This window comes from Hyperolius riggenbachi, chromosome 9 (genome assembly GCF_040937935.1).
Source record: "Hyperolius riggenbachi isolate aHypRig1 chromosome 9, aHypRig1.pri, whole genome shotgun sequence".
NCBI classification, from domain to species: domain Eukaryota; kingdom Metazoa; phylum Chordata; class Amphibia; order Anura; family Hyperoliidae; genus Hyperolius; species Hyperolius riggenbachi.
Window position 1 is genome coordinate 283,520,484 of NC_090654.1, and position 288,358 is coordinate 283,808,841.

A 288,358-nucleotide genomic window follows, 5' to 3' on the forward strand; every position below is an offset into this window, starting at 1 on the left:
TTCACAGGAGTTATTTGATGGTGGTGGTGAAATCACTGATTAACACCCACTACTCCAACAAGAAGAAGAAGGCACAGGTACACCACCTCATACGTCTGAGTTAGGTGGCGATAGTATGGACGTAATGTGTGAGGAGGGGGATGATGAACTACCTGAAGTTGGTGCAGTTGAGGAGGTGTCTGAGGAAAGCGAAGCTGGCCAGAAGGATTATGATGACGATTATACGGATACCACATATGTTCCCGGTAGAGGAGATGACCATGGGGACAGTTCAGAGGAGTAGTAGGACGAGACGACTGCATGATAGAAGCAGAGGGAGCTCATCCTCAGAAACAGCTGGGGGCAGTGTCCGGCGCCATGTATCGCCAACTATGGCCAGTCAGCCAACATGCCCTTCAACGTCAGCTGCTGATGCCACCGTAGCGCCATCACCCCAGGGGGGCTCAGCGGTTTGGAATTTTTTTCACGTGTGTGTCTCAGATCGGAGCAAAGCCATCTGTTGTCTCTGCCAGCAAAAACTGAGCCGTGGAAAGGTCAACTCTCACGTAGGGACAAGTGCCTTACGAAGGCACCTGGAGAGAAGGCACAAACAGCTATGGCAAGAACACCTGAGGAAAAGCAGCACCCCTCAAAAGACAAGCCACCCTCCTTCTCCTCTTCCTCCTTCAGGTGCATTGTCTTCATCCACTTTCTCCCTTGCACCTTCACAGCCACCCTCCTCCACACCACCTCTTCCCTTCAGTGGTTTCTTCTCCTCTGCCCACAGCAGTACCCAGCCGTCCGTGAAGGAAGTATTTGAGCGTAAGAAGCAAATGTCTGCCAGTCACCCTCTTGCCCGGCGTCTGACAGCTGGCGTGGCGGAACTATTCGCTCGCCAGCTATTACCATACAAGCTGGTGGAGTCTGAGGCTTTCCGTAAGTTTGTGGCCATTGGTACACCGCAGTGGAAGATACCAGGCCGCAATTATTTTTCACAAAAGGCCATACCCAAACTGTACCATGCAGTTGAGAGGCAAGTGGTGTCATCTCTGGCACACAGCGTTGGGTCAAGGGTCCACCTGACCACGGATGCCTGGTCTGCCAAGCACGGGCAGGGCCACTACATTACATACACAGCCCATTGGGTCAACCTGGTGACCGATGGCAGCAAGCAGGGAGTACGTGGCTGCACAGCGGACCGACTTGTCACACCTCCACGGCTTGCAGGCAGGCCTCCAGCCACCTTCTCTCCACCTGCTACCACCGCTTCGCTGTCGTCATCCTCCTCCTCCTCCTTGGCTGGTGCCGTGATCTCCTCTCCAGCTACACAGCCCCAGCACCCCAGGGCCTATGCTGCATGCCAGGTACGACGGTGTCACGCAGTGTTAGACATGTCTTGCCTGAAAGCGGAGAGTCACACTGGAGCAGCTCTCCTGGCTGCTCTTAACAAACAGGTGGAGCAATGGCTGACCCCACACAAGCTTGAGATCGGCAACGTGGTGTGTGACAACGGCAGCAATCTCATTGCTGCGTTGAATTTGGGAAAGCTGACACACATACCCTGCATGGCACATGTGCTGAATCTGGTCGTGTAAAGATTTGTGTCCAAGTACCCAGGCTTAGAGAACGTCCTGAAGCAGGCCAGGAAGTTGTGTGGGCATTTCAGGTGCTCTTACAAGGCCATGGCACGCTTTGCGGACATTCAGCGTAGAAACAACTTGCCGGTGAGACGCCTGATTTGCAATAGCCCGACTCGCTGGAATTCCACCCTGCTGATGTTCTCTCACCTGCTAGACCAGGAGAAAGCCGTCACCCAGTACCTGTATCATTACAGTACAAGGACACAATCTGGGAGGATGGGGATGTTGTGGCCCAACAACTGGACACTGATGCGAAATGCATGCAGGGTCATGGAGCCCTTTGAGGAGGTGACCAAACTGGTGAGTCGCGATGAGGGCACCATCAGCGACTTGATCCCCTATGCCTACTTCCTGGAGCGTGCCGTAGAGTGGTGGATACAGCTGTGGAGGAGCGTGAACGAGAACAGTTACGGCAGCAGGAGTTGTGGGAGCCATTTACACCCGAACCCGATGTTCCCACAACACCTGCGGCAGCACAGAGGGGGGAGGAGGAGGAGGAGGAAGAAGAGGAGTCGTGTGGGGAAGGAGAGGAGTCAGACTCAGATGATGGTGATGATGAGGAAGGTGTTTCTGTGGAGGAGGAAGAGGCGTGGAAGAAGAACAACCGCGGCAGCCGTCACAGGGGGCTTCTGCTGCTCCACATTCCCGTGGTATTGTTCGTGGCTGGGGGGAGGAAGAGGAGTTGCATTCCGTCACTGAGGAAAAGCAAGAGGAGATGGAGAGTACATCTGCATCCAGCTTTGCGCAGATGTCCTCTTTCATGTTGTCCAGCCTGTTGAGGGACCCCCGTATCAAAAAACTCAAGGCGAATGACCTGTACTGGGTGGCCACGCTACTAGACCCTCGGTACAGGCACAAAGTGGCGGACCTGTTACCAACTCAACACAAGGCGGAAAGGATGCAGCACTTGCAGAACAAGCTGTCGATGATGCTTTACAATGGTGATGTGGCTGCACAACGCAATCAAGGTACCACTGGCAGTAACCCTCCTCCTCCCAAGTCCACGCAGGCAAGGACAGGACGCTCCAGCGATCTCAGGGTGATGTCGGACATGCGGACGTTCTTTAGTCCAACTCCTCGCCATAGTCCTTCCGGATCCACCCTCCACCAACGCCTGGACTGGCAGGTAGCCGACTACCTGGCCTTGAGTGTGGATGTAGACACTGCGAAAAGCGACGATGAACCCTTGGACTACTGGTTGCGCAGGCTTGACCTGTGGCCAAAGCTGTCCCAATTTTCCATACAACTTCTCTCTTGCCCTGCTGCAAGTGTCCTTTCAGAAAGGACCTTCAGTGCAACTGGAGTCATAGTTACTGAGAAGAGAAGTCGCCTAAGTCACGACAGTGTTCAGTACCTGACTTTTATCAAAATGAATGAGGAATGGATCACGGAGGGCTACTGCACGACCGAAGACTAAGTCAGTTCCCACACACAGCATCTCTGCCTGCAGGCCGCTTGCCTTCTCCGCCACCACCAACAGGGTCCAGGACTCTAGGCGGATTCCTGAATTTTAAGGCCGCTGCTAGCAGCGCCGCTACACTAATTTTTCTGGTGCGTGTACATGCCTGGCTAATTTTTCTGGCTGCACTGCGGGCGGCTGCAACAAAAAAACAAAAGAATCAGAATCAGAATTTATTTCGCCAAGTACAACGGTGGATTGTACCCGGAATTGGTTTTGGCGCATACAGGGTCGTTGGTGAAAAACAAGAAAATAGCACGGTTAAGCATGGTACATACGTAGACGTGGGACAAGCATACATAGGACAACATTACAGTTTGTGCGTACATTTAGGCAGAGCGTCGTATACAATTAAGCATGGTACATACGTATAAACAAAAGCAAAAACAAAGCAAGAACAGAGCATTACAGCATACACATACAGTTAACATAATACAAACAGAGCATTACAGCATACCTGTACAATTAACGTAATACACACATAGCATAGCAAGACATACACTGATAGCGGGAACAGAAAAGAGTGGGACTGGAGGAGCAGCCTGAGAGCTGATATGAGTGCTGCCATTTTCGGCACTGGACGCTACACAGCGACGCGCTCCCAACTAGACAGGTGCTACCGATTGTCCGCGAAAAGTAGAGAGGATGCTGGAGAGGATGCTGGGGGGGGGAAGGCATGTACATGTGCCCATCCCACTTCGTGATCATTACCTTGCCGCGGTGAAGGGGCTTGCGTATCACAATGAAGCAATGACCGCCGGCTATTTGAGTGTCTCGGGTGGGGGTGGCACACAAAAGATAATAAGGTCATTGCTTCATTGTGGTCAGACCAAATTTTATCAGCTGGACAGTCACTGTTGTTCTATCATTGAGCTACCACAGCCCGGCGGCCATATGGGCTTGAAAAACGCCACGGCCTACACTCTGGCCATGTTGCGCACCAGTCCAGCAAGGCCATCACTACGCAAACAGCTGTTTGCGGTGCGTTACACAGTGAGTTTGGTGCGTCAGTGTGAAGCAGAACTCTAATTACACTCCCTGATTGATGTATACCCATGCAAGATGTTTGAAAGCACGTTAGGCCTGCAATTTAGCATTCAATGTGATTTCTGCCCTTAAAATACTGCTTTGCGTCACATCCAGATTTTTCCCCGGGACTTTGGGCATGTATCCCACTCCGCCATGCCCCCCTCCAGGTGTTAGACCCCTTGAAACATCTTTTCCATCACTTTTGTGGCCAGCATAATTTTTTCTATTTTTCAAAGTTCGCCTCTCCATTGAAGTCTATTGCAGTTCGCTCGCGGAAGGTTTGGTTCGTTTTACGCGAACCAAACCTTCCGCGAAGGTTCGCGAACAGGGTTCGTGAACCGAAAATCGGAGGTTCGCGACATCTCTACCTAGGTTTAGAGGACAAAAACCAGGGGGAAAAAATACACTAAACCTGGTGCATCCATGGTGAAGGGCATCTTGTGGATTATGCCACCTTTGTACCTTTTGCTCCCTTGTGTTTCCCTGTGTCTCCCATGTTTCCATCTCTGTGCTCCTTGTGTCCTCCTCTATGACCCTTTGTGTTCCCCTTGTATCCTCCTCTATGCCCCTTTGTGTCCTTCGATGTCCTCCATGTGTCCACCTCTGTCCTCCTTGTGTCCTCCTCTATGTCCCGCTGTGTCCCTTGTGTCCTCCTCTATGCCCCCTTGTGTCCCCCTGTCTCCTCCGTTTGTCCCCGTGTCCTCCTCTGCATGGGCACAGCACAGGGAGTCCCCACCATTGCGGCGGGTTAGAGGTTAGTATTGGCAGGCATCCACAAGTCAGGAACTCCCTGCATTTGGACTATAAGACGCACTGACTATTTTCCCCCACTTTTGGGGAGAAAAAGTGAGTCCAAAAAATACAGTATCTGTTTTGCCTATAAACAGCCTTCTTACCTGCCCACTAAGGCAGGAGGATAAGTGTAAATCCACTTAAAGCAACCCTGAAGCAGTTTCCCTCGTTCCACCGCTGTTCCTCTCCTTAAGTTGATCATAGGTCAAATACCTCTTTTGGGACTCCTTGGAAGGCTTCAGATGTTGCATCCCGAGCACTTCTGAAGACCTGCGCACGCTCGAAGCCAGGCTTGTGGATCGCAGTACAGATGATCATGTGCCCGTCTTTGGAAGCACTTGGAGATGTGAATGCCTTTGAAGCCTTCTGAGAGTCCTGAAGCAGAGGCAGCCTTGGAGTACATGAGGCCTGGGGCGAGTGTCATATACGGGGCCTAGAGCCATAAGTGTAGGCCATCTACCATACCACCATGCTCATGGGCTTGTCCACTTCTAGTGCAGTACACCTTATTATTATTTAAAAACCATTACGTTTGTTAAAGACCACTAAGCTAACCAATAAACTGGAGATGGGTACTAAGCTGGCTGGGGAGCTAGGGATGGGTACTAGGCTAGCTGGGGTGTTATGGATGGGTACCAGGCTGGCTGGGGAGCTAAGTATAGGTACAGGCTGGGTGGGGAGCAGTGATGAGCAAAAAAAAATTTCGCCGAAAAAAGCACTAATTTTGTTTCGACAGGCGAATTTTCAATCAAATATTTTCGCGTTAATCTTCACCTAATGCCCGTATTTTCATGTTCAATTCGTAGTTCATCATGTACGTATTTCCGCGTAGTCGTAGTACCGCTATGCAAAGCTTCACCCGCTACGCGTAGTTTTCTATACGTATATAATTCCGCATTGGAACGTGGAATGTACGCATTTATTAGCGGATTATTGCGGACATTTTTCCGCATAAGGGCATGAGCGTCCGCATACAGCGAAGTTTCTTCAATTTTCGATGCTGGTCGAAAACGGAAATATTTCTGAAGATTTTCGTGAAAATTCGCCGAAATCGAAAACGGGATTTTCGATGCAAAAATGACTTGGGCGAAAATTTGCAAGCAACACTGGTGGGGAGCTAGGGATGGGCATGACTGCGGGGCCCCATTCAGGTGCAGGGCCTGGGGAGATCACCCCACTTGCCCCCCCCCCCCCCCCAAGGCCGCCTCTGCTTGAAGTCATGATAATTGTACGGGGGACAGGGGTGGAACCAGGGGATAGAAAGAGGACCAGGAAGGTTCTATGGGGCCCAGAGCCTTTCCTCTACATAGGTGAGTGTCTAACTATATATACACATATATCTGTACTTCACTGTAGCGCTATTGCATTCCACTGGTATTCTTTTTGAATAACAGGTCCAGACAGACAAAGTCTTTATTTTTTGTAATTCTCAACACTAACAGGTGTCTTTTGCTGGCAATGAGCCGAAACGAGAGACAGGGCAAGTTCTAGATAAAATGGGGCCCTGGGCAAAATTTAACATTGGGGCTCAACTAGCAGTATTAGGTGCCCCCAGTGCCACAGATAGCAGCCTTAGGTGGCATCTGTTCCCTCTCCCCCCAGCATTAGGAGGCCTTTGTCCCCTTCCCAACCCTGAGATATCAGCCTTAGGTTCCCCCATAGTGACATGAGGAAACCTTTGCTTCCCCCCCCCCCCCCCCCCCCCAATTATAGACAGCAGCATTCTCCTTAGATTCATACCTTTCCTGGCTAAACAGGAATTGTTCCATGTAAAGGAAAGGCTTCAGTGAAATGCGTAGGTACCGAGAGTGGACTGGTTCAGCTGAGTTCAGACTTCTTGGTCCTTAAGGTCATGTAAGGCCAGGAAATTAAACATCTTGGTGAGAGTGTTATTCAAGCGAGAAAGCTGTTGCTGAGGTACAAGATGTTTTTAGCTGTAAGATTTCTTGCGTTTAGCCTGAGGGGTAAAATTGAAGAGGCTCTTTACTTATCAGAAAAATCTGTCTAATAGGGCTCAGCAGAGCTTGGGAACGGATGGATCAGGTGAGGGGGGAGGGTATACTTCTGTTCGATGGCTGCTTTTGCTGCACCTCTCTGTGTTAAAAGAAGCTAAAGCCATAGAACGGCTACAGATTAAATGTGGACAGCAACAGGATAAATACCTCTCGTCACAATTCAGGAGGCTGAGAGGAAAAGGATGCGACGCACTACTAGACATCTTTAATCCTTCATTTTAAATAAACAATGTTTTGTAAAAAACATTAATACTTATCATCACATGTATGAATATTGTGTCTGACCTACAAATCCGTCCACAAAACCTGTCCAACCTACATTTCTGATCTTACTCAGAGATACACACCAAGCCGCTCACTCCGCTCCTCCAATGAACTTCGCCTGACCGTCCCCCGCATCACCCAGTCCCATGCACGCCTCCAAGACTTCTCAAGAGCCGATCCAACACTATGGAACTCCCTACCTCCACCCATTTGGGCAGCCCCCTCCTTCAACACCTTCAAGAAGGCCCTTAAAACTCACCTTTTCACTCTGGCCTACCACCCCTCACAATTGCTCTAAACCCGCAGCTGAACTCTGGTCCCCTACCTCTCGTGTCCTTACCTCTCCCTCTAGATTGTAAGCCTTTGGGCAGGGTCCTCCTCCTTTTGTGTCCTACCTGATCTGGCACCTCCATTACTGTGCACCCATGCTATGCATCTGAGTGAACCTAACTTGCCTAATCTCCATGCTCCATCCAGTGACTGACTAAGCATTACCTTGTACTCATACTGTGCTGCGTGATCTGATCTTTCTTGTATTCCTGTATTGTCATATTGCTGTATGTCACCCCTAAATATTGTCTGTAACCTAAATTAATGTCCAGTGCTGCGTAATATGTTGGCGCTATATAAATACAATAAATAATAATAATAAGACAGGAGGTGCGGAGGGAGGTCGACGATCGTTTCGCCCAGGAATATGAGCTTTTTCAAGACCGTATAATCCCTCTTCATAAGCTGATCACATATACATCCCATGAAACGCCCATTAATTAATGCTGCAACTAATAGCAATGAAGCACATACATGTTAGTCATAGACAAACACCTGTGTATCAATCAGGGTCTTCGCGCCATTTAATCGCCAAAGAAGCAGCTATTCCCATTGGCTGCCCGTATGTCAGAATTAGCATCTGGTGCGAACGGCAACCAGGCATGCTCTCACGAGTAATAACAAGTGTGTAAACACTCAAATTCGTAATTTAAATAAGCATTAATTAGCTCAGGTGTGCGGCGGGAACATAAGGGGTTAGTTACCCATAATACCGCGTCCGCCCTGCGCTCCAAACAGCTTGCACTCATCCTATTGGTCGCGTTACAAGCCTCACTGCGGGCACTTCCTCCTTAAAGTTGGAAGGAGGAAGTGCGCTGGTGTGAGGCTTGCAACACGACCAATAGGACGCGTGCAAGCTGTTTGGAACACAGGGCGGACAGCAGAATTATGGGTAAATAACCCCTTTTATCCCCACCAAACACCTGCACCAATTAAGCCTAATTTGAATCATGGGTAATCACTCGTGATTACTTGCGAGAGCAACCCTGGCGGTGACCAACGATACTACTAGATATGGCTTTCAATGACCGATGAACCACAAATCCCAGCTACTAGGGATGGTTGGAAATTACCTCCGGGATGGAAATCGGATTTCTGAGGAAATACGATTTACCACGACTCAGTAATTTTAGGTCAATCACTGCCCTCAGAAAGAAGAAGCAGAGAATGCAGAATTTTTAAAACAGAAATCGGATTGTTGCGGTAGTTATACTACCGAGTATTTCGATTGGCCTAAAATTTTCCAGTTTTTCCGAGTTTCCCAGTAAATTACTGCATTCTCTTATTTTGAGGTACTATTGAATAAATGTATTCGTTTGATTTGATGACAGACCTTGGTGTCTAATTATTGAGGTGAAGTCCACCACTTTCCCTCTCGGCAATTTTTAACAATTTTATATTAATTTTATTCTGCTGGCGCTCTGATCACCTACCAGCATTCTCTTATTGGTCTAATACTACAGAGTATTTCCTATTTTTCCAAATTTTTATGGCAAATTGGAAGATTGGAAATACTGGATTTTTTATGGTAAATTATCACATTCTCTGATTGGTCCAATACTATAGTATTTCCGATTTTCCATTTTCTATTTTACCGCAAAAATTCTGAAATAAAAAAAAAATAGTAATCTCATTACCGTCGGTATACCACGATATACCTTGCTGCTATGTAAGGAGCGTACCTTCCTTAGTTACGCGCATTAAATGCATGCGGTCCAGTAACCTATCACGACCGCTAGCAGCCGTTACTATGTTACTTAACATAGTTACTGTAACTATGCAGAGTATCATAGTAGCGGCCGGCCATTAATGAAGTATTGCGGTAGCGATACTTCCCAGGACTGCCCGCATTTAAAGTTACGCGCGTTGCTATGTAAGCAATGTGCGTAACTAAGGAAGGCAGCAAGCCCTGCAATGTAAGCCATGCATAGCGGGCACTCCTTCACATTAAGCTGCGCGTTCATCACTATTCAGACACTACAGCAGCCAAAGAGACCAGCAGGACTGCCAGGAAATTTGCATTGTTTCATAGAAAATATTATATGTTAGCTCTTAGCCCCACTGTCCAGACCACAACTGGTTGCCTCCTTTAAACACACTTCACTTGATAACAGACATAGCAGAGGCTCGATTTCATCTGCCCCTCTGAATAGGCCCCAGAAATAAACACTGAGGGTTGGAACCCACTAGAGCGATTTTTTGAGCGTTTAGGGAGCGTGAGAAATCGCTAGCAATTTCCCTAAATGCTCTGCCAATGTAAATGGATGGTGCAAATTACACAGAAGCGATTGCGATTAGCATTTTGTCAGCATTTGCGCTTCAATGTATAGTATATAATCACTGGCGTAATCGCTCAGCAAAACTTGCACAGAGTGATTTTGCTAGCGTTTTAAAGTTAATGTACTCTGTAACAAAATGAAAAATAATTGAAAGGACCAATCAGACTTTAAAACGCTAATTGCTAATCGCTACACAACTGCTGGCAAATTGATTACACTTAGAGATGAGCGTAATAACTTAATTACGATTTCGCGAAACTTCGCGAAATTAGTGTAATTACGATTATGGCCGTAAATACATAATCGTAATGAAGAAGGATTTCGCTAAATTCCGCGTAAGCGTAATTTTGCGTAATTTTCGCATTACAGTGGGTATCGCGAAATTACGTTTGCCTTGCATGCAACCGTTTGTAAGCGTAGTTACATAACGTAATTTCGTGATAGTTCATATTACTGTAAGCGTTAATTTTCGCGTTGTTTTTCGCGTTACTCATATAAAATTCGCCATGTAGTGATATTTCGCACCAAAATTCGCCATGCAGTCGAAAACGCAAAAAAAAAATTAAGCTAAATTTCGCGAAAATTAAGCGAACCCGAAATTACGCTATGGTTTAACGCGAAATTACGTTATGAACGAAACGCGAAATTACGCGTTGAAAATTACACTTACGGTATTTTCAATTACGATTTTAATGGCAATTACGCTACCATAATTTCGCATCGTAATAGCAAATTTCGCATGCGTAATTATAGTAACGCAAAATTTCTAAAATTTCGGCTCAACACTAATTACACTTTCTAAAATCGCTCCCTAAAACGCTCATGAAATTGCTTACAAACTGCTCATATAAAACGCTAGCGATTAGCGATAGCGTTTTGTAGTGGGTTCCAGGCCTCATAGCTAAATAGGGTGGTGCACAATTCTGCTAAAACAGCAGACAATGTACTTGTTGCCTGTTGAGGTGAGGGTGGCCACAGAGCTTTCGGAACACTTCGGAAACATTGCCGAGGAAGGAGGTGGAGTTTCAAAAGAGCCACGTCATCTGCCGATTGTACTAGAGCTGAAAAAGAGCTGCCATAACTTCCACTTTAGGAACTAAATCCATCTGTCCCTCTTTCCTCCTCTTGTCCCTCTTTCAGGACTTATGTACAGATCTATGTAAATATATGTATCTCTCTACTGAAAAATGTGTTTAATTAACTCCAAACTTTATCCCCATTATTTAAATTGATATATTTTGTTATTTTCAAAAGTTAGAATTAAAGAGAACCCGAGGTGAGTTTGAAGAATATTATCTGCATACAGAGGCTGGATCTGCCTATACAGCCCAGCCTCTGTTGCTATCCCAAACCCCTCTAAGGTCCACCTGCACTCTGCAATCCCTCATAAATCACAGTCTGCTGCTGACAAACAGCTTGTCAGAGCTGGCTGTGTTTATCTCTATAGTGTCAGTCTGCTGCTCTTCCCGCCTCCTGCAGAACTCAGGTCCCCGCCTGCATCCCTTTCCTCCCTCCTGATTGGAGGGAAGGGATGGGGGCAGGGACCGGAGCTATGCAGGAGGCGGGGAGGAGCCGAGACTGACACTACAGATGTAAACACAGCCTCACAGCACGGCTGTGATTTATGGGTGATTGCAGAGTGCAGGGGGACATTAGGGGGGTTTGGGATAGCAGCAGAGGCTGGGCTGTATAGGCAGATCCAGCCTCTGTATGCAGATAATATTCTTTAAACACACCTCGAGTTCTCTTTAAGGAAAACTGCCAATGATAGAAAGAACCAGTGTTAGTTTGTCTAAAATTACATCTTTTGTCTATGAATTTTTATTGGTATGTGTGATGGGGATGTGATTAGGGGTGTGGCATGGTGGCATTTGTCTTCAAGTTTCCTTCTTTTTCATCTCAAAAAGTTGGGAGGTATGAGCTGCACATTAATGTTGTTCAACGTTAATGAATGCTATAACCTTGGTGGTCCTCTTTTGGAACCATATAGAAAACCTGACCAACTAAAATAGAAGGAAAAAATGGGAAACACTGAGAGCCAAGTATAGTGTAGTATGTACTGTAAATGTGGGTGTGATAGTTTAAGTATAATTTGATACTCACAAACCAGGGTTACCATCCATGTAACCACTAAAAGGGCAGGTGGGGAGATAAGACCTGTCCACTCAGGATTAAGAAGTCATTCTCTGTAAATCCGAAGAAAGGGGCAAAATCCCCTCCACCAGGGTTGTACAGAGGCGCCAGAAGAATAAAAAACGGTTAAAGGGAACCAGAGAGAAATGCTCGTTAAAAACAGAAAAAAGCTTTTATACATACCTGGGGCTTCTTCCAGCCCCATGCGCACGGATCGATCCCGCGCCGCCATCCACCGCTTCCTGTATTGGCGGTACCGGGTCCCGTCACTTCCGGTGGACGCGGCCAATTGTCCACATCACAGGGGCTCCCTCCATACCTGTACGCATGCAGCTGCGCAGTATGCAGCCTCACGCGAACTTATATGGAGGGAGCCCCTGTGATGCGGACAATTGGCCGCGTCTGCCGGCCGACTGGCCGACTGGCGGTAATGACGGGACCCAGTACCGGCGGATCCAGGCAGGTGAGGACGGCGGCTTGGGAGCGATCCGTGCGTATGGGGCTGGAGGAAGCCCCAGGTATGTATAACAGTTTTCCCCCAACGTCTCTGGTTCCCTTTAAAAGGTTTAAAACGAAGGGGAGAGTGGTGGACTTAGCCCCTCAAAGCAGACACAAAATGCTGTTCATATTTTCAACAAAAAATAGTTTATTTACATAGTCCAGATGGGTGCAACGCGTTTCGCAGGTATATCCCACTTCCTCAGGCTGTAACAGGGGAGTATATAACTCATGCAGGTCTGTTTTCAAGCTTAGCACCTCTGAGATAATTATATGCTTCCCTGTTATATCCTGAAGAAGTGGGATATGCCTGCAAAACTCATTTTTGTTGAAAATATCAACAGCATTTTGTGTCTGCTCTCAGGGAGTAAGTCCACCACTAACCCCTTAATTTTAAACATTTAACCGTTTTTTATTCTTCTGGCACCTCTGTACAACTGCACAGCAACTGAACTAGAATACTGGATATGGCCGGGGTTTAGCCAAGGCCAAAAAGGCCATGGCCTTGGGCACCAGGAAACAAGGGGCGGGCTGCAGGCTGGCACACTCCAGTAGATAAACTGCCAAATATCTGGACCACAGCAGCGAGCGCCTGTTACCAACTCTGCTGAAATCACTTTCCTAGATCTGGCCCTGCTTCCTCCGCAGAGTATGCACAACTTCACAGTAAGTGGTTACAGACAGCCAAGTCTGGGATGAAGGGGCAGCCAATGGGGAGAGGTTACAGTCTGTGACCTGAGCTGTCAATGCCACCGCCAGATGCTCTTTCAGTCCGACTCCACTCAGCTCCAACCTATCAGAGCTGTGGAGAGGCAGGAAAGTTTGTTGCGTCCCATCAGCGCTGCTGAGGCTGACAGACAGGCCAGAGAAACATCAGGGTGTGGGTGCAGAGAGAGTGATCTACCTAAAGAACAATACATAAAAACAGTGTGCCCACTGCCTGATGAGAGACTGATCGGGGTTCGGAGCTGCAGCTGATGAGGAGAGGAAAAGGGCGTATCCAAATTGTGTGTCTTAAAGATACACTGAAGTGAAAAAAGTTATGATCTAATGATTTGTATGTGTAGTGCAGCTAAGAAATAAAACATTAGGGGCAGAGACATAAGTCTAATATTGTTTCCAGTACAGGAAGTGTTAAGAAACTCCAGTTGTTATCTATCCAAAAGAGCCATTGAGCTCCACCACTTTCAAAGTGACAGAGAGCTCTGTTTTCTGAAGCTTGTTATCTCAACTGTCAGTCACTGTTTTTTTTTTTCTCTGCAGAGGACAGTTCAAAACTTGTTCACTAGCCTGCTCTGTAAAATCATTTAGAATTCTGAGTAGTGTGTAAACTGCAAATATTAGAGAACGATGCAATGTTAAAGGGACTCCGAGCTCAGCCAAAAAATGAAAGTTGTACTCACCTGGGGCTTTCTCCAGCCCAGTGCTGGTCGGGAGATCCCACGACAGCGTCCTGGCTCCTCTCCATGTCCCCGCTCCGGAATGGCTGACCAGCCACAGCCCGGGCGACACTCGGCTGAGTGTCGGGCTGCTCCTTCCGCGTATGACGCGGCTGACGTCACACGCCGGCCGCCTCGCGTCGTCACGGCGGCCGGCGTGGCAGTACTGCAAATAAAAATATGAGAATATTTTCTTTGCTACTAATGTTCTAGTAATTAATCGTATTACACAACCAATTCATTATATCATAATTTTTTTTCGCTTCAGTGTCTCTTTCAATACATTGATTTCTGGGACCAGTGAAAGTGTCTGTATGTGAGGAGGGTTGGCTGGGAGGTGGCTGGTCATAGTGGCCTTGGGCGGTAAAAACTACAAATCCGGCCCTCAAACTGGATGATAAAGTGTATAATCAGAGATTACCTGCAGGAATAGTATGTTTTCACCATGGAAGAGTTAAAAGAAAGAAGGAAGAAAGAAGAGTTGCATTTCGATCTTTATTTTCCCGAGTTAGTCATGCAACTGGCAAACCTGTCGCCTTTAGTATTTTTTAAACTATTCGTAAAAGAAAGAAAAAGTTACAAGCAAGTCGTTGAACCGCATTGTGGTGTCCTTGGCACTTCAGCCTCTTGTTAGGCTCCGCGACTTCAGGATCAGGAATGCTAAAACCGTCTCCCAAATTCGCCCACCTCGCTTTGCGGAATGAACATTTTTTACTGTCAGCATCATAGGAGGTTGTTTTGCAAGAACATGAAGAGAGAGAGAGCCAGGAGGAACGAGAAGAGAGGACAGACTGATAAAGAGGGGCCTGCTCAGTGTCAGGGGCCGATCTGCCCGATAGCGGCTCACATCCCCTGCCAGGCCCGCTCTGTGTAACTTCCTCTCTTGCCCTCCTGTTTGAACAGGAAATAATATTTAGTTGAATAAATAGATAAACAGAAGTGGAAGCCTTTTACGGCAACAGGGAATTTCGGGAAAAAATGATCGCACTTGGCTTTGTTAAGATGTTTTTCTGAAGAAGTACAAACTCGGATAATCACATATTTCCATTATGAGGTCCAAAAATGAGCGTATAAAAAAAAAAAACCCCTAAGCTGCGGGGAAGTAAGAGAGCTCGTTTAGTACTTATTAAAGGGAAAACAAACCTAAAACACAGCTTAAAGTATTTTTAGCTATGAATGACGGTTATGGATTAATCCACAGAAAAAATAGCAAATGCTCAAAACAAACCAAACTTTTTTTTAATATTTAGTTGCACCACTCTGACGCATACAAAGATAAATAAACACTCCTTCAAGCCTATGAGCATTTCAGTCCATACTTTTCACCCTTCTCTTTTTATAACTAGTGTTATACAGGTGGCAGCTTTTACTCCTGAGCTTAGTAGGAGGTTTTAGATCATGGGTGTGTTTGTCATCAGCTACCCTCCCTCACAGGGCCGTCGTCTGTGAAATCTCACACAAGCTGAGATCACCTCCCCTGTGACATCATCAGCAGCAGCCTGTGTTTTGTTTTTTATCTCCTCCACCAGTCTGGCGGATTCTGTCCCGGCAATATGAAAGGAATGGAGGGGTTCCACCAATAAATGTAAATTATTTTATATTTTTCATCATGCAGCTGAAAAAAAGGCTGCTGTTTATTATTATAAGTTAGAAAATAGATTTTATTTCTGAAATCTTGTATTTTTAATTCGGGTCCACTTTAAGTGGTTAATATATATGTCATGAAGGTGTATCACTGATATTTGTGTATTACTGATATACCAGTGGCTTGTAATTAGTGATAGACGCAAAGTTAAAAAAAATACACCTTTATGTCCAAATAAAATATTATTGTCATAAATTGTGATAGGGACATATCAGATCGGAAATCAGATTGGTCCTTTTGGAAATAATCGATTCAACTGTCAGTCTGATGGAATATTGCATCGTGTGTACCAGGCATACAATCAGGGTGGTTTAAAGAGAACCCGAGGTGGTTTTTAAGAATCCTATTAGTACACAGAGGCTGGGCCTGCATATAATGCCCAGCCTCTGTTGCTATACCGTCTCCCTCCAGCCCCCCCCCCCCCTGCGCTCTGCTGTCCCCCATAAATCAAACCGCCGCGCTAGCGACATAAAGCGTGTCGCTAGCAAGCTGTTTACATCCACACTGTCACTCTCCGGTCTCCGCCGCTCCTCCGCCTCCTCTATGTCGCCGTTCCTTGCCGCCTGCGTCCTTTCCCTCCCCGCTGATTGGAGGGAAGGGACGCAGGCGGGGAGCGGCAACACATAGGAGGCGGGGGAGCAGTGAGAATGTCAGGAGCATAACTACAGGGGAGCAGCCCCCGCAACTACATTTTTTTCCCCCTTGGAAGATGGGCCCCGTGACTGTGAGGGTCACCAAGGGAAAGGGTGTGAGCATTGGGGGCCCATCAAAGTGCTGGGGGGCCTCATGATTTGTAGTTATGCCACTGGCTCTGTTAGTAGTAGTAGTAGAAGCAGCAGTAGTAGTATCCATTAATGTGACACTGAAGAGGGAAAAATGATGATGTAATGAATTACCGTAGTTGTGTAGTACGGATAATTAATAGACCATTAGTAGCAAAGAAAATAGTCTCATACAGGAAGTCCCCGGTGAACGAACGAGATAGGGACTGTAGGTCCGTTCTTAACCTGAATCCGTTCTTAAGTTGGAACGCTGTGCCATCTCTGTCCCCTTTACCTCCCATAAGACCCCCTTTGACTCTAGTGTCTCCTTCTGTACCTCTCTGTCTCCCTCTGTACCAGTTTGTCCCCTTCAGTGCCTTTGTTCTCCTTCTGTGCTTGTTTGTCCCTCCTCTGTGCCCCTCTATGTTCCCGTCTCTATTTGTACCTCTGTTTGTACCCCCTGTGCCTCTGTTTGTACCCCCCGTGCTTCTGTACGTCCGTTTGTACCACCCATGCCTCTTTTTGTACCCCTTGTGCCTCTGTACCCCCTCTGTGCATCCATGTGTACCCCCTGTGCCTCTTTTTGTACCCCTTGTGCCTCTGTACCCCCTCTGTGCATCCATGTGTACCCCCTGTGCCTCTTTTTGTACCCCTTGTGCCTCTGTACCCCCTCTGTGCATCCATGTGTACCCCCTGTGCCTCTTTTTGTACCCCTTGTGCCTTTGTACCCTCTCTGTGCATCAATTTGTACCCCCTGTGTCTCCATATTTACCTCCCTGTGCCTCATTTTGTACCTCCCTGTGCCTCATTTTGTACCCCCTGTGCCTCTTTCCCCGCTCTCTGCCTCCGTTAGTACTCTTGTACCTCCGCTTTTCCCCTCCCCCATGCCTCTGTCCACACCTTCCAACCCAAGTCCAACGCTGTCTGTCCTCCGCTCTCTGCCTCCTGCTCCCTTAAGCCACCCACTAGATGCAGCATTGCATCGCTTCCTGTATGTCATGTGACAAACAGGAACCTGTATGTCACATGACATACAGAAAGCAAAGCGATGCATCTAGCGGTGCTGTACACGGCTATAGGGAGCGGGAGGCGGAGAGCGGAGGACAGACAGTGTTGGACTCGGTTCGGAGGTGAGTGCTCCTGCTGCTACAGGGACATGCTGCAGGGACATGCGCCGGCAATCAAGGGGAAGTTTGAAGCTGCTTCTTAAAATTTCCAAACACGAAAATGACGTCATCGCGACGGGATCGAGCCGTTCGTATCGGCGGGTCGTTTTTAAGTTGGGCGGGGACTACTTTTTATTTTCAGTTTAATTTTTTTAGTAACATTGCATCATTCTCTAATATTTGCAGTTTACACACTACTCAGCATTCTAAACGATTTCACAGAGCAGGCTAGTGAACTTTTGAACTTGCCTCTGCAGAAAAAAACAAAATACAGTGACAGACAGTTGAGATGATAAGCTTCAGAAGACAGAGCTCTCTGCCACTTTGAAAGTCAGAGAGATCAGAGAAGCTCTTTTGCATAGATAACAACTGGAGTTACTTAACTCTTCCTGTACTGTAAACAATATTAGACTCATATCTCTGCTCCTAATGTTTTATTTCTTAGCTGTACTACATATACAAATCATTATATCATATGTTTATTTTCACTTCAGATTCACTTTAATTAGATTTTATGTGACTGTGTACAAGATACACCACTATTTATTGCAGTTTATTTTAAATATGTGAATATAATAATATTGAAAATTAAAACCTTTGAACTTTACTTGTATAAATCCTCAATTCAAAAGACTGATTTGCTTAAATTATAAACAACATCAGCCTTGAAGACTCAATAAACTTAATAACATTAAGTTCAACAAGTAGCTCACCTACCATCGTGGGCAACTTTCACCGCCAATAGCTTGCGACAGTCCAAGGGTGGGAGGGGCATCTCGGTGGGAGGGGCATCCCAGCTTGCCTTGTCAGATGTGATGAACTTTACCAATATCACCTAAAGTGTGAGGGATACTCAGCGTTCATTGACTGTTAGGAATCCCTGCCCCCTCTGACAGCTGCCAATCACAGGTGAGTGGATGTATTCATCCTATACAGCAACAGCAGGTTCAGTTCCAGCAACAGCTCTGCTCTGTAAAATAAGGAGGGAAAAAAACTGTGGCATAGAACAAGTCCAAGCAGAGCCAGGACAAGGTCCTCCAGCACCCAAGGCTGAGACAGCAAAGTGCGCCCCTCCATCCCTCCCACCCCAGCCGTCACACACTGATTGCTACTAGACTAATAGGCCCCTCCCCCATCCTTCCAACACCTTAATCTCTAGTTATCTGGCTTGCAGTCACTGTCATGTATCCCTTTTCTTATTTCATTCTGCTTCAAACACAATTGTGAATGACAGCTGAATGAATTGTGCTCCCCCTCCTACACTGCGCCCTGAGGCTGGAGCCTCTCCAGCCTATGCCTCGGCCCGGCCCTGAGTCCAAGCACCACACATTAACTGAACAACTATTATAAACCCATATATATAAATGGACAGCTTATATAAATCAGTGTGTACAGTCACCAAAAATCCCATGAGGCCTGCGCTCCATTCTCTCTGGCCTTCCAGGAGCTGCACTAATAAGACTATAGACACGTGTAACCAGTGTTCAATCTCACCTGAAAACGTTCTAATGTTGTGCATGTTGAACATCTAGGGCTTGATTCACAAAGCCGTGCAAGCTGTTTAGCACGGGTGTGCTAAATTAAGCTCCTAGTCGCCATTGCAGCAGTATATCTACGCCCAACAGAAAGACTGTTCCATTCCAAGGGGCGTAGATATTCATCATTGTCTTATAATGCACAGCGCGTGTGGATGTGCGTGCCTGTGACCTCCCTCCATGGCAGAGTTGTAGACAACTGATCAGTTCCCAGCACAGTTCCCATTCACCGATCAACGTGCATGTGATCAATGATTACCAGTATCAATGAGATGCCGGTGGTCATTGATAAAATGAAAGTAAAGGTACACCTGGTATGCTTCCTGTGTACTGTGAGGGGACATCTAGTGGGGGGACATCTAGTGGCCAAATTGTAAAACTACACCCTAATACATTAAATTCAATAAAAATGCAAAATGCAAAAATCCCCATTAAAATTAAATTACCTTCCCCACTCTCCCATAGTTACCGAAAGAAAACATTTGTGTATATTAAAATGACATAAAAACAAAATGCATAAACAATTAACCTTAGGGACTCAACTTTTTTAATATGTATCGTATGTCATGAGAGGCACAGACTAACCAGCAAGCTCATGGTGACCCAGAACTCATTGGGGTGTGTAAGGGACTACAATGGTCCTAAAAGCCCCCTTACTAAGATGTTAAGAAAAACAAAAGTTTGCTTTCCTAAAACAGAAAGAATTTGCGATAATTCAGGTTGGAGTGAGCTTGAGATGTCTCCCAGAGCATCACTGTTGAACATATGCAAATTAACCATTGTTACCCTTAGAAGCTAAACACACCTCCAGAACCGCTGGAATGCAATGATGTGTCAGGTTGTTAAATTGTGCAGAGCCATAATAATCCAACATGCATACAGACTGTATGCATGTTGGATTATTATGGCTCTGTACATATTAACAAGCTGACACATCATTGCATTCCAGCGGTTCTGGAGGTGTGTTTAACTTCTAAGGGTACAATGGTTAATTTGCATATATTCAGCAGTGGTGCCTGGGAGACATCTCGAGCTCACTCCAACCTGAATTATCGCAAATTCTTTCTGTTTTAGGAAAGCAAACTTTTGTATGTCATGAGGGTATATTACTATTATTTTTGCAAATAAGGACTTGTAATTAGCGATGGACGCAAAACTGAAAAAAAATATTTTTTTTTATTTCCAAATAAAATATTGTTGCCATACAGTGTACTAGGGACATATTTTAAATGTTGCAATAACCTGGAAAAATGTGCAAATAAAATGTGTGGGTGTCATCCACAGTAGCATGTTTTATTTTATTTTTTTAATGTAATACTGAGAAATAATATTTTTTCAATTTTTTTCTTATTATTTCCGTTAAAATGCATTTAGAATAAAATAAATCTTAACAAATTGTACCACCCAAAGAAAGCCTAATTGGTGTAGAAAAAAACATTTTGTTGTGATAAGTAGTGATAAAAGTTATTGCTGTGGACCATAAGGGGAAAAACCCTTTAGGCTATGTTTCCACTTCTGTGTTTTGCAGCAGATTTTGTGCATAGAAAACGTGCATTAGTTTAACAACAAATGGTAGTGAAAGGGGCAGTTTCCATTTAATGCTAATTTTTTGTAAGCGATCGCGTGTGAAAAAAAACTGAGGTCCTGCTTCATTTTTTTCTGATATTTTCTGCGTATCGGCCATAATGCTTTTTAAATGGCATCGGAGAGCAACACAAATTTCGGCTTTATTTCAATCAATTTTTGTTGTCGACATAATTAAGCTGTTGCTAGGCAGATTATGTAAATTTGACTAATGCGGAAAATTTGCACCCAAAAAGTCGCATAAAAATGTGCAGAAATGTACATGCAATTTTTCGCCAAACAGAAAAATCGTTCATGTTTTTTTGGACGCAAAAAAATCACACTACAGTGGAAATGCAGCCTTAGTTGTTAACAGGGCCGGATTTAAGCCAAGGCCTCATAGGCCATGGGCTAGGGCAACAGAAGATCAAGGGCGGGTAGGCAGCAGGCTATACTGGGGTGGGGGTCACCTGGCTACCTATATTGGAGGGAGGAGTGTCATCAAGCTATCTATATGGAAGGGGATGAAGGTCATCTGGCTTCTTATACTAGAGGGAAGGGGGGAGGGGTCATCAGACTACCTATATTGGAGGGAAGGGGGTCACCAAGCTGTCTAAACTGGAGGAGGGAGAGGAAAGGCTTATCTGGCTACCTATACTGGAGGGGGCGGCTTCTGACAGTGGCCTTGGGCGATAAAGAGTACAAATCCGGCCCTGGTCGTGAACTGGTTAAGTTGGAGCTACCATTTCCATCAATAGCAGATTTGAGAATGTCCTTCTGTATTATTAATGTCTTAGCAGTTTTGTTGATGATCAGTGATTTATTTCGAGTTACTAGCATGGCCCTACGTCATCCGTTGACCTGGCAAGACTGGGCAGACTCCGGTGAGTCAGGGTTCTTTTCTTGGCAAACCGTCTCGTGAGACATATTTTCCAGGTCACGGAACACGAGCGTGAGGTACTATGTTTAAAATCGCTGCTTCGGTGTCACAAATCGCAAATTCTGTACCAAACGTTCTGGGAAATAGCGGTGAGGAGAATTTCTAGAAGTAAGATCTTTTTCCAAGAACACAGAATCCCTCGAGAATCCCAATTCTTTTTTTTTTTCTCCCCTTAAAAGTCCCCAGGCCAGAGCTTTGCTCCAAGAACCATAAAATCCGTCAAACTGTTTTTATGAGGCAATCATTATTTTCTGTTAAACAGGATGGATAATTGCTGTGCCTGCTGTCACTATCGAGACATTTGCTCTTCAACAAAATTCCTTACAGAGTACGAAAACAGTTTTTGCATTGTTTGTATTATTACATGGAGTTCTCAAGGTGTATGGCTTAGCAAGCCCTGATATACAGTCGCTTATTCGTGTTATTAAAGGGCCAGTGTCACAAAAATCTTAACATTTAACCACTTCACCACTGAGGGGTTTTAAATATATGTAAACACATACAGATAAGAAGCATGTTTATTCCAGAGTAAAATGAGCCATTAATTACTTTTTTCCTGTGTTGCTGTCACTTACAGTTGGTGGTAGAAATCTGACATTACCGACAGGTTTTGGGCTAGTCTATCTCTCCATAGGGGATTTTCAGCATGTCCTTTATTCTTTATTAAGACACTCCCTGATAAAGATTTGGCCAGCCTCCATGCTCGCACCAGACTTTTTTGGCAGTTGGACGGAGCAACCGCCATTCACTAAGTGCTTTTGAAAATAAAGAAAATCGTAAGAATCCCCCATGAGGACATGGGCTAATCCAAAACCGTTAATGTCAGCTCTCTACTACTTACTGTAAGTGACAGCAATATAGAAGAAAAGTAATTTATGGATCATTTTACTCCTGAAGAAACTCACTTCTTATCTGTTTATGTTTACTTATATTTTACATTTTAAGATTTTCCCGACAGTGGTCTTTTAAGGCCTGGGGCCCACTACTGATTGCTAATCATTGTTGCTATCTCTCAGAATTTTTGCTAGCATTTTTGTACAGAGATTACCGACGCTTTTAGAATCAATTTTATTTTAGTGCTAGCGGTTTGTAGAGCGATTATCAATTGCGATTTGTGATTTCCATTTTTTGCTTTTGGTTTCGGTAGTAAAATCCCCCTTGTACAGCGATTGCAAAGTGATTTTGCAACGCTCGTATTAAGTAGCTAACCACTTTTTTCCCCCATTTCTCCCAGTTATTACATTTAAAATATGTCTCTAGTAAAATGTATGGCGACAATATTTTATTTTGAAATAAAGGTGTATTTTTCCAGTTTTTCGACCGTCACTAATTACAAGCCCATATTTGCAAAAATTACAGTAATATTCTCTCATGACATACATATTAAAAAAAATAGTCACTAAGGTAACTATTTATGTATTTTTTTAAATGTCCCTTTTTTTAAGTGTTTTATTTTAGTAACTATGGGAGGGTAGGTAAGAAGTTAATTAATGGGGTGTTTTAAGTATTTTTTTTATTATTATTGTAATGTATGTAGGTGTAATTTTACTATTTGGCCACTAGATGTCCCCCCACTTTTATTCCTCCTGTGTTCTTAAAGAGAACCCGAGGTGTGTTTAAAGAATGTTATCTGCATACAGAGGCTGGATCTGCCTATACAGCCCAGCCTCTGTTGCTATCCCAAACCCCACTAAGGTCCCCCTGCACTCTGCAATCCCTCATAAATCACAGCTGTGCTGTGAGGCTGTGTTTACATCTGTAGTGTCAGTCTCAGCTGCTCCCCCGCCTCCTGCATAGCTCCGGTCCCTGCCCCCTGTCCCTTCCCTCCAATCAGCAGGGAGGGAAGGGATGCAGGCGGGGACTGGAGTTCTGCAGGAGGCGGGGAGAGCAGCAGACTGACACTATAGAGATAAACACAGCCAGCTCTGACAAGCTGTTTGTCAGCAGCGTGGCTGTGATTTATGAGGGATTGCAGAGTGCAGGGGGACCTTAGGGGGGGTTGGGATAGCAACAGAGGCTGGGCTGTATAGGCAGATCCAGCCTCTGTATGCAGATAATATTCTTCAAACCCACCTCGGGTTCTCTTTAACAGTACACAGAGCAAGTAATGTGTGTATGCTTTACTGTAACTTTTGTCAATGACTACCGGCATCCCATTGATGCATCGGCCACCAGAATCTCATTGATCGCAATTGCTCCAATGGGTTCACCTGCACACACTTTCATTGACATGGTGCTTTTTGGGATTGCCGAATTTCATCATTAGTGATCCCAAAGTACAGCTGAAATAAAATCACTCTAGTTGGCCCAGGCCTTAAAGAGAACCCAAAGTGTAAAACCCCGAGGACAAAAATCATACACTTATCGGAGGAAAAGGAAGTCTCTGGATCCTCTAGAGCAAGGATGTTAAACTCAACCATGTAAGGGCCAAAATCTAACCCATATTCTAAGTCGCGGGCCAAATTGTTTTTTAATCATTTCACAATTAAGTAGTTTTTACCCTAACGTACCAGAGCAATTTTTCCCTGTAGCACTCCTCCCATTCATTTGCCAATACCTGTATCACTACTTATCACACATAAGTTTATTTTGCCTCAAATTAGACTTTTTGGGAGTGATTTTTGTTTTCAGTAACTACTTTACTTTCTATTCATTTTAAAGGGAAAAAATGAAAAAAGACACTATTTCTCTAACTCCATCCCCTATAGGTTTAAAATAAGCAACGCTACTGTAAATAAAACCCACATATTTTATTTGCCCATCTGTCCCAGTTATTACAACATTTAAATTACGCCCCAGTACCCAGAGGCTTCGCTCTTCTTAGGTGAGTATTTTATTATTTTTACTCCAGGTTAACCTCAGGTACACTTTAAAGTGTAACTCTGCCCCCGTGAAAGATTTCATAATGAAAAATGTAGGCTATTAAATAAGAAACGTTACAAATGACAATTTATGCCTTATTTGTTACATTGCTTCAGGACAGCCGTTGGAAGTATCTGTTTTTGGCCTTGTTTTTGGCATTGTGGACTACCAAGAACTTTGTACTGTTAGGCGCCGGAATGTTTACACAGACAGTGTTACATTGTTCCTATGGTAACATTATAACGGAAACTAGCATACTAGGAATCATTTCAGTTGGACTCGATGGAAACTTCAGGATTCTATGCAAACCAAAGGCTGCACAACAGATAATGAATATTATTTCATTGAATGGTTTAATATCTGGCTGTCCTGGCTTAAAAGATACCAGTGCCGAATCAACACTTATTCCCGGCGTCCTACCTAAATGCCCCTCCGGCAGCCTTTACCAGATCGGGCACTATTGCGCAGGTGCTGGACGGGCTGTCCAAGTCCTACAGCCCGCGGCCTAGAGTGCACTGCGCATGATGTAGTCATGTAGGACGTGCACAGCCTGTTCAGCGCCTGCGCAGTAGTGCCTGACCTGGAAGAGGCTACCAGAGGGGCATTTAGCTAGGACGTGAGGCGGGAGGAGAGAGGAAAACAGGGGGAGCGGTAAACGTCAGGACTCCTCCGGTTCTCCATGTTGATTCGGCTCTGGTATCCTTTAAAGTCAAAATTAATCAAGCGTAAAAGTGAAATGTAGATACCCCTTGAAGGGAAGGTCCAGGGTAAAAAATAAACAAAAATCAACTTAACCGGGGCTTCCTCCAGCACCTGGCAGCCGTCCTGTGCCCTCGCCACAGCTCCGGTGGCTCCTGGTCTCCTCCAGTGCAGATGCCGACCTCGCCAGGTTGGCATCTACTTGCACTTCAGCGTGAGGCCCGTGGAGTCACACTGATGTCATCCGCATTGTACTGCGCAGACACAGAACTACTGCACCTGCGCAGTACAGCCCAGATGACGTCAGCGCGACTACATGAGATGGTGGAGCGCAACTAGGGCTCTGATACCGGAGGGGAGCCTGGTCCAGCAGTGGGGAGCGGAACTGCGGCGAGGGCTGCCAGGGGCTGGAGGAAGCCCGAGGTAAGTTGATTTTTGTTTATTTTTTACCCTGGTTGTGTCCTTTAAAGCACACATGAACTAGATAAAAATAGAGATTTTAACTAGGGATGAGCTCTCAGAATCAGAACAGTTCCAAGATCCAGATTTCCCGGTCCAAGGAGACCACACTAAAGTGGCAGAACAAGCTGCTTGTTTTTCACATGAAAGATTGCCTTGTTCAGGGAATCCTCGGCGGCCATTTTACTGACATAACTATGGGCCAAAAATGTTTGTTTTAGAAGCCAATTTTCACTTTCCTAGCCACTGTGTTAATGTGGAATTTGGCTGCGGAATGACCATTTTCGACAAAAATGGAATTTGGCTGTTCCGATCAATAATAATTTTAACTTACTTGGTGCTTCTTTTTCAGCTTCACCTTGCAATGAAATGCAGCGTGGTCAGGGGCTTACCAATCACTCTCGCAGTGGGTGCAACTTTGCAGGGGGGGGGGGGGGGGGCGGGAAAGAATCTGTGGGGGAGGGGGAACTGCTCTGGGGTCCACACAGGGCTGTATTTAGGCAGAGCGAGGCGCAGGAGGTGGAAGCAGCAGGCACACACAGCCACGGGGAGGGGACACCACAAGCTGCCGGTCTTCTCTGTCTCAGTCTCTCACTCTACTTCCTGATTAGCTGAAGTAGAGTGAGCGGCATTGGAGACAGAGAGGACTGGAGGCACGTGAAACTCCCGCACATGAAACGCAGAGAAGGTGAATCTCCTTTGCCTGGCCGCTGCTCTCATTTCTGGAGGGGGGAGCCCTGAAGGGGGAACTGAGGTAAGAGAGGGGGGAGTCGGGCCCCCCTCGTCACAGCTGTGTGTGCCCACTGGTTCCCCCTTCAGGGCAACAATACCTAACTAAATATAATGGGGGCACTTACACCAGGTTACCTATACTGGAGGCACCTATACCTGACTACCTATACTGGGGGCACTTACACCAGGTTACCTATAGTGGGGGCACCTAGTCCTGGCTACCTATGCTGGGGGCACCTATACCTGGCTACCTATACTAGGGACACCTATACCTGTCTACCTATATTGGAGGCACCTATTCCTGGCCACCTATACTGGGGGCACCTGTACCTGGCTACCTATACCGGGGCCACCTGTACCTGACTACCTATACTAGGGGCACCTGTACCTGGCTACCTATACTGGGGACACCTGTACCTGACTACCTATACTAGGGGCACCTGTACCTGGCTACCTATACTGGGGACACCTGTACCTGACTACCTATACTAGGGGCATCTGTACCTGACTACCTATACTAGGGGCATCTGTACCTGGCTACCTATACTGGAGTCACCTATGCCTGGATACCTATATTGGAGGCACCTATGCCTGGATACCTATACTGAAGGCACCTGTACCTGGCTACCTATACTGGAGGCACCTGTACCTGGCTACCTATACTGGGGGCACCTGTACCTGGATATCTATACTGGGGGCACCTATACCTGGCTACCTATACTGAGGGCACCTATGCCTGGCTACCTACACTGGGGACACCTGTACCTGGCTACCTATACTGGGGACACCTGTACCTGACTACCTATACCGGGGACACCTGTACCTGGTACCTATACTGGGGACACCTGTACCTGACTACCTATACTAGGGGCATCTGTACCTAACTACCTATACTAGGGGCATCTGTACCTGGTTACCTATACTGGAGGCACCTATGCCTGGATACCTATACTGGAGGCACCTATGCCTGGATACCTATACTAAAGGCACCTGTACCTGGCTACCTATACTGGAGGCACCTGTACCTGGCTACCTATACTGGGGGCACCTGTACTTGGATATCTATACTGGGGGCACCTATACCTGGCTACCTATACTGAGGGCACCTATGCCTGGCTACCTACACTGGGGACACCTGTACCTGGCTACCTATACTGGAGGCATCTATGCCTGTCTACCTATACTGGGGGCACCTGTACCTGGCTACCTATACTTGGAGCACCTATATCTTGCTACCTATGCTGGGGGCACCTATACTTGTCTACCTATACTGGGGGCACCTGTACCTGGCTACCTATACTGGGGACACCTATATCTTGCTACCTATGCTGGGGGCACCTATACTTGTCTACTTATACTGGGGGCACCTGTACCTGGCTACCTATACTGGGGACACCTATATCTTGCTACCTATACTGAGGGCACCTATACTTTGCTACATATCCTGAGGGCACTTATACCTGGCTACCTATTTTGGGGGCACCTATACCAGGCTACATCTACTGGGGGCACCTACACCTGACTACCTATACTGGGGGCAACTCTACCTGGCTGCCTATACTATGGGCACCTATACCAGGCTGCCTGTACTGGGGCAACTACCCCTGACTACCTATACTGGGGGCAACTCTACCTGGCTGCCTATACTGCGGGCACCTATACCAGGCTGCCTGTACTGGGGCACCTACCCCTGACTACCTATACTGGGGGCAACTCTACCTGGCTGCCTATACTACAGGCACCTGTACAAGGCTGCCTATACTGGGGCACCTACCCCTGACTACCTATACTGGGGGCAACTCTACCTGGCTGCCTATACTGCGGGCACTTATACCTGGCTGCCTATACTGGGGCACCTACCCCTGACTACCTATACTGGGGGCAACTCTACCTGGCTGCCTATACTGCGGGCACCTATACCAGGCTGCCTATACCTGAAGTATGTTTATTCTTTTTTAATATCTTTCCTGGCCTGCTTTTCCAATTACTGTTATGAGAAGAGGTGAAGCCCAGTGATTTCTAGTTACGCCCCGAGCATGAAAGTTTTTTTTTCTTATCTTGATGTCTAGTCTGTGAGAAGGTAATCACACCCTTCTACAAGACACCCTGGAGCTCTGCTTTATTTCAGTAGAAAAGGGATAATTTGCATATTTAGTAGTAGTGCATTGTGGGTAACCACAAATGTTCATTTAGAACTGAATTATTGCAAATGTCCTTCTGTTTTAAGAAGGCAATTACACCAAGCTTTGCTTTTTTAGTAGGAGGGCTTTTTGGTCCCTTTTATCCCCCTATACATTCCTAGTAGTTTGGGTCACCCTGAGCTGCTTGGTTACTCTGTTATTTCAGTAGTGCTCTCCCACCATGTGCTTAGCTTAACCGGAGATGGAGCTATTTGTTATGGTCAACTGTTCCAAAGTAAAAACTAAAGCACAGAACTCCGGAGTATTTTGACCCCACACAGTCTACGCTGTTTCATAAACAAGTTTTCAAGTGTCACTGCAAAAATTCCGTACTATGAGTGTGTAAATTTATTAATAAGAAAATCAAATAAAAAACATATAAAAATATATTAATATCTGCCAGAAATCCCTTTCAATAAAAACCACTCAGTAGTAACTTAAGTCCAACAATTGACTTTAGATTCTCTGTTTTCTTGTCTTTCGCGCCCCCGGGGTTTCACCGGACCACCGGAGCCCACAGTGTATACAAGCAAATTACAAGTTGTAAGGACTCCCAATGAATCATGTTCCCCCTCAGTAGCTCCTGGATCTCAGGGATTGGAAAAACCACAGAAATGCAAGCAGAGGGCTGAGGAATCGAGGATGTGGTTCCTGAGTGCCCTACTTCTCAAGAGGCTTAAGGGAAAATTCTCACTAAGAAAAACAAGGCCACAGTACAGGCTGTCTCCTTTCTGTAATGCCAATGAGGAGTTAGGAGACCTATTACACACCTTGTTCATTTTAAGGAACAGCTTGAACTTTAAAGAGGAACTTTAACCCAGGATGGAAATTCATCCCAATCAGTAGCCGATACCCCCTTCCCTGTGAGAAATCTGTACCTTTTCTCAATTAGATCACCAGGGGGCTCTGTATGGCTGATATTGTGGTGAAACCCCTCCCACAGTGTGATGTCAGGGCCATGGCAGTTTGCTGTCTTTAACCTGTTGAATTGTGGAAAATGCAGAGGGTCATCATGCCTTGTAAGGGTTTTTTCGGCTTCCTCTGGATCAACAGGGATATGTGAGGGAGCAGGCTGGAGGTGTACTTTGTTCTCTGGTTGAACTCGACGGACATATGTCTTTTTTCAACCAAAATAACTATGTAACTACAGTATGTAACTATCATATCAGCGGAAAAGGTCATCAGGAAATCCCTCAGCCAACTTGACCTCCTATACACCTCCAGACTGCGTATCAGAGCACTGAGGATCGCCAAGGTTCCCTCTCTCGACACGCTACCGCTACTTCAGTAGACAGTAAGTTTTGGGCCATCTCCACCAAAACCTCAAGGCACAGGAACTCCTTTGGGACAAATACTCCACAAAGTAGTAGACGAGTGACAGATAAACAACCACAATACTGGCAGTGGCAGGCCATGGTCTAGGGTGGAAGAGAAGGGAGAGTGTCCGCTGAGGGAGTTAAGGTGTGTAGAGAGTTTAAGAGATTGACGGCCATGGGTGGACATTAGAACATGACTATGATAGGATTATACTATGAGCTCCTCTGAGGTCAGTCAGTGACATGACTATGTGTACTCTGGAAAGTGCTGTAGAAAATGTCAGTGCTATACAAATACATGACAATAGTATGGGCAGGGTTTTTTCCCTTTGTTTCTTGCAAGTTGCTGCAAATTTTATTTATCACTTCATACTGATCACTGTAATATTTATGTTGTCTACTCACCTGCAACATATTTGGTACTAATGTCTGTATTTTTACGTATCGAGATTTGAGGTAAAAAACATTTTAGGTGGATGCACTTCAGATAGCGGGATGGTGTTTTAAAGAGACTCTTTAACATTAAAAAACGCCCCTGGGGGGTACTCACCTCGGGTGGGGGAAGCCTCGGGATCCTAATGAGGCTTCCCACGCCGTCCTGTGTCCCACGGGGGTCTCGCTGCAGCCCTCCGAACAGCCGGCGACAGGCCCGACTGTGACTTCAATATTTACCTTTACTGGCTCCAGCGGGGGCTGCTGTCGGCTCCGAAGTAGACGGAAATACCCGATCTCCGTCGGGTCCGCTCTACTGCGCAGGCGCTGGAGACTTGCACCTGCGCAGTAGAGCGGACCCGACGGCGATCGGGTATTTCCGCCTACTTCGGAGCCGACAGCCGTCAGAGCGCCTGCGCTGGAGCCGGGAAGGTAAATAATGACGTCACCACTGTACGGAGGGCCGCAGTGAGACCCCCGAGGGACGGAGGATGGCGTGGGAAGCCTCATTAGGATCCTGAGGCTTCCCCCACCCGAGGTGAGTACCCCCCAGGGGACGTTTTCACGTTACAGTTCCTCTTTAAAGTTCAATAGGCCATTATTTCTCTACGAGGGAGCTGAATAAATGGCAGTAATGTGTGTTGTTAAAGGTAGCTCAGGCTTCGAACCTTAAACCCAAAATAAGAATATGGGGCTTCAGGAAACCTCTGTTTTGGATTCGTTTTTCAGATAGAACAACCAAATTATATAAGTACAAAAGTAGTTCTTGAATATCTCCTTTTTTTGTAAAACAAGTTTTCTGCAGCTAAAAATCCCATCTAAGAACTTAGATCACATGGCCAGAAAGCAGTGGGGTCAGTGAGTTAGTTTGAGATTCTGTGGGTGGGGTTTTTCTTTTGCTGCTTGGATTACATCATCCTGATATTCAAACTGGCAATAGAACACAATGATTTTCTTTGATTTCTTGCCCACTAACTGGATTAGTGGGCTCAGGCACTTAGTCAATAGCAGGCCCGGATTTACCTCACAGGAGCCTATGGGAACAGTTGTCCAGACACCTTAGACTTCGCCCTCTATGAACCTACAAACCCCCACGAACCGCACCGCAAGGTTGCTGGCTGGCCCAGCTGTCACTTCTCCCTTATTTCCCTTGCCTATCATAGGTAGCTACAGGTGCCCCTTAGTATGAGGTTGCCAGAAGTACCCAGGGGCGTACCTAGAAATCCCCGGACAACTCCTGCAAACCCCCCCAGGGCCCGCTCAGGGACTTTTGGGGGGCAGGAAGGGTCACAGCATAAGAGGAGAGTGTGGCAGATCGGTGGGACATTTCCCCCCCCCCCCCTCACCTCGGGCTTTCCTCTCAGCGCTCCCCCTCCTGCAATCAATCTTTGGTGGCAGCGGGCAGCGGCCAGCAGCAGCGGCGGCGGCAGGCAGGCTGAATACATGACCTCCTTCTTGCCGGAGGTCTTCTGTTCTCTAAGAGCAACTTCCTGTTTACACAGGAAGTTGCATGAAGCTCTTAGAGAACAGAAGAGCTCCAGCGAGAAGGAGGTAATGTATTCAGCCTGCCTGCCGCCGCCGCTGCTGCTGCCCACTGCCCGCTGCCACCAATGATTGATTGCAGGAGGGGGAGCGCTGAGAGGAGAGCACGAGGTGAGGGAGGGGGGGAATGTCCCCCCTCCCCACCAATCTGCCACACTCTCCTCTTATGCTGCAACCCCTCCTGCCCCCAAAAGTCCCTGAGCGGGCCCTAGGGGTGCCCCGGGCACCCCCGCAGCGGCAGGGGTCGAATTCCCTATAGTTACAAGTAGCTACAGGTGGCCCCAAGTATTAGGTAGCTAGAGGTACCCCTGACTGAAGGGAAATCTCAGCAGTGGAATACTGAGAGCAGGGTGAGTAACCTCTCATCTACACTCTCAGCAGGACTCTGCACAGGGAAGAAGAGAGGGAGGCACTTAGGGAGGGAAGTGAGCCGCCTTTCCATCATCAGGCGCCTATAGGCATGTGCCTACAGTGCCTTATGGTAAATCCGGCCCTGGTCAATAGTCAGTTAGGCAATAGGCATCGGTAGGGGCCCCAGGGGGACAGCTCGTCTGAGAATAGGTTAGGTGTAAATATTGGTGAATCTTGCGGCAGGGGGTAGATTAGTATTAGGCATCGGTAGACGGATGGCTCATGTGAGAATTGGTTAGGGTTAGGAGTAAATATCGGCAAGGGGGTCAGTTAGGGTTAGGCATCGGTAAAAAGACGGCGCGTGTGAGAACAGGATTAGGTGGAAAATCGCAGTTATTTTACTATCGTGCAACAAGGGTGAAATCCGCTCATCCTCTGTTGTTGGGGCAGTGTGGAAACCGGGCGACTCCAACCCAAATAAACTGGAGAAAGAAGATGGTTCCGCACAATGCCTATCAGTATTAGGCAATGACAATAGTGGAATATCTGTAATTTTACTAATGTTCCACTAGCAGCTTTCTCTGGCACCCTCTGCGGTAAGCAGCACCCTTTCTAAATATACGCTCTTTGCTATAGTAGAACAACCACTATGACTCCCTTAACTTTGAGCAAGTGAGGCCAGAAAAACAGCTGTTGGGGAGGTGGCTGTATCAAAGGCAGAGGGGGCCGGGCCGAGGCAGAGGAAAGAGAGGCTCCAGCCTTGGGGCGCATTGTATGAGGGGGCGCACAACTCACTCAGCTATCATTCCCCTAATGTGTTTGAAGGAGAGAGAAATTAGAAAAGGAGGACCTTGTCCCGTCTCTGAGAGGGGATAAGTAGATGGGATCTTCCATATCCCTTCTCCTGTCCCTCATCCTCCATCCCATGGCTGCAGGGGCTTCTGCCCTTGTAGTTAGGCCCCTGATCTTTACTAAACTGCAATATGACAGAGACTTATCAAGAAGGTAACACTCAAGGCGACCCCGAGGTTTCCCGTGTCCTCCTGGAGACTACTTCTGAAGGTCACGCCAAGCTTCACCCGAGCAAGTAGGGCTGGGCCTGTGCAGCAGCATGGATCTGCTCATGCACAAGCGGCACTGCCATACTGTGCAGGCTCAACTGTACTCGTGCAGGTGCAGTACGGCCTCGCTCATGCAGGAAGAGGAGCCCGGTCACAATCAGCTTTTTGGCAAATTTTCTTTCAGGCGGCTGCACGTGGCAACAGTGGTAGCCAGAAGGTTGTGGGAAGCCACTGCAGTATCTAGAGGCTTACCTCATCTATGATGACCAGACACCCCAGTTTTCCTTAAATTAGCGTCCACTGTCCCAGGCACGGATATGTCCGGGTCAATGTCCCAGTTGGGCTGTTGAACATGAATGTCTTTTATAATGTACTATATAAGGTACCCCTCTGGGCCTTTCCCAGGTCAGGCCCAGAAAAATCTGGCCCCTGTACCTCATCTTAGGTGAGTATCTTTTTTTTTTAGGTTTGCCTCGGGTACACTTTAATAGGGATGGTCGGAAATGTTGATTTCCAGTTTTCTGTTTTCTGATGTCCAAGGAGTACTTTATGGTAATTTTTTGCATTCTCTTATTGGCCAAATACTCCTGAGTTGACTCTGAATTCTCTGATCAGTCTAATGCTGCTGACTTCTTGGATTGGGCTAAATTTACCAGGTTGCAGTAACACAGTTTTTCTGCAGGAATCCGATTTCTGAGCTCCGAATTCTGATTTCCAAGGAGTCTTTTTTGGGGGGGTAATTTTTTGCATTTTCTGATTGGCCAAATACTCCTGAGTTGACTCTGAATTCTCTGATCAGTCCAATTCTGCAGAGATCTGTGATGCAGAGATCTGTGACTGGGGTAAATTTACCAGGTTGCAGTAACACAGTTTTTCTGCAGGAATCCAATTGCTGATTTCTGAGCTCCGGATTCTGTTTTCCAAGGAGTCTTTTTTTTGGGGGGGGGTAATTTTTTGCATTTTCTGATTGGCAAAATACTTTCGAGTTGACTCTCCATTCTGTGGTTGGTCCAATGCTTCCAAGTTCTGTGATTGAACTAAAATTAACGAGTTGCGGTAATGTCGATATTTCCACGGTAAATTCGATTTGCGATCGATAATGCAGAATTTTCATCCGAATGAGTATTCACCCAACTAACTAAATTCAATTCTGATGGGTCTGCTGCAGCTTCCTCCAAAGCTGATCTCTTAACTGGAGACCACGTGGAAGTAGCAGAGATGGCCACCCAGCCTCTGCTTTGCCCCAAGGATCATCCCTGTGTCCATATGCTTAACGGAGAAAAACACTTGCTTGGCAGGAATGTTACATATGAAGCCAGATGTTTTGTACTGTCAGTGAAGAGCTCGTCCCCCACACTGGTGTGGTTTAGCTTGGCAGGGAAATTCATCCAAAGGGAAGACTTGCACCACACGATTGTTTTTTATGCTGATTCCTCCCATCACATCTGCTCTCAGCCTTCTCGCACCGCTTTAGCAAATGTTTCCCAAATGGACAGACTGCCGCTATAACTCTTACCTCCCCGCCCCCCTGCATCCAGCATGCATTTATTACTGCTAAGTGTGTTTCCATTTATGTCCACAGATAATGCGTAGCCGATGTCTTTTTTTCGTTAGGATAGAGAACTGCTGAAAAAGTTCAAACGTATCTGATAGCACGGTCTTGTCTTCTTTAGGCCACTTTAAAGAGACTCTGTAACAAAATTTTGAGCCTTATTTCTTCTATCCTATAAGTTCCTATACCTGTTCTAATGTGCTCTGGCTTACTGCAGCCGTTCCTATTTGCACAGTGGCTGTGTTATCTCTGTTATATGATCTAATCTTCTCTATTCTCTTCTGTAGGCTCTGTCGGCTGAGGCTGGAATGTGTGGAATGTGCTGTGCTGCTTGTGATTGGATAGAAGCTATACACACCCTCTCCAGGCCCATGCACACTCTGTATGACACACACTGAGCTAGTCTCAGCCTATGACTTGCTATGTCTTTTGTTTGTAAACACTGCCTAAAACTGGCAATTACAAGCCAGGATTGCAGCAGGGAGTGGCAGAAACAGCACAGAGGGGCCCAGGAGAACATAATGAATAGAATGGTATGGCTTTTTATTGTAAAAATTTTACAGTACAGATTCTCTTTAATGCTAGGTACACACGATGCGGTTTTTGGTCGATTTTCCATCCGAACGATTTTTCGTTTGCTTGATTTCCTGCTGGATTCTCTTATATTTTCTTCCATTCACTTCTATGAGAAATCGACGAAAACAACGATCAGAAATTATATCGGACATGACGGAAATTATCTATCGAACCATCTATCTTATCTTGACGCAGAGGTGCCAAACTTGATCGGGACCTAGAGCTGTGTGATACTCCTGTTGTTTAATGCCTGAGGAAGCGGGATCTTGCCCGTGAAACGCGTCGCAGTTCTTCTTGGAGTATGTGAATAAATTGTGTTTGATTTAAGCGACAGCATCGAGTCTGTTTTGGGTTGGTCGGTCCACCACTATCACCTGAATATTTTAAACCTTTTATCGTGTTTTATCCTATTGGCGCCTCTGTACATCGCTATATCTATCTTATGCTGGGTACACACAATGCGTTTTTTCGGTCCATTTCCCGTTTGATCGATTTTTTGATTCGTTTTTCTGCTCGATTTTCTTATCATTTCTTATCAATTTCCTTTCACTTCTATGAAAAATCGAGCGGTAAATGATCGAAAGTAATATTGGATATGACGGAAATTATCAATCAAACGCATCTATCAACCGCAAAAATGCAACGTGTGTACCCAGCATAACACAAAATTGTATGGTGTGTCCCTAGCATAACACTATTTTACCACAGGGTAAGACAGCGGCAATGCGAGGTAATGGGGCCTAGCACAATTACCGTGTCACATTGCACCGGAAGTGCACAAAGGGCTTGATTCACAAATCCGTGCTAACTGTTTAGCATGGGCGTGCTAAACAGTTAGCACATGAAGTGGCGCTCGCTGACTTTTGCGCGCGCAAAGTGCCACGATTGCACGATTGCGGACATCTGCGTGCGATAACGTGGACTTTTGCACGCGATCAGCCGCCGATCGCGTGCAAAAGTCCGAGTTATTGCGCGCACGCAAAAGTCCGCGAGCGCCACTTCACGTGCTAACTGTTTAGCACGCCCATGCCAAACAGTTAGCACGGCTTTGTGAATCAAGCCCAAAGTGGATTGGATTGGGCCAAATTGTTACTTGAATGAATATTGCAAAAACATTTTAATGCAAACGCATTGCCTGATGACTCATCATTGACTTCAATGGATTTTCACACACACAAAAAAAAAATCTAATTTTTGCAAAAATTTCTGCAAATCAAAAGCAGTCATATCTGGCCAACCCGAGCCGAAAGTTGGCAGCAGTTGATTAGGAATACAGGTGAATTTCTTATTTGTACAAGTTCATGCCACAACGTAGTCTTGGCAGGGCAGGTTCTAGTTATGGGGCCCCCCAGGCAACATTAACCTGGGTCCCCCTCAACAGACCACCCCGACCAATAAGTGGCATTAGGGGCCCTTTGTTGAGCCAGACACCCCCCTTCTACCAGATCACACCCTAACTTTAACTGTGCCCTTGGGGGCCCCTGCAATGTCTTCAGCAGAGTAGCATCTTGCCTTTCCACCAGATACGCTCCTCTGTCAGTCCTTCATTGCTCCATTGCAAGGTCCCCGAGTAGCACAGGTAAGTTGGGGGGAGACACATTGGAGGGTCTCTACAGGCTCTGGGGCCCTGGGGCAATTTTCCCCTTTGCCTCTATGGAATCTCTGGCCCTTGTTATTGGTTAGGAAATAAAGCTGGTGCAACAAAATCATTATTTTCTTTTTAGTTCAGGTTTTGGTATGTCAGAGGTTTTTCTTTGATCCCGAGCTGGAAACACTGAGTTACCGAGTGAAGTCGAGGTCTTACCCTTATGTTTCTTTCACATGTTTAATCACTAAAAATTTAATTTTACAGTCTCTGCTTGTACTCTATAAGAATGGCGATTGCAGTTTTTCTGGGCGTAATTATTATTATTTATTTGTGATCCTCTTGTGCTGGTGTTTGTCATCTTTTAGTTAGGATTTTTGCCTAAACCTCTGGAGTGTCCTCTTAGCAACAAGCAGAAAAACCACACATCTCAAGATCTTTCTTCAGCCGCCAAGGCGTTTGATGGATACGGTGACATTGCTCGATCCCCGGTGAGTGCAGGGACTGTGATGTTGCAATTGAAGGATTGGACATAAAATGTTCCTTTTCTGCCATCTTGGCACAAAGTGGTAACATCTATGTTGTGTGTCAGATGAGGGTTAGGCTAGCGTTGAGCCATGAAGTTAGAGTTAAGTTAGTGTTAACTATTGACAAGGGTTAAATCATATGACCAGTGATAGAAAAGGGTGGGGAGGACTCACAATAATGTAATAAAACTATTTAAACAATAAAAAGGTAAGAAATAACAAGCTTAAAGTGGATCCGAGGTGAACTTTTACTCATTGCATAATTGTGTTCCTTTCCTATTGTTTATAGAGCATTCCTCAAGCCAAATACCGTACTTTTTTGTTTTTGTTTTAATACTCGAATTCCCTATAAACTAAATAAACCACACCCACAGGTTTTCAGAGAGCCTTGGCACTGTAGCAAGGGCTCATGGGAGCTCAGTCTCGGCAGGAGGAGGAGGAGGTGTTACTAGCCATTATTTTCAGTGGCAGAGGAAGGAGGGAGGAGGGGGGATTAGGTTTTTTTCACAGGCTTAGGCCTCAATTCACGGAGCATTATCAAACGTTTATCAAACACTTTATCAAACGTTTGATAATTTACCTCATGGGTAAAATCTAATTGAAATTCACTAAGGTGCTATGTATTTATCGAATGTTTTACCGATAAAACGTTCAACAAATATATAACACCTTAGTGAATTCAAAATGAGATTTTACCCATGAGGTAAATTATCAAACATTTGATAAAGTGTTTGATAAATGTTTGATAATGCTCCGTGAATTGAGGCCTTAGTGATCAAGATACAGATAAGCTTGCCTCTGTGTAATGTTTACAAACAACATGGCTGCCCTCATTGTATCACAGGAAGAAATAATCATTTTCTATTAAAGCTGTTTGCAGCTATATTTGCTGTGTAAACTATCTAAACTTTAGATAAGATATATAGACAAGTTACTTGTTATAGTTAATTTTTCATCTCGGATCCGCTTTAACTCAAAGTTATTCTTAATTACAGATACAAAGGAAAACATATTTATCAGATTATACCTGCTTCATCAGGGGCATGCTGAATCAAAATAGTGTTAAGATCTGGCTCAGGAGTGCCTAATCTGGATCAGGAGGTCCTATTAGGCACTCCTAAGCCAAGTCTCAGCACTATTTTTGAGTAGTAGCAATGGATAGGCAGCACCTACCAATATACTGTAATTAAGACAAGCTTATGGTCAGTTCCTCTTGGTCCAGAGGGGTGCATAACAAACGAAGCAGATTCAAGACTTGTAAACATCTTCCAAAGTAATTCAAAGCATTTTTGTTTCATAGACAACAATAGTTTCAGAACAAACAGTTAGCAAGGTCTAGGCTAGTAACTGCAGTGAGGTTTCAAGAGGATAATCCTCTCTTTTTCAAGCTAAACTAGCCCTCTAATTAACGTATCACCAGTACTAATAATACCCAGGCTCCAAACAAGAGCCAATAAGATTTCATAGGTGCCACTGTGATGACGAACAGGCACAACTAAACAGTATCCCGGACGTGCCCCCAAATGTAACAATCCCTTGGGAGTGGCTTTGAAGTGGGGTATTAGGTTCAGTTCCCCTTTAGCTTTGGCAACCATCTTTTCTGTAGAGATGACGTGAACATGGAATTTTCTGTTCGCGAACGCGAACTTCCGAAATAAATGTTTGCGAACAGGCGAATCTGGCGAACCGCCATAGACTTCAACGGGCAGGCGAAAGTCTACAAAGACTGTTTCTGCCCACAAAAATGATGAAAAAGTTGTTTCAATGGGTTTAACACCTGGACAGGGGCATGCAGGAGGGAAATCCATGCTATAAAGTCTCACCAAAAATTACGGAGTTGACGCAAAGTTGGGTTTTAATCCCCAAAGGGCAGGGATCCCATTATGCACAGCTCTGGGTGTCAGTGGGCTGTGGAGTGTCTCACACAGAGAAATGCAATAGTACTATCAGAATTAGAGATGGGCCGAACGGTTCGCCGGCGAACGGTTCCACGCGAACTTCGGTGGTTCGCGTTCGCGTCCCGCTGGCGAACCTTTGCGGAAGTTCGGTTCGCCCCATAATGCACCTTGAGGGTCAACTTTGACCCTCTACATCACAGTCAGCAGGCCCAGTGTAGCCAATTAGGCTACACTAGCCCCTGGAGCCCCACCCCCCCTTATATAAGGCAGTAGGGCGAGCTGCTGCAGACTGTCTCTCAGGGAAAGATTAGTTAGGCTTAACTTGTTCCTGGCTGGCTGCATACCTGTTCTGTGAACCCACCACTGCATACCTGTACTGTGAACCCACCACTGCATACCTGTTCAGTGAACCTGCCACTGCATACCTGTCCTGTGAACCCATAACTGCATACCTGTTCAGTGAACCTGCCACTGCATACCTGTGCTGTAAACCCACCACTGCATACCTGTTCTGTGAACCCACCACTGCATACCTGTGCTGTGAACCCATCACTGCATACCTGTTCAGTGAACCTGACACTGCATACCTGTGCTGTGAACCCATCACTGCATACCTGTTCAGTGAACCTGCCACTGCATACCTGTGCTGTGAACCCACCACTGCATACCTGTTCTGTGAACCCACCACTGCATACCTGTGCTGTGAACCCACCACTGCATACCTGTTCTGTGAACCCACCACTGCATACCTGTTCTGTGAACCCACCACTGCATACCTGTTCAGTGAACCCACCACTGCATACCTGTTGTGTTCAGTGAACCCGCCACTGCATACCTGTTCTGTTCAGTGGACCCGCCACTGTATACCTGTTTAGTGAACCCGCCACTGCATACCTGTTGTGTTCAGTGAACCTGCCACTGCATACCTGTTCTGTGAACCCGCCACTGTATACCTGTTCTGTTCAGTGAACCCGCCACTGTATACCTGTTCAGTGAACCCGCCACTGCATACCTGTTGTGTTCAGTGAACCCGCCACTGTATACCTGTACTGTTCAGTGAACCCGCCACTGCATACCTGTTCAGTGAACCCACCACTGCATACCTGTTGTGTTCAGTGAACCCGCCACTGCATACCTGTTCTGTTCAGTGAACCTGCCACTGTATACCTGTACTGTTCAGTGAACCCGCCACTGCATACCTGTTGTGTTCAGTGAACCCGCCACTGCATACCTGTTGTGTTCAGTGAACCCGCCACTGTATACCTGTACTGTTCAGTGAACTCGCCACTGCATACCTGTTCAGTGAACCCGCCACTGCATACCTGTTGTGTTCAGTGAACCAGCCACTGCATACCTGTTGTGTTCAGTGAACCCGCCACTGTATACCTGTACTGTTCAGTGAACCCGCCACTGCATACCTGTTCAGTGAACCCGCCACTGCATACCTGTTGTGTTCAGTGAACCCGCCACTGCATACCTGTTGTGTTCAGTGAACCCGCCACTGCATACCTGTTGTGTTCAGTGAACCCGCCACTGCATACCTGTTGTGTTCAGTGAACCCACCGCATCAGTGCGCATACCTGTGCAGTTAAGTGAACCCACCTACCTACGTGAGTGCACGCAGTGTGATATACCACTCCGTGCATACCCGATATGGACAAAACAGGTAGAGGAAGAGGTAGTGCCAGAGCCAGAGGAAGGCCACCCGGCAGGTCTGCGCGAGGTCGTGTAAATGTAATTTCGTGTGGACCTGGCCTACAGTACAGTGCTCGGAAGAAGGCACGTCCCATCACCTCCCAAGATTGTCAGGACGTGGTTGAGTATTTAGCAACACAGAACACCTCATCTTGCTCAGCCACCAGCGCTACTACTAGCACCACTTCCGCTGCATTTGACACTTCGCAAGAATTATTTAGTGGTGAAATCACTGATGCACAGCCATTGTTGTTACAGCCAGATGATTTTTCACCAGCTCATATGTCTGCGTTACGCGGCAACACTATGGATGTAACGTGTAAGGAGGATGAAGGACCTACTGATGGTGCATGTTTGGATTTTTCTGAGGCAAGCGAAGCTGGGCAGGATGATTACGATGCTGACGATGATAGGGATCCTCTGTATGTTCCCAATAGAGGAGATGAAGAGGGGGACAGTTCAGAGGGGGAGTCAGAGAGTAGTAGGAGGAGAGAAGTTGCTGAAAGAAGCTGGGGCAGCTCTTCGTCAGAAACAGCTGGTGGCAGAGTCCGGCACCATGTATCGCCACCTATGTACAGCCAGCCAACTTGCCCTTCAGCATCAGCTGCTGAGGTCCCCATAGTGCCCACATCCCAGGGTGGCTCAGCGGTGTGGAAATTTTTTAATGTGTGTGCCTCAGATCGGACCAAAGCCATCTGTTCGCTCTGCCAACAAAAATTGAGCCGTGGAAAGGCCAACACTCACGTAGGGACAAGTGCCTTACGAAGGCACCTGGAGAAAAGGCACAAACAGCAATGGGATGGCCACCTGAGCAAAAGCAGCAGCAGCACACAAAAGAAAAGTCACCCTCCTTCTCCTCTTCCTCCTTCAGGTGCATCATCTGCTTTTGCCGCTTTCTCCCTTGCACCTTCACAGGCACCCTCCTCCACTCCGCCTCTGCCCTTGAGCGGTTCCTGCTCCTCTGCCCACAGCAGCAGTCAGGTGTCCGTGAAGGAAATGTTTGAGCGGAAGAAGTCAATTTCGGCCAGTCACCCCCTTGCCCGGCGTCTGACAGCTGGCGTGGCGGAACTGTTAGCTCGGCAGCTGTTACCATACCAGCTGGTGGACTCTGAGGCCTTCCGTAAATTTGTGGCCATCGGAACACCGCAGTGGAAGATGCCAGGCCGCACTTATTTTTCGAGAAAGGCCATACCCCAACTGCACCGTGAAGTTGAGAGGCAAGTGGTGTCATCTCTTGCGAAGAGCGTTGGGTCAAGGGTACACCTGACCACGGATGCCTGGTCTGCCAAGCACGGGCAGGGCCGCTACATTACATACACAGCCCATTGGGTGAACCTGGTGGTGAACGATGGCAAGCAGGGCGCAGTGGACCAAATTGTGCCACCTCTACGGCTTGCAGGCAGGCCTCCTGCCACCTCCTCTCCTCCTGCTACATGCTCTTCGCTGTCCTCCTCCTCCTTGGCTGAGTGGCAGTTCTCCTCTCCAGTAGTGATGGGCGAACACCTGGATGTTCGGGTTCGGGAAAGTTCGCCGAACATGGCCGAGATGTTCGGCATGTTCGGGCCGAACCCCGAACTTTCCGAACATCCAGCTTTTGGGGGCCATATGGGGTCGCAGGCATAAGGGGGGAGCATGCCCCGATCGCGGGGGGGGTCGGAAATTCCCCCCACCCCCTCCGCTAGCGCTCCCCCCTCTGCCCGCTTCTCCATTCAAAAGTTTAAGCAAAGTACCTGTAGTGGATGGCCTGGCAGTGGGCGGCACTGTGGAGTGAGGAGGAGGAGTCCGGAGAGTGACGAGTTGAGGGAGGCCGGGCAGCGGGCGGTTCAGCGGAAGTACCCTTGTGGTACTTCCGCCCTTTCTCTGACCTCACGCCCGCTGCCCGGCCTCCCTCAACTCGTCACTCTCCGGACTCCTCCTCCTCACTCCACAGTGCCGCCCACTGCCAGGCCATCCACTACAGGTACTTTGCTTAAACTTTTGAATGGGGAAGCGGGCAGAGGGGGGAGCGCTAGCGGAGGGGGTGGGGGGAATTTCCGACCCCCCCCGCGATCGGGGCATGCTCCCCCCTTATGCCTGCGACCCCATAGGGGGGCAGTATTCGGCCGAACAGGGCCCTGTTCGGCCCTGTTCGGCGGCCATTAGAAGTTCGGGGCGAACCCGAACTTAAAAGGGCGAACACCATCAGGTGTTCGGCCGAACGCGAACATCACCCGAACAGGGTGATGTTCTGCAGAACCCGAACAGTGGCGAACACTGTTCGCCCAACACTACTCTCCAGCTACACAGCCCCAGCTCCGCAGGGCCTATGCTGCATGCCAGGTACGACGCTGTCACGCCATCTTAGACATGTCTTGTCTCAAAGCGGAGAGTCACACTGGAGCAGCTCTCCTGGCTGCTCTTAAGAAACAGGTGGATGAGTGGCTGACCCCGCACCACCTGGAGATAGGCAACGTGGTGTGCAACAACGGCAGTAATCTGCTTGCCGCTTTGCATATGGGGAAGCTGACACACATACCCTGCATGGCACATGTCATGAATCTAGTTGTTCAAAGATTTGTGGCAAAGTACCCTGGCTTAGCGGATGTCCTAAAGCAGGCCAGGAAGTTCTGTGGGCATTTGAGGAGGTCTTACACAGCCACGGCACGATTTGCAGAAATTCAGCGGAAAAACAACATGCCGGTGAGACGCCTCATTTGCGATAACCCGACTCGCTGGAATTCGACCCTGCTCATGTTCTCCCGCCTGCTAGAACAGAAGAAAGCCGTAACCCACTACCTATACAACTACAGTAGAATGAAACAGTCTGGGAAGATGGGGATGTTCTGGCCCGACAACTGGACACTGATGAAAAATGCATGCAGGCTCATGCGGCCGTTTGAGGAGGTGACCAACCTGGTGAGCCGCAGTGAGGGCACCATCAGCGACTTAATTCCCTACGCTTACTTCTTGGAGCGTGCTGTGCGTAGAGTGGCGGATGAAGCTGTGAATGAGCGTGACCAGGAACCGTTATGGCAGGAACAGGCATGGGACCAATTTTCATCAGACCCAGCTGTTTCCTCAACACCTGCGGCAGCACATAGGGGGGAGGAGGAGGAAGAAGAGAAGTCGTGTGCAGAAGACGAGTCAGACTCAGAGGATGATGAGCAAGGTGTTTCTTTGGGGGAGGAGGAGGAGGGGACGGCGGCAGGAGAACACCCGCAGCAGGTGTCGCAGGGGGCTTGTGCTGCTCAACCTTCCCGTGGTATTGTTCGCGGCTGGGGGGAGGAGGTTGACTTACGTGACGTCACTGAGGAAGAGCAAGAGGAGATGGAGGGTACTGGATCCGACTTTGTGCAGATGTCGTCTTTTATGCTGTCCTGCCTGTTGAGGGACCCCCGTATAAAAAACCTCAAGGGGAATGAGCTGTACTGGGTGGCCACACTACTAGACCCTCGGTACAGGCACAAAGTGGCGGACCTGTTACCAACTCACCGGAAGGTGGAAAGGATGCAGCACATGCAGAACCAGCTGTCAACTATGCTTTACAATGCCTTTAAGGGTGATGTGACAGCACAACGCCAGCAAGGTACCACTGCCACTAATCCTCCTCCCGTGTCCACGCAGTCAAAGACAGGACGCTCCAGCGATCTCATGGTGATGTCGGACATGCGGACGTTCTTTAGTCCAACGCCTCGCCGTAGCCCTTCCGGATCCACCCTCCACCAACGCCTGGAACGGCAGGTAGCCGACTACCTGGCCTTAAGTGTGGATGTAGACACTGCTGTGAACAGCGATGAGGAACCCTTGAACTACTGGGTGCGCAGGCTTGACCTGTGGCCAGAGCTGTCCCAATTTGCCATCCAACTTCTCTCCTGCCCTGCCGCAAGCGTCCTGTCAGAAAGGACCTTCAGCGCAGCTGGAGGCATTGTCACAGAGAAGAGAAGTCGCCTAAATCACAAAAGTGTTAAGTACCTCACCTTTATCAAAATGAATGAGGCATGGATCCCGGAGGGCTGCTGCCCGCCCCAAGACTAAGTCAGTCCCCGCACACACAGCATCTCTGCCTGCACGCCGTGTGACTGGCTGCCTGGGCTGCCCCAAGAAGACTAAGTCGCTCCCAGTCCCTCCACACAGCATGTCTGCCTGCAGGCCGCTTGACTACCTTCTCCGCCACCACCAACAGGGTCCGGGACTCCAGGCGGATTGCTGAATTTTTTAAGCCGCTGCTAGCAGCGGCCGCTGTAATAATTTTTCTGGTGCGTGTACATGACTGCCTAATTTTTCTGGCTGCACTGCGGGCAGCTGCAACAACAAAAGAAAAGGCATGTACATGCGCCCATTCCCCTTCGTGATCATTACCTTGCCGTGGTGAAGGGGCTTGCGTATCACAATGAAGCAATGACCGGCGCCTAGATGAGTGTCTCGGGGGGCACACAAAAGATAATAAGGTCATTGCTTCATTGTGGTCAGACCAAATTTGATCAGCTGGACAGTCACTGTTCTGTCATTCAGCTACATCAGCCAGGCGACCATATGGGCTGTAAAGCCACCAAAACCTGCACTCTCGCCATGGTGCGCACCAGTCCAGCACGACCATCACTACACAAACAGCTGTTTGTGGTGCGTTACACGGTGAGTTTGGTGTGTCATTGTGAAGCAGTACCTTAATTACACTACCTGATTGATGTATACACATGCAAGATGTTTGAAAGCACTTTAGGCCTGTCATTTAGCATTCAATGTGATTTCTGCCCTTAAAACGCTGCTTTGCGTCAAATCCAGATTTTTCCCCGGGACTTTTGGCATGTATCCCACTCCGCCATGCCCCCCTCCAGGTGTTAGACCCCTTGAAACATCTTTTCCATCAGTTTTGTGGCCAGCATAATTTTTTTTTTTCAAAGTTCGCATCCCTATTGAAGTCTATTGCGGTTCGCGAACTTTAACGCGAACCGAACGTTACGCGAAAGTTCGCGAACCCGGTTCGCGAACCTAAAATCGGAGGTTCGGCCCAACTCTAATCAGAATACAGTGAAATAATAATGCACTGGAGTGGTTCTGTGCCTGCAACTTAATGAGGCAACAGCAGTAGTGTGCACACAGCTCTGGGTGTCAGTGGGCTGTGGAGTATAACACACAAAAAGCCACAGGAGACAGATGAGCTAGCCCTCAATTGGGCTTTTTGAAGTGCTTTCACAGCAAGTGAAGAACAAGAACACTGGCCTAGCTAATGCTTTCCCTACCTATCTGCAGCAAGTCTGACCCTGCTCCCTCTAACAGTCAGCAGCCAGCAGAGAATGAATCCAATATGGCCACCGCAACTGCTTTTTGATAGGAGGATGGGGGTCCAGGAAGAGGTGCTAGCTGATTGGCTGCCATGTGTCTGCTGACTGTGATGTAAGGGGTCAAAGTTTAGCTAGATGATGTATAGGGTGCGTATTGAACACGCCAAATGTTTGCTGTTCGCCGCAAATGCGAACAGCTGATGTTTGGGCTATCTCCACTTTTCTGCTTCCTAAGTTGGTAAACACAGCATAATGTAAATAAAGGGTATATTTATTATTCACAGTATGACTCTAGGCAGATAGTGTAAACATATAGCTCTATACACAAAAATACTGGTAATATGTCAATACTGCAACATTTACAACAATGAGACTTTCAAAATCTTCAGTCAATACCACAGTGGCAACTACATGCATATAATAACATTAAACAGGTAAAATGCAAACACGTTGCTGAATTTAACTACCTGCAAACCGCCGCAGTATAAATCTACGGCGGGCAGGGGGCGCTGCAGTTCTGACCTGACGTAAACTCTACGTCCCATTCACAGCACGCCCCTGCCTGTCCCCGCCACTGCCGCCGCTCGATCTCCACCGCAATGTACTGCCCTGCCGCCTCTATGACGGCAGAGCACTGTGAGTCGGGCAGGAGCCGTTTTCATTGGCCCCTGGCCCTGTCATTCATGTAAGCCGTTCCCATTGGCTTACATGGAGTGACAGGGTCAGGAGCCAAGGAAACGGCTCCTGACCGGCGCACAGCGCGCTGCCGTCATAGCAACGGCAGAGAGAGCAGCCTGTAGCAGGGACAGAGCGACGTGACCAGCGGGAGCGGCGGATTTTAGCGGCGATTCGTCGGGAAGCGGCGGTTTACTGGACCAGCACCCTCTGGTCCTTAAAGGGACTCCGAGCAGTGCAGAAACTATGGAAAGATGCACATCATTTTAAAGCTCTCTTTCTCCTCTTTCCAATGATATATAAACCACCACCCTACGTCTTTTAGTTTTCGCTATTTTCGCAATTGAAATTGCCGCGGCCGCGATTTCGATCGCGAAAATAGAGAAAACTAAAAGGCGTAGGGCAACGATTTAGGTGTCGTCAGGAAGAGGAGAAAGAGAGCTTTAAAATGATATCCATCAAGCCATAGTTATATTGTATTACACAGGACGACACTTTCCCCAGTGTCAGCAGCTCCATTCTGCTGAATGCAGCTGCTGACTTTGACAAAAAGTCGCCCTGTGTAATACAATATAGCTATGGAAAGATGGATATCATTTTAAAGCTCTCTTTCTCCTCTTTCTGACGACAACTAAATCGTTGCCCTACGCCTTTTAGTTTTCTCTATTTTCGCAGCAATTTCAATCGCCGAAAATAGCGAAAACGAAAAGGCGTAGGGTGGCGGTTTATATATCATTGGAAAGAGGAGAAAGAGAGCTTTAAAATGATGTGCATCTTTCCATAGTTTCTGCACTGCTCGGAGTCCCTTTAAGGGGGCAGAGGGTGCTGGTCCCGAAGTGGTTAAACACTATATCCTGAGTATTAAAAAAAAAAAACACTTAAGTGGAAAAAATTGTCTTAAATTGTATGGTAGGGTCCAGTAGTATTTAGTATTTGCAGAAAGCATGCAGTCAATTGTAGGTGCAGGGAAATAATCTATTCGGTAGCAGGAAAAAAGGGCGCTGGCTAAGGGGGTGGACAAAAAGGGCGTTGCCATAGACTCTAATGCAATTATCTTTAATATGGCGAAAAAAGCAGAAAAAGCCGCCACGATAAGTATTGTTAGCAAAACTAGAATATTACAGTCTTTGAAGTATTTTATCGTTTTAGAAGCTTGCAACTTTATAGCTTTTGTCATATTATTTTGTTTATATGTACCAATATTACGTTATCAAAGATATTATCGTTTCTTTGTATAAAAGGGTGTTTCTGCAAAGGGAGTGGTTAGGGTTAGGCACCACCAGGGGGAGTGGCTAGGGTTAGACACCACCCAGGCGGCGGATAGTTTTAGGCAACACGGGGGGTTGGGTAGGATTATGCACCCACCAGGGGGTGGTTAGAGTTAGACACCACCAGAGGGGGTTAGGGTTAGGCACCACCAGGGGAGTGGTTAGTTTAAGGCACCACCGGGGGGGGAGGGGTTCTGTGTGATAGTAGGGTTTGGTGAAGCTGTATTGTTGAATTACGTAACGACTTTTAATGTTAATATATTCTCTTTATTATTTCCCGTCTGTTTTAACAATGGTATTTATCGTTAACCAAATCTGACAACGACGTTTATAGTTATCAGATTTCGTTATCCACCTGTGCCATTTCGCTATCCAGCCAGGCCCTTTTTTCACGGCGCCCTTTTTTCATGAACGCATATATTCACTATTGTGAGTTCAAAGTTAATGTCCTGACTAAGTATACTTGTCTTATAGCATTTGTGAAGGGATCAGATCAATAGATATACTCATAAATCCAGTAGGGATGGACCGAAAATTCCGAATGCCAATTTCCGAGTTTCCAATCTGAAATTGGCTTCCACAGCAGTAATCAGGATTCAGAAATGACCACTTGGAATTCCTTCGGGAATTCTTCCGCATTACTGCAACTCAGAAATTTTAGAACAATCACAGAACTCAGAAGCATTGGACCAATCGGAGAATGCTGAATTGTTCTCCGGAAATCGTGTTTCTGCGGTCATTTTAGACCAATCACAAGACCTGAATACTATCGAGTTTTTCTCGAGTCTTGTGATTGGTTTAAAATTTCCCTTGTTTTCCGATTTCTGCGGTAAAGGTTTGCATTCTCTAATTGGTCCAATACTACAGTATTTTAGAGTCACACTCAGAACTGGAAAATACTCCGAAGTATTGAATAGAGATGGGCCGAACGGTTCGCCGGCGAACGGTTCCAGGTGAACTTTGGGGGTTCGCGTTCGCCTGCATCAGGTGAACTTTTGCGAAAGTTCGATTCGCCCCATAATGCTGTATTGAGCAAAATTTTTACCCTCCATTTCACTGTCAGCAGACATGTTATTGTCAAACACACTGCTTTCAGTGCTTGAGAACCCGCCTACCCTCCCTTCAAGCTAGGTCCTTTATACCATTTGACTCAGTTGTCTGCCTACACTAATTAGTTATGGGACAGCTGCTACACACTCTGCTAGGGAGATTTTAATTGGCCACCTCCCTCCTCCCTCCTCCCTCCTACCCTTCTACCTATTCCCTCCTCCCTCCTACCGGAGGGAGGAGGGTCTCTTCTGCCAGGGAATTATACTATTTTAAAAACCAGTATACATCATACCATAGCTGGGAATCGAACCCAGATCTCACTGTGTGGTGGGTAGTGTTGGGCGAACATCTAGATGTTCGGGTTCGGGCCGAACAGGCCGAACATGGCCGCGATGTTCGGGTGTTCGAGCCGAACTCCGAACATAATGGAAGTCAATGGGGACCCGAACTTTCGTGCTTTGTAAAGCCTCCTTACATGCTACATACCCCAAATTTACAGGGTATGTGCACCTTGGGAGTGGGTACAAGAGGAAAAATTTTTTAGCAAAAAGAGCTTATAGTTTTTGAGAAAATCGATTTTAAAGTTTCAAAGGGAAAACTGTCTTTTAAATGCGGGAAATGTCTGTTTTCTTTGCACAGGTAACATGCTTTTTGTCGGCATGCAGTCATAAATGTAATACAGATAAGAGGTTCCAGGAAAAGGGACCGGTAACGCTAACCCAGCAGCAGCACACGTGATGGAACAGGAGGAGGGCGGCGCAGGAGGAGAAGGCCACGCTTTGAGACACAACAACCCAGGCTTTGCATGAGGACAAGAAGCGTGTGGATAGCAATTTGCATTTTGTCGCCATGCAGTCATAAATGTAATACAGATGAGAGGTTCAATAAACAATAAACAGTAATTGGTGTTGTCCAGAATGCGCACAATGCGTGGGTCGCGTTCAATGCAGTCCTAGGCCGAAGAGGTCATAGCCTAGGGTCACAAAAACCTGTTTATTTGGGCAATTTCAATGGTGGCGAGTCTGACATACATAAATCGCAGCAATGGCCGTTAGCAACGTCTGAATCTCACGACCCTAGGCTATGACCTCTTTGGCCTAGGGGCCCGAAACTCACCAGTCATGTTCCCCCTAAGGGTCCCTACAATGCTAGAAAATTTGCCACTGCTGAGCAATTGCCCTTTGAAAAGATGTGAGATTTTGGAAAGTGAAATAGGGAGGCAATGGAAGCCTATGGGGGATTTTACCAATTTTGGACCCCTGTAACTCTGGTTTGCAGAGATGTAGGGACCCCATCTTTGGAATCCAAGTCTAACAATATGTCTTCTACCTGCATGAGACATTTCGTGAAATTCAGACGTTGCTAACGGCCATGGCTGAGATTTATGTACGTCAGCATAACTACCATTGAAATTGCCCAAATAAACAGGTTTTTGTGACCCTAGGCTATGACCTCTTTGGCCTAGGGGCCCGAAACTCACCAGTCATGTTCCCCCTAAGGGTCCCTACAATGCTAGAAAATTTGCCACTGCTGAGCAATTGCCCTTTGAAAAGATGTGAGATTTTGGAACTGTAAATAGGAGGCCCAATGAAAGCCTATGGGGGATTTTACCAAATTTGGAGCCCTGTAACTCTGGTTTGCAGAGATGTAGGGAACCCATCTTTGAAGCCCAAGTCTAACAATATGTCTTCTACCTGCATGAGACATTTCGTGAGATTCAGACGTTGCTAACGGCCATTGCTGCGATTTATGTACGTCAGACTCGCCACCATTGAAATTGCCCAAATAAACAGGTTTTTGTGACCCTAGGCTATGACCTCTTCGGCCTAGGACTGCATTGAACGCGACCCACGCATTGTGCGCATTCTGGACAACACCAATTACTGTTTATTGTTTATTGAACCTCTCATCTGTATTCCATTTATGACTGCATGGCGACAAAATGCAAATTGCTATCCGCACGCTTCTTGTCCTCATGCAAAGCCTGGATTGTTGTGTCTCAAAGCGTGGCCTTCTCCTCCTGCGCCGCCCTCCTCCTGTTCCATCACGTGTGCTGCTGCTGAGTTAGCGTTACCGGTCCCTTTTCCTGGAACCTCTTATCTGTATTACATTTATGACTGCATGCTGACAAAAAGCATGTTACCTGTGCAAAGAAAACAGACATTTCCCGCATTTAAAAGACAGTTTTCCCTTTGAAAGTTTAAAATCGATTTTCTCAAAAACTATAAGCTCTTTTTGCTCAATTTTTTTCCCTCTTGTACCCACTTCCAAGGTGCACATACCCTGTAAATTTGGGGTATGTAGCATGTAAGGAGGCTTTACAAAGCACGAAAGTTCGGGTCCCCATTGACTTCCATTATGTTCGGAGTTCGGCTCGAACACCCGAACATCGCGACCATGTTCGGCCCGAACCCGAACATCTAGATGTTCGCCCAACACTACACGTGACCCGTTCGGCCAATCACAGCGCTAGCCGAACGTTCGGGGAACGTTCGGCCATGCGCTCTTAGTTCGGCCATATGGCCGAACAGTTTGGCCGAACACCATCAGATGTTCGGCCGAACTCGAACATCACCCGAACAGGGTGATGTTCTGCAGAACCCGAACAGTGGCGAACACTGTTCGCCCAACACTAGTGGTGGGCACGTCACCCTAAGCACTGTACCACTACAGTAGTAAGTGAAGCTAGCCTAAAATGTACCATTTATGCTCAATGCAATAGAACCATTAGGTTGCTTAAAGGAGAACTGTAGTGAGAGGTATATGGAGGCTGCCATATTGATTTCCTTTTAAGCTATACCAGTTGCCTGGCAGCCCTGCTGATCTATTTGGCTGCAGTAATAATAATAATAATAATCCAAACATTTGTATAGTGCTTTTCTCCTGTCGGACTCAAAGCGCTCAAGAGCTGCAGCCACAGGGACGCGCTCAAGAGGCCACCCTGCAGTGTTAGGGAGTCTTGCCTTGAACTCCTTACTGAATAGGTACTTGACCTAGCCAGGATTCAAACCCTGGTCTCCCATGTCAAAGGCAGAGCCCTTAACCAGTACACTATCCAGCCACTGTAGTGTGAATCACACCAGAAACAAGCATGCAGCTAATCTTGTCAGATCTTACAAAAATGTCAAACACCAGATCTGATGCATGCTTGTTCAGGGTCTAGGGCTAAAAGTATTGGAGGCAGAGGATCTGCAGGATAGCCAGGTAACTGGTATTGCTTAAAAGGAAATCAATATGGTAGCCTCCATATACCTTTCACTACAGTTCTCCTTTAAAGGGAACCTTAACTGAGAATGATATGGATGTTTCCTGTAAACAATACCAGTTGCCTGGCAGTCCAGCTGATCTTTGTGACTGCAATAGTGGCTGAATCACACCCTGAAACAAGCATGCAGCTAATCCAGTCTGACTTCAGTCAGAGCACCTGATCTGCATGCTTGTTCAGGGGCTGTGGCTAAAAGTATTAGAGACACAGGATCAGCAGGCGATTCAGGCAACTGGTATTATTTTAAAAGGAAAAATCCATATCCTTCTCCGTTCCCTGGTATAATTCCCTGGCAGAAGAGACCCTCCTCCCTCCGGTAGGAGGGAGGAGGGAATAGGTAGAAGGGTAGAAGGGTAGAAAGGGTGGAGGGTGGAGGGTGGAGGGAGGAGGGTGGAGGGTGGAGGGAGGAGGGAGGAGGGTGGAGGGTGGAGGGAGGAGGGTGGAGGGAGGAGGGTGGAGGGAGGAGGGAGGAGGGTGGAGGGTGGAGGGTGGAGGGAGGAGGGTGGAGGGAGGAGGGTGGAGGGCAATTAAAATCTCCCTAGCAGAGTGTGTATAGCAGCTGTCCCATAACTAATTAGTGTAGGTAGGCAAATGGTATAAAGGACCTTGCTTGGAGGAGGGAGGGTCCTCGAGCAGTGATGTGTATTTCACTCAATTAGGTGTGGCTCCAGGTATTAGAGCTTTTGAAACATGTTTTCTATCATTTTTCCAGTTGATAGAATTTTTTTAAACTTTCAAAGTTCGCCTCCCCATTGAAGTCTATTGCGGTTCGCGAACTTTTTCGCGAACCGAACCTTTCGCGGAAGTTCGCGAACAGGGTTCGCGAACCTAAAATCGGAGGTTCGGCCCATCTCTAGTATTGAACTGAAAGAACGTACATTGAAAAATATCCACGTAGCAAACCATGGGCTTGATTCATTAACCGGCGCTAAGCCGGTTAGTGTGCCTTATCTGAGGTTAGTGTGCCTTATCTGAGGTTAGTGTGCCTTATCTGAGGTTAGTGTGCCTTATCTGAGGTTAGTGTGCCTTATCTGAGGTTAGTGTGCCTTATCTGAGTTAGTGTGCCTTATTTGAGTTAGTGTGCCTTATCTGAGGTTAGTGTGCCTTATCTGAACTTAGTGCCCATTAAGTAGCTTTGTGCACACTAAAAGATGCACAAAGCTACATCGCGCACTGCACCGAGAACATCGCACCGACTATACTGTACATGGTGCAACCTTAAGGTCGCATAGGATGAGACCTAAACGGTGCATCAGTGCATATACTGTATAGTGGGTGCGACGTTATCGTCGCACCGTGTGCAAAGATCGACACATTACGCTGTTCTCGGTGCAGTGCGCGATGTAGCTTTGTGCATCTTTTAGTGTGCACAAAGCTACTTAAAGGGCACTAAGTTCAGATAAGGCACACTAACCTCAGATAAGGCATACTAACTCAGATAAGGTTAGCGCTGTACTTTGTGCCCACTAAGTGATAAGGCACACTAACTGGCTTAGTGCCGGTTAGTGAATCAAGGCTCGTGTGTATAAGTGTTTTGAGGGGATTGTATCTACTTTATGAAATTTTTTTTATTGTTTATGTAGAGCCTGCGTCTTTACAAGTCCAAAAATAATCAAAAAAAAATGCAGAAGCGTTGCATCAATCAATATAATTGCTTAATTAACTGCTTAATTAGCAGTTCAATGGTACCTGCTATATCATTGTCATGCTAGTGAGACCTCTATTCTTATGCTAATCAGCAGTGCCCATTTGGCTGTTAAAGGAGCACTATGGTGAAAAAATGTAAAATATGTGCAAACATAGTCAAATAAGAAGTACGTTTTTTCCAGAGTAAAATGAGCCATAAATGACTTCTCTACTATGTTGCTGCCACTTACAGTAGGTAGGAGAAATCTGACAGAAGCGACAGGTTTTGAACTAGTCTATCTCTTCATAGGGAATTCTCAGCAAGGCTTTTATTTTTTAAATAAAGTTTTTTTTTTTAAAAGGTATTCCCTAAATAGGATTGAAACAATTATGCTGGCCAGCTTCCCTGCTCGCTACACAGTTTTTTGGCAGTTGGACAGAGCAACTGTCAGTGTCGTTCACTAAGTGCTTTTGAAAATAAATAAATCCCTGAGAATCCCCCTGAAGAGATGGACTACCTGAAAACCTGTCGCATCAGTCATATTTCTACTGCCTACTGTAAGTGACAGCAACATAGGAGAAAAGTGATTTATGGCACATTTTACTCTGGAAAAAAAATGTACTTCTTATTTGTATATGTTTGCACATATATTACATTTAAAAAAAATGTCACCATAGTGCCTCTTTAAATTTGACTTTTGAGTGAAAATGCCATAGGAAGTCATTGGCCCATATGCAATTCACTTTTTCACCTGAGTTTTGTCTTAGATGAAATGTTCTAACTTGTCAACAAAATGCATTTTAAACCCCCAACAAGCAAACAAATACTCAAAATAATTTTGATAGTACCGTTCTTTTTTCACGTACTCTTTCCATTGCAAAGTGATAAAAAGTTATTATATATCGAAGATGAAAAATTATCTCCTAGGATAAAACTCAGTTGAAAAAGAGAATTGCATATGGCCCATTATGTGATAAGTTTGTGATTTTTCGAATTGTTTTGTGTTTTCGCGGTAAAATAAAAACTTTATGTGTTTTTGCGAATTTTTGACTTATTGCAAAAATACAATGTATTTTTGCAAAAATGTTCTCAAGATCGAAAATGCCATTTTCGATGCCTAAATTACTGGTGAAAATTTGCAAGTAACACTGTCCATCAGCCACTAGAGGTCACCATTCACTGTACAGGAAATAGACTTCCCATTCAACATGAGAAAGAGCCTGTCTTCCTACACTCCACTAACTGACAAATACATATCTTTCAAAAACAAAAAAGTAAAAAAAAAATCAACCACAAAAATCAAACAGCTGGGCTCAAGTCACAATCAATTTCCTAAAGACAGCGCATACACAGATGAGTGGGACGCTGCTCGCCATTATTAACTCAATTTGGATAGCATTACGAGTGCATATTTCTGGGGAATAAATATTTCAGAATGTTGCACTGACTCCCGACAGGAAGCCTCCTCTCCAGCGCGAACTGCCAAAACGTTGTGAATTCAACCCATACGCATCATTTACCCAACTCCTCCGAGGCCCTTGTCCTTTGTTTCCAGCCTCTCCAGCTCTGGATCGCCCTCAATGAATTGCAGCTTGGAAGATGCGTCTGGGACACGGCGTACAGAAACAAAATCTTGTGTTCTGGAATCGTCTGACACCGTGTGAAGCAACACTCCTGGACACGAAACAGACCACTTCTACTATACTACTATTATTGTGACGCAGTTACTATTGCTAATAAGCCATTTTTTATTAAAGTATAACTCAAATTCAGTAAAGAAGCTATTCAAAGCAAAACGTCTCAGCAATAACTATGCTTAAAGGGTTACTATGGCGAAAAATTTTTAAAATTTAAAATATGTGCAAACATATACAAATAAGATGTACGTTTTTCCAAAGTAAAATGAACTATAAATTACTTTTCTCCTGTGTTGCTGTCACTTACAGAAGGTAGTAGAAATCTGACAGAAGTGACAGGTTTTGGCCTAGTCCATCTCTTCATGGGGGATTCTCAGGGATTTATTTATTTTCAAAAGCACTTAGTGAATGGCAGTTGCTCCGTCCAACTGCCAAAAAACTGTGTAGCGAGCAGGGAAGCTGGCCAGCATCATTGTTTAAATCCTATTTAAGGAATATCTTTATAAAGAATAAAATCCTTGCTTAGAATCCCCTATGAAGAGATGGACTAGTCCTAAACCTGTCGCCTCTGTTAGATTTCTACTACCTACTGTAAGTGACAGCATTATAGGAGAAAAGTAATTTATGGCTCATTTTACTCTGGGAAAAAAAAAACATACTTCTTATTTGTCTATGTTTGCACATATTTTAAATTTTACAATTTTTCGGTATAGTGCCCCTTTAAAGAAGTAGGGACACCCATACAATCCCAGGGAAAAAAAAACCACATATATGAATAGATAAATACTTGTTCTGCTTATATAACATATGTATTGTACTGTCCATATTTTGATTTCAGTACATTTTATACAGTAGATAAAGAGAATTCTTTTCCTGTCATTTTCCATCTTGATTCGTTCTGACTGAAGCCAATCCTGATGTCATTTTGTCCTTTACTTTTTTTTCTCTCCTAGAAACTGCACCATCATAGCTAGCTTTCTTTGTAAACACATGTGAGCAGAGCATAGATTAGGTTTCAGCAGCTTATTGAACTGCCCCCAGCCAATCAGTGAGGAGCAGGATTGTGGGAGGGGTGATGACACGCTTCCTTCTCGTTGGCAATGTTCCAAATAGAGCCAGGCCGACTAAGATGAGATTTATTATTACAGCAGAAACATTTCTGAATAAATTGGAGCAGAGATGAGCTCCTGATGAATTCCAAATACGGTAACGCGCTTCCTCCTTCAACCGGGAAGCGTGGTAGTCAAGAGAACGCGGCTTGGTACGCAGCATGGGATGCACCGTGGGACGCATTAAAGCAGACGGCAGTTGGGTAAGTTTAACTCTTCCTCACCCACCAGTTCAGGTGCGTTGTTTTAACAAGGCAAACTTTTGTAATGCTTAAAGGGACTCCGAGCTCAAAATAATAATGAAAATGGTACTCACCTGTGGCTTTCTGCAGCCCATCGTAGGTCGGGAGGTCCCACGACATCCATCTGGCTCTTCTCCCAGGCCTTCGCCAGATATGGCTCCCCAGCGGCTTTCTGGCGACACTGGCCCGAGTGTCGGTCTCTTTCTTCCGCATACGCAACCGCTGTCGTCATGCGCCGGCCGCCTCGCGTCATCACGGTGGCCGGAGTGACAGTACGGCGCATGCGCGATAAAATCGCCGTGATGACACGAGGCGGCCGGCGCGTGACGACAGCGGTTGCGTATGCGGAAGAAAGAGCCCGACACTCGGGCCAGTGTCGCCGGAAAGCCGCCAGGGAGTCATATCTGGTGAAGGCCTGGGAGAAGAGCCAGATGGACGTCGTGGGACCTCCCGACCTACGATGGGCTGCAGAAAGCCACAGGTGAGTACCATTTTCATTATTATTTTGAGCTCGGTGTCCCTTTAACATTTTAGTAAGCGGGCTTGTTGGTCCTTTGTAGCCACTTACACACTCCTATTAGTTCTGCTTTACCATGAGCTTGCTGGGGAGCAACTCTTATCCGTACTACACATACAATTAATTATATCAACTCACTTTGCTCATCCAGAAGAGAATAAGCCACTTTACACAAGACCTATCTGTTGGACCTCTTTCTACCCACTTTTGGAATATAATATTTTCTTATCTCCTAAGAAGTCCTGTTTAAAGTAAATTATTGTTCAGTATTATCCAAACTGGGGATGTTGGGGAAGAGTCTTTACTAAACAAATTATCTATGAAATCATGAGTAATTTTTATTACATGAATATTTGCGGGTACCTACTCATGGTTCCACTCATAAGGGTTCTAATAATAGTTAATTATTTCACAATATATCTAATGATACCTTTCTATCATAATTACTCACTTGAGCTTGAGATCAACTTTTCATAGATGAAATAAGAGAATTGCTGACCTTAGATCAAAGGAAAAAGTCAGTGTTCACCATGTTTTACATATGACCTTGGAAGCTAGAATGGTTGAGGCGATCCAGTGAGAAAATCCATAGGGAACAGTTCTCAATCTCCAATCACAGCAACCTCAACAACCCAATCATGTTAGGGGAATTTCTTTTTGGAATTTCTCGCTGGGTCAACCCAATTAGCTCCTAACCTTGTTACCTTTGTGAGGCTCCCTAAATACTCATTACCTACAAGTAAAGCAGAAAGGTGCCAAGCTGTTATTGGACCCCGAGCTGTGTGATACTCCGGTTGTTTATTGCCTGTTGAAGCCGGATTGTGCCCGTGGAATGTGTTGCAGTTTTATCTAGGAGTATGTGAATAAATTATTTCTACCTCAATCGACAGCATTGTGTCTGTTTTGGTGTGGCAGGTCCACCACCGCCACCCAAATGTTTTAAACCTTTTAGCATATTTATCCTTTTGGTGTCTCTGTTCATCCTTATACCTACAAGTAAAGTTCTCTTTTCAGCTTTTTTTCATGTTGTTAAAGTTTTTACTGTGACTAGATAAGGCTGTCAAAATATTACTTCCTGCCAAGAAAAGAACCAAACTTGTAATTACTTACTAAGACTCAATTCAAGACTATGAAGAAAATAGGTGCCCCCTTGACCTCAGGCAAGAAAGAAGTCAGCATTCACAGTGTTATTATTAGTGGCTCTATAGCCATGAAGTCAGTGGTCTACAACACGCTCATCATTACCTATTTTCAGTTTTGCTTTTACCTTGTCTTAGAGTTCCCACTGTTCTCAGCGGAGATTGTAAAAAATGTTGTGTGCCGCTACAAAGGATCCAAAGAAACAATTTAATTTGGCATCTGTGGAAACATTCAATAATTCAGTGCAGACTGTTGAGAATTGTCCTCTGTGCCATCAAGAAGGATTTGAACATTTCCAGTAGGACACATTAGAAACTTTTGAAAGAATTTACTTTTGGACTTCTTGACTGTGGGAAAGTATTTAGAATGTCAAAAGAAGGGGGAAGAAGTTTTATAAAGAGTGGTACTCACATACAGGGGTTTCAACAAGGCAACCAACCAAATATAGAGGAACAGATTATAAATTGCTCTCCACTCAGGAGTTTTCAGATTGTTATAGATATGGTCACTTTCTGAAAAAAAAAGGTATCTTCTGGGACCAGTGCATGCAAATAAGCTGGGGAACAGTTCCCTCCAAAAGCGTGGAGTAGAACACAAGGTGCTAAGTGGCACCCAAATGTAATAATATCTCTATCTACCTAGTACTTGGGGTCACCTCTAGCTATGTAATACTGAAGGTACCTCTGGCTATGTGACTGCCTTATTTCTGGCTCTATAGTCGTGAAGTCAGAGGTTTTCTGGTTGAACTCTGGTTGGTTGGACATAGAGGTCTACTACACGTTCATCATTACCTATTTTCTATTTTGCTTTTACCTGGACTTAGAGTTCCCACTGTGCTCAGCGGAGATTGTTCAAATTTTGGGTGCTGCTACAAAGGATTCAAAGAAAAAAATTTGTTCGGCATCTGTGGAAACATTCTGTAATTCAGTGCAGACTGTTGTGAATTGTCCTCTGTGCCATCAAGAAGAATTTGAACATTTCCAGTAGGACACATTAGATACTTTTGAAAGAATTTGCTTTTGGATTTCTTGACTGTGGGAAAGGGTTTAGAATAATCTCTTCGCCGTACATGAGCCTCACAAGGAAATGGCACGGGTGTCTGGCAACATCTTCAGAAGTAGAGGAAACCTTCCTTGCCGTTGTCTCCAAGATCTGGCCAACCTTTCAGGAGGAGAATTGCCCACCCAGAGAGTCAGGTGCTGAAAGATCTGCAGATTCCAATCTCTGCTGATGTGAAGAATTGTCGAGGACCACACATCAGAGCAAGAGCTTACAATGAATTAAGCATAACTTCAGTGGTTGTTACATGAATTTTACACATGGAAGAGGGGGCTGCGCATTTAATGGGAGAACTGCTGTACATGGATGTTACTACACATAGAAGAGGGAGCTACATCTGGAATCACTGGGAGGTTGCTGTCAAGCGCATCACTAGGGGAAGGTATTCAGGGCCTAGGCCCCAAATCCCCTCTGGCACTGTGCTGCATTTCTTATGTGGGATAAGGTTTTCTGTATTTCATATGGGGGGTAATTGTTGCTGCAATTCTTAATTTCTTATGTGACATAATGTTTGCTGCATTTCTTGTGTGGGGTAACATTTGCTGCATTTCTTGTGTAGCGTAACGTCTACTGCATTTCATATGGAGGTAACGCTCACTTGGCTGGTTGCCACGTACATTTTGTGAAATTAACTCAACTCCCACCTTCACATGGGGTTACACCACCGTGTTATACACTGCCGGTGACATGCACTGGTCTATCGAGATCACAGCAGAAACATCAGGTTCTCATTGGATTGTAACAGATCCATGGAAATCCTCCCTCCTTATGGAGGGTTCTAATTGGTTCACTGATGCATATTGGACCAATGAGAATCCTCCATGTTGCTAGTGAGAATTCCCATTTGTCTTTTGCAATCCAATGGGAGCCGATGCTTCTGCTGGGGCTATGATCTGCATATGCCTGCAGCTGTCCTCTGCAGTGTATCGAGTGTCAACCAGCGGTGGATGACAGCAAGTGAAGCGGACAGGTGACAATACAAGTGGGCAAGATGTACAACAGCAGGTAATGTGAACGATGTGGCATGGACATGTGACGGAACACAGCTGATACATTATGACATCTGGTCTAGTATCCCTTGAGCCTAAATCTGGTGTTTCTAACCCCAACAACTCTCCCTCCCAGATCAAGATTATCTAATTAACATGTTAACAGAATTTTTCATCCACAGTCGCTAACAGCCAAATCGGTAAACACGGCCGAAAGAAGCCTCAACACCAAAACCGCAAGGGAAGACCCCGTAGAATCTCTTGAGCAAGGCATCGGCCCAACAAAACAGGCAATTAAAAACTACCAGAGAGAAAGGAATCCTCGACAAAGCGCTTCATCCTCATTGGAACTGCGGTCCAATCGCATAATCCTGGAGTTACACGGCGATAAAACAGTGGGAAACTGGAACACGAGGCACAGTACGAAGAGCAGAAATACTGTAATCATATAGTTCTGCAGAGCTGGCAAGGAGAATGCTGTAAAACCCGGCAAAATAAAACGTCTCTTAGAAGCAAAACAGAGAATGCATATCGCGCTGTGCTAGCTTTTGCTATACTGTAAATGTTTTCATCTTGGGAAATACTTCCTTGAACAATATAATTTCTGATCCGTGAAAAAAACCGCATAGCTTTCCAAGCTATTTGCACTGCAAACTCAGAACGTTCTTCCAGATGTGTAGGACGTGCAAACAGCTGACCCAGTAGAAAAAAAAGAAGACATGAATGCTTGTTATTCTGTTTAATGGATTTCTAGGTACTCTACGCAGGAACATTTGGCAAGCAGGTGTTAAACAGAGAGCCTTTGCGCATTTCTTGTCCTTTACGTATTTAGCAATGAGATTTGTCTTTACTGCTTTTTCTGGGTTATCAGCAAGAGAGGCGTGCATGAATAAGGGGAGCAAGGAAAGTTGGGTGCTCAATTTCAGCTAGTAGAATATCGGTATAATTTACAGATATTCTACATTTTCAAAGTGTAAATGATTTATTGTAGTAAAATATGGAAAAATAATACCAATATTTCACTTCAACTTAACCTAACCCTACTCTAACACAGAACCCTACCTTACTGATGCCTAACCTCAACTGCCCCTCCACCCCATGCCTAACACTTAAAAATACCCCCCCCCCCCCCCCCACACACACACACATACATACACACAAACACTTGCCTAACCTTAACCAACCCACCTGCCTAAAGCTTAAACCCCACCCCGCCTAAACTTAAGTACACACCCCCATGCCTGACCATTAAAAACACCCATCTCCATGCTTAACCTTAACCCCCCATGCTGCCTTCCCCCCAGGAAGAAGGCTAAGAATATAAAATGTTTAAAAGATCAAACAGGGAACTCACTTGTGGATTACTGAGCTAAAGCAGAGATTGAAAAATGCATGCTTTGCTACTGTCTTCTACTAAGGAGATGCCTACTACAGCTGTGGGTTGCTCCCATCATTAAACATAATTAGCATTAATTGCCCAATAGAGGAAAATATATAGGTGCACTTAAAGGAGTCATCACGGATAGTATCGTAAAATGAGTGGTACTTACCGGGGGCTTCCTCCAGCTCCAAGCTCCCAGGATGTCCCTCACCGCAGCTCTGTGCTCAGCCGTTCGCCGCAGGTCCGTCCCAGTCCCCGGCTATGACGTCAGAGCGACCTGGAGGTCGCTCTGTACTGCGCCTGCGTGAGCGGCACTGTCAATCACCGCCACGTGGGCCAGAGCGGACTGCCAGTAAGTACCACTCATTTTACGATACTATCCCTGATTACTTCTTTAAATAAAATAAAGATCAGGAATTTATGACTTATCCCTGTGTCTCATGCTATAAATCTGACTACATGCTCACGTAACCTGTTGTCGCTTCGAGTATAGTATATCTACACCACTTGACTTGAGATTGCCTCACACGTTCTTGTCGCTATGCGCTACTACACTGATGGGTGAATGTGTTCCCAAAGCCGCTCAAAGTGCCTGTAATCCATGATCACCAGCATCAGTGATATGCCGGTGGTTATTGACAAAGTGAAAGCACACACACACATACACATTACTTCCTGTGTACTCTTCACAGTACACAGGAATAAAAGTGGGGGACATTTAGTGGCCAAATAGTAAACATAGACCTACATACATTGAATTAAATAAAATTAAACAAATCCACGATTAATTAACCCCTTGCACACAAACACACACACCATAGTTACTAAAATAAAACACTTGTAGGAAAAAAAGTGAGTTAAAAAAAATATAAATAATTACCTTAGAAACTCAACTTCTTAAATAAGTATGTCATCAGGGTATATTACTCTTATTTTTGCAAATAATTGTTTGTAAATAGTAATATAGTATAAACAAATACAAAACTGAAAAAAATGCACCTTTAATTCCAAATAAAATATTGTCGTCATACATTGTACTAGGGACATAATGTAAACTCTGTAATAAACAGGACAAATGGGCAAATAAAATGTGTGGGTGTTATTCACAGTAGCATGTTTTATTTAAAAACTACAATGGCTGACAAGTGAAAAATTATAATTTTTTTTTTTCAATTTTTTTTCTTAATATTCCTGTTAAAATTGATATAGAATAAAATAATTCTTAGTAAAAAAAAGTATCACCCACAGAAAGCCTTATTGGTGGTGTAAGAAACAAGATATAGATCATTTTGGTCTGATGAGCAGTGATAAAGTTATTAGGGAATTAATAGAAGGAGCACTGAAAGGCAAAAATTGCTCTGGTCCATAAGGGGAACACTCCCTGTAGTGGTCAAGTCTACTGTAAATATGTCCTTTTTTGTCTTTCAGCAGCTAAACCTTATTATTCTCTAAATCAAACGGGCACCTTTTTTACACCTGTCTCCATGAATAAGCCCTTTCATTGTGTAGGGCAGAACAATAACTGAGCAAATCGGGAATCCGGAATCCATAACAAAGATTTACTTGTTGCCAGTTACGATTTAACTCATCCCCGATTCTTAGACAGTCTCTCAATACCGAACCTGTCTGGAATGAAAATCACCGGGATTGAAGCCGCGGTTGCTTTGCCCAAGGCCTGGAGGAGTCCACAGTGCGTGCTGAATTAATACTGATCTAAATAAGAAGCGCCTTGCTGTCTCCACGTCCGGCACTATTAAAATCAACTCTGCAGTCATCTTCGTGTCTCCTCTGCTGGATCAAACGCAAGCAAATTGGTGTGGAAAAGTGCATGCATGGCTTTCATGGCGGGACACATGTGCTTATTTTTTTTACATAAGATCAATGCAAGCTTTTGCCGGAGCGGCTATTTCCGGCCCAGGCAAACCACATCGATAATGACAGTCATGCCAGCATTAATCAGTGGGTCCGGCACAAACACATATGGTTTCCCACTACACAGCTCCGCCATCTATCACCACTAAACAATCATTATCTATTCCGCTACTTCTGCACGTAAGCAGCTTTCTTTTTTTTTTTTTTTTTCTTGTTATTATTGTTATTATAGTACTAAACATTTCCAGAAATGTTTCATGCCATGTGCTGTAACCTAATTCCACGCTAGACTTTTACATCCTCCGTCCATCGGTTTTCAATAGAATGCTTCCTACCGATTCGGCCCAGCGGGGGCCACCGTTTCATGGAAGAAGCCAAAGTGTGTGATGAAAAAACAGGGCTGCGCTAACTGCGCAACCCACCCCCTGCCTGAAATAACTCATCCCCATGCAATGGTAGTAAATGAAACCAGCTTCCCTGGCTTGCAGGGTGACCAGAAGATCTCATGCAAATGTTTTTCATTTGGATGCATTGAATGTGAAGCAGGTTACTTTGGCGCCCGGTGCTCCGTGCCAAAGTTGGGCACCGTCGTAGCACTAGTACTATGCATAGGCGTAGCTAGGGTTTTCAGCACCCGGCCCTAGGGCTTTCAGCACCCTGCATGGCCACACATCTGAATGTGGATGTGGTCATGGGTGAAGTCAAATGTACAAATGCTGTTTAGACAAATGTGCCCCCTTTCCCTGTCCAGATAGCCAGATGTACCACCCTTTATATAGCCAAATGTGCCCCCCCTATAGATAGCCAGATGTGCCCCCCTTTAGATAGCTATATTTGCCCCCTTCCCCAATTTAGATAGTGAGGTCACGGTGTGCCCCCCTATAAATAGCCAGATGAGCCCCCTTTTAGATAGCCAGAGGTGCCCTGCTTTTTCCGCTGTTGTTAACGCTTCTGCACTCCTCTGCAGAGGGAGGGAGAGAAGCAGGGGCACTTCGGGCAGCCAGCGAGCCGCCTCTCACTCACCTGGGGGTGCAGTGGCCATGCTCTGTGCCCCCTTACAGTGCTGCACCCGGGGACATGTGTACCCCCTTGCCCCCCCCCCCATAGCTACTCCTCTGGTGCTATGCCAAGTGCCCCTCACAAGAGTAATTTGGGGATCCGGCTATTGCCAGACCTCGAAATTACATCTCCCTCCGAGGTACTACAACTCAGAGGGGGAATAGTAGTTAACCCCACTGGGGATTTGAGTGGCAGCAGGGAGAACCGTCATCCGGCTCACCCTGCGGCCAACTAACCCGGTGACATTACTACATGTATGCATTGAATAGGCTCCCCTCCAATGTGATCCTTGCAATATAGCACTCTTTATCCAAAGATGGTGGGTATAATTGATGCATTGTGTGCATGAAAAAAGGGCCCGGCTGGATAATGAAATGGTGCCGCTGGATAACGAAATCTCAATAACGATAAACATCATTAACGAAATTGGTAAACGATAAATACAGTTAAAAAAAAAAAGACAGAAGTTGATAACGAAAATATATTAATGTTAAAAATCATAATGTAATTCAACAATACAGCTTAACCAAACCCTACTCTCACACAGAACTCTCCCCTGGTGGTGCCTAAAACTAACTACTCCACTGGTGGTGCCTGACCCTAATGACCCCCCAGTGGTGCCTAACCCTAACCACCCCCATGGAGTTGCCTAGCCCTAACTGCCCCCCCCCCCCGGGTGGTGCCTAACCCTAACCACTCCCCCTGGTGGTGTCTAACCCTAACCCCTTCCCCCCCCCCCCCCCCTGTAGAAACACCCTTTTACACATAGAAATGATAATACCCTTGATAAAGTAAAGTCTCTACATATAAACAAAATAATGTGACAAAAACTATAACATTTGTATTCAAGAAGAAGGAGGCACTCCACAGGCTTGAACTTGCGTTCAGTTTATTGCATGTCGTTACACTACATGTTTCGGTGATGAAGGGCGGAGCCCGAAACATGTAGTGTAACGACATGCAATAAACTGAACGCAAGTTCAAGCCTGTGGAGTGCCTCCTTCTTCTTGAATACAAGTACCACGTTGTGTAGCAGAGGTGGTGTACCTGCGTGGAGGAGAGCACCGGCACCTACTCTCCTTACCTAGGATTGAGAAACCGAGGTTGGTTCAGTCGTTCTTTATACAAAAACTATAACATTGCAAGATTCTAAAAAGATAACATACTTTAAAAACTTTAATGTTCTAATGTTGTTAATGATATTTATCGGACACCCTTTTTTCTGCTTTTTCCGTCGTATTAACGATAATTGCATTCGAGTCTATGGCGGCGCCCTTTTATTCCACCCTCAGCCGACGCCCTTTTTCCTGCTACTGATGCATTCCTTAAAGAGACCCTGTAACAAAATTTTCAGCCTTATTTCTTCCATTCTATAAGTTCCTATACCTGTTCTAATGTGGTCTGAATTACTGTAGCCTTTTCTAGTTGCACTGTGTCTGTATTATATCTAATCTTATTTCCTTTGTCGAGCCTTGTCAGCCTAGAGAGGAATGTGCTGAATAGGGAGAAGTTATGCTCACTTCCCCCATGTCACCTGCAGGCTTTGTGTGTGTGCTTTGTTTATTAGTCACAGCCAGCATCTCTGCTCACAGCCCTGTGACCTTGTGAACAGTTGTGAGTGCAGAAAGATCAGTTCAAAGCCCAGACAAGCAGCTAGCTAAGGCAACAAGTGGGAGAAATATTACAACAGTGAAGTCACGTTTGAGAGGAGCCTCTGAAAACAGGCACCTCCTTTGATGATGTATTTCCTGTTTGGCGGCCATCATCATTGTTTACAAAATCAATGAATAAAACAGTGATTTTATCACCAAGAAAGTAGCAAAAATGTCACAGAGGGGGCTAGGAGAATACAACAAACAGGCTGGTACTTTTATTTATGTAAGATTTTCATGGTACAGATTCTCTTTAAAATAATAATACAGTTCATAGCGCAACATGCACATTTAAAATTCCAAATGTATTTATTTTGTGCACTTATAAATCAGAAGCTTTAAAACTTCCACAGAATTTAGACTTTAGCGGGCTCTACCCCCCTCAGTCTCCTGGTCCGAGCAGTTGGTCTCCCCACTAACTTTCGAGCCTTCTCAATCTTGTTCAAACCCTGAGTGATGCCATAGCTCCTCCCTACCAGTTTCATCATGTGTCTCATGACAAAACACATACATGTGTTATTTGATATGTGCATGTTATGCTATGAACTGTATTGTTTTGAAAAATACACCTATCATACGCACCATTTTCTGATGAGTGTTGTATTGCAAGGTTCATAAAAGAGTTGAGGGGAGCCTATTCAAGACCCCACAACCGAAATTGGTTATTATTGTCATAGTTGTTTAACATCTTTGGTGAGTCAAAGACCACAGGGTGTTGATGGTGGTTAAAGTCAAGGAAGCGCTGGTCAAACAACCTAATATTAAAGAGACACTGAAGCGAAAAAAAAATTATGATATTATGATTTGTATGTGTAGTACAGCTAAGAAATAAAACATTAAGATCAGATACATCAGTCTAATTGTTTCCAGTACAGGAAGAGTTAAGAAACTCCAGTTGTTATCTCTATGCAAAAAAGCCATTAAACTCTACGACTTTCAAAGTCGTGGAGAGGGCTGTTATCTGACTTTTATTATCTCAACTGTTTTCTTTTTATCTGCCAGAGGAGAGGTCATTAGTTCACAGACTGCTCTGAAATAACCATTTTGAATGCTGAGTGTTGTGTAATCTGCACATATTAGAGAATGATGCAATGTTTGAAAAAACACTATATACCTGAAAATAATAATATGAGAATATTTTCTTTGCTGCTAATCTTCTAGTAATTATTCATAGTACACAACCAATTCATTATATCATTTTTTTTTTCGCTTCAGTGTCTCTTTAAATGGTCCGGGACAAAGGGGCAAATAAATTACATGGATTTTAATTACAGTAGCATGCATTACTTAAAAACTATAATGGCCGAAAACTGAAAAATAATGATTTTTTTTCCAAATGTTTTCCTATTTTTGCCATTAAAACACATTTAGAATAAAATAATTCTTGGCATAATGTCCCACCTAAAGAAAGCCTAATTGGTGGTGAAAAAAACAAGATATAGTTCATTTCATTGTGATAAGTAATAATAAAGTTATAGACGAATGAATGGAAGGAGCGCTGAAAGGTGAAAATGCTCGGATGCTGAAGGGGTAAAACCCCTCAGTTGTGTTAAATAACATAGAATGAATGTCTTCTATTTAAAGAGACACTGAAGCGAAAAAAAAAAATGATATAATGAATTGGTTGTGTACTGTGAATAATTACTAGAAGATTAGCAGCAAAGAAAATATTCTCATATTATTATTTTCAGGTATATAGTGTTTTTTTCTAACATTGCGTAATTCTATAATATGTGCAGATTACACAACACTCTGCATTCAAAATGGTTATTTCAGAGCAGTCTGTGAACTAATGACCTCTCCTCTGGCAGATAAAAAGAAAACAGTTGAGATAATAAAAGTCAGATAACAGCCCTCTCCACGACTTTGAAAGTCGTAGAGTTTAATGGCTTTTTTGCATAGAGATAACAACTGGAGTTTCTTAACTCTTCCTGTACTGGAAACAATTAGACTGATGTATCTGATCTTAATGTTTTATTTCTTAGCTGTACTACACATACAAATCATAATATCATAATTATTTTTTTTTCGCTTCAGTGTCTCTTTAAATTATGTCCCTATCACAATGTATGGCGCCGATATTTTATTTGGAAATAAAGGTGATTTTTTTTTTAAATTTGCATCCATCACTATTTACAAGCCCATAATTTATAAGTAACAGTGTTATACCCTCTTGATATAAATAGTCCCTAAGGTTACTATTTATGGTTTTTTTTTTTGTTTTTTTTTTGTAATTTTTTTTGATTACCCCCCAAAAAATGGTAACAATTGGGGAGTGTAGGAGTTAATGAGTTAATTTATAATGTAGAATAATGTATTTGTATATGAAAAAATGTTTTTGGGTGTAGTTTTACTTTTTGGCCGGTTCAGGGAGGCTAGGAAACACTTTCACAATGATCGCGCTGCTTCTCATAAAAGCAGCCAATCATTGCTGGGGGGCAGAGATCAATGAACGGGAATGGTTTTTACTAGGGATGGGACGAATCCACAATTTCTTCGAATCCGAATCCGGATCCGAATCTAAAAAGGTTCTCGAATATCTCGAACCTTTCGAATCCCGAATCTAACGAATCCTGCGCATAAGAATTGTGCGATCCATGGTATAGTTGCCCGCAGTATAAGGTACCCAGGCATAGGTGCCCGCAGTATAGGTAGCTAGGTAAAGGTGTCTTCAGTATAGCTACCAAGGTATAGGGGCCCATACTATAGGTTGCAAGGTATAGGGGCCTTCAGTATAGGCAGCAGGGTATATGGGCCTTCAGTATAGGCAGCAGGGTATAGGGGCCTTCAGTATAGCTACCAAGGTATAGGGGCCCATACTATAGGTTGCAAGGTATAGGGGCCTTCAGTATAGGCAGCAGGGTATATGGGCCTTCAGTATAGGCAGCAGGGTATAGGGGGCTTCAGTATAGGCAGCAGGGTATAGGGGCCTTCAGTATAGGTAGCAGGGTATAGGGGGCTTCAGTATAGGCAGCAGGGTATAGGGGCCTTCAGTATAGGTAGCAGGGTATAGGGGCCTTCAGTATAGGTAGCAGGGTATATGGGCCTTCAGTATAGGTAGCAGGGTATATGGGCCTTCAGTATAGGTAGCAGGGTATATGGGCCTTCAGTATAGGTAGCAGGGTATATGGGCCTTCACTATAGGTTGCAGGGTATAGTGGCCTTCAGTATAGGCAGCAGAGTATATGGGCCTTCAGTATAGGCAGCAGGGTATAGGGGCCTTCAGTATAGGTAGCAGGGTATAGGGGCCTTCAGTATAGGTAGCAGGGTATAGGGGGCTTCAGTATAGGCAGCAGGGTATAGGGGCCTTCAGTATAGGTAGCAGGGTATAGGGGCCTTCAGTATAGGCAGCAGGGTATAGGGGCCTTCAGTATAGGTAGCAGGGTATAGGGGCCTTCAGTATAGGTAGCAGGGTATAGGGGCTTTCAGTATAGGCAGCAGGGTATAGGAGCCTTCAGTATAGGTAGCAGGGTATAGGGGCCTTCAGTATAGGTAGCAGGGTATAGGGGCCCTTACTATAGGTTGCAAGGTATAGGGGCCTTCACTATAGGTTGCAGGGTATAGTGGCCTTCAGTATAGGCAGCAGGGTATAGGGGCCTTCAGTATAGGCAGCAGGGTATAGGGGCCTTCAGTATAGGCAGCAGGGTATAGGGGCCTTCAGTATAGGAAGCAGGGTATAGGGGCCTTCAGTATAGGTAGCAGGGTATAGGGGGCTTCAGTATAGGTAGCAGGCTATGGGGGGCTTCAGTATAGGCAGCAGGGTATAGGGGCCTTCAGTATAGGTAGCAGGGTATAGGGGGCTTCAGAATAGGTAGCAGGCTATGGAGGGCTTCAGTATAGGCAGCAGGGTATAGGGGCCTTCTGTATAGGTAGCAGGGTATAGGGGGCTTTAATATAGTTAGCAGGCTATGGGGGGCTTCAGTATAGGTAACAGGCTATGGGGGGCTTCCGTATAGGTAGCAGGCTATAGGGGGCTTTAGTATAGGTAACAGGCTATGGGGTGCTTCAGTATAGGTAGCAGGCTATGTGGGGCTTCAGTATAGGTAGCAGGCTTTGGGGTGCTTCAGTATAGGTAGCAGGCTATGGGGGCTTCAGTATAGTTAGCAGGCTATGGGGGGCTTCAGTATAGGTAACAGGCTCCGGGGGGCTTCAGTACAGTGAGCAGGCTATGGGGGCTTCAGTATAGTTAGCAGGCTATGGGGGGCTTCAGTATGGGGGGCTTCAGTATAGTTAGCAGGCTATGGGGGGCTTCAGTATAGGTAACAGACTATGGGGGGCTTCAGTACAGTAAGCAGGCTATGGGGGCTTCAGTATAGTTAGCAGGCTATGGGGGGCTTCAGTATAGTTAGCAGGCTATGGGGGGCTTCAGTATAGGTAGCAGACTATGGGGGTGCTTTAGTATAGGTAGCAGGCTATGGGGGGCTTCAGTATGGGGGGCTTCAGTATAGGTAGCAGGCTATGGGGGGCTTCAGTATAGTTAGCAGGCTATGGGGGGCTTCAGTATAGGTAGCAGGCTATGGGGGTGCTTTAGTATAGGTAGCAGGCTATGGGGGGCTTCAGTATGGGGGGCTTTAGTATAGGTAGCAGGCTATGGGGTTGCTTAAGTATAGGTAGCAGGCTATGGGGGGCTTCAGTATAGGTAGCAGGCTATGGGGGTGCTTCAGTATAGTTAGCTGGCTATGGGGGGCTTCAGTATAGTTAGCAGGCTATGGGGAGCTTCAGTATAGTTAGCAGGCTATGGGGGGCTTCAGTATGGGGGGTTTCAGTATAGGTAGCAGGCTATGGGGGGCTTCAGTATAGATAGCAGGCTATGGGGGGCTTCAGCATGGGGGACTTCAGTATAGTTAGGCTACGGGGGGCTTCAGTATGGGGGGCTTCAGTATAGGTAGCAGGCTATGGGAGGTTCTGTAGAGGTAGCAGGCTATGGGGGGCTTCAGTATAGGTAGCAGGCTATGAGGGGCTTCAGTATAGGTAGCAGGCTATGGGGGGGGCTTCAGTAGAGGTAGCAGGCTATGGGGGGCTTCAGTATAGGTAGCAGGCTATGAGGGGCTGCAGTATAGGTAGCTGGGTAATCCTCCTCCCTCCCCCCCGCAGCCTCCTCCGCTCGTCCCCCTGCATAAATAAGGAGAAGCAGCCTCTCACCTCCAGCATCAGCGTGGAGCCCAGAGCGGCAGACTTCTCCCTTCACTTCCTGGTTCCCCCTAGTGGCCACCTGACCGGCTCTTACTGATGACGCATAGTAAGAGCCGGTCACTAGGGGAAATAAGGAAGTCTGGAGGAGGTCTGCCGCTCCGAGCTCCACGCTGGAGGTGAGAGGCTGCTTCCTCTTATTTATGTGGCGGGCGAGCGGAGGAGGCTGCAGGGGGAGGAAGGAGGACAATTGCGGACGGGTAAAGCGGCGGATGCGCGGCGATGCAGCGTCGGGATTCAGCGGATTCGGTGATCAGAAAATGGCGTCGGGATTCGAATCCACGAATCTCGAATATTTCCTAATATTCGAGGGATTCGTGGATTCGCCGGATTCGTCGTCCCATCCCTAGTTTTTACTGTTCATTGATCTCTGGGCGAGCGGCCGGCGGCGTGCACGAGCGCGGAAGCGTGCACACATGCGAGCGGGAGCGCGGACAGCGGCAGCAGCGGCAGCAGCGGAGGGGAGGGGGGTGCGTATATCTACGCTCCGGGCAGGGAACTCAGATCCAAAGGAGCGTAGATATACTGTACCCGGGCGGCGAAGTGGTTAAAGAGGAACTCCAGTGAAAATAATGTAAAAACAAAAAAGTGCTTCATTTTTACAATAATTATGTATAAATTATTTATTCAGTGTTTTCCCATTGTAAAATCTTTTAAATCCCTGATTTACATTCTGCCATTTTTTACATGGTGACATTTTTACTGCTGGCAGGTGATGTAGCTGCTGCATGCTTTTTTGGCAGTTGGATACAGCTGTAAACAGCTATTTCCCACAATGCTGCAAGGTTCACAGACAGGAAACTACCAGGAGTATGTACTCAGAGTTTCTTGTGGGAGGGGTTTCACCACCATATCAGTCATACAGCGCCCCCTGATGGTCTGTTTGTGAAAAGGAATAGATTTCTCATGTAAAAGGGGGTATCAGCTACTGATTGGGATCAAGTTCAATTCTTGGTCAGAGTTTTTCTTTAACCCATTCAGGTTCCGTCGTTTTCACGTGAGAAATGTTCACCTCCCATTCATTAGCCTATAACTTTATCACTACTTTTCACAATGCACTGATCTATATCTTGTTTTTTCCGCCACCAATTAGGCTTTCTTTAGGGGGTACATTTTGCTAAGAGCCACTTTACTGTAAATGCATTTTAACAGGAAGAATACGAAAAAACTGAAAAAATTCATTATTTCTCAGTTTTCAGCCATTATAGTTTAAAAAAATTCATGCCTCCATAATTAAAACTCACGTATTGTATTTGCCCATATGTCCCGGTTATAACACTGTTAAAATTATGTCCCTATCACAATGTATGGCGACAATATTTTATTTGGAAATAAAGGTGCATTTTTTCCGTTTTGCATCTATCACTATTTACAAGTTTAAAATAAAAAAAATATAGAAATATTTAATCTTTACAGTGATATTTAAAAAGTTTAGACCCTTAGGTAAATATTTACATGTTTTTTTTTTTTTTTATTGTAATGTTTTTTTTTTATTGTAAACATTTTATTTGAGTAGTTTTGGGAGGGTGGGAGGTAAACAATAGATTTATAATGTAAATGTGTGTTAATTTTAAATTATTTTTTTTTACAGGTGTAGTATTACTTTTTGGCCACAAGATGGCGGCCATGAGTTTGTTTACATGAGGTCACTCTAAGCGTAACACACGCTTAGAGTGGCGCATTGGGCAGGGAACGGCCAGAAAAGGTGCAGCTTCTGAGAGAAGCTGTCGCTTTTTCAGCGGGGGAGAGGAATCAATGATCGGGCACCGTAGCCTGATACATTGATTCCCTGGCTACCGAATCCGCGGCCGTGAGTGCGCGTGCATGCGCGCGATCAGCCGCGGGAGCGCGCGGTAGCGCGCATGGTTCCTGGACGTAGAAACTACGTCCAGGAACCAAAATAGGTTAAAGAAACTATCAAACCAAGGGCTTGAGTCACTAAGACAAATAGCATGCCTTATCAAAGTTAACGCACCTTATTAGAGTAGGATACGGACCCGTAGGGGCTCAGAGCAGGACGAGTGGAGCTCTCTTCATTGCCAATTAGCAGGCATAAGTTCATAGCGCTCACTATGCTACTCTGATAAGGCGTTTTAACTTTGATAAGGCATGCTATTTGTCTTAGTGAATCAAGTCCCAAGTGTTCTAAAATGACAATGTACAAATAATGTCTAAGTAGCTGTGTAAACATTTTTCTACTTTTCATGTTAAATATCAGAGGCAAAAGCTTTAATTCATTGTGTGTAGGATTTAGCTCTATTGGAACAAATCATTCTCTAAAGGGGTGTCTGCTTCAATGCACAACCAGTGTTGTTTTTTTTTTTTTTTGTTTTTTTTTTTTGCATATCAGACTACAGAGTGTTTTTCACTGAAAGCAAAAAAAAGTATGAAAAGCTGTGGAGTCACAGACAATTACAAATGTTTATAACAAGTTACATTTCCTCTGCTCTCTGCAGACAGCTCAGTCAGAGAGACAGGACAAAGGACACAGGCAGCTGCAGCTGCTGAGAGCTTTCTCTCACACACAGGGTTAACAGATGCACTGTGATGGAATTCCTCCTCCCCTCATGGTTCACTCTGCCATCAGATTTGAGCAGACTGACGTCAGTTAAGAGTGACAGGAATTTGATACACTAGACAAAAGAGATAAGCTAGTGAAATGTACATAGCATTATTTACCAGCACTTTATTCTTCTTTTGATCATTTTAACTTTTGAGGCCGCCTCATTCCTTTGCAGTAATTGAGAGAGACAGGGCCGGATTTAAGCCAAGGCCACATAGGCCATGGCCTAAGGCACCACAGGGTCAAGGGCAGGTGGGCAGCAGGCTAGACTGGGGAGGGGGAAGGGTCACCTGGCTACCTATACTGGAGGGAGGGGGGGTCATGAGGCATATATATATGGAAAAGGGGAAGGGCTTATTATACTAGAGGGATGGGGGATGTTTCATTAGGCTACCTATACTGGAGGGAAGGGGGGGGGGGCACCGGGTTATCTAAACTGGAGGGGGGAAAGGTTATTTAGCTACCTATACTTGGGGGGAAGGTCATCTGGCTTCCTATACTAGAGGAAAGTGTCAACGGGCTACCTATACTGGAGGGAAGGAGAAGAGTTCTCTGGCTATCTATACTTGGGGGGGGTCGGGGGGGGTCATCTGGCTACCTATACTGAAGGGGAGAAGCTGCTGAAAGTTGCCTTGGGGGGTAAGGAGTACAAATCCATCCTTGGAGAGAGATGGACCAAACCATATCTGTGGACCTGAAAAGACACGAGGAAAACAAGAAAGCCAAGAGCCAAAAGTACAGTTTGTTAAGGCACCAAAAGTATATAGGTTATGAGTATTACTCACAAATTTCTGGTTGCAAGAATTCTGCAACCACTAATAAGGCTTATGGAGGATTTTCTTTCTCCAGTCGGGTATGCGAGGGCCCTCAGAAGGTTGCTTTTCCTGGGGATTTTTTTAGTAGATCCTGATAAAACAAGAAATCCTAACATTTCAACTTCCCAAAAGAGGTGAGGAGACAATACTTGAGTTTAGTTTAACCATGGGCACTGGGCAACATAGCTGGCAGTGGCACTCACCTGCTCAAAGTATTTTATGCACACCATTTAAGCTCAGTTTAATGGTTCTTAGACACACAAAACATAGGACTGTAGACATCTTGGCAGAATGATGGGTTGAGAAAAGAAGCCACTAGAAGCCCACTAAACGAGGCTGACACCTCTAAATCTCGCATATGTAGAAAGGACCCAATCAGTAAAAAATGCGGGCTAGAGCTTTTCAATGCAAAAATATCAAAACTTTATTGACACAGACATAAAAAAGAGTAAAAATTCTCTGTTGGAGGTTCCTTGTGGATATATCCAATACAGAATATACAGTGCAGACATCAGCTTAATCGTAGATTTAGTGCAAATTTTGAAAGAGGCAACGACACGCTCCAAACTGCCATTCCCCATCCAAATTTTGCCGCTTTTTTAACAATTCAACAAACTGCGCCTGGGGCAAGAGACCCGTCTGCCCCCCCCCTAGATCCGCCCCTGGGAGGGACAGAGACAGATAGAGGAGGAAGTGAAGAAGAAATATAGTTGGAGGAAGAACAGAGGGAGGAGCAAATTAATAAATTAGTTGATTAAGAAAGGAAGGGAAGAACGAGGGAGTAAGGGGGAAGGTGAGGGAGGAAGGAAAGAAGAAAGGAAGGCAGAGGAGAAACAGAGAAGGGTAGAGAGGGAAGGTAGAGGAGACACAGAGATAGGTAGAGAAGGAAGGGCAGAAAGAAGGTAAGGAAGGAAGGTAGAGAAGAGACAGACACGCATTGAGGAGGAAGTGAAGAGGAAATATAGAGTGAGAAAGAAGAGGAAGAAGCAAATTAATGAATTAGTTAATTAAGGAGGGAAAGGAGGAAGACGGGGGAAGGAAGGAAGGTAGAGAAGAAATAGGGTAAGGTAGAGAAGGAAGGCAGAGGAAGGAAGGTAGAGGAGAAATAGGGTAGGGTAGAGAAGGAAAGGATGAGAAAAGAAAGTTAAAGAAGAACAAAGGGAGAAGCAAATGGAACAAATTATTTAATTAAAGCAGGGAGGAGGAAGGGGGAGAGGAATTTTAATAAAGTCTCATGCATGCCTACAGGATTTCTCAAGAGCTGCCCCAACCCTATGGAACTCCCTGCCACCCCTTCCCCTCCCCCCCCGGACTTGCCCCTTCCTTCAACACTTTCAAGCACGCCCTCATAACACACCTCTTTAAAATGTCCTGCCGCCCCATCTACCGCACCTTACCTCTCTCAGCCAAGCACCTTTTCAGCAGCTCTAGCTAATGTGTGCCCCCCCTTAAGCCTTAGGCAGGTTTACCCTGATGACACCCTTCCCTTGGACTTGAATAGCCGGGTCTCTGTAAAATCACATGATCACAGGGCCAGGCCGAGGCAGAGGTAAGAGAGGCACCAGCCTCAGGGCACAATGTAGGAGTGGGTGCACAACTCACTCAGCTATTGTTCACCTACTAGTAAAAAGGCCTGCCCGTTGAAAAACGGGCGCTAGGTCACAGCCGCTACGCCCCGCAATGCGCGCACATACACGTCCCGCTTGCTCGTTCCCCACCACTGTCTGAAGTATATGCACACAGGGAGCTGCTTGCTTGGCAGTTGGAAAAAGCTGTTATTTCCCACAATGCAATGAGAACCTCTGTGAACCACACACAGCAGACTGTCAGATCCGGCCCTGTGTCCTCACTGCCCTGGCTGCGCACATGCTCAGTACAAGAAAAGCCAGGGACACACAACCATTCAGTAGATGACGCAGGGACACTTGCATTTTATTGTATAGGATTGTGTTTGAAGCTGAGTGAAATAAGAAAGGGGGATACATGGCAGTGACTGCAAGCCAGATAACTAGAGATTAAGGTGTTGGGGGCCCTGGGGTGCATCTTAGTGCAATAGCAATCAGTGTGTGACGGCTGGGGTGGGAGGGATGAGGGAGGGGCCTCTTAGTGTAATAGCAATCAGTGTGTGACGGCTGGGGTGGGAGGGATGAGGGAGGGGCCTCTTAGTGTAATAGCAATCAGTGTGTGTGACGGCTGGGTTGGGAGGGATGAGGGAGGGGCCTCTTAGAGTAATAGCAATCAGTGTGTGACGGCTGGGGTGGGGGGATGGAGGGGCCTCTTAGTGTAATAGCAATCAGTGTGTGACGCCTGGGGTGGGAGGGATGGGGGAGGGGCCTCTTAGTCTAATAGCAATCAGTGTGTGACGCCTGGGGTGGGAGGGATGGAGGGGCCTCTTAGTGTAATAGCAATCAGTGTGTGACGCCTGGGGTTGGAGGGATGGAGGGGCCTCTTAGTGTAATAGCAATCAGTGTGTGACGGCTGGGGTGGGAGGGATGGGGAGGGGCCTCTTAGTGTAATAGCAATCGGTGTGTGACGGCTGGGGTGGGAGGGATGGAGGAGGAGCCTCTTAGTGTAATAGCAATCAGTGTGTGACGGCTGGGGCGGGAGGGGTGGAGGAGGGGCCTCTTAGTGTAATAGCAATCAGTGTGTGACGGCTGGGGTGGGAGGGATGGAGGGGCCTCTTAGTGTAATAGTAATCAGTGTGTGACCGCTGGGGTAGGAGGGATGGGGAGGGGCCTCTTAGTGTAATAGCAATCAGTGTGTGACGGCTGGGGTGGGAGGGATGGAGGAGGAGCCTCTTAGTGTAATAGCAATCAGTGTGTGACGCCTGGGGTGGGAGGGATGGAGGGGCCTCTTAGTGTAATAGCAATCAGTGTGTGACGGCTGGGGTGGGAGGGATGGGGGAGGGGCTTCTTAGTGTAATAGCAATCAGTGTGTGACGGCTGGGGTGGGGGGATGGAGGGGCCTCTTAGTGTAATAGCAATCAGTGTGTGACGCCTGGGGTGGGAGGGATGGGGAGGGGCCTCTTAGTGTAATAGCAATCAGTGTGTGACGGCTGGGGTGGGGGGATGGAGGGGCCTCTTAGTGTAATAGCAATCAGTGTGTGACGAATGGGGTGGGAGGGATGGGGAGGGGCCTCTTAGTGTAATAGCAATCAGTGTGTGACGCCTGGGGTGGGAGGGATGGAGGGGCCTCTTAGTGTAATAGCAATCAGTGTGTGACGGCTGGGTGGGAGGGATGGGGAGGGGCCTCTTAGTGTAATAGCAATCAGTGTGTGACGGCTGGGGTGGGAGGGATGGAGGAGGGGCCTCTTAGTGTAATAGCAATCAGTGTGTGACGGCTGGGGTGGGAGGGATAAGGGAGGGGCCTCTTAGTGTAATAGCAATCAGTGTGTGACGGCTGGGGTGGGAGGGATGGGGAGGGGCCTCTTAGTGTAATAGCAATCAGTGTGTGACGGCTGGGGTGGGGGGATGGAGGGGCCTCTTAGTGTAATAGCAATCAGTGTGTGACGGCTGGGGTGGGAGGGATGGGGAGGGGCCTCTTAGTGTAATAGCAATCAGTGTGTGACGCCTGGGGTGGGAGGGATGGGGAGGGGCCTCTTAGTGTAATAGCAATCAGTGTGTGACGGCTGGGGTGGGAGGGATGGAGGGGCGCACTTTGGTGTCTCTGTCTGACACCCCTTGTTAACATTGTATGCATCCCTAATTATGGTCCTGCTCTATGTAATATTTTGCTGCTTTATAAATACTATTATTATTAATAATAATAATAATAATAATAATAATGTAATGAGAAGCAAATAATACATTAAACAGGAAGGAAGAGATAGGAAGATCACCCTGAATACTGTACTTTCTTATCGTACTACTGCATGGTTTTAATCTGCACAATATTATCGTGTTTGTCCTCAGATTTTTCCCCTGTAAAAACTTGCAGAACATAAATCTAAAGTCTGCATTACTCATGAAATAGACTTGTTTCGAAACACTCTTTTTTTCTTTTGCCTTTGTTACCGTCATTCACAGAAGGCTCAAATTCTCTCCACCAGGCTGATTTTATATAACGCGCATTGGCAATTTCAGTCTGCAGTTTAAGGTGAAGTCTATTGTTTGCAGCATTTGATAAAAAAAATGAGAGCGTCAACCTGTGTCCTGATTTCCCCTGCTTGTCAAGGCGCTCTATTCTTCTCTCCTAGTCATGATGATGATTTTGAAACAAGGTCTTTGGAGTTTTAAAACCACTGAAAGAAATAAAAAGCAAATAAAAGTTAGAGCGGCCTGGCCTTTTCGTTAGGAGTAGGATGGGGTACCACCACCGCTCCGCTTTCTGCATAATATTTGAATTAGCGATGGTGCGGTTTCTCAATAGCACGTTGTATCGGTCTGTGTTTTGTGTTAGCACTTCGTCAGGAGTGTTCTTCTGACTGTCTTAATCCATATTTGCTGGACTCCAGCTTTTTTCCGTTTATATCTGGACCAGTAGAGTACCGAGGAGAATGTCACCCTCCGACAGGCTGGGAAAATTGTAATGTGGGGGCAGACATATGCTTTTCACGCCTCCTGTAAGGAAAAACTGTTAACCCTTTACAATCCTTTTTCTTGATCACCCAACACTCCCCCCCCCTCCCCCCCTTAATTTTTCCATGTTGCTTGGGGGTACGCGGGTGATTCAGAGAAAAGATTGAGAGTCCAGGGATCCAGAGACTCTCTTACTAGCATCAGTGGCAGGGGAGGGCCCAGCACCAGCTCATGCGCTGCAGCCAGGCCAGATTTGTACTTTTTTAGGCCCGCTATTGCCGGCTGCTTCCGGCCCGACAGCATCCTAAACCTCCCCCACAAAACGGTAGGGATTAGATTGTAAGCTCGTCTGAGGAGGACAGCTAGTGACATGATGGCAGAGATTACTTTATAAACTCCTCTGAGGACAGCTAGTGACATGATGGCAGGGATTACATTGTAAGCCCCTCTGAGGTCAGCTAGTGACATGATGGCAGGGATTACTTTATAAGATCCTCTGAAGACAGCTAGTGACATGAAAGCAGGGATTACATTGTAAACTCCTCTGAAGGCAGCTACCGTAGTAACATGATGGCAGGGATTACTTTATAAGATCCTCTGAAGACAGCTAGTGACATGATAGCAGGGATTACTTTATAAACTCCTCTGAGTACAGCTAGTGACATGAAGGCAGGGATTACATTGTAAACTCCTCTGAAGGCAGCTACCGTAGTAACATGATGGCAGGGATTCCTTTATAAGATCCTCTGAAGACAGCTAGTGACATGATGGCAGGGATTCTTTTATAAACTCCTCTGAGTACAGCTAGTGACATGATGGCAGGGATTACATTGTAAGCTCCTCTGAAGGCAGCTACTGTAGTAACATGATGGCAGGGATTACTTTATAAGATCCTCTGAAGACAGCTAGTGACATGATGGCAGGGATTACTTTATAAACTCCTCTGAGTACAGCTAGTGACATGATGGCAGGGATTACATTGTAAACTCCTCTGAGGACAGCTAGTGACATGCTGACAGGGATTACTTTTTAAACTCCTCTGAGGACAGCTAGTGACACGACGGCAGATATTAGATTGTAACTCCTCTGAAGGCAGCTAGTAACATGATGGCAGGAATTACTTTATAAACTCCTCTAAAGACAGCTAGTGACATGATGGCAGGGATTACATTGTAAACTCCTCTGAAGACAATTAGTGACATGACAGGGATTAGATTGTAAGCTACTTGGTGAGCAGCACATTCGGGAATGACAAGCATCTCAGAGAACACTGTAAGTGCCCGTTTGCTGCCCCTTCCTCCCCCGAGTGCCAGATCTGGCTGTTGGTAGCCGCCCACCGCTATGTGCAATTTGTGAAGCAGGACGACCGTGGGTCGGCACTGGCTGCTAATGTGTGCAGAGTGCAGCACTCTCAGTATAAGGAATATATTCCATATAGTTCATACGCTCACCCAACAGCTGCAAACGTTCAGCAGATTAACTGCTGCTGCCAGCCTGCTGCCAACAGCCCGCCCCTTGATTTCCTGGTGCCCTAGGCCATGGCCTAGATGGATTAAGATGCCTTACCCTAGGCAAGGTAGTAGATTTGCTCCCTTCTGGTCCTTTCGGGGTCCCCTTGTGGTATTTTTTGGTAAGCTGAAGTAGGGAAAGGTCAAAGAAGGTGGCAAATAGGCCCATGACACCCACTAGGCCCTCAGTACCTGTCTAGGATGCCTAGGGGATGATCCTGCTCTGACTCCTCCCACTTGCAAGAGCGCAAAAGTAATATCAGTATTTTGCAGTGCTGCGTGCTGATGGAAGGGATCAAAGTGTCAGACTTTTTCAGACACTTTGATCCACATAGGGGGACGCCGTTCTGGACCAGATCCAGCAGGGGCTGCCCCATGATGGGAGAAAATACAGCAGAGCACAGCGGCGGTGAAGATGGCCGGCATGGTCCAACATGCTGATCTGTACAGGATGGTGCTGTGTCAGATTTTATCAGCAACAGCGCTATCTAGCGGCAGCCACTTTTTCCTCTGTCGGACATTGCCTCAATTCACTAAGCTTATCTCCTGTCTTTTATAACGTCTCTAGAGTTATCACCATGGTGATGGGGCATGTCGTATTCAGGAAACATTTTACTTCAGGCAAACCTAAAGTTCACTCTTCTGTCTATAAGTTAACTCTTCAATCCTTAAAATAACTCCAGAGTTAAAGACAGGCTGTTTATTAGCTGCATGTGAAAATAACTACAGAGGAGGTAAATTAACTACAGAGGAGGTAAATTAACTACAGAGGAGGTAAATTAACTACAGAGGAGGTAACTTAAGGAATGAAGAGATAAGATAACTCTCTTACTGTGCGGAGGTAAGTTTTCTCTTGCCTTATTATCTCCAGCATGATCTTAGTGAATTGAGGCCATAGTGTATGACAATGGTCCTATAGAGTAAAAGGCCAATGTCGAACATAGTCTGACATAAGATTGGAGAGGGTTAAAGGGAAATTTCGCGTTTGTTGAGAGGAACACAATTCGCTATGCTTAGCTCTACATATTGGGAGTTGAAAAACACAAAGGAACAGTCGAGAACCCCAGATGGTGTTGTATGTTAGAGGAATCAAATTGAGGTAACACCCCTCCACTGGGGCTGGACTTGAATACTTGAACTTGATTAGTTATCTAGCAGAGGCGCCAGAGAAGAGTAAAACAGGTTAAAAACAGTTTGAAATGGGAGGTAATAGACTTGAACAGTCAATAACAAGTTGAAAAACTCTTAAATCAAACACTCTAAAAATGCAACACGTTTCCCAAGCATTCACACGCTTCATCAGGCAATCAATGTCAGCAAATCTCAGCAGCCAGCAATCTCAGCAAGGAGAATCTTCTTTCTTTAAAGGATACCCGAGGTGACATGTGACATGATGAGATAGACATGGGTATGTACAGTGCCTAGCACACAAATAACTATGCTGTGTTCCTTTTTTTCTTTCCCTGCCTGAAAGCGTTAAAGAGACACTGAAGCGCAAAAAACAATGAATATGATAATTTGTTGTACAGCTAAGAAATAAAACATTAGGAGCAGAGACATAAGTCTAATATTGTTTCCAGTACAGGAAGAGTTAAGTGACTCCCGTTGTTATCTATGCAAAAGAGCCATTGAGCTCCACCACTTACAAAGTCGTAGAGAGCTCTGTCTTCTGAAGCTTATTATCTCAACTATCAGACGCTGTATTTTCTTTTTCTCTGCAGAGAAGGGTTCAAAAGTTCACTGGCCTGCTCTGTAAAATCATTTAGAATGCTGAGTAGTGTGTAAACTGCAAATATTAGAGAATGATGCAGTGTCAACCTCCTGGGCGTTACGGACGAGCTCGTCCAGTAACGCCGCAGAGCACTGCTCAGGCCCTGGTGTGCCGATTTGGACAATTTTTTTTTCAAACAAGCAGCTAGCACTTTGCAAAAGAGGGTCCCCCCCCCCCCCATGTGCAGCCTGGCCAATCACCGCCAGGCTGCGCTGTGTGGTGGATCGGGACTCCCCCTGACGTCACGATGTCAATGACGTTGATGACGTCATTACGATCGTCGCCATGGTGACGAGGGAAGCCCATACAGGAAATTCCATTCAGAACGGGATTTCCTGTTGTACATGGGCGCCGGCGGCGATCGTAGATGCTGGGGGGGCGCCGCAGGGAGGGGGGAATCATGTAGCTAGGGTAAAAAAAAACCTCCCGCTGCCGCACGGCCGCGGGAATCAGAACGCTAGGGAGGTTAAAAAAAAAAACTTTATAACTGAAAATAAAAGTATGAGAATATTTTCTTTGCTACTAATGTTCTAGTAATTATCCGCACTACACAACCAATTAATTACATCAGGTTTTTTTTTTGTTTGCTTCATTGTCTCTTTAAAGTGAACCCAAGGTGAAAAGAAACTGATGAGATAAACAATTGTACTTATCCTCCTACTCCTAAAAATGACCTTTTTTTAGGAGACTCTACTGAAGCCGCAGATCATCAGGACTGCCAGGCAACTGGTATTGTTTAAAAGGAAATACATATGGCAGCCTTCATGACCCTCTCACTTCAGGTTCCTTTTAATGGGAGTCCTGGATGAAGCTAATAAGAGGGATAGAGTTTACAGCCTTGAGGAGAGCCGTTACCTCACCTAGCCTGTGAAGCAACACTGGATCCTTTCCTTGCCAAGCCTCTACAATGTAATGAATACAGTGGGAACGGAATTCCACCACAACTCAGGACAGGAGGAACAGAAAACATGAATTTATGGCGAGGAAGAGACCTCGAGGAAACTCATCTATTATAGACATGAAAATAGCGGGCTCTCCCCTACAGTTTACAACAGTGCAATAAAAAAAAACCCTTAAAGAGTACCTGAGGTCAAAATGACAGACCCTGCCATGACAGGCTTGGTCTAAATGATAGAGGATGGGGGGGGGGGGGGGAGGGATGGGGTGGAAGCAGGAGATTTGGGCGCATGAGACAAGTGGACAAAAAGGGCGCCCCATTCACTCCCATTATAAATATCGTTTAATGGGCGCCGAACAGGGGAAAAAAAGGCGCCGGAGATTATTAACGTTTTACAAACGGCGCCCGGAGATTTTTAAGGATTTATAACTATGTTTGTGATGATTTAACTTTACAAAATGAGCCCGTGACGAATAACGTTTATAAAGATACTAAATCACTATTTCTAAAACATTTGTAAAACATTATTATCCACCCAAAAAAATTAATTACATTTTTTTATTTACATTTTCTATTTATTAATGTCTGTAAAACATTATTATCCATAGGGGGTCTTAGGTTTAGGCACCACCAGGGGGGTCTTAGGTTTAGGCACCAACAGGGGGGTCTTAGGTTTAGGCACCAACAGGGGGGTCTTAGGTTTAGGCACCAACAGGGGGGTCTTAGGTTTAGGCACCAACTGGGGGGTCTTAGGTTTAGGGCTCGTTTCCACTATCGCGAATCTGCATGCGTCCAACGCATGCAGATCCGCACATGTAATACAAGTGGATGGGCCTGTTTCCACTGTAGCGTTGTTGAGGTGCGTTTTTTTCAGCGTGAAAAAAACGCACAAAAGAGCCAACGATTTCGCCTGCGTCGGGAATCCGTGCGAATCGCCGCTAATGTATTTAATAGTAAAAACGCATGCGTTTGTTACATGCGTTTTTACCCGCGATTTCGCGTGCGATTTCGCACCTTTTTCAATTTTATTTAGCCCTGGCAGTGTCATGGTTAATTTCGCATGGCACCCTGCCATGCGAAATCGCAGGCGAAATCGCGGGTAAAAACGCATGTGGAAACGCATCCGCATGCGTTTTTACAAGCGTCGGAATGCGGCCGAAATCGCGTCGCAACAGTGGAAACAAGCCCTTAGGCACCAACAGGGGGGTCTTAGGTTTAGGCACCAACAGGGAGGTCTTAGGTTTAGGCACCAACAGGGGGTCTAGGGGTTAGGGATAGGTACAGGGAGGGTTTTTAACAAACGTAAATATAAGTTTCAGTTTACAAATAGGGAAGATTAACGTTTTAAGAATTGCCGATCTCATACACATTATTTAGTGATTTATAAATTCTTAAAACACTATTTGTAAACGAAGTACTACACAATATTTCAATAAACGATAATACTGTTTATCGTTTACACCACGCGCCCTTTTTTCCCGACGCCCTTTTTTGATGTACGCGGATGAGGTGTAATACTCACCTGTCCTGGCATCACCTATCCAAGCAGGTGATTACGTCTCAATTGGATTTTTTTTTAAAGTGACGGCTGAGGCTCTGGTCACGCCCATCTCTATTGCTGTGTTCCGCCCCCAGCTCGGTAGCCCCAGCCTAATTGGTGGCTACCTGGGGCGGGCCGCGGAAACGTAGGTAGAAGTTTCCAAGGAGCTTCACCAGTCTTTGAAAACGCTGCCACGACTGCCCTGACCACCCAGGAGGGGGGCGGAGCGCCACCTGTGACCCAAAGACGCCAGCATAGGTACATGTTGAACTCCGCAAACCCCTCCCCCCAAACTGTTCTCATTAAGACAGAACCTCTGACATTTTGACCTTAGGTACTCTTTGAAGTCTTGTAAATTTTAAGCTGAATCGCCACATCCACGCATCAGAATGAGATATTTATAGCCATGAAATTGACCTGCAAAGTTCCACGACTTTTCAGGTTGCATATTGTGCTGCCTGGTAGAGGCAGAGCTTTGTGCAGTAGCTCTGCCTCTTATCCAGTCAATTTACGATGATCTCTGCCTCTCCCCGCCCCTCTCAGTGAAAGAAGACTGAGAGGGGCGGGGAGAGGCAGAGATTGACTGGATAAGAGGCAGAGCTACTGCACAAAGCTCTGCCTCTACCAGGAAGCACAATGATACGAGCCATGGAAGTTTGCAGGGCAATTTCAGGGTTTTAAATAACTTGTTCTTCCGTGGGGATTCAGCTTAGAATTTACTGCTGAAGAAGGATGAATAAGAAAATAAGGTAAAAAATGAGACTTCAGTGTCTCTTAAAGCAGTAGGATCAGCCATATTATGCCAGGGAAAAAAACATATGTAAGTAGATACATACTTGATCTACTTACATAACACATGTATTATACTGTCTACGTTTTTTTGCCCACAGTTAAGGCTAACTCGTGATGTCATTTCTGCTCCTTTCTTTTTTTCTTGTCTCCTCCAATCGCTGAGTCGCCTCAGCCTTGCTTGTAAACACAAGTGAGCAGGGGATCATGTTTCAGATAAGAAGCTGGCAGGGAAATAAAGGGAAGAGGAGGAATAGATTATAGATAAAAAGAACCCCCAGCATGCAATTCTTTGGCACCGACTACAAAAGGGCCAGTGCTCCTTAAGTATGTGATAACTCCAAACCATAACAGCAGAAAATGTTTTAAAAGTTTTCAATGCAGGCTTAGCATCTTTATCACTTAATACACTCAGACCAGTTGCTGTTGAAATTAGATTTTTATGGGGACGATACCGCTTTAAAAGAAAACCTAATGAATTGTATGCGTAGTACGGATAATGAACAGAACACTAGTAGCAAAGAAAGAAGAAAAGAGTCTCTTATTTGTATTTTCAGTTATAAAGTTGTTGTTTTTTTTATAACATTGCATCATTCTGTCCTATGTGCAGTTTACAAACCACACACTGTCTTTTAAACTATAAAACAGAGTAGAGCTAATGATTCTTTGAACATTCCTGCAGGAAAACCTTATCTCAACCTGTCTCTCACTGTATCTTGGCTGTTTAAGTGCTTCAGAAAACAGCACGGTAGCCAACCTAAGTTGGGTCGAAGAACTCAGAGAAGCTCTTTTGCATAGATAACAACTGAAGTTTCTTAATGCTTCTTGTACTGGAAACAATTTCAGACTCGCTCTTTTCTTTGCTACTAATGTTGTATTTCTCAGCTGTACTACACATACAAATGTATTATCTCATAAGTTTATTTTCACTTCAGCCAAAAATGAATGCTCAGTAGGGAGAGGATAGTGTGATAGCGGTTACTCCTCCCTGCCAGTCTGAATGTTGGCAGGCTGCTCCTTGTGCTATCAGAGCTCACCTCTGCAAATTCTATTTCTGTTCACTGCTGCTCTCTGCATTACAGTCACAACAAGGATTCAGCAGCATCAGATTGAACTGTGACAGCCCAGGGAGCCCGATGGTGTCAGGAGCATGGGACAGAGACAGAGGAGGCAGTGCTAGATCACTGAGCTGTATATAAGGTGACCCTCCCCCCCCCCCCCCCTCCAAGAATTGTGCCTACCCCAGTATATGTAACAAACGTGCCCTCAGTATTAGTTAGGAAGACCTCCTGCCCAGTACAGTCAGATCTGCCCACCCTATTATGTAGCCCCTTTTCCCAGTATTCCCCTTATAGATAGCCAGGCGATCTCCTTGGTATAAGGTAGCCCCTCCCCAGTATAAATAGTGAGATGAGGCCCTCCATTAGGTGGCCCCCCCTCACCAAGCATTGATAGATGATCCCCAGTATTAGCCCCCCTTCATTAGCCAAGCCCTCTTCCTCAAGTATAGATAGTGAGATGAGCCCCAAGTATTAGTCAACCCCCCCCCCCCCCCCCCCAAATATAAACAGGTGTTACTTCAGTATTAGGCTCCCTCCTTCCTCCCCAAGTAGAGTCAGGTGTTTTCCCAGTATTAAGAAAGCCATCCCCCCAAGTATAGATAGGCAGATGTGCCTCCAGTATTTGGTACCCCCCCCCCGGCCAGTATAGATAGTCAGATGAGCCCCTGCGTATATACTCAAATACAAGTCGATCTCGTGTATAAGTCGACTCCAATATTCAACCCTCTTAAGCTGGATTTTTTATTGACTCAAGTATAAGTCTACCCAGCAAAGTTAATGGCTGCACTCGGGGACCAGGAAGAATTAACATCTGTACTTGTGGACCAGGAGGGGTTAATGACTGCACTGCATACAGTATTGCAGCTATTAACCCCTCCTGTCCCTTAAGTGCAGGCAATACCTGCTCCAGGCCCCCAAGTGCAGCAATTATTCACTCCCTTATGCAGTCCAGTATTCCCCCGCTGCCCTTTTCCTTGTTAATTGTTGTGGCCAGGACTTTCACACCTGTGTTTTCTTGGCATTTCCTTTCCACTTTCCACAGGGTAAATTGCTGCAAATGGGATTGTCACTATTAGTACACACATTACTCAGTGTGCTCAGTGTTGCCAGTAACTCGTGTATAAGTCGACCCCTATACTTTTATGAAGTGAATCAGACCTAAATTTCTAGATTTATACTCAAGTAAATACACTCGAGTATATACAGTAGATAGGCTCGAGTATATACAGTAGATAGGCAGATGTGCCCCCAGTATAAGGTGGGCCCCTGCTGTATTTAAACTGACAGTGTGTGTCAGAGTGTTCGGAAAAGTTTGCTCTGCCTGCTTGAGTCATATCAGATCACAGAAAAGGTATTTTACATTAAAGGACCAATAGGGAGGCGTGAAAATTCAAAGCCAACAGACTTCCTCCTGATGACAAGGTTCTTCCCCTGAGATGCTTAGCAACAGTAATACTTCTAGTGAGTGAGTTCCTGGAACAGAAAAAACACAGTGTTAAGCAATTTTCACCGATGGTAACCTCTGTTCACCTCATGCTCTGCAGTTAGAGTTCAGGGTTTCTTTTGGGTCACGTAAATGCTTTCTCTGAAGAAAGACCTAAACGCGGAGTTATCCTTTAAATAAGCAACTAGCAATCCGAGAACATAACACAGACGAGCTAATGTCTCATCTGGGTCCGGCTCGCTTCATAGCTAAGTAAAGCGAACGCAGCTTCGGACGGATTTATGATTCAGTGAAAAAGGATCAAGTATTTGCTCAGGTCTCCGAGCCAAATTGAATATTAGGATGATGCAGCAAGAAGATGCCAGTAAAAAGGGGAGATAAGAAGACATTGTTGGGAGTAGAGTTAATAAGCTTGAGCTGTCCCAAAGCGCAGAGTTTTACAAACACGAGTATTAATTATACTGCAGGAACCCAAGATATTGGGTTTGACCTTGGCAACGGCGAAGATAATTTTCACACAAGAACAAACAGTTCTGGAAAAACATTTCAGAAGTCTCCAAGAGAGACAAACAGAGTTTCAGGCACACATGACTGCAGAGCGCCTTTGGCGTGCTACGATGAGATTGTATTTTCTCGAATGTGCCACAAAACAGTGATTCATGCAGGAATATATAAATAGGCAGTAGCGCCGGGGGCCTCGAAAAGACAACTGCAAGAACAGTACACGATATCAGAATAGGCTTTAAAGCTGGCTTTTTTTGTGTGTCATAGCTCCACAGGTCCATGAATGCTCAATGTCCACTCCCCCTTAACTGACTTGACCACCCACCTGCTTAACCTACTTGGCGGTAACCCCGAGTCAGATTCGGGGTGGAAAAAAGAAGCCAGAAGCGGTAATCCCGAGCCAGACTCGGGGTAAAGCCTGCAGCTGTAATGGATAGCGGAGAGGCCACCGCGGCGGTGAGCGGCATGGCGGCCATATCCGCGTCTCAGCCGGCGGCCTCCTCTGCGTGGTTACATGTTGGAGTTTTGCCTGGTCCCTCAGTCGCACATAGACTGCCAGGCGACCAGACGTTTATGCAGGTAGTTGGGGAGTCAGCTGATCAGCCGGTCAGCTGACTCCAGTAGTGCTCCGGATTGGCTGAGTGACTGGGACGGCGCTGTGGAGCGCTCTGAGTATATATAGGACCTGCCTTGTCAGTTGCTCTTTGTCTGCTGTTGCATATGCTACGTGTTAGCACTCAGACCCTAGTCAGATCCGAAAGTGTGCTAGAACCAGCAGGAGCTGGGGATCCACACTTAGCCTGATTCTGTTGATAGCTTAAAGTACTAATTGAATTGTATTATTTATTATGACCCTCTGCTAGCCTTGACTACTCTTCTGTCTTCTGATTCTGTGCCTATGCCTATCTGATCTAGTTGCCGACTCAGCTTATACCTCACTCTGATTCTGTCTACTGTCTTTGTACCGTATCTGTCCGTGTGCTGATCCTGCTTGTCTGACTCTTCTGCCCTCACCAGTGAGATTAGTTCTGGTGAGGGATTCTCAGTTTAGCAATCACCTGCTCCTCAGGTTGATAGCTGCAGTATAGTCTTAATCACCTGCTCCTCAGGTTGATAGCTGCAATAAAGTCTGAATTACCTGCTCCTCAGGTTGATAGCTGCAGTACAGTCTTAATCACCTGCTCCTCAGGTGACTAGCCACTACGTTACTGTCCTCATCACCTGCTCCTCAGGTGATCAGAAGCTGCAGTATAGTCTTGATCTCCTGCCCCTCAGGTGATCATCTGCTGCAGTACAGTCTGAATCACCCGCTCCACGAGTGATCAGAATACATTGTCCTACTGTGCCTCATCCGCTCCTCGGGTGAACCGATCACTACTCATCCGTGTCTCCAGCCTGCTGGAGTACTGATTACAGTGTTCTTTAGAGATACCTCCTTCTACCAGCTCCTCTGGGATAGTGGGTATCTCCATCTATATTTACTGTTGCACCAAACACTTATCTTATACCTGGTTGTCCTGTGTCTGGCTATACTCGCATTATTGGTGATTCTGCAGATCACCACATGATCAGGTATAATATCTGTATTATTGGTGATACTGCAGATCACCAATAATCAGAAAATCTGTTCTTGCTGACACCGATCGTTACAGCAGTGCTGTGGGTGTTTCAACTAGTGTTGGGCGAACACCTAGATGTTCGGGTTCGCGAACGTTCGCCGAACATCGCCGCGATGTTCGGGTGTTCGCGCCGAACTCCGAACATAATGGAAGTCAATGGGGACCCGAACTTTCGTGCTTTGTAAAGCTTCCTTACATGCTACATACCCCAAATTTACAGGGTATGTGCACCTTGGGAGTGGGTACAAGAGGAAAAAAATATTTCAAAAAGAGCTCATAGTTTTTGAGAAAATTGATTGTAAAGTTTCAAAGGAAAAACTGTCTTTTAAATGTGGAAAATGTCATGTTTCTTTGCACAGGTAACATGCTTTTTGTCGCCATGCAGTCATAAATGTAATACAGAGAAGAGGTTCCAGGAAAAGGGACCGGTAACGCTAACCCAGCACCAGCAGCAGCACACGTGATGGAACAGGAGGAGGAGGCGCAGGAGGAGAAGGCCACGCTTTTTGAGACACAACAACCCAGGCCTTGCATGAGGACAAGAAGCGTGCGGATAGCATTCTTTTTACCGCCATGCAGTCATAAATGTAATAAAGATGAGAGGTTCCATAAACAGGGACCGGCAACGCTAACCAAGCAGCAGCAGCAGCACACGTGATGGAACAGGAGGAGGCGCAGGAGGAGAAGGCCACGCTTTGAGACACAACAACCCAGGCCTTGCAGGAGGACAAGAAGCTTGCGGATAGCATGCTTTGTACCGCCATGCAGTCATAAATGTAATAAAGATAAGAGGTTCAATAAACAGGGACCGGGCGGCAACGCTAACCCAGCAGCAGCAGACATGATGGAACAGGAGGAGGCGCAGGAGGAGAAGGCCACGCTTTCAGGCGCAACTCAGGCCTTGCATGAGGACAAAAAAATGCGTGCACAAAGCAATGCAATGAGTAGTTTTCAGGACACAATGGGCTATTCGGAGGAGCTATTCCCACCCCCACAATCTTCTACCTGTGAAAGGTCAATGGAACAGCCACAAATGTTGTGCCCGGATTCACAACCTTTTTCTGTGGAAAATGCACCTCGCACTGAAATGCAAGGCGAGGCCGAGGATGAACATGACGTCAACAACTCAACATGACGCAAAATGGGGGCGGAACAGAAAGCTGCTTTCAATGTTTTGAAGGCCTTAATTGCCTCCGGTGACCAGTTAGATGCATCATTCATCACACCCAAATCCCAGAGCAATGTGTGCAGGAATTTGAATCACAGGAGGTGTACCGAGATCATCTGGACAAGTGACCAAGTGACCAAGTGACAAGTGACCAAGTGACAAGTGACAAAGTGAAAAGTGACAAAGTGACCAGTGACAAAGTGACAAAGTGACTGACAAAGTGACAAAATGACAAAGTGACAAAATGACAAAGTGACAAGTGACAAAGTGACAAAGTGACCAGTGACAAAGTGACAAGTGAGAGGTTGTTCTGGGGAGCTCTACTCCACTGCACACAGTCACATATGAGGAGAGGTCTCGTCGGGACTGCTGATCCTCCTCAGCTTGCTCAAAGCCTTGAGGGTTCCTGAAGATCTTCTGCTTGGAGTTCGCCGGGGTTCAGCTTGGTGTCGGGGTCGGCGGCGTCCTCCTCACTCCAACGTGGCAGATCTTCTGTTGAAGGAAACAAAAACAAACATTTTTTAAAGTCCAGTACCGCTTCTGAAGGACTCACCAAGAGATGCAGGAGCGCTTCAATCTGGCGCACCTTCGCTCGCTGGGTGATGTCCCTCCCTACGCGCTGGAATTCTACGCTGCACATGCTAGCACGCTTTTGCGCAGTCCCGAGGCGCATTCCAGCAGCTAGCTACCAAGCTTCTGTGGATCTGATTGGGCCACCATGTTGGATCTCTGCCAAGACCTCCAAAATTTTAAGCAATCCACGTTGCTTGTGACTGAGCAGTGACAACTCTACAGTCAGCATTACAATACCACTGCTGTGTTTACTGAAGAAATCAATGTTGAAGATGGAAACCGCTGGCATGATGCAAGTGGGGGAATCTGAAGATGAAAACGATCAGCGTGATGATACCAACATCAGGCAACCTGCCTCAGGAAACGCTGGTCCCAGCTATGACAAAGAACAGGACGAGGAACAGCTGGAGTTGGAGCAGGAATTGGATGCCCCCACTGCCGAGGGACAGAGCGGTGCACGTTGGACTTCCACAATTTAGCGGGAATGGACAGCAGAAGAGGAAGAAAGTGATGCTGGTGACGAATATGGTGCATCACAACAATCACAACGCTCACAAGAACATGAAGACAGAGGAGTCTGGCAGGATTCTCTGGCACACATGGCTCAATTCATGCTAGACTGCATTGAACGCGGCCCGCGCATTATTCACTAATTATTATTATTCATTATTCTGGACAACACCAATTACTGGGTTTATACCCAGTTTATACAAACACAATGTTAAAAAACTGATTGAAGAAAGTGTCAGACAGGTAAAAAATGGAACAATTCCAGCAGGCCCTTGAGGATGGAGACTTCAGAGAGGAGATTGACATCCTCCTCCTTCTCTAGCCAGTTGTACGCCGACAGACTGACTTCAGCAAACCCAGGAGGACCAGGAGGGCAGCAAAGAACACAAGCTGCTGCTAGTGCCCAAAAGGGAATGGTATTGGCAGTGTTCTTGGAGTGGGAACATTTTCTGACACCCATGCAGCAGCCCACAGAACAGCAATCTGGCAGTTCCACGTCCTCCAACACCAATCGCCTGGAGAAGATGGTCAAGGACTACATGTCAGATGGCGTAGCTGTGTTGAACAATTCATCTGCAGACAGACGGTGAGTGTGACAGCACAGAAGGACCATGGCAACTCACTCATAGTACCACAGTTTGATAGTGCTGCACAAAAAATTATATGGATCCGTGGACCCGGGCAGTACTGGGAACTAGTGGGAACGCAGATTTTAGTACCTAAACACACGATACAACATGTTTTCCGGGGTCGGACTCTGAGGCACATACAGATGGTCCCGATCATCATCCTCATCATACAACTCTTCTCCTGAGTCTGACCCACCCACCACCTCTGCCACCCCAACATCCCCAGACACAGACCCCTCATCGTCCTCAACATTAACTTGGGATGCTGGCCTGAGCCCGACCTCCTCCTCCACATCAGGCCCCATCATCTCCTCAATGGCAGCCCTCAATAATCGCTCTGGCGCCGGACCGATGGACACAACGTTCTCCTCCGAGGAGGGCTGCTGCTGACCACTGGCTGCTGGGGTGGATGCTATAGCTTGCGTGGGGCGTTGGCTGTTGCTGTTGTTGGGAGTGCCGCTCACAGCGGAGGTCTCTGAGGAACTCATGGTGAGCTCATATAGTGGTTGACGTTGAGTGGAGTATTACTGATCCCAGCAATATACACACTGACTGGCAGAGTACGCAATGCTATATAGTGGTTGACGGTGAGTGAAGTACTACAGATCCCAGCAATATACACAGTGACTGGCAGTACAATGGTATGGGTGGGTGAGAAGAGTACTACAGATCCCAGCAATGCTATACAGTAATGGGGTGACTGAGTGAGCGGCAGTGTACTACTGTTCCCAGCAGACACAGAGTGGCAGTAAACACAATGCTATATAGTGTGGCTAAGCAAGGTACACAGAGTGGCAGTAAACACAATGCTATATAGTGTGGCTGAGCGAGCAGTGTTCTACTGTTCCCAGCAGACACAGAGTGGCAGTAAACAGAATGCTATATAGTGTGGCTGAGCGAGCGGTGTACTACTGTTCCCAGCAGACACAGAGTGGCAGTAAACACAATGCTATATAGTGTGGCTGAGCAAGGTACACAGAGTGGCAGTAAACACAATGCTATATAGTGTGGCTGAGCGAGCGGTGTACTACTATTCCCAGCAGACACAGAGTGGCAGTAAACAGAATGCTATATAGTGTGGCTGAGCGAGGTACACAGAGTGGCAGTAAACAGAATGCTATATAGTGTGGCTGAGCGAGCGGTGTACTACTATTCCCAGCAGACACAGAGTGGCAGTAAACACATTGCTATATAGTGTGGCTGAGCGAGGTACACAGAGTGGCAGTAAACACAATGCTATATAGTGTGGCTGAGCGAGCGGTGTACTACTATTCCCAGCAGACACAGAGTGGCAGTAAACAGAATGCTATATAGTGTGGCCTAGCGAGGTACACAGAGTGGCAGTAAACAGAATGCTATATAGTGTGGCTGAGCGAGCGGTGTACTACTATTCCCAGCAGACACAGAGTGGCAGTAAACAGAATGCTATATAGTGTGGCTGAGCGAGGTACACAGAGTGGCAGTAAACAGAATGCTATATAGTGTGGCTGAGCGAGCGGTGTACTACTATTCCCAGCAGACAGAGTGGCAGTAAACAGAATGCTATACAGTGTGGCTGAGCGAGGTACACAGAGTGGCAGTAAACACAATGCTATATAGTGTGGCTGAGCGAGGTACACAGAGTGGCAGTAAACACAATGCTATATAGTGTGGCTGAGCGAGCGGTGTACTACTGTTCCCAGCAGACACAGAGTGGCAGTAAACAGAATGCTATATAGTGTGGCTGAGCGAGGTACACAGAGTGGCAGTAAACACAATGCTATATAGTGTGGCTGAGCGAGCGGTGTACTACTATTCCCAGCAGTGACACAATGACTGGGGGGACCCTGGCTAGCGTGGCTGGAGCGCGAACTACCCTGCCTGCCTACCCAAAGCTAATCCCACAGACAAATGGCGGAGATATGACGTGGTTCGGGTATTTATTTACCCGAACCACGTGACAGTTCGGCCAATCAGAGCGCGTTCGGGTCCGAACCACGTGACCCGTTCGGCCAATCACAGCGCTAGCCGAACGTTCGGGGAACGTTCCAGTTTGGCCGAACACCATCAGGTGTTCGGCCGAACTCGAACATCACCCGCACAGGGTGATGTTCTGCAGAACCCGAACAGTGGCGAACACTGTTCGCCCAACACTAGTTTCAACTCACCTCCCCTGGGATCCAGACACTGGCAGCCATTCTTCTCCCTGTCCACGGAGGCTCTTAATCCCTCTGGTGAGATCGCCATTTGTCGTCATGATGACAGATGGTGATCTCACTATAGGGTTATAGCGCCACCAGGAGGACGAAGGGAGAATTGCAGCGCTGGATCCCAAGGAGATGAGCAAGCGCAGGGACTGACACAGATCTCACTGTGGTATGAGATTCCTCTCCATCAGGTAGTGTATTTCTCTCCTCTCCTCCAAAATCACACCTTGAGAAATTTGACTTTTGGCTAAAGTTCAATTCCCAGACAGGAAGAGGCGGGCTTCCAGTGATGTTCCCTCCTATCACCCTCCCACGTCCTCCTCTTTCCTGCCCCATTCACTTAAAGGAATCCTCCTACCCCTAAAAATGACTCTTTGAGGCATTCCTCAGTTGTATTTTATGTTAAAATCTACTTTGTAAAGTTTTTAATGTTTTCTTGTACCTGCTCAATGACAGTGTCTTTGAAGTATGCCAGTGCTGAAATCAATCAATTATTGACCCTTTTTTATTTCTTTCCTGCTCTCAGAAGCTATTTTCTACCAGGAAATAGTTTTATGGCTCTAATTCCTTATCAGTGAGGGTTACACAGGGCCGGATTTTCCATAAGGCACTGTAGGCATGTGCCTACAGGCGCCTACTGATGGAAAGGTGTCTCTCTCCCCTCCCCAAGTGTTTCTCTTCCTCCTTCTCTATGCAGAGTTCTGAGCAGAACATAGATGAGAGGTTACTCCCCCTGCTCTCAGCATTCCACTGACAAGATCTCACTTCAGTCGGGGGCACCTCTAGCTGCTTAGTACTGAGAGTACCACCTACCTAATGCTAAGGGACACCTGTAGCTACGACAAGCAAGGGAAGTAAGGGAGACTTGACAACTGGGCTAGCCAGCTCACTTGCCATACAGTCTGGCGGGGGTTTGTAGGTTTGTGGAGGGCGGAGTCTAGGGTGCCAGAACATCTGTACCTATAGGCTGTTGTGATGAAAATCCAGGCCTGGGGTTACATTATAGTCCAATTAGGTCCCGACTGGAGAGAAACTGTCACTTGCATAGCTGAATGTTAACTATTTCAGGTAGAGAAAGAAAAACAGGGACACAGCATACTTATTTGTATGCTGGGCACTATGCATACAGGCACCAGGCCGGGGGGGTGGGGGAGTGGGGGGCGGTTTGAGAGAGGATATATGGATCCAGCATATTCTGTGATTACCTTAGGTAGCTTTGACTCAAGCATTGGGTCAAGAGTCTGATCGTAGTTATGATTTAATGGGTAGTCTTAACCTTGAATCGCGAATCGCAAGTAATGTTCACAGTCACAGAGTGCTGCTGTTTTAATAGACCACCAGGGAGGTTAAAGGGAACCAGAGATGAACGTTTCACACAAAATAAACATATTAGTTGATAGCTTGTAAAGAATAAATGCTCTACCTGATAATTTTGCCGCTCTGGTGTGCCTTTTTTAGTGTTTTTTATCCATTATTGCTCCAGGAAAAATCAAATATGGCCGCCGGCTCATATCCCTTCTCCTTCCGGGTTATATGAGTTGTTCTGGATGTGCTGTCTAGGCTATATGAGACTATGCTGCTATCTAGGCTAAATGCAGCCTTTCATCTATGTGCTTTCATTTTGGTATGATATCTGCCTGTAGGAAGTGTCACTGATAATAACTGCAGTTTCATTCCTATGAGAATCTAGTGCACACAGAGCACACAGGGATCATATTACAGCCACAGAGCTTCTCTCTCAGGAGCAGCAGCCCCTCCCAGTCATCACAGCTCTCAGTATGCAAAGCAGGAAATCTAAACCAGGAGGGGGAAGGCTTGGGCTTGAAAGGACTCCACAGAAGAGTGACTCAGCTATAATGATTCCAGGTCAAACCTCGACTGAATAGTCAATGGATTCTTATCACAGCTGCTAATAGACTAATTAAGCAGATAACAATGAAACTAAAAGCAGGGTAGGTGTTTACTGTCATGTTCCCACTGATAAATGTAATAAAATACATGAGGGTGCTTCATCTCTGGTTCTCTTTAAGTATTACTTTAGTTTGTCATATAAACATTAATGTGATGGTCAGAAACTCCACTATGGACTCCATAGTGTTTTCAATAAATACAGTTTTAGCCAGCTCTTGCTGTCAGTTGACTTTGCTAAGGTAAGTCAACCTTTACATTTAAAAATGTTTTTGGATCATCTTATCACATATGGGGAACCTTCTCCCATCCCTCATGTCCTTACCCCTCGAGGGTCCAGTACCACATTAGAAACTCTATCTCATTAGTGCCATTCAGTTACATATTTGTTTTTCTGGAGAGCGACCACTGGGATCCTAGAATCAGCTATGTTTCAAGGGAATGGGACTAAAACTTCTCCACAAGAATATCACCGTGGTTGCTGCTATGGCATCCCGCACTGTGTGAGAATAATGTCACGCCACACTTATTCACTTCAATCTCAGCCTAGTACGCTATATAGTGCTCCTGGTGCCCTCTGTCTTTTGTTTCTGCTTTAGAAGGCACATCCTGACCTCCGGAACACCCCTTTATTTCGTCTAGTGTTGGTCATCATACGAGAGGGAAGAAGATTAGTAGGTCAGGGGAAAATATTAGAGTGGTAGAGTATATAGGAGGGTTAGGCTCGGAAAGTCAGAAGAACCGATCAAGAGGATGTTGGCAGTAAATTGTTACTCCAGTATCTTGCACCAGCCTCCTGTGGTTTGAGGACTTTAACATGCTGTCCCTAAATCTCCTAGAAAACTCTGTTGGGTAGGGGAGGTCTCGCTATGACTTCCCACTGATGTCATACAGCCTATTCTCCAGCCTGTATTCTTCCAAAGCAATATGCCAAGCACACGTCTCCTGGTCGGATCCCGGGACGTCCAGGGACCTGCTGCACTCGCCAGTTCCATTTCTTTTACTGTCAGATGCTGTTAGCGGAGAGATGGATGGATGTTATGGAGCCTTGCATTCAGAAATTCCGTTTCCACTTTATGACCAAATAACAGATGTTCTTTACAAAACAAAACAAAAAATAAATGTCAAAGCAGATCTCAACTCTTCACACTTGGGCTGAAAATGTTAAGAAAAAGTTTTACTTGTGTTTTAAGACTTCTCCCGAAAACGTACAATGTCCAGCATTACTGTGAGGACAAATGAGTACTCAGCTACAGCGTGAGAATTGGGGCGTGGCAAAAATCTATGAGAGAATGAGGGGCGGGGGAACAACCTCTGATTCAGATGTACAATTCCATAATGCTGACTGTGTAGAATTATTAAAAATGGTGGTGAGGTATTTTGGCACTGGGTCTGCCCCGTAGGGCCGGCAATTCCATAGAGGCAAATGGGGCCAATTGCCCCAGGGCCCTTGAGCCTGTAGGGGGTGACGCCCCCCCAAGGTGCCCCTCCTCCCCTCCAGCTATGGTGATTATGAGAATGGGGATGCTGTAACTCTGTGTAGGAAAATGAGGAGGTGGATAATAGGAACCCCAAAAATGCTTTTCAGGGGACATATGATGAACACCTAATAATAATGTGTAATTGGGAGGGGGAGGGAGGGGGGGTTAGATCAGGCCTGGCAGCTGGCTCAGATGTACGGGGTGATTTGGTTGGAATAGGGGGTGTCTGGGCCCCCCCCAAGTTACTTTTGCCCCAGGGACCCATTGTAGCTAGTACCGACCCTGCTGCCCTGGAGGTGGGTACTGCATTTATTTGAATGTGGCACAGAAGAATCCATTTTGGCACTGAAGTACTGTTAATTTTGGCACTTCGTGGTTTCACTGTTCACAATCAGCCTGATTCACTAACCGGCGCTAAGCCGGTTAGTGAGCCTAAAATGATAACGTTGCACCCGCTGCCCTGTAAACTTTGCAGAAGTAGGCGCATCGGGTGCCCTGGAAACTGCGCGGGTGGGACGTTTACAGGGCAGCGGGTGCGAGGTTATCATCGCACCGCTGCGCGCGCACTGCTGCAACGATGTTGCCATTAGTGCACGCAAAGCTACTTTTTGGGCACTAAATGGCTTTTCACTCCGGCGCTAACACTTAGCGCCGGTTAGTGAATCAAGCCCTTTGAGTGATTCCAGCATTAGAGATGGCCCGAACAGTTCGCAGTATTCTGTGAACATCCATGGTTCACATTCCTGGCGAATATTTGGCGTGTTCGACCTGCCCCCTATACATCATCATGGAGCTAAACTTTGACCCCTTACCTCACAGTCAGCAGACAAATGGCAGCCAATCAGCTAGCACCCCTTCCTGGACCCCCCACCCCCCTATCAAAAAGCAGTTGCGGTGGCCATATTGGATTAATTCTCTGCTGGCTGCTGACTGTTAGTGAGAGCAGGGTCAGACTTGCTGCAGATAGGTAGGGAAAGCATTAGCTAGGCCTGTGTTCTTGTTCTTCATTTGCTTTGAAAGTATCCCAAACAGCCTTTTTGATGGCTAGTATATTAGTCTCCAGTGTTTTTTTGTGTGTGTGACACTCCACAGCCCACTGACACCCAGAGCTGTGTGCACACTACTGCTGTTGCCTCATTAAGCTGCAGGCACAGAACCACTCCAGTGCATTATTACGTCACTGTATTCTGATAGTACTATTGCATTTCTCTGTGTGAGACACTCCACAGCCCACTGACACCCAGAGCTGTGCATTATGTGATTTCTGCCCTTTAGAGATTAAAACCTGACTTTGCCTCTGCTCCATAATTTTTGGTGGGACTTCTGGCATGGATTCCCCTCCGGCATGCCACAGTCCAGGTGTTAGACCCCTTGAAACAACTTTTCCATCACTTTTGTGGCCAGAAAAAGTCTTTGTAGGTCTTAAAATTCATCTTTCTATTGAAGTCTATGGCGGTTTGAATCACCAGATTCGCCTGTTCGCGAACATTTTCGGAAGTTCGCGTATGGAAAATTCAATGTTCCCAACATCTCTATCCAGCATGAGAAATTTTGCTTTTGGATTTTGTATTCAATGGGGATGAAACTGGTAATAGAAAACTCTTGTACATATCACAAGGTACAAGACTATTAGTGCAAGAATGAGAAACACTCTATGCTCTTGCCAGCTTACAATCTAGAGCAGTGGTCCTCAAACTACGGCCAGCGAGCCAAATGTGTCCCTCAAGGCTTTTTCACTAGCCCCCCCCCAACACAAAACGTATCCATAATATATTATTATAGCTGTGGCCCACTGCACTTTAAGATATCGGTGGCCCACATATAGAATAGCAGTGCTGGTTCCACCCATCCACATACTGTAGAAGCCAGTGAGCAGTAATCCGCTGGCTTCCAATCAGGTTCATCAGGTGACACTGCTGGCCAACTGGATAAACCGTGATAAACCGATCCTCCGGTCCTCCGCCGTGGCTGAGTTTTGTTTTCCTGCAACTGAGCGATGGCCACTGTGCCTGTGCAGCCAGCACACCTCCTTATTCATGCGTACTGCGCAGGCGCAGTATGAGAAAATCTCTACTGCGCCTGCACAGGCTTCGGGGCCAGGGCCGCGCAGGCGCAGTGGCCATCTACTTGGCTGAGCGCCCAAATATGAAACTCAAGCACTGCGGGGGAGCGGAGGATTGTTCCGTGGCGGTGCGGGAACAGAACGGCTGATGGGAGCTGGTCCCAGGTAAGTTAAACTAAAAGTCCAGTTTAGGTTCTCTTTACCGAGGAACTGTAGTCAAAATAACATTACGCATAAAATTGTCAGTGTTTGCTCATTGTAAACTATTTCCTCTCCCTGATTTACATTCTGAAATGTATGGTGGTGACATCTTTAGTTCTGCAAGGTGATCTGTACAGAAGGTTCGTTACTACAAAGCCTCTTTCCCACTAAGACATTGCGTTAGATGCGACGTTAAGGTCTCATAACGTGCCCCTAGCGCAACGCATGGTGGTGTTGAAGCTGGACATCAGATTGAGCCGCGTTAGGCAGTTCTTGATGCGTCCACGATGCTGTGATGCGTACTTTTTTGACGCATGCGGACCACGTGGTCCCGCCAGCCAATCGCCGCACAAAGCGGTTACTCCAGGAAGTAAACATTGCATGTCACACAGTGCAGTGAATATTAATTAGTCATGTGGCTGCCCGCAATAGCGGACTCTCCCCTCCTCCTCCAACATTACTGAGCATGTGCAAACAGTCTAACGCGGCTTAGCCGTGTATAACTTACTGCATGCAGTACTTTCACTTAACAATGTAACGCAACGTGGGCACTGTGAACAGCCCATTGATTTTTAATTACTGTGCGTTGGGCTGCATTACAGGCTGCACTAACGTGCGCCTGTAACGTCCCACTGTGAAAGCAGCCTGAAAGTTATATGCACATTGGGAGATATTGCTTGGCAGTTGGAAAAAGCTGTCATTTCCCACAATGCAACGAGGTTCACAGACAGCCATCTGCCAGGACCAAGGTCATGACATCACACTGTGGGAGGAGTTTCACTACAATATCAGCCATACAGATCTATTTCAGAAAAGGCAAAGATTTCTGGTGGGAAAGGGGGTATCAGCTACTGATTGGGATTGAGTACAATTGTGGGTTAAAGTTTCTCTTTAAGTGATGTACATAAACCAAAACCACATGTGTAAAAGCTACCAGATGGAGACCTGTTTACTCTGGGCAGCTTGATGTGCCTTCTGGATATGTTACGCTTCACATTTGCACGTCAAGGGCAAAGTAATTAAAAAAATCAAGTTACAAAAACCTTATAAGCGCAAACGTGTGCCCAAAAGAAAGTACGTAAATCCAGTTTCAAAACTACATAATTTGAAAGAGAAGAACTCATGTCAGTCCCATTTTGTAGCATAATTGCAAATTTTGATGCAAAATTACAATAATGCAAAATTTGAGCTTAACACTAAATAGTTAACACTTAAAGAGGAACTCCAGTGAAAATAATGTAATAAAAAAAGTGCTTCATTTTTACAATAATTATGTATAAATGATTTAGTCAGTGTTTGCTCATTGTAAAATCTTTCCTCTCCCCGATTTACATTCTGACATTTATTACATGGTGACATTTTTACTGTGGGCAGGTTATGTAGCTGCTCCTAGCTGTTTTGGCCGTTGGAGACAGCTGTAAACAGCCATTTCCTGTCTGTGAACCTTGTTACATTGTGGCAAACTGTCAAAACTACCGCGTCCTCAGAGCCTCTTGTGGGAGGGGTTTCACCACAATATCAGTCATACAGCGCCCCCTGATGGTCTGTTTGTGAAAAGCAATAGATTTCTCATGTAAAAGGGGGTATCAGCTACTGATTGGGATAAAGTTAAATTCTTGGTTGGAGTTTCTCTTTAAAGGGGCACTATGGCAAAAAAACTGTAAAATTTGAAATATGTGCAAACATGCAAATAAGAAGGACAATTCCATCAGAGTAAAATGAGCCATAAATGACTTTTCTCCTATGTTGCTGTCACTTACAGTAGGTAGTAGAAATCTGACAGAAGCGACAGGTATTGGACTAGTCCATCTCTTCATAGGGGATTCTCAGCAAGGCTTTTATTCTTTATAAAGATATTCACTAAGGGCCCTTTTCCACTTGCAATCGCTAGCGATTGCGATTCAGCAAAATCCTTTTTTTCCCTGGCGATAGTGTTTGCGATTTTGCTATGCACTGCAAAATCGCGGCAATAATCGCTCCGCCGCGCGATCGCGCTTGTGTAAAAATCGAATTGCGGTAGTGGAAATAACCTACCGCGATTCCTATGTTATTTAGCAAACCCTAGCGATTTTAAAATCACTAGTGATTTGTGCTTTTGCGATTCAGCAAATGCAATCGCGCTACTGGAAAAGGGCCCTAAAAGGGATTCAAACAATGATGCTGGCCAGCTTCCCTGCTCCCTACATAGTTTTTTGGCAGTTGGACAATATTGCTGTCACTAATCTGACAGAAGCGACAGGTTTGGACTAGTCCATCTATTCATAGGGGATTCTCAGGGATTTATTTATTTTCAAAAGTACTTAGTGAATGACAGTTGCTCTGTCCAACTGCCAAAAAAACTGTGTATGGGGGCAAAGAAGCTGGCCAGCATCATTGTTTAAATCCTTTTTGTGGAATATCTTTATAAAGAATAAAAGCCTTGCTGAGAATCCCCAATGAAGAGATGGACTACAGGTAGTCCCCAGCTTACGAACGCCCGACTTACGAATGACCCGCCGATACGAACGTCGAAGTCTCACTTCATCCATGGTGCCTCCGGGCCAATCAGTGGTGTCCTCTCTCCCCTCAATGTTCCTCCTAGTGGCTTCCCTAGCATCTGCTTAATGACGCAATCAAAAAGACCCCCCGCTGCTCCTTCTGATTGCGACATTACGTGACGCTACTAGTGAAGCCGCTGGGAGGAATGGTGAAAGAAGAGAGGACGCCGCTGATTGGCCCGGAGCCACCATGGATGAGGTGGCTTCTGCTGCGCATACTCTGCTTTAGGGAACACGAGAGGCACAATAGAGACACAAGGAGGCACAGAGGGGGCAGAGATGACACAGAGGGGAAGACTGGAAGCACAGGGGACAGAGAAGGCACAGCGTTCCGACTTAAGAACCGATTTAGGTTAAGAGCGAACCTACAGTCCCTATCTCGTTCTTTAACTGGGGACTACCTGTAGTCCAAAACCTGCCGCTTCTGTCAGATTTCTACTACCTACTGTAAGTGACAGCATTATAGGAGAAAAGTAATGTATGGCTCATTTTACTCTGGAAAAAAACGTACTTCTTATTTGTCTATGTTTGCACATATTTTAAATTTTACAATTTTTCGCCATAGCGCCCCTTTAAAGAGACACTGAAGCGAAAAAATATATATGATATATTGAATTGGTTGTGTACTATGAATAATTACTAGAAGATTAGCAGCAAAGAAAATATTCTCATATTTTTATTTTCAGGTATATAGTGTGTTTTCTAACATTGCATCATTCTCTAATATGTGCAGATTACACAACACTCAGCATTCAAAATGATTCCTTCAGAGCAGTCTGTGAAGTAATGACCTCTCTCTAGCAGAGGAAAAGTAAACAGTTGAGATAATAAAAGTCAGAAGACAGCCCTCTCCACGACTTTTGAAAGTCGTAGAGCTTAATGGCTTTTTTGCATAGAGATAACAACTGGAGTTTCTTAACTATTCCTGTACTGGAAACAATTAGACTGATGTATCTGATCTTAATGTTTTATTTCTTAGCTGTACTACACATACAAATCATAATATCATAATTTTTTTTCCGCTTCAGTGTCTCTTTTAGTGTGGCCATCATGATCTGCACTCCCATAACAAGTGTAGCCACAAAAACACCTGATCTGAAGTATAGTCTTCTGTATAGGGGGAAGGGAAGGTCAGTAGTTGGGGTCCCCACAGCTTTGGGCCCCCCTCTAGTTACTCCCCTAGTTACTTTTCGCCATAGTGCCCCTTTAATGACCCTTGTGAGATGAGCCCCCAGGCTGTGAAGGGCACCAAGGGAAGGCAAGGGAAAGGGTGTGAACATTGGGGGGGGGGGGCATTAAAGTTTTGCTGGGGGGCCCCATAAATTGTAGTTATGCCACTTGTGCTGGATCACGTGCAGCCAGTGGGAGGGGACAGTGTAGTGTCTGCTTCAATGGCCACTGTGGACCTGCTGGAAACGGATGCGTCAATTTGTTTTTTTTTAGGATTACAGTATCCTTTAACTACTTGCCGACCGATCCACGCTGTGTGGCGCAAACGCGGCGGCAGCCCCAGAACCTCTCTATGCCGATTGGTGTGAATGACTTTCAATGGGGCTAGCAGGAGATCGCACACGCTCGTGCACGCGCATCTCCGCTCCGCCTTCAGTCTCCCAGCGGCGATCACCACTCGGCGACTATTTTTGGACTAGGTTTTGGACTACAGGTAGTCCCCAGTTAAAGCCTATGACAGCCGATCATGCTGATTGGCTGGTGGGGGGAGGGAAGGAGGGAGCTGGGATTTTAAAAAAAAAAAAAAAGGCTTTTTAAAAAAAAAAAAATCAAATATTAAAAACAAACATCTGGGGAGCGATTAGACCCCACCAACACAGAGCTCTGTTGGTGGGGAGAAAGAGAGGGGGGGGGGGGGATCACTTGTGTGCTGATTGTGTGGCCCTGCAGCTAGGCCTTAAAGCTGCAGTGGCCCAATTAGTAAAAAATGGCCTGGTCAGTGGTCACTAGGGGGTTTAACACCGTGGTCCTCAAGTAGTTAAGGTTCAAGCAAACTAGACCAAAATTGTCTGCTGCTGACGAGTCGGCCATGGTGGCTGCACAAATTTCTGTGGATTTTACAGCTCGCTCTGTCTGCAGCGCTGCAGTCTGATAGGAGACGATTGCTTTCGAGGTGCTCTGATAGCGGGTCGGCCGTGGAAACAGAAGCAATTTCCTAAGCATGACAGAAATATTTAGGTCAGTCACTAGCAGTGAATTGATTTAAACGCGGTATAGGCCATTACATACTATTATCTAAGGCTTTACATCTAATCTGACTCACATGTTGAATATTTGTGTAACGGATTATAGCGACGTGCTGATCACATATAATTAAGCTATTGTCGAGGGAAATAGTGGACAAGTGGATTACCTGTATTTAGACAGTAGGGCAGCTGCAGTTCCCAGCGTACCAAATACCGCGTTCAGCTAACGGGCGGCTCCGAAGAACACCTGAAGTCAAAACAAAAAGGCTCTATTTATAAAGTGGTTTAGAACCATCGATTTAAAGTATAATGAGTGCCTGGGTACTCCTAATTGCGAAAAAAAGTATTTGTGGGCTTTTTTTTTTGGGGGGGGGGGGGCAGAGTGCATTTACTTACTAATGGGGGGCTTCTCCTTAGCCCCCCAACGGTCCCTGATCATATGGAAGCTTCCATCTTCTGTGTCCGTTCACATCCCTCCCAACTTTTTGAGTTAAGTTTGAGGGGCACTTTAGGACACGCCCCTGCCGCACCTCTAACCGCGCCCCCACCACACAAAGAATTGTGATATTGCAAAATATGGAGTTTTATCATTCAAACTACACTGGTCCTTTCTATCATCATTACTTTTCTTATTTTCAAATGTTAAAATGAAGAAAAGCTATCAGGACGGGAATAAAGTTTAGTGTCAGTAAAACACATTCTTCAGTAAAAAAAATACATATATTTACATCGATCTGTGCATCAGTCTCGAAAGAGGGACAGATGAGAAAGAAAGAGGGTCAGGGGGATTTGGTTCCCAAAGAGGGACTGACCCTCCAAAAGCGGGACAGTTGGGAGCTATGAGTGTGCCACAGGTTGAAATTTCTGTGGTGACGTGACTTCCTGTGTTCCTGGCAGCCGCAATGCATGTTGGGGGACACGCGATGCATGTCAGAAAATCATCTCTCCACCAGGAGATGTAATCACATCAATGGGAACTACATCTCCTGACAGGTATTGTGTGTCTCAGGAATGCATTGTGGCTGCCAGGGACACAGGAAGTCTGATATGCATTGTGTGTCTCAGGCATGCATTGCGGCTGCCAGGGACACAGGAAGTCTGACATGCATTGTGTGTCTCAGGAATGCATTGCGGGTGTCAGGGACACAGGAAGTCTGACATGCATTGTGTGTCTCAGGCATGCATTGCGGCTGCCAGGGACACAGGAAGTGTGACATGCATTGTGTCTCAGGCATGTATTGCGGCTGCCAGGGACACAGGAAGTCTGACATGCATTGTGTGTCTCAGGCATGCATTGCGGCTGTCAGGGGCACAGGAAGTCTGACATGCATTGTGTGTCTCAGACATGCATTGCAGCTGTCAGGGACACAGGAAGTCTGACATGCATTGTGTGTCTCAGACATGCATTGCAGCTGACAGGGACACAGGAAGTCTGACATGCATTGTGTGTCTCAGGCATGCATTGCGGCTGTCAGGGACACAGGAAGTCTGACATGTATTGTGTGTCTCAGGCATGCATTGCGGGTGTCAGGGACACAAGACGTCTGACATGCATTGTGTGTCTCAGGAATGCATTGCTGCTGACAGGGACACAGGAAGTGTGACATGCATTGTGTCTCAGGCATGCATTGCAGCTGTCAGGGACACAGGAAGTGTGACATGCATTGTGTGTCTCAGGAATGCATTGTGGCTGCCAGGGACACAGGAAGTGTGACATGCATTGTGTGTCTCAGAAATGCATTGCGGCTGCCAGGGGCACAGGAAGTCTGACATGCATTGTGTGTCTCAGGAATGCATTGCGGCTGCCAGGGGCACAGGAAGTCTGACATGCATTGTGTGTCTCAAGCATGCATTGCGGCTGTCAGGGAAACAGGAAGTCTGATATGCATTGTGTGTCTCAGGAATGCATTGCGGCTGCCAGGGGCACAGGAAGTCTGACATGCATTGTGTGTCTCAGGAATGCATTGCGGGTGTCAGGGGCACAGGAAGTCTGATATGCATTGTGTGTCTCAGGAATGCATTGCGGCTGCCAGGGGCACAGGAAGTGTGACATGCATTGTGTGTCTCAGGAATGCATTACGGCTGCCAGGGGCACAGGAAGTCTGACATGCATTGTGTGTCTCAGGCATGCATTGCGGCTGTCAGGGACACAGGAAGTGTGACATGCATTGTGTGTCTCAGGAATGCATTGCGGCTGCCAGGGGCACAGGAAGTCTGACATGCATTGTGTGTCTCAGGAATGCATTAAGGCTGCCAGGGACACAGGAAGTCTGACATGCATTGTGTGTCTCAGGAATGCATTACGGCTGCCAGGGGCACAGGAAGTCTGACATGCATTGTGTGTCTCAGGAATGCATTGCGGCTGCCAGGGGCACAGGAAGTCTGACATGCATTGTGTGTCTCAGGCATGCATTGCGGCTGTCAGGGAGTCAGGGACACAGGAAGTCTGACATGCATTGTGTGTCTCAGGAATGCATTACGGCTGCCAGGGGCACAGGAAGTCTGACATGCATTGTGTGTCTCAGGAATGCATTGCGGCTGCCAGGGGCACAGAAAGTCTGACATGCATTGTGTGTCTCAGGAATGCATTAAGGCTGCCAGGGACACAGGAAGTCTGACATGCATTGTGTGTCTCAGGAATACATTGCGGCTGCCAGGGGCACAGGAAGTCTGACATGCATTGTGTGTCTCAGGCATGCATTGCGGGTGTCAGGAGCACAGGAAGTGTGACATGCATTGTGTGTCTCAGGAATGCATTACGGCTGCCAGGGGCACAGGAAGTCTGACATGCATTGTGTGTCTCAGGCATGCATTGCGGCTGTCAGGGACACAGGAAGTGTGACATGCATTGTGTGTCTCAGGAATGCATTGCGGCTGCCAGGGGCACAGGAAGTCTGACATGCATTGTGTGTCTCAGGAATGCATTAAGGCTGCCAGGGACACAGGAAGTCTGACATGCATTGTGTGTCTCAGGAATGCATTACGGCTGCCAGGGGCACAGGAAGTCTGACATGCATTGTGTGTCTCAGGAATGCATTGCGGCTGCCAGGGGCACAGGAAGTCTGACATGCATTGTGTGTCTCAGGCATGCATTGCGGCTGTCAGGGAGTCAGGGACACAGGAAGTCTGATATGCATTGTGTGTCTCAGGAATGCATTACGGCTGCCAGGGGCACAGGAAGTCTGACATGCATTGTGTGTCTCAGGAATGCATTGCGGCTGCCAGGGGCACAGAAAGTCTGACATGCATTGTGTGTCTCAGGAATGCATTAAGGCTGCCAGGGACACAGGAAGTCTGACATGCATTGTGTGTCTCAGGAATGCATTGCGGCTGCCAGGGGCACAGGAAGTCTGACATGCATTGTGTGTCTCAGGCATGCATTGCGGGTGTCAGGAGCACAGAAAGTCTGACATGCATTATGTGTCTCAGGAATGCATTGCGGCTGCCAGGGACACAGGAAGTCTGACATGCATTGTGTGTCTCAGGAATGCATTGCGGCTGCCAGGGGCACAGGAAGTCTGACATGCATTGTGTGTCTCAGGCATGCATTGCAGCTGTCAGGGGCACAGGAAGTCTGACATGTATTGTGTGTCTCAGGAATGCATTGCGGCTGCCAGGGGCACAGGAAGTCTGACATGCATTGTGTGTCTCAGGATTGCATTGCGGGTGTCAGGAGCACAGGAAGGGTGACATGCATTGTGTGTCTCAGGAATGCATTAAGGCTGCCATGGACACAGTGAGTCTGACATGCATTGTGTGTCTCAGGAATGCATTGCGGCTGCCAGGGGCACAGGAAGTCTGACATGCATTGTGTGTCTCAGGCATGCATTGCGGGTGTCAGGGGCACAGGAAGTCTGACATGCATTGTGTGTCTCAGGCATGCATTGTGGCTGCCAGGGACACAGGAAGTCTGACATGCATTGTATGTCTCAGGAATGCATTAAGGCTGCCAGGGACACAGGAAGTCTGACATGCATTGTGTGTCTCAGGAATGCATTGCGGCTGCCAGGGGCACAGGAAGTCTGACATGCATTGTGTGTCTCAGGCATGCATTGCGGGTGTCAGGGGCACAGAAAGTCTGACATGTATTGTGTGTCTCAGGAATGCATTGCGGGTGTCAGGGGCACAGAAAGTCTGACATGCATTATGTGTCTCAGGAATGCATTGCGGCTGCCAGGGACACAGGAAGTCTGACATGCATTGTGTGTCTCAGGAATGCATTGCGGCTGCCAGGGGCACAGGAAGTCTGACATGCATTGTGTGTCTCAGGCATGCATTGCGGCTGTCAGGGGCACAGGAAGTCTGACATGTATTGTGTGTCTCAGGAATGCATTGCGGGTGTCAGGGGCACAGAAAGTCTGACATGCATTGTGTGTCTCAGGAATGCATTGCAGCTGTCAGGGACACAGGAAGTCTGACATGCATTGTGTGTCTCAGGCATGCATTGCGGGTGTCAGGGACACAGGAAGTCTGACATGCATTGTGTGTCTCAGGCATGCATTGCGGGTGTCAGGGACACAGGAAGTCTGACATGCATTGTGTGTTTCAGGAATGCATTGCGGGTGTCAGGGACACAGGAAGTCTGACATGCATTGTGTGTCTCAGGCATGCATTGCGGGTGTCAGGGACACAGGAAGTCTGACATGCATTGTGTGTTTCAGGAATGCATTGCGGGTGTCAGGGACACAGGAAGTCTGACATGCATTGTGTGTCTCAGAAATGCATTGCGGGTGTCAGGGACACAGGAAGTCTGACATGCATTGTGTGTCTCAGGAATGCATTGCGGCTGCCAGGGGCACAGGAAGTCTGACATGCATTGTGTGTCTCAGGCATGCATTGCGGGTGTCAGGGACACAGGAAGTCTGACATGCATTGTGTGTCTCAGGAATGCATTGCGGCTGCCAGGGGCACAGGAAGTCTGACATGCATTGTGTGTCTCAGGAATGCATTGCGGCTGCCAGGGGCACAGGAAGTCTGACATGCATTGTGTGTCTCAGGCATGCATTGCGGGTGTCAGGGACACAGGAAGTCTGACATGCATTGTGTGTCTCAGGAATGCATTGCGGGTGTCAGGGGCACAGAAAGTCTGACATGCATTGTGTGTCTCAAGAATGCATTGCAGCTGTCAGGGACACAGGAAGTCTGACATGCATTGTGTGTCTCAGGAATGCATTGTGGCTGTCAGGGACACAGGAGGTCTGACATGCATTGTGTGTCTCAGGATTGCATTTTTAATTTTATTGTAGATTCCCATGCAGTTTAGTTAGGAGGGGGGCAGATGAGAGGGAATATAGCCATTGTCTATATGCAACTGAAGCCCTCTCCAACGATTGGCTGACCTGCTCAGCTTCTGCTTGATTAATCACTGCACACTAGGTGTAACGTGTGTGTGCACTTCTTATTGGCTTACAAGCAGCCTGCAGGCTTTATAAAGCAGCAGAGGACTGTTTGGGAGTGAGTATTTCCCTTTGTGTGTTTGGTAAGTTTCAGAGCAGTTGGGGACAGGCTCTTGGGGGTGGCAGCTCCAGGGCTTGACTGCGCTCACATATGGTGTTACATGCTGATTCTGGGGCCCCGGGCAGTGAGAGTTCCCGGGGCCCCAGGCTGGCTTGTGCACCATTGTTTTTAATTGTATTGACATGCATTGTGTGTCTCAGGAATGCATTGCGGCTGTCAGGGACACAGGAAGTCTGACATGCATTGTGTGTCTCAGGAATGCATTGCCGCTGTCAGGGAAACAGGAAGTCTGACATGCATTGTGTGTCTCAGGAATGCATTGCAGCTGTCAGGGACACAGGAAGTCTGACATGCATTGTGTGTCTCAGGAATGCATTGCTACTGCCAGGGGCACAGGAAGTCTGACATGCATTGTGTGTCTCAGGAATGCATTAAGGCTGCCAGGGACACAGGAAGTCTGACATGCATTGTGTGTCTCAGGAATGCATTAAGGCTGCCAGGGACACAGGAAGTCTGACATGCATTGTGTGTCTCAGGAATGCATTGCGGCTGCCAGGGGCACAGGAAGTCTGACATGCATTGTGTGTCTCAGGCATGCATTGCGGGTGTCAGGAGCACAGGAAGTGTGACATGCATTGTGTGTCTCAGGAATGCATTACGGCTGCCAGGGGCACAGGAAGTCTGACATGCATTGTGTGTCTCAGGCATGCATTGCGGCTGTCAGGGACACAGGAAGTGTGACATGCATTGTGTGTCTCAGGAATGCATTGCGGCTGCCAGGGGCACAGGAAGTCTGACATGCATTGTGTGTCTCAGGAATGCATTAAGGCTGCCAGGGACACAGGAAGTCTGACATGCATTGTGTGTCTCAGGAATGCATTAAGGCTGCCAGGGACACAGGAAGTCTGACATGCATTGTGTGTCTCAGGAATGCATTGCGGCTGCCAGGGGCACAGGAAGTCTGACATGCATTGTGTGTCTCAGGCATGCATTGCGGGTGTCAGGAGCACAGGAAGTGTGACATGCATTGTGTGTCTCAGGAATGCATTACGGCTGTCAGGGGCACAGGAAGTCTGACATGCATTGTGTGTCTCAGGCATGCATTGCGGCTGTCAGGGACACAGGAAGTGTGACATGCATTGTGTGTCTCAGGAATGCATTGCGGCTGCCAGGGGCACAGGAAGTCTGACATGCATTGTGTGTCTCAGGAATGCATTAAGGCTGCCAGGGACACAGGAAGTCTGACATGCATTGTGTGTCTCAGGAATGCATTACGGCTGCCAGGGGCACAGGAAGTCTGACATGCATTGTGTGTCTCAGGAATGCATTGCGGCTGCCAGGGGCACAGGAAGTCTGACATGCATTGTGTGTCTCAGGCATGCATTGCGACTGTCAGGGAGTCAGGGACACAGGAAGTCTGATATGCATTGTGTGTCTCAGGAATGCATTATGGCTGCCAGGGGCACAGGAAGTCTGACATGCATTGTGTGTCTCAGGAATGCATTGCGGCTGCCAGGGGCACAGAAAGTCTGACATGCATTGTGTGTCTCAGGAATGCATTAAGGCTGCCAGGGACACAGGAAGTCTGACATGCATTGTGTGTCTCAGGAATGCATTGCGGCTGCCAGGGGCACAGGAAGTCTGACATGCATTGTGTGTCTCAGGCATGCATTGCGGGTGTCAGGAGCACAGAAAGTCTGACATGCATTATGTGTCTCAGGAATGCATTGCGGCTGCCAGGGACACAGGAAGTCTGACATGCATTGTGTGTCTCAGGAATGCATTGCGGCTGCCAGGGGCACAGGAAGTCTGACATGCATTGTGTGTCTCAAGCATGCATTGCAGCTGTCAGGGGCACAGGAAGTCTGACATGTATTGTGTGTCTCAGGAATGCATTGCGGCTGCCAGGGGCACAGGAAGTCTGACATGCATTGTGTGTCTCAGGATTGCATTGCGGGTGTCAGGAGCACAGGAAGTGTGACATGCATTGTGTGTCTCAGGAATGCATTAAGGCTGCCATGGACACAGTGAGTCTGACATGCATTGTGTGTCTCAGGAATGCATTGCAGCTGTCAGGGACACAGGAAGTCTGACATGCATTGTGTGTCTCAGGAATGCATTGCTGCTGCCAGGGGCACAGGAAGTCTGACATGCATTGTGTGTCTCAGGAATGCATTAAGGCTGCCAGGGACACAGGAAGTCTGACATGCATTGTGTGTCTCAGGAATGCATTGCGGCTGCCAGGGGCACAGGAAGTCTGACATGCATTGTGTGTCTCAGGCATGCATTGCGGCTGTCAGGGGCACAGGAAGTCTGACATGTATTGTGTGTCTCAGGAATGCATTGCGGGTGTCAGGGACACAGGAAGTCTGACATGCATTGTGTGTCTCAGGAATGCATTACGGCTACCAGGGGCACAGGAAGTCTGACATGCATTGTGTGTCTCAGGCATGTATTGCGGGTGTCAGGGACACAGGAAGTCTGACATGCATTGTGTGTCTCAGGCATGCATTGTGGCTGCCAGGGACACAGGAAGTCTGACATGCATTGTGTGTCTCAGGTATGCATTGCGGCTGACAGGGACACAGGAAGTCTGACATGCATTGTGTGTCTCAGGAATGCATTGCGGCTGCCAGGGGCACAGGAAGTCTGACATGCATTGTGTGTCTCAGGAATGCATTGCGGCTGCCAGGGGCACAGGAAGTCTGACATGCATTGTGTGTCTCAGGCATGCATTGCGGGTGTCAGGGACACAGGAAGTCTGACATGCATTGTGTGTCTCAGGAATGCATTGCGGGTGTCAGGGGCACAGGAAGTCTGACATGCATTGTGTGTCTCAGGCATGCATTGTGGCTGCCAGGGACACAGGAAGTCTGACATGCATTGTGTGTCTCAGGCATGCATTGCAGCTGACAGGGACACAGGAAGTCTGACATGCATTGTGTGTCTCAGGAATGCATTGCGGCTGCCAGGGGCACAGGAAGTCTGACATGCATTGTGTGTCTCAGGATTGCATTGTGGCTGTCAGAGACACAGGAAGTCTGACATGCATTGTGTGTCTCAGGAATGCATTGCAGCTGTCAGGGACACAGGAAGTCTGACATGCATTGTGTGTCTCAGGAATGCATTGTGGCTGTCAGGGACACAGGAGGTCTGACATGCATTGTGTGTCTCAGGATTGCATTTTTAATTTTATTGTAGATTCCCATGCAGTTTAGTTAGGAGGGGGGCAGATGAGAGGGAATATAGCCATTGTCTATATGCAACTGAAGCCCTCTCCAACGATTGGCTGACCTGCTCAGCTTCTGCTTGATTAATCACTGCACACTAGGTGTAACGTGTGTGTGCACTTCTTATTGGCTTACAAGCAGCCTGCTGGCTTTATAAAGCAGCAGAGGACTGTTTGGGAGTGAGTATTTCCCTTTGTGTGTTTGGTAAGTTTCAGAGCAGTTGGGGACAGGCTCTTGGGGGTGGCAGCTCCAGGGCTTGACTGCGCTCACATATGGTGTTACATGCTGATTCTGGGGCCCCGGGCAGTGAGAGTTCCCGGGGCCCCAGGCTGGCTTGTGCACCATTGTTTTTAATTTTATTGACATGCATTGTGTGTCTCAGGAATGCATTGCGGCTGTCAGGGACACAGGAAGTCTGACATGCATTGTGTGTCTCAGGAATGCATTGCCGCTGTCAGGGAAACAGGAAGTCTGACATGCATTGTGTGTCTCAGGAATGCATTGCCGCTGTCAGGGAAACAGGAAGTCTGACATGCATTGTGTGTCTCAGGAATGCATTGCAGCTGTCAGGGAAACAGGAAGTCTGACATGCATTGTGTGTCTCAGGAATGCATTGCCGCTCTCAGGGAAACAGGAAGTCTGACATGCATTGTGTGTCTCAGGAATGCATTGCAGCTGTCAGGGACACAGGAAGCCTGACATGCATTGTGTGTCTCAGGATTGCATTGCTGCTGCCAGGGACACAGGAAGTCTGACATGCATTGTGTGTCTCAGGATTGCATTGCTGCTGCCAAGGACACAGCCCTGTGCCGTGCTGTGTGAATACTTCACTTTCCCTTTCATTACCAATGTCGGCTGTCCTCATTATTATCTGTATCCAAACTGCTCCTGATCTATCCCATTGTCGATCGGGAGCAGATCGGACATTTAGGAAATAATTGTCAGATCCTGTCTGTCAGTTGGGAAATTGCATTATGTGTACCCAGCATGATGTCCTACGATATTATTATACTGTATTGTGCATGGCTGAGGGAGACCTTTCAGGAATCCCCCCCTTTAAGATCCTGGGTTTGCCCCTGCACCTCTATTAGCAAGTACCTTGTGAATGTCACCCCTTATTATTATAAGTAAATCTTTTTGTTATTTTTCTTTTCTGGGGAGGAAAGGACAAACGAGGACAGAGGAAGAGGGGGAATGTTTACTCCACCAGCCTGCGAACAACTGTTATGATGCTGCTGCCTCTCCAAGATTGCAGGGAGTTCTCCAAACTTGACAGAAGTGTTATGTCTCCCCCAGGATGGACACCAGCAGAAGGAACATGCTGTCCTTTATGTCAGCACATTTTTTTTTACAAAATATGAAATCATCAAAAGAAGAAGGGGGGAAAAAGCACAAAATATTGTTAGTCATTGATTGTCGGATGGAAAAGATATCAAGAGCCGAAGGCCGGCAAATCCATCAAAACGCTCTTCAGTGCCGTCAAAACTCCTGAAATGTTTTTATAATTCAGAGCAGAGCAAAACCTGAAGTCCTCCTTAAGGAGGAACTCCAATGAAGTATAGTAGAAGGAAGTTAATTATTGGAGACCCACTTTTACGGTCATTTTCCTGGTTTCTGCATCAGAAACACTTCCTATAAGTATCTATTGCTGAATATTGGTATGTGGCTCCGCCCTCCCGGGGATATTTAGCCTAGGCTGTTTATTATGCAGAATTCTTCTCCCAGTGCACACTAGGTGTTATTTCTGCTGGCTTCAGGACACACAGTAAACAAACATCCTGCAGTGGTTGTCCTTGCCAGCAGTAAAGATGTCGCCACATGTGATACATTTCAGAATGTAAATCAGGGTGGGGAAAGATCTTACAATGGGTAATCACTGACTAAATTCATTATAGAGTTATATTGTCAAATTAAGCAATTGTATTATGTTATATTCAGTAAGTTCCTTTTTACCACTTCAGTATCAGCGGTCTCTGGCCCCTTCAATTAGCTTTGTCCATTAAGGCCCCTTAAGGTCCAGAAACCAATGGAACCAAAAAAGAGGGCTTGCCGATGTCACACCGCATGAAATCGCCAATGTTGCCGGTCACCGCGCTCACCAGGCGCCCCAGCCCACTCGCTCTGCTGTTGCTATGACAGCAGCGCTCTGTGTGGTGGTTACCAGGTTCCCCAGCCCACTCGCTCTGCTGTTGCTATGACAGCAGCGCTCTGTGTGGTGGTTACCAGGGGCCCCAGCCCACTCGCTCTGCTGTTGCTATGACAGCAGCGCTCTGTGTGGTGGTTACCAGGTGCCCCAGCCCACTCGCTCTGCTGTTGCTATGACAGCAGCGCTCTATGTGGTGGTCAGGGGCTGATTTCATTGGTTCCTGACCATGTTGTGATCAACATAAGCCAATGAGATTGGCTCACAGTGATCCTGGGGGGCAGGAGCAAATTTCAGCTCTGCTGTCATACCAACGTTAAGGGGAGTGGGCTGCGGCAAGGGAGAGAGTGGCATGATTGGCGGTAGTGGCGAAAGCACGTGACGGTGGTGAGTGAAACCTATGCCCTGGCAGGCATAACACCCCCCAAATGCGTAGATTTCAATTAGCATAGTCCAGTGATCTGCAAACTTGGCTCTCCAGCTGTTAAGGAATTACAAGTCCCACAATGCATTGCAGGAGTCTGACAGCCACAGTCATGATTTATAAAGGCAAGTGCATTGTGGGACTTGTAGTTCCTTTCCAGCTGATCACTGATAGTCTGAAAGCGGTTAAGGTAGCCATACACTCAGTGGTGTACCTAAGAAGCTTTGGGCCACAGTGCACGCTTTATATTGGGCTCACCCAAGCATTGTATACATAACTAGCTGATGACCCGGCATTGCCCGGGTATGTATTTGGCTGCTGTTGGTTCTGCCCACTTTTTCTAACCCTAACACACAAACACTCAATGATTAATTTTGTGAGCTTTGGGGTCCCTGGCATCAATAATTTGTATTTTCCCAGTGAAATGAAACAAATGTGATTGGCTGTTTGTGGCTCCGTCCCCTTTTCTGAATTTTAACCCCATTGACCCAAAGACCAACTGTACCAGGATTGAGGCGTGTGCCATTAACAGTGCAAGAATGGCAGCAATTTTAATATTCCCCTTGAAAATCAACAGATGAATTTTGATTGGCTTTTTTAGGCTTGACTGCCTTCTCCGCCACCACCAACAGGGTCCAGGACTCCAGGTGGATTCCTGAATTTTTAATACCGTTGCTAGCAGTGGCCGCTATAATGATTTTTCTGGTGTGTGTACATGCCTGCCTAATTTATCTGGTTGAAGCAATGATCGCCGGCTATATGAGTGTCTCGGGGGGGGGGGGGGGGGGGGGCTGGTTCAGAACTGACCCAAAATAATAAGGTCGTTGCTTCATTGTGGACAGACAAAATTCGATCAGCTGGACAGTCACTGTTGTTCTATCATTGAGCCATCGCCTGCACTCTCGCCATGGTGCGCACCAGTCCAGCAAGGCCATCACTACACAAACAGCTGTTTGCGGTGCGTTACACAGTGAGTTTGGTGTGTCATTGTGAAGCAGTACTCTAATTACACTACCTGATTGATGTATATGTTACGGCCAGAACCCGAAGTGTGGCCACTTCTAGTTCTGGCCGGCCACTTCGGGTTCTGGCCGGCCAATGCGCGAAGTGGCCGCAGCGCAGCGGCCAATGTTAGAAATGGAATGTTTCCTTTTAATATGAATGTAGTTTTCCTGGCCGTCTCTGGCCAAATGTAGCAAAAAAACAGTTCATTCATTGAATGAAATGAAGCCGCCCGGCTTCTGCTCCGCCTCCTTTCCTCCGCCCCTGCCTCTCTCTCTCTCTCTCTTCTCCCCGACACTGGCAGCGGGAAACATGCGTGTCCCCTCCAGAGTCGTTCGTAGCGGCAGGCAATCCTGTCATTCGTCCCTGCAGAGCGGGGGCTGGCAGAAGCAATGTCTGCAGCCTCCCCGCTCTGCTTTCCTGGCGCCACGAACGACTCTCGGGGACACGCGTGTCCCCGCCGGCTGCCCGAAGAAGATAGAGAGAGAGAGAGAGAGAGAGAGAGGCAGGGGCGGAGGAGAGGAGGCGGAGCAGAAGCCGGGCGGCTTCATTTCATTCAATGAACGAACTGTTTTTTTTTTTTGCTACATACGGCCAGGAAAACTACATTCATATTAAAAGGAAACATTCCATTTCTAACATTGGACGCTGCGCTGCGGCCACTTCGCGCATTGGCCGGCCAGAACCCGAAGTGGCCGGCCAGAACTAGAAGTGGCCACACTTCGGGTTCTGGCCGTAACATATACACATGCAAGATGTTTTAAAGCACTTTGTACCTCCAATTTAGCATTGCAATGTGATTTCTGCCCTTAAAACGCTGCTGTGCATCAAATCTAGATTTTTTCCACAGGACATTTGGGCATGTATCCCACTCCGCCATGCCCCCCTCCAGGAGTTAGACCCCTTGAAACATCTTTTCCATAACTTTTGTGGCCAGCATAAATGTTTGTAATTTTCAAACTTCGCCTCCCGATTGAAGTCTATTGTGGTTCGCGAAAGTTCGCGCGAACCCGTACTTTTGCAGAAGTTGGCGTTCGAGGTTCAAACCTAAAATTGGAGCTTCAAGCCATCTCTAGCCGCTAGCTCCTCCGAAAGATTCCCATCTATAGATGTGATTAATGCAAATGCACAGGTGCGTCCGCCCGCCTCTTTCTCTCTCTTTCTCTGGTAGCCAGCTGTGGTCGATGTTCTTTCCGAGGGGCTAGTGGCACACTGGAGGGCAGTAGAACTGCAGCACTGGACCAAAAAGACTGCTAGGGGCTGAAAGAAGCCCGGGGTAAGGAAAGCTTAACTCGTCTCTTTCTCTTCCAGTTCATTTTATAGAATAACTTGTCTACCAGCTGGTACCTCTTCAATGGAATAACAGCTTCAAGGAATCAACCTACCATGGACTGTTAGAAGGAGGAATTTTCTGAAAGTGATGTATATTCAGGAACATACAGAAATTCAAGGGTGAATTTTTGGCATTGGGGCTTTTGTAAATAAAACACAGTAAATTATTACTGAGCGAACTGTTCTTTTAAATCCAAAAAATGTATACATCTCAAAATATATATGCCTATGGGAGAACTTCATGATTTATATTGTTGTGTGAAAAGTTGGCGTTAGATTGAGTTCTTCATGTGATGATGCATACATTGTGCTTCTGGGATTCTTCTTGACAAGGACAGAAGACAAAGATGGGAATTCGCGAAAGACAACACGCTGTTACTGAAAGATAAATGGACATTCCCATCGCCACGTCCCGTTGTTTCACCAGCTGGTCCTCTTCCGTATCCTTTTCTCTTGAACCATCTTGAGTGAAATCACATATGCATCATCTGATGGTAAAACCTGACTCAGGACTTCAGAGGCATCCCATAAACTGGACTACGTTGTGGCTGCTATACAAATAACCAAATCAATGTTCCCTCTAGATTACGCCTAAAGGGCCAACAGGATTCAAAGACTGGGCCGAGGCACAAATGGATCCACCATATTGACTATGTTCAAGGTTAAAACGTGCCCAATACAAATCAAAGAGATTCCTGTCCTTTTTATTATTTTCCTTTAATTGTTTTTCTTGTCCTCCTGTTAAACATTTCTGTATGGTATGTAGATTATGCCTCAGAACTGTAGAATTCTTTGTTATAAAAAATCTAAAACAAAGAATGTTGATGTAACCTTGCAGCATGACTTTGGAGAATACTTTTGCACCTAGCTCCACTCTCAATCAGGTTTGTGCAACCACTTTGACTCAGAACATTTATATCATGCTTTTCTCCTGGTGGATTTAAAGCGCTTGAGCTGCAGCCACTAGGACATGCTCAGTAGGCAGTAGCAGTTTTAGGGAGTCTTGCCCAAGGTCTCCTCACCACTCAAATAGGGGATCAGTGAATAATGGTGCACAGCGCCTATGCATAAAAATGGCGCCGCATTAAAAAGATACGCTTATCGCTATTTATCGTTAGTACTGCATAATAATGGCGCACAGGGAAAAAAGAAGAAAAACGGCACCCACTAACGTTATTTATCAATAGTGGCACACACTAACGTTATTTATCAATAGTGGCACACACTAACGTTATTATCAATAGCGCCCTACATAAGCCAAACTGCAGACGTTATTTAACTGCAAAACGGTGAATGGATTTAATTTAACACTGTCAAGGTTAGGGTTAGGCACCACCAAGGGGGTGGTTAGGGTTAGGTACAGGGAGGGTTCTGTTTGAGAGTAGGGTTAGGTATAGTTACAGTACAATATACACCACCAGGGGGTCTTAGGGTTAGGAACCACCAGGGGGGGTCTTAGGGTTAGGCACCACCAGGGGGGTGGTTAGGGTTAGGCACCACCAGGGGGGTTTAGGGGTTAGGGATAGGTACAGAGAGGGTTCTGTGTGTTAACGCTAAATAACGATAAGGCTTTAACGCTGAATAACAATAAGACTTTAACGTTAAATAGCGATAAGCGGCAAATGGATTAGCGGCAACACTGTGCGCCATTATTCACAGGCGCCATTTTCAGATGGATGCCTCAAATAGTTGCTGGCTTAACCAGTGCGTGGACCCAGAGAAGACCAGAAATCACATAACACAAGATTTTGATAAAAGGTTGGCAGGATGGAGATAGAAAATAGAGAGATCAGAACTACTGCAGTCAAAGATCTTGGTCTGAGATGTTGGTCAGCCTGGGTGGGTCAACCTGGTGGCTAAATAGTTAGCACCCCCACTTTGCAGCTCTAGAGTCCAATGTTTGAAATCTGGCTTGTACACTTTCTTAAAGGAGTCTGTTCATTTTCTCTGTGGTTGGGTGGGTATCCTTCTTCCTGTATTCTAAAAACACCCAATTCTTTTTCAACTACCTAGAAGATGCTGAGGAGGGAGAGGACAGACTAGCTGTAGACCATCAACAGAGCAGACCTGTGAGAAGAACAAAACGGAATCAGGAAATTTGGGCTCTTGGGGCTAATGGACTATTTTGGTGACCCATAAACACTAATGCAAAATATTGGCTATTGGGCAATGGGCACCAAAGAAGAGATTTAGGCTCCCAATAAATAGCGGGGCACCTGGCGTCCAAATTAATTTTTAATTTTTGAAAATCAGTGTTCCGATAAATATTGTTTTGAATTCTTTTTTGAGAATTATAACATCATAAATTATTGTTTTGAACTTATCTTAGAAATTTATATCTTTTTGTACTAACGTTATTTGCAGCGGAGAAAGAGGGTTTTAGGGTTAGGCGCCAGTAATAGGGATTTTAGGGTTAGGCCCCGCCAGGGGGGTCTTAGGGTTAGGCCCCGCCAGGGGGGTCTTAGGGTTAGACACCACCAGGGGGGTCTTAGGGTTAGGCACTACCAAGGAAGGGGGGTCCTAGGGTTAGGCACTACCGGGGAAGGTGGAACTTAGGCTTAGGCATTGGTAGAGGGAGGGTTCTAGGTGAGAGTAGCGTTAAGTTTAGTTGTAGTAAAATATATGTAATTTTTGTTTGTTTTACTATGCTTATTATGACTGTACATATTTATTCTTCTATCTCAGATAAAGATGAAGAAAGGATATATATATTGCTATAGACAATATCTTAAAACTTTAGCTATGAGGGGCTCACCGTTTAATGTCTCTGCAAAAATCTTGGATCAGGTTTATTTTAAGAGAATTTAATTAAGCTAGCAGTGTTTTTTAGCATGTGGGAGCAAACCTATGGTGAACAGTTCAGCAAACCTATGGTGAGCATATAAACAACCTGCAACCATGGGGGTTAAATGAGGCCATGCCCCCCCCCCCCCCCTACCATGGGGGGAGCAGGGGAGCCCCATTCATTCTTCTCCATTCCCATTTTCCCCCTCCAGTGCTTTCCTCTTAATTTGCACAGTAGTGCAGTGGAACTTTACCGCCTCCAGCGCCGCATCGGTCCACTCTGCTGTTCACAGCCTACCTCTGCTCGGCTCCCAATGCATGTCACGTGACATGTACTGTGAGTCGGAGTCAAGCAGATGTATGCTGTACAACACAGTTGTTGTGAATAGTAAAGTGGACTCACCAAGAGCTAAAACAAGTAAATCTGGGCTACACTACTCTTCAAATTAAAGGAAAAGATGGACTTGGAGGGGTGAGAACTAGGCAGTATGGAGAGGAACTGCTGGTAAAGGTCACTGAGGGAGCCTCAATTACTAAGGAGTTGAGAAAGGTGTGCTTGTGTTGATCACGGGTTGTTAAAGAGGGGGGTTATACAGTCCTCACTTTTTTAATGGTGGGGGAGGAGTTATTTTGGCCACACCTGTTACTGGGATGGTTGGGGGATGGTAGCAGCGATGGGGAGGGGGGGGCAGTGCCTGCTTATGTTGCGAAGGAATAGGGGCAGAGTATAGGGTTGTGATGGCCTCACATCCTTTGGTAGTGGAAATTGAAAAGTGTTCACAGTGGTGGGAAGGAGGGACAGGGAAGGGGGCCAATGACATTTTCACAGAGGTCCCCAGGGTTTGTAGTCATGCAAATGCTGGCCATGTTTCTGGTTTGTTGACTATAAAGGTTTACAAAATATCATTGCCGCTATTCAATTCACGTTTTTGCCTAAGTTTTCTCCCAGGCGATATTTTCACATATTATCAATAAAATAATAAAATGCCTTTTTGCCACCAGTAAGCAAGAAAACACTCGGAGCAATTTTTACAATTCTTTTTCACCTACTGTTTGGTACTTTTTCAATGGCAGAGTGCTGAAAAGCTATTTTAAACAGAAGTTGAAAAACAATCTCCTAGGAGAAAACTTAGGAGAAAAAGTGAAATTATTAACCCTCCAAGCGGTATAAAAAATTCCGCCAGGAGGCAGCGCAGCAGTTTTTTTTTGTTTTTTTTTCTTTTTTTATATATATCATGTAGTGAGCCCAGGACTCGCTACATGATAGCCGCTGCTCAGCGTCATCCCCCCGCCCGCTTCGATCGCCTTTGGCGATCTCCGATCAGGAAATCCCGTTCAAACGGGATTTCCTGGAGGGCTTCCCCCGTCGCCATGGCGGCGGAGTCATTGAGAGTCCCGAACCACCCCTCAGCGCTGCCTGGCACTGATTGGCCAGGCAGCGCACGGGGTCTGGGGGGGGGGGGCACGCGACGGATAGCGGCGATTGAGCGCGGGGCGGCGGGGATCGGTGTGCTGACGCAGCTAGCAAAGTGCTAGCTGCGTGCAGCAAAAAAAAAAATTAAACAAATCGGCCCAGCAGGGCCAGAGAAAACCTCCTGCGCGGCTTTCCCCGAACTACGTTTGGGGTTACCGCCAAGGAGGTTAAGGGCCCAAGTGAGATAAATCTGCTCAAAAAATTGTGACACAGGTCATCAAGAAGCTCTACCAATCACTAGAGATGATGAAACAGGCCCGTGACCCCGATGGCGCAGTATCAGATCAGCAGAAGACCATCTGGGTTTATTTTAGTCTGGAGAAAAGACGCCTTAGAGGGGAACATGTATAACATGTATAAATACATCAGAGGGCAATATAACTGCTTGGCAGATGAGCTTTTTGTCCATAGGCCTTCAAAGTGGACTAGAGGACATAATCTGTGCATGGAGGAAAAACGTTTCCGCCATTAATTTAGGAAAGGATTCTTTAAAGTAAGAGTGATTAAGATGTGGAATGCATTGCCACAGGAAGTAGGTAAGGCAAATTCTATATCTGCTTTTAAAGAAGGTTGCTTAGATGCTTTCCTTGTGATGAAAGACATCCATGGCTACAATTACTAGGTAATGCCTAATGATGTTGATCCAAGGATTGTATCTGATTGCCATCTGGAGACGGGAAGGATTTTTTTTCCAATTTGGGGCTAATTGGACCATGTCTTGTAAGGGTTTTTTGCCTTCCTCTGGATCAACAGGCATATGTGAGTTAGCAGGCTGGTGTTGTACTTTATTTTCCAGTTGAACTCGATTGACGTATGTCTTTTTTCAACCCATATAACCATGTAACTATGTAGAACAGAAGCAGTGGTGTCAGTCTCAAGTCTTCAGAATGACTGGTTCTAAATTAAGCTCCGTTACTCCACAAGTCATAAAGAATCACTGTGCAGAGAAGAGGTGTGAGCAGCTCTCCCGGGCCAGCACATACCATACAATCATCATGAATGGAATCTGGCTTAGTACTGACTCAGGAAGTAATGACATCAATGTTTTCAAGACTCTCTGCCAAATAAACCACAAAGTATATTGTGGATATCATCTTAATATCTACATGAAGCGCATGATTTAAAGTCTACATTTCACTCTAAAAATACACCTCTTGCCCTCATGTTAACGAACGGTATATTTGTAAAGCAATATAAAAAAAGAGGGGGAGGGAAGGAAGTACTGTCGATAATAAAAATTAAAAAAAAAATTAAAGTTACTTTAAATACAGTTTCTCTACAGATATTTTTAAAATTGTCCTATGGGGGGAAACAATAATCTTCTTCTTACCAATAAACTTTGTAGACACTTTTTGGAGATTATCCAATTAACTTTTTTTTTATAAGTGTTCTCCCAGAATATACTATATTTTTGGGACTATAAAGCCCCGTCTACACGGGAAGATGTGGAGGCGATCCGGCGGCTCGATTAGCCGCCGGATCGCCTCTTCCGCATCCCCGCGCGTACCCGCCGCGTACCCGCTCATCCCCGCCGGTGCCGCTTATCTTCCGCTCGATTCCCTGCCATTGTCCCCTCACGAGGAATGAGCAGGGAATCGGCGGTAGCAAGATCCGACCTGTCCGATCTTATCAATCGAGCCGCATCAGCGGCTCGATTGATAACCCACATCACCGCCTCATCTACCCATGTAGATGAGGCTTAAGACTCACTCTAACCCCAAAAGTGGGGAAAAAAGTCACTACGTCTTATAGTCCAAATGCAGGGAGTTCCTGACTTGTGAACGCCTGCCAATACCCAACCTCCAACCCTCTGCAATGTCGGGGACTCCCTGTACTGTGCCCATGCAGGTGAGGACGCAGGGGGACAAACAGAGGACACAGGGGGACACAAAGGGGCATAGAGGAGGACATAAGGGGACAAACGGAGGAGGACACAGGGAGACACAAAGGGGCATAGAGAAGGACACAAGGAGGACAGAGGCAGACACATGGGGGACACAGGAAGACACAAGGAGACACAAGAGGTACAAAGGAGGCATAATCCACAAGATGCCCCTTCACCATGGAGGCACCAGGTTTAGTATATATTTTTTTCTCCTGGATTTGTCCTCTAAACCTAGGTGCGTCTTATCATCAGGAGCGTCTTATAGTTAGAGATGTCAGCGAACCCCTCACTCTGTACTACTTTCGGGTCGCTATGACCCAGAGTAGTACGGCTGCGTCCTTGAGTGTGCGCCTGTTGCCGGGCACTTTCTGCGCATGTGCATCATGAGTGGCGTCACGCTCATGCGCAGAGAGTGCCCGGCAACAGACGCGCGATCAAAAACGCGCACCGCCGGCCCAGCGCAGCCGTACTACTCCGGGCCATAGCGACCCGGAAGTAGTACTGGCCCATAGGGATTCGCTGGCGAACGGTTCGCCAACATCTCTACTTATAGTCCCAAACATATGGTAATTTTTTAATCTTTCTAGAAGAATAACTTTTCAGTACTTAGCAATTCAAAAAGTACTAAAAAGTAGATTAAAAAAAAGTAATGTCAATTGAGTGAGTACTGTCAAAATTATTCTAAATATGCATCAGATCAGATGTTTTTGTGGCCACATTGGTTATGGGTGTGAAGATTATGATGCCCACACTTGTTTTATGCCCCTAGTAAGATGGGTCCCTAGACTGTAAAGACTGCAAAGTTTTGCTGGGGGGCCGCATGATTTGTAATTATGCCACTCGCACAAGGTGTAGGCCTTTGGCCCTGCTGGTGACCTCAGCCAAGTCTGGTTTTATCCTTTATCAGACATTTTCAATCCTGGATACACTTATTGTATGTGTAGGATGCGATTGCATCCACCGTTAGCATAGGGACCCCTCTATGAGATTGGGCTTGCTGACGGCAGAGGGGTTTCCCACATGCCTGTAGATATGTGGAACCAGCAATCTCGTTTTTGGGGCAGTGTGCTAATCCATCTGCTATCTGTGAGTTTGAATCAAAGTCTCTTTAAATTTTGCTCGGGTTTTGATTGGCTCGATTTGTTTTGTTTCCTGGGTTTGTGAAAATGGGCGTGGTAGGAGAATTATTTGATCTTCAATAGGGATGGTCACATAGATGCCAGTAATTCTGACCTGATGCAGTTTTATGCAGTTTGGAACAGGGCCGTTACAAGAAAACATGGGGCCCCATAGCAACATTTTAATTGGGCCCCCCCAAAAACCTTTATTTTATAATAAACCTTAGTGCCTCAAGTTGCCCCCCAGTGTATAGGAGCTAGAGATACCACTTGAAGTATAGGTAGCTGCCCCCCCCCCCCCTCCCAATATTGGTGGCCAGATTAGCTTCATTATAGTATAGATAGCCAGATGTTCCCCCTCTGAAGCATTGGTAGCCAGATTAGTACCCCCCCCCCTCCCAGTATAGGTAGCCATATTAGCCGCCTTATTCACCCTGACTGAAGCATAGGTAGCAAACTAGCAAGACTGAAATATAGGTAGCCAGATAAGCCCCCTGAGCCGGAGGTATAGCTATCCCCCAATCCACCCCCATATGCAGAACATTGACAGCTAAGCGCTGGACGGAAGTCACATACCTCTCAAGTCTCCACCAATGATCTACTTTCCTCTTAGTGTAGGACTCTCTATGATCACAGTGCCCTCTTGTGGCATGAGAGGGAGCTGTGATCATAGGGACTCTGACACTAGAAGGAAAGTAGATAATCGGTGGAGCCTGGAGAGGTATGTGACTTCCATCCAGCGCTCAGCTGGCGATATTCTGCAATACAGTGGACACCCCCCTTAATGGCAGCCATTACCAACGGGCCCCGCTTGGATATGGGCAAGGCCTGATTTATAGCTTTTCTGCACCTAGGCCAACCTTCTTGTGGCTCCCCTTCCATGTGCAGCACCCCCCCCTCCTAATAGCTGTGCAGCCTCCTCTTCCATGTCTTACATTCATGTACAGCAGCCCCCTTCAGTTACATATAGATCCCTTGGGCAGCAGCTCCCTATGTCCATATGTTGCTCATTATTTGCAGCTTCCTTATTCCATTTGCAGCCTCTTCTTCCATATGCAGCAATCCCTCGTCCATGTCCAGCCGCCCCTTGGCCACCCGCAGCCCAAGGCGTGGGCCTTGGTAGCCTTTCCAGAAATCAGATACGGCCCTATAGCAGTTGCTGTGGGTGCTATTATGATCTACTTTGCTGTGTTTCATTTCCTGCATAAATGTGCATAAAATGAGCATAAAACCTGTGTTGACCTGATGCTATTTGCATCTAATTGACCATCCCTGGTCATCATTACTACTTTGCCTTAGAGAACTTTTTCGTCTATTTCGGCCCACTACAAAAATTTTCTGGTGGCTCCGGATCTCCATAATGTACTCCTAACGGACGTAACATACCGTTGTTTCCCCTCTTTTTTGGCCGCCCTGATTCATTCCCTGGAAGGTTTCACTATCCATCCATATGTCTGGTAGACTCTTAATGTAATGAACTGAAAAAGTGTTACATAACGCAGCTGGCGAAAGTTGCTTCTGGGATTAAGCCTCCTGTAACCGTAGCCGGCAGCTGAGCGCTCGCCTTCGCGCCATGTGACCTGAAATTGGAGTATGAGATTAACAAGGAGAGCGTGTTATAGCAGACTGCAGCTAAGCCATACTTGTGTACAGCAGTAATTACAACCACAGTCTGTCTAGTCTTGCGAGAGGCCGTTTTTTTTTTTCTATGTATAGAATGGAGAGTGCTTAGGCTGCTGCTCTGAGCTTCCAAAATTCCTAGAAAGCCAAAAACCACAGAGCATGTCTCGAAAGTGTCTGAACAGGGCCCAAGCGCAAGTTAAACAAGGCGGATGGAAACAGCCAGTACCTTCCTGGGGTGAATATTAAGTTGCCTTTGGCTTGGCTTCCAAGAATCTTATCCCAAGCTATTTTCAGATATAAAAAAAAAGGCTAAAAAATGACCACCTTGTAATGTGTGCGTTGTTCAAAGTGTATCTTCCCTCTCTGTGTGGCCGCACAGCGGTCAAATAACTTTTTATGGGACAGAGTTGTTTTCAACAGTTCCTGCAATCGTTTTCTGAAACAGAAGGATGACTTAAAATCATGGGGGTCCCGGGTAAAACTAGGAAGTCCTCCACCCCACCTCTAACATTTATAGAAAAACAAACAAGCAGGGCCGGATTTACCATAAGGCACTGTAGGCACGTGCCTACAGGCGTCTGATGATGGACAGGCAACCCACACCCCTCCCTGAGAGCCTCCCTCCCTCCTTCTCTATGCTGAGTCCTGAGCAGAGCGTAAATGAGAGGTAACTCACCCTGCTCTTGTCATTCCACAGACGAGATCTCCCTTCAGTTGGTGACACCTCTAGATACTTAATACTGAGGGTACTTCTGGCTACCTAATACTAAGGGGCACCTGTAGCAACCTATGACGGGCAGGGGAAGTAAGGGAGAGGTGACAGCTGGGACCGCTAGAACACTTGTGGTGCAGTTTGGTGGTGGTTTGTAGGTTCATGGAGGGCGGAGTCTAGGGTGCCGGGACATCTGTGCCTATAGGCTTCTGTGAGGTAAAGTAATCCGGGCCTGCAAACAACCAGCTTAAAGAGAAACCGTAACCAAGAATTGAACTTCATCCCAATCAGTAGCTGATACCCCCTTTCCCATGAGAAATCTATTCCTTTTCTCAAACAGATCATCAGGGGACTCTGTATGGCTGATATTGTGGTGAGACCCCTCCCACCGTGTGATGTCAGGACCATGGTCCTACCACTGTAGGAGCCTTGTTGCATTGTGGGAAATAACAGCAGTTTACAGCTGTTTCCAACTGCCAAAAAAAGCAAGCAGCGTCTCCTTCCACTGACATCACCTGCTAACAGCAAAAATGTCACCATGTGATAAACGTCAGAATGTAAATCAGGAAGAGGAAAGATTTTACAATGAGAAAACACTGCCTAAATCAGTTATACAAAATTGTTGTAAAAATGAAGCACTTTTGTTTTATTACATGATTTTCACTGGAGTTTCTCTTTAAAGAGAAACTGTAGTGAAAAGGGGGAAAAATAAATTATTGCATTGCATAGTGAGAAGTTAGAAAATAGAAGAGAGATCAAGAAATGATTGATATTCGCCATGTCATCAGGTCATCATCTTTACTACTGGTAGACATGAGGAAAACCACACCCCCTAACAATACAATAGGCCAAAAAGTTGTTTGTTTTTTATATTATTATTATTATTGTTATTTATTAGATTTATATAGCGCCAGCATATTAACAATGCTAGAGCCTACAATCAGAAGGAGGTAGAGAGATTTATTTAGCAAATATAACTATGATCTAGATACCTTAATTACAAGGTATCTTGCAAGGATTGTGAGGTATTTATGGCAAATGGATAAGACACTTGGTTTACTTATCGCCTACATAGACTCAGGCTGACATGAAGAGGTTTTTACCGACCCTATCCTGTTCAGTGTATGCTGCTGGAGCCTGGAACACTTACTGTATGTTACTAAGCAGGGGAGCACAGTGATTAGCAGGGGGGGCAGTCCCCCAGTGTAGCACCGCCCATGAAAAGAAGGTAAGCGTTGACAGGGTTGGTTCTGATCATTTTTGCACTCCAGGCAAGGCACCTTTTGTCCCTCTACCCCAATCTTGTGAACTGGAAGATCATTAACTACATCAATTACCAATAAGAGATGGAGAGTTTACATAGAAATAATAATGTAAAGGATACACAAACAGCTTCTTTGGGCATCAGTTTACCTTTTTCATTTGTTGCTCTGCATACAGCCTCCTCTTTCACATGTAACAACCACTCTTTCATGTTCAGGTACCCCCTTGCTAGAGCCGCCCAAGGACCAAGCCTTGGTGGCCATTTCAGAAATCTGGCCCTGGCCACTTGAGTCCGCCCACGTCTCCCTTCTGGGAATGATGACATCACCACCCTGCAGTCGGTCCCTTTGGTTCATAGCAGTAGCAACACAGGTATAGCGAGCTCTACCTATGCTCCCTACTCTCCTGTTACTACTTAAGGGCCTTAGTGATTGAAATCTATGCCCTGTTTTGATGGCTACCTGGCTGCCAGGGCGTAGATCTCAATCCACTGATGCCACGCGTTCTCGCTGCTGTCTCCCCGCCGCAGCTCACTTGCTCTGCCTGTCTCTATGACGGCAGAGCCCTGTGAGCCGGTCAGGAGCCGATTTCATTGGTTCCTGGCCCTCCCTGTCTATCAACGTAAGCGGCTCCCATTGGCTTACATTGGCAGGCACGGTCAGAAGCCAATGAAAGCGGCTCCTGACCGGCTCACAGGAACTCTGCCGTCATTAGGACAGCGGAGTGGGTGGCCCAGGTCAGGAGATTGCGGCAGGTATGTGCAGCGAATCGTCGGTATTCGTCACTATTCCGTTGTTTCTTGTACCAGCGGTCTCTGGTTGTTAAGGGGGCAGAGACCGCTGGTACTTAAGTGGTTACATTTAGATGACAGGGGTCATGGGGGTTCAGCCCTTGCACAAAGGGAGAAAATAAAAATTCAAGGGGTATGGTTTTGAGAACAGAAATATAACTTGAATTTTCTTATTTGAAGGCTTTGCTGTTCCCAGCTAATTCTTCTCCTCTCCACGCTTCCGAGAAATGTTCTTCTAGCCTGGAGATCTTTTTTGTTTTTTTGGTTCATTTTCTTCCCCCCCCCCCCTTTTTTTTACTTAGCTGGTCTGAGACAGGTCCAAGTAAAGACAAATTATTTTTCTTTTTGCAGGCCGCCAGCCGATCCGTAAGAGTCTCAGGTATCCAAGTTTGAAAGAGTCGGGTTTGTGTGTTTTGGGCTTTTCTGCAGAAAAGACGGAGACTCCGGGAGGAAAAAGCAGAAATAGATGGAGAGTTCTCAAAGAGAATTGCAGACAAAAAAACACGCGGAATTCGACGGTAATGATGTCTGGAGAGATGTTCCGTTTTTTTTGTTTCTTTTCTGTCTAGGTTGTTTTAAGATTTAAATAAATGGGTACACAGAAGTGTCCCCAATTGTAATAAAAGCCCCGATGAGAGAACCGCTGAATAGGTAAAAATAGCCATTGCATATCATGAAGTTGATCTGAACACTGGGCGCTTGATAATCCACTGCCTTCAGCTTGTTCTACAAAGACTCTTGGAGGGAGAGTGACGCTAATTAAAATTCATAACGTTGTTTTTTGGAAGTTTTTTTTTTTTCTGGAATAGTACTAATAACAATCCATCCCCAATTATTAATCCGATATTTTAAAGCACATCTGAACTGAGAGGGATGTGAAGGCAGACATATTTATCTCCTTTTAAATGCCAATTACTTGGCTGCCCTGCTGAGCCTCCGCCTCTAATACTTTTAGCCATAGACCCTGAACAAGCATGCACATCAGATGTTTCCGACTGAAGTCTGACTGAGTTTGCCCCATGCATGTTTCAGGTGAGTGATTCAGACACTACTGATACATGAAAGATCAGCAGGATGCCAGGCAACTGGTATGGTTTTATCCCTCTCAGGTGTACTTTAAATCTAAAATGATCCAATTTTGCAACAATTCCATAAAAACGCTCGGCTGTGCAGAAAAATGTAAAGCTTTTTTTGTTGTTGTTGTTTGAGAATTCTGGTCATATTTCACGTTTTTTGGGTTTTTTTTTTTTTTTTGTTTTTTTTTTGTTTTTTTTAATATAAGTCAATCGGGAGTGGTGGATTTTTCTAATCGATGTTTATGAGAATTGTCAATTTCTTCATGTATAAACCCAAGCATTTCATGGTTTTCAGAGTTGAAGAACTGTAATTTTATTGATCAAATAAACAAAACTCTCATAGATTGCAACACGTCTGGACTAGGTTCCTGTATCCGGCATCTTTATATCCCTGAAACGCAGGAACCTAGTCAGGACCAGTTCTAGACTTTTTGCTGCCTGAGGCAAACTTGTGAGGATGCCCCCTGTATAGGGTAACCAAGTATAATTGCCCCCAGTATAGGTAGTATAGTTCCCCAGTATAGGTAGATAACATAGTTGCCCCAGTATAGGTAGTATAGTTGCCCTAGTATAGGTAGCTAGTATAGTTTCCCCACTGCCCCAGTATAGGTAGTATAGTTGCCCCAAGTATAGATAGTATAGTTGTCCCCAGTATAGATTGTATAGTTGCCCCCAGTATAGTTGCCCCAGTATAGGTAGTATAGTTGTCCCCATTATACAGAGTATAGTTGCCCCAGTATAGTTGCCCCAGTATAGGTAGTATAGTTGCCCCCAGTATAGATAGTATAGTTGTCCCCAGTATAAATAGTATAGTTACCCTCAGTATAGTTGCCCCCAGTATAGATAGTATAGTTGCCCCAGTCTAGGTAGTATAGTTGCCCCAGTCTAGGTAGTATAGTTGCCCCCAGTATAGTTGCCCCAGTATAGTTGTCCCCAGTATAGATTGTATAGTTGCCCCCAGTATAGTTGCCCCAGTATAGGTAGTATAGTTGTCCCCATTATAGAGAGTATAGTTGCCCCAGTATAGTTGCCCCAGTATAGGTAGTATAGTTGTCCCCATTATAGAGAGTATAGTTGCCCCAGTATAGGTAGTATAGTTGCCCCCAGTATAGATAGTATAGTTGCCCCAGTCTAGGTAGTATAATTGCCCCCAGTATAGATAGTATAGTTGCCCCAGTCTAGGTAGTATAGTTGCCCCCAGTATAGGTAGTATAGTTGCCCCAGTATAGCTTAGGTAGGTTGGCAGCCTGCTTCTCCCTCCCTCCCTGGCCTCCTGCAGCAGGGCAGGCTCGCCAGGTCCCCCTTGGCTCGCCTGCCTGCTTGAAGACTTTTCGGGCCGAAACCACAGAGTTTCCCCGCAAGCAACTCTGCCATAAGGGATAATGCTGGCGCCGTCCAAATCGATTCGACAAAGAAAACCAGAGCCGCAGCAAAAGAAAGAATCAATACTTACCCGGGGCTTCCTCCAGCCCCATAAGCACGTGTGAGTTTCTCACCATCCTCCCGTGGTCTGCCGTTCAGCCGCTATCAGCCCCAGTAACTGGCACAGTCGCGTCAGTCGGGGTCTTCTGCGCATGCGCGGGAGGTCTGAACACTGGGTGCTTGATAATCCACTGCCCTCAGCTTGTTCTACAAAGACTCTTGGAGGGAGAGTGACGCTAATTAAAATTCATTACGTTGTTTTTTGGAAGTTTTTTTTTTTTCTGGAATAGTACTAATAACAATCCATCCCCAATTATTAATCCGATATTTTAAAGCACATCTGAACTGAGAGGGATGTGAAGGCAGACATATTTATCTCCTTTTAAATGCCAGTTACTTGGCTGCCCTGCTGATCCTCCGCCTCTAATACTTTTAGCCATAGACCCTGAACAAGCATGCACATCAGATGTTTCCGACTAAAGTCTGACTGAGTTTGCCCCATGCATGTTTCAGGTGAGTGAATCAGACACTACTGATACATGAAAGATCAGCAGGATGCCAGGCAACTGGTATGGTTTTATCCCTCTCAGGTGTACTTTAAATCTAAAATGATCCAATTTTGCAACAATTCCATAAAAACGCTCGGCTGTGCAGAAAAATGTAAAGCTTTTTTTGTTGTTGTTGTTTGAGAATTCTGGTCATATTTCACGTTTTTTGGGTTTTGTTTTTTTTTTTTTTTTTTTTTTTTTTTTTAATATAAGTCAATCGGGAGTGGTGGATTTTTCTAATCGATGTTTATGAAAATTGTCAATTTCTTAATGTATAAACCCAAGCATTTCATGGTTTTCAGAGTTGAAGAACTGTAATTTTATTGATCAAATAAACAAAACGCTCATAGATTGCAACACGTCTGGACTAGGTTCCTGTATCCGGCATCTTTATATCCCTGAAACGCAGGAACCTAGTCAGGACCAGTTCTAGACTTTTTGCTGCCTGAGGCAAACTTGTGAGGATGCCCCCTGTATAGGGTAACCAGGTATAATTGCCCCCAGTATAGGTAGTATAGTTCCCCAGTATAGGTAGATAACATAGTTGCCCCAGTATAGGTAGTATAGTTGCCCTAGTATAGGTAGCTAGTATAGTTTCCCCACTGCCCCAGTATAGGTAGTATAGTTGCCCTAGTATAGGTAGCTAGTATAGTTTCCCCACTGCCCCAGTATAGGTAGTATAGTTGCCCCAAGTATAGATAGTATAGTTGTCCCCAGTATAGATAGTATAGTTGCCCCCAGTATAGTTGCCCCAGTATAGGTAGTATAGTTGTCCCCATTATAGATAGTATAGTTGCCCCAGTATAGGTAGTATAGTTGTCCCCAGTATAAATAGTATAGTTACCCCCAGTATAGTTGCCCCAGTATAGGTAGTATAGTTGCCCTAGTATAGGTAGCTAGTATAGTTTCCCCACTGCCCCAGTATAGGTAGTATAGTTGCCCCAAGTATAGATAGTATAGTTGTCCCCAGTATAGATTGTATAGTTGCCCCCAGTATAGTTGCCCCAGTATAGGTAGTATAGTTGTCCCCATTATACAGAGTATAGTTGCCCCAGTATAGTTGCCCCAGTATAGGTAGTATAGTTGCCCCCAGTATAGATAGTATAGTTGTCCCCAGTATAAATAGTATAGTTACCCCCAGTATAGTTGCCCCCAGTATAGATAGTATAGTTGCCCCAGTCTAGGTAGTATAGTTGCCCCAGTCTAGGTAGTATAGTTGCCCCCAGTATAGTTGCCCCAGTATAGTTGTCCCCAGTATAGATTGTATAGTTGCCCCCAGTATAGTTGCCCCAGTATAGGTAGTATAGTTGTCCCCATTATAGAGAGTATAGTTGCCCCAGTATAGTTGCCCCAGTATAGGTAGTATAGTTGTCCCCATTATAGAGAGTATAGTTGCCCCAGTATAGTTGCCCCAGTATAGGTAGTATAGTTGCCCCCAGTATAGATAGTATAGTTGCCCCAGTCTAGGTAGTATAATTGCCCCCAGTATAGATAGTATAGTTGCCCCAGTCTAGGTAGTATAGTTGCCCCCAGTATAGGTAGTATAGTTGCCCCCGTATAGCTTAGGTAGGTTGGCAGCCTGCTTCTCCCTCCCTCCCTGGCCTCCTGCAGCAGGGCAGGCTCGCCAGGTCCCCCTTGGCTCGCCTGCCTGCTTGAAGACTTTTCGGGCCGAAACCACAGAGTTTCCCCGCAAGCAACTCTGCCATAAGGGATAATGCTGGCGCCGTCCAAATCGATTCGACAAAGAAAACCAGAGCCGCAGCAAAAGAAAGAATCAATACTTACCCGGGGCTTCCTCCAGCCCCATAAGCACGTGTGAGTTTCTCACCATCCTCCCGTGGTCTGCCGTTCAGCCGCTATCAGCCCCAGTAACTGGCACAGTCGCGTCAGTCGGGGTCTTCTGCGCATGCGCGGGAGGTCTGCACATACGCAGAAGACCTTGGATGACACAACTAAGCCAGTTACCGGGGCTGATTGCGGCTGAACTGCAGACTGCGGAGGGATGGCGTGGGACTCACATGTGCTTATGGCGCTGGCGGAAGCCCCCCGTGTAAGTATAGAATCTTTTTATTGCTACCCGCTCTGGTATACTTTAAAAATACATACTAACAATGTGACTCATTACTTTAAAAAAAATCCATTTTACCTCTTCTTTTTACATTTTAAAGTTTAGCAGAGACTTTTATTATCCTATTTCTGCAGAGAGCGGGGCCTTCTGTAATGATTTCATTGCACACACAAGCAGAGAGCAAATTAAACCTTTCATCAGCAGGGGTGGAGAGAGAGCACACTGTTCTTCAAACTTAGTTTAGTGAAATCACAGATGCTAAGCTCACCTTCCCTCTGGATAAATAAGGGCAACTAGAAGGGGAGAGGTAACATGGCAGTTCCTACAGCTATTAGAAACCAGGATAAAAAAAAAAATGGTGCTTGGTTTCTCTTTCTTGCAAATTGTATCTGTCTTGAAAGTAGGCCAATCTGATTCAGCAAGAAGTGTCTCAAATTCCAAGCATACAAGTTGCATTAAATTCATTATTTGACTCCCATCGACCATATCTGAACACGATTTAATAAAATTGTTGTTTTTTTTTCCTTAGGTTAAAGGATACCCGAGGTGACATGTGACATGATGAGATAGACATGTGTATGGACAGTGCCAAGCACACAAATAACTATGCTGTGTTCCTTTTTTTCTTTCTTTGCCTGAAAGAGGTAAATATCAGGTATGTAAGTGGCTGACTCAGACAGGAAGTGACTACAGTGTGACCCTCACTGATAAGAAATTCAAACTATAAAACACTTTCTTGGCAGAAAATGGCTTATGAGAGCAGGAAAGAGATAAAAAGGGTCAATAGTATATACATTTTAGCTCTGGCATACTTCAATGAATGTGTCATTGAACAAAAAACAATAAAACAGTTAAAACTTAAAAAGTAGATTTAAACATAAAATAAAACTGTGGAATATCTTAAAAAGTCATTTTTAGGAGAAGGTGGATAGATACAGTTGCTTATTTCATTAGTTTATTTTCGCCTCGGGTGTCCTTTAAGCAGAGATATGTTTTGAGGAATGTGTGAGCACACTTCCTGCTCCGCCCCCCTATATCCTCCTCTCCATAGGACAGGACATGCTGCTCGACAAGAAGCCAACAAGACATGTCTGCACGGTTTTCATTAGCGAATGGTGGCCTGAAATGGTCATGAAAGTGCATTTCAGGAAAACAAATCCATTAAGCAATACGAAGAATGGGGCGCGTAGGCACAGAATTCAACCCTGAGAAAGTCTCGCCCGCCTGGTGCGATTTATTAAACAGCGCAACAACACAATAACAAGTGATCGCTGCCCAGACTGTCAGCTGGCTTTCATTACCACACGCTTTATTGGAGTCCAAATTGGACGCCACACGTCCGAAGTTTTCCTCTAAAGTCCCATGAGTTCGCTTTTCTTATGCGTGTCCTCAAACTTTGTGCTCAAAGAGATCACGTTCCTCTTAATTTCTCTATTTTGTGTCCTTGTGTTACTTGTGCAAGTTGTGCTGCGTTGTGTGGCTGACACAATGCTCAGAGGAGTAAGGTATAGAGTTTTCAGGGCTATATACATGTCATGTGCCGTCTATTCGTTTTATGATGCTGTCAGCAGCGGAGAGGTGATCTGACTATGTCATTATGGGGCCATCACAGTCAGCCAGGCCCGGATTTACATCACAGCAGCTTATAGGCACAGATGTCCTGGCACCCTAAACTTCTCCCTTCATGAACCGACAACCCCCCCCCCCCCCCCTGAACCGCACCGCAAGTGTGCTGGCTGGCCCAGCTGTCACTTCACCCTTCCCTTGCCCGTCATAGGTAGCTACAGGTGCCTCTTAATACCAGGGATGGTCGTAGTCAGCCAACTTCGCTACGCTGGAACTACGTGTAGTTTTACGCAATTACGCTTCGCCAAACTACGGATTCGAAATCAAATATTCGTTTCGTATGCATTTCGTAGACTACGCATTAAAATACGCAATTACGCGTAGTGCGAAGCGTGGTATATGCGGATGCTTATGCCCGTATGCAGAAAATTTTACGCATTAATTCCTCTTTAAATGCCTATACCGGGAATGCGTATATTCCCCTTTCCAATGCGTAAATTTGTAAGCATACAATCACACACGAAAAATTAGCCACAAGTAACGCATTCGTAGTTCACAACGCAATACACTTGTTAACTACGCATAGTGGGCATAAGCTACGCGTCGCGGTACTTCGCTACGCGTAAATTCGTAAGCGCAGTTTTTAAACTTCTCCTACAAACTATAATGCGTAGATGCGAACTACGATGCGTAAATTCGCACTGGTGTAGTTTCTGCTTATCCCTACTTAATACTGAGGATACCCCTGGCTTTCTAATACTAAGTAGCTAGGGCCGAGAGTAGGGTGAGCAACCTCTCATTTACACTCTGCTTGGGACTCGGGATAGGGTAGGAGAGAGGGAGGCGCTCTGGGAGGGGAGTGGGCTGTCTTTCTATCATCAGGTGCCTGTAGGCACATGCCTACAGTGCCTTGTGCTAAACAAGGTGCTGGCCAAAGAGGCATCAGCTCTACTTCTAAATGTAATAATTTTTTTCGGTCCCTCTGGTCCAGGGGCGTAACTTCAAAACTATACTAGTCCCCCCCCCCGCAGTCGCAGTGCCTCCTTCCACCTAGTTGCGCCCCTGCCCTGGGCCATACATGTGATTCTGATTTGATCCAATGAACATGTGAAACAGGAATAATAACCACCTGCATACCTATGTATGCGTCACCAATGAGTTGGGTGCAGGGGGAGCTGAATGATGGCTCTCCCTGCTGCCGCTAAACTCCTCGGAGGTGTTAAATAGAGATGGTCCGAACTTCCAGTTTCACGTTCGCGATCACGCGAAATGGGCGAACCGCAATAGACTTCAAAGGGCAGGCGAATTTTCTGGCCACAAAAGTGATGGAAAAGTGATTTCAAGGGGTCTAACACCTGGAGGGGGGCATGGCGGAGTGGGACACACGCCGAACGTCCCTGGGAAAATTACGGATTTGACGCACAGCAGGGTTATAATCCCTAAAGGGCAGAAATCACATTGCATTCCTAAATTGGAGGCATAATGTGCTTTAAAACACCTTGTGTGTGTAGACATGGATCAGCAGATAGTGTAAGTAGTGTACTGCTTCACACTGACAGACCAGACTCACTGTAAATACAGTGTGCAGTCACACAGATGCAGTGGAAAGATATGCACTGGTCTAATACAGTGTGCAGTCACATAGATGCAGTGGAAAGATATGCACTGGTCTAATACAGTGTGCAGTCACACAGATGCAGTGGAAAGATATGCACTGGTCTAATACAGTGTGCAGTCACACAGATGCAGTGGAAAGATATGCACTGGTCTAATACAGTGTGCAGTCACACAGATGCAGTGGAAAGATATGCACTGGTCTAATACAGTGTGCAGTCGCACAGATGCAGTGGAAAGATATGCACTGGTCTAATACAGTGTGCAGTCACACAGATGCAGTGGAATATATGCACTGGTCTAATACAGTGTGCAGTCGCACAGATGCAGTGGAAAGATATGCACTGGTTTAATACAGTGTGCAGTCACACAGATGCAGTGGAAAGATATGCACTGGTCTAATACAGTGTGCAGTCACACAGATGCAGTGGAAAGATATATACTGGTCTAATACAGTGTGCAGTCACACAGATGCAGTGGAAAGATATGCACTGGTCTAATACAGTGTGCTGTCACACAGATGCAGTGGAAAGATATGCACTGGTCTAATACAGTGTGCAGTCACACAGATGCAGTGGAAAGATATGCAATGGTCTAATACAGTGTGCAGTCACACAGAAGCAGTGGAAAGATATGCACTGGTCTAATACAGTGTGCTGTCAGACAGTGGGACTACAAATACCAAGCAGGCAGCAACTTTGTGTCTGTGGGCTGTATCTATGCAGTGTCACCCACAAAGAGAGCTATGCTTTAGTACGTTAAATCACCAAATAGAGTGGGAAGAAATGCACTGGTGGTAATTCAGTGTGCCAGCAAGCAAGGGCCAGCTGTGACAGGGCTGTATCTATGCGTCTGTGTCACACACACACAATAAAAACACATAAGAATAATATTAGCCCTCAAAAGAGCTGTTTTGGGGTGCTTTCAGCAACAAATTTCAGCAAGGAGCAAGCTAACAAGAGCCTAACTAACGCTTTCCCTAGCTCTCTGTCTCCAGCAATGTCTCTCCCTTCTCTCACTAAGCAGGCAGCACACACAGTGAGAACATGGCCGATGCTGCTGCCTTTTATAAGGGGGGACAAGGGTCCAGGAGGGAGTGCAGCCTGATTGGCTGCCATGTGTCTGCTGACTGTAATATAGAGGGTCAAAGTTTAGCCCAATGACAAGTATAGGAGGCGGGGCGAATGCGCATAAAAGTTAGCTATTCGCTGCGGACGCGAACAGCGAAAATTCACGCGAACTACCTGCTGGTCGAAACGTTCGGCCCATCTCTAGTGTTAAATACTATTCACCCCCTGAGTTGTTGCAACATGGAGGGAGATGTAATTCGGGGTGGGGAAACCTACAGAGCCTCGAATTACCCTTACGCGCCCAGCAAAGTAATTACATTACTGCTATGGGGCGCCTAGTTTCAGTGCTGAGTCCCATGAGCCGAAACAACCTGCTTTGGACCCCCCCTAAAATTCCCATGGGGCCCCTTGGTATTGACCCAAACTCCCGCCTCCCCTCACATACACACACAGACCCCTCCCATCTTCCCCACCACTCTCTCCCATCCTTGGAGATTAGCACAGGCAGGAGACTGTATACAGATGAACAAACATTTAAAAAGGATACCAGGGTTATTTGGGTGCTGGAGAAACCCGCTAGTGGAATACCTAACCTTACCCTCCCTCTCCATGCCTAACCCTAACTTATCCCCCCATGGATGCCTAACCTTAAGGACATCGGGCATCCCCCACCAGTGCCTAACCCTAAGGACGCCCCCTGCCGCTGCCTAACCTTAAGAACCACCAGTTTTGCCTAACCATAAGACCCCCTACTTACTGTAAATTCCTAGCCCTAATGAAGCTGCAGTTTGTATACCGGCTGTTCTGTAAACCAAATTACATGTAATAGCTGCTAATTGTGGCTAAGGCACCTATGGCGGCAACCATTTTACCCGGGCGCCCCGGTGCACAAATTAACTGCTTCGCACTGATTGCCACAGAGGCAATGGTGTACCAAAGAAAAAAAACTCCCTGGAGTCAGTGCTCTTCTTCTAGGCACAGAGCTTCTTCTACTTGGGTTGCATCTTCTTGAAAAAATTGAATTCGGTGGTGATGATCCATCTCATTCAGAAATATCATTAACTGAACTACTTGGAACTTGACATCAGAGTTATCTTTACGAACAATCAAAAAAAGGACATCTTCTTCATAAACATCTGGGATGGATGGCCATAGACTCACCCCTCTCTGCACTGGTTGGAGGAGACCTTTGTCATGTTCTCAGGAACTATTTGCAGGGGATGGACTGAGGTTAAGACTTGGAAGCTTTCTTTGGAACACTGAGATACAGTTTTAAGAATGTTTAGAGTAGGACTCTGATTGTCCATAAACACTGTCTGTCCAGACCTCGGATTGCAGATAAAGCCTGTTTGCGTCTCAAATGCCAGGTCTGCTTTCGTAGATTAGATTCTGAGGTTTTCTTGGGAAATTCTTCTGCTAAAGGGGAAGCAGGACTGGAAATGCTGCCGGCTTTCTCCGTGAGAGGCTGGTGTCGCTCCACCACAATGGTTTTGGATCTTAGAATGCGTACATCAAAAAAAGGGCGCCGCGAAAAAAGGGCCTGGGTGGATAACGAAATGGCTCGGGTGGATAACGAAATCTGATAACGATAAACATTGTTGTCAAACTTGGTTAACGATAAATACCGTTGTAAAAACAGACGGGAAATAATAATGGAAAGATATTAAAGTCAAAAATTGTTATGTAATTCAACAATACAGCTTAACCCAACTAATTAAACAATACAGCTTAACCCAACCCTACTCTCACACAGAACCCCCCCCCCCTGGTAGTGCCTAAAACGAACTACTCCCCTGGTGGTGCCTAACACTAACCCCCCCCCCAGTGGTGCCTAACACTAACCACCCCCCCGGTGGTGCCTAACCCTACCCCCCCCCCCCCCGGTGGTGCCTAACCCTAACCCCCCCCCCCCCCCCGGTGGTGCCTCACCCTAACCCCCCCGGGTGGTGCCTAACCCTACCCCCCCCCCCCCGGTGGTGCCCAACACTAACCCCCCCCCAGTGGTGCCTAACCCTAACCCCCCCCCCCGGTGGTGCCTAACCCTACTCCCCCCCTCCCCGGTGGTGCCTAACCCTAACTACTCCTTCTGCAGAAACACCATTTTACACATAAAAACGATCATATCTATGATAACATAAAATCGGTACATATAAAGGAAATAAAATATGATAAAAACTATAACGATGCAAGCTTCTAAAACGATAACATACTTCAAAAACTTTAATGTTCTAATGCTGTTAATGATATTTATCGCGGCGCCCTTTTTCTGCTTTTTTCACCATATTAACGATAACGATAGTCTATGGTGGCGCCCTTTCCGTCCACCCTCAGCCGGCGCCCTTTTTTTCTGCTACCCTAAAAATCTCAGCAAATTCTATAGCATTAAAAGCATAGCTCCCAACTGTCCCTCTGTCTCTCTTTCTATGTAAATATATATATCTTTCTATATAAATAAATATATATATATTTCTCTACTAGAAAAATGTGTTTGACTCTAAACTTTAATCCCATCCTTTAAATTGATGTATTACTAATTTTAAAATGTTAATATGAAGGAAAATGAACCAGGATAGAAAGGACCAGTGTGGTGTGAATCATAAAACAACATATTTTTCTTATGAAATCTTTAGGGGCGTGGCAGGGGCGTGAGCAGGGGTGTGATAGGGGCATGATTAGGGGTGTGGCAAGGGCATGGCTTAAGTGTCCCTCTTTCTCATCTCAAAAAGTTGGTGGGTTAAAATTATTGCTAATGGTAACCAGTGTGGGATTAAATTCTACGAGATCTATATTTAAAAGGTAAATGTGGCTATACACTATTAAATGGTGGCCCTCAGATTTAACCATCAGATGAATCCCTCTCAGATCAAATCTGGATCCAAATTTTCCTCACACTGTACACAGATTTTCAATAGATTTCAGCATGATTATTATTATTATTATGTATTTATATAGCACTGACATCTTCTGCAGCACATTACAGAGTACACAGTCATGTCACTGACTGTCCTCAGAGGAGCTCACAGTCCAATGCTACCATAGTCATAGTCTAATGTCCTACCATATTATTATTATGTATTTATATAGCACTGACATCTTCTGCAGCACATTACAGAGTACATAGTCATGTTACTGACTGTCCTCAGAGGAGCTCACAATCTAATCCTACCATAGTCATAGTCTGATGTCCTACCATATTATTATTATGTATTTATATAGCACTGACATCTTCTGCAGCATATTACAGAGTACATAGTCATGTCACTGACTGTCCTCAGAGGAGCTCACACTCTAATCCTACCATAGCCATAGTCTAATGTCCTACCACGTTATTATTATGTATTTATATAGCACTGACATCTTCTGCAGCACTTTACAGAGTATATAGTCATGTCCCTGACTGTCCTCAGAGGAGCTCACAATCTAATCCTACCACAGGCAAATGTCTATGCATGTACTGTGTAGTGTATGTATTGTAGTCTAGGGACACTTTTTAGGGGGAAGCCAATTAACTTATCTGTATGGTTTTGGAATGTGGGAGGAAACCGTAGTGCCCGGAGGCAACCCTAAGACATGGGGAAAACATACAAACTCTTTGCAGATAGTCCCCTGGCTACGATTTGAACTAGGAGAGGATTTGCATATTCAGGGGTGATGCATCATGGGATGCCTGAGCAAGATCGATTGGCAAGTTGGCAGCAACCAGTGCTGCTCATCAGGATTCCAGATATCCGGGTAACCCGGATATCCAAACTTTTTTACGGTATCCGATTCGGATACCGTAGCTATCTGCTAGCTATCTGCGGATATTTGGCTGCATAACCCGGATATCCGCGGATATTGCGGATATCCGGACCTGAAATACTGTAAAACTAAGGAGATGACGTCTTGGAGCCAATCAGAGGGCTCCCAGCAGAAGCCTTAGCAACCAATCACAGAGGTGAACAATGGCAAACCCCACCTGACCTCATTGAGCCAATCAGAGGGATCCCAGCCTAAACCCTGGCACCCAATCACAGAAAGGAACACTGGCCAGCCCCCCTGTATAATAAGGAGGGCTGCCATGATGAGACATATCGTTTTAGCTTGCTAAATGCTCACTGAGAGACCCGCTCCAGTGCTGGTGGCCTAGGAAGGGCTGTACACAGTTGTAAACCTAAAGCTGTTCCGTGATTAACCCCTTCACTACTACCACTACACTATTGTTAAATCGTTAATTATCTTAATTGATATCATTGTATGACAGTCAGAGTGTGTGCTCCAGTGCTGCTGGCCTAGCAGTGATAAACCGAAAGCTGTTCAGTGATTAACCCCTTCACTATCACTACCCTATTGTTAAATCATTAATTAGCTTGATGTCATTTGTGTGACAGTCAGAGTGTGTGCTGCAGGAAGCTGCTATGTGTCTGTGTGTGTGCTGTGCACAGACCAGGCCAGCTGCTGCCTGCTGGACCGCTATTAGCCTTAGGTATAGGTTAGGTTAGGGATTAGGGGATAGGATTACTGTGTTATTGTGTAGTTAGTACTGTAGTACTGCAGTCAGCGGGCTAGTAGTTGTTAGAGTAGTAGTACTACTGTGTTAGCTTTCTACAGAACTGCTGTGCTGTGAGCAGTGGCAATGTGACAGTTAGTGTGCACTAGTGTCTTCTCCTCTGCTGTCTGACTGTCGCTCGGCACTTGGCACGTGTCACGTGGCACGTGTCACGTGGCACTTGTTACGTGTCACGTGGCACTTGCCAAGTGTCACGTGGCACTTGTGCCACGTGGCAAGTGACATGTGGCAAGTGACATGTGGCAAGTGACACTTGGCAAGTGCCACATGACACTTGCTAAGTGCTAATTGCAACGTGCCCCGTCCTGCATGCTCCTGGCACACGTTACACCTGCTGCTGCTGTTGCATCGCCCTGCTCCTGCTGCCTGTGCAACTCCCACCGCCAGGTCAGGGTGCCACAGGCCACTGATACCACCTATATTTAACCCAAAACACAAATGCTGCGTAATTTTTTGGAGGTGTCTTGGCTGAAAATTGTCATGTCCCAGTTGTGCGGTTGGACTTTGGACACAATGTGGGCTGCACGACCGCTGTCTGGAACCCAGGCTTAATGTTAATTGACAGCCATTTTTTTTTGGGGGGGAGGGGGGATTTTAAGTCCCCACATCATCAATTAGTGTTCCCCTTTACAAAATAATTATGCTACATGCCTCATATACCCTAAAAAACATTTTTAACCACTTCAGGATTCTGTGTACGCTTAACTACGCCCCTGAATCCTGAAGTGGATTGCATGGAAACGGCCACTCGTATGAGCGGCCGTTCCATGTCAGTTCACGGAGGGTGTCTCGTAAATGTAAACACGCGGGGAAGATCTTCCCCGGTGTTTACATATATACGGCGCTGCCACCTTCTCTGACCTCAGCTTACCAAAAGGACCACAAGGGGTGCCAAATCTACTAACCTTTCCTAGGGCCACATTACCTCTTAATCAATCTCTGCTACTTCGAAGTGGAAGAATTTGTCAGTAATTAGCCAATTATAATTGAAAGTGTGAACCAGGCTCTAAGCACTCCGTTGACCATTCCTATTTCCTGCCAGTATAAACGTTCATTCTGAAACGATTTGTCCACTTGTGCAGCAGGCATTACCTCACAGGCCTTCCGGTATGTGGAAAAACAAACTTCTAAAAGTTTGATTAAACTTTAAATAATCCAATCTCAGGCATGCCAAAGTACCACATTGTTAAAAATAACCAAATAATAGAACAAACCGCTACCCTGTGACAAAGAAAATGAGGTAATCGCCCACCTATCCCAAAAAAAGTCCTTTTTCATCTCGGACGTAATTACCTTGTTTTGTCTACAAGGTACCAGGAGAACGTCTTCCACAGACTTAACGAGCTCTTTCTACAAAGACAGACGTTTATTTCAGAACCACCTGAATAGATCAGAGGTTCCCCGAACACACCTTAAGAGCCAGGCTAGGGAAGGATATACACCAGCTTAAGCACCATCCCATAGGAACACAACTAATTTGTGGAGAGCTACCAGGATTTCTGTGTCGTTAGGAACCGCGAGAGGTCAGCTTAGGAGAATAACGTTAGGAAAATAAAAGACACCATCCAGGTTAGCAGCTGAATCTCTTTCCCACTGCGTGCTTTGTAAGGGAGTATCTCTGTGTTCTCTCTTGCTTCCCTGCCATTATCTCGGTCCCTTGTGTCTATAAAGGTAATGGGAGTTAAACCCTCTCCTCCGAATCTGAGCGAACAAAAAATTGTAAATGATTTTATCAGGCGTCCGCCAGCTGAGCTGAGCCTGTTTGGGAGGATGTTTTAACTCTCCGAGAGATAAATTAGAATTTTTCCTGTAATTTTCCGACTTGCAGTCTCTTTGGTTTCTGTGTCCGTGCCAAAATGATTGACCATTTTTACCACCTATATGCGGTGTGAGTGCCAGGGCTGGATTTACCATAAGGCACTGTAGGCATGTGCCTAAAGGTGCCTGATGATGGAAAGGCAGTTCACTCCCCTCTCCTAGTGCCTTTCTCCTTCCTTCCTTAAGCAGAATATAACCCTGCATTTCAACTTTGCTCTAAAACATTATTTACAGCATATTATATGCAACCAGCATTTTTTTTTTTTACTAGACCAGAATTGGATGGATTACACACAGAGCTTTAAAGTTCCGTGGAGAGAAATGCAGACGCATCTGAAGTTTAGATAGATACATTTAAGTAAACACAATGTAACAAGTGTGGAATGTGACTCACACTCTGACTGTGCAGGAGCTCCCAGACACAGAGAGAGAGTGAGTCACATTCCACACTTGTTACATTGTGGTTACTTAAATGTATCTATCTAAACTTCGGATGCGTCTGCATTTCTCTCCACGGAACTTTAAAGCTCTGTGTGTAACCCTTCCATTGCTGGTCTAGTAAAAAAAAAATGCTGGTTGCATATAATATGCTGTAAATAATGTTTTAGAGCAAAGTTGAAATACAGGGTTATATTCCGCTTTAAGCAGAGTCCAGAGCAGAGCAGAGTGTAAAGGAGGTTACTCACCTGGCTCTTGGCATTCCAATGACGAGATCTCCCTTCACTCAGGGTCACCACTAGCTACTTAATACTGAGGGTACCTCTGGCTACATAATGCTAGACATACATCTGTAGCCATGACAGGCAGGGGAAGTAAGGGAGGAGTGACAGCTGGGACAGCCAGCACACTTGCAGTCCAGTTCGGCGGGTGTTTGTAGGTTCCTGGAGGGTGAAGTCTAAGGTGCCAGGACATCCAGGTGAGGGCCAACAGGTCTTAATTACTATGAACAGATTGTGTAGGTAAGCGCTCATACATACTTTCAATTATAACTGGCCAATCACTGACCAATTTCATCACCTCCATGTAGTGTGATGGTCAACAGATATGGAATACTATGAACAGATGGTGTACTGAAACCCTCATACTACACGGAGGTGGTAAGATTGTTCAGTGATTGGCCTCTCATAATTGAAAGTGTGTACCAGCTGTAGAAAAACCCAAACTACAGGATCTGTCAGCATTTTGTGTACATGGACCTCTAACCCTCAATTCGTAATCCAGACTCCATCCCTGCAACTCACGAGTATATATTGATTTCATAAAATAAAATCCAAGTGCACATTGCTTTCATAGATGTAAAGCTGGTTGTGTATGTATAAAACATAAACCTACGTTCGGTTCCATAGACCATGGACCAGCAACGATATAAGCACATATAACTCTAAAGCAAGTTGAAAGAAAGCTGGCGTTTCTCCACCCAACTGGTTTCACATCACCATTTGTCAACCCCTGATGAAGAGTAATGTGAAACCGGTTGGGTGGAGAGACACCAGCTTTCTTTTAACTTGTATTGGAGTTATATGTGCTTATATAGTTGCTGGTCCATGGTCTATGGACCTGAATGAAAGTTTATGTTTTTAAATATGTGCAACCATTAAAAAGCTTTACATTTACAAAGAAGCGATGTGCACTTGGATTTCATTTTTATTAAATCAATACATACTATGGACGGCTGGAGTTGGAGGGATACAGTCAGGGGTTGGAGGTCCGTGTACAGAAAATGCTGACAGATCTTGTAGTTTGGGTCTATCTACAGCTGGTAAGCCTGTTTTTGATGTAATTGGTGAATGGCAGGGGTGCTGCTAAGGTTTGTGTGGCCCAAAGCGGCAAAAACATTTTGACCCCTTCATTTAGCGTTATTTCGCATTATTTTCTGCCGATTTTAGCAGTGAATAGCAAAGCCCCATACATGCTATTGCTACCAAAATTGTTACATATGTTAAGTAGAATAGTGGGTTCAAGTCAAAAAAAGAAAATAATAAAAAAAAAAAAAACCTGTAGTTTTTGAAAAAATGTATTTTAAAAACGCAAAGAAAAAATGTATTTTAACCAGTTCGGCCTATCTGGACGAGCTTTCTCGTCCAGATAGGCACTGCTGCTGCCGCCAGCTGGTGCGCGCGATCGGGCGCACCCCCGCGCGTGCTCCCGCCGCCCGTCGCTAGCCCCCCGATCAGTGAATGGGAATATAATTCCCATTCACCGATCTAACTTCCCCGCAGAAATACCGATGCTTTCTATCCATACATTTTTTTAATTAAAAAAAAAAAGCAACATAAATAGTTACCCAAGGGTCTGAACTTTTTAAATATGCATGTCAAGAGAATATGTTATTATATTATTTAAAATTATAAGCTTATAAATAGTGATGGACGCAAATTGAAAAAATGCACCTTTATTTCTAAATAAAATATCGGGGCCATAAATTGTGATAGGGGCATCGTTTAAACGGTGTAATAACCGGGACAGATGGGCAAATAAAATACATGAGTTTTAATTACGGTAGCATATATTAATTTCAAACTATAATGGCCAAAAACTGAGAAATAATGAATTTTTTTCATTTCTTTCTTAATCTTTCTGTTAAAATAGATTTAGAAAAAAATAATTCTTAGCAAAATGTACTACCCAAAGAAAGCCTAATTAGTGGCAGAAAAAACAAGATATAGATTAATTCATTGTGATAAGTAGCAATAAAGTTATAGGCGAATGAATGGGAGGTGAACGTTGCTCGGATGCATGAGATTTTCGGCACTGCGGCGCTGAACCGGTTAAATTGTCTATTTCTTTTTAGTTTAAAAACCATTTATTTCTTTGCATTTTAAATAGTTTTTTCTCAAGAACTACAAGGTCTTTTGGGGAAAATGTTTGACTTGTACCCAGTATTCTCCCTAACAAATGTAGCAATTTTGGTGTCAATAGCATGTATAGGGGTTTTGCTATTTACTACAAAAGTCGGGATAAAGTTACGTGAAATTTATTCACAAAATGTATGCAACATTACAAATGACTATAAGAAATCAATTACATTTACAAATCATATTTACATATAGGTGTCATTGCGAAAATGCACGCAAAATTGTACGTAATCGTGATTAGCTGATCAGCACTACCATAGAGGTCACACCATTTTACAGACAGTGACATCTTGGGGTTGCTTTACTGTACTGCAGTTCAAATAATCCTGTTCATACTCCCAATAGGGAGTTCACTTGTGCAGTATTGCGTTTACTGTTGTTCCAGGGATGCTACAATAATCAACCATAAACACTCAATCAAATTGCATTGATGACAGCCCTAAAATGGTAATGCCATGTTCCTTGCATAAGCACCAGTGAGGGCCGAGGGCCAAAAATTATTATCATTATTAGGTCCTCCACCATCCCAAAATGCATTTCAACTGCAACTGGTATTTTTACTTAAATGACACATTCTCCTTTCCCCATTAACTTCAATGCATTCTGCCTAAATTGCAAATTCTACCCTTGATCCCTTGTCACAGTTACATTAAGGAAACAGAGGGAGGACACAAACTGTCTGATGTACGATAAATTTCCCTATCTGTGAATGTGGCTGCTTCTGTCCCTTCCAAACATTATACTCACCTCACCAGATTTCTATTCCTGAAACCGTGCCTCCCCTCTGCTAGGGATTGGTTTTGCCTCCACTGGTGTCTACTGCTTCCAGAATGGCTGTTCTTCCCACTCAGAGAACTAGGCTCTTGTGGTACCAGCACACACCATCTGCTGACTAATATCGGAACTGCACCCAAACCTCATTTTCTCTGCTAATTAACAGACTAGTGAGCTCAACGCATCACACAGGTGACCAGGGGCACTGCAAGGATCCTAAAAGATCCTGGGCACTTTTGGGCACTTCAGCCAGAAAATGGGTATGGCCATGCACCAGAATGTGGGAGTGGTTATGGGTGGAGCCAAATTTACATGAATTTAACAGCAGTCTAAGTAGGCTTGCCCAGCAAAATGTTGGATGAAGCCCCCCTCTCCAGTAATACAAAAAGAAATTCCCATTGAGGCACCACAACTCCCAGCATGCCCCCATAGAAGAACCACAGCTCCCTGCATGCCCCCATAAGGGCATCACAGCACCCAGCATGGCACCTCAGCACCTAGTATGCCCACATAGAGGCACCACAGCTCCCAGCATGCCCGCCATTGAGGCACCACAGCTGACTTTGCTTGGAGGACATCCGGGGCCCCCCAGAATAGATCCGGGGCACGTGCCACTGATCTTTCAGGCTAGCGACGCCCCTGCAGGTGACTGAGCAAACAGGACCTTCAGAAAGTCTGGTACCAGACTCAAGTACTCTGTGTGTCGGCTTGCAAAGCACCTGTCCCAAATCCAAACTCGCAATAAATTTGCATGCAAGCCTGAGCTATTAGCATCTGTGACAATAGGTATGGAATGGATCATGGGGAAGGGGGGGTGCAGGGCATACATGCAAAAACGGAACAGGGTGGAGCCGCAAAATATCTATTTTCCCTCCGAACCACCATGGATTCAGAAGAAAGACATGATTTGGCTGCCAGATGTTGCTGGTGGCTAAATTATGCTATTTTTGAAGTAATTGGGTGCCCTCTTTTCACCCCGCCCAAGTTACTGTCTGAGCGACGCTATAGCTGTATATTACATTTTGCTCCCCAATTTCCCATGCACCGTTTTGCGCTGATTCGGGGTACAGGGTTTAACCACTTGCCGACCGCACACTCATAACGTGCGTCGGCAAAGTGGCAGCTGCAGGACCAGCGACGCAGTACTGCGTCGCCAGCTGCAGCCTAATTAATCAGGAAGCAGCCGCTCGTACGAGCGGCTGCTTCCTGTCAAATCACGGCGGGGGGCTCCGTGAATAGCCTGCGGGCCGCCGATGGCGGCTCGCAGGCTAGATGTAAACACAAGCGGAAATAATCCGCTTTGTTTACATTTGTACGGCGCTGCTGCGCAGCAGCGCCGTAAGGCAGATCGGCGATCCCCGGCCAATCAGCGGCCGGGGATCGCCGCCATGTGACAGGGGACGTCCTGTCACTGGCTGCACAGGACGGATAGCCGTCCTGTGCAGCCCCGATCACCGGGGGAGGCAGCAGGTAGGAGAGGGAGGGGGGAATTTCGCCGCGGAGGGGGGCTTTGAGGTGCCCCCCCCCCCCCGCCACCCACAGCAGGCAGGAGAGATCAGACCCCCCCAGCACATCATCCCCATAGGGGGGAAAAAAGGGGGGCAATCTGATCTCCCTGCCTGCACCCTGATCTGTGCTGGGGGCTGCAGAGCCCACCCAGCACAGATCATTCAAACCAGCGCTGGTCCTTAAGGGGGGGTAAAGGGTGGGTCCTCAAGTGGTTAAAATCACTTCATTACAGTTCAGGTTTGAGTTCAGCTTTAAAGAGGAACTCCAGTGAAAATAATATAGTAAAAAAAAAGTGCTTGATTTTTTACCATAATTATGTATAAATTATTTAGTCAGTGTTTGCTCATTGTAAAATCTTTCCTCTCCCCGATTTGCATTCTGACATTTATTACGTGGTGACATTGTTACTGTGGGCAGGTTATGTAGCTGCCGCTAGCTGTTTTGGCTGTTACAGACAGCTGTAAACAGCTATTTCCTGTCTGTGAACATTGTTACATTGTGGCAGTTTGCTCAGAGTACCGCGGTCCCAGAGCTTCTTGTGGGAGGGGTTTCAGCACAAAATCAGTCATACAGCGCCCCCTGATGGTCTGTTTGTGAAAAGCATTATATTTCTCATGTAAAAGGGGGTATCAGCTACTGATTGGGATAAAGTTCAATTCTAGGTTGGAGTTTCTCTTTAAGCTCAGAGCAGCAAACCGTTTGGTTCACAGCATCCTTTCAGCACTTTGCCCAATTTACATCGCGCCCGTCGATGACAAAGGCCTGATGTATTGAAATGTACTCTCATTTCCACCCCATTGTTAAAGCACGGGTAATTTAGGCCCAACTGTGCGTACTCCACCGTGTCAGAGTGATTTAACATTCCCTCCGTCGTCAGGACGCAGCGGTACGCCGCTACCATAATTCAGCCACTATACAGGCGCTATGAAGTGGGGGGGGGGGGGGGGAAGGGGGAGGGTATGACAAATCACTTTTGTAGAATTCATGCGGGACACATTCTCCCAGCGCACCCACACAATAGCCGTTAAGCAATTTCTGAATCACTCAGTATATTCGCCGGCATTATATGATACGCGGCGGCGCTGGTACAGTCAGCAGGCAGAGTCTTAACAGCCGGGGTCATTTGAGGCCGCGAGCGCTTTGCCGGGAGTTGTGCACAATACAAGCCCAGCAGCTGCAAGATCCGGGCGATTCGCTATTCACGTGGAGAAAATGATTATATTAAAGCCTGCTGCAAGGATCTCACATCATGTGACATTTCGCTGTCCTTTTATTTGATTTTATGGTCTTGTGGCACAAGGGTGCCAGAGCTTTCTAGTTTAACTAGAGGGTGTTTTCTAAATAGTGTCATAATTGTGGGGTTATGTTTTTTATTTTTCCACAGTAATTGTGTCTTAACGAGGTTGTTTACGGTCGGATTTAAGCATGAAAGCGGCTGACAACATTATTTTTAAAGGGGCCCCTTCAAAATTATAGTAGGGTGCATAATAATCCACCCGTTTATAGTACTCTGTCCCTTATGTGATGTCCGCCATTGTAGTGCACCAATTTAGAGCAGCCTTAAAGAGAAACCGCAACCAAGAATTGAACTTCATCCCAATTAGTAACGGATACCCCCTTTCCCATGAGATATCGATTGTATGGCTGATATTGTGGTGAAATCCCTCCCACAGTAAACTGTGAAGACCATGGTACTCCTGGCAGTTTCCTGTCTGTGAACCTTGTTGCAATGTCGGAAATAACTGTTTACAGCTGTTTCCAACTGTCACAAAAAGCATGCAGCAGCTACATCACCTGCCAGCAGTAAAAATGTCACCATGTGATAAATGTCAGAATGTAAATCAGGGATTTAAAAGTTTTTACAATGGGCAAACACTGACTAAATCATTTATACATAAAGCACTTTTTTTACTACATTATTTTCACTGGAGTTCCTCTTTAAAGTGGACCTGACCTCTTACACTGGAAAGAATGAAAACCTAGAGAAATGCACCTTGTATGTATTTAGAGAGTTTAGCCTATCTAATTCCCCCTCATCTGTGTCTAAGCACACGTTGTAATTTGATCCCTCAGCTGTGTCAGCTGGCTGCCTCAGCAGATAAGCTAATTGGTAAATACAGGATGTTAGCCCTATGTCTGCTCCATGAAAGCAGGAAGTAGACTCAGTAGACTCACTGCAGATCTATTGCAGGAGTTGTATCAGCTGTAAGAAAGAAATGCTTTTTTTTCTGTAAAGGGTATTATGCTGTTGCTTATCTTTTAGAGCAGAGAGGAAGTTCTGAGTTCAGGTCCACCCTAATTGCAGTGCCCCCAGGTATAATACAATACAGGACATTAATCAGACCTTACTCCCGGTACACACCATGAATCGATCATTTCCGGCAGGTCCAGTCAACTCCAGATCCTTAACCCCAACGCCAGTACAAGTAATGGCTGGTCTCCCAGAATGCCCTGAGAGGAGAACTCCGTATAGCTAAACAGCCTAGGCCAGTCATTCCCAATCCGTGTGCCGCGACACATTCATGTGTCACGACAGCATCGGGTACGTGTCACCGTTCGCCGCCTGCTCTGTTTGTCCCCGCTCCTAACAGCCTCTGCTCTGTCTATAATTAGAGCGGTGGTACAAGAAAATGGCCGCCGATGTCTACAAATGCGGACACCGGCGCCCATTTTCTTGTAGCTATCTAACTACGGAAAGGAGGCGGGGAGAAGCAGGGCGTGAAGAGCCTGACACCTGTGATGGAGGAGATGGGGCCGGCCGGGTACCGGCATAGAGGAAGCGGCCGCCAGCTCAGAAGGATGCACTAGCGGCGGCCACTGGAACGGAGGGGGAAACAGGCTGGCCACCACCTGCCTAAACTATACTGGAGGCAACTATACTATACTACTTATACTGGGACAGCTATACTACCCATACTGGAGCAGCTATACTACCCATACTGGGGCAGCTATACTACTCATACTTGGGCAGCTATACTACCCATACTGGGGCAGCTATACTATTCATACTGGGGCAACTATATTACTCATACTGGGGCAGCTATACTACCTATACTGGGGAAGCAATACTACCTATACAGGGCAGCTATACTACTTATACTGGGGCAGCTATACTACCTATACTGGGGAAGCAATACTACCTATACAGGGCAGCTATACTACTTATACTGGGGCAGCTATACTACCTATACTGGGGCAGCTATACTACCTATACTGGGGCAGCTACTACCTATACTGGGGCAGCTATACTATCTATACTGGGGCAGCTATACTACCTATACTGGGAAAGTTATACTACCTACACTGGGGAGCTATACTCCCTATACTGGGGCAGCTATAATACCTATACTGGAGCAGCTATACTAACTATACAGGTACAGCTATACTACCTATACAGGGGCAAATATACTACCTATACAGGGGCAGCTATACTATCTATACTGGGGCAGATATACTACTTATACTGGTGCAGTTATACTACCTATACTGGGGAAGCTATACTACGTATACTGGGGCAACTATACTACCCATACTGGGGCAACTATACTTCCTATACTGGGGCAGCTATACTGGGGAAATATACTACCTATACTGGGGCATCTATTCTACCCATACTGGGGCAACTATATTACCTATACTGGGTCAGCTATACTACCTATACTGGGGAACTATACTACCTATACTGGGGCAGTTATACTACATATACTGGCGCATCTATACCACCCATACTGGGGCAGCTATTCTACCTATACTGGGGCAGCTATACTACCTATACTGGGGAACCTATTCTACCTATACTGGGGCAGCTATACTACCTATACTGGGGCACCTATACTACCTACTGTATACTGGGGCAGCTATTCTACCTATACATATGTGATGTGTCACAGAGATCTGAGCATTTGGCGCCATGTGTCACAACTTCAAAAAGGTTGGGAACCACTGGCCTAGGCTAAGCATCGCTGGGAAGGCGGTGTTACATACCAATATTCAGCAATATATAGATATAGGAAGTGTGATGCTGAAACCAGGATGATTACCATAAAAGTGTGTATCCTAAATAATTTACTGCATTCTAATTTATGTCACTACAGGGCCTCTTTAAAGGACAACTGCAGTGAGAGGTAATTAGATGCTGCCATATTTAATTCCTTTTAAGCAATACTAGTTGCCTGGCAGCCCTTCTGACCCTTTGCCTCTAATACTATTAGCCATAGCTCCTGAACAAGCATTCAGCAGATCAGGTGTTTCTGACATTATTGTCAGATCTGACAAGATTTCTGCTGTTATTCAGATACTACTGCAGCCAAATAGATCAGCAGGGCTGCCAGGTAACAGGTATTGCTTAAAAGGAAATTAGTATGGCAGCCTCCATATCCCTCTCACTACAGTTGTCCTTTAAAGGACATACGAGGTGAATTAATTAAAACTATCCTACCTGGGACTTCTTCCAGCCCCTACAAGTCACTGTGTCCCTCGCTGCATCTCTGGTCTTTTCCCATCTCCCGCTGCAGCCTCAGAAAATAACTGACCCCCGGATGGGGGCAACCACAGGTCATAAGTAGATCTGCCAACTAACTAGCCGCTCATCCAGGAGGAAGCAGGGACCAGGAGAACCGACTCCTCCATGGGCACCGCGCACTGACAGCCTGCAGTACCGCTACTGGACAACAGGTGTCATCACGCGGTGGTGACGTAATGATGACTTGAGTCTGACGCAAGCAGCCCGGGAGGAGTCAAGGAAGGTGATCGCGCTGGTAATCATCTTCTTCCATTTGGTTGCACCGCGCATCACCGGCTCCCTAGCAGTTTTGTCCTTCTGCCTAAGCCCCCCTTCTTCTACTTGCCGGTCTGCGCCCAGGGTGATCGCCCTGCCCAAGAAACGGCCCAGCTTCCACCCACGTGAGCGCGATGGGGGAGCGTGCCTGGCCAGGCCAGCGCGACTCGGGCAGGCTTTTGGCCCATATTGCGGGGGACAGGAGCCACCCGGTGGGACAGCGAGGGACTGAGCAGCCTCAAGGGGGCTTAAGGAAGCCCCAGGTAAGTATGTTACCTGAGATGTCTTTCATCATAGGTTCACTTTAAAGTAACTTAAAATAAGGAAGTTTATCTTAAAGCACACCAGACCCAAGGCGAAGCTACTTACAGTAAGCATGGAGGTACGTTCTTGCTGGATCCACATACCTCTGTGCGTTGTCCGTTCCTCCCCTCATTCCCCTCAGTTTCTGTAATCACGCTTTGAAAAATGTGACTTCTGGTTAAGTCAAATTTTCAGACAGAAAGAGGCGGGCTTGCAGCAATGTTTCCTCCCATCACCAGCCCATTCCCTCCTCTTCCCCTCCCTATTTAAAGGAAAACTTAAGTCAAATAAAAAAAATGACATTTACTCACCTGGGGCATCCCTCAGCACCCCGAAGCTGGATAGTGCCCTCGCAGCCCCGCTACGATCGTCCTGTCCCCGCCGGCGGCTACTTCCGGTTCGGCGACAGCCGCCAACAGGCTGGGAACGCGGCTGATTTTCCGCGTTCCCAGCCGCTGCTATCACCCTCTATGCTGCTATAGCGTATATATAGACGCTATAGCAGCATAGAGGGTGATAGCAGCGGCTGGGAACGCGGAAAATCAGCCGCGTTCCCAGCCTGTCGGCGGCTGTCGCCGAACCGGAAGTAGCCGCCGGCGGGGACAGGACGATCGTAGCGGGGCTGCGAGGGCACTATCCAGCTTCGGGGTGCTGAGGGATGCCCCAGGTGAGTAAATGTCATTTTTTTTTATTTGACTTAAGTTTTCCTTTAAGGGGAGGGGATAAATAATGCAAGCACATTTCAATATTGAGTATGGCTTCATGGTGAGTTAAAGATGAACTGTAAGCAATGATTGAACTTCATCTCAATCAGTAGCTGATATCCCCTTTCCCATGAGAAGTCTTTACCTTTGCTCAAATAGATCATCAGGGGGTCTGTGTGACATTGTGGGAAATAACCTTGTTGCATTGTGGGAAATGGGAAATAACCTTGTTGCATTGTGGGTGTCAAGAACCGGCCCGCGGCACGCCTGCGTATACGGTTCCCGACTGCGGGTTTGACCAGATTAAGCGGGAAACAGCCTTATTTAAGCTACAAACAAGGCTGGAACCCCTCAAAACACCTCTCACTGCCACCACTAGCGTTGCTAGACACTTCCACTCTGCTGTCGAGTCCTCAGCGCGCACTCCGCGTTTTCGTATTTGGGTCAGCTTTGCGCTTAGGCCAAATACGGGAACGCCACGCACCCACACACACACACACAGTTGCAATCTTACACTGTCGTGAAGCAAAGACCCACTAACAGTCGTTCCGAACGATACTGTTAGCTACTCGCACTGGCGTTGTTCGTACGTTGGGTCAGCTGCGCGCTTAGGCCAACGTATGACAAACGCCCCCACACACAATGCAATTACAATTTCCTACGGTAGTGTTGCTCAAGCGTTCAATTAGGCATGAACTTATACACGGTTACACTTCAGTCTCTTCTAGGCTATGAGTGTTAGTTTAGTACGGCAGAAGTCAAACTTATTAAATAATAATTTAATATTCCAGAAAAAACATAGGACAGTGCAGAACTGAATATATACAAAAAGATTACAAAAAAAACAAAGTAAAAATAGTTACAAGATAAAATGTACAAAGATAACACACAAAGCGATTTTGCTTACCAAAATAAACGGGAAATAAACGTACCAGCGTATCGATCTGGTGTTGTTGCGGGCGGTACGCACTTCTGGTCAGGAACCAGGTTAGTTCTAGCCGTGTGAGCTACCTCCAAGAACTACAAGTTGTGGCTATCCTAGCTGCGGTTTTATACTATGAAATACGCCTGGAGGCTGTAAGCCTGTGTGGACGGGGGGAAGCTAGATTTAATAACATCCTCAGACATAATTTGATTTCCCAGAGATCTGACATCCACATGTGAACAGTGTCCTATACAACAAAAGACTTTGTTAACCTCCAATCTCCCCAGGTTACAGGTGACAATTGATTAAGGCTTTCACATTGCAGCAGGATGTCCTGTGTGATCTGCTTCAAAGCAACTGTCTGATTAAGTGTTTCCTAATTACCTGTTTTCTGGCTGTCCAGAGGAACTGTATGCTAATGTCCCAGCCCCCTGCTTCCAGAGAAATTCAATGCAAATGTAATACAGCCAGATAACCATCCCTTCAAAGCAGAATACACATGTGAGATATAGCAGACAGAAAATGACAGAGATATGTTCCTGTATTTCCTAATATCATCAGCACCTCAATATATTCCTGACAGTAGGAAATAACGGCTGTTTCCAACTTCCAAGCAACTGGTATCTCCCCTGTGCATATGTATATCTATAAAAAAAAACTTTTAGCCTATCGCATTGTTAGGGGGTGCGGTTATAGATAATGGCAGCTGGTGATGTCTAATATTTTTCATGTCTGCCAGCAGTAATAATGATGACCTGAACCTGATTGTGGAGCAAAGAATATGAACAAATTACATGGCGAGTATCAATCACTTCTTAAAGCGGAATATAACCCTGCATTTCAACTTTGCTCTAAAATATTATTTACAGCATATTATATGCAAAAAGCATTTTTTTTTTACTAGACCAGCATTGGAAGGGTTAAACACAGAAGTTTAAAGTTCGGTGGAGAGATATGCAGAAGTTCAGATTGTTACATTCTATTTAGTTATATGTATCTATTGATAAATGTTACACACTCTTTGGCTGTCCTACAAGCTCCTTCTCAGTCAGAGAGAGTGAGTCACATTCAACACTTAGATACATTTATGTAAACAAAATGTATCTCTTTCAGCTTTGGATGCGTCTGCAGAAATCTCCAGGAACTTTAAAACCCTGTGTAACCCTTCCAATGCTGGTCTAGTAAAAAAAAAATGCTGGTTGCATATAATATACTGTAAATAATGTTTTAGAGCAAAGTTGAAATGCAGGGTTATATTCCGCTTTAATCTCTCTTATATTTTTTAACTATTGATTTTTTATTTCCCCCCTTTCCATTTAAGTTCCTCTTTAAACGTAAGAATCGCTACACTTTAAATCTGTCCAAAAATTGGTCAATTCATCTAAAAACTTTTGCAGCCCCCCTTAATACTCAGATCATGTTTTGTGCAGACAGACTATAGTCTGAAATGTGTACAGACAGATGTGTACATATCACACCTCATCTAATTTTCACTCAAACATTGCACCAAATCCTACAGAGAATGTTTAACGTGTAACGAAATCCCTTTTTTTTTTTTGTTAATATTACGCAACCTCTGAGTTCTGGAACACCAAGGTGAAAAAAAAAACTAGTTAAGTAAATTCCTAGATAAACACTGTACTCAATACCGGCCTGCAGCGCAAATCCTGCCAAAGACCTTCTCACTTATGTAAAATGCTTATATTTCCCCAACCAGACGCACAGACACTAATCTGTGAATCAAATGACGTCTACGGTTACAGAGCTTACTGGAAATCGATGGGTGAATACAATGTGGGGAACCGTCCGTCTTACAGTAAATTAGTTATTATTTTTACTAGCTTATTTTACAAAGATGAATGAAATATAATGGTTTCTTTAAGATTTTTATGGTTTTACACAGAAGGTAACATTCTTATACATACATGTATTGTGTTCCCAGCCTGCTATTTATTTAAATTTATTATCATACTTTAGAGCCGTATTCCAAGAAGGGGTCGCAGACCAAATTCTGCATATATTACAGCTAACCCTAAGTTAAAATTAATGTTGATCCAAGGATTTATCTGACTGCTGAGGAATTTTCCCTTTTAAGGCGTATTGGCTCAGGCCTTGTAAGGTTCTTCACCTTCCCCTGGATCAACTGGGATATGTGCAGGTTTAGGATGGTGTTGTTTTTTTTTCTTTATTTGTTTTTTTCTGGTTGGACTTGATGGATGAATGGATGTCTTTTTTCAACCAAACTGACTATTTAACTATGTATGAAATAATTAATTATACGTGTGGTAGGAATGGTGAATAAAACTTTCTTAAACTTATATTATTATTTTCATTTTAAGGGTTGCAATTTTAAAGGGATACTGTAGGGGGGTCAGGGGAAAATGAGTTGAACTTACCTGGGGCTTCTAACGGTCCCCTCCAGACATCCTGTGTTGGCGCAGCCACTCACCGATGCTCCGGCCCCGCCTCCGGTTCACTTCTGGAATTTCAGACTTTAAAGTCTGAAAACCACTGCGCCTGCATTGCCGTGTCCTCGATCCCGCTGATGTCATCAAGAGCGCACAGCGCAGGCCCAGTATGGTCTGTGTCTGCTCAGTACACTCCTGGTGACATGAGCGGGAGTGAGGACATGGCAACGCAGGCGCAGTGGTTTTCAGACTTTAAAGTCAGAAATTCCAGAAGTGAACTGGAGGCGGGGCCGGAGCATCGGTGAGTGGCTGCGCAGGCACAGGATGTCTGCGGGGGACCATTAGAAGCCCCGTGTAAGTTCAGCTCATTTTCCCCCGACCCCCTACAGTATCTCTTTAAGTCTGAAGTGTAAACAACAGCCATGGCAGTGTGAAGTAAAAGTTGCTTCATTTATCTCCCACACGAATAGTGATGGGCTCACGAGTAGTCATGAGTCTCTAAGGACTCAAATTAGTGATTTAAATGAAGCTTAATTGCCTCAGCTGTGTGGCTGGGTGACAAGGGGTTAGTTACCCATAAGTCTGTCGTCCTCCCTTCACCCAGCCACACAGCTGAGGAAATTAAGCCTTATTTAAATTACGAATTTGAGTCCTTAGGGATCCGTGACTACTCGTAAGTAGTGTTGGGCGAACAGTGTTCACCACTGTTCGGGTTCTGCAGAACATCACCCTGCTCGGGTGATGTTCGGGTTCGGCCAAACTGTTCGGCCATATGGCCGAACTAAGAGCGCATGGCCGAACGTTACCCGAACGTTCGGCTAGCAATGTGATTGGCCGAACGGGTCACGTGTAGTGTTGGGCGAACATCTAGATGTTCGGGTTCGGGCCGAACATGGCCGAACTCCGAACATAATGGAAGTCAATGGGGACCCGAACTTTCGTGCTTTGTAAAGCCTCCTTACATGCTACATACCCAAAATTTACAGGGTATGTGCACCTTGGGAGTGGGTACAAGAGGAAAAAATTTTTTAGCAAAAAGAGCTTATAGTTTTTGAGAAAATCGATTTTAAAGTTTCAAAGGGAAAACTGTCTTTTAAAGAGAGTCTGAAGCGAGAATAAATCTCGCTTCAGACCTCATAAATAGCAGGGGCATGTGTGCCCCTGCTAAAACGCCGCTATAGCGCGGCTTAACGGGGGTCCCTTCACCCCCAAATCCCCCTCGATACACCGGGGGAGCGCTTCCTGGTTGGGGCAGGGCTAACCGCCGCAGCCCTGCCCCACGCGCGTCTGTCAGCGCGTATCTCCGCCTCTCCCCCGCCCCTCTCAGTCTTCCTTCACTGAGAGGGGCGGGGGAGAGGCGGCGATGCGCCGCTGACAGACGCGACTGGAGGCAGGGCTGCAGCCGTTAGCCCTGCCTCCAGGAAGAGACAGCCAGCGACTTTTTCACAACACACTTTTGCGGGGGGTGGGTTGGGGGTGAAGGGACCCCCGTTTAGCCGCGGGATAGCGGCGTTTTAGCAGGGGCACACGTGCCCCTGCTATTTATGAGCTCTGAAGCGAGATTTATTCTCGCTTCAGAGTCTCTTTAAATGCGGGAAATGTCTGTTTTCTTTGCACAGGTAACATGCTTTTTGTCGGCATGCAGTCATAAATGTAATACATATAAGAGGTTCCAGGAAAAGGGACCGGTAACGCTAACCCAGCAGCAGCACACGTGATGGAACAAGAGGAGGGTGGCGCAGGAGGAGAAGGCCACGCTTTGAGACACAACAACCCAGGCCTTGCATGAGGACAAGAAGCGTGCGGATAGCAATTTGCATTTTGTCGCCATGCAGTCATAAATGTAATACAGATGAGAGGTTCAATAAACAGGGACCGGAAACGCTAACCCATCACAGATGTTCATTGTTCATGTTACTTGGTTGGGGTCCGGGAGTGTTGCGTAGTCGTTTCCAATCCAGGATTGATTCATTTTAATTTGAGTCAGACGGTCTGCATTTTCTGTGGAGAGGCGGATACGCCGCCGATCTGTGACGATGCCTCCGGCAGCACTGAAACAGCGTTCCGACATAACGCTGGCTGCCGGGCAAGCCAGCACCTCTATTGCGTACATTGCCAGTTTGTGCCAGGTGTCTAGCTTCGATACCCAATAGTTGAAGGGTGCAGATGGATTGTTCAACACAGCTACGCCATCTGACATGTAGTCCTTGACCATCTTCTCCAGGCGATCGGTGTTGGAGGTGGATCTGCACGCTTGCTGTTCTGTGTGCTGCTGCATGGGTGTCAGAAAATTTTCCCACTCCAAGGACACTGCCGATACCATTCCCTTTTGGGCACTAGCTGCGGCTTGTGTTGTTTGCTGCCCTCCTGGTCGTCCTGGGTTTGCGGAAGTCAGTCTGTCGGCGTACAACTGGCTAGAGGAGGGGGAGGATGTCAATCTCCTCTCTAAAGTCTCCACAAGGGCCTGCTGGTATTCTTCCATTTTGACCTGTCTGGCTCTTTCTTCAAGCAGTTTTGGAACATTGTGTTTGTACCGTGGATCCAGAAGGGTATAAACCCAGTAATTGGTGTTGTCCAGAATGCGCACAATGCGTGGGTCGCGTTCAATGCAGTCCTAGGCCGAAGAGGTCATAGCCTAGGGTCACAAAACCTGTTTATTGGGCAATTTCAATGGTGGCGAGTCTGACGTACATAAATCGCAGCAATGGCCGTTAGCAACGTCTGAATCTCACGAAATGTCTCATGCAGGTAGAAGACATAATGTTAGACTTGAATTCCAAAGATGGGGTCCCTACATCTCTGCAAACCAGAGTTACAGGGGTCCAAAATTGGTAAAATCCCCCATAGGATTTCTTTTTCAATATTTTTTATTGGAATTTCCAAAAAATTTTAACAATATGCCAAGACGTATTAAAACAATATAAAAATAAACTTACTTTTTACATTACAGCAGTCCAATGAGAAATATACTGTTGATTTTTCAAATATACATTCAGTTTCAGTTATACATAAACAGTGTACCCCATAGGATTTCATTGCCTCCCTATTTCACTTTCCAAAATCTCACATCTTTTCAAAGGGCAATGGCTCAGCAGTAACAAATTTTCTAGCATTGTAGGGACCCTTAGGGGGAACATGACTGGTGAGTTTCGGGCCCCTAGGCCGAAGAGGTCATAGCCTAGGGTCACAAAAACCTGTTTATTTGGGCTATTTCAATGGTAGTGATGGTGGCGTACATAAATCGCAGCAATGGCCGTTAGCAACGTCTGAATCTCACGAAATGTCTCATGCAGGTAGAAGACATATTGTTAGACTTGGATTCCAAAGATGGGGTCCCTACATCTCTGCAAACCAGAGTTACAGGGGTCCAAAATTGGTAAAATCCCCCATAGGATTTCATTGCCTCCCTATTTCACTTTACAAAATCTCACATCTTTTCAAAGGGCAATGGCTCAGCAGTACCAAATTTTCTAGCATTGTAGGGACCCTTAGGGGGAACATGACTGGTGAGTTTCGGGCCCCTAGGCCGAAGAGATCATAGCCTATGGTCACAAAAACCTGTTTATTTGGGCTATTTCAATGGTAGTGATGGTGGCGTACATAAATCTCAGCAATGGCCGTTAGCAAAGTCTGAATCTCACGAAATGTCTCATGCAGGTAGAAGACATATTGTTAGACTTGGATTCCAAAGATGGGGTCCCTACATCTCTGCAAACCAGAGTTACAGGGGTCCAAAATTGGTAAAATCCCCCATAGGATTTCATTGCCTCCCTATTTCACTTTCCAAAATCTCACATCTTTTCAAAGGGCAATGGCTCAGCAGTACCAAATTTTCTAGCATTGTAGGGACCCTTAGGGGGAACATGACTGGTGAGTTTCGGGCCCCTAGGCCAAAGAGGTCATAGCCTAGGGTCACAAAAACCTGTTTATTTGGGCGATTTCAATGGTAGTGATGGTGACGTACATAAATCGCAGCAATGGCCGTTAGCAAAGTCTGAATCTCACGAAATGTCTCATGCAGGTAGAAGACATATTGTTAGACTTGGATTCCAAAGATGGGGTCCCTACATCTCTGCAAACCAGAGTTACAGGGGTCCAAAATTGGTAAAATCCCCCATAGGATTTCATTGCCTCCCTATTTCACTTTCCAAAATCTCACATCTTTTCAAAGGGCAATGGCTCAGCAGTACCAAATTTTCTAGCATTGTAGGGACCCTTAGGGGGAACATGACTGGTGAGTTTCGGGCCCCTAGGCCGAAGAGGTCATAGCCTAGGGTCACAAAAACCTGTTTATTTGGGCTATTTCAATGGTAGTGATGGTGACGTACATAAATCGCAGCAATGGCCGTTAGCAAAGTCTGAATCTCACGAAATGTCTCATGCAGGTAGAAGACATATTGTTAGACTTGGATTCCAAAGATGGGGTCCCTACATCTCTGCAAACCAGAGTTACAGGGGTCCAAAATTGGTAAAATCCCCCATAGGATTTCATTGGCTCCCTATTTCACTTTCCAAAATCTCACATCTTTTCAAAGGGCAATGGCTCAGCAGTACCAAATTTTCTAGCATTGTAGGAACCCTTAGGGGGAACATGACTGGTGAGTTTCGGGCCCCTAGGCCGAAGAGGTCATAGCCTAGGGTCACAAAAACCTGTTTATTTGGGCTATTTCAATGGTAGTGATGGTGGCGTACATAAATCGCAGCAATGGCCGTTAGCAAAGTCTGAATCTCACGAAATGTCTCATGCAGGTAGAAGACATATTGTTAGACTTGGATTCCAAAGATGGGGTCCCTACATCTCTGCAAACCAGAGTTACAGGGGTCCAAAATTGGTAAAATCCCCCATAGGATTTCATTGCCTCCCTATTTCACTTTCCAAAATCTCACATCTTTTCAAAGGGCAATGGCTCAGCAGTACCAAATTTTCTAGCATTGTAGGGACCCTTAGGGGGAACATGACTGGTGAGTTTCGGGCCCCTAGGCCAAAGAGGTCATAGCCTAGGGTCACAAAAACCTGTTTATTTGGGCTATTTCAATGGTAGTGATGGTGACTTACATAAATCGCAGCAATGGCCGTTAGCAAAGTCTGAATCTCACGAAATGTCTCATGCAGGTAGAAGACATAATGTTAGACTTGAATTCCAAAGATGGGGTCCCTACATCTCTGCAAACCAGAGTTACAGGGGTCCAAAATTGGTAAAATCCCCCATAGGATTTCTTTTTCAATATTTTTTATTGGAATTTCCAAAAAATTTTAACAATATGCCAAGACGTATTAAAACAATATAAAAATAAACTTACTTTTTACATTACAGCAGTCCAATGAGAAATATACTGTTGATTTTTCAAATATACATTCAGTTTCAGTTATACATAAACAGTGTACCCCAAAGGATTTCATTGCCTCCCTATTTCACTTTCCAAAATCTCACATCTTTTCAAAGGGCAATGGCTCAGCAGTACCAAATTTTCTAGCATTGTAGGGACCCTTAGGGGGAACATGACTGGTGAGTTTCGGGCCCCTAGGCCGAAGAGGTCATAGCCTAGGGTCACAAAAACCTGTTTATTTGGGCTATTTCAATGGTAGTGATGGTGGCGTACATAAATCGCAGCAATGGCCGTTAGCAAAGTCTGAATCTCACGAAATGTCTCATGCAGGTAGAAGACATATTGTTAGACTTGGATTCCAAAGATGGGGTCCCTACATCTCTGCAAACCAGAGTTACAGGGGTCCAAAATTGGTAAAATCCCCCATAGGATTTCATTGCCTCCCTATTTCACTTTCCAAAATCTCACATCTTTTCAAAGGGCAATGGCTCTGCAGTAGTGTTGGGCGAACATCTAGATGTTCGGGTTCGGGCCGAACAGGCCGAACATGGCCGCGATGTTCGGGTGTTCGACCCGAACTCCGAACATAATGGAAGTCAATGGGGACCCGAACTTTTGTGGTTTGTAAAGCCTCCTTACATGCTACATACCCCAAATTTACAGGGTATGTGCACCTTGGGAGTGGGTACAAGAGGAAAAAAATTTTTAGCAAAAAGAGCTTATAGTTTTTGAGAAAATCGATTTTAAAGTTTCAAAGGGAAAACTGTCTTTTAAATGCGGGAAATGTCTGTTTTCTTTGCACAGGTAACATGTTTTTTGTCGGCATGCAGTCATAAATGTAATACATATAAGAGGTTCCAGGAAAAGGGACCGGTAATGCTAACCCAGCAGCAGCACACGTGATGGAACAGGAGGAGGGTGGCGCAGGAGGAGAAGGCCACGCTTTGAGACACAACAACCCAGGCCTTGCATGAGGACAAGAAGCGTGCGGATAGCATGCTTTGTACCACCATGCAGTCATAAATGTAATAAAGATAAGTGGTTCAATAAACAGGGACCACGCGGCAACGCTAACCCAGCAGCAGCACACGTGATGGAACAGGAGGAGGCGCAGGAGGAGAAGGCCACGCTTTGTGAGACACAACAACCCAGGCCTTGCATGAGGACAAAAAGCGTGCGGATAGCATGCTTTGTACCGCCATGTAGTCATAAATGTAATAAAGATAAGAGGTTCAATAAACAGGGACCACGCAGCAACGCTAACCCAGCAGCAGCAGCAGCAGCAGCAGCACACGTGATGGAACAGGAGGAGGCGCAGGAGGAGAAGGCCACGCTTTGTGAGACACAACAACCCAGGCCTTGCATGAGGACAAAAAGCGTGCGGATAGCATGCTTTGTACCGCCATGTAGTCATAAATGTAATAAAGATAAGAGGTTCAATAAACAGGGACCACGCAGCAACGCTAACCCAGCAGCAGCAGCAGCAGCAGCAGCACACGTGATGGAACAGGAGGAGGCGCAGGAGGAGAAGGCCACGCTTTGTGAGACACAACAACCCAGGCCTTGCATGAGGACAAAAAGCGTGCGGATAGCATGCTTTGTACCGCCATGTAGTCATAAATGTAATAAAGATAAGAGGTTCCATAAACAGGGACCGGCAACGGTAACCCAGCAGCAGCAGCAGCAGCAGCAGCACACGTGATGGAACAGGAGGAGGCGCAGGAGGAGAAGGCCACGCTTTGTGAGACACAACAACCCAGGCCTTGCATGAGGACAAAAAGCGTGCGGATAGCATGCTTTGTACCGCCATGTAGTCATAAATGTAATAAAGATAAGAGGTTCCATAAACAGGGACCGGCAACGGTAACCCAGCAGCAGCAGCAGCAGCAGCAGCACACGTGATGGAACAGGAGGAGGCGCAGGAGGAGAAGGCCACGCTTTGTGAGACACAACAACCCAGGCCTTGCATGAGGACAAAAAGCGTGCGGATATAGCAGCAATGCTTTTTGCCGCCATGCAGTCATAAATGTAATACAGGTGAGAGGTTCAATAAACAGGGACCGGAAACGCTAAACCATCCCAGATGTTCATCGGTCATGTTACTTGGTTGGGGTCCAGGAGTGTTGCGTAGTCGTTTCCAATCCAGGATTGATTCATTTTAATTTGAGTCAGACGGTCTGCATTTTCTGTGGAGAGGCGGATACGCCGATCTGTGATGATGCCTCCGGCAGCACTGAAACAGCGTTCCGACATAACGCTGGCTGCCGGGCAAGCCAGCACCTCTATTGCGTACATTGCCAGTTCGTGCCAGGTGTCTAGCTTCATGCCCGGTTTCAGGTCCAGCGGTGCCAGCCACAAATCCGTCTGTTCCTTTATTCCCCTCCAAATTTCCTCCCCTGTGTGCTGCTTATCCCCAAGGCAGATCAGCTTCAGCAACGCTTGCTGACGCATGCCAACAGCTGTGCTGCACTGCTTCCACGATCCTACTGCTGCTGGTGCTGGGTTAGCGTTTCCGGATGAGGTACAGCTTTGAGATGCGTTGGAGGAGAAGGAGTCAGAGAGGTAGGTGCTGCTGTTGTTATCCAGTGGGAGGGACGGCGGTGCAGCTGTTTGCGGCGTGGGCAACACCCGCGCCGTAGCAGGTGAGGAATCGCTGCCAGGCTCCACAAGGTTCACCCAGTGCGCGGTAAGGGAGATGTATCGACCCTGGCCGAACGCACTCGTCCAGGTGTCAGTGGTGAGGTGAACCTTGCAGGCAACGGCATTCTTCAAGCTTCGGGTTATTTAGCTGACCACGTGCTCATGCAACTCAGGCACTGCAGAGCGCGCAAAGTGGTAGCGGCTGGGAACCACGTAACGTGGGATGGCCACTGACATCATGCCCTTGAAGCTGTTTGTCTCCACCACTCGATATGGCAGCATTTCGCAGGCCAGAAGCTTGGCTATGCTGGCTGGCTGTTACTGCCACGGCCCGGGGGTCATTTGCTGGCAATTTCCTCTTGTGCTCAAACATCTCAGAGACAGACAACTCAACCGTAGCGCTGCACACCGAAGGGCTGTTGGTTGTTGTGTTTGATGAACACTGGGAGACCTCAAGAGCACTAGTCCGGAAAGTGACAGTGTCAGCATCGTCTGATGTTTGTGAATGTTGTGAACCACGCAATGGCTGGGCTACTGCTGCTGCTGAGGCGGGTCTGGTGGTGAGTCTGGTGAACCCAAGGGAGGCAGTGTTGCTGGTGGTACGGTGGTACCCTGTCCTGCCGCGTTTGCCCACAGAGTGGGATGTTTGGATAGAATGTGGCGGCTCATGCTGGTGGTGGAGAGGTTGTTAATACTTTTCCCCCTGCTCAGGCGGGTCTTGCACACCTTGCAAATCGCCATGGTAACATCCTCAGTGCAGTCTTCAAAGAAAGCCCAGACTTTAACTGGCTGAGGACTCGGACCTCGTGCGTGATGTGCTGGTGCTGCTTAACCCACTGCTGGACGCTTGAGAGGTCATCCAAGTAATTATCTGGTCCTGTTCTTTTGGATCTGTGAGGGTTGTTGTCCTGGACAACATGGGCAGTATTGAGTGGGTTTTCTTGGGTGCTCCCCTGTGGCCTGTACGTGAACCGTCAGGGGAAACACCTCTTCCCTTGCCCCTCCCTCTTTCACCGGATTTCTTCCTCATTTCACTTATCCTTAAAGTACACGCTGACTGGCTGCAGTACAGTGGCAGTACAGAAATGCTATACAGTGGTGGGTGAGCGGTGTACCACTATTGTCAGCAGTGACACAGAGCACAATGCTATACAGTGGCGGGTGAGCGGTGTACTACTGTTCCCAGCAGACACAGAGTGGAAGTAAACACAATGCTATATAGTGTGGCTGAGCCGTGTACACAGAGTGGCATTAAACACAATGCTATATAGTCTGCTATATAGTCACCCCGAACAGGGTGATGTTCTGCAGAACCCGAACAGTGGCAAACACTGTTCGCCCAACACTACTGGGAGGGATCGCAGATTTTAGTACCTAAACACACGATACAACATGTTTTCCGGGGTCGGACTCTGAGGCACATACAGATGGTCCCGATCATCATCCTCATCATACAACTCTTCTCCTGAGTCTGACCCACCCACCACCTCTGCCACCCCAACATCCCCAGACACAGACCCCTCATCGTCCTCAACATTAACTTGGGATGCTGGCCTGAGCCAGACCTCCTCCTCCACATCAGGCCCCATCATCTCCTCAATGGCAGCCCTCATTAATCGCTCTGGCGACGGACTGATGGACACAACGTTCTCCTCCGGGGAGGGCTGCTGCTGACCACTGGCTGCTGGGGTGGATGTTATAGCTTGCGTGGGGCGTTGGCTGTTGCTGTTGTTGGGAGTGCTGCTCACAGCGGAGGTCTCTGGGGAACTCATGTTGAGCTCATATAGTGGTTGACGGTGAGTGGAGTATTACTGATCCCAGCAATATACACACTGACTGGCAGAGTACGCAATGCTATATAGTGTGGCTGAGCGGTGTACACAGAGTGGCAGTAAACACAATGCTATATAGTCTGGCTGAGCGAGCGGTGTACTACTGTTCCCAGCAGAATCAGAGTGGCAGTAAACAATGGTATATAGTCTGGCTGAGCGGTGTACACAGAGTGTCAGTAAACAATGGTATATAGTCTGGCTGAGCGAGCGGTGTACTACTGTTCCCAGCAGAATCAGAGTGGCAGTAAACAATGGTATATAGTCTGGCTGAGCGGTGTACACAGAGTGTCAGTAAACAATGGTATATAGTCTGGCTGAGCGGTGTACACACAATGCTATATAGTCTGCTATATAGTGTCAGTAAACAATGGTATATAGTCTGGCTGAGCGAGCGGTGTACTACTGTTCCCAGCAGAATCAGAGTGGCAGTAAACAATGGTATATAGTCTGGCTGAGCGGTGTACACAGAGTGTCAGTAAACAATGGTATATAGTCTGGCTGAGCGGTGTACACACAATGCTATATAGTCTGCTATATAGTGTCAGTAAACAATGGTATATAGTCTGGCTGAGCGAGCGGTGTACTACTGTTCCCAGCAGAATCAGAGTGGCAGTAAACAATGGTATATAGTCTGGCTGAGCGGTGTACACAGAGTGTCAGTAAACAATGGTATATAGTCTGGCTGAGCGGTGTACACACAATGCTATATAGTCTGCTATATAGTGTCAGTAAACAATGGTATATAGTCTGGCTGAGCGAGCGGTGTACTACTGTTCCCAGCAGAATCAGAGTGGCAGTAAACAATGGTATATAGTCTGGCTGAGCGAGCGGTGTACTACTGTTCCCAGCAGAATCAGAGTGGCAGTAAACAATGGTATATAGTCTGGCTGAGCGGTGTACACAGAGTGTCAGTAAACAATGGTATATAGTCTGGCTGAGCGGTGTACACACAATGCTATATAGTCTGCTATATAGTGTCAGTAAACAATGGTATATAGTCTGGCTGAGCGAGCGGTGTACTACTGTTCCCAGCAGAATCAGAGTGGCAGTAAACAATGGTATATAGTCTGGCTGAGCGGTGTACACAGAGTGTCAGTAAACAATGGTATATAGTCTGGCTGAGCGGTGTACACACAATGCTATATAGTCTGCTATATAGTGTCAGTAAACAATGCTATATAGTGTGGCTGAACGAGCGGTGTACTACTGTTCCCAGCAGACACAGAACAGTACACAGAATGCTATATAGTGTGGCTGAACGAGCGGTGTACTACTGTTCCCAGCAGACACAGAACAGTACACAGAATGCTATATAGTGTGGCTGAACGAGCGGTGTACCACTGTTCCCAGCAGACACAGAACAGTACACAGAATGCTATATAGTGTGGCTGAACGAGCGGTGTACTACTGTTCCCAGCAGACACAGAACAGTACACAGAATGCTATATAGTGTGGCTGAACGAGCGGTGTACTACTGTTCCCAGCAGACACAGAACAGTACACAGAATGCTATATAGTGTGGCTGAACGAGCGGTGTACTACTGTTCCCAGCAGACACAGAACAGTACACAGAATGCTATATAGTGTGGCTGAACGAGCGGTGTACCACTGTTCCCAGCAGACACAGAACAGTACACAGAATGCTATATAGTGTGGCTGAACGAGCGGTGTACTACTGTTCCCAGCAGACACAGAACAGTACACAGAATGCTATATAGTGTGGCTGAACGAGCGGTGTACTACTGTTCCCAGCAGACACAGAACAGTACACAGAATGCTATATAGTGTGGCTGAACGAGCGGTGTACTACTGTTCCCAGCAGTGACACACAATGACTGGGGGGGACCCTGGCTAGCGTGGCTGGAGCGCGAACTACCCTGCCTGCCTACCCAAAGCTAAACCCACAGACAAATGGCGGAGATATGACGTGGTTCGGGTATTTATTTACCCGAACCACGTGACAGTTCGGCCAATCAGAGCGCGTTCGGGTCCGAACCATGTGACCCGTTCGGCCAATCACAGCGCTAGCCGAACGTTCGGGGAACGTTCGGCCATGCGCTCTTAGTTCGGCCATATGGCCGAACGGTTTGGCCGAGCACCGTCAGGTGTTCGGCCGAACTCGAACATCACCCGAACAGGGTGATGTTCTGCAGAACCCGAACAGTGGCGAACACTGTTCGCCCAACACTACTCAGCAGTACCAAATTTTCTAGCATTGTAGGAACCCTTAGGGGGAACATGACTGGTGAGTTTCGGGCCCCTAGGCCGAAGAGATCATAGCCTATGGTCACAAAAACCTGTTTATTTGGGCTATTTCAATGGTAGTGATGGTGGCGTACATAAATCGCAGCAATGGCCGTTAGCAAAGTCTGAATCTCACGAAATGTCTCATGCAGGTAGAAGACATATTGTTAGACTTGGATTCCAAAGATGGGGTCCCTACATCTCTGCAAACCAGAGTTACAGGGGTCCAAAATTGGTAAAATCCCCCATAGGATTTCATTGGCTCCCTATTTCACTTTCCAAAATCTCACATCTTTTCAAAGGGCAATGGCTCAGCAGTACCAAATTTTCTAGCATTGTAGGAACCCTTAGGGGGAACATGACTGGTGAGTTTCGGGCCCCTAGGCCGAAGAGGTCATAGCCTAGGGTCACAAAAACCTGTTTATTTGGGCTATTTCAATGGTAGTGATGGTGGCGTACATAAATCGCAGCAATGGCCGTTAGCAAAGTCTGAATCTCATGAAATGTCTCATGCAGGTAGAAGACATATTGTTAGACTTGGATTCCAAAGATGGGGTCCCTACATCTCTGCAAACCAGAGTTACAGGGCTCCAAATTTGGTAAAATCCCCCATAGGATTTCATTGCCTCCCTATTTCACTTTCCAAAATCTCACATCTTTTCAAAGGGCAATGGCTCAGCAGTACCAAATTTTCTAGCATTGTAGGGACCCTTAGGGGGAACATGACTGGTGAGTTTCGGGCCCCTAGGCCAAAGAGGTCATAGCCTAGGGTCACAAAAACCTGTTTATTTGGGCTATTTCAATGGTAGTGATGGTGACTTACATAAATCGCAGCAATGGCCGTTAGCAAAGTCTGAATCTCACGAAATGTCTCATGCAGGTAGAAGACATATTGTTAGACTTGGATTCCAAAGATGGGGTCCCTACATCTCTGCAAACCAGAGTTACAGGGGTCCAAAATTGGTAAAATCCCCCATAGGATTGCATTGGCTCCCTATTTCACTTTCCAAAATCTCACATCTTTTCAAAGGGCAATGGCTCAGCAGTACCAAATTTTCTAGCATTGTAGGGACCCTTAGGGGGATCATGACTGGTGAGTTTTGCCACTGCTGAGCCATTGCCCTTTGAAATGGTGTGAGATTTTGGAACGGTAAATAGGAGGCCCAATGAAAGCCTATGGGGGATTTTACCAATTTTGGACCCCTGTAACTCTGGTTTGCAGAGATGTAGGGACCCCATCTTTGGAATCTAAGTCTAACAATATGTCTTCTACCTGCATGAGACATTTCGTGAGATTCAGACGTTGCTAACGGCCATGGCTGAGATTTATGTACGCCACCATCACTACCATTGAAATAGCCCAAATAAACAGGTTTTTGTGACCCTAGGCTATGACCTCTTCGGCCTAGGGGCCCGAAACTCACCAGTCATGTTCCCCCTAAGGGTCCCTACAATGCTAGAAAATTTGGTACTGCTGAGCCATTGCCCTTTGAAAAGATGTGAGATTTTGGAAAGTGAAATAGGGAGGCAATGAAATCCTATGGGGGATTTTACCAATTTTGGACCCCTGTAACTCTGGTTTGCAGAGATGTAGGGACCCCATCTTTGGAATCCAAGTCTAACAATATGTCTTCTACCTGCATGAGACATTTCGTGAGATTCAGACTTTGCTAACGGCCATTGCTGCGATTTATGTACGTCACCATCACTACCATTGAAATAGCCCCAATAAACAGGTTTTTGTGACCCTAGGCTATGACCTCTTCGGCCTAGGGGCCCGAAACTCACCAGTCATGTTCCCCCTAAGGGTCCCTACAATGCTAGAAAATTTGGTACTGCTGAGCCATTGCCCTTTGAAAAGATGTGAGATTTTGGAAAGTGAAATAGGGAGCCAATGAAATCCTATGGGGGATTTTACCAATTTTGGACCCCTGTAACTCTGGTTTGCAGAGATGTAGGGACCCCATCTTTGGAATCCAAGTCTAACAATATGTCTTCTACCTGCATGAGACATTTCGTGAGATTCAGACTTTGCTAACGGCCATTGCTGCGATTTATGTACGTCACCATCACTACCATTGAAATAGCCCAAATAAACAGGTTTTTGTGACCCTAGGCTATGACCTCTTTGGCCTAGGGGCCCGAAACTCACCAGTCATGTTCCCCCTAAGGGTCCCTACAATGCTAGAAAATTTGCCACTGCTGAGTAATTGCCCTTTGAAAAGATGTGAGATTTTGGAACTGTAAATAGGAGGCCCAATGAAAGCCTATGGGGGATTTTACCAAATTTGGAGCCCTGTAACTCTGGTTTGCAGAGATGTAGGGAACCCATCTTTGGAGCCCAAGTCTAACAATATGTCTTCTACCTGCATGAGACATTTCGTGAGATTCAGACGTTGCTAACGGCCATTGCTGCGATTTATGTACGTCAGACTCGCCACCATTGAAATTGCCCAATAAACAGGTTTTGTGACCCTAGGCTATGACCTCTTCGGCCTAGGACTGCATTGAATGCGACCCACGCATTGTGCGCATTCTGGACAACACCAATTACTGGGTTTATACCCTTCTGGATCCACGGTACAAACACAATGTTCCAAAACTGCTTGAAGAAAGAGCCAGACAGGTCAAAATGGAAGAATACCAGCAGGCCCTTGTGGAGACTTTAGAGAGGAGATTGACATCCTCCCCCTCCTCTAGCCAGTTGTACGCCGACAGACTGACTTCCGCAAACCCAGGACGACCAGGAGGGCAGCAAACAACACAAGCCGCAGCTAGTGCCCAAAAGGGAATGGTATCGGCAGTGTCCGTGGAGTGGGAAAATTTTCTGACACCCATGCAGCAGCACACAGAACAGCAAGCGTGCAGATCCACCTCCAACACCGATCGCCTGGAGAAGATGGTCAAGGACTACATGTCAGATGGCGTAGCTGTGTTAAAGATAAAATGAAGAGGAAAAAGAATGCCTATAAGGTCTTAAAACAGGAGGGGACCGAGGCTGCACTAAGCAATTACAAGGAGTGCAATAAAAATTGTAAAAAAGAAATTAGGCAGGCAAAGATTGAAGCTGAAAAACAAATCGCTAAGGATATCAAATCTAACCCAAAAAAGTTTTACAAGTACATTAACTCTAAAAAAAGAAAGGTTGACTGTATAGGACTCCTAAAGGATGAGGATGGGAACTCAATGGTGGATGACCAAGGTAAGGCAGAGTTATTAAATGCTTTCTTTGCTTCTGTCTTCACAAAAGAAACAGCACTGTTGCAAACTACAGAGGCAGGAGAGTCTCAATCTTCTAACTGTAATATTAAATACTTAACGCAGGAAGAAGTGATGGCAAGACTAAATAAATTAAAAATAGACAAGGCACCTGGCCCGGATGGCATGCATCCTCGGGTCCTAAGGGAATTAAGTTCAGTTATAGATAAACCCCTTTATCTTATCTTTTGTGACTCTCTTGCAACTGGCAGAGTCCCAGTGGATTGGCGTACAGCCCACGTTTTCCCATTATTTAAGAAGGGCAAAAAATCTGATCCAGGAAATTATAGACCTGTAAGTTTAACATCAGTTGTATGCAAACTATTTGAGGGGTTACTAAGAGATACTATACATGACTTCATAGTAGAAAATAATCTTATTTCTCAGCATCAACATGGGTTTACTAAAGACAGGTCCTGTTTGACTAACATGCTCAGCTTTTATGAGGTAGTGAATGCTAATATGGATATTGGGAATGCTGTAGATGTGATATACTTGGACTTTGCAAAGGCCTTCGACACTGTTCCCCACAAAAGTCTGGTGCAAAAGTTGAGGATGCAAGGACTGGGGAAGAGTCTGTGTTCATGGATAGGGAACTGGCTAATGGACAGAAAACAAAGAGTTGTGGTCAATGGATCGTACTCAAAATGGGAGACTGTTAGCAGTGGGGTCCCACAGGGGTCTGTTCTGGGTCCAGTGCTCTTCAATTTATTTATTAATGACCTAGTAGATGCAGTAGTGAGCAATGTTGCTATTTTTGCAGATGATACAAAATTGTGCAGAATCATCAACTCTCAGGAAGATAGTGTCATATTGCAACAGGATCTGGATAGGATGGCTATATGGGCACATACATGGCAGATGAAATTCAATGTTGACAAATGTAAGGTCATGCATTTTGGACGTACTAATGGTCTAGCACCATACAAAATAAATGGGATACAGTTGGGGACATCAAACTTGGAGAAGGACTTAGGAGTACTCATTGACAACAAGTTAAATAATCGTACTCAATGCCAAGCAGCTGCAGCTAAAGCTAACAAAATTTTGGGATGCATTAAAAGGGAAATAAAAACTCGAGATGCTAGCATAATATTGCCCCTGTTTAACTCTCTAGTAAGGCCACATCTGGAATATGGAATTCAGTTCTGGGCACCACATTACAAAAAAGATATTGCAGTTTTAGAGCAGGTGCAGAGATGAGCAACAAAATTGATGCGTGGGATGGAAGGTCTCACTTATCGAGAAAGGTTAGATAAACTGGGTTTATTTAGTCTAGAGAAAAGACGCCTTAGAGGGGATCTAATTAACATGTATAAATACATCAGAGGGCAATATAATACCTTGGCGGATGAGCTTTTTGTCCCTAGGCCTTCTCAAAGGACTAGAGGACATGATCTGCGCATGGAGGAAAAACGTTTTAACCATTTATTTAGGAGAGGGTTCTTTACAGTAAGAGTGATTAAGATGTGGAATGCATTGCCACAGGAAGTCGTTATGGCAAACTCTATACCTGCATTTAAAGGGGGCTTAGATGCTTTCCTTGCGTTGAAAGACATCCATGGCTACAATTACTAGGTAATGCCTAATGATGTTGATCCAGGGATTTTATCTGATTGCCATCTGGAGTCGGGAAGGAATTTTTCCCTTTAGGGGCTAATTGGACCATGCCTTGTAAGGGTTTTTTCGCCTTCCTCTGGATCAACAGGGATATGTGAGGGAGCAGGCTGGTGTTGTACTTCATACTGGTTGAACTCGATGGACGTATGTCTTTTTTCAACCAAAATAACTATGTAACTATGTAACTATGTAACTATCTGCACCCTTCAACTATTGGGTATCGAAGCTAGACACCTGGCACAAACTGGCAATGTACGCAATAGAGGTGCTGGCTTGCCCGGCAGCCAGCGTTATGTCGGAACGCTGTTTCAGTGCTGCCTGAGGCATCGTCACAGATCGGCGGCGTATCCGCCTCTCCACAGAAAATGCAGACCGTCTGACTCAAATTAAAATGAATCAATCCTGGATTGGAAACGACTACGCAACACTCCCGGACCCCAACCAAGTAACATGAACAATGAACATCTGTGATGGGTTAGCGTTTCCGGTCCCTGTTTATTGAACCTCTCATCTGTATTACATTTATGACTGCATGGCGACAAAATGCAAATTGCTATCCGCACGCTTCTTGTCCTCATGCAAGGCCTGGGTTGTTGTGTCTCAAAGCGTGGCCTTCTCCTCCTGCGCCACCCTCCTCTTGTTCCATCACGTGTGCTGCTGCTGGGTTAGCGTTACCGGTCCCTTTTCCTGGAACCTCTTATATGTATTACATTTATGACTGCATGCCGACAAAAAGCATGTTACCTGTGCAAAGAAAACAGACATTTCCCGCATTTAAAAGACAGTTTTCCCTTTGAAACTTTAAAATCGATTTTCTCAAAAACTATAAGCTCTTTTTGCTAAAAAATTTTTTCCTCTTGTACCCACTCCCAAGGTGCACATACCCTGTAAATTTGGGGTATGTAGCATGTAAGGAGGCTTTACAAAGCACAAAAGTTCGGATCCCCATTGACTTCCATTATGTTCGGAGTTCGGGTCGAACACCCGAACATCGCGGCCATGTTCGGCCTGTTCGGCCCGAACCCGAACATCTAGATGTTCGCCCAACACTACTCGTAAGCCCATGCCTGTACACGTAGAAATAATGACTCCTCAGCATTATCCTGTCATCAGGAGTATTGGTTCAGCCAATGTACATGATTGCTATGTACTTTTCAGGAGAGAAGCTACTAGCTTTTTCGACTGCAGTCCGACCGCGTCACCTGCACAGATAAAGTACAGGTTTATTAACCCTTGCAAAGAAAAAGGCAAAACAGACAAGTTCTAAGACTATAAAATAGAAAAAAGCGAGAGCCCAATATGGTGTAGTATGTTAAAGACAACTGGTCAGTGGTTTAGTGAGAGAATTTATACTCAAAAACATGGGTTACCATTCAGGCAACCGCTCTTGCACACCTAACTCTTTTATGCCATCTCCACAAAGCATTTTTTCATATGGTATACTTTATGATATGCAATATATTGATATGCAAATTTGTAACTGCAGAATTTATTATAGCATAATGTACTGTCTCTTGTCTACAGTGTTGTCCCCACTTTTATTGCCTGATGAAGTGGGCTGGGCCTGCAAAACGCGTTGCACTGTTTTTGGGGTACCGTATAATAAATGTATTGATTTATATGAAGACAGGATCTCGTGTCTGCTTTTGGGAGGCAAGCCCACCACTTCCTCCAAGCAATTTCTAAATTTTTATTGACTTTTATCCTGCTGGGGCCTGTTCTACACACAAATAAGTTCTAAGACTAGTACTATATGTACCTCCTCGTGTCACAGGTCAGTTCAGATACTCTTCGTATTTATTTTATTTGTCTGACTTCTTGTTACTCCTTCTCATCAACTTAAAGGGGATCTTAAGCTTGAAAAAGCAGTTTAACTTACCTGGGGATTCTGGCAGCCCCCTGCAGTCATCCTGTGCCAACACTGTCCTTCTACGATCCTCTCGTCAGCTGTATCGGCCTTCAAATCAGCTGTATGCATGGCCCATGTGCCTCCTTATTGCTCTGCCATGCATGGCAGCGTTCTGCACATGCGCAGTACGAAGTGAACCAGTAGCTGGCGACTGCCCATGACTGGACCTTTCCTCAGTAGTGATGATAGTAATCTGCTAACTACAATTAGCAAAATTACGTGAAAAATTTTGCAATTACGCATACACGTAATTACAAATTCGTAATTCAATTGACTTTGTGTAATCATTCGTAATTTACGCACAATTTCATGCCGAATTTGGTGGTGGATAGCAAAACCCCCATACATAATAATCCGAAATAATAATCCGAACATTTGTATAGCGCTTTTCTCCTGTCGGACTCAAAGCGCTCAAGAGCTGCAGCCACTGGGACGCGCTCAGGAGGCCACCCTGCAGTGTTAGGGAGTCTTGCCTTGAACTCCTTACTGAATAGGTACTTGACCTAGCCAGGATTCGAACCCTGGTCTCCCATGTCAAAGGCGGAACCCTTAACCAGTACACTATACATGCTGTTGCTACCAAAATTACTACATATGTTACAGAGGATATTGGGCACTAGTCAAAAAAATTATTTTTCAAAAAGACCTTGTAGTTTTTGAGAAAATGGATTTTAAAAATGCAAAGAAAAACGGTTTTTAAACCTAGAAAAATTACGGTTTAAAGACCATTTTTTTGTATATTTAAAATCAATTTTCTCAAAACCTACAAAGTCTTTTTGAACAATTATTTTTGTAACTTGTACTCACTATTCCTCTTAACACATGTAGTAATTTTGGTAGCAATGGCATGTACGGGGGCAGTGCTATTCACCACCAAAGTTGGCACAAAATTACACGTAAATGCATGCGTAATTACGAATTAACTATGAAATTGCTTACACTGTTCCCCTGAAATTACGCATTACGATAATGATGTGTAATTGCGTATTACGATGCTTAATTACGTATGGGCGTAATTCCTGCTCATCACTATTCCTCAGTATGTTGTGTGTTTTTGGTAATGTGATTTGGCGGGAAGTGTACTAATTTGGGAGAAGCATGAGGTTTTTGGGACATAAGGGAAGGCTTCAAACAATTAGGATCACAGGTAAGGTAGCTTAGAGGTGGAGTATCAGGCCGAGACGGTGGTGCCAAATGCCCAGAAGCAGAGCTGGATCATCCACAAGGAAATTATAGGCAGTTGCCTAGGGCCTAGAAAGAGTCTGGGGCCTGGTGGATGCTAGCATCCATAAGCCTGTAGCTTGTCCTGCTGGTTGCAGCTGAACCACAACCAGGCAGTTCTGATTTCCTTGCAGCTGCAACTAACAGGACATGCTACAGGCTTTTGGAAATCCCGTCCACCCAGACACCGGCGCTGCTGGCCACGGCACTGAGAGAGGGAAGGTCTTGCATGGTGCGAGGGAACGAAGTCCTCTCCACAAAGACCCATTGATAAGCGAGATATCTGCCTGCATTCTGTAAGTGTATTACTTTTTAACATTTATGAAACTTTGGATTCATGCACCATACACACCTCCCTACTTTTTGAGATAAGAAAGAGGCACACTTTAAAACACACCCCTTCCACACCTCTAACCACGCCCCCACCACACCGCTCACTATGTATATCACAGATAATTCAAAATATGTATTTTAATCATTCAAACCACACTTGTCCTTTCTATCATCATCAGTTGTTCTTCATATTAACATTTGAAAACAAAAAATATAATAAAAAATATATTAAATTAATTAATGGGAATAAAATTTAGAGGGTAGCAGGAAAAAAGGGCGTCGGCTGAGGGTGGACGAAAAAAGGGCGCCGCCATAGACTCTAATGCAATTATCTTTAATACGGCTAAAAAAAGCAGAAAAAAGAGCACCGCGATAAATATCATTAACAACATTAGAACATTATAGTTTTTGAAGTATGTTTATCGTTTTAGAAGCTTGCAACGTTATAGTTTTTGTCATATTATTTTGTTAATATGTACAGATTTTACATTATCAAAGATATTATCGTTTCTATGTGTAAAAGGGTGTTTCTGCAGAGGGAGTGGTTAGGGTTAGGCACCACCAGGGGGAGTGGTTAGGGTTAGGCACCACCAGGGGGAGTGGTTAGGGTTAGGCACCACCAGAGGGAGTGGTTAGGGTTAGGCACCACCCGGGCGGCGGTTAGTTTTAGGCAACACCGGGGGGTGGTTAGGGTTAGGCACCACAGGGGGGTTAGGGTTAGGCACCACCAGGGGAGTGGTTCGTTTTAGGCACCTCCAGGGGAGGGTTCTGTGTGAGGGTAGGGTTAGGTTAAGCTGTATTGTTGAATTACGTAACGATATTTAACGTTAATATCTTTTCGTTATTATTTCTCATCTGTTTTTCACAACGGTATTTATCGTTAACAAAGCTTGACAATGAGGTTTATCGTTATCAGATTTCGTTAATAACCGCCACCATTTCGTTATCAAGTCAGGACCTTTTTTCACGGCGCCCTTTTTTCATGCATGCATTTAGAGTCAGTTAAACACATTTTTGCAGGAGAGAAATACCTATATTTCTATAGATCTGTACATCGGTCCTGAAAGAGGGACACATGAGGAAGAAAGAGGGACAGTTGGGAGCAGTGGCATAGCTAGAGATCATTGGGCCGCATAGCTACATTTTTATTGGGCCATCCGATTTAGGTGCTCTGGAGCAATGCCACCTCCCCCTACTCTAAGCATGATGTGAGTTGACTAGGCAATTTCCATTTCCATGCAATGTACGCTGTGTATAGTCCATGGGTAATGAGACTAAGTCAGAGGGTAGAGAAACAAAGAAAAGTTAATAGTGAATATATCAAGTACCACCTGTGCCTCCGTCTGTCCAGGGCCCCATAGCAGTTGCTATGGCTACGTCCCTGGTTGGGAGCTACGGACATTTAGAGTACCTGCATACCCTAAAAGCTGCCCACAGGCATTGGAGAGATCCCCACAGATTGGTTCCAGTTTCTGACCGACCACCTATATCGATATGGAGTTGTTGAGACACCTCAAGACATGATAATCGTGCCACGTGGTCCCTGGGGCATTCTGAAGGGACCTGACGCAGACATCTGAATCCTGCAGAGTCTCCTCTAAGTTCCAGGCTTTGCAGAGATTAGAAAACGACCCGGGTTCCTGCAGGTCACAATCCGTTTTTTGTTTTCCCATGAATTGGGGGCCTCTGTCTGCCCCTTACTTGAAAGCAGCACGAAATCTAAGACTTGTGTAAACTGTGAGGCATTGTATCAGCCAGTTTAGCCGCGCAAATCCTTAAAAGCGCGTTTGTGTAAATTAAGACGGGATTGGAATAAGCCAATATTTCAGCTCTGTTTTTATAATGGTTTTGTCCGCCTGCTTTCTAGCTATCCATATAAGTTGGCTCTCTAACACGTCGCACAGCGTCCGCAAGTCCACCAGGGGGCAGCAGTTTTCCTGCATGGGGCAGCTTACTCAAAGGCACAGAACTCCAAACAAACAAATCTGTCTGCAATTAGTGAATCACTTTCAGGGGTTGAGGGGGGGGGGGGGGGGGGGGGGGAGAGAAAAAAAAGAAAATAAAGTTCTATAGCTCTTTCTGTATGTTTTCGGCTTTCTAGGAAAGTATTGATAGCTGGGAAGCAGCAGGGCAACACAGATGTCCAACATGCCATGTGTTTTCTTTTCCACTGATCACAGCAAAAATATGCGGAGACTCAACGCTCAGAAATTCGCAAGATTTCCTGAAAATTGACTGCAGGCACAACATGGCAATCTACGGTGATTAATGTACAGCCACTTCCTGTTTTTAAGTGGATCTGACTAGAGATATGGCAAAAAAAAGAAAACTATCTCAGGAAAGTGCAGGTCGTAAAATTAAACTCGACTTATGCAGCACTCAGAGCGGATATTGTTTATATCATATTATATTAAAGAGGAACTTCAGCCTAAACAAAAATACTGTCATTAAGTTACATTAGTTATGTTAATTAAAATAGACAGCTAATATAATCGGTACTTATCCGTTAGCCGGGCGCATCCGGCAGGTGGCGCTGTTGATCTTAATTCCAATCATAATTACTTCACGTCAACCTGTGAATGTAAACGCCGGATGCGCCCGGCTTAAACAGATCAAGCCACCGCCTTGCTTCGTGTCTCGCTCTTCTCCCCCTCTTGCCCTCTCTCCTATAGAACACTGGGGAGGGGACATGCGTGTCCCCCCAGAGTCGTTCGTCGCAATGCCGCGACGAACGACTCTGGGGGGACACGCATGTCCCCTCCCCAAGGCTCATACGAGAGAGGGCAAGAGGGGGAGGAGAGCGAGACACTCACGAAGCAAGCCGGCGGCTTGATCTGTTTAAGCCGGGCGCATCCGGCGTTTACATTCACAGGTTGACGTGAAGTAATTATGATTGGAATTAAGATCAACAGCGCCACCTGCCGGATGCGCCCGGCTAACGGATAAGTACCATCAGGCCCGCCATCAGGGGGGACATACGTGACTCCCGTCACGGGCCTGCAGGGGGGCCCCATCCCGCCGCTCAACCCCCCCTGACCGCTGCTCCCTCCCTCCATCCCTCTAGCCGCCGCCGCCTCCGCCTAGTCAGACCCCGATCAGGCGGCGACAATAGTGCGGGCGCTAGGACCCAGCGCCCGCACTGATATGCGGAAGTGACGTCACTTCCACATATAGAGCGGGTGCGTCCAGCGCCCGCTCTGGTCGGGTCGCCGCTGATCTTGAGGTCTGACGCTGGGCAGCACTGGCAAGGTAGGGGAGGCAGCGGCGGCGGCGGCTGGGGGGGGCGGCTCCCTGTCACTCGCTCACTAGCTAAAGGGCCTCCCTGTCACTCGCTCACTAGCTAAAGGGCCTCCCTGTCACTCACTCACTACCTAAAGGGCCTCCCTGTCACTCACTCACTATTAAAAGGGCCTCACTGTCACTCACTCCCTAAAGGGCCTCCCTGTCACTCACTCACTAGCTAAAGGGCCTCCCTGTCACTCACTCACTACCTAAAGGGCCTCCCTGTCACTCACTCACTATTAAAAGGGCCTCACTGTCACTCACTCCCTAAAGGGCCTCCCTGTCACTCACTCACTAGCTAAAGGGCCTCCCTGTCACTCACTCACTACTTAAAGGGCCTCCCTGTCACTCACTCACTACTTAAAGGGCCTCCCTGTCACTCACTCCCTAAAGGGCCTCCCTGTCACTCACTCACTAGCTAAAGGGCCTCCCTGTCACTCACTCACTACTTAAAGGGCCTCCCTGTCACTCACTCACTACTTAAAGGGCCTCCCTGTCACTCACTCACTACCTAAAGGGCCTCCCTGTCACTCACTCCCTAAAGGGCCTCCCTGTCACTCACTCACTACCTAAAGGGCCTCCCTGTCACTCACTCACTATTAAAAGAGCCTCCCTGTCACTCACTCACTAGCTAAAGGGCCTCCCTGTCACTCACTCACTAGCTAAAGGGCCTCCCTGTCACTCACTCACTAGCTAAAGGGCCTCCCTGTCACTCACTCACTACTTAAAGGGCCTCCCTGTCACTCACTCACTACTTAAAGGGAAGGTTCAGGGAGGGTGGGTTAAAAATAAAAATCAAATTCCACTTACCTGGGGCTTCCTCCAGCCCGTGGCAGGCAGGAGGTGCCCTCGCCGCCGCTCCGCAGGCTCCCGGTGGTCTCCGGTGGCGCGCCCGACCTGGCCAGGCCGGCTGCCAGGTCGGGCTCTTCTGCGCTCCAAGGCCCGGAACTTCTGCGTCCCACGCCGGCGCTCTGACGTCATCGGACGTCCTCCGGGCTCTACTGCGCATGCGCAGAACTACTGCGCATGCGCAGTAGAGCACGGAGGACGTCCGATGACGTCAGAGCGCCGGTGTGGGACGCAGAAGTTCCGGGCCTTGGAGCGCAGAAGAGCCCGACCTGGCAGCCGCCCTGGCCAGGTCGGGCGCGCCACCGGAGACCACCGGGAGCCTGCGGAGCGGCGGCGAGGGCACCTCCTGCCTGCCACGGGCTGGAGGAAGCCCCAGGTAAGTGGAATTTGATTTTTATTTTTAACCCACCCTCCCTGAACCTTCCCTTTAAAGGGCCTCCCTGTCACTCACTCACTACTTAAAGGGCCTCCCTGTCACTCACTCACTACTTAAAGGGCCTCCCTGTCACTCACTCCCTAAAGGGCCTCCCTGTCACTCACTCACTAGCTAAAGGGCCTCCCTGTCACTCACTCACTACTTAAAGGGCCTCCCTGTCACTCACTCACTACTTAAAGGGCCTCCCTGTCACTCACTCACTACCTAAAGGGCCTCCCTGTCACTCACTCACTACTTAAAGGGCCTCCCTGTCACTCACTCACTACTTAAAGGGCGTCCCTGTCACTCACTCACTACCTAAAGGGCCTCCCTGTCACTCACTCCCTAAAGGGCCTCCCTGTCACTCACTCACTAGCTAAAGGGCCTCCATGTCACTCACTCACTAGCTAAAGGGCCTCCCTGTCACTCACTCACTAGCTAAAGGGGCTCCCTGTCACTCACTCACTAGCTAAAGGGGCTCCCTGTCACTCACTCACTACCTAAAGGGGCTCCCTGTCACTCACTCACTACCTAAAAGGGCTCCCTGTCACTCACTGCCTAAAGGGCTCCATGTCACTCACTACCTAACCTGGGGGTCCCTGTCAGAATCCAGGTGAGAGGTGTCTACCATAATAAGGGGGCATTCTGCCTATTTATGTGAAATGCTGTCTATTTATGTGCCTCATGACTGCTGAATTTGTCTTGTGAGGGGCCTAATGATTGAATTTTTACTTGTTGGGGGCCTCATGATTTGTTGGGAGCCTCAAGATTGCTGAATTTGTCTTGTTGGGGGCCTCATGATTTGTTGGGGGTCTCACGATTGCTGAATTTGTCTTGTTGGGGGCCTCATGATTGCTGAATTTGTCTTGTTGGGGGCCTCATGGTTTGTTGGGGGCCTCATGATTGCTAACTGCGAGACTATGGGAAAAGGTGAATCATTACCATATGAGAAAATAGCATTAAACCTACTTTTTTAGCTTTTTTAAACAGAAAATAAAGCTGGGAGGTTCTAAAAAAATGATGGAGCACTTCCTCCTTCCGGCTTGAAGGAGGAAGTGCTCGATATCGAGGCTTGCAACGCGTCCATTCGGACACTTGCACCTCGTTGAAACGCTGGGTGGAGAACGGCGTTCTGGGTAATTAACCCCGCCGCATCTAGCCGCTCAGCTGTGGCAATTAGAGCTAACTTGAATCACGAGTATCCACCCTGGTTATTTGTGGTGTTCAGACCTCTGACCTGTAGGTGTCACTGTTGATGCTGACAGGTTAGGATTCTATGGTGTGTATGTTATTTCCTGTGTCTTTGTCTTGCTGGGTTGAGAGGATGGTACAGCAGCATGTGTTCTGTGGCTGACATCTTGGAATAAAGCTTATAAAATCTACTCTGCTTTCTTACTGCAAGATACAACATATTGGCGACGAGGATGTCTCTTCTAGCACTCCAGCAGCCTGCAGCTTTCCTTCCACACCCGGGTGAGCCTACTATGCCTTTTCCTGCTTGGATTCGAATGTTTGAGAATTACATACTTGCTGCTAGTCAGGAGGTGATATCTGATGATAGAAAGCGTGCTTTACTCATCCACTGTCTGGGGACAGAAGGTCAGCGCATATTCTATACTCTGCCTGCTGGTGATACATATGCGACAGCTCTTGCTGCATTACAGAACTTCTTTGTGCCTAAAGTCAATGTTGTGGCTGAAAGATACAGATTTCGCCAAAGAGGACAACACAATGGGGAATCTACAGTCCAATATATAGCAGCTCTGAGAGAGCTGGTTGTTACATGTGAGTTTGGTGCCCTGGCTGATGAAATGATCAGAGACCAGTTAGTGGAAAAGACAAACTCCAGCCGCATTAGAGAAAGATTGCTTCTAGAACAGGATCTGACTCTGACAAAAGCTATTACACTGTCCAGTCACACTGAATCGGCTATGGCTGATGCAAAAACCCTCATTCAGGGGACTACTGATATACAGATGGTGAAGTCAGGCTGGGCCTCTCCTAAGCCACAGTCTTCATACACAGATACTGCAAAAGATTCACCTAAAGTACAAAGCAGAGCTGCATATTCCCAGAACGGGTACTGCTTCCGGTGTGGCTCAGCACAGCACATGGCAAACTACACTTCATGCCCTGCAAAAGCTGCACGCTGCCGCAAATGTAACAAAGTGGGACACTTTGAAAAAGTATGCCGCACTTCTCCTGCTAAACAGGTTCGTGAAGTTATTGCTCCTGAGGTTACTGTGTTAAGTATTGACCAGCATGCTGGTTCTATTCCTGATAAACTTTTATGCACTGTACAAGTTATTGCTTCTGCAAATCAGAGTTACTCCATTACTCTCATGCTGGATACAGGGTCTGCTGTGTCCATACTACCTGAGGACATCTACATTAAGTGCTTTGAAAATGAACCACTCACTGCACCTACTCTGAAACTGGTCAGTTATCTCAGGGATCCTATTCCTGTGCTTGGTTGCCTGCCAGTGACTGTACAATTCCACTCCAATAGTGTGCAGGCTGAATTCTACATTGTAAAGAAAGGCACAGCTATACTGGGCAGGGATCTGTTTGCTGCACTTCACCTACAGTTAGTGGATGGTCTCATTACCACAGCACAAACTCTTCCTATGCAGCCAGTGTCCAACATTTCTCCTCTACATGATGCTTCCCTGGGCTGTGCAAATGACTTTGTTCATAAAATAAGAGTGCGCCCAGTTGTGCAACCAGTGTGTCAGAAGTTGAGACGCTTACCCTTCTCTGTAAGGGCTGGTGCACACCGAGCGGCTTTTTGGGCGTTTTCAGATCCGCTTGCGGCTGCGGATCTGCTTGGTCAATGTATCTCAATGGGGTGGTGCACACCAGAGCGGCAGGCGTTTTGCAGAAACGAAAAATGCCTGGATGAGGCATTTTTTGGATTGCGGATGCGTTTCTGCCTCAATGTTAAGTATAGGAAAAACGCAAACCGCTCTGAAAAACGGCACTTCAGAGCGGTTTTGCAGGCGTTTTTGTTACAGAAGCTGTTCAGTAACAGCTTTACTGTAACAATATATGAAATCTACTATACTGAAAACCGCAGCAGCAATCCGCAAAACGCTAGCAAAACGCCTCATAAAAATAAAAAAAAGCGTTTAAAAATCTGCTAGCGTTTTGCGGATCTGCTAGCGGGTTTTGGTGTGCACCAGCCCTAAGAGAGGCTGTTTCCAAGGAAATTTACAAATTACTGGATCAAGACGTGGTTGAAAAAATTGAGGCATCTGAGTGGGTATCTCCTATTGTGGTGACCAGAAAGAAATCAGGTGGCATAAGACTGTGTGTTGACCTGCGTGAACCAAATAAAGCTATTGTTATTGACAGTCACCCCTTGCCACATATTGAGGAGATGTTTTCAGAACTCAGAGGAGCCAAATTCTTTTCTACTTTGGATCTACAAAGTGCCTACCACCAGGTTTTGCTGCATGAGGAAAGCCGAGATCTCACTGCATTTATTACACATGAGGGACTGTTCCGTTTCAAGCGTGTTCCCTATGGTTTGGCTTCAGCACCCGGTTGTTTTCAAAGACTGATGAACTTAACCCTTCACGACATTCCTGGTGTTCAGTGTTATCTGGATGACATCATTGTGTATGGTACAACATTGGATCTGCATGACAAGTACCTTAAGGTCGTTTTGCATCGCCTTGAGTCTGCTGGGCTAAAACTCAATCCTTCTAAATGCTGTTTTCGGCAAACTCAGCTGTCGTTTCTGGGTCACATTATATCACAAGATGGACTGTTGCCTGATCCTGAGCATGTGCAAGCAGTGATACATGCTCCTGCTCCATCTGACTTTCATACCTTGCGTGCTTTTCTGGGACTTACTTCATGGTACTCGAAATTCATTCCCAACTATGCTTCAGTGGTGGAGCCCATGAGAGCATTGCTACGTGGAAATGCCAGCATGACCTGGTCAGAGGAAGCCCAGCACAGCTTTGATGCAGTTAAACAGCTTATAGTGAACAGTCCAGCCCTTGCATTGTTTGACCCTTCTCTACCTACGATTGTTACTACAGATGCTTCAGACTACGGCCTTGGTGCTGTCCTTACACAGTGCCAGGCAGACTTGGTGGAGAAAACTGTTGCCTTTGCCTCTAGAACCCTTACAGAGACTGAACGGAAATATTCTACTGTGGAGAAAGAAGCCCTTGCTTGTGTTTGGGCTACAGAAAAGTGGAGAACGTATCTGTGGGGCCAGCAGTTTACCTTGTGTACCGACCACAGTCCTTTGACTACACTGCTTACTACAAAAGGGCTTGGGCGAGCAGGAATGCGCGTAGCCCGATGGTCTGCAAGGCTACTAAACTTTAATTATGCAATCCAATACAAACCAGGTGTACAAAATGTTACTGCTGACTGCTTGTCACGTCTACCATTACCTGTGACCACAAGTACATTGAAAGATATCACCAGAATCCCCTCTCCATACCAGGAGGAGGTCATCGATGTACCTCCCGTACCACGCAACACTCCCTAGAAGGCGGCCCCCACCCCCAAAGACGTAGCGCTCCTCCCACCACCCCATGTAGAGGTTGGCGAGGGACGGGGGAAACTTGGCCCCCATAGAAGCGCCACACCTCTGGAGGTAGAAGCCGCCATCGAACATGAAGTAATTGCGGGCCAGGAGGTACTCGACAGCCAAACAAATGAAGGCCCGGAGATCTTCAGAGTAGGTAGAGTATCTGTTTAGATGGTATTTAATGGCTTCCACAGCGGGACCATGAGGTATACATGAGTAAAGGGCCTTAACATCAATGGTGATCCAGATGTAATTTTCCTTCCAAGTGAACCCCTCCAAACTTGAGAGGAGATGCTTGGTATCCCTAATATAACCTGGGAGACGTCTCACCAATGGCTGGAGCAAAGAATCAACCCACTCACTCAGGCGCTCCCCCAGGGACCCAATTCCGGCCACAATGGGCCTGCCCTCTGGGGGAACGCCTGGTTTGTGGATTTTAGGGAGATGGTGAAAAACAGGGGTGACCGGATAGGCCACACTCAAATAATCCACCATCTTCTGGTCCAGAACACCCAAACTATGACCAAAGGACAGCAAATCTGTCAGCTCCCTCTGAAATGGCACCCGGGGATCCCCACCCAGTTTCTGATACACAGTAGGGTCATCTAATTGTCTTAATGCCTCGGTCCTATAACCGTCACTATCGAGGACGACAACAGCCCCCCCCTTATCCGCATTCCGAATAACGATATTCGAGTTATTTTTAAGTTCAGAAAGGGCCTGCCGCTCACGAAGCGACCCACCAGGTAGTCGACTACTGTCCAGTTCAACTAAATCCCTCTCCACCAACTCCTGAAAGGTCTCCACATGGTGGGTTCTGCTAGTTAGAGGGTAGAAATCTGGATTGCGGGTCCGGATTGGCCTAACATCATCAAGGGAGACTATTCCAGTGCTTTCAGACGCCAGATGGTCCAAAGCCCATCTAGCACTTGTCTCATCAAAGTCCCCAATATCAGTAGTGCCAATCATAGTCCCCTGTTCACCAGTTCTACCTGTGTTCTGATCTAAAAAATGTTTCCGTAGTAAAAGACTCCGCACAAACCTGTTAACATCTATAATTGTGTCAAATACATCCATGTGATTGGTCGGTGCAAACGAAAGACCCCTACTCAAAACTCGCTCTTCCACCTCAGAAAGCACATGGCGGGAGAGATTGACTACACTGCACACCCCATGACCCCCCAATGTGGATCCACCAGATCTGTGTTTTAAACCTGCCCGTCTGGTCTTCCTTCTCCTCCCCTCCTGCCCTTCCTGCGACCCTTCCTCTGTCTCCTGTAATAGGTGGCCTGGCCTAAGGCGTTTTTTGTAGGCCCAGATGCAGCAGCAGCCTGTGTGGAGGAACTTTCTCCTACTGATTCAGGGGTGTCTGAAAACTCAGAGGCCTCAGGTGAACTGAAACTTACTCGTCTATTCTGCTGTCTATGGGGTCTGCGTAAGATGGGTCTAGGTGATTTGGGGGACCTCGCCACAGACTCCCACCTTCCCCATTCATAGACAACATTGGACTTGTAATCACCCACATCCCTTAAGTATTTAGATCTTTTTATTTCCGTAATGATAGATTCTAATTTAGTGATGTTATCCTGCATCCTTTTGTTCAGGACATCAAACTGTTCCATGCTTCTAAATTTCACAATATTTGTTTTCAAATCCGTGATTTTAACATTCAGATCAATGAGTTTTTCTTCCTCATAGGAAATAATAAGTCTCATCAGGGCCAGGGAGCAGTCTGTTAGGATAACATTCCATTCCATGATAAATTGATCGGAATAGACTGTGGTCGGCACTTTCCTGATACGCAGTCCCCTAGGTATAATATTTTCGGCCACATACTGCTTTAAGGTAGTAAGATCCCACCAAACCTTCGTTTCTTTCTCTACAAGAGATTCCAGCTGTGAAAAGGAGGTTCTCAGGCCAATCTCTGGCTCAACCTCCCCTACATAGGGCTTTCTTGAAAAAACCGCAGCAAATTTCTGGCATCTGTTGGAATCGTAGGCTAAATCCCCCAAACCTATGAGATGTCCATCTGTGGGCCCCTGGAGGGGCAAAATGCGGGCCAGTTCTAGGGATAGAGGCCAACTTTTGGAGGGTGCTAGCCAGAGCGACTCAGAAAACAATCCCAAACCCACGTTTGTGACAACATACAGTGTGGAATTTAACATGATCATTTCGATCCTGAAAAAGTACCTTCCAATTTTAGAGGGGGATGAGGATCTACGTGGTGTTTTACAGCAGGGGGTTAGATTTGCGAGTAGGCGTGCACCCACCCTGGCCCAATCCTTATCCCCAAGTCTCTATAACTCTAGGTCGAGGGTCCCCACTTGGCTCAATACCACAGGCTCGTATCGTTGTGGTGTTGGGACTTGCCGTTATTGTAATGTCCATACCCGGACTTAGGAGGCTATTTCTGCCTCTAATGGTCGCAGGTTTCCTATTAAACAGTATATTAACTGTGGCACCCATCACGTTATCTATCTGATCACGTGTAGCGCTTGTGCCCTGCAATTAGTGTTGGGCGAACATCTAGATGTTCGGGTTCGGGCCGAACAGGCCGAACATGGCCGCGATGTTCGGGTGTTCGACCCGAACTCCGAACATAATGGAAGTCAATGGGGACCCGAACTTTTGTGCTTTGTAAAGCCTCCTTATATGCTACATACCCCAAATTTACAGGGTATGTGCACCTTGGGAGTGGGTACAAGAGGAAAAAAAAATTTAGCAAAAAGAGCTTATAGTTTTTGAGAAAATCGATTTTAAAGTTTCAAAGGGAAAACTGTCTTTTAAATGCGGGAAATGTCTGTTTTCTTTGCACAGGTAACATGCTTTTTGTCGGCATGCAGTCATAAATGTAATACATATAAGAGGTTCCAGGAAAAGGGACCGGTAATGCTAACCCAGCAGCAGCACACGTGATGGAACAGGAGGAGGGTGGCGCAGGAGGAGAAGGCCACGCTTTGAGACACAACAACCCAGGCCTTGCATGAGGACAAGAAGCGTGCGGATAGCATGCTTTGTACCACCATGCAGTCATAAATGTAATAAAGATAAGTGGTTCAATAAACAGGGACCACGCGGCAACGCTAACCCAGCAGCAGCACACGTGATGGAACAGGAGGAGGCGCAGGAGGAGAAGGCCACGCTTTGTGAGACACAACAACCCAGGCCTTGCATGAGGACAAAAAGCGTGCGGATAGCATGCTTTGTACCGCCATGTAGTCATAAATGTAATAAAGATAAGAGGTTCAATAAACAGGGACCACGCGGCAACGCTAACCCAGCAGCAGCAGCAGCAGCAGCACACGTGATGGAACAGGAGGAGGCGCAGGAGGAGAAGGCCACGCTTTGTGAGACACAACAACCCAGGCCTTGCATGAGGACAAAAAGCGTGCGGATATAGCAGCAATGCTTTTTGCCGCCATGCAGTCATAAATGTAATACAGATGAGAGGTTCAATAAACAGGGACCGGAAACGCTAAACCATCCCAGATGTTCATCGGTCATGTTACTTGGTTGGGGTCCAGGAGTGTTGCGTAGTCGTTTCCAATCCAGGATTGATTCATTTTAATTTGAGTCAGACGGTCTGCATTTTCTGTGGAGAGGCGGATACGCCGATCTGTGATGATGCCTCCGGCAGCACTGAAACAGCGTTCCGACATAACGCTGGCTGCCGGGCAAGCCAGCACCTCTATTGCGTACATTGCCAGTTCGTGCCAGGTGTCTAGCTTCATGCCCGGTTTCAGGTCCAGCGGTGCCAGCCACAAATCCGTCTGTTCCTTTATTCCCCTCCAAATTTCCTCCCCTGTGTGCTGCTTATCCCCAAGGCAGATCAGCTTCAGCAACGCTTGCTGACGCATGCCAACAGCTGTGCTGCACTGCTTCCACGATCCTACTGCTGCTGGTGCTGGGTTAGCATTTCCGGATGAGGTACAGCTTTGAGATGCGTTGGAGGAGAAGGAGTCAGAGAGGTAGGTGCTGCTGTTGTTATCCAGCTGTTTGCGGCGTGGGCAACACCCGCGCCGTAGCAGGTGAGGAATCGCTGCCAGGCTCCACAAGGTTCACCCAGTGCGCGGTAAGGGAGATGTATCGACCCTGGCCGAACGCACTCGTCCAGGTGTCAGTGGTGAGGTGAACCTTGCAGGCAACGGCATTCTTCAAGCTTCGGGTTATTTAGCTGACCACGTGCTCATGCAACTCAGGCACTGCAGAGCGCGCAAAGTGGTAGCGGCTGGGAACCACGTAACGTGGGATGGCCACTGACATCATGCCCTTGAAGCTGTTTGTCTCCACCACTCGATATGGCAGCATTTCGCAGGCCAGAAGCTTGGCTATGCTGGCTGGCTGTTACTGCCACGGCCCGGGGGTCATTTGCTGGCAATTTCCTCTTGTGCTCAAACATCTCAGAAACAGACAACTCAACCGTAGCGCTGCACACCGAAGGGCTGTTGGTTGTTGTGTTTGATGAACACTGGGAGACCTCAAGAGCACTAGTCCGGAAAGTGACAGTGTCAGCATCGTCTGATGTTTGTGAATGTTGTGAACCACGCAATGGCTGGGCTACTGCTGCTGCTGAGGCGGGTCTGGTGGTGAGTCTGGTGAACCCAAGGGAGGCAGTGTTGCTGGTGGTACCCTGTCCTGCCGCGTTTGCCCACAGAGTGGGATGTTTGGATAGAATGTGGCGGCTCATGCTGGTGGTGGAGAGGTTGTTAATACTTTTCCCCCTGCTCAGGCGGGTCTTGCACACCTTGCAAATCGCCATGGTAACATCCTCAGTGCAGTCTTCAAAGAAAGCCCAGACTTTAACTGGCTGAGGACTCGGACCTCGTGCGTGATGTGCTGGTGCTGCTTAACCCACTGCTGGACGCTTGAGAGGTCATCCAAGTAATTATCTGGTCCTGTTCTTTTGGATCTGTGAGGGTTGTTGTCCTGGACAACATGGGCAGTATTGAGTGGGTTTTCTTGGGTGCTCCCCTGTGGCCTGTACGTGAACCGTCAGGGGAAACACCTCTTCCCTTGCCCCTCCCTCTTTCACCGGATTTCTTCCTCATTTCACTTATCCTTAAAGTACACGCTGACTGGCAGCAGTACAGTGGCAGTACAGAAATGCTATACAGTGGTGGGTGAGCGGTGTACCACTATTGTCAGCAGTGACACAGAGCACAATGCTATACAGTGGCGGGTGAGCGGTGTACTACTGTTCCCAGCAGACACAGAGTGGAAGTAAACACAATGCTATATAGTGTGGCTGAGCCGTGTACACAGAGTGGCATTAAACACAATGCTATATAGTCTGCTATATAGTCACCCCGAACAGGGTGATGTTCTGCAGAACCCGAACAGTGGCAAACACTGTTCGCCCAACACTACTGGGAGGGAACGCAGATTTTAGTACCTAAACACACGATACAACATGTTTTCCGGGGTCGGACTCTGAGGCACATACAGATGGTCCCGATCATCATCCTCATCATACAACTCTTCTCCTGAGTCTGACCCACCCACCACCTCTGCCACCCCAACATCCCCAGACACAGACCCCTCATCGTCCTCAACATTAACTTGGGATGCTGGCCTGAGCCAGACCTCCTCCTCCACATCAGGCCCCATCATCTCCTCAATGGCAGCCCTCATTAATCGCTCTGGCGACGGACTGATGGACACAACGTTCTCCTCCGGGGAGGGCTGCTGCTGACCACTGGCTGCTGGGGTGGATGTTATAGCTTGCGTGGGGCGTTGGCTGTTGCTGTTGTTGGGAGTGCTGCTCACAGCGGAGGTCTCTGGGGAACTCATGTTGAGCTCATATAGTGGTTGACGGTGAGTGGAGTATTACTGATCCCAGCAATATACACACTGACTGGCAGAGTACGCAATGCTATATAGTGTGGCTGAGCGAGGTACACAGAGTGGCAGTAAACAGAATGCTATATAGTGTGGCTGAGCGAGCGGTGTACCACTATTCCCAGCAGACACAGAACAGTGAACAGAATGCTATATAGTGTGGCTGAGCGAGCGGTGTACCACTATTCCCAGCAGACACAGAACAGTGAACAGAATGCTATATAGTGTGGATGAGCGAGCGGTGTACCACTATTCCCAGCAGACACAGAACAGTAAACAGAATGCTATATAGTGTGGCTGAGCGAGCGGTGTACCACTATTCCCAGCAGACACAGAACAGTGAACAGAATGCTATATAGTGTGGCTGAGCGAGCGGTGTACCACTATTCCCAGCAGACACAGAACAGTGAACAGAATGCTATATAGTGTGGCTGAGCGAGCGGTGTACTACTGTTCCCAGCAGACACAGAACAGTACACAGAATGCTATATAGTGTGGCTGAACGAGCGGTGTACTACTGTTCCCAGCAGACACAGAACAGTACACAGAATGCTATATAGTGTGGCTGAACGAGCGGTGTACCACTATTCCAAGCAGACACAGAACAGTGAACAGAATGCTATATAGTGTGGCTGAGCGAGCGGTGTACCACTATTCCCAGCAGACACAGAGTGGCAGTAAACAGAATGCTATATAGTGTGGCTGAGCGAGGTACACAGAGTGGCAGTAAACAGAATGCTATATAGTGTGGCTGTGCAAGCGGTGTACTACTATTCCCAGCAGACACAGAGTGGCAGTAAACAGAATGCTATATAGTGTGGCTGAGCGAGGTACACAGAGTGGCAGTAAACAGAATGCTGAGCGAGCGGTGTACTACTATTCCCAGCAGCGACACACAATGACTGGGGGGGACCCTGGCTAGCGTGGCTGGAGCGCGAACTACCCTGCCTGCCTACCCAAAGCTAAACCCACAGACAAATGGCGGAGATATGACGTGGTTCGGGTATTTATTTACCCGAACCACGTGACAGTTCGGCCAATCAGAGCGCGTTCGGGTCCGAACCACGTGACCCGTTCGGCCAATCACAGCGCTAGCCGAACGTTCGGGGAACGTTCGGCCATGCGCTCTTAGTTCGGCCATATGGCCGAACGGTTTGGCCGAGCACCGTCAGGTGTTCGGCCGAACTCGAACATCACCCGAACAGGGTGATGTTCTGCAGAACCCGAACAGTGGCGAACACTGTTCGCCCAACACTACCTGCAATATGTTGGATGCACTACTAGACCTTTGCGTGCCAGAATTGGTGAGCACTATTGCGGCCCCGGGTGGTTGAGCTCAAATGTGTCGCATGTGGCGAAGCATTTTCGCCAAGTACATCAGGGCGACATGTCCTCTTTTTCTTTCCATGGCCTAGAAAGGATTTCTATGAGTGTGAGGGGCGGTGACGCATCTAAGCGGTTAAAGAGCCGAGAGGCTTTGTGGATCTTTAGGTTGGGGACTAGGCTCCCTCAGGGTCTGAATTCTCGATGGGATTTAACTTTAATTACATAATCTTGCTAATGAGCCCGCCTCTTTCTTCTTCTTTTTTCTCTCTTTTTATTCTATATACACTTGTTGTTTTTATTGTTTTACTTTATACAATATCTGATTGGGGATGTCACTTGAGAGTTTTGTATTATCAATCATTGTGTTGATCCTTTCGGATCTCGTACACTCAGCAACCTCTTATCCATGGATTTTGTGAATATCCCCTCCCTCTGTGAAGTTTGAGGGCGTATCCCTGATACTCGGGGCCGCCCCCTCCACAGGGTGTGGTGAGATATATATAGGTATTGTGTGTCATTTTAACTCTAGCTATGATTAAGGACCAGTAGGTCTGAAACATGTCAGCTGCTGATGCGTGACTTGGTGTTGTTTGGATACGTTAAATAAAGGACTCATTTAAGGGCATGTGCGGACCCCCTTCTCTTTGTATTAATGGATTATTACAGTAAATGGCCCGAGATTGCATTTGTATCTCATACAACTTCTGCCTCTGTGATTACCTTTCTCACCACCGTCTTCAGCAGGGAAGGTAATCCAAAAGAACTTGTGTCTGACAATGGACCACAATTTGTTTCATCTGAGTTCGAAACGTTCTTGCGACAGAGGAATATTGTGCACAGGAAGTCCTCAGTGTATTATCCTCAAGCAAATGGGGAGATTGAAAGATTCAACAGAAGCCTTAAAGAAGCTCTTCAGACTGCGAAACTTACAGGAAGATCTTGGAAAGTTTTTACTACTGAATTCCTGCATGTCTACAGAGCAACTCAACATGCGACTACACAAGCATCACCGGCTGAACTGTTACACGGCAGAAAGATGCGAACTAAACTACATGTTGCAGATATTCCACTTCCTCAGCGTTCAGTACCTCTGCGGCCAGCAGTTGCTAAGACTGTTCAGCAGCAACAAGAGAAAAGTAAGGCCTATACTGATCGCAAACGTGGTGCAAAAGAAGTGCACTTCCAGTGTGGAGATTTAGTTCGAGTTAAAAAACCCGGATTAATAAAACAGGGTCAATCCAGATTTTCTAACCCTCTTAAAGTGACCAGCCAACGAGGACCTTACACCTACAAACTGTCTGATGGACGCACATGGAATGCCAGTCGTCTTGCGCCTGTCAGGCATGACTTTGCTGATGTTCCACTTGAGGCATTAAATCTACCTACCCCTACTGACAACCAAGAAACAGGTCACCAGGATCCTGAACCACCACCTTATACTCAAAGGATCCGAAAGCCTCCTGTGTGGACCAAGGACTACGTGATGTAGTTACATTGCAATGTACTTTATTGTGAAATGTATTTACACTTTTATTTCTTGTTTACTTTCTTGATAATGAGGTAAAGACTCTTTGTACTAAGAGGGGAATATGTGGTGTTCAGACCTCTGACCTGTAGGTGTCACTGTTGATGCTGACAGGTTAGGATTCTATGGTGTGTATGTTATTTCCTGTGTCTTTGTCTTGCTGGGTTGAGAGGATGGTACAGCAGCATGTGTTCTGTGGCTGACATCTTGGAATAAAGCTTACAAAATCTACTCTGCTTTCTTACTGCAAGATACAACAGTTATTCGTGATTAATTTGTGGACAGCAAGCCTCCAACTAGCTCTGCCAACATGTAATGGCTACGCACATTTCTCAGTTTGTGGAGGGGGGGGGGCCCGGACTGATGATTTGTGAGGGGCCCCAAAATTTCTGATGGCGGCCCTGAGTACCATATAATCTCTTACCCACCCTGTTTTAAAAGAGCAGGCAAATGTTTGATTTCATGATGGCAGCCATCTTTTTGGTTGAAAGGAAGTGACAGGGAGCATGAGACACAGTTCCAACTGTCCTGTGTCCTGATCAGCTCCAACTGTCCTGTGTGCCCAGTTGCTAGGCAACGTGAATAACAACATAGGAAATCCCATCATGCTTTGTACAGCTTCAAGGTAAAACCGCCCGGTAGTTTTCTTTGATGGGTGGAGCTTAGCTAAAAATGCAGCTAAAAATGATGCTTTGGTAAGAAAAACCACGTTCTGATGCTATGAAACTGTTAAACACCAAGCCTTTTCAGTTCTGCTGAGTAGATTTTTAGTCCGGAGGTTCACTTTAAGGTTCCTCAACTCCTAATAAACGCAAAATGTATACCAGGAGCCACTGGTGTAACTACAATTCATGGGGTCCCCCAGCAAAACTTTGATGGGCCTCCCCCAATGTTCCTGCCCCTCCCTTTACCTCCCCTTGGTGCCCTTCACAGCCTTGGGGCCCATCTCACAAGAGTAAAACAAGCGTGGGCATCATGATCGTCACACCCATAACAAGTGTAGCCACAAAACACCTGATCTGAAGTATAGTCCCCTGTGTCGGAGGAAGGGAAGGTTTGTAGTCGGGGCCCCCCACAGCTCTGGGCTGCCCCCCAGGGCCGGGACGAGGCATAGGCTGGAGAGGCTCCAGCCTCAGGGCGCAGTGTAGGAGGGGGAGCACAATTCATTCAGCTGTCATTCCTAATTGTGTATGAAGCAGAAAGAAATAACAAAAGGGGATACATGGCAGTGACTGCAAGCCAGATAACTAGATATTAAGGTGTTGGGGAGGTTGTGGGCCCTGTGGCGCCTCTTAGTCTAATAGCAATCAGTGTGTGACGGCTGGGATGGGAGGGATGGAGGGGCGCACTTTGGTGTCTCAGCCTTGGGTGCTGGAGGACCTTGTCCCGGCTCTGCTGCCCCCATCTAGTTACGCCTCTTCCAGGAGCTCCTCTAGACCCTCACTGCCCCTTCTTAGCAGCTGTGCCCCCCAAAATACAGAGTACTGTCAGCAGAGCATGTTGGGTAGGTGGTTTAATAAACATTTCTCCAGGTTCTGTCTTCTGGCACTACCCATCTGTGTTTTATCCTTGTTCTCTAGATCAGTGTTTCTCAACATTATTATAGCATGTGCCCCTTTATTAATAGTAGTGCTCGTAATGGCCGATTTTGGGTAACTTCATCGAAATTTTCCGTAATTACAATCACAATCGTAATTATGTTTCGAGTTGGATTGGAATTACAATTCCGTTATCTCGTCTTTAATTTTACTTGCATTGTCATATACATATGTGTGTGTGTGTGTGCGTGTGTGTGTGTGTGTGTAGTGTGTGTGTGTGTGTGTGGGTAGTGTGTGTGTGTGTGTGTGTGTGTGTGTGTGTGTGTGTGTGTGTGGGTAGTGTGTGTGTGTGTGTGTGTGTGTGTGTGTGTGTGTGTGTGTGTGTGTGTGTGTGTGTGTGTGTGTGTGTGTAGTGTGTGTGTGTGTGTAGTGTGTGTGTGTGTGTGTGGTGTGTGTGGTGTGTGTGGTGTGTGTGGTGTGTGTGTGTGTGTGTGTGTGTGTGTGTGTAGTGTGTGTGTGTGTGTGTGTGTAGTGTGTGTGTGTGTGTGTGTGTGTGTGTGTGTGTGTGTGTGTGTGTGTGTAGTGTGTAGTGTGTGTGTGTAGTGTGTGTGTGTGTGTGTGTGTTTGCACACAACTAGTGTTGATCGAACACCCAGATGTTCGGGTTCTGGTCGGCTCGGCCGAACATCGTCCAGATGTTCGGTATATTCGGCCGAACACCAAACCCTATTGAAGTCTATGGGGACCCGAGCCGTAGGAGGCCGCAGAGCTGGAGGGATAGCGGGCAGGAAGGGGATCCTCCCCTCCTTCACCTGGGTACCCCGACCTCCGCTCCCCTCCAGCCTTAAAAAGTTAAGTAGCATCCGCTACTAGTTTAAAGGAGAGGTTACTCACCCTGCTGTTAGCATTCCACTGACAAGAACTCCCTTCAGTCAGGCCCAGGGGCACCAATAGCTACTTAATACTGAGGATAGCTCTGGCTACCTAATACTAAGGGGCACCTGTAGCTACCTATGACAGCCAGTGCTGGTCTTAATGGAAAAATCTATGCTTACGGATCATTACGCATAATTTTACGCTATTACGCATTATGCAATTACGGTTACGGGGTAGGAAATTATCTACGGTTCATCACTGTAATTACGCGTTAACTTACACAGTTACGTGTAAGGATACCGTAATGTAGGCGCTTACACTACGATGTTACGCGTAGTGCCGTAATACCCATTAATGCGTATTTTTTTACGCATACAGACGATGTGTACGCAATAGCCGTCAATGTGACAGCTATTGCGTACACATCATTCGTATGCGTCAAAACGTACGCTTATACTGAAGGGCGGGAGAAGATACTATTGGTTGCTTAGGATGTTGACTGATTGGCTACTCTTAGAAAAGGGTAGTTTTTACGTTAGTAATTACGCGTAAAATTACGCGTAAGTATTCGTAAAATTACAAAAGCCGGTAGACAGCGTAATTACGATACCACTTAACTGCTTATGCATAAATAATTACGCATAAGACCGTAAGTTACGCGTAGCGCTTACGCGTAAATTTACATTCGGCCGAACACCGAACCCGTGTCCCTTCCCTCCCGCTGATAGGAGGGAAGTGACGCGGGCAGATAGCGCCGATACGGAGGAGGCGGGGGAGCGGCGCTAACAGACAGCCATAGGTAAACATTGTGCTGGCGACACGCTGCGTGTCGCCAGCACTGCGGGGGGTATAGCGGCACGCAGGGGGGTCCTGGAGGCACACCATGGGGCAACAGAGGCTGGTGTTAGTGTGCACAACCAGCCTCTGTGCCCCAGTAACATCATTAAATCTCACCTCGGGTTCTCTTTAAGATATCATCTATACATTATACATCGGACTTGGAAAATATATAGCTCTCTTGCTTGGTTATTTGTACTCATTACATACCTTAATTTACTGCTTTTCCCATATGGCTGCCTGTCCTCCTGACAGGCTATAATCTCAACAGCTATTTCCTCCCCTTTCAAGTGATCTACGACCCGGCTAAGCGTGCAAAATGGAAATTGAATCCATACGTTCAGAGCGGCCGGGCAGAGGGGGAATTTCACATGTAAATGCGGCTTAAATGATGTCATTTGTCACAATTCATTAAACAGCTTGTGTGCAAATTTGCCATTGTTGCTCAATTAAAAACAAATAAAGGCCGGCTCGTTCCGCGGAAGGTCATCAGGTCCTTAAGGGAGGGCTCCACTTTTAACAGGATGTTGGAGCATGTATTCTGTGGGGACTGATCAGAGAATAGAGAACTTTAAGGCCAAGTACAGGCAAGTAGGAAAAAGACACAATTTAAAGAGAACCAGTTGCAAATATGGCTTTGTAAGAATTGAAATAACCCCTCTCCGCATTTAAAAACCTCTTATCTAAAAATGATCTAAAAAAAAAGTTCCAAAAAGTAGGTGAAAAAGTACTGTCCAAAATAGTCCAAAAGTATTTTCTTGTTTGCTGGTGGCTTAAAAGACATTTTATTGGTAAGGTATATATAGATATCACCTAGGAGAGAACTTAGGAGAAAAAGTGATATGTATCTGGCCCAATAAATGTATGGGTAGTACTTATAGTAGATAGAACTTTCCTAGAATCTCATATTCTTATTTTCATGTTAAAGCGGAATATAAACCAGCATTTCTTCTTGGCTCTAAAAGATTATTTAAAGCATATTATATACTACCACAATTTTTTTTTTACTAGAACAGCATTCAACTAGTTAAACACAGGACTTACTTAAAGGGGAACTTCAGCCTAAACAAACATACTGTCATTAAGTTACATTAGTTATGTTAATTAGAATAGATAGGTAATATAATCTTTTACCCACCCTGTTTTAAAAGAATAGGCAAATGTTTGTGATTCATGGGGCAGCCATCTTTGTCATGGGGGCAGCCAACTTTTTGGTTGAAAGGAGGTGACAAGGAGCAGGAGACACAGTTCCAACTGTCCTGTGTCCTGATAACCCCTCCCAGCTGCACACGCTAGGCTTCAAATGTCAAAATCAAAATGTAAGAAAAAAAAAATTGCACCAAAACAGCAGAACGAGAACAACAACATCAGAAATCCCATCATGCTTTGCACAGCATAAGGGGAAAACTGCCAGGGCAGTTTTCTTCTGTGCAGCTAAAAATGAGGCTTGTATAAGAGAAACAAAGTTCTGATGCTGTGAAACTGTTAAAGAAACACCAAGCCTTTTCAGTGCTGCGGAGTTGATTTTTAGTCTGGAGGTTCACTTTAAGCTTGGTATGACATTACCTTGTGTTTACTTAATTGTATCAAGAGAGGAATGTAAACATTCTCTGGCAATGCAGACACTGCAGAACACAGACAGCTACTCAGAAATCATTACTGGGTACATTACAATATAAATACACCAGTTATGAATAAAATGCAATGGCAGCTCTCAGAGCAAAAAAAAAATGTACTTTGGGAACTTGTAATCTCTAAATGAATAATAATGCTTATGCACAAAAGCAAAAAAAAAGATAACTGTATGGAATACAAAAAGTAGGAAAACACATTTTTATTGAACATTATGTCAGAGTTTAATACTGCTTTAAGGGCTACATTTTAAAGGATACTTTAGTGCTAACTTAAAGGATACCCGAACTGACATGTGACATGATGAGATAGACATGTGTATATACAGTGCCTAGCACACAAATAACTATGCTGTGTTGCTTTTTTTCTTTCTCTGCCGAAAGAGTTAAATATCAGGTATGTAAGTGGCTGACTCAGTCCTGACTCAGACAGGAAGTGACTACAGTGTGACCCTCACTGATAAGAAATTCCCCTTTTTACCTCTTTCTTGCTCTCAGAAGCCATTTTCTGCTAGGAAAGTGTTTAATAGTTGGAATTTCTTATCAGTAAGGGTCACACTGTAGTCACTTCCTGTCTGAGTCAGGACTGAGTCAGCCACTTACATACCTGATATTTAACTCTTTCAGGCAGAGAAAGAAAAAAAGGAACACAGCATAGTTATTTGTGTGCTAGGCACTGTATATACATGTGTCTCATCTTGTCCCATGTCAGTTCGGGTATCCTTTAAATTCAAAAAGGACGTTTAATGTGGCTATGAGAGCAGTGTGGATCCTTACCGTACCTCCCATGCCCCGGCATCTCCCTCCGTTGTACGGTAGTAATTTAATTCCTCCTCTTCCTGCTCGGTGCAGTTGGTGACCTCTGACCCGGACATACTGCTCTGTGCATGTGCAGTACGTCCGCTACTGCACCGTGTGTCTGCGCTCCCCAGCTACGCCGTATGACCTCAGTGCATTTGCGGACATACTGCTCTTGCAACGGAAAAATCTGGAAAATAGCGTGGTGGGTATGGGCATTTAGAGGGGCGATGATATCAATGGCAGTACTGAGGGCGCCAAGTGGATAAGAGGCACCCAATGTTATATAAAACTGAGTTAAAAACAACTAAAAATATATCCTTCCTCTGGAGGGGTGTACTTTGGTACCAAGTGGCTTTGCTTAGCTAGAACCTTAGCTGTTTTTCCAAGAGTGCGACCGCATCCAGTTCCTTCTGGGCACCTGAGTGGCAGGGTCATAACTACAAGGGAGCAGCCCAGAGCTTTAAGGGTGCCCCAACTACTTTTCACTCCCTCTAATAAAGGGATCCCTCCTTCACATCAGGCATTTTTGTGGCTATTATTGTGTCCACACTTTTTTATGACCCTTGCAAATGGACCCCAAGGCTGTGAGAGTCACCAGGGGGAGGCGGAGGAAAGGGTGTGAACATTGGAAGTCAAAGTTTTGCTGGGGGGGGGGCATGATTGTAGTCACGCGTACCCTCGTATGCGTCATCACATAGAGGACGTGAGGTCAGAGAAAGGGCGGATGTACCACAAGGGTACTACCGCTGAACCGCCCGCTGCCCGGCCTCAACGCGTCCTACTCAGACTCCTCCTCCTCACTCACACCACTGCCAGCCAGCCACTGCAGCAGCCACCACCGGTACTATTTAACTTTCAACAAACTTTTTTTATGGGGAAGCGGGCAGAGGGGGGAGCACTAGCAGAGGGGGTGGGGGGAATTTCCGACCCCCCCCCCCCGCGCGCGATCGGGGCATGCTCCCCCCTTATGCCTGCGACCCCGCAGGGGGGCCGTATTGCGGCATGTTCAGGTCCCCATTGACTTCCATTGAGTTCGGGGTTTGGGCCAAACATGCCGAACATCTGGCCCATGTTCGGCCTGTTCGGCCCGAACCCGAACATCCAGGTGTTCGCCCAACACTAGCCACAATGATCAGTGGCACGTGCCTCGGTTCTATTCTGAGGTGCCCCTGATGTCTCCCAATCAGAGCCAGCTGTGGTGCCTTAATGGCGGGCATTCTAAGAGCTGTGGTGCCTCTATGTGAGCATACTGGGTGCTGTGGTGCTTCAATGGGAGGCCCATGAAAGCATGGTAGGGGGGGTCAACTAGAAGGTCAAGGAATGCTATGGGGGGGGGGTGGACTGCCAGACAACCTGGCAGCAGGCCAGCCGCCAAGCAGAGAGCCAGACCAGCCAGCACAGAAGCCAGGTAACTCTGCCTAGTTATGTTTAAGTGACACTGCCTATTTATGTGATATGCTGCATTTTTTTTTTTATTATTAATAGATAGGGGGCTTCATCTAACATTTTGCTGGGCAGGCCTACTTAGACTGCTGTTAAAGAACTCCAGTGAAAATAATGTAATAAAAAAGTGCTTTATTTTTTACAATAATTATGTATAAATGATTTAGTGTTTGCCTGTTGTAAAATATTTAAAATCCCTGATTTACATTCTGACATTTATCACATGGTGACATTTTTACTGCTGGCAGGTGATGTAGCTACTGCTTGCTTTTTTGGCAGTTGGAAACAGCTGTAAACAGCTATTTCCCACAATGCAACAAGGTTCACAGACAGGAAACTGCCAGGAGTACCAAGGTCCTCAGAGTTTCTTGTGGGAGGGGTTTCACCACAACAGCAGTCATACAGCACCCCCTGATGGTCTGTGAAAAGGAATAGATTTCTCATGTAAAAGGGGGTATCAGCTACTGATTGAGATGACGTTCAATTCTTGGTCACGGTTTCTCTTTAAAGAGGAACTCCAGTGAAAATAATGTAATAAGAAAAGTGCTTCATTTTTACAATAATTATGTATAAATGATTTTAGTCCGTGTTTGCCCATTGTAAAATCTTTTAAATCCCTGATTTACATTCTGACATTTATCACATGGTGACATTTTTACTGCTGGCAGGTGATGTAGCTGCTGCTTGCTTTTTTGGCAGTTGGAAACAGCTATTTCCCAGAATGCAACAAGGTTCACAGACAGAAAAACTGCCAGGAGTAGCATGGTCCTCAGAGTTTCTTGTGGGAGGGGTTTCACCACAATATCAGCCATACAGCGCCCCCTGATGGTCTGTCTGTGAAAAGGAATAGATTTCTCATGTAAAAGGGGGTATCAGCTACTGATTGGGATAAAGTTCAATTCTTGGTTGGAGTTTCTCTTTAAGTTCATGTGAATTTGGCTCCACCCATGACCACACCCACATTCTGGTGCATGGTTATACACCCATTTTCTGGCTGGAGTGCCCAAAAGTGTCCCATATCTCTGTCCCTGGTGTTTGGTCACCCTCTCCTGCAGTACTGAGGCTAGGCTCTGTATCCATACTGCACTACATCTTCCCTTCAAAGCAAAGGCAACACAGAAGACCACACAGGCAAAGCACAGCTACGGGCGCGCACAGCACTCAATCACTGAGATTAATGAGCCGTGATGAGCCGTTTACACAACAAACTACAAAGTTTAATGGTTTCGAGACATGCAAAGTGGAAACACTGCAAGGAGGTTATTAAATGTAACCCTCAGAGGGGGGCCTTTGCGGATAAGCCAGGGATGTACGATTAACCTCTGGAGCACATCGACTCCTCTTACCTCACACTGATGCAGCAGCAGCACTGCGTGTAAAACAGGAAGCTAGTCTAGTTGAGTTGACCGATGGCCGCTTCCTGCTCGCGGTAATGCTCATGACCACTAATTTGGGAGAAATAGGGGATCCAGCGGGAAACGCCATCCACTAATTACACACTTAACCACTTGCTGGTTTTGAGGTAGTATATCTACGCCCCGCAGGAGGACTGTTACCGTTCCCAGGGCGTAGATATACGTACCTCGCCGTATTGCCACTGTGGGCGCTCCGTACTGTCTCCCACGCGCGTTCCCGCATGCATTCTAACTGCCCGTTAGTGGGGAGATCAGTGAACAGGAATGCAGTTCCCATTCATTGATCAAAGTCTCCATGTCAATGATCACATACCTGTGTTACTTGCTGTTTGGGTACTAACAGTCCACGCAGGAAGAAAAAGTTTGAGGACATCTTGTGGCCAAATAGTAAAATTACACCTACATAAATTTATTTTAATAAATACACATACTATACATATATATTATTAAAATTAACCCCTTACCTCGCATAATCTTTCATAGTAACACATAAATTAATTTGCATATTTAAAAAAATGACAATTAAAAAAATATATAAATAGTTACCTTGGAGACTTGACGTTTTTTTTTACTATGTATGCTGTGAGGGTATATTACTGTTATTTTTGTAAATATGGGCTTGTAATTAGTGATGGATGCAAACGGAAAAAATACACCTTTATTTCCAAAAAAATATTGTCACCTCATATTATACTAGGGAAATATTTTAAGCGTTGTAATAACCGGGACAAATGGGCAAATAAAATGTGTGGGTTTTATCCACAGTAGAATGTTTTATTCGAAAACTATAATGGCCGAACACTGAGAAATAATTAATTTTTGCAATTTTTTTCTTTTTTTTATCCCGTTGAAATGCATTTAAAATAAAATAATTCTTAGCAAAATGTACCACCCAAAGAAAGCCTATTTGGTGGTGAAAAAAAAAAACAAGATATAGATCATTTTGTTGTAATAAGTAGCTATAAAGTTATTGGCGAATGAATGAGAGGAGCACTGACAGGTGAAAATTGCTCCAGTACAGAAACAGAAAAAACCCTTAGTAGGGAAGTGGTTAAATACATACAGGGTACATGTTCTGTACGTTTTCCTCCTGTCCTGTGCAAGAGTTCAGGGCCACTTTGATTGATAGGGTGTAAAAATCCCGCTAGGTAATAACGTAGGAGAAAAAGTTACTGAATAAGGGCCCAGGACCCTTGGATGTGGTCTTCTGGCACATTGCATGCTTCGGCTGCCGCCTCCACTCCCACAATTTTACTAAACCTGTTTGTTTGGTGGCTTGGTCCCCTATTTCTTACAAATGATTGGTCCTGACCAGATTAGTGAGTTTGCTGCCAGCAGGGAGTGGCCGTTGGTTTCCCGCTGGGTCATCTCAACTTAAAGAGAGTCTGAAGCGAGAATAAATCTCGCTTCAGACCTCAGAGTTAGCACGGGCATCTGTGCCCCTGCTAAACTGCCGCTATCGCGCCGCTTAACGGGGGTCCCTGATCCCCCAAATCCCCTCCGTAATGCGGGGGAACGCTTCCTGGTTGGGGCAGTGCTAACCGCCGCAGCCCTGCCCCACGCGCGTCTGTCAGCGCGTATCTCCGCCTCTCCCCCGCCCCTCTCAGTCTTCCTTCACTGAGAGGGGCGGGGGAGAGGCGGCGATGCGCCGCTGATAGACGCGCTATGAGGCAGGCCTGCAGCCGTTAGCCCTGCCTCCAGGAGCGACCAAGTCTGCGACCAAGTGTCGCAGTGGGGGGTTTGGGGGTGAAGGGACCCCCGTTTAGCGGCGCTATAGCGGCGGTTTAGCAGGGGCACACTTGCCCCTGCTAACTATGAGCTCTGAAGCGAGATTTATTCTCGCTTCAGAGTCTCTTTAACTACCGCCTATACAAGTATTAAACCAAAGGGGTGTGGCTTGTTTTGTTTTACCCTCAAAGATGGCGCCACTTCAGCCACACTGACCTTCTCAATAAGACAATGGGCCTTATTCAATTCACTTTTTTTTCTTCTAGGTGTTTTTTTTCACACCGTAGTAATCAAATTTAAAAGTGGACCAGAAATTTTGCACAGGAGAGAAGGTAAACATCGAGGAATGCACCCTGTTTGTATTTAGAGAGTTTATCCTGTCTAATCCCTCCTCATCTGTGTCTAATCACAAGTTGTAATTTTATCTCTCCTCTGTGTCACCTGACTGCCATGGCAGATAAGCTCATTTGAAAGCACAGAATGTTAACTATATGTCTTTTTCCATGAAAGCAGGAAGTAGACACACTGCAGATTTATTGTTGGATTTGTATCAGCTGTAACAAAGGAGGTGTTGCTTTGGCATACATAAAATAAGGGTGTCAGGAAAAAAGGGCGCGGGGTATGGCCGAAATTTAAAGATATTGTATATAACAATATTTTTTATTATTTCTTCATCTTTATCTGAGACACAATAATACATATGTTAAAATAACGGTAATTAAATCACAAAATAACAATGAAAACTAAAATATATTTACAGTTGTAATAAGCATAGTAAAACATTGCTATTACCAATATTTTACTACAACTAAACCTAACCCTACTCTCACACAGAACCCTAACTTGGTGGTGCCTAACCCTAACCAGCCCCCCCTGGTGGTGCCTAACCCTAAGACCCCCCTGGTGGTGCCTAACCCTAACCAGCCACCCCTGGTGGTGCCTAACCCTAAGTTCCCCCCCTGGTGGTGCCTAACCCTAAGACCCCCCATGTGGTGCCTAAGACTAACCCTAATACCCCTCTGGTGGTGCCTAAGCCTAAGACCCCACCCCGCCCCATGTGGTGTCTAAGCCTAACCTTAATACCCCCTGGTGGTGCCTAACCGTAAGACCCTGAGACCCCCCTGGTGGTGCCTGCCTAACCCTAAGATCCCCCCGGTGGTGCCAAGCCCTAAGACCCTGAGACTCCCCTGGTGGTGCCTAACCCTAAGACCCCTCTTCCTGACACCTAACCCTAAAACGCCATTTCTCCCCTGCAATTAACGTTACTACAAAAAGCAATACATTTCTAAGATAATTTGTAGAACAATAATTTATGATATTATAATCAGTGCTGCTCAACAGGATACCGGATATCCGAATAGACTCGGATATCCGAACTTTTTAGGCCTATCCGATCGGATCCGGATTCCGGATAGCTGGATGGGAATCCGGATAGCTCTATGCGGATAGTTGGTCTCATAACCCGGATACCCGCGGATACCGGTCGGATATCCGAATCCGGGTGCTGTAACCATGGACATTATGTCCATGACGTCATTCAGCCAATCAGAGCGCTCCCAGCCTAAGCCCAAGCACCCAATCACAGAGGAGAACCTTGGCCAGTCCCTCCTGTATATAAGGAGGGGGCCATGTTAAGAATCTCGTCCTTGCTTTGTGACTGCCACTGTGATAGGTTGTCCAGTGTGTTTGGCTGAAGCAAGTACATTATCCAAGTGATAACCCAGCGTTTTAACACTAAAACACCTTCTGGTTTTACTGTTGTACTGTGTTGTAGTTAGCTTAGCTAGTCTGTGTAATTTGTTAGTGTCAGTCAGTCTTGTCAGTCAGTCTTTCAGCTGCAGCAGCTGCGCTGCCTGTGCCTGCTACTAGGTCCTGTGTCTTTGTGTGTGCTGTGTCTGTGTGCACACACTCCAGGCTCCTTGCTGCTGGCTGGGCTGCTATTACTACTGCTACTGTGGTTTTGTATTGTGTAGTTGCAGACAGTGCTAGTACTACAGATTATTGCTGCTGTGCTGCTGCTGACTGAGTGAGCAGTGTCAGTGTGTTTAGTTGTTGTACTCCTGTCTGTCAATCTGCTGATCATTTCCAAGCCCGCCGCCAATAATAAAAGTGCACCAAGTACCCCACACACATCATCTGTGACGTCGACTCATCAGTGACAGTGAGTCTTGTACAGTACTATGTCTGGCACTGGCAGTGTGAGACGGGGGAGGGGAAAGGCCGGAAGGAGAGTGAGCAACATTACGGCCTCTGGCAGCAGTTCTGCCGCATCAGGCATTCCGCCGCTACCCACTGGCAGTCACGCTGCAGAGACGCAGCACCGTGTTGCGTCCATTTTCAAGCAGGGTCAGCGGCGCAGATTGGAGGAGAAGGACGCCGCGTCTGTGATGCAGCAGATGGCGCATGACGAGGAGCAAGCCAGTGACAGTGAGGCCACCACCACCACCAGCCCTAGCCCTAGAGAAAATATTCTCTGCAAAATTGGCTTTTCAGAAGAGTCTGAGATGCTGACAGTAATTGTTGGGGGGGAGCCCGTCCATGATGTGTCAGCAGAAGAGGAATTTGATGCGGGCTCATCATCCCAGCAGTTTGATGAAGGGGAGTTTGATGATGAGGTGAAGGACCCGGACTACCAGCGACCGGAGGGGCATGTCAGCTCTGACTCTGAGGAGGAGGAGTCAGTGGGTCTGGCACGCAGGTTGAGCATTTCAGGGATTGGCAGGAGCAGCAGTGGGCATGGAATACGTGACCCGCAGGCTGCTGCTCCATCTGTCAGTGGCACGACTACCACCAGCCGCACCACTCAACCCCAGGCCCTAACCACCACCGGCAGAAAATCCACAGCAGCATCCCGTTCTGAGCCACGTAAGGGAAAACACCAATCCCCAATATGGCAGTTTTTCCATCTGCCCTCACTGGATAGCAAGTATGTTACGTGCAAATTATGCCATGTGAAGCTGAGCAGAGGGTCTCACCCCTCCACTTATGGCACCTCCAGCTTCATAAATCATCTGGGCAATAAGCACAAACCTGAGCATCAGGAATTCAAGAGGCTGAAGGAAGCTGGCGCTGGCCCTTGCAGAGGTCAGAGCACTATAACAACCTTTGCCACTCCTGCTGACACTGAGGCCTCTTCAGGCAGCCAGTCCTCCTCAGTGGTCTCCTCTGTTCCCTCCTCAGCTTCCCGTGCAAGCCTAAAACGCCCCCACCACCAGACCCTGCTGAGTGACTCTTTTGTGGTCAGGGCTCAGCCTCCCGGCAGCCGTCGCATACGCCAGCTGAACGGCTTGCTGACACAGGCCATGTCCTCCCAGCTCCTCCCGTACTCGTTTGTGCAGGAGGGGAGCCGGATGCGTGCGCTCCTGCAGTGCGCAGCGCCGGATTGGCCAATCCCCAGCCGGCACTACTTTGCACGCAAGGCCATCCCAGCACTGCACCGCTTTGTAAAGGCCAACGTGGAGCGTGGGCTGGATCATGCGCTTGGTGCGCGCGTCCATGTGACAATGGACTCATGGAGCAGCCGCTTCGGGACAGGCCGCTATTTGTCCTTCACCGCGCACTGGGTCAGTTTGGTGGAAGGGGGTGAAGAGGAGACAGCAGCATCATCACCCCGGTGGGTGGTGCCACCCCGCAGCAGGGTCAGGGGAAGTGCAGCAGCTTCCAGCTCTGATCCGGTTCCATCCGCCGCCAAACAACCCCGCCTCAGCAGCAGCGTGAAGGCCCACCACTGCCAAGCGCTGCTGCAGATGGTCACGGTGGGCAAGAACAAGCTGACGGCAGACCACGTCTTGGCCAAGCTCCGAGAGCAAGAGAGCAGTTGGCTGACCCCCAGAGGCCTCAGAGTCGGAGAGGTGGTGGCCGACAATGGGGCAAACTTGGTTGCCGCCATCCAGCGGGGAAACCTCACCCACATCCCCTGTCTGGCCCACGTCCTGAACCTAGTGGTGCAGAAATTCCTGCACACCTACCAGGGGATGAACACTCTTTTGGGAGCGGCAAGGAAAACGGTGGGTCATTTTCGCCGCTCGGGTGGTGCCACAGCGACCCTTACAGCCGTGCAGCTGGAGCTGAACCTCCCACAGCACCGCCTCATTATAGACGTTCCAACACGCTGGAATTCCACCCTGGCGATGTTGGAACGTCTGGTTGAACAGAGGCGGGCTGTCAACCTGTACCTGGCCAGAGCCACCATGGATGCCAACTTGTTGGGGACCGGCACCACCCACCTCCCAGACATCATCCGCCCTGCTGAGTGGGGAAAAATGCAGCTGGTGTGCTTTGTGCTGGCACCCTTCCTGGAGGCCACCAACATGGTCAGCCGGGACCATGCGTCGCTGTGTGAGTGGGTGACCATTGTGTGCATGCTGGACAAGGCCCTCGATGCTCTGCTGGAAGTGGGAGAGGAAGCCTTGATCCAGCAGGAGCAGCAGCAGCACACTTCACAGTCCACCTCTGTGCAGCAGGAGGAGGATTCGGAGGAGTTGGAGGAGGACTTGGAGGAGTTGGAGGTCCCTGACCTTGAAGAGGAGGGGGCACAGCGGAGTGCAGCTGCAGTAGTGCGGGGGTGGAGAGAGCAAGATGAGGCTCCGGAATCAGAGGAGGACGACAGCACTGTCAGCGGTGCAGAATATCATAGGTCAGCAGAGATGGCAGCCCTCTTCCCTATGGCAGCGCACATGCTGCAGTGCCTGCGCAAAGACCCAAGGGTGAAGGAGATGAGTGCTCGGGAGGACATCTTGATCACCCTGATGCTGGACCCACGGCTGAAGGGGAAGCTGGCTCAGTTCCTGCCTGTAGGAGGAGACCCTGTGCGCCGAATCAGGGACTTGCAGCGGATTCTGGTTCGGCGCTTGGAGGAAGCCTTCCCCCGGACTCCCACCCCCCCTGCTGTCTCAGTCCAGCCAGCACAGCAGCAGGTGCCTGCATCCAGCATCAGCAGGCGCCCAACAAACCTGCTGTCTCTGACAAAGGCGCTCTATGCCACACCAGTACCGCTGCCTACAGAGGAGGTGCCTGCAGCAGCATCCGGCTCTCAAAGCCAGAACCAGCACCTGACCCGGATGGTGGCCGATTATATGGGGTCCTATAGCGGGCTTGACACCGACACCCCTGTGGACCCCTTGGAGTACTGGGTGAAGCACCTGGATATCTGGGGCGAGCTGGCGCAATACGCCCTGGAAGTGCTGTCCTGCCCGCCTTCCAGCGTTATGTCGGAAAGGTGCTTCAGTGCGGCCGGTGGCGTGGTCACTGAGAAGCGCTCTTGTCTGTCAGGCCAGTCTGTGGACAGACTGACTTTTTTAAAGATGAACGAGGCTTGGGCAGTTGGTGAGTTCCTGGCCCCTGTTGTTGGCAAGAGGGGGAAATGAAGTGGCTGAGTGGTAATCACTATGCCTGGCCTGCTTAACCACCCTTTACCACCACAACCTCCTGACTCCATCTTCATGAAGCCAGGTTCTTATTTTTTGAACTGTGCCGTGGTACCTGCCATGGTCAGCTGTGTAATTTTTTTGGAGGTGTCTGTGCTGTGCGAGTTGTGGGGCCCCAACTGCGGCAGTACGACCGACCGCTTCCTGGAACCTCTCCTAATTTTTTACTGTGCCGTGGTACCTACAACAGTGCCATGGTCAACTATGTAAACACAATAGCTGTGTAATTTTTTTTGGAGGTGTCTGCTGTCCGAGTTGTGGGGAGGCCCCAACTGCGTCAGTACGACCGCTTCCTGGAACCTCTCCTAATTTTTTACTGTGCCGTGGTACCTACAACAGTGCCATGGTCAACTATGTAAACACAATAGCTGTGTAATTTTTTTTGGAGGTGTCTGCTGTCCGAGTTGTGGGGAGGCCCCAACTGCGTCAGTACGACCGCTTCCTGGAACCTCTCCTAATTTTTTACTGTGCCGTGGTACCTACAACAGTGCCATGGTCAACTATGTAAACACAATAGCTGTGTAATTTTTTTTTGAGGTGTCTGCTGTCCGAGTTGTGGGGAGGCCCCAACTGCGTCAGTACGACCGCTTCCTGGAACCTCTCCTAATTTTTTACTGTGCCGTGGTACCTACAACAGTGCCATGGTCAACTATGTAAACACAATAGCTGTGTAATTTTTTTTGGAGGTGTCTGCTGTCCGAGTTGTGGGGAGGCCCCAACTGCGTCAGTACGACCGCTTCCTGGAACCTCTCCTAATTTTTTACTGTGCCGTGGTACCTACAACAGTGCCGTGGTCAACTATGTAAACACAATAGCTGTGTAATTTTTTTTGGAGGTGTCTGCTGTCCGAGTTGTGGGGAGGCCCCAACTGCGTCAGTACGACTGCTTCCTGATACCACTCTGATGTTGATTGACAGCCATTTTTTTTGGGGGGGGGGGGGATTTTAAGTCCACTCCCCACATCATCAGTGTTTCCCTTTTCACAATTATGATGCTACATGCCTCATATACCCTAAAAAAACTTTTTAAAGCAATTTAAAGGCCACTTCCGGGATTAAACACGGATATCCGAATCCGATCGGATACTAGGGTCGGATATCCGAATCGGATTCGGATCGGAAAATTTTGAATTCGGATATCCGATCCGGATCGGATAGCGGGGTATCCGGATCCGAATCGGATCCGGATTTTGAAAAGGGGTATCCGAGCAGCACTGATTATAATTCTCAAAAGGAATTCCAAAATGATATTTATCGAAACACTAATTCTCACAGCGAAAAATTTTGGTTAGACGGGCCGACGCCCACTATTTATCGTGCACCCAAATTTCTTTTTTGGTGCCCAATAGCCAATATTTTTCATTAACGCCTATGGGACACACAAATAGTCCATTAGCCTCAAACACCCAAATTTCTTGATTCCGTTGCTTTGTATTTTTAAACAGATGCTTTGCTATTTTTCGCTGATGTAATTGTATTATGTAAGGTATTCATGGCGTACATTCCGTGGAGCACTCCGGTCTGCTGATGAATAATCTATAGACATTACACAGGAGTTTACAAGGCATTTTCCAGCTCGCTGGCACATCACACACTGTGAAACTGGGCGGTGAAACCATCAATTTTTGTGATGCCCGAGAAGCATTTAATTACTTTTAGCATTAAAATTCATGCTGCACATCAATGAAGAGGGCGTGCGCAGCCTTGCAATATCCCATCAATCTATTAAAGCAGACCTGTCTCTGAGGATTCCTTCCAATAAATGTGACTTCATGGGCTCAATTCACAAAGCGGTGCTAACCCAGTTAGAGACTTTAGGCGTAATAACCATTGCACCACGCTGGTGAAAAGCCAGTTTAGGCGTGATAAGCTTAGGCGAGATAAGTTTAGATCATGCGTAAAGTCCCACACGCAAAGCAGCGCCATTAAACTCTATCCGCAGTGCACCAGACTTTGCTAGCGCAAAACTTTTGATCAGCTGTGCACTGCGGTGCTAACCCAGTTGGTGCTTAAACTTATCACGCCTAAACTTATCACACCTAAACTTATCACACCTAAACTTATCATGCCTAAACTGAGTTTAGGCGTGATAAAGGGCTTTTCACCAGCGTGCTGTTAGCACCGCTTTGTGAATTAAGCCCTATGTGTCTCTTGAGAGATACGAAGAATGTGGGTCTGATATAATAATGTTCAATAAGCATATGGTGCCCGGCACTTACCCCCAGAAAACCCTGGATTCAGTACCCACAACATAAGTGCCACATTAAGTTCCCACCCACACTAACCCGCCACATATAGTAAGCCACCGGACACTTAAATATGCACTACGCACCTGCAGCGATGCGTGCACATCACTGCGCTTAGCCACCATCCACACTAAGTTATGATCCACAACCGTGCTGTACACACTAAGCCGCCGCCCACAGGTGCTTCCGCCCTTGAATATACTTACAACCTTTGGTTAGTGCAGTACAGCAGAGTCCCCAATATCCGGTACCGGTGAGGATCGGCTGATGCCGGATACCCCTGCTTGCCTGTTGCTCGAGCAACCACCTAAAAAAGCACAAACCTCCCTCCAAATACTCACCATGCCTCCAGCCTTCCTCTTGCTCCCATCGGACCTCTAGCAGCTTTCTGGCTTCCTGTGCACCCGCATCAAGTCATGTGACACGTTGACTTGCATGCACAGACACCAGAAGCCGATGGGAGCCCTCTAGGAGCAAGAGGGAGGCTGCTACACAGCGGTGGGCAGCAGTCACCAGAAAATCGTACAGTGGGCAGCAGTCACCAGAAAATCATACAGTGGGCAGCAGTCACCAGAAAATCATACAGTGGGCAGCAGTTATTAGAATAAAATGCACCTGTAAAAAACAAAAAACAATTCACTCATCTGGCAGAAGTCTCCTCTCCCGGCCTCTTGTGCACAGATTCCCCGACGATCCTCCTGCAGCACATCTCCCGCGCTGACAGGCAGAGAGCAGGGCTATGGCAAGATGGAGCCCGAAGCCCTGTACTGGAGACACAAATAGTTTCTAGTGCATTGCTATGGCAACCATTTTCCCGTAGCCCTGTTCTGCCTCCCGGGAGACTGCAGGCTGCAGGGAATGAACTGGCGCGGCGTCTATTAGACGCCGTGGCCAGTTTAACACCTGGCTGGGGGGTCCCAGAATCGGGCGGGCGGCAGCGCTCCCCCCTCCCCACATGGCTGGCAGGCAGTGTTGCCAACTCATCCCTTTAATTACTGACACATATGAATTATACAAGTTTTGTGGCTAGGTAGATGCAGTTAAGGCACTGATTATGTGCAAATAGCCCCAGCACCATCACTGTCAACAAAAGAATTACGGTTTACCCAAATCATAAACCATGGATAACAAAAGAACTCAAGGAACTTCTAAAGAATAGAAACAAAGCTTTTAAAATACAGGACAAAGAAGCATATTCTTCAGCCAGAGCAAGTCTGAAAAAAGGCATATGAAATGCAAAACTTAAATACAAACAAAGGATTGAGGAAAACTTTGAAAATGACTCAAACCCAAAGAGGGTGTGGCAAAGCATTCAACTATTCACAGATTACAAAAAGAAGAATAGCACTCAATATACACTGGATAATAACATCCCCAGCCTAGCAGAGGAACTTAACAACTTCTTTGCTAGATTTGAAAAAGACAACAATCGGCCTCCAGTCAACTTTGGGCCCATTACAGACTCACAGCCTTTAATCCTTCACATACATGAAGTGCAGCAAGCACTCACAAATATCAACACCAGGAAAGCTGCAGGTCCTGATGGTGTGCCAGGACGTGTGCTCCAGGCCTGTGCTGGTCAACTAGCAAAAGTTTTTACACAAATATTCAACCTCTCTCTGTTCTTGGGTGTAGTCCCATCATGCCTTAAATCTACAACCATTGTGCCAGTCCCAAAAAATTCTAGGATAACCTGTCTTAATGATTATCGACCAGTTGCTCTAACCCCTGTCATCACCAAGTACTTTGAACGACTGGTAGCCACACACATCAAGGCCTCCATCCCAGCAAATCTAGATCAACACCAGTTTGCTTACCGAACAAATAGATCGACTGAAGATGCCATCTGTGTAGCTCTCCATGCTGCCCTCTCACACCTGGAAAAGCCCAACTCCTATGTCAGGATGCTCTTTGTTGACTACAGCTCAGCATTTAACACCATTGTACCTAGCCAGCTGACCAACAAACTCCATGCACTAGGTCTTGCTCCCTCCATATGTACTTGGTTATTGGACTTCCTTACTAATCGCCCTCAAACTGTCAGACTAGGAAAACAGACATCCTCCACCCTTACCCTGAGCACTGGCGTGCCACAGGGCTGTGTATTAAGCCCTCTCCTCTATGCACTTTTCACCCATGACTGCCAGCCTATCCATACCTCAAACAGAATTGTTAAGTTTGCAGATGATACGACTGTCATTGGGCTTATATCAGACAATGAGGAAGCTGCATACAGAGAAGAAGTTAGGAACCTGACTGCATGGTGCGACATTAACAGCCTGTTATTAAATACAAAGAAGACCAAAGAAATTATTCTGGACTTTAGGACCACCAAAAAGACCACTCACCTACCACTAATGATCAATGCAGAGGCTGTGGAGAGAGTTTCCAGCTTCAAATTTTTGGGAGTCACCATCGCAGAGAACCTGTCCTGGGCTGACAATGCTTTAGCTCTAACTGGCAAAGCACATCAACGCCTCTACTTTCTGAGAAAGCTAAGGAGCGCTAACCTCCCACAGAAGCTGCTGGTTAATTTCTACAGATGCACTATAGAAAGCGTTCTGACCAATTGCATGACGGCCTGGTCCAACAGCTGCACGAAGGCTACTCGAGAAGCCCTGCAGTGAGTTGTTAAAACAGCAGAAGCCATTATCGGCACTGAATTACCATCACTGGAACTGTTGTATAATACTCGCAGCGTGAGAAGGGCGAAAAACATTATCAAGGACAACACTCACCCTGGAAATGCCCTGTTTGAGCTCCTTCCATCAGGTAAACGTTTTAGATCAATCCGCACACACACAAACAGACTGAAAGACAGCTTTTTCCCATCTGCCATAAACTTGATGAACTCTGAATCCTCTCTGAAATAATTAACACTGTGTACAAATTGTTTAAATATCTGTAATACCTGGCATACTTGTATAATTTCTTCTCTTCCTTGTTACCATCACTATGTTCCATATATGCACCGTGGGGTTGTCATGAAAAGTAATTTCGTTGTGTTACACAATGACAATAAAGTGAATTTAATTGAATTGAGAACCTGTATAACTTAGATGTGCAAGATGGTGGCCACATTCAGTGTATGCTGTCCGTGCTTCTACTCTATTCTAAATGATTAATGGACATTTTTGCAGCCATTATAAGACAGGTGCTTGCTTTGTCTGAGCACACACCTCTGTTTCTCTCATGCAGTACACATACCAGATAGTTCTCAGCCAAGGCGGCTGGCTGGAAATGTCTCTGCCAAAAATCTAGCATGGCATTCCTAGCAGGTTGCCAGGAGATCCAGAGTGCCAGATGGTCTCAGCTGAGTGCAGGCCGAGCCTATTGTTTCCTCCTTGCCCTGCCCACTCCAGCATGTCTGTCAAACGCCACACCATTGCCCCTCCTACCCTCTCCATAGCAACTGTACAGCGCTTGGCATTGAGCATTTCCTACCCTGCCCATATTAATTGTGGGTCTGTACACGCCTTTACACCCCAACTTCCTGTGCAGGAGGTTACCCCTTTTTCCCCTGCTCCATCTTATCTAATCTTCTTCCTATTCTATTATTGTTTTCCTATTTTCCATTGCTAGGGGTGTTAATAATCTTTATCAAAGTCACGGCAGACAAAAACAAAAATGTTCAAAATAAGTTGTTGTCAATAAATAAGGTCTGATTTTGTTATCTTATTCTTACACATTTCTCTTGCAAGGTGCTGACAAGGTTTTACATAAATAAGGTTAGTAAACAATAAGGACAGGCAATGCATGAAAAATAGCTTATTATATCACGGCCTTTATCTGTTTTTCACTTACCAGTTTAAAACTCTATAGACATCCCCAAAAAAAGTACTACAAGAAAAGAAAAAAAGTTGTAAATTAATCAGGAACTGTTTTGTTGTGTTTTTGTTTGTTTGTTTGGGGGGGGGGGAAGGTTTGTTTGGGGGGGGGTTGTAACGTGTTGAAGAGTTATTTTGTAGATGCACCACACTGTTGTCTTGAGTTATCAGTTTTAGATTTTTAACTACAGTAACTGATTTGTGTGATAAGGTGATTTCTCATGACCATGGATGCATTTGGTGCAAATTAGTTTTCGTTCCTTGATAAAGGAGGACTGCCAACAAAACATCGGTATAGTACTGCATGTTGTACCTCCATTTTCTTACTTTGCTTTTGTTTATTTGTAGTAGTTTTTGTTTGTTTGTAGTAGCCAGCGACCTTTGAACTGGATCTTCTTTGGCGCATGCACACGCAGTTTGTTCAGTGGAGCCACTCTGTGCTGTGTGTGCATGGGGTGTGATAGCAAAGACGATGGGCATAGGTGAGCCAAAGAAGATGCAGTTCAAAGGTTACAGGCTACTTGTGGTCACGTCAAGACAAAATGGACCCCAAACCAGTATAGCTGCACTCAAAAAGAGAATTTTATTGCACTAATAAGCTACAAATTGTGATTAAATAGAGCAAAAAAAGTGGCCTGTACTGGCACAGATTGTGGGGACTGCGGAGACGGAGCATCCCAGGGGGCAACTGGGGCAGCGGCCTTTGTGTGAAAACATGAAAGAAACCATGTAAGGCCTCTGTTTAGTCATTTATTTTTTTCAACTCAGATATCTTTTAAAATAAAATGATCAGGAACCGGCAAGGTATAGTAAGCCTAAGCTGAGCCGGATTAAGACCATAATACAGGCCCTGAAGCTGGATAATGCATTTAGGTGAAGAGATCTTAGTTTTTACAGAGTGAAAGAGTTACTTATGGACTACATGAACAGAGGCAATAAATATTTATGGACTCCCCTCCTGTGGCCCTGATCAATTGATTTTTGTTGCCTGGTCGGTAATCCTGCACTGGGCCTAAGAAGGAAAGGGCAAAGAAAACAGGAACAACTGGAGAGGAGCACATGCTTAAAGAGACACTGAAGCGTAAAAAAATATATGATATAATGAATTGGTTGTGTACTATGAATAATTACTAGAAGATTAGCAGCAAAGAAAATATTCTTATATTTTTATTTTCAGGTATATAGTGTTTTTTCTAACATTGCATCATCCTATAATATGTGCAGATTACACAACACTCAGCATTCAAAATGAGTCTTTCAGAGCAGTCTGTGAAGTAATGAACTCTCCTCTAGCAGAGGAAAAGTAAACAGTTCAATTCCAGTTGAGATAATAAAAGTCAGATAACAGCCCTCTCCACGAATAAGTTAGTCGGAGAGCTTAATGGCTTTTTTGCATAGAGATAACAACTGGAGTTTCTCAACTCTTCCTGTACTGGAAACAATTAGACTGATGTATCTGATCTTAATGTTTTATTTCTTAGCTGTGCTACACATACAAATCATAATATCATCATTTTTTTTTCGCTTCAGTGTCTCTTTAAACCAAGCAACCTTGCCTCAACAGTTGAATGAAACAGGGACTTTAATAGGTTGCTCTTCACCTTTGCTCACGTGTCTTTGATAAACAACTCCTAATTAATAGAAAAAGGTAACATATTGTGCTGGCACCACCAAATAAATATACTTAGCATTAACCTAACCAAATAGTTCAAACAGCGGCCACAATAGCGAAGGGAGTGAGGGTGGGAGGGATGGGTGTTGGGGGCTGGCTTCAAGCTCTGTTTGTGTTTTAGCATATTGTTTAATAGACTCACATTTATGCAGATTTTGTTCTGCCTTTTTGTTTATTGTTCTTTTTGGTCTTTTGTGAGTTGTTCTTCCACAAAGTCAGTTCATTGTTCCCAGGGTTCGTTTTGTCTTTATTGTCATATGAAGTCATGTCAGCTTTTATGGAATACAATGTTCATTCCTCCCCTTCACCAGACAAATGAGCGCTCAATGAATAGACGTTGTTGTGGGACTCATTGCAACGGAACTCCGGCGGCTTTCAGCACATCAGGTGTCCGGTGACCGGACCATTAGAAGGAATGTGAAGAGGTGGAGGGACGTTCGTGTTTACTTATTAATTGCCAGGCCTCTCATTGGCTGACTGGTCAGCTGCAATTATCCCATAAATGTCCTGCGGCCCTTCTCCGAGATGCCTGGTGGTGTTTTTGGAAAAGCTGGGCATGCATAAGGTTGGAAAAGTGGCAATGAGAAAATAAATTCATTTTTGTTACTTATATTTAAAGAATGGGTATGTCCTTCTCCCTGACCTTATGAATCCCTCCATCCACCATGTCCACCATTGGGCTTCTGTTGCCTCGTACACTAGGTGGAACGTAGTGTGACCAAGCATTAGTTTAGATGCAAAATGTCGGTTGCTTGTCCCCCATGCGGTGCCTGCCCCCCACCTCCACTCCCACAGCTGCACTACATGCTGCCACTCTCCGCAGATATGTAAAGAGCGATATCCACTGTATGTAACGATGCTATTACAGCCAATAAATCTTCACGTTTGGACGGATGGTGTACATGCTTTTTCCTTTCCACAGTACAGTGCTGTGAAAGATGTCGGAGCTATATAAATACTAAATGATAATGAGAGTGGGGATCCATCACCTGGCCAATACCAACCCACATGTCTTTTACATTGCGAGAAAAGGGTTTGGGTTCCCGAATCCCGATGCTAAGGACAAGAGACTCTTCCTCATCTCCATGCTCTCCCCTACTTATTGATCAGTTCTATGTAATATGTTGATTTAGCCACAGTCCCACAATCCTTTGCCCTAAATATAGGATGCAATGGTGATGTCCAGTTGAGCAGTCACATGACCACTATACCAAAGTTGGAAATTCTTCCCCCATCATTTTAACCATGTCCAAGTTTGAAAAAGGATAAGCTATGGACCAGCAGTCTTTTTTTGCTTTCCCATTGTTCACCACTCTCCAAATCATTCCTACGCCGACCAAAATAAAGTGAGGAAGTTGGAAGACTGACCTCAGACTTAGCATTTTGATTTATTGGATAATGTGGTGATATTTGTGCATATTTTGTTCTGCCTTTTCTGTTTATTGTTCTTTTCGTCTTTGTACTTCCACGAAGTCAGTTCTTTGTTCTCGGCATTCACTGACTTTTTATTGTCATATGAAGTCATGTCAACTTTGCGGAATACAATGTTCCTTCCTGTCCATAAGGAGACAATGGAACACCCAAGAAACAGACGGTGTTATAGGACACAGCGTGTTCCACCGAAGAGATTTAGCATGAAGCCCTGGCTACCATCCCATGTTCCTTGTTGTTTGCTCGTTCCTCACTGTCAACGATTCCGCGAAATTAAATATTGGGCCTTTCCTTTGAAATGTAGAAGGTGAGCCCTTTGTTAGACACCTTAATAAAACAAGGCATGGCACAACACACACTCCTCTTTTTGGTACGGGAGTTGGCGCAGTGACTTCATTGTTCATGGCCAGCTTCCATTTCTTAAGACAGAACTCTGAGCATCACCTTAAAAATGGCTGGGGCTCCCGGCCCCCGTGCGAACCAGTGTTTGTGGCCTTAAACATGGCCCCAGGTGTTGTTACACTGTTATATTAAAGTGAGATTGTCACCATAAAAATCACGTTTCAACCGCAACTGGTCTGAGTGCATTAAGTGATAAAGATGCTAATCCTGCATTCAAAAATTTCAAAACTTTTTCTGCTGTTATGGTTTGGAGTTATCACATAAATTAGGAGCACTGGCCCTTTAAGTGCCATTGCCAAACAGTTGCATTCTGGGGGTCTTCTAATCTATTATATATTCTTCCTCTTCCCTTTAGTTTCCCCTCCTTCTAATGACATAAGACAGTGCACTTTTTAGTAAAGACCTCACTGGGAGTGTCTGAAGACTCTGGGAGGAGGGCGGTAAGGAATACATAATTAGCAAGAGAAGAAAAAAGTGAGAGAGGAAATGATGTAAGGAGGTCAAAGGTAACAAAGAAGGAAACTGCCTAGAATAGGATTCTCTTCTTTTCCTTTATAAAATTCAAAGAAATCATAACGTGGACAGTGCAATACATCTGTTATGTAAGCAGAACTAGTATTTATCTACTTATATATGTGGTTTTTTATATATGTGTTTTTTTAGCATGGGTGTCACTTGTACTTTAAAGTAAACCCAAGCCGGTTTACCAGGAAGAGAGGGAAACCTAGGGACCTATTGAGGCTTCCCTCGGTGGTTCGCAGACCCCCTGTTGCAATGCTGAGAACAGCCCCAGGGGCGCCTCTTTTGTCACTCCAGGCAAGAAAACCTGTGGCGCTCAGCCCCCCTTTTCTTTCACCAGAAAATAATCGTAACGCAGAATGTTTCACCAGAAAATAATCATAATGTGGCAATCTTTCATTAGAAAATAACCATAATGCAGCAATGTTTCACTAGAAAATAATTGTCTGGTGAGCCGTGTTTCACCAGAAAATCATTCGACCTGTGAAAAAAAAGCATTTCCTTACCTGCAGAAGTCTTCTCTCCTGGCGCGCAGCTCCCCCGGCTCTGGCTGTGAAAGTCCTGTGCTGACACAGCCGTAACCCTGCTCCGCAGGCTGAGGTGAGCTGTTGGGAGTGAACTGGCCAGTTCACCATCTGGGGGGTTGACATGGTCCCCCCCCCCACCTGCGGCAGCACCCCCTCTGCACAGCGCCCCAGGCGACCGCTTGGTTCAGCCTGGTGGACGAGGCGCCCCTGCATGGCCCCCTCCACATCGGGCCATGCAGCTCCTCTTCCTGATTCATGAGATGCGTGCGCACGCCAGAACATGCGCAATAGCATGGAGCCCGCGGCTCCGGCTTACTGCACATGTGCGGGCATGTTCGTGCATCTTTGCTAATCTTCGGGGGTGGGGGCACACTCAGCGACAGGGGATGTTAGAGCAGTAAGGGAAGCCTCAATAGGAACCTGAGGCTTCCGTGTCTTTAGGTAAGTATTTTATTTTGTACCCAAGCTTTGGCTCCCGTACACTTTAAAGACATACCAAGGCCCACCTAATTCCCATATTTTTGCATAACATAAAAATAGCATGCACAACCTTTACAGCGCATATAAAGAAAGGAGACTATCATATCTGAATCTGGATGCTGGGCTTCTGTGGTTTCTGGCACCTTCCTTCCTGCCACTCACTTGTAGTGCTACCTCTGCTCACCCAGTCTGGTTAGTGGCTGTGTTCTGGGAGCTTACAGCTGCTAGTCACTCTGCAAACACAGATACTGTAAGTTCAGCCAAAATAGTGGGATACAAACTCTAGCACATCTATTGTTTATATTATATTATAAACCCCGCCGCAGGACTTGACCCCAATTGGCGTTAGGTGGTCCTGGGGCTGCCACCGTGGCCACGCCCTTTGGCGTGGGGCAGTCTTTAGGTAGTTAAAAATCTATGAAAAAAAGAAATGTAATCTTTATTCTGCGTCTGGCCAAATTATAATGCATAATCTTTTCCGTTAAAGTGCAGAGAGGATAACCGTATATACTCAAATACAAGTCGACCTCGTGTATAAGTCGACTCCAATATTCAACCCGTTTAAGCTGGAATTTTTGTATGTCCCAAGTATAAGTCTACCCAGTAAAGGTAATGGCTGCACTTGGGGCTCAGGAGGGGTAAATGACTGCACTGCATACAGTATTGCAGCCATTAACCCCTCCTGTCACTTAAGTGCAGCCAATACCTCTTCCAGGCCTCCAAGTGCTGCAATTATTCACTCCCATTTATGCAGCCCAGTATTCCCCCCCCCCCCCACCCCTTTCCTGTTAATTGTTGTGGCATTTCCTTTCCTCAAAGTATCACTTACCACTGGGTACATAGCTGCAAATGGGAATGTCACTATTAGTACACACATTACTCAGTGTGCTCAGTGTTGCCCCTGACTCGTGTATAAGTCGACCCCTATACTTTTAAAAAGTGATCTTCATGGGGGATTCCCAGTGATTTATTTATTTTCAAAAGCACTTAGTGAATGGCAGTTGCTCTGTCCAACTGCCAAATAACTGTGTAGGGAGCACGGAAGCTGGCGAACATCATTGTATAAATCCTTTTGAGGGAATATCTTTATGAAGAATAACAGTCTTGCTGAAAATCCCCTATAAAGACATGGACTAGTCCAAAACCTGTTACTTCTGTCAGATTTCTACTGCCTACTGTAAGTGACAGCAACATAGGAGAAAAGTCATTTATGGCTCATTTTATTCTGGAAAAAGTGTACTTCATATTTGTCTATGTTTGCACACATTTTAAATTTTACAATTTTTCACCATAGTGCCCCTTTAAGGGTTCGTAATTTTCACCTGCGCTGACAATGTAAAGCAATAAAAGACTAGCATAAATAAATAGCATATATAGCATAATTCCAAGATACGGTGAACGCCTAGAAAATGAATGTAATATAGATACTGTCCAAATGCATTCACAACTATGTTTTATTTGCTATTAATGCGTTTTCTGGACTTTCCATACATCTCCTGGCAGGAAATCCTGGAAATCTATCAGCTGAAGACACTTTCGCCTGGGAAAATGCTTTACGTTCAGTAAAAAATGATACTGGCTTATTTACATTAGAAAATGAAGATGAAATACGTGATATAGGATTTCAGAGCTGGGGAACGATAACTGCGATTGGGTAATGGATTCCGCGGTCAAACTTGTGATGACTTCAGACTTCTACAAATAAATAATATGGACGGAAAATGATTTCCTATTTTACGTATAGACTTATGTTAATGCCCCAGATCAGGCATAGCTTTCCATATATATTTAAAGAGTACCTGCAGTGAAAAAAACATAATGAATAAAATGGCTTATTGCTTACAATATTCACTTATAGATTATTTGGTCAGTGTTTGCCCATTGCAAAATCTTTCCTCTCCCTGATTTACATTCAGAAATATATCACTGGTGGTGACATATTTAGTTCTGCCAGGTGATCTGTACGGATTGTTCCCTACTAAGAGTTCTATGCACAGAGGGAGATATTGCGTGCTTGGCAGTTGGAAAAAGCCGTTATTTCCCACAATGCAACAAGGTTCACAGACAGGAAACTGTCAGGACCTTGGTCACACCCCAGCCAGCACCCGGATAATCTAGCCAGGTGGGGTTGGTTTAAGGCCACACGTGTCTTAAGTGTCCCTCTTTCCCATTTTCAAAGTATAGTATGCTTGTTTCTAGTGTGATTTAGAACCTACTGACCATAAATATCAGCACTACTGCCAGGCAACTGGTATTGTTTAAAAGGAAATAAATATGGCAGATTTCATCGGTCTCACACCTTGGGTTCCTCTTAATGTCACTGTGAAAGTTGGGTGTCGGCAATAGCCAGAGTCCAAATTATGGAAAAAATATGTTAATACCCAGAGATTGCCTAGAGCAGAGAACGTCGTCTTTTGGCTTCTCCATGCACCCAAATTACCACGCGTCCTGTCCATATGGACCCCCAGGAAACCAGAGATGAGCGCTTTGGCACAAAATAAACATATCCCCCGATAGATTTTACTAAATAAACACTATACCTGGTATTTTCGCCGCTCTGGTGTGCCTTTTTTTGTGTTTTTTACTAAAACTGCATGCAAAACACAGTTCAGCAGAAAAGCATATAATTTAGTGACCTGTGTGCAAAATGAAATAACCATTTCTAAAAACCTCTTATGACTAACAAATATAGATTAAAAAAAATGTTTTTCAATATAACCTTTACATTAGCAGCTCCTCCCATCTCATAACAGCTCTCTGTGATGCTGTTGGTATATAGAACAGGAAAGCAGAGCCAGCAGGGAGCAGGCTTTGACTTGAAAAGACATCAGAGAAGACAGACTCAGCTATAATGATTCCTGAGCAAAGAGGGACTGAATGCTTAGTCGGGGATTTTATCAGGGCTGAAACAAGCAGGCTGAGCAGTGAAGGATGAAACAGAGAGCAGGGTCGGTGTTTTCTCTAATGTCCCCACTGATATATATGGTAAAATACATGATGGTGCTTCGTCTCTGGTTCACTTTGTAAATAAGTAACAATTGCAAGGCATTTCCAGTCAGGTTCAGTAGCGCTTGTAAGCAGGCAAAGGAATCTGGCACGAGTTGCTGGCACAGGAGTTAGGAACAACAGCTGACAGTGTGTAAACAGAAAACCTGCAATCAGAGCGAAATCTGACGAGGCCCTGTACCTGTAACAATGCACCTTTATCCTCGGCTGGGCAAGTGAAACAGTGGTTAGCTATGGAAGTGTCCCAGAAAATGAGAGAAAGGAGACAAACAACACAAGCAGCACCCGTATAGTGTAGTATTTAACCACTTGCCGACCGCACGCTTATACCGTGCGTCGGCAAAGTGGCAGCTGCAGGACCAGCGACGCAGTACTGCGTCGCCAGCTGCAGGCTGATTAATCAGGAAGCAGCCGCTCGCGCGAGCGGCTGCTTCCTGTCAAATCACGGCGGGGGGCTCCGTGAATAGCCTGCGGGCCACCGATGGCGGCTCGCAGGCTAAATGTAAACACAAGCGGAAATAATCCGCTTTGTTTACATTTGTACGGCGCTGCTGCGCAGCAGCGCCGTAAGGCAGATCGGCGATCCCCGGCCAATCAGCGGCCGGGGATCGCCGCCATGTGACAGGGGACGTCCTGTCACTGGCTGCACAGGACGGGTAGCGTCCTGTGCAGCTCGGATCACCGGGGAGGGGACAGGTAGGAGAGGGAGGGGGGCATTTCGCCGCGGAGGGGGGCTTTGAGGTGCCCCCCCCCGCCAGCCACACGCAGGCAGAAGAGATCAGACCCCCCCTGCACATCATCCCCCTAGTGGGGAAAAAAGGGGGGCAATCTGATCTCTCTGCCTGCTACCTGATCTGTGCTGGGGGCTGTAGAGCCCACCCAGCACAGATCACTAAAAACAGCGCTGGTCCTTAAGGGGGGGTAAAGGGTGGGTCATCAAGTGGTTAAAGAGGGCCCGAAGTGGACTCATAAAATGTAAAAAAAAAAAGTAGGCTACCGGATCCGGGGGACTGAGCGGATCAGGTAGCCACAAAAACCACAGCTCCTGTGAGCCACACTGGCCAATTTCACTTTTGTGACGTCTGGGTCACGACTGGAATGAGAGACTGTTTCTGATTCGCAGCCTGCGGGGAGGCGGGAAAGCTGCAGGGGGCGTGGCCAGGGAGAGAGAGCTGCTATTAGCTCTGGAAACCCTGAGGGAACGCCCCTGGTGGGCTTTTTAAACAGGGAATCCCTCTCCCCTATGTTTAAATCTGAGATAGTGACAAATATTGTTGCTAATCTTGGGGGGGAGGGGGGGGCTATAGCGTGGCGGAGGGGGGGGGGGGCAGAGAGCGGTGGTTGGGGGACACAGAGGCGCATGTCATGAGGCAGAGAACATGTCTCTGTGTGCCCTCTTCCCCCCCAATGGAACTGCCTGGGGTTCTCTTTACACCAGAGAGATAATAAAAGTGGGGAAAAACTACTTACAAAACTGTGTTGCTGAAAGGCAGCCACAATAACAGGCAAGTGGAAAATACCCTCTCCACAGGGACTCTGTCAGGGATTCTTCTTCAGAAGGTTGCTCTCCTTCCATACCCAAACAAACTCCATGCAGTGCTCTGGCTGGGATGCAAACCAGGGACCCAGCGTTGCAAGGCGAGAGTGCTATCAACTATGTCACTGCGCTGCCGGAGTTAAATGTGCTGGTACACTACCACATCCCCAAATACTCAAAAGGGTGGGTGCAGGGGTGTAACTAGAAATTGCTGTGCCCCCCTGTGACATTTTGGACTCCCCCCCCCCCCCCCCCCCCCAAAAAAAAAAAAATTGGAAAGGCAGGCCAGGCATGATATATATAAACAAAAAAGAAAACATGCTTACAGTATAGGTAGCCAGGTATAGATGTCCCGAGTATAGGTGCCCCCAGTATAGGTAGCCAGGTATAGGTGCCCCCAGTATAGGTAGCCAGGTATAGGTGCCCCCAGTACAGGTGCCAGGTGCCACCAGTATCGGTAGCCTGGTATCAGTGCCCCAGTATACGTAGTCTGGTATAGGTGCCCCCAGTATAGGTAGCCTAGTATAGGTGCCCTCAATATAAGTAGCCTGATATAGGTGCCCCCAGTATAGGTAGCCAGGTATAGGTACCCCAAGTATAGGTGCACCCCAGTATAGGTAGAGCATAGGTAGCCTATTATAGGTGCCTCCAGTATACTTAGCCTGGTATAGGTGCCCTCAATATAGGAAGTCAGGCATAGGTACCCATAGTATAGGTAGCCTGGGCACCCTTTAGATGCCCCCCCCCCCCCCCTTACCCCTTCAAAACAGAAATTGGGAAGGCAGGCCAGGCAGAATATATATTAAAAAATTACAGTGTAGGTAGTCTGGTACAGGTGCCCCCCAGTATAGGTAGCCAGGCATAGGTGCCCCAAGTATAGGTAGCCAGGTATAGGTACCACCAGTATAGGTAGACAGGCATAGGTGCCCCCAGTATAGGTAGCCAGGTACAGGTGCCCCCAGTATAGGTAGACAGGCATAGGTGCCCCCAGTATTGGTAGCCAGGTATAAGTACCACCAGTATAGGTAGACAGGCATAGGTGCCCCCAGTATAGGTAGCCAGGTACAGGTGCCCCCAGTATAGGTAGACAGGCATAGGTGCCCCCAGTATAGGTAGCCAGGTATAGGTGCCCCCAGTATAGGTAGCCAGGCATAGGTGCCCCCAGTATAGGTAGCCAGGCATAGGTGCCCCCAGTATAGGTAGCCAGGTATAGGTGCCCCCAGTATAGGTAGCCAGGTATGGGTGTCCCAGCGTTATAGCGCAGGAGGGGCTACATACAACCGTAGAGAGTAGGGCACGACTCCCCCCCCCCCTCAACTCTGCCCCCCTCTAGGGTGACGACCCCCCTCCAGAAATGAGAGAAGCAGGCAAGGAAACTCACCTCTGTTGCTCTAATTTACGGAGATGGGCCAATGTGAGGCGTAGTCAGGACCCCCTCCCCACAGCTGTGTGTGCCCACCTCTCCCCACTCTCACGCTGCTGCCCCCCCTACTACCCTTTAAAATGGCCCTGGACCGGTCCCAGAGCTGCAGGCCCCCCTCCCCATGGTTTCCACCACCCTTCCACCCTGCGGTTGCAGCAGCAGACATTGCAGGGGAGTTTGTTCTGCTCCGGGGTGGGTGCAATTGCTCAACTGTGGGGGACTCACCATCATTCTGCTATACTGCCAGTACCTTTAGATCTGTAGTTCCTCTGTTTCTCACATTAATTTGCGGGGTCACTACTAGTGTTGGGCGAACATCTAGATGTTCGGGTTCGGGCCGAACAGGCCGAACATGGCCGCGATGTTCGGGTGTTCGACCCGAACTCCGAACATAATGGAAGTCAATGGGGACCCGAACGTTTGTGCTTTGTAAAGCCTCCTTACATGCTACATACCCCAAATTTACAGGGTATGTGCACCTTGGGAGTGGGTACAAGAGGAAAAATTTTTTTAGCAAAAAGAGCTTATAGTTTTTGAGAAAATCGATTTTAAAGTTTCAAAGGGAAAACTGTCTTTTAAATGCGGGAAATGTCTGTTTTCTTTGCACAGGTAACATGCTTTTTGTCGGCATGCAGTCATAAATGTAATACATATAAGAGGTTCCAGGAAAAGGGACCGGTAATGCTAACCCAGCAGCAGCACACGTGATGGAACAGGAGGAGGGTGGCGCAGGAGGAGAAGGCCACGCTTTGAGACACAACAACCCAGGCCTTGCATGAGGACAAGAAGCGTGCGGATAGCATGCTTTGTACCACCATGCAGTCATTTATGTAATAAAGATAAGAGGTTCCATAAACAGGGACCGGCAACGCTAACCCAGCAGCAGCAGCAGCAGCAGCACACGTGATGGAACAGGAGGAGGCGCAGGAGGAGAAGGCCACGCTTTGTGAGACACAACAACCCAGGCCTTGCATGAGGACAAAAAGCGTGCGGATATAGCAGCAATGCTTTTTGCCGCCATGCAGTCATAAATTTAATACAGATGAGAGGTTCAATAAACAGGGACCGGAAACGCTAAACCATCCCAGATGTTCATCGGTCATGTTACTTGGTTGGGGTCCTGGAGTGTTGCGTAGTCGTTTCCAATCCAGGATTGATTCATTTTAATTTGAGTCAGGCGGTCTGCATTTTCTGTGGAGAGGCGGATACGCCGATCTGTGACGATGCCTCCGGCAGCACTGAAACAGCGTTCCGACATAACACTGGCTGCCGGGCAAGCCAGCACCTCTATTGCGTACATTGCCAGTTCGTGCCAGGTGTCTAGCTTCATGCCCGGTTTCAGGTCCAGCGGTGCCAGCCACAAATCCGTCTGTTCCTTTATTCCCCTCCAAATTTCCTCCCCTGTGTGCTGCTTATCCCCAAGGCAGATCAGCTTCAGCAACGCTTGCTGACGCATGCCAACAGCTGTGCTGCACTGCTTCCACGATCCTACTGCTGCTGGTGCTGGGTTAGCATTTCCGGATGAGGTACAGCTTTGAGATGCGTTGGAGGAGAAGGAGTCAGAGAGGTAGGTGCTGCTGTTGTTATCCAGTGGGAGGGACGGCGGTGCAGCTGTTTGCGGCGTGGGCAACACCCGCGCCGTAGCAGGTGAGGAATCGCTGCCAGGCTCCACAAGGTTCACCCAGTGCGCGGTAAGGGAGATGTATCGACCCTGGCCGAACGCACTCGTCCAGGTGTCAGTGGTGAGGTGAACCTTGCAGGCAACGGCATTCTTCAAGCTACGGGTTATTTAGCTGACCACGTGCTCATGCAACTCAGGCACTGCAGAGCGCGCAAAGTGGTAGCGGCTGGGAACCACGTAACGTGGGATGGCCACTGACATCATGCCCTTGAAGCTGTTTGTCTCCACCACTCGATATGGCAGCATTTCGCAGGCCAGAAGCTTGGCTATGCTGGCTGGCTGTTACTGCCACGACCCGGGGGTCATTTGCTGGCAATTTCCTCTTGCGCTCAAACATCTCAGAGACAGACAACTCAACCGTAGGGCTGCACACCGAAGGGCTGTTGGTTGTTGTGTTTGATGAACACTGGGAGACCTCAAGAGCACTAGTCCGGAAAGTGACAGTGTCAACATCGTCTGATGTTTGTGAATGTTGTGAACCACGCAATGGCTGGGCTACTGCTGCTGCTGAGGCGGGTCTGGTGGTGAGTCTGGTGAACCCAAGGGAGGCAGTGTTGCTGGTGGTACCCTGTCCTGCCGCGTTTGCCCACAGAGTGGGATGTTTGGATAGAATGTGGCGGCTCATGCTGGTGGTGGAGAGGTTGTTAATACTTTTCCCCCTGCTCAGACGGGTCTTGCACACCTTGCAAATCGCCATGGTAACATCCTCAGTGCAGTCTTCAAAGAAAGCCCAGACTTTAACTGGCTGAGGACTCGGACCTCGTGCGTGATGTGCTGGTGCTGCTTAACCCACTGCTGGACGCTTGAGAGGTCATCCAAGTAATTATCTGGTCCTGTTCTTTTGGATCTGTGAGGGTTGTTGTCCTGGACAACATGGGCGGTATTGAGTGGGTTTTCTTGGGTGCTCCCCTGTGGCCTGTACGTGAACCGTCAGGGGAAACACCTCTTCCCTTGCCCCTCCCTCTTTCACCGGATTTCTTCCTCATTTCACTTATCCTTAAAGTACACGCTGACTGGCAGCAGTACAGTGGCAGTACAGAAATGCTATACAGTGGTGGGTGAGCGGTGTACCACTATTGTCAGCAGCGACACAGAGCACAATGCTATACAGTGGCGGGTGAGCGGTGTACTACTGTTCCCAGCAGACACAGAGTGGAAGTAAACACAATGCTATATAGTGTGGCTGAGCCGTGTACACAGAGTGGCATTAAACACAATGCTATATAGTCTGCTATATAGTCACCCCGAACAGGGTGATGTTCTGCAGAACCCGAACAGTGGCAAACACTGTTCGCCCAACACTACTGGGAGGGAACGCAGATTTTAGTACCTAAACACACGATACAACATGTTTTCCGGGGTCGGACTCTGAGGCACATACAGATGGTCCCGATCATCATCCTCATCATACAACTCTTCTCCTGAGTCTGACCCACCCACCACCTCTGCCACCCCAACATTCCCAGACACAGACCCCTCATCGTCCTCAACATTAACTTGGGATGCTGGCCTGAGCCAGACCTCCTCCTCCACATCAGGCCCCATCATCTCCTCAATGGCAGCCCTCATTAATCGCTCTGGCGACGGATCGATGGACACAACGTTCTCCTCCGGGGAGGGCTGCTGCTGACCACTGGCTGCTGGGGTGGATGTTATAGCTTGCGTGGGGCGTTGGCTGTTGCTGTTGTTGGGAGTGCTGCTCACAGCGGAGGTCTCTGGGGAACTCATGTTGAGCTCATATAGTGGTTGACGGTGAGTGGAGTATTACTGATCCCAGCAATATACACACTGACTGGCAGAGTACGCAATGCTATATAGTGTGGCTGAGCGGTGTACACAGAGTGGCAGTAAACACAATGCTATATAGTCTGGCTGAGCGAGCGGTGTACTACTGTTCCCAGCAGAATCAGAGTGGCAGTAAACAATGGTATATAGTCTGGCTGAGCAGTGTACACAGAGTGTCAGTAAACAATGCTATATAGTCTGGCTGAGCCGTGTACACAGAGTGTCAGTAAACAATGCAATATAGTCTGGCTGAGCGGTGTACACAGAGTGTCAGTAATCAATGGTATATAGTCTGGCTGAGCGGTGTACACAGAGTGTCAGTAAACAATGGTATATAGTCTGGCTGAGCGGTGTACACAGAGTGTCAGTAAACAATGGTATATAGTCTGGCTGAGTGGTGTACACAGAGTGTCAGTAATCAATGGTATATAGTCTGGCTGAGCGGTGTACACAGAGTGTCAGTAAACAATGGTATATAGTCTGGCTGAGCGGTGTACACAGAGTGTCAGTAATCAATGGTATATAGTCTGGCTGAGCGGTGTACACAGAGTGTCAGTAAACAATGGTATATAGTCTGGCTGAGCGGTGTACACAGAGTGTCAGTAATCAATGGTATATAGTCTGGCTGAGCGGTGTACACAGAGTGTCAGTAAACAATGGTATATAGTCTGGCTGAGCGGTGTACACAGAGTGGCAGTAAACAATGGTATATAGTCTGGCTGAGCGGTGTACACAGAGTGGCAGTAAACACAATGCTATATAGTCTGGCTGAGCGAGCGGTGTACTACTGTTCCCAGCAGAATCAGAGTGGCAGTAAACAATGGTATATAGTCTGGCTGAGCGGTGTACACAGAGTGTCAGTAAACAATGGTATATAGTCTGGCTGAGCGGTGTACACAGAGTGGCAGTAAACAATGGTATATAGTCTGGCTGAGCGGTGTACACAGAGTGTCAGTAATCAATGGTATATAGTCTGGCTGAGCGGTGTACACAGAGTGGCAGTAAACACAATGCTATATATAGCGTGGCTGAGCGAGGTGCACAGTGGCAGTACACACAATGCTATATAGTCAGGCTAAGCCGTGTACACAGAGTGTCAGAAAACACAATGCTATATATAGCGTGGCTGAGCGAGGTGCACAGTGGCAGTACACACAATGCTATATAGTCAGGCTAAGCCGTGTACACAGAGTGTCAGAAAACACAATGCTATATATAGCGTGGCTGAGCGAGGTACACAGTGGCAGTACACACAATGCTATATAGTCTGGCTGAGCCGTGTACACAGAGTGGCAGTAAACACAATGCTATATATAGCGTGGCTGAGCGAGGTGCACAGTGGCAGTACACACAATGCTATATAGTCAGGCTAAGCCGTGTACACAGAGTGTCAGAAAACACAATGCTATATATAGCGTGGCTGAGCGAGGTGCACAGTGGCAGTACACACAATGCTATATAGCCAGGCTAAGCCGTGTACACAGAGTGTCAGAAAACACAATGCTATATATAGCGTGGCTGAGCGAGGTACACAGTGGCAGTAAACAATGCTATATATATAGTGTGGCTGAGCGAGCGGTGTACTACTATTCCCAGCAGCGACACACAATGACTGGGGGGGACCCTGGCTAGCGTGGCTGGAGAGCGAACTACCCTGCCTGCCTACCCAAAGCTAAACCCACAGACAAATGGCGGAGATATGACGTGGTTCGGGTATTTATTTACCCGAACCACGTGACCGTTCGGCCAATCAGAGCGCGTTCGGGCCCGAACCACGTGACCCGTTCGGCCAATCACAGCGCTAGCCGAACGTTCGGGGAACGTTCGGCCATGCGCTCTTAGTTCGGCCATGTGGCCGAACGGTTTGGCCGAGCACCGTCAGGTGTTCGGCCGAACTCGAACATCACCCGAACAGGGTGATGTTCTGCAGAACCCGAACAGTGGCGAACACTGTTCGCCCAACACTAGTCACTACCGTCTCCTTTCATATGACTCTGTGCCATGCAACATCCTCCCACTGCACAGTGTGTCAAAACGCACCGATTCCCCAGGCTGCCATATTGTACATTAGGGCTATTCAGGGTTACCGGCAGGAACAGGGATTAGCTATGCAGGACATCCAGGTGCAGAAGATGAATGCCAGAATTAAAAAAAAAATGGGCACACACAGTAGGTATATTTTGTCTCCGGAATTCACCGCACCAGACGGCTTCACCAACCCTTGCAGTGTTGGATTATAATATTGATTCTGCTTTTATCCCTCCAGACATCCCTTTGTTTATACCGCTTAAATTCCACCCAATCAGAAATCCCTCTAATTGTTTTATCTCAGACCAAAGAAAAAAAAAATAAAATAAAGGATTTCAAGTCAAGGAATCAATTCTTGACTACCAAGCTTCAGTAAGATCCGAAACAAATGTGATTAATATCAAAACAATGAGCTCTTTAATCAAACGCCCATCGCCAAATTCCTAATTAGTTTTTTTTCCATTTTCTTGCAAAAAAACAATAACAGCCCCCAGTGGCCAGAGCCCCATAAGATCCTATTTCTCCAGGAGCCTGAATTGGCGTATTGTTCCTGCGAGCAAAAGGATTAGGCAGGTTGCTATTTTGGTGATTGGATGGGTAGATGTACTGTTACTGCGAGGATCCAGGCTAGATGCTGGAGGTGGGAAGAGAGAGAAGTCTGTTACCTCGAATGACCTCGCTTCTAACAAGCATCGCGGCGCAGAGGCAGTAAGTCTCATACCGAGCATTAACTAGCAAATGTGACAACGCAGATATAATTACAATCTGATGAAGCGCTCTTATAGGACTTACCGTTCCTTTTCCCCATCGCTATTCACTGCAGCGCCTCATTCGCAGGGCTGAAGACTCGTTCTTCAACAAAAAAGCTTAGAACATTTTCCCTGAGCTAGAATAATTAAAAGCATACTGCAATGTTTCTGATAGTTTTTATGTAAAGGGAACCTGAACCGAGTAAAATTATTTAAAATAAACACATGGTGTACCTGCAAATGAATATGACATACTTACCTTGCAGTCAGTTCCTCTCAGAAGCTCACCATTTTCTTCTAACAAGATTCTAACAAGATTTGTCAGAACTGAAATATATCAGCTGTCAGTTATATATCAGTTGCTGTCAGTTATGCGTCAGTTGCTGTCAGTTATAACTGAAAAGACAAGTGATGAACAAGGTAATGTCCATGTTTCCCTATAGCTCGAATCTGCAATATTACAGTTTAACAGCATGCTGAGCAGGAAGCTGTTATGGGGTAATGGCCATTTTCAAAATGGAGAATTCCACTGATCACAGTGGACAAACAGGACGCAGGAGAGGAGAAGGAGACTGATGAGTAGACTACACGGGAGGTAAATATGACTTGTGTATGTTTATTTGCAATTTTAATTTTCAGTTCAGGTTTGCTTTAAAGAGGAACTGTAGTGAAAAAACAAAGTTAATAACATTGCTTATTTTTTTAACAATGTTCATTTATAGATTATTTACTCAGTGTTTGCCCATCGTAAAAACCTTTCCTCACCTCGATTTACATTTTTAAATTTATCACAAATGGCAACATCTTTACTACTGTCAGGTGCAACGCTGTAGAATGTTTGTATACTCAGTGTTCTGAATCCAGTACAAATAATACTTGGTCTCCCAGAATACTCTGGGAAGGAGAATTCTGCAAAGCTAAACAGCCTAGGCTAAATATTACTGACAGGGCTACAGTCACTATACAGCAGGGGTGCTCGGATACCCATTTTCAAAATCGGAATTGATCCGGATCCAGATACCCAGACATCCGGATCGGATATCCGGATCCAAACTTTTGGGTATCCAAATAGAATCAGATATCCCACCCCAGTATCTGGGATATCCGGGCGGATTCAGATATCTGGATAGGCAAACCAGAAGTGGCCTTTAAATTGCTTTTAATACGTTTTTAAGGGTAAATGAGGCATGTAGCAGCATGTTTTTTTTGTTAAAGGGAAACACAAATTGATAATGTGGGGACTTAAAATCCTCCCCTCCCCCCCCCCCCCCCCCCCCCGCAAAAAAAATGGCTGTCAATTAACATCAGGACTAGGTTCCAGACAGCGGCCGTGCAGCCCACATTGTGTCCAAAGTCCAACCGCACAACTGGGACATGGCAGTTTTCAGCCCAGACACCTCCAAAAAATTACGCAGCAATTGTGTTTTGGGTTAAATATAGGTGGTATCAGTGGCCTGTGGCACCCTGGCGGTGTGAGCAGCAAAGGCAGCAGGAGCAGGGCAATGCAGCAGCAGGTGTAACGTCTGCCAGGAGCATGCCGGACGTGGCACGGGGCACTTTGCACTTGGCACTTTGCACGTGGCACTTGGCACTTTGCACGTGGCACTTTGCATGTGGCACTTTGCACGTGGCACTTTGTACTTGGCACTTTGCACGTGGCACTTTGTACTTGGCACTTTGCACGTGGCACTTTGCATGTGGCACTTTGCACGTGGCACTTTGTACTTGGCACTTTGCACGTGGCACGTGTCATGTGGCACATGCAAAGTCGCACGTGCAAAGTGCCACGTGCTAAGGCTAGCTGTCCAGCAGGCAGCAGCTGTCCTGGTCTGTGCACAGCACACACACAGACACATAGCATCTGCAGCAGGCCTGCAGCACACACACTCTGACTGTCACTCACTGAATGAAATCAAGCTAGCTGGCAGCTGCTACCTAATGAACAATACAACAATAGTGTAGTGATAGTGAAGGGGTTAATCACTGAGCAGCTTTAGGTTTATCATGTCTCTCAGTGAGCATTCACAAGCAAGGACGATATTTCTCATCATGGCAGCCCTCCTTATTATACAGGGTGGGGGGGGGGGGGGGGGGGCTGGCCAGGGTTCCCTTCTGTGATTCTGTGATTGGGTGCCATGGTTTAGGCTGGGAGCCCTCTGATTGGCTCAATGAGGTCAGGTGGGGCTGGCCAGGGTTCCCTTCTGTGATTGGTTGCTAGGGCCTCTTCTGGGAGCCCTCTGATTGGCTCAATGATGTAATTTGCTTAGTTACAGTATTCGGATCTGGATATCCGCCGGATATCCGGGTATGCGACCAAATATCCGCGAATTGCTATCCGGATCAGTGGTGCTTCGAAATTTCGCATGCGTGAAATTTCACATCGTAATTCACCGTTTTCCATCGTAATCGTAATGCAAAATTTACGGGAGGATGCGTAATAAATTACGTGTGGACCGTAATTATGTATCGTAATTTCGTATGACTTCGTAACTTCGCGAAATTACGGTTCATTACAATATTAGTCATTTTGCATTGATGCACGCTTACAAATTTCCACATGCGGACATGTTATGTTAGCGACGCGCATGCGCTGTTTAATGCGTATGTTTATACGCATCATAAGCATGATTGTACGCATTAAAATATAGTATGCACATGCGCACTGGCTAGTTAAGTGATGCGTAATTACGTTACGCAATTTTGTTTACATGCGTAGTATCGTAGCCGTAACTATGCTGTACCCGTAACTTACTACGCGAAGTTTAATGCGAAGTTTTACGATGCGGAAAACTTCGCGAAATTTGTGAAACGAAGTTTTTGGCCATTACCAGCACCACTGATCCGGATTTGCACAGAAATCCGGAATCTGAATCCGAATCGGATAGCTGAAAAAAGGTCGGATATTCGGGTTACACGGATATCTAGAATCTGGATGAGCACCACTGCTATGCAGCAAAATAAATATATATAGGAATATATTAGTCACCGAATAGACACTAGACACCAGGTAACTGTATAGGGGAGGGAGAGGGCCACTAGACACCAGGGAATTGTATAGATGAGTTAGGGCGGACCACTAAACACCAGGGAACTGTATAGGGGAGGGAGGGAGGGGGGGCAAATAGACAACAGAGAACTGTATAGGGGAGGGAGGGGGCCACTAGACACCAGGGAATTGTATAGATGAGTTAGGGCGGACCACTAAACACCAGGGAACTGTATAGGGGAGGGAGGGAGGGGGGGCAAATAGACAACAGAGAACTGTATAGGGGAGGGAGGGGGCCACTAGACACCAGGGAATTGTATAGATGAGTTAGGGCGGACCACTAAACACCAGGGAACTGTATAGGGGAGGGAGGGAGGGGGGGCAAATAGACAACAGAGAACTGTATAGGGGAGGGAGGGGGCCGCTAGACACCAGGGAATTGTATAGATGAGAAATGGAGGACCACTAAACACCAGGGATTTGTATAGGGGAGGGAGGGCTTCTAGACACCAGGGAACTGTAAGGGGGGCATTAGACACCAGGGAACTTCATAAGGGAGAGAGGTGGTCACTAGGCATTGAGGTCAGCCCACGCTTGGTCCCAGAGCTCAATTTCGTCCCACTTTGCATTTCAGTTCGAAACCCCTGCTTTAAAGTCTATTAGATCTATTTAGAATCATATGGAAGAGTGTAGTACTCTTTTTTTGTGTTTGTTTCTTTAAAGAAACTCTGTAATAAACAAAAGTTCCCCTGGGGGGTACTCACCCCGGTAGGGGGAAGCCTCTGGATCCTATCAAGGCTTCCCCCGTCCTCCTCCATCCCACGGTGCTCTTGCTGCAGCCCACTGAATACACAGCCGACAATTTGTCAGGCTATTTCCGCCTATTTCCGAGCTGAGAGCCGCTACTGCACCTGCGCTGCAGCCGGGAAGGTAAATATTTACATGCCCGCTGTTCGGAGGGGCACAGCGAGACCGCCGTGGGACACAGAAGGACGGAAAAAGCCTCGATAGGATCCGGAGGCTTCCCCCACCCGGGGGATGAGTACCCCCCAGGGGAACTTTTTAACGTTACAGATCCTCTTTAACCACCTTAGCGGTATGGACGAGCTCAGCTCGTCCATCACCACCAGAGGGTGCCGCTCAGGCCCTGCTGGGCCGATTTTGATGAAATTAAAATCAGCACACGCAGCCGGCACTTTGCCAGCCGCGTGTGCTGCCTGATCGGCGAAAGAGGGTCCCCCCAGCCGCCCGAGCCCTGCGCAGCCGGAACAAATAGTTCCGGCCAGCACTAAGGGCTGGATCGGAGGCGGCTGACGTCAGGACGTCGGCTGACGTCCATGACGTCACTCCGCTCGTCGCCATGGCGACGAGGAAAGCCAAACAAGGAAGGCTGCTCATTGCAGCCTTCCTTGTTACTTCTGCTTGCCGGAGGCGATCGGAAGAACGCCTCCGGAGCGCCCTCTAGTGGGCTTTCATGCAGCCAACTTTCAGTTGGCTGCATGAAATAGTTTTTTTTCAATTTAAAAAAACCCTCCTGCAGCCGCCCTGGCGATCTCAATAGAACGCCAGGGTGGTTAAAGCAAACTTGAACTGACAATTAAAACTCAAAATAAACATAAACACGTCATACTTACCTCCAGTGTAGTCTACTCCTCAATCTCTTTCTCCTCTCCTGTGTCCTGTTTGTCCACTGTGATCAATGAAATTCTCCGTCCTCCATTTTAAAAATGGCCACTACCCTAAAACAGCTTTTTGGTCAGCAAACTGTTTAACTATAATATCGCCCACATGAGCCATAGAGAAGCTCACTCTCATCTCACTTATGCTACGTACACACATGCGACAACGATCGTTCGTTGAGAACGACGAACAAACTTTTAATTGATGAAAGAACGACCTAAGTAAAGTTAGTTTTAAATTGTGTGTAACGATCTGATCGTTAGAACGAACGTTACATCACGTAAAGCAACTATTGCGCTTGCGCATAAAAATGAGAAATTTCATGGAGAAATAGCGAAATGCGCATGTCACGCCTAGTACGAACGACCGTTTCCAACGATGTACTACTTTTGCAAACGATCGTCGTTGGTAAAAATCCGCCAAGCTAGATCGTTCATTTTTAACGATCTAGCTCGTCCGTCGTTAGACTTAATGATCGTTGGTTGCTTTTTTTTAAACGATCGTTGTTTGAAACGATCGGGGAACGATCGTTTCAAACGACTATGGTCGCATGTGTGTACGCACCTTTACACCTGAGAGCAAAGCAAGTAGCTTTCACAATGAGACATGCAAAGCTTATGGAACCTGAGAAAGGAAAATATAAACTGCAGCCATTCTTACACTGTTAATGGCAAGGGTTCTCAAACTTTGCCCAGATGGTCAATGGGTGACTGAGATTAATATTATGGGAAGTGGGTGGAGCTTATAATAGCCAATCAAAATTCACCTGTTGATTTTCAAGGGGAATATTTAAATTGCTTCCATTTTTGCTCTGTTAATAACAGATGCCTCAAACCTGCTACAGTTGGTCATTGGGTGACCGGGGTTCAAATGCCGGAGAGGGGGTGAAGCCACAAACAGCGTATCTGATTTGTTTAATATCTGTGGGAATATACAAATTATTGATGACAAAGACCCCAAAGCTCACAAACTTGGTCATTGAGTATTTGTGTGTTAGGGTTAGAAAAAGTGGCCGGCGCTAACACCAGCCAAATACATACCCGGGCAACGCCGGGCAATCAGCTATTATTCATAAAAGTGGATGGAGCCTCCAAAAGCCAATCAAAATTAATCTATTGATTTTCAAGGGAAATATTTAATTACTGCCATTCTCGCACTGTTAATGGCACAAGCCCCAAACTGGGTTACAGTTATTTATTGGGTGACTGGGGTTCAAATTCAGAAAAGGGGTGGAGACACAAACAGCCCATCAGAATTTTTTCATTTCAATGCAAATTCTTGATGCCAAAGAATGCAGAGCTCACAAATTTGGTCATTGAGTAATTAAGTAATTAGTCTGTTACTGTTACAAAAAGTGGACATAGCCAACACCAGCCAAATACATACGCAGGCAATGCTGGGTCATCAGTGGGCGGAGACAAATACAAATTTCACTGGGAAAATGTAAACTGCAGCCATTCTTACACTGTTATTGGCAGGGTTCTCAAACTTTGCACAGTTGGTCACTGGGTGACTGGGATTAATATACATAAAAGAGGGTGGAGCCTACAAAAGCCAATCCAAATTAAATTATTGCTTTTCAAGGGGAATATTAAATTGCTGCCATTCTTGCACTGTTAAGGACACAAGCTTAAAACCTGGTACAGTTGGTCATTGGGTGACTGGGGTTCAAATTCAGAAAAGAGGGTGGAGCCACAGCCAATCAGATTTGTTTCATTTCAATGCAAATTATTGATGCCAAATACTGCAAAGCTCACAAACTAGGTCATTGAGTCATTGTGTGTTAGGGTTAGAAAAGTGGGCGGAGCCAACACCAGCCAAATACATAACCGGGCAACGCCGGGCAATCAGCTAGTAATCTATATCTATATATATATATAAAATCGGATTTGTGTATGTGTGTATGTATGTATGTGCCGCGATCACGCGAAAACGCCTTCACCGATTTGTACGAAACTTGGTATACAGATCCCTTACTACCTGGGATGATATGTTCTGGGGGTCGCGCGGCCCCCTTGCACACATGGGCGGAGCTACAAACAGCCAATCAGATTTCACCCATTCAAGTCAATGGAAAAAATGGAAAAGGCTGCCATTCTCACAGTAATCAAGCCAAAGTCCCCACACTTGGCACAGTTGGTCACTTGGTGACCGAGGTTACAAATCCAGGAAAAGTGGGCGGAGCATAAAACAGCCAATCAAATTTCAGCTATTCATTTTAAATTGGAAAATGTAAACCATTCTAGGGGCTCGATTCACAAAGCGGTGCTAACCCAGTTAGAGACTTTAGGCGTGATAACCATTTTTATCATGCCTAAACTCAGTTTAGGCATGATAAGTTTAGGCATGATCAGTTTAGGCATGCTAAGTTTAGATAAGTTTAGATCGCATGCAAAGTCCCGCACGCAAAGCAGCGCCATTAAACTCTATGCAAAGTGCACCAGACTTTGCTAGCGCAAAACTTTTGATCAGCTGTGCACTGCGGTGCTAACGCAGTTGGTGCTTAAACTTATCACGCCTAAAAACTTATCACACCTAAACTTATCACACCTAAACTTATCATGCCTAAACAGAGTTTAGGCGTGATAAAGGGCTTTTCACCAGGGTGCTAACTGTTAGCACCGCTTTGTGAATCAGGCCCTTAGACTGTTAGTCACAGGGTTCTCAAACTTGCCACAGTTGGTCACTGGGTGAATACGATTAAGATTCAAGAAAGTGGGTGGAGCCTACAACAGCCAATCAAAATTCACCTATTGATTTTCAATGGGAATATTTAAACTGCTGCCATTCTTACACTGTTAATGGCAGAGGCTTCAAACTTGCTACAGTCGGTATTTGGGTGACTGGGGTCCAAATTCACAAAAGGGGCGGGGCCACAAACAGCCAATCAGATTTTCTTGGTGGATAAACTGCTTCCATTCACACATTTTTGATGCCAGGAACCTGAAAGATCACAAACTTGGTCATTGAGTGTGTCTAGGTTACAAAAAGTGGGCGGCGCCAAAAACAAATTTTACTAGGAAAATATAAACTGCAGCCATTCTTACACCGTTAATGGCAGTGTTCTCAAACTTTGGACAGTTGGTCACTGAGTGAATGAGATTAAGAATTTGGAAGGTAGGTGGAGTCTACAACAGCCAATAAAAATTCACCTTTCGATTTTCAAAGGGAATATTTAAGCTGCCACCATTCTTATACTGTTAATAGCAGATGCCTCAAACCTGGTACAGTTGCTCATTGGGTGATTGGGGTTCAAATTCAGAAAGGGGATGGAGCCACAAACAGCCAATTAGATTTGTTTATTTTTCAATGGGAAAATACAAAGTATTGATACCAAGGACCCCAATGCTGATAAACTTGATAACTGAGTGACTGTATGTCAAGGTTAGAAAAAGTGTGCGGCGCCAACAACTTAATTTTTTACATGGCAGGGTTCCCAAACTTGACACAATTGGCCACTAGGTGAATGGAATTAATATTCAGAAATGTGGGTGGAGCCTAAAATCAGCCAATCAAAATTCACCTATTGATTTTCAAGGGGGAACATTTACATTTGAGGTCTCAAACCTGATACAGTCAGTTATTGGGTGACTGGGGTCCAAATTCACTAAAGTAGGTGGAGCCACAAACAGCCAATCAGATTTTTTTAGGTTGATTTCAGCCATTCTGTTATTGGCAGGGTTCTCAAACTTGACATAGTTGGCCACTGGGTGACTGTGACTAATATTCAGGGAAGTGGGTGGAGCCTACAGCAGCCAATCAAAATTCACCTTTTGATTTTCAAGGGGAATATTTACATTGCTGCCATTCATACACTCTTAATGGCAGAGGCCTCAAATCTGGTACAGTCAGTCACTGGGAAACTGGGGTTTAAATTCTGAAAAGGTAGTGGGCCAAAAACAGCCAATCACATTTGTTTAATTTCAATGGTAAAATGTAACTTATTGATGCCAAAGACCCCACAGCTCATAAACTTGGTCATTGAGTGACTGTATGTCAAGGTTAGAAATAGTGGGCAGAGTTAAAAACAACTAACTTTTTACATGAGAAAATATAAATTGCAGCTATTCTTACAGTTAATGGCAGGGTTCTCAAACTTGACACAGTTGGTCACTGGGGGACCAGGATTAATATTCGGAAAAGTAGGTGGAGCCTACAAGAGCCAATCAAAATTCACCTATTGATTTTCAAGTGGAATATTGAAATTGCTGTCATTCTTACACTGGTAATGGCAGAGGCCTCAAACCTGCTACAGTCGGTTATCAAGTGCCTGGGGTTCAAATTCACTAAAGGGGCGGAGCCACAAACAGCCAATCAGATTTGTTTTTTTGAATAAACTGCTTCCATTAGCACAATTTTGATGCCAGGAACCCAAAAGCTCACAAAATTGGTCATTGAGTAGTGACTGTGTGTCAAGGTTACAAAAAGTGGGTGGAGTCAAAACCAGATTTTTCTGGGAAATTGTAAACTGCAGCCCTTCTTCACTGTTAATGGCAGGGTTATCAAACTTTGCACAGTTGGTTACTGGGTGACTGTGATTAATATTCAGAAAAGTGGGTGGAGCCTAAAAAAGCCAATCAAAATCACCCGTTAATTTTCAAGGGGAATATTAAAATTGCTGCCATTCTTGCACTGTTAATGGCACAGGCCTCAAACCTGGTACAGTTAGTCATTGGGGTTCAAATTCAGAAAAGGGGATAGAGCCACAAACAGTTTCATTTCTTAGGAAAATACAAATTATTAATGCCAAGGACCCCAAAGCTCACAAACTTGGTCATTGAGTGACTGTATGTGCTGGTTACAAAAAATAGGCGGAACCAAAACCAAATTTCACTGGGAAAATGTAGACTGCAGGCCTTCTTACACTGTTAATGGCAGGGTTCACAAACTTTGCCAAGATGGTCACTGGGTGACTGAGATTAATATTCAGGGAAGTAGGTGGAGCCTATAATAGCCAATCAAAATTCACCTGTTGATTTTCAAGTGAAATATTTAAATTGCTGCCATTTTTACACTGGCAATAGCAGATGCCTCAAACCTGCTACAGTTGGTCATTGGGTGACTGGGGTTCAAATGCTGGAGAGGGGCAGAGCCACAAACAGCCAATCTGATTTGTTTAATTTCTATGGGAATATACAAATTATTGATGCTAAAGACCCCAAAGCTCACAAACTTGGTCATTGAGTGTATATGCGTTATGGTTAGAAGAAGTGGGCGGAACCAACACAAGTCAAATACATACATGGGCAACGCCGGTTCATCAGTGGGTGGAGACAAATACAAATTTCACTGGGAAAATGTAAACTGCAGCCATTCTTACACTGTTAATGGGAGGGTTCCTAACCTTTGCACAGTTTGTCACTCAGTGAATGGGATTAATATTGAGAAAAGTGGGTGGAGCCTACAAAAGTGTATAAAGCTTCACCTATTGCTTTTCAAGGGAATATGTAATTGCTACCATTCTTGCACTGTTAATGGCACAGGCCTCAAACCTGGTACAGTTGGTCATTGGGTGACTGGGGTTCAAATTCAGAAAAGGAGGTGGAGCCACAAACAACCCATCAGATTTTTTTTATTTCAATGCAAATTATTGATGCCAAAGACTACAAAGCTCACAAACTTCGGCATTGAGTAATTGTGTGTTAGGGTTAGAAAAAGTGGGTGGAGCCGACACCAGCCAAATACATACCCGTGCAATGCCGGGCAATCAGCTAGTAATATTATATACAATGGGATGCAAACATTTGTGAAACCTTGTTAATTGTCATGATTTTCCTGTATAAATCATTGGTTGTTACAATAAAAAATGTCAGTTAAATATATCATATAGGAGACACACACAGTGATATTTGAGAAGTGAAATGAAGTTTACTGGGTTTACAGAAAGTGTGCAATAATTGTTTAAATACAATTAGGCAGGTGAATACATGTGGGCACTGTTGTCATTTTATTGATTCCAAAACCTTTAGAACTAATTATTGGAACTCAAATTGGCTTGGTAAGCTCAGTGACCCCTGACCTACATACACAGGTGAATCCAATTATGAGAAAGAGTATTTAAGGTGGTCAATTGTAAGTTTTTCTCCTCTTTTAATTTTCTCTGAAGAGTAGCAAGATGGAGGTCTCAAAACTACTCTCAAATGACCTGAAGACAAAGATTGTTCACCATCATGGTTTAGGGGAAGTATACAGAAAGCTGTCTCAGATATTTCAGCTGTCTGTTTCAACAGTTAGGAACATAATGAGGATATGGAAGACCACAGGCTCAGTTCAAGTTAAGGCTCGAAGTGGCAGACCAAGAAAAATCTCGGATAGACAGAAGCGACGAATGGTGAGAACAGTCAGAGTCAACCCACAGACCAGCACCAAAGACTTACAACATAATTTTGCTGCAGATGGAATCACTGTGCATCGTTCTACCATTCGGTGCACTTAACACAAGGAGATGCTGTATGCGAGAGTGATGCAGAGGAAGCATTTTCTCCGCCCACAGCACAAACAGAGCGGCTTGAGGTATGCTAAAGCACATTTGGACAAGCCAGCTTCATTTTGGAATAAGGTGTTGTGGACTGATGAAACTAAAATTGAGTTATTTGGGCATAGCATTAGCAAGGAGTGTTATGCATGGAGGAAAAAGAACACAGCATTCCAAGAAAAAAAACCTGCTACCTACAGTAAAATATGGTGGTGGTTCCATCATGCTGTGGGGCTGTGTGGCCAGTGCATGGGCTAGGAATCTTGTCAAAGTTGAGGGACGCATGGATTACACTCAGTATCAGCAGATTCTGGAGACCAATGTCCAGGAATCAGTGACAAAGATGAAGCTGCGCTGGGGCTGGATCTTTCAACAAGACAACAACCCTAAACACTGCTCAAAATCCACTAAAGCATTCATGCAGAGGAAAAAGTACAACGTTCTGGAATGGCCATCTCAGTCCCCAGACCTGAATATAATTGAAAATCTGTGGTGTGAGTTAAAGAAAGCTGTCCATGCTCGGAAGCCATCAAACCTTAATGAAGTAGAGATGTTTTTGTAAAGAGGAATGGTCCAAAATACCTTCAACCAGAATCCAGACTCATTGGAACCTACAGGAAGAGTTTAGAGGCTGTAATTTCTGCAAAAGGAGGATCTACTGAATATTGATTTAATTTCTTTTTTTTGGTGCCCAAATTTATGCACCTGCCTAATTTTATTTAACCATTTCGGCCACCCGGATGTGATGCTCACGTCCAGGCGGCTGCTCTGCTGTTGTGCCGTGCTTCAGTAGCCCTGGGATCAGTGAACAGGAACATGGTTCCTTATCACCGATCCGTGCCCCCAGCAGAAAAACCAAAGCGCTCTTACTAGAGGCTTCAGTCTTTCTGCCAATAAAAATTTCCCCCTTGTGCTTCCGCATAGCGAGAAGCACTAGGAGAGAAAAAAACTCAAGGTGGCCATCTTGTGGCCAAATAGTAAAACTACATTTACATAATTGTAATATTACAATTTACACATATAATAACATTAACAATTAACTGTTTATTTCCCACACCAAAATATTACCCAAATAACATTTTAATGGAAAAAAATGACAATTAAAAAAAAACAAACAAACATAAATAGTTACCTATGGGTCTGAACTTTTTAAATATGCATTTGAAGGCGGTATACTACGAACGTTTTTTAAATTATAAGCTTGTAAATAGTGCTGGACGCAAAACAGAAAAAATGCACCTATATTTCCAAATAAAATATTGTCACCATACAGTGTGATAGGGACAAAATTGAAATGGTGTCATCACCGAGACAAACGGGCAAATAAAATACATAGGTTTTAATTATGGTAGCGTGGATTATTTTAAAAGCTATAATGGCCAAAAACTGAGAAATAATGAATTTTTTCCATTTTTTTCGCCCTCTATGCTTGCTATAGCAGCATAGAGGGCGATATTGTGACTGGGAACGCGAAGAATCACTCGCGTTCCCAGCCTGTCGGAGTGTCCTTACAGCGAAACCGGAAGTGGCTGCCGGCGGGGACAGGAGGATCGGAGGGATACGGCGAGGGCACCGGACAGCTGCAGGGGGCTATTGGAAGCCCTAGGTGAATAAAACTATTTTTTTTTGTTTGACTTTAGGATCACTTTAACCAAATATTTAATCCATCACTTACAATATAACCTGAAACCATTAGTAACAAACCCATTCTTACATTTTGTTAAATTAACCATGTGAAAATGATATATGGTTTTTAACCACTTCAGCCTTTAGTGTTTTTTCACCTTTCTTTGGGTGGTACATTTTGCTAAGAAATATTTTATTCTAAATGCATTTTAACGGGAATATTAAGAGAAAAATGGAAAAAATGCATTATATGTCAGTTTTTCGGCTATTATAGCTTTAAAATAATACATGCTAACATAATTAAAAACCCCTTATTTTATTTGCCCATTTGTCCCGATTATTACACCATTTAAATTATGTCCCTATCACAATGTATGGCGCCAATATTTTATTTGGAAATAAAGGTGCATTTTTTCAGTTTTGCTTCCATCACTATTTACAAACTTATAATTTAAAAAATATTAGTATTATAACCGCTTGACATGCATATTAAAAAAGTTCAGACCCTTAGGTAACTATTTATGTTTGTTTTTTTTTTATTGTCATTTTTTTCTAATTAAATATGTTAACTGCTTTCCCATTCATTGATCTCCAGGCTAACGGGTGGCCCGCGCACCCTGGTGGTTGCGGCCCTGCAAACCCCTCCATTTTTCCATGGACATAGCTCCTACGTCCACAGCATGCATATTTGGACGTAGGAGCTACGTCCTGTCGGCTAAAGTGGTTAAAGTGGTTAAAGCGAGATTGTCAGCCACAAAATAAAATTCCATTTACCCACTGCTCTGTGTTCATTATGCAGCCTGGAACCTTATCCTGCATTGCAAGCATCTCAATCTAATCAGAAATGTTTCTGCTGTAATAAATCTTATCTCAGTCAGCCTGACTCTATTTGGTACATTGCCGAGAGGAGGAAGCTTGTTATCGCCCCTCCCGCATTCCTGCTCCTCACTGATTGGCTGAGAGCAATTCAGTGAGAAGCTGCTGTAATATGATCTATGCTGTGCTCACATGTGTTTACAAAGCAATCTAGATATGACTGTGCAGTTTCAAGGAAAAAAAAAAAAGAGTAAGGAGGGAAATGACATCAGGATTGGCTTCAGTCTGAAGATGTAAAAATGGAAAATTCCTGGAACAGTTTTCGCTTTATTTACTATATAGGATTCACTGAAATCAAAATGTGGACAGCACAATACATATGTTATTTAAGTAGAGCAAGTAGATATCTACTTATTTATGTGTTTTGTTTTGTTTTTTTCCCTGGGATAGTTTGGCTGTCCCCATTGATTTAAAAAATCAACAGGTGATTCTAATTTGGCTTTCTTTAGTGAATTATCCAAATCCTAAGAACAGTTTCATGTAGTTATTAATTCCTTTCGAAGCCTGTGTTTATGACATTTTAGGCACAATTTGAACAGCACTGGCCCTTTAAGTCGCCTTCCACAACCTCTTCTGGAACAAAGCTGTGTACAGGAAAACAAGCCTCCCTCAATGGCGACATATTCTTTCCGCTTGTTTCCCAGTTTTTGCATTCCAGTAGTCGCCTCATAAACCTATTTTTTTCAGAATCTTTTAATTCCAGACGGCTTATATCATTTCACACACTTGGGCGGGACACTGAGGAATGTCACTGAGCACCAGCCAAGCAAAGGATTCTGGGAGAGGAAACAGCAAGACTGGGCCAGGAATCACAAAGCAAAAGTCCGCGGCTTGGCAAATGGAGCCATGGGTCAGAATTTTCAGCGCCTGACCTTGCTTAGTGCCAGGTACCAAACCCCTCACAGACTTAGACCAGCCTCACAAGTTCCATAACAGGTCCCAGCTTCTCAATAACAACTTCTGTGCAGCAAGTCTGGAGCTGTTTAAGGATAAAGAACTTACTTGAAAAATAGGCTCGTAACATAAGTACGTATCTTGAGAAATAATAATAATAATAATATTGGGCCTGAACCACCAAGGTTCTGGAGTTATTCAGAGTTCATAAATTACATTTCATGTATTATTAGGTGGTAGGAGTTCGCAGTCTTCATCTGTTGGCGCATAGGAAGACAAATGACTGAAATAGTGATTGTGTGAGAGTAGTCACGTATACACACCCATGCGAGATCTTATTTCTCATGGCTGGGTCAACAGAGGTGGACCTTCTATGCCACCTACCTAGTTAGCAAGAATTAAGCTTAATCCGATGGCATGAGAACCAGTGTGAAGTGGAGGAGAAGGGTGGCAGTAGAACAAGGGCAGGTGTCAGCACTCAGCAGTAGAGAGACCCAAAAGGCAAACAGAACATAAACAATAGACAGGCTGGATCGGTGCAGGTAGTGGACAGAAGATCACAAGAACAGGGGAAAAATCTGCGATCATAAATGCCAGACTAAACATGTGGTTTTTCAGTTTTAGTTAAAATGCATCCAGGGGTGGAGCTGTTTTGATTGGGTATGGCAAGGTGTTCCAAAGGGAAGGGGCAGCATGGCAGAAGTTGTTCGAGTTATTCAATGATCTGAGGTTGTGGAAGTTGTGACGCAGTTGCAATAAATCCATCAGAGGTCCAGGGCTTAGGTCGTAGTCAAGTAGACAGGTTAGAGGGTACTAGAGGGGACTATGGCTGCAGTTTCCATAAGCTGCCACTAGATGGTACACACACACTTTGACATGAGCCTCCAGGGAGAAAGTTGGCCAAAAGACAGAGGACAGATTGGTGCCAAACAACCAGAGAGGAAGCAGGACACAACGGGGCCAGGCGGACGGACATGGAAGTTGGAAGGTTCCGAGAATCAGGTTTGGCAGCAAGGTGAATTTCAGTAAAAGGGGAGCAGAAGCACCAGGCTGGGCAGTCAAAGGTCATTAGCTATTCTGATCTGTAACTTTTTTGATAGATTAAGGACAGACTCTATTGTGTGTTCTTGCTGAAGATATATGCTTCCACTGCAATAACACAATCGCTAGTACAGTAACTTTACAGCAACCCATTCCAAGGTCAACAGCATCAGAATGAAACTTATCAACCTTAATTACCTAACAGCATACCCCCAACTTTTCAAGATAAGAAAGGGGGAGATGTTTAGGACACACCCCACCACACCTCTCATCACGCCTCCACCACACCCCTTTTCATCCTCTTACATTTTCTCCTATGTGATATTTTCATGGCATTTAAGCCACCAACAAGCAAGAAAATACTCTGAATATTTAGACAGTACCTTTTCACTTAATTTTTGACACTTTTTCAATTGCAAAGTGCTAATGTAACCAGTGGCGTAGCTAAGGAGCTGTGGGCCCCGATGCAAGTTTTACATGGGCCCCCCAAGCACTCTATACATAACAATTGATACGGCGCACCAAAATCTGGCAATGGCAACTACAGTGTCTGAGGTGCAAGAAGGGGATGGGGAACAGTTTGTTAATGATTACCACTATTCAAAGCATCTATGGAAGTGATTATTATGAGCACAGGACCAATAGAGAGCTAATACTGCAGTTGAGGGAGGGCCCTTCGGGGCCCCACTGGCCCAAAGGCCCCGATGCGGTCGCAACCTCTGCAGCCCCTATTACTACGCCCCTGAATGTAACGATCGGTGAAGCACAGAGAGGATCTGATTACCGGTGATCTGCAGTATCACTGGGAATACAGATGTATACCAGATTATAAGTGATCTGCAGTATCACCGATAATCCGATATACCAGCTAACCTCTGTTCACCAGAGTAGAGTGTAGTGTTTGGTGTAACAGTAACACTTAAAGGAATACTATCGATGTATGCATTTATTTTTAAATGCTGTATGTTGTAGCACACATTAGGACAAGTACTAGGAGCAATTTGATTCCTCACACAGCTGTTCCTCTCAGCTGTAAAATCCTCCGTCAGTTTTGGCCGTCAGTGTTTGATACAAATGTATCTATATGCTGAGGGCTCCCAGAGGGCTAAGCCCATGTCTGCACAGGGGAGTTGCTATCAACTCCTCAGTTTATAGTTTAATTATCACCTTGCTGAAAGAATCTTATTGATATGGTGGTAAGGGGTTAAAGATTCTAGCAATGTGTGTTTATTATCTTTGCTTCTCTTGACTGATAAAGATACTAATAAGGCTAATTGTAAGCAGTGGTCTGCCCCTCTCAGCAGCTTGTAAAGTGGATGCAGCCTGGAGTGAATCACCACAAGCAGGCAGCCAGACTGAGTGTAAACACAGACTATTGTTTATAGCTAGTTATATTCCAGCAATATTCCAGCTCATTTAGTTACCTGTTACCACCTCAGATCAGCCTATTTCTCCTCATGTCTGCTGCATGCTGTGAGTGACACAGTGACATATATTTGTGAGCTGTGTGACAGAGTAACCAAGCAGCTCAGGGTGACCCAAACTACTATGAGCTGTGTGAGAAATGAATTTTTAAGCAGGGATAGCAAGAGAGAGACCTGGGTGAATAAATAAAGTGCCCCTAGCACTAGTGGTAATGTGTACACTAATATACAGTATTAAAAAAAAAAGTCGTTTCAATCGATAGTACTCCTTTAAGAGGACTAGGCCTCAGAGCAGTGAGGAGTACTGCACAGATTCCTCCCGAAGACCTGAACTCTCCAAGGCGGGAGGAGTCAGGCTGAGAGTAGGAAGGAGTATCTGAGAGTGACACTCTGGAGGTAGTGTCACTAACAAGACAGGGAACCGCCTCTAATAGTAAGGTCGGTTCTCGAGGTCGGACAAGCCAGGTCGTAAACACACGGACAGAATGTCACAAACCTGGTAGCAGAGGAGACCGTTGTGCTGAGGGTAGCAACTCTTGCAGCTTGACACCCAGTACTCCTGGAGTGGGAACAGGAGCACTAAGGTGTGCAGGAGGCAGGAGTGCTCGCAGGATCCGGTGGTGAGCTGAGCAGACTGGAACCGCGGCACTCCCCTGGCCTGAGTCGGGTGGTGCAAGGACTCAACGACCAGCGTGGATAGTAGCAAGGCAAATCCCAGGACAAGCAGGAGTCGGCAACGGAGCGGGTTCTCAGACAGGCAGGGTTCGGCAGCAGAGCGGGTAGTCAGACAAGGCAGAGGTCGGCAACGGAGCGGTTTCTCAGACGGACAGAGTTCGGCAACAGAGCGGGTGGTCAGGCAAGCAGAGGTCATCAACAGGCGGGCAGTCAGACAAGCCGAGGTCAGGTTTCCGGGAACAAACAAGCAGGCAGACAACAAGTCACGGCACGGGAGTACACACTAGCTGCAATACTACAGCAAGGTAGCAATGCACTCTCCAGACTTAAATAGGCATCTTTGGCGCGCACGGCATGACGCGCCGCGCGCGCATGCGCACCGCACAACACGCCGCGCGCGCATGCGCAGATGCGGTCACGTACGCGCACGCACACGCGCACGCCTAGACGCGCACGCGCGCGCCCGCGCAGCGCCCGCACGCGCAAACGCCAGATCAGAGCATACACAGCAGCCATCCCTGTGCACGCAACGCCACACAACGCCTACGCCAGCGCCTCCAGACGCCAACGCCTACGCCGTGCGATGCAGCGCCCACTGGTGAGCATCGACAGGTCGCCCCGCCGAGACCCACCAGGACGACCGCCAGTATCCGTGCGTACTGGCCGCCTCCTCTGAACAGGTAACTGACCGTGACAATGCCCTCCCCTAAGGGGCAGCCTCCGGATGCCCTCAGTAGCTGGCTTCTCCGGGAAATCCCTGTGGAACTGGTTGACCAGATGGGTGGCATGGACGTTTACTGCTGGTTCCCAAGAACTTTCCTCTATGCCATATCCCTTCCACTTGACAAGATACTGGATCTGATTGTACCTTCTTCTGGCATCCAAGATTGCCTCCACCTCGTACTCCTCCTCTCCTTCAACCAAGATCGGTGGCGGTGGGTTTGTTCTTCTACCAGAAAAGGAATCCACAGTGGTAGGTTTTAATAATGCAGTATGGAATACAGGATGAATCTTTAGGTTACCAGGGAGATCCAATTCAAAAGCTACCGGTCCTATCCTCCTTTTGATGGGAAATGGTCCAATGAACTTAGGACCCAGCTTTTTGGACGGGCAGGCCAACTTGAGATTCACCGTAGATAACCAGACTGAATCCCCCACTTTGAAGTCTGGATTGTCTCTTCTGTGAAGATCAGCCTTCCTCTTGTAATTCTTTTGAGCTTGGGACATGGTATGTTGCAGGATCAGGTTATTTTCTTGTAATGTTTTGATCAGGTTGTCAGAGGCAGGTACTGATGTCTCTGAAAGAATGTTTGGCAGAAATGACGGATGGAACCCATAATTTGCAAAGAACGGAGACTGTTGTGTGCTTGAATGAACGGAGTTGTTATAGGCGAATTCGGCCAATGGCAGGAGCTGGACCCAGTTGTCTTGTGCTGATGATAGGAAACATCTCAAATACTGTTCTAACGTTTGATTGGTGCGTTCTGTCTGGCCATTTGACTGTGGATGATAAGCAGATGAGAAATGTAGTTGAATGTTCAAGGATTTGCACAAAGCTTTCCAAAATCGGGATGTGAACTGTGTCCCTCTGTCCGAGACGATGTCGGCTGGAACCCCATGAAGGCGCACAATCTCTTTAATAAAAGCTTTGGCCGTTGTTTGCGCTGAAGGAATACCTTCCATAGGTAGGAAGTGCGCCATCTTGGACAGACGGTCAACCACAACAAAGATGGTATTACACCCCTCTGATCTTGGCAATTCCACAATAAAATCCATAGAAATTGAGTGCCAGGGCCTGGGTGGTACTGGCAGCGGGTTAAGTAGACCCCATGGCTTGAACTTTGATCCTTTAAATCGACAGCATACGGGACAGGCAGTTACGTATACCTTGCAATCTCTTCTAAGCTTAGGCCACCAGAATGAACGTTGCACCAGGTCCTGAGTCTTCGTAACACCAAAGTGACCTGCCAGTTTGTGGTCGTGACAGGATTCGAGAACTATGTGACGCAATTCTTCTGGCACAAACATCCTGTTACCGAACCACCACAGGCCCTCCCTCTCTTCCAGAGAGTCCTTGATGGCTTCCGGTGGGTCGGTTGATGCCTGACGGAGCTGGCTAATTAGTGCTGGTTGAATAATCAAAAAGTTCTGATCAGACAGAATTGTATCAGGTATGCTTGGATTCTCATCTTCTGGAAACATACGGGATAAGGCGTCTGGTTTTGTGTTTTTTGATCCTGGTCTGTAGGTGATGTGGAATATAAATCTTGAAAAGAACAAAGCCCACCTGGCCTGCCTTGGATTCAACCTTTTGGCGGTTTTAAGATATTCGAGGTTACGGTGATCCGTGAAGATAAGTATAGGCTGGGCTGCGCCTTCCAGAAGGTATCTCCATTCCTCTAATGCAACCTTGATAGCCAGCAATTCTCTGTCCCCCACATCGTAATTTCTCTCCGCCTCCGACAGCTTCCTCGAATAAAATGCCACTGGATGCAGCAAAGCCTTGATTCCCTGTCTTTGTGATAGCACTGCCCCTACCGCAGAATCAGATGCGTCCACTTCTAGTACAAAGGCCAATGCCGGGTCCGGATGTCTGAGAACAGGCGCAGATGTGAAGTGTTGCTTCAGCTTATCAAATGCTGCCTGAGCCTCTTCATTCCATAGGAAGTGACTATTCTGACGTGTAAGCTGAGTGATGGGCAGAATGATTGCGGAAAAGTTTTTAATAAATCTGCGGTAAAAATTGGCAAATCCCACAAACCTCTGAACTGCCTTCCGGTTGGTGGGGGCTGGCCAATCCAGAATTGCCTGGATCTTCTGTGGATCCATTGTAAATCCTTCATTTGAAATGATAAGTCCCAAGAACTGTATGACCTTCTTCTCGAACTCACACTTCTCGGCTTTGACGAATAGATTGTGTTGTCTAAGGCGAGCCAGTACCTGACAGACCTGATGGCGATGATCCTCCAATGAAGCTGAAAATACTAGGATGTCATCTAAATAAACTATTATAAATTGATCGATAAAGTCTTTTAGGACGTCATTAATGAAATACTGGAATGTCGCCGGGGCATTGCAGAGCCCGAACGGCATTACCAAGTATTCGAAATGTCCGTAACGTGATCTAAAGGCAGTTTTCCACTCGTCTCCAGCTCTTATTCTGACCAGATTATAAGCTCCTCTTAAATCCAGTTTAGAAAAAATTCTGGCTTCACGGAGCTTCTGGAAAAGTTCTGGGACCAGAGGTAGTGGGTAGCGGTTCTTGATAGTCACTTTATTAAGCTCCCGGTAGTCTATGCAGGGTCTTAGTGTTTTGTCTTTTTTTTGTACAAAAAAGATTCCTGCTCCCGCTGGAGAGATGGATGGCCTGATAAATCCTTTCTTGAGATTCTCTTCAATATAAAGTCTGAGCGTTTCTTGTTCCGGGTCGGAGAGGGGAAACATACGCCCAAACGGAATCCTGGATCCTGGAACTAGGTCAATCGGACAATCGTACGGTCGGTGAGGTGGTAAACAATCTGCCCCTTTCTTATCAAACACATCAAGGTATTCATGGTACTGGGACGGAACAATTTCTTGAAGTGCTTTTGATGTACATAGCAATGGGCCAGAAGTGATTGGATTAACGGATAAACAGCAACTCCCACAGTAGACTGAATTGAAAGAGACGACTCCTGAAGACCAATTGATGAGTGGGTTGTGTGCTTGAAGCCAGGGTAGTCCTAGAATTACAGGAAACATTGGAGAAGCTAGAAGGTCGAATTTGAGTAGTTCTTGGTGAGTATCGAGGATAAGAGCACTGGTGGGAATGGTTTCCATAGTAACCGGACCTGAACAGACAGTTGATCCATCGGCTAAATGAATGTGGAGTGGTTCTTTGCGGGGCTGCACTGGAAATTGATGGTGAGTGGCGAATGAAATGTCCATGAAACAACTACAGGCTCCGGAGTCAATGATGGCGGTGGTCCTAATGGTTCTTCCTGGGAACTGAAATGAGATAGGAATGGTCAGGTGATTAGTTAACCTGGGAGGGTAGCTAGAGGGTGAATTTCTAGATGAAAAATCCTTACCCATGGGTCGAACCGGGCAAGTCCTGATCATGTGGCCAGCAGCTCCACAGTAGAAGCATAAGTTCCCTTGTCGTCTTCTGTTCTTTTCCTCTGCTGATACGGGAGAACGCATAACCCCTAACTGCATTGGTTCCTCTTGATCCATCGTTGCAGTAGAAGCTGTGCCTGAGGCAGAGGGGAGAGTAGGGACCCAGAGTGCACGGGAGACGGTGCCTGCTGATTTCTCCATCTGTCGTTCCCGTAACCGCCGGTCAATCTGGATTGCCAAATCAATCAAGGCATCGAGGGTAGCTGGTATTCCCACCCGAGCCAGTTCATCTTTCAGGGTTTCGGATAGCCCGAGGCGGTACTGGTGTTTCAATGCGCCCTCGTTCCAGTCCGTGTCTGCTGACCATCTGCGGAATTCGGAAGTATATTCTTCTACTGGTCTTCGACCCTGGCGTAGCTTGCTTAGTCCTATTTCGGCTGTGGCCTGTCGCTGTGGGTCATCATATAAGACTGCCATATGGGTAAAAAAGGTTTCTGTTGACGCTAAAGCAGGGTGCTTTTGATCCATCAGCCGGTGAGCCCAGGTCTGCGGATCTCCTTGGAGTAATGAAATGACATAACCCACCTTTACTTCTTCATGAGGGAAGGTACGTGGCTGAAGAGAAAAATAAAGCTGGCAGGCGTGTTTAAAGGCTTGGAATTTCGATCTATCTCCGGAGAACCGTTCTGGCGTGGGGACTCGTGGTTCAGGGGCTAGCAGAGCAGGTGCAGGGGCAAGGTTGCTTGCTGCTGGTAATTGTGCTTGCGGTGCTACGGCAGGGGCAGGCGGCTGACTAGGTGCAGCTGCTGAGAGAGTGTCCATGCGGCCTTCCAGCCGTTGGTGACCCGCTTGGAGCTCCTTCAGGGCATCTGTCAATGCGGCCATCTGATTGCAGAGGGTGGTTAGTACTGTTGCTACCTCAGCGGTCTCCATTAGTGGCTGTAGTATTATGTCACAAACCTGGTAGCAGAGGAGACCGTTGTGCTGAGGGTAGCAACTCTTGCAGCTTGACACCCAGTACTCCTGGAGTGGGAACAGGAGCACTAAGGTGTGCAGGAGGCAGGAGTGCTCGCAGGATCCGGTGGTGAGCTGAGCAGACTGGAACCGCGGCACTCCCCTGGCCTGAGTCGGGTGGTGCAAGGACTCAACGACCAGCGTGGATAGTAGCAAGGCAAATCCCAGGACAAGCAGGAGTCGGCAACGGAGCGGGTTCTCAGACAGGCAGGGTTCGGCAGCAGAGCGGGTAGTCAGACAAGGCAGAGGTCGGCAACGGAGCGGTTTCTCAGACGGACAGAGTTCGGCAACAGAGCGGGTGGTCAGGCAAGCAGAGGTCATCAACAGGCGGGCAGTCAGACAAGCCGAGGTCAGGTTTCCGGGAACAAACAAGCAGGCAGACAACAAGTCACGGCACGGGAGTACACACTAGCTGCAATACTACAGCAAGGTAGCAATGCACTCTCCAGACTTAAATAGGCATCTTTGGCGCGCACGGCATGACGCGCCGCGCGCGCATGCGCACCGCACAACACGCCGCGCGCGCATGCGCAGATGCGGTCACGTACGCGCACGCACACGCGCACGCCTAGACGCGCACGCGCGCGCCCGCGCAGCGCCCGCACGCGCAAACGCCAGATCAGAGCATACACAGCAGCCATCCCTGTGCACGCAACGCCACACAACGCCTACGCCAGCGCCTCCAGACGCCAACGCCTACGCCGTGCGATGCAGCGCCCACTGGTGAGCATCGACAGGTCGCCCCGCCGAGACCCACCAGGACGACCGCCAGTATCCGTGCGTACTGGCCGCCTCCTCTGAACAGGTAACTGACCGTGACACAGAAAAAGTACAGATTCAGAAGGCGGAGGCGGAGTCAAGGTACAGGCAGGGTTCGGCAACAGGGTATATATCGAGGTACAAAATCAGGAGGCAGAAGCAGAGTCTAAGGACGAGCCGGGGTTCGGCAACAGAGTATCAGAATGGCAAGGTACAGATCAGAGTTCAGGAGGATAGTCAGGCAGGCAAAGGGTCATAACAGATAATCACAATCAAACTGGTACTTTAAGCTATCAACAGAATCTAGCTTAGTGTGAATTACAGCTCCAGCTGGTCCCGCCACACTAACGGATCTGACTAAGGGCCTGAGTGCTCCCACGTATGTGAACGCAATGCCAGACAACCAGCAACTGAACATCCTGCCGTATATATACACATAAGGACTGCCCAGCACCTCCCATAGTGCTGGACCAATGAAAGATGAAGCCAGTGTCAGCTGACCAGCCTGGTCAGCTGACTACTTCTGGCTGTCATATAATCCCTGCCTGAGAGCGCGCGCGTCACTCTAAACCTAGAGGGACTATGTGTCCCTGCCATACCAGCACCGCTCAGCGGTGCCTCCACAATGGGGCCATGCGCGCTAACCGCCGCGTCCAACGTGGCGGTTTTTCCGCGCTCCGCCATGCCCTGCACGGGGACAGCCGCCTCAGACTGAGTGGAGGCGGCTGCCTCTCCGTGCTCTGCAACACTATGTGCGGAAAGAGCCGCCTGCCGCTGACTCATGGCGGCGGCTCTTCCGCGTTTCCTGACAGCTAAAAAGTTATTTTAAACAGAAGATGAAAATGTATCTCCTAGAAGAAAATATAGGGAAAAAAATTAATTAACCACTCCCAGATCCCTACCTACGCATATCTACGCCCCCCGTAAACTTCACTTGAAGATCATGGGCGTAAATATTCATATATGTTTATTTAACGCTGCTTGGCTCCATTGCAATCCCACCGTGATTGGTGAATGGGAACAGCTGTCCCCAAAGCCGATCAAAGTGCCTGTAACTAATGAAAGCCAGCGTCAGCAAGATGCTGGTATTCATTCATTAAGTAAAAGATAAAACACAGACACATAACACTTACTGTGTACTGTTCTAGAGAACACAAGAAAAAGGTATGGTGACATCTAGTGGTCAAAAAGTAAAACTACACAATATCACACACAAAAAATATAAATACATAACCCATTATAAATTAATTCATTTTTCCCCCCTCCCCCATAGTTCTCACCATAAAATACTTGCTGTCTGTAAGGATTGCTGGCCCATTGGCGAGTTGGCACCTCTGCGCGGGCGCGTGTGCGAGAGTCTGCATGCGTGGTAGCGCCGGCCCACCAATAGGCTGTTGATACTTACAGATGGCCAGTGAGACACCGGAGCTGCCGCGAAGGACCCAAAGGACTTCTAGGGGCTGGAAGAAGCACCTAAGTAAAGAGAGATGTATTCCTTCGCCTCGGGAGTCCTTTGATGATATATACTATGCAATTTGCATTAAAGTGGAACTGAACTCTTGCACAGGACAGAAGAAAAACACAGAGCAATGCAGCCTGTATGTATTTAGAGAGTTTAGTCTTTCTAAATCCCCCTCATCTGTGACTAATCACAACTGGGTTTTGATCTCTCAGCTGTGTCAGCTCAGGAATCTACTCTGCCAGGGCAGAGCAGCTAGATGATAAACACAGAATGTTAACAATATACTGAATAGAAAAACCACACACTCTCCACCTGAGCGATCCTCAGTTCTAGACCAGTCTGACGGTGCCAGAATCCAGCAGGGACTCCTGCAACCACTTGAAACGGAAAAACTCGGAGACGGCGCACAAATGGCTCAGCAAAAAAAAAAAACACATGACATGTTTCGGGCGTTGTCCTTCCTCAGGTGTTAACAATATGTCTGCTTCAATGAAAGCAGGAAGTAGACACACTGTCAGCCATACTATCTGAGAAAAAAAAACACATATATGAGTAGATAAATACATGCTCTTATATAACAAATGTATTGCACTGTCCATGTTTTGATTTTAGTGATTTTTCTTCAGTAACAAAAGAGAAAATCCTTCTTAGCATTTATCATTTTAACTGTGGCTATTTTGAAGCCAATCCTGATGTCATTTCCTCCTTTACTCTCCTCTGCCTGATTGTGTATGCATTGCCTGCCCTTCACTATAGAAAGTGCATTGTCTCAGCATGAGAAATATTAACCAATCAGAGAGGAACAGAGATGTGGGAGGGGAAAACAGGAGGGAAAGAGGCTACAGACAATCAGGCTGCATTAGTTAAGTCTGAGGGGGAAGTAGAGAAACAAAAAACGACAACCCAGCATGCCCTGCAACTTCCTTTTTGTGTACCAAATTTTGTGTGTTCCAAATAAGAGTCAGGTAAACTGGGGAATGATCATTTATCAACAAGAAAAGTAACAGTGATTTTAACTTTTGGATTGCCTGGTTAGCATCCTTATTACTTGTTTACCAGATAAAAATAAAGAATTGATTTTTGATTTTATGCCCGACAGTTACACAACCACTTGCCGACCAGGGGTGATTTGCCTGATCTGTGCTGCGTGGGCTCTCCAGCCCGCAGCACAGATCAGTATTATGCCAGGGCGATCAGACTTCCCCCCTTTTTTCCCCACTAGGGGGATGTCCTGCCGGGGGGGTCTGATCGCCGCCGGCCATCTGCGTTTTGCGGGGGGGGGGGGCTCCTCAAAGCCCCCCTCTGCAGCCATTTCCGCCCTCTGCCTCCTTACCTCCCTCCCTCTCTCCGTAATGCGCAGGACGGAGTTCCGTCCTGCGCATTGAAGGATAGGCTTCCGCCTATCAGATGCCGGCGATCCCCGGCCAATCAGAGGCCGGGGATCGCCGATCTGCCCTACGGCGCTGCTGCGCAGCAGCGCCGTATGATGTAAACAGCGGGGATTTCTTCCCCACGTGTTTACATTTTGCCGGTGAGCCGCGATCGGCGGCTCTCCGGCTGTTCATGGAGACACCCTCCGTGAACTGACATGGAAAGGCCGCTTGATCGAGCGGCCGTTTCCATGGTAACCCGCAGACGACCAGTTTACGCCAATCGGCGTTAGCTGGTCGTCAAGAGGTTTTAAGAAGAGAGTTAAAAAAAACCCATTCCAATAAATATTAGTAGCCATAAGGCTTAGAGGGAGCTTCAGAAACTCGGAACGAGATGCGAGCGGCCCTTTCAGTGACGCCTCTGAACAAGAAATGATTTTTTTCTGCCGTTTGGAGCTCTGCACCAGGAAGAGCGCTAAGCCAGGCCTCCTCCATAAAGCTTTTTCCAAAGCCTGAATCTGTATATTAAGCCTGCTAATCTGCCAACTTCCCTTCTGTAGAATAAAACATGATTACGCACTTCTGCAGCCGCTGCATAACCCTGGATATTTAAGCTGACATAACACACATTCCTAAGAAATGTTAGTCTTATTAGGCAGCGCGCCGCTTCCAAGCCCACACGTTCATATAGGGCTGAGGATTATGCTTCTGCGCAGAATTATGCAGAACCAACCCAGATCTGACCCCCGTGAGATTTGACAGAGTCGGGGCTAGAATGCCGCTCATCCCGTTTGTGGCGGGACATCTCCGGATGTGGCTTGCAGACGGGTTTCCTGAAAAGTGATCAGACTTAAAGAGAACCAGAGATGAAGCACCCTCTTGTATTTTACCTTATAAATCAGTGGGAACATGACAGTAAACACCTAATCTGCTTTTTGTTTCATTGTTCTCTGTTTAATCTGACTGTTATCACCTCTGATATGAATCCCCGACTGAGCACTCAGTCTAGCTTTGCTTCCTGAAAGATTATAGCTGAGTCTGTCTTCTCTGGTGTCTTTTCAAGCTCAAGCCTGCCCCCTTGTGGCTCTGCTATAATGACTCAGTTATAATTATTCCCAGCAAAGCCAGACTGAATGCTCAGTCCGGGATTCTTATCACAGCTGATAACAGACACTTTTAGTAGTGAGGATGAAACAGAGAGCATGGTGTTTTCTCTAATGTTCTTACTGATATATATGGTAAAATACACAAGGGTGCTTTGTCTCTGGTTCCCTTTAAAGAGGAACTCCAATGAAAATAATGTAATAAAAAAAGTGCATTTTTAGAATAATTATGTATAAATGATTTAGTCAGTGCTTGCTCATTGTAAAATCTTTCCTCTCCCTGATTTACATTCTGACATTTATCACATGGTGATATTTTTACTGCTGACAGGTGATGTCAGTGGAAGGAGACGATGCTTGCTTTTTTGGCAGTTGGAAACAGCTGTAAACAGCTATTTCTCACAATGCAACGAGGTTCACAGACAGGAAACTGCCAAGACCATGGTCCTGACAGTTTCCTGTGGGAGTGGTTTCACCACAATATCAGCCATACAGAGCCCCTTGATGATCCATTTGAGAAAAGTAAAAGATTTCTCATGGGAAAGGGGGTATCAGCTACTGATTGGGATGAAGTTCCAATTCTTGGTCACAGTTTCTCTTTAAAGTGAAACTTAAGTCAACGATAAAAAATGAGATTTACTCACCTGGGGCTTCCCTTAGCCCCCAGCAGCCGATCGGTGCCCTCGCAGCCCCGCTCTGACGCTCCAGGACCCGCCGGCGAACACTTCCGGTTTGGCCGTCACCGGCCGACAGGCATGGGAACGCGAGTGATTCTTCGCGTTCCCAGCCTGTATATCGCCCCCTATGCTGCTATTGCGGCCAGCTCCTAGATTAAAATTCACTATAAATTATTTTTTTCCTATGTTTCTGTGGCTTACAGGAGGTAATAAAAATCTAAAAGATCTGATCGGTTTTGGACTAGACTATCTTCTCTCTAAAGTCTTATAACGCAGCTTACCGCACTGCAATGATAATCCTATGGGCCGTTCACAGTGCAACATTAACGTAACTGGCTGCTTGCAGTGCATTACTTCTACACGCAGATGCGTTGCGACTTTACTGTCGCATTAAACCGCAACGTCCCACTGTGAATATGTCCTTAATCTTTACAAAAGCACTCTCTGGGATCTATGCAAAGATGATTGCTAGCCTCACTACCCACAATTGACTGTGAGGCTAGGCTACCAATGGTCTAGCACCATGCAAAATAAATGGGATACAGTTGGGGACATCAAACTTAGAGAAGGATTTAGGAGTACTCATCGACAACAAGTTAAATAATCCCACTCAATGTCAAGCCACTGCAGCTAAAGCTAACAAAATTTTGGGATGCATTAAAAGTGAAATAAAAACTCGAGATGCTAGCATAATATTGCCCCTGTTTAACTCTCTAGTAAGGCCACATCTGGAATATGGAATTCAGTTCTGGGCACCCCATTACAGGAAAGACATTGCAGTTTTAGAGCAGGTGCAGAGACGAGCAACAAAATTGATACGTGGGATGGAAGGTCTCACTTACCAAGAAAGGTTAGATAAACTGGGTTTATTTAGTCTAGAGAAAAGACGCCTTGGAGGAGATCTAATTAACATGTATAAATACATTAGAGGGCAATATAATAGCTTGGCGGATGAGCTTTTTGTCCCTAGGCCTTCTCAAAGGACTAGAGGACATGATCTACGCATGGAGGAAAAACGTTTTAGCCATTTATTTAGGAAAGGGTTCTTTACAGTAAGAGTGATTAAGATAAGGAAAGCATTGCCACAGGAAGTAGTTATGGCAAACTCTATACCTGTATGTAAAGGGGGCTTAGATGCTTTCCTTGCGTTGAAAGACATCCATGGCTACAATTACTAGGTATTAGGTAATGCCTAATAATGATGTTGATCCAGGGATTTTTATCTGATTGCCATCTGGAGTCAGGAAGGAATTTTTCCCTTTTGGGGCTAATTGGACCATGCCTTGTAAGGGTTTTTCACCTTCCTCTGGATCAACAGGGATATGTGAGGGAGCAGGCTGGAGTTGTACTTTGTACTCTGGTTGAACTCGATGGACGTATGTCTTTTTTCAACCATAATAACTATGTAACTAAGTAACAGTAGGACGTTGCGTTTTGATGCAGCGTCAAAGTCGCAGCGCAAACTTACAGCGCAAAGCGTCAAAAAAGTCGCAACGCTGCATTACCGTCGCATACAGCAGATACAGTGGAGCATACAGGCAATGAAAAGTATGTATCCAAGTCATTACTGAGCATGTGCAAACAGTCTAATGCAGCTAATAACGTGTATAACGCACAGCATGCAGTACTTTCACTTAACGTGCAGCGTTAGACACCAAAGCAACGTGTGCACTGTGAACAGCGCATTGATTTTTCATTGCAGTGCGCTATTCTGCGTTAAATCTTGTTTTAACGTGCGACTTTAATGTCCCACTGTGAACTTAGCCTGAATGTCTATAGGGAAGCATTGCATGTTTTTTTGCATACGATTTAAGACTACAGCAACATGCATGCGATTCCCCAAATGCGATTCTTGCTTGATTGTTATAGCATGGTATAGCAATAGGAATTGCACGCAGTGTGTGAAAAAATAGCAGCAAAACTGTCTTTCTTCCCACACATGGAATAAAAAAGACATTTTTATCACATGACTGCGCATGTCTATAGGAAAGCATTATTTGCATGCGATTTCAGCATTGCAGCAAGCGATTCGCACAAGTATATTCCCTGCCTGAATATTTCATATATGACACACACACAACTTCCGACATTTACTAGAACTTGCATGCAGGCCCGGATTTACCTCACAGGAGCCTATAGGCACAGATGTCCTGACACCTTAGACTCCGCCCTCCATGCATGCAGGCTCGGATTTACCTCACAGGAGCCTATAGGCACAGATGTCCTGGCACCCTAGACTCCGCCCTCCATGCATGCAGGCCTGGATTTACCTCACAGGAGCCTATAGGCACAGATGTCCTGACACCTTAGACTCCGCCCTCCATGCATGCAGGCTCGGATTTACCTCACAGGAGCCTATAGGCACAGATGTCCTGGCACCCTAGACTCCGCCCTCCATGCATGCAGGCCCGGATTTACCTCACAGGAACCTATAGGCACAGATGTCCTGGCACCCTAGACTCCGCCCTCCATGCATGCAGGCTCGGATTTACCTCACAGGAGCCTATAGGCACAGATGTCCTGGCACCCTAGACTCCGCCCTCCATGCATGCAGGCCCGGATTTACCTCACAGGAACCTATAGGCACAGATGTCCTGGCACCCTAGACTCCGCCCTCCATGCATGCAGGCTCGGATTTACCTCACAGGAACCTATAGGCACAGATGTCCTGGCACCCTAGACTCCGCCCTCCATGCATGCAGGCCCGGATTTACCTCACAGGAGCCTATAGGCACAGATGTCCTGTAACCCTAGACTCCGCCCTCCATGCATGCAGGCCCGGATTTACCTCACAGGAGCCTATAGGCCCAGATGTCCTGGCACCTTAGACTTAGAGCCTCCATGGACCTACAAGCCCCACCAAACTGCACTGCAAGTGTGCTGCCTGGCCCAGCTTTCACCTCTCCCCTACTCTCCCTGCCCGGTGTAAGTAACTAGAGGTGCCCCTTAGCATTAGGTAGCCAGAGGTACCCTTAGTATTAAGTAGCCAGTGGTACCCCTGACTGAGGGGAAATCTCATGAGTGGAATCCCAAGAGCTGGTTGAGTAACCGCTCATTTACATTCGGCTCAGGACTCTATATAGGAGAGGAGGGAGGTTGCCACTTAGGGAGGTAAGTGAGCCGCCTTTCCATCATTAGGTGCCTGTAGACATGTGCCTACAGTGCCTTGTGGTAAATCCGGCCCTGCCACTGGCGGTATTACAACATTATTTCAGCGCACATCTTTTAATATATGTCCTTAAAGGGATACTGTAGGGGGGGTCGGGGGAAAATGAGTTGAACTTTCCCAGGACTGCTAATAGTCCCCCACAGACATCCTGTGTTGGCGCAGCCACTCACCAATGCTCCGCCCCCCGCACACATCCTGTGCCCGCGCAGCCACTCACCGATGCTCCGGCCCCGCCTCCAGTTCACTTCTGGAATTTCTGACTTTAAAGTCTGAAAACCACTGCGCCTGCGTTGCCGTGTCCTCGCTCCCGCTGATGGCACCAGGAGCATACTGTGCAGGCACAGACCATACTGGACTTGTGCAATACACTCCTGGTGACATCAGCGGGAGCGAGGATGCAGCTGCGCAGGCGCAGTGGTTTTCAGACTTTAAAGTCTGAAATTCCAGAAGTGAACTGGAGGCGGGGCCGGAGCATCGGTGAGTGGCTGCACCGGCACAGGATGTCTGCGGGGGGCCATTAGAAGCCCTGGGTAAGTTCAGCTCATTTTCCCCTGACCCCCCTACAGTATCCCTTTAAACACATTAGTCCATATAAAATTCAGCCTTGTGTATCTTGCTATCCTTGTTTCTCCAGGTCCACCACCATATACACCCTGATAAAGATCTCACTCACCAGACGTCTCTGAACACTGTTATGGTGGCCATACATGGCACAATTTTTCATTTTTTTTTTTATTACATAATTTAGTTTGATTATTCCGTTAGTTTGAATATAAAGATTTTTCCATCATGTCCGATCAGATTTTTTTTAAAAAAACGGGATAATAGTTCGAATTTCTTGATCGAAAAAAAAATTATTTTCTACTTTCATTCGATTAGATGATTTAGATCGAAAAAACGGGGCAATCGAACGTTATTATTGTATCGTGTATGGGCACCATTAGACTGGTCAGAGAAAGCATAAGTCCAAGAGCCTCGGTGCCTCAGGGTCCTGGTATTGCTGATCCCCTTCAGAGGGAAGATACCATCCTCTCCTCCTTAGTGGTTTTATACCTCAAAAAACAAGCCTCTCATAGCGTGATACAGTTTCAAAATCTAAAAACTTTATTATTAAAAACCACTCACATGGTCCTGGATGAATCAATCACATAGAGTTTTTATGGCGGGCTCTCCCCCGCTGCCTAGGCTGGGCTGAAGTCCTGTCCCGTTCTGCCGCTATTCCGCCGGGATCCGCTCCACGTTCAGGCAGAGGCCGCCACACGCCTTCAGCAATCTATTCCCAGTATGTCCAGTCTCCGCCCGATCGATTTCGTCACGTGACTCATCAGGGGCACCTGGCGGTATTGTAACATTTTCCACTATAGAGGTCCCTTCAAGGCATATATTCACAACAACCAGGTAGGTATTATTTTTCAAAAGACGCTTAGCAATGGCAGCCTCCTCCACATTCCTTTCTGTTCAGACTTCCTTTAGAAAACAACTTGATGGTCCGCAGTTCTGAGTAAAACATGTCTGCAAAGTACAAGCAGTCCTTTAACTCATATATTTATTGTGTTTTGGTCTCGGGCGTCCAACAAATAATCTGAAATCAAAGCGCTGGATATCTCAGACCAGCACCTTGCCAGAGTTACATAAAAGATTACCATAGCTGTAAATTCTAAAAGCGAACTTACTAATCACTGACATGATCTGAAAAACAATTACTCATTTCAAAACAAGCAATTCGATAAAAGCCGATGGTTGAACAGGCTAATTAAGTCTCGACTTAATCCAGCTAAATATATTTTAACGGCATAACATGTCAACGATTTATTTCAGAGCGGCGAATGGTGTACCAAGCGCTAATATGCAGATTACAAAATAAACATCCTAACAGGGAAAACATATTTCACGATGTGCGATGTGAAGGATGCAGAGTTCTGATTTTACGCATGCTAAAAATACCATCTGCCAGAGCCTGGGCCGGCGTTAACACAGGGGCAAACTAGGCTATTGCCCGGGTTCCCAGAGCCTGTAGGGGCCCACAAGTCTTCCCCCAGAGGTTGCAGAGTGCACACGAGCCAACGGGCGCCCTTCTGTCTTCACGTCTGTGTCCCCGTGACCTGCAAGTTACATAAGTACGTAGGTGCTTGTGTGGTAGGCAGGGTTCTACAGCGCCAGTGGCGTAGTTGATGAGCTGTGGGCCCCGGTGCAAGTTTTACATGGGGCCCCCAGCACTCTATACATAAAAATGTATACGGTGCACCAAAACCTGCCAAAGACAACCACAGTGTGCATGAAGGGGATGGGGGACAGTTCGTTAATGATTACTACTATTCAGAACATCTATAGAAGTGATTATTGTCGGAAAAGGACCAATAGAGAGCTATTATTGTGCTTGAGGGAGGGCCCCCCGGGGCCCTTCTGGCCCAAGGGCCCCGATGCGGTCGCTACCTCTGCACCCCCTATTGCTACGCCACTGTACAGCGCATTGAGGAAGGAAGGAGTGAGCTTGTCGTGAGATTACACTCCGTTGTGCACTCTGCATGATTTAAAAAAAAAAAGGAATGTTTTTTTCACTCACACAAAATGAATAACCTTTTGAGGTTCTTTTTTTCCCTCAATCCACAAATCATTTTTATGATACATCACTGCACATAGGCAAACCAGGGCCAGTGCAGTGTCTGTGGACAGGCACAAGTTTAGACACCAGAATATTTGCAGGTATCTTGCAGCTCACAGCACCGCCCCCTTTGAGCACAGCCCTGCTGTCTGAATGGTTCACTTACCCTTCATTACCAATGTCAACTGTCCTTATTATTATCTGTATCCAAACTGCTCCTAATAGATCCCGTTGTGGGTCGGTCAATTGCATTATGTGTACCCAGCGTGATGTCCTACCATATGATTATACTGTATTGTGTGTGTGGATGAGGGAGACCTTTCTGGAATCCCCCCTTTGAAAATCCTTGGTTTGCCCCCGCTCCATACTGTAAATTGACTGGCATCGCCAATGGCCGGGGTTCCATTAGAGTTCACACGCCACCATGCGGATGTACGTTCCCCCCCCCCCCCCCCCCCAAGCACCTCCCCCAGTTCTCATTAATCAGACCATCCTTACATATAATTAAATTATAAATGGGGTACTTGGACAGGCAGGATGAAAAAAAGAGAGGGGAGATCCTGGGAGTTCAGGACACTCCCAGCGTGAGTTGGCTGAGTTTTGCTGAAATCATTCATTTTTTTGATTTTGAGAATCTAAAAAAAAGGATTGTTGCTCTTAAAGAGAACCCGAGGCGGGGTTCTTATATTGCAATCCCCATACAGAGGCTGGGTCTGTCTATAGAGCCTAGCCTCTGTGGCTAGTTAGTTCCCTCCAAAGCCCCCCCTGCGCGCTGTCAGACCCCATAAAGCACAGCCGCGGTACGCGGCTGTGTTTACCTCACTACTGTCAGTCTCGATGCTCCCCCGCCTGCTGAATCGCTCCGGTCCCCGCCCGCGTCCCTTCCCTCTAATCAGCGGCGAGGGAAGGGACGTGGGCGGGGACCGGAGCGATTCAGGAGGCGGGGGAGCATCGAGACTGACAGTAGTGAGCTAAACACAGCCGGCTGCGACACGCTGCGTTTCGCCAGCGCGGCTTTTTTATGGGGTCTGACAGCGCGCAGGGGGGCTTTGAAGGAAATGAACTAGCAACAGAGGCTGGGCTCTATAGACAGACCCAGCCTCTGTATATGGATTGCGATGGAAGAACCCCACCTCGGGTTCTCTTTAAAGGATACCCGAAGTGACATGTGACATGATGAGATAGACATGTGTATGTACAGTGCCTAGCACACAAATAACTATGCTGTGTTCCTTTTTTCCTTTCTCCGCCTGAAAGAGTGAAATATCAGGTATGCAAGTGGCTGACTCAGTCCTGATTCAGACAGGAAGTGACTACAGTGTGACCCTGACTGATAAGAAATTCCAACTATAAAACTCTTTCCTAGCAGAAAAATGGCTTCTGAGAGCAAGAAAGAGGTAAAAAAGAGGAATTTCTTATCAGTGAGGGTCACACTGTAGTCACTTCCTGTCTGAGGCAGGACTGAGTCAGCCACTTACATACCTGATATTTAACTCTTTCAGTGAAAGAAAGAAAAAAAGGAACACAGCATAGTTATTAGTGTGCTAGGCACTGTACATACACATGTCTATCTCTTCCTGTCACATGTCACTTCCGGTATCCTTTAATGAAGATGGCCTAGATTATAAAAAAGATTGCCAACACCCTGAAATTGAGCTGCAGCACGGTGGCCAAGACCATACAGCGGTTAAACAGGACAGGCTCCATTCAGAACTGGCCTTGCCATGGTCAACCAAGGAAGTTGAGTGCACGTGCCCAGGATCATACCTAGAGTTGGTCTTTTGCAAGTAGGCAAATGAATGCTGGCAGCATTGCTGCTGAGGTTGGGGGGGGGGGGGTCAGCCTGTGATTGCTCAGCCCATACGCTGCACACTGCATCACATTGGTCTGCATGGCTGTTGTCCCAGAAGGAAGCACAAGAAAGCCTGCAGTTTGCTAAAGACAAGCAGACTAAGATCATGGATCACTGGAACCATATCCTGAGACCAAGCTAAACTTATTTGGTTCAGATGGTGTCAAGCATGGCAACAACCAGGTGAGGACGAAGACAAGTGTGTCTTGCCTACCGTGAAGCATGGTGGTGGGAGTGTTATGGTTTGGGGGCTACATGAGTGCTGCCAGCATTGGGAAGCTACATTGAGGGAATCATAATTGCCAACATGTGGTGTGACATACTGAAGCAGAGCATGATCCCCTCCCCTCAGAAAGTGGGCTGTAGGGCAGTATTCCAACATAACGACCAAAACAAACACACCTCCAATATGACCACAGCCTTGCTAAAGAAACTGAGGGTGAAGGTGCTGGACTAGTGGCCAAACATGGAGTCCAGACCTAAACCCTATTGAGCATCTGTGGAGCATCCCTAAACGGAAGGTGGAGGAACGCAAGGTCTCTAACATCCACCAGCTTCATCATGGAGGAATGGAAGAGGATTCCAGTGGCAGCCTGTGACGCTCTAGTGACCTCCATGCCCAAGAGCGTTAACGGGAAAATTATTTAAAATAAACACATGACGTACCTGCAAATGAATATTCCATACTAACCTCACCGTCAGTTCCTCTCAGAGGCTCACCATTTTCTTCTTACAGTGATCCCTTCCAGTTCTGACAATATTTTATCAGAACTGAAATATACCAGTTGCTGTCAGTTATATATCAGCAGCTGTCAGTTACAACTGAATGTGCAAGGTAATGTCCATGTTTCCCTATGGGTCAAGTGGGTGATATTACAGTTTAACAGTGTGCTGACCAGGAAGCTGTTAGGGGGTAATGGCCATTTTTAAAATGGAGGACGGAGAATTCCATTGATCACAGTGGACAAACAGGATGCAGGAGAGGAGAAAAAGATTAAGGAGTAGACTGCACGGGAGGTAAGTATGACCTGTGTATGGTTATTTTGACTTTTTATTTTCAGTTCAGGTTCTCTTTAAAGAGACTCCGTAACAAAAATTGCTTCCTGTTTTTTATCATCCGACAAGTTCCAAAAGCTATTCTAATGTGTTCTGGCTTACTGCAGCACGTTCTACTATCACCATCTCTGTAATAAATCAATGTATCTTTCCCCTGTCAGACTTGTCGGCCTGTGTCTGGAAGGCTGCCAAGTTCTTCAGTGTTGTGGTTCTGTGATGCATCTCCCCCCTCCAGGCCCCTCTCTGCATACTGCTGTGTGTTATTTAGATTAGTGCAGCTTCTCTCTGCTCTATTATCTTTTACAAGCTGGATAAATCCTCCTCTGAGCTGGCTGGGCTTTCACATACTGAGGAATTACATACAGGCAGAGCTGTCTGCACTCTGCAGGAAGAAACAGCCTGACACTTCAGTGGAAGATAGCTGCAGGGGGAAAGAAACACACAAATGATCTCTTGAGATTCAAAAGGAAGGGTGTATACAGCCTGCTTGTGTATGAATGTATTTTCTATGTGTGGACATACTGTACATCAACCTACTTCCTGTTTTGGTGGCCATTTTGTTTGTTTATAAACAAACTTTTTAAAACTGTTTTTAACCACTTTTAATGCGGCGAGGAGCGGCGAAATTGTGACAGAGGGTAATAGGAGATGTCCCCTAACGCACTGGTATGTTTACTTTTGTGCGATTTTAACAATACAGATTCTCTTTAAGGCAGTGCTGGAAAATTATGGTGATCACACAAAATATTCATACTTTGGGCAGAACTTTGGCTGTTCTTATAATTTATACAGTGCCGACATCTTCTGCAGTGCTTTATAGAGTATAAATAGTTTTGCCACTAACTGTTCCTCAGAAACAGTTCACAACAATCTAATCCCTACCATAGTCATGTTTCCATTGTAGTCTAGGGTCAATTTATTTATGGGGAAGGCAATAAACGTATCTGTATGTTTTTGGGATGTGAGAGGAAACTGGAGTGCCCAGAGGAAACCCACACAGACACGGGGAGAACATACAAACTCCATGCAGATAGTGCCCTGGTTGAGATTTGAACAAGGGACCCAGCGCTGCAAAACGAGAGTGCAATCCACTATGCCAACGTGCTGCCCATTCTTCATTTGGGGGTGTACTCACTTTTGTTGCCAGCAGTTTAGACATTAATGGCTGTGTGTTGAGTTATTTTGATGGGACAGCTTATGTATAGAGATGGCCCGAACTGTTCGCCAGCAAACAGTATTCTTCTAACTTCCGCTATTCGCAGCGAACGGCGAACATTTGGGGTGTTCGACCCGTCCCCTATACATCATCATTGAGCTAAACTTTGACCCCTTACCTCACAGTCAGCAGACATATGGCAGCCAATCAGCTAGCACCCCCTCCTGGACCCTCCACCCCCCTATCAAAAAGCAGTTGTGGTGGCCATATTGGATTCATTCTCTGCTGGCTGCTGACTGTTAGTGGGAGCAGGGTCAGACTTGCTGCAGATAGGTAGGGAAAGCATTAGCTAGGCCTGTGTTCTTGTTCCTCACTTGCTGTGAAAGCACCCCAAACAGCCCTTTTGAGGGCTAGCACATCGGTCTCCTGTGAGTTTTTGTGTGTGTGACACTCCACAGCCCACTGACACCCAGAGCTGTGCGCACAATGCTGCTATTGTTGTTGCCTCATTAAGTTGCAGGCACAGAACCACTACAGTGCATTATTATTTCACTGTATTCTGATAGTACTATTGCATTTCTCTGTGTGAGACATAGGGATGGTCGGAAATGCCAATTTCCGATTCCGCGGTAAATCCGCATTCTGCCATTGCCAAATACCGATTCCGCATTCCGCTACTATTTTCTCAAAAACTATAACTTTTTCTGAAAACTTTTTTTTGCATCTTGTTCAGGAGATTCTCTTTAACCACTTGAGGACCACAGTCTTTCTACCCCTTAAGGACCGGCCACTTTTTTTCCATTCAGACCACTGCAGCTTTCACGGTTTATTGCTCGCTCATACAACCTACCACCTAAATGAATTTTGGCTCCTTTTCTTGTCACTAATAAAGCTTTCTTTTGGTGCTATTTGATTGCTCCTGCGATTTTTACTTTTTATTATATTCATCAAAAAAGACATGAATTTTGGCAAAAAAATGATTTTTTTAACTTTCTGTGCTGACAATTTTCAAATAAAGTAAAATTTCTGTATACATGCAGCGCGAAAAATGTGGACAAACATGTTTTTGATAAAAAAAAAACCATTCAGTGTATATTTATTGGTTTGGGTAAAAGTTATAGCGTTTACAAACTATGGTGCAAAAAGTGAATTTTGCCATTTTCAAGCATCTATGACTTTTCTGACCCCCTGTCATGTTTCATGAGGGGCTAGAATTCCAGGATAGTATAAATACCCCCCAAATGACCCCATTTTGGAAAGAAGACATCCCAAAGTATTCACTGAGAGGCATAGTGAGTTCATAGAAGATATTATTTTTTGTCACAAGTAAGCGGAAAATGACACTTTGTGACAAAAAAAAAGAAAAAAAAAAGAATCCATTTCTTCTAACTTGCGACAAAAAAAAATGAAATCTGCCACGGACTCACCATGCCCCTCTCTGAATACCTTGAAGTGTCTACTTTCCAAAATGGGGTCATTTGTGGGGTGTGTTTACTGTCCTCGCATTTTGGGGGGTGCTAATTTGTAAGCACCCCTGTAAAGCCTAAAGGTGCTCATTGGACTTTGGGCCCCTTAGCGCAGTTAGGCTGCAAAAAAGTGCCACACATGTGGTATTGCCGTACTCAAGAGAAGTAGTAGAATGTGTTTTGGGGTGTATTTTTACACATACCCATGCTGGGTGGGAGAAATATCTCTGTAAATGACAATTTTTTCATTTGTTTTACACACAATTGTCCATTTACAGAGTTATTTCTCCCACCCAGCATGGGTATGTGTAAAAATACACCCCAAAACACATTGTACTACTTCTCCCGAGTACGGCGATATGTGTGGCACTTTTTTGCACCCTAACTGCGCTAAAGGGCCCAAAGTCCAATGAGTACCTTTAGGATTTCACAAGTCATTTTGCGGAATTTGATTTCCAGACTACTCCTCACGGTTTAGGGCCCCTAAAATGCCAGGGCAGTATAGGAACCCCACAAATGACCCCATTTTAGAAAGAAGACACCCCAAGGTATTCCGTTAGGAGTATGGTGAGTTCATAGAAGATTTTATTTTTTGTCAAAAGTTAGCGGAAAATTGATTTTTATTGTTTTTTCACAAAGTGTCATTTTCCACTAACTTGTGACAAAAAATAAAATCTTCTATGAACTCACCATACTCCTAACGGAATACCTTGAGGTGTCTTCTTTCTAAAATGGGGTCATTTGTGGGGTTCCTATACTGCCCTGGCATTTTAGGGGCCCTAAACCGTGAGGAGTAGTCTGGAAATCAAATTCCGCAAAATGACCTGTGAAATCCTAAAGGTACTCATTGGACTTTGGGCCCTTTAGCGCAGTTAGGGTGCAAAAAAGTGCCACACATGTGGTATCGCCGTACTTGGGAGAAGTAGTACAATGTGTTTTGGGGTGTATTTTTACACATACCCATGCTGGGTGGGAGAAATAACTCTGTAAATGGACAATTGTGTGTAAAAAAAATCAAAAGATTGTCATTTACAGAGGTATTTCTCCCACCCAGCATGGGTATGTGTAAAAATACACCCCAAAACACATTGTACTACTTCTCCCGAGTATGGCAATACCACATGTGTGGCACTTTTTTGCACCCTAACTGCGCTAAAGGGCCCAAAGTCCAATGAGTACCTTTAGGATTTCACAGGTCATTTTGCGAAATTTGATTTCCAGACTACTCCTCACAGTTTAGGGCCCCTAAAATGCCAGTTCAGTATAGGAACCCCACAAATGACCCCATTTTAGAAAGAAGACACCCCAAGGTATTCCGTTAGGAGTATGGTGAGTTCATAGAGGATTTTATTTTTTGTCACAAGTTAGTGGAAAATGACACTTTGTGAAAAAAACAATAAAAATCAATTTTCCGCTAACTTTTGACAAAAAATAAAATCTTCTATGAACTCACCATACTCCTAACGGAATACCTTTGGGTGTCTTCTTTCTAGAATGGGGTCATTTGTGAGGTTACTATACTGCCCTGGCATTTTAGGGGCCCTAAACCGTGAGGAGTAGTCTTGAAACCAAATGTCGCAAAATGACCTGTGAAATCCTAAAGGTACTCATTGGACTTTGGGCCCCTTAGCGTACTTAGGGTGTAAAAAAGTGCCACACATGTGGTACCGCCGTACTCAGGAGAAGTAGTATAATGTGTTTTGGGGTGTATTTTTACACATACCCATGCTAAGTGGGAGAAATATCTCTGTAAATGACAATTGTTTGATTTGTTTTACACATAATTGACCATTTACATAGAAATTTCTCCCACCCAGCATGGGTATGTGTAAAAATACACCCCAAAACACATTATACTACTTTTCCTGAGTACGGCGGTACCACATGTGTGACACTTTTTTGCAGCCTAGGTGCGCTAAGGGGCCCAACGTCCTATTCACGGGTCATTTTGAGGCATTTGTTTTCTAGACTACTCCTCGCGGTTTAGGGCCCCTAAAATGCCAGGGCAGTATAGGAACCCCACAAGTGACCCCATTTTAGAAAGAAGACACCCCAAGGTATTCCGTTAGGTGTATGGCGAGTTCATAGAAGATTTTATTTTTTGTCACAAGTTAGTGAAAAATGACACTTTGTGAAAAAAACCCAATAAAAATCAATTTCCGCTAACTTTTGACAAAAAATAAAATCTTCTATGAACTCGTCATACACCTAACAGAATACCTTGGGGTGTCTTTTTTTCTAAAATGGGGTCACTTGTGGGGTTCCTATACCGCCCTGGCATTTTACGGGCCCAAAACCGTGAGTAGTCTGGAAACCAAATGTCTCAAAATGACTGTTCAGGGGTATAAGCATCTGCAAATTTTGATGACAGGTGGTCTATGAGGGGGCGAATTTTGTGGAACCGGTCATAAGCAGGGTGGCCTTTTAGATGACAGGTTGTATTGGGCCTGATCTGATGGATAGGAGTGCTAGGGGGGTGACAGGAGGTGATTGATGGGTGTCTCAGGGGGTGGTTAGAGGGGAAAATAGATGCAATCAATGCACTGGGGAGGTGATCGGAAGGGGGTCTGAGGGGGATCTGAGGGTTTGGCCGAGTGATCAGGAGCCCACACGGGGCAAATTAGGGCCTGATCTGATGGGTAGGTGTGCTAGGGGGTGACAGGAGGTGATTGATGGGTGTCTCAAGGTGTGATTAGAAGGGGGAATAGATGCAAGCAATGCACTGGTGAGGTGATCAGGGCTGGGGTCTGAGGGCATTCTGAGGGTGTGGGCGGGTGATTGAGTGCCCTAGGGGCAGATAGGGGTCTAATCTGATAGGTAGCAGTGACAGGGGGTGATTGATGGGTAATTAGTGGGTGTTTAGGGTAGAGAACAGATGTGAACACTGCACTTGGGAGGTGATCGGACGTCGGATCTGCGGGCGATCTATTGGTGTGGGTGGGTGATCAGATTGCCCGCAAGGGGCAGGTTAGGGGCTGATTGATGGGTGGCAGTGACAGGGGGTGATTGATGGGTGGCAGTGACAGGGGGGGATTGATGGGTGATTGATAGGTGATTGACAGGTGATCAGTGGGTTATTACAGGGAAGGACAGATGTAAATAATGCCCTGGCGAATTGATAAGGGGGGGTCTGAGGACAATCTGAGCGTGTAGGCGGGTGATTGGGTGCCCGCAAGGGGCAGATTAGGGTCTGATCTGATGGGTAACAGTGACAGGTGGTGATAGGGGGTGATTGATGGGTAATTAGTGGGTGTTTAGAGGAGAGAATAGATGGAAACACTGCGCTTGGGTGGTGATCTGATGTCGGATCTGCGGGCGATCTATTGGTGTGGGTGGGTGATCAGATTGCCCGCAAGGGGCAGGTTAGGGGCTGATTGATGGGTGGCAGTGACAGGGGGTGATTGATGGGTGGCAGTGACAGGGGGTGATTGATGGGTGATTGATAGGTGATTGACAGGTGATCAGTGGGTTATTACAGGGAAGGACAGATGTAAATAATGCCCTGGCGAATTGATAAGGGGGGGTCTGAGGGCAATCTGAGCGTGTAGGCGGGTGATTGGGTGCCCGCAAGGGGCAGATTAGGGTCTGATCTGATGGGTAACAGTGACAGGTGGTGATAGGGGGTGATTGATGGGTAATTAGTGGGTGTTTAGAGGAGAGAATAGATGGAAACACTGCGCTTGGGTGGTGATCTGATGTCGGATCTGCGGGCGATCTATTGGTGTGGGTGGGTGATCAGTTTGCCCGCAAGGGGCAGGTTAGGGGCTGATTGATGGGTGGCAGTGACAGGGGTGATTGATGGGTGGCAGTGACAGGGGGTGATTGATGGGTGATTGACAGGTGATTGACAGGTGATCAGTGGGTTATTACAGGGAAGGACAGATGTAAATAATGCCCTGGCGAATTGATAAAGGGGGGTCTGAGGGCAATCTGAGCGTGTAGGCGGGTGATTGGGTGCCCGCAAGGGGCAGATTAGGGTCTGATCTGATGGGTAACAGTGACAGGTGGTGATAGGGGGTGATTGATGGGTAATTAGTGAGTGTTTAGAGGAGAGAATAGATGGAAACACTGCGCTTGGGTGGTGATCTAATGTTGGATCTGCGGGCGATCTATTGGTGTGGGTGGGTGATCAGTTTGCCCGCAAGGGGCAGGTTAGGGGCTGATTGTTGGGCGGCAGTGACAGGGGGTGATTGATGGGTGATAGGTGATTGGCAGGTGATTGACAGGTGATCAGTGGGTTATTACAGGGAAGGACAGATGTAATTAATGCACTGGTGAATTGATAAGGGGGGGGGGGTCTGAGGGCAATCTGAGCGTGTGGGCGGGTGATTGGGTGCCCGCAAGGGGCAGCTTAGGGTCTGATCTGATAGGTAACAGTGACAGGTGGTGATAGGGGGTGATTGATGGGTGATTGATGGGTAATTAGTGGGTGTTTAGAGAAGATAACAGATGTAAACAATACATTTGGGAGGTAATCTGACGGCGGGTTTGCGGGCGATCTAATGGTGTGGGTGGGTGATCAGATTGCCCGCAAGGGGCAGGTTAGGGGCTGATTGATGGGTGGCAGTGACAGGGGGTGACAGGGGGTGATTGATGGGTGATAGGTGATTGGCAGGTGATTGACAGGTGATCAGTGGGTTATTACAGGGAAGAACAGATGTAATTAATGCACTGGCGAATTGATAAGGGGGGGTCAGAGGGCAATCTGAGCGTGTTGGCGGGTGATTGGGTGCCCGCAAGGGGCAGATTAGGGTCTGATCTGATAGGTAAAAGTGACAGGTGGTGATAGGGGGTGATTGATGGGTGATTGATGGGTAATTAGTGGGTGTTTAGAGGAGAGAATAGATGTAAACAATGGATTTGGGAGGTGATCTGATGTCGGATCTGCGGGCGATCTATTGGTGTGGGTGGGTGATCAGATTGCCCGCAAGGGGCAGGTTAGGGGCTGATTGTTGGGTGGCAGTGACAGGGGGTGATTGATGGGTGATTGATGGGTGATTGATGGGTGATTGACGGGTGATTGACAGGTTATCAGGGAAGATAGATGCATACAGTACACTGGGGGGGGGGGGTCTGGGGAGAATCTGAGGGGTGGGGGGGTGATCAGGAGGGGGCAGGGGGGGGGGGTAAAAAAAAAATAGCGTTGACAGATAGTGACAGGGAGTGATTGATGGGTTATTAGGGGGGTGATTGGGTGCAAACAGGGGTCTGGGGGGTGGGCAGGGGGGGGTCTGAGGGGTGCTGTGGGCGATCAGTGGGCGGGGGGGGCAGATCAGTGTGTTTGGGTGCAGACTAGGGTGGCTGCAGCCTGCCCTGGTGGTCCCTCGGACACTGGGACCACCAGGGCAGGAGGCAGCCTGTATAATACACTTTGTATACATTACAAAGTGTATTATACACTTTGTAGCGGCGATCGCGGGGTTAACATCCCGCCGGCGCTTCCGTATGGCCGGCGGGATGTTACGGCGGGTGGGCGGAGCCAGTTGTCTGGGGAAGCGCGCGTCATCAATGACGCGATCGCTCCCCCGGCATGCCTAAAGGACGCGCCGCCTGAAGGCGTATTGCGGTCCTTTAGGCGTCCACTTTGCCGCCGCCCATGGGCTGTGGGCGGTCGGCAAGTGGTTAATAAACCCTGAAAATGTGGTGTTTCTAGGACTTACGGGGGCTTTGCTATTAACTGCTAAAGTCGGCGGATTTTTACTGTAATGTAAATGCAGAAAATAGGCAGATGCAGATTTTCTGCATTTTACATTACAGTAAAAATCCGCCGACTTAGCAGTTAATAGCAAAGCCCCCATAAGTCCTAGAAACACCAAATTTTTAGGGTTTATTAAACAGAATCTCCTGAACAAGATGCAAAAAAAAAAAAAAACAGAGGTGCCAAGCATCTTCTAGACTACACGCTGTGTATTGCTCCTGTCCTTTATTGCCTGAAGAAGCGGGTCCTTGCCTGCGAAACGCGTTGCGACTCTTTACTGGGAGTAATTGAATAAACTGTATATATGTTTTGAAAATCGACAGCCTTTTCGTCTGTTTATGGTTGGCTGGTCCACCACCGCAACCAGAACAATTTTAACTTTTTAGCTACTTTTATCCTTCCGGCGCCTCTGTACACCTTTGCGCAAGATGCAAAAAAAGTTTTCAAAAAGACCTTATAGTTTTTGAGAAAATCGATGTTAAAGTCGGGCGGAATTTCCGCGATTTCCGGCGAAAATCCGCCTAACGCACTTGCATTGCACTTGCATTACCGATTTCCGCATTCCAATGCAGAAATGCAATTTCCGATCAGAATTTCGGAAATTACATTTCCGCGGAATCCGAATGAGCATCCCTAGTGAGACACTCCACAGCCCACTGACACCCAGAGCTGTGCATAATGTGATTTCTGCCCTTTAGGGATTAAAACCCGACTTTGCGTCAACTCCGTAATTTTTGGTGGGACTTTTGCCATGGACCCCCCTCCGGCATGCCCCTGTCCAGGTGTTACACCCCTTGAAACAAACTTTCCATCACTTTTGTGGCCAAAAGCAGTCTATGTAGGTTTTAAAATCCACCTGCCCATTGAAGTCTATGGTGGTTCGCCAGATTCACCTGTTGGCGAACATTTGAACACCAAAATTTGATGTTCGCGACATCTCTATTTAGTTATGTACACTGTTATACAAGCTGTACACTGACTTCTTATCAAAGTGTCCTATCCTCAGTGTTGTCCCATGGAGATATTTATAATAGTGTGAGAGGTGTACTCACTTTTATGAGATAGGGTATATTGGCTGCACAGACATAACTCACAAGGTCACAAAACCTGATAAATCTTTCACCAGATAAGCAAGTAAGTGGTTGGGGAAGAATCATTATTTGTAATTATTGAGTAACATCATCTCACATCCATCTGCACAGCGTCTGGCCTCGGTTCAAAGCACTTGGGGGAACATTAATATTCAGAGGGATATTTAAAAGACAACAATGTTTCCTTTCCCCCGAAAAAAAAAGAAAAATATTTTAATTAAGAATATGTAAGCGTGTGTAATATGTCAGGGAAAGCATTTAGCACACGCGGGAGAGGGGCGGGATTAGTCCCACAGGACTCGGTCAGGACATTTCAGAAAACGACTTGCTTCCTGTGGATCGGCTCTCGTGTGGGGAACTCTCCGGGGCTGAAGGGGAAACTAGTGGCTGTTGTTCCCAATCAACACCGAATCTGCAAGAATGGGCAAGACTCTCTCCTCTATTAACCTCTGCAGTCCTAGTAATTCAAAGGCCAACTACAGCTAGTGTTGCTCGGATACCATCCGTGATCACGGCATAGACATGATTCACAAGCATTTCTTCACTATCCGGCATCGTGATCCGAATCTGTGATCAGGAAATAATCACGGAATTCAATCACGGATGCGGACGTTATTTTGCGTATTCGGCCCGTGATTACGGATAAAGTGGCCGTGATTATAAACTAAAAAGCTGCTGACTTTATTGGATAATAGCAAAGCCCTTGTAGCCACTAGGGATGCTCACCGCGTACCGCGGAATTCTTTTTTCTGCGATTCCGGCCGGAATTTGGTCATTCCGTTCCGTAGCATCAGAACAGAATTGCCTTAGCACTATAGCGGAAATTCCGCAGAACGATGCGTAATTCTTGTGGAATGCGGAATTTTGTTAGCCAATCACAAGGAAGCCCCTAGAAGAAGTTTAAAGTGAAAACAACAGGATTTCTTCATGAAAATCGGAATTTCTGCACCAATCAGAGGCTTACAAATACCACCCAAACGGATTTCAGCATGAAAATCGGAATTATTTCAGCACCAATTACAGTGTTAACAAAAACCAATCAATCCTATGTTAGCAACCAGCTCCCCAGCTATCTCACCTATCCCAACCATTTTGTATAGGTCCCAAAGCTTACGCGACACCTCCTGCGGCGCCAAAACCACCGCCATGGATCCACCGCCAGGTCCCAAAGCTTACGCGACACCTCCTGCGGCGCCAAAACCACCGCCATGGGACCACCGCCAGGTCCCAAAGCTTACGCGACACCTTCTGCGGCGCCAAAACCACCACCATGGGATCACCGCCAGGTCCCACAGCTTACGCGACACCTCCTGCGGCACCAAAACCACCACCATGGAACCACCGCCAGGTCCCACAGCTTACGCGACACCTCCTGCGGCGCCAAAACCACCACCATGGAACCACCGCCAGGTCCCACAGCTTACGCGACACCTCCTGCAGCGCCAAAACCACCGCCATGGAACCACCGCCAGGTCCCATAGCACGCGACACCTCCTGCGGCGCCAAAACCACCACCATGGAACCACCGCCAGGTCCCATAGCACGCGACACCTCCTGCGGTGCCAAAACCACCGCCATGGAACCACCGCCAGGTCCCATAGCTTACGCGACACCTCCTGCGGCGCCAAAACCACCGCCATGGGACCACCACGGAATTCCGCGGAAATTCACGAAATTCCGTGGAAATGTAATGGTGACGGAATTTAGCGCTGGCGGAATTCCGCAATTCCGGCGGAACGGAATTTGCTCATTCCGATCATCCCTAGTAGCTACTGATCACCTTTATAATCCATGCAATTCTGGTGATTGTAGCATGTATGGGGGCTGTGCTATTGACGTTAAAGTCAAATCCGGATCACGAACCCCTGATTACGGATTTTACAGGCAATCACGGATAAAACGCGAGTCAAATTCGTCAGTCAGTTTCCGGTTCACAATCACGGCTTATCCGGATTTTGAGACTGCCGCGGCCGGATTTATTGGAATCCGTGATCGGAAGTATCCGAGCAACACTAACTGCTGCCACATCTTTTCCGCTAGCTTTGGATAGCATGGTTCTTCAGCCAGTTTATACATGTCTGTATTCCCCTTCCTTCCTATCCACGGGACTTACTTGGACCTCCACAGCTTTAAAAGAGAATCGGAGGGCATACGAAAGAAATCGGCGCCGGGAGCCGGTATATGGCTTACCCTGCTGCTGCACAAGTCCCGGCAGCGGTAATTACTATTCCCCCTCCAGGTTCACGTGGATGGTGGGGAATGATGTAATTCGGCTTCCAGCTGTTGCTGGCGGACAAATTACAATGGTTTAAAAGTAACTTCAGCTCCATCTTCTAAAGGCGCCGAAGTACACACTGTGCGCCGCTATCGCCAAAATTCCGCCCAAATCTCCTGTGCTATAATCCACGTGCTCGAATCCGAGGTGGATTTTCTAAATCTTAATAGGATGCAGAAGCATGTTCTCTGCACAATGAAATGCCTATGTGTCCTTCTGGTGCTGCCGCTAGTCCCCCCCGGGCTCTGCTGTCCCCCCTGAAAATAGCGCCAGGCTAGCGACAATCTGCTTGTCACTAGCCTTCTGTTTACCTGCAACTTGTCAATCACTGTGTGCCCCCCCCCCCCCCCCGCCTCCTCCATTTTCATGCCTCCCGCCTCCGTCCCTTCTCTCCCCACCACTGTAAGTTTCCTCCAATCGGAAGGTAAGCCACGACCCGGAAGTACTTCCTGGGTCACGGCTTAGCTTCTGATTGGAAGAAGCTTATAGAGGGGGGAGCGAGGGGACAGAGGCGGGAGCCATGAAATGGGGAGGCACATGGCTAGCATAACGGCTAGCTTCGTCCACATCCTGATGACCCAAATTTGCAGCAACACGCTCAGCACCTCAACCCGGGGGTTGTCTGTAAATAATCAACACTGGGTGTCAAATCTCTAGGTACGCCACTGCTAACATAACAGTAATATACCCTCATGGCATATATATAAAAAAAAGCCGAGTCCCTAACATGAGTATTTATGATTTTTTTTAATGCTATCACTTTTTTTTTAAACAAATGTTTTATTTTGGTTACTATAGTGAAAGGGGAAATAAGGGGTTAAAATCAATGGGGGATTTTCTTTAATATTTAATTTAACATATGTATGTGTATGTGAATGTCATTTTATTTTTTGGCCACTAGATGTTCTCACACTATCCTGTGTACTGAACAGTACACAGGAAGTAGTGCAAACATGTGTTTACTTTCATTTTTGTGAATGACCATGGCATGTCATTGATGCCGGATGACCATTCACTACCGGGAC